Here is a 221,542-nt window from a genome sequence, read left to right on the forward strand (position 1 = left end):
CCTACCGACCTGTCCAAGGCAGCGGTCAAATGAGTTATCAAATTTTAATTCCTTCCTTGCCTTGTGTTGGCGCATGTGTCGTCAATTTGTCGAGCTCGTTCACTTTTCGTACTGTTGAAAAGGGTAAAAATTGAGCCTAGCTGTCAATTTTACATTTCTGCCTGAATTGACACTGTATGCTCTTTTGATATTGGTTTGCGAATGTCTAGGCAAAAGCTTTAAACAGCTGTGGTTTCCCGAGCCCAGTCCAGGCGACCAACGACCTTCCCGCGGGTCATCGGTGATTCATGTTAACGCATGGCAAAGGTGTCTTCAATCAGCGCAGAAGCGCGCCCAACATTATTAGTACACAATGGGTTAGAAAAATGTAATCCAATAATGCTGCGAGAAAGTTGATGTTGACTACCCACATAACAATCGATCTCGTACGGTATGCACTCAATCAGTGCTCTTAACTAAATTAATATTCATTCAACCAAAACCAAAGACAAACAGCACCGGGGGCAATCTTTCAGCGGCCTCGAATCATCGCCTGCAGTATGCTAATTAGAATCATATGCCAACGAATGGCTCGGCGCAAGAAGAATGCTTTATTACACTAGTAGGGCTTTGCCAAAGATTTTCGTGGCAAAACGTCTCTCCTGCTGTCAAACACGACTAGTCACTGTGGATAGTCACCTCGCGTTGGAGATCTTCTAATCGACTGCACGCTTCCGAAAAACGCCAAGCATATAGTCCAAAAGCCGGAATGCAGATGATAATTAAATAAAACCCTTCCGACCGGCACGAGCATCATTGAACGGCACTAAAGTCTTGCGAAACTTTACCTCTACATCAGTTGGTACATCGAACCGTTTGTTTATCATTGCCCGATAGATTGAAACTGAGTGCGAGTGCTGCATCCGGACTGGATGAAAGGTTCAGCGTAATGAGCAAGGCGTAGAGGAGTTTATGCCAGTCAAGTGAAGGCAAACGCGTACGCATCGGTACGGTTCCGTGGCAAAGGGTTAAAAAGAGTTTCGCGACTTCAGTTGGCCTCGGAAGCGAACCGGGCCCTAACCTCAGTGGAACAATGATGGGAAATCAAATATTTAATGACAATTATTTACACCCTAACGATTTGCGTAAATACTCGTACTATAATGTGCGCCACAAATTGTACCAGGCGCACGTGGTTTTGTGGATTCGGGAAGTGATTTGATGAATCTCGGAACCGCCGTTTAACCTACGCTGACGTACTGAAGGTATACAGAAACACGGGATGAGAGGGGATCAAATCGTTGTGGAGGCGTGCTGTTGGTTGTTGGTGGCCGAAGAAGGAACACTGATGCCGAAGTTGAAAGTTGCAAAAACAGATGCCAGAGCCTGCAACATGAGCAGCAGCAGCAGCAGCAGGATGCGCCTTTTCAATTACGTTAATTGTTAGAGTCGCAGGTCAACAATTACTGACGAAATGGATGTTCATTGTTTGCAGCGTGCAGGGAAGCGTTTAGTAGGTTAGCAGCGGCGTATAAGTTTGACGTACAGGGCTCTAATGAATTCTGTAATGATGGATAACTTTTCACAAAATTCGAAAAGAGTTTGAGGAATGCATGAAAGAAAAAGATTATGTTGATTTTCTTCTTGAACTGCCATACTTTGACGAGTTGTATATAACTTAAGTTTGACTTATGGCAAACGCTTGAGGTAGATGGAATTTTGCTCATGTGCACATTAGACATTTTCTTCTTCCTTGGGTGTCCGAGCAATCCTTGTTAGAATTTCTGAAATTTCCTCCCAACGTTAAAAAGTGAGTTTAGAAATTATTTCATCCGGGACCGGTTTCTTATAACTCCAGAAAACCCGCATGTTAAACATGGAGTCATGGATTTGAACATAAAAATTTGTTATACTTATAATTCAAGCACAGATTGGTTTGGACTCGATTCTCTAGTCATAAAAATGGGCGAGTCGCGTTGAACACATGTCAGAACCGAGTCAAATCGACGACTGTGGCCAAAATTAGGAGTACTAATATTATCCTTTCCAATAGGAAACCACCAATCCACCAACTCACACACACAACTGGTGGTAATTATGATAAAATCAACAATCAACTGTTATGCAGTTACTACTACCACAGTTCCAGTTCGAATGAATGTGGTAAATCAAGTTCGATTAGTTTCGCTCGTAGCCTAATTGCTGGGACGTAAAAATGCTCTCCGTCAAGGGGCTCTCTGGTATGGGCCTTTATGCCCGGCACAATTCTAGCCCATGCGGATGCTATCTGTTGTGGCGCCACCGTTAGTCGCGATGGAACGATCACCGGGGAAAAGAAGCATAAATTCTCGTACAAATCATATTAGCCAATATGGAATCGGTTCGGAATCGGAAGTAAACAGAATTTAGCTACGGAAATGAATTAATATTTATAACCGATTTCGGCTCCTGCTTGGAACCGGAAAGGATAATTTCCGTTCATTTCCACAACTTCATCTTTTCCTTCTGCTTGTATCGATTGTTTTATTTTTCGTCCGCGCCGGTGCCCCGCCGACTGGACAGGCACCGTTCCACATTGCATTATACTTTCAAATGGAGCTAATTTTGTCGCTGTACTTATTCAAGTTTCAGCTAGGAAACCTGCTAAATAAGACGCCCAGGAGACGCTCACCTAATGAATGGAAGCAATCTAGCCGATGGACAATTAAATGCTCCAAAGACAACCGGTCCGCTTCTTTCACCGTCGCAGCTATACAGTGCAGGGCACTTGTTACCGAGCCAAAGCACGGTAGACCTTCGGTAGACAACGATTTGGTCAGATTCCAGCACGAGGCTGGGCCGAATGTCCATTCCGGGCCGCCGAAGTGCTAAAGTAATTGATGCAATCCTGCCCAGCTTCCGGGGGTGAGACAGTTTGACGATTAGTTGCTGGGCAGAAGCGAGCTGCTGGGCCAGCCATCCGGTTCGCTGGTCTCCGTCACCCCTTAACCCCGCGCTAACCGGCGCTAAAGGACAGTTTCTAATCTATATAAATATCAATGACACACAAACGGCCAAAACATAGGAAAAAGAATCGGAGGGAGTGTTCCACTGTATCGATTCCCATAAATAACTCCGCGTGCAGCATAATGCCACACTTGCGTCTCAGGCATAAATCAAAACGGACAATTCCGAACATTGTCCTCGTCCGGGAAAGGGGGCAAACCTTGAACATGGCGCAAAGCAACGGGCAAAACCGGGGGGAATCGACCAGAAGGCAAAACACAAACTCAAAGAGATGGTCAACCGAACACCAAACTTACCGGAAGAAAAGAAAAACCGTGTGCTAACGGATGGGGTAGAGCATAAGCATCGGAATCAAACCGCCTTTCGTCACGGTAGCCGCTGACCTTTGGGCATAGCCCTTCGGCTATCGATTATCCCGCTAGATTTGTGTGCAAGGATAATCTAGTGCTTAAAGTCGGTTTACAAGTCGGAAGGGTAGGTTTGGGGCTTCCAGTCGGGACAGGAAGCTGAAGGAGAACATAATGAACTAATTGTCCCGGGGGACCCATTCATTCGGTTTCAACATTTCACCACAAGCAGCTTACACGGTGAAAGCTGGTGGAACGCGAAACCGAACGAAGTAATCGGTAATCGATGGTTGATCCAACGGCTATTACCAGTTTTTTCTATTGGTTTTGGTCAGATTTGATGTTACTCTACCGGTACTTTGACTTCAATTTGTTTAGGCGGATTGTCACACAACAGTGTTTAACTTTTCGAAAGCATTATGCGAATTGCGTGTCAATTTGCCCGTAAAAAGGCAATCCTTTCAAGGCAAGGGTAGACAGTTTACTCATGCTCACCGAAAGTCATGGACAATTAGCTTTGCATAAAAAGGATCGGAAACGGAAAAATAGCACAGTTGAAATGTAGGACAGTTTTTTTACGCTCGCCACCAACTGGACACCGTGTGTCTGGTCGGTTAGGAACGCGTGCCGGGCAATAAATTTCCACGTCAGTCTTATCATCGGCTATTGTCCAGCTTCTTCTGGCTCTCTCCGGCCCTTCCCGCACTGCAACCCCGTGGCTGGGATGCAACACACATTAGATCTGTGGCCACCGTCCGGGGCGTCCATCAAGCCCCGGAGTTGGTCAGTTTTTATGGAGTGGAATGTGATAATGCGCCCCGTTCCGTTCGGTTGCCGGTGCGCTCGGGTGGCATATTTCGGGCTGGACACTGTCGGTCCATTTCCCTAACAAAGCGTACCTTGGACAGGACATCCCGGATGGATAGTAGCGGGCTGGCTGCTGTAATGCTACTACCTCTACTACTCGTGCACAGTACGATGCACAATCTATTTATTGTTATTTAGTGAAGTAAATCGCCCATATTCCTTGCTTTTACCGTGAAAGCGGAGAGTCTTTTCTAATCAGTCGTTATTTATTTTTATATGTGACCGAGCGCATTAGTTTGACTTGGCATTGAATAGCGATGATGTTAATCGAATTTATAGCATTTCGGGCAAGTGAAGCGTGTTGTAATGGCTATTTGATTGTACCATTCTTGGGGTAGAAAACGATTCTGGCTGGAAGGTGTTTAAAATGGTTCGTAGTGCAGTAAAGGTCAAGCAAAGATTTACTCCTAACGTTGTTGGTGGAACTTTGGCTATAACAAGTACAATAATAACATTTTTGTTTGATACTTTCAATATTATGTTACAGTATATAGTCTTCCATTTCTAGTATAATACACCCGTAATAGATGTTCTACCGTAGCAAACCTGCCATTTGTCAACAACCGGTCAAACATGTCACTTTAATTACCCATCTCATCGGAGCCTGCAGCAGCTCGTTACTTGGCTCTCGGGCAATCTGGACATGTTTTTGGATGGAGAGTTGAAGAGAAGTAGCAAAAAAAAAAAAAAACACACCAGCCATCATCACCCAAGGGTGGACAAGCTTACATGCTTTAACCTAGAACGTGTAACGACATCAGCCAACAATCTTTCGACAACTTCTTTCTGTGCTCCAAGAGCTGGACTGGAGGCAGCGTAGAAGAACTACCGCCGAAATGTGCTCGGAATAACAAAATCCTCCCAAAACGTAGCAATTGACGTACTGAAACGAGTGGTCAGTGCCTGAAGGTGCTTCGCCCAGCGTCGAAAACGATGCCACCTCCACAAGCGACTAGACCGAGGTCATCGGGGCCGGGAAGCGAGGATTGAAATAGTGGCTCCCAATAAAATGATTGGAACCGATAGCGGAATCTTGTACAAATAATGAGGGTGCAGATAATGTTTTATCCATGATTGCGTCCTTGCTGGAGTGGGCCACTAACAAGGGCACATCAACCGTGGGTAAACAATTGCCGCAACCGTTCGGTATCGGTGTCGCTGGAAGGTGAAAATGTCCCACCTGCTATGGGAGCTGCCGAGCGGTTCGTCCTGTTGGATAAATTAAATGATGTGGATAACGTGAGGGGCAACAAAGCACGGGGGATGGCGAGCGGGATTGTCGTTTGCAGCGACTGACCGCAGCTTCCGGCCGAGGGTACCGACGAATGTTCAACGCTGCCCGGAACAAGCGTTTGACAACGTGCCGGGAATTACGAAGGTGGCAATTATTTCTATTTCATCGCCCGATTCATCAATTGCATTATCTCAATCACGGCGCACACGATCGGAACGGAAGCATGAAGACTAAATTTAATTGTCAGTGAAGGCAATTGAAAGAGTTATCACTCACGGCGAACGATGCGTGCGGAATGCGGATATTGCCGGGCGTGGAATTATTTGCACGTAAATATTCATTGATAAGAAATGGTTGCAAGAGTCATATTTTATGGATGATTTTGGTAGACAATTTTCTAAAAAAGTCCTGAGTTCTACTTACACATACCAGATTATCTTCTGACTTAAATTACATACCTAGGCTCATCTCTTAGTATGAAGGAACCGTGCTCTTTTACCAGGCGCCCTTCTACTGATTGTAAAAAATGGTTTTATAAATGTGACATCGCTCGAGCTGCTCCTTGACATCTGCCGATTATAGATAGACAACCACCCATGGCGCACTCAGACGAAACAATAAACGCTCGGAGTTTACTCAGACATTGTCCTGGATGAGAAGATGCAACAAGTAAGAGTCATGCCTCTAAAATAGAACGACGCTTCTTTCATGTTTTTCACGCTTTCTATAAATTCTAGGCAGAATCTGAAACCAGTTTTGAACTTCTTAATAAAATACTCAATATACTAAACATATTTTGACCATGTTACAACCACCGATTTGTGAACTCAAATCATTAATAGAAAAGCAGGCTCTTTTTTTTGTCAATGATAAAATCTTCTTCAGGGATTGTTCCCGGTCTCAAGTGGCGTTGCAATGAGACAGTAAGAGATCGAAAGATAGGAAGCATCGAAATCGTACCAAACGATTATCGGATCGTTGAAAATTTGTTCTGCACTCGATTTAACCTCTTATCATGCATAATGTTTCAATATTAAATTCTCGTTTTTTTCAGTGGCACAGGTCAGGGGTGATCCTAGCAGGTGGTTGGTTGACATTCAGACACAATTCAGAAAAACCTCCCTTGTTCACTAAAATCTCGGTCTTCCTTTATAATAGATATATGTTGCATCACGGTTGAAGAGTAGCAGGAGCAGTGTATAACACAGAAAGAGTGTGTGAAGTCTGTTGTTTGACAATTTTTTACAATGTAAGAGTATTATTTTATGTGTATGTATGCAGTGGTTCTCGTTTGAAAACACGGTAATGAAAGCTAATGGATGTATAAATCGTGTTGAATGGAATAACATCACAGTAATATAAACATTCCATTATGATTAAATAATACATCAGTACAAATAGCCAAGAACTGCCAACTACATAGTCTTAACAACATGCTAAAAATCTCTTGACCCTAGCCGTTTAGGAGGAAAATTTACTATAAAGCCTTGGATAATACGAATAAAAGATGATCAATTGTTAGGTTTAATTTAGTTGTATGCAAGATGCATGCAGAACATTAGCGGATAAATCCGCTCAGAGAACCTTCTTCTTCTTCTTCCTTGGCACCACAACCTCGAGAGGTCTCGGCCTGCCATTTCTGGCTTCCTGCGACTTAATTTTACCCGAAATAAAGTAGTCAGCCCTACGTACGGGAAGACGGTCTGGATGGGATTTAAAGAACCCCGGACTCCCTGCCTTGTGAAGACCAGCGCCATTATCGCCTTGGAGAACTTGTAAATGAACGAGTTGCCCAGGATCGCACAGCCTGCGTATAGGAAGAAACGCCTATATCAATATGAACGGGCTCTTGAAAGCTTGAGACCCCAAGTATCTGCATAGTTTGCTCATACTATGATCCGTCCTTGGTGACGAATGTGGCTTTTAATCTAATTGCATCAATTTTATTAACGAGCCTCCTACTCGGTCCTCTCTCGTAAATGATTATGATTTTTTTAAGTATACAATTTTGTTTTTCACCGTATCAACGGATGTTCTAGGACCTAGATCCAACATGGTAAACGATAAATTAATTAGATTTTCGCATGAAATTCGGAAATTTTTTATAGTATTTCAAAGCTGTTGGGCGACCCGGACATGGTCCGTATCGATTTACTTATTTTATTCCAGAAAGCAAAAGATGTTGTAATAGCCGAATTGACTATTGTGGTTAAAAAGTATCTGCTGATCTTCAACTTCGCTCAGTGATTTACTCAGTGATATATCCTGGTAAAGGAACTGACCGAAGCAGAAACGGTAGTGGTGCCGATGTTCACTCCACAGAACCGGATATCAAATTCGATCCGGGCTTTCTAAAAAAAGGAAATTTATTTAAATTTAGCAAAGGAAGTCAACAATCGACCTCTTGAGGTTGTACAGCCAAAAAAAGAAAAAGAGAGACCTATTAGAACGAACAAATCTTCAAAAGTAGTGCTTTGACTGGGAAGTTAGAAGGCCAAGAAAAACATAAATAGAGTCACATAAAAGGATAAATATATTTATTTCATTCGAGAGTATTCAAGCTTCTCTTATTCAGAAAGCAACAGTATTTTTAGACTTAAAAAGATGTTTAACCTAATCAACAACGAAAAATATTCATAGTTTGCATGAGTTTGCTACATCATTTCTCCGTTCCGATGATTGATCGTCGATTGAAGCATATTGACAGTAAAGGGTATGGAAAGAAATTGTGTGAAACAAAGCGGCCATTGGCTCGAGTGGCGTTCCAAAATTCTACCAAAAAAAAGAGATTGTCAACTCTGCAAAAATCACTCTTGTTGCATTTAAGCGACGATTATAAATTATTCGAGTATGACAACATTATGCTAAGTGTATCATTGTAATTGAATTAATTATCTACACTGCCTGCTAGCGCTTGTTCGGGTGGGACAAACCGTGACCAAATCCCTGTAATAGATAGTACGCGGTACGTACTTTGCATGCGTATTTGCACGCCTTTGTCCTGAACGGATCCCCTTCCCGAACGGATCTGATTTTTGCCCCTTTTTCTGCACGGGAAAACATTTTCACCCCTGCCAAAAGGTTCACCCTCCGGGGCAAATTATTCATTTGTTCCATCGATGTCGCTGGTCTTCCGGTGAGCCTCAATGACTGTAAAAGATTGCGTGAATTTGACCGCAAATTTGATAACATTGGCGCCTTCCACTTGAAGGAAGTGTTGAAAGGGGGATGCCACAGCATCTTACGCCACCATGACTCGAGCATTTCTTTAAGGAATTTTTATCAACTGTTAGCATTCCGAAGAATTAACTTCACAGGGTGCAAACACTAATCGGGCCCGATAGGGACGGCAACAGCAAAACAAAACAAAAAATGGTCGGCCCTGAAGAAGATATCAGTTACGGGGCAGTCCCAAGGAAATGTAAAATATCATCATCCTACAACGCTAGCTTCGACGTACATTTTCCCCGCCAAACAGCCACGGGCCCTTGGAAATTTATTGTTTTATAAATAAGTCATCTCATTGCCGGGTTCGGAACACGGACGGGTGGAACAAGCTTCCCTACTTCGGGCGTTGACGAGGGTTAGGCTTCCGGTGGTTAGTTAGTGCGACATCACCACCATCGTTCCATCGTTGCGCCACGTTCCACTTGCCGGCAGACAATTAAAGTCCTGTTAAAAGACGCGTTTATAAAATCACTTCATCAGTTAAGGGAAAGGAAATCCTCCGATCCCTAGCACGGTTACTCGCCAGGGAAGGTGGCATCGGTATACATGAATGGGATTTTCTTTGCTCCGTTGGGATTTTCTTCACCGTGGTTGCCGCTCGGTAATGGTGCTGGTAATGGCTGGTTGACGATGCTGGTAGTTGATCCGGGAGGCAGCAGTCGACGGCAACGAGCTGCAAAGTACATCAAAGCAAATCCAATTTGGATCACTGCTCATTTGAAAACGTTTAATACAATGTTCTCCTTTTACGAAAACGGTTTCTGCAGTATGTGTTCGGTAAGTTAAGTGAAAAACCATTAAGCGGAATTTTAAAGAGAAATTAGGTTCTAGTCATTTGGACAGAAAATTTAGGAAAATAAAGCATACATGAAATTTTGTTAATCTCAGTCATTTTTCTTCAACTCTTAAATTAAATAAATACTCAAAGAACGAAGTAAACTTTCATTGCCAAATTGATTTTGTAAACCATGTTCAAAGTAAACATGACAAATTGTTTTGAATTAAGCCTTCGACAATTAACAGTATGATATCAACACTATGCGGCCAAAGGAATGTGATCAAGAACTTGAAGGCATTCAAAGTTTGTTATTAATATGGCGTAATAACATACAATAAAAATCACACTACAAGTAGAATTTGCTGAAGTTCGGGGTTACAGAACCATGGAAGCACGGTGAGATCACGGATGGCGAACTTGCTATACACAGTACAATGATTTTTCTGTACACTTAAGATGCAATTCAATAAAAATGTAGCAAAAAGCAATAGAACCATACACAACTAGCTCGTATGCTCTTTCTGACAAACCTCCTCAAAAGTTGCACATCCCTGAACAAGGACAGTTTGTAAGTGATTCCCCGGTGAAAAAATTCCACGCTTCAACAACTGTAAACGGCGAGCGAGGGCAGATATTTTAACGCCATAAATTCTGATTTGAATTGTTTACGCATCGCGGCACAATCGGAGGCTGAAAATCACACCGAAAAATTTGCCACCTACGTCTGTTACTTTAATTCACTTCCTCCCCTAGCTCTGCGACTGGTTTCGTTACACCAAAGGGGAGGGTTAGGCTAGAAGGTACCTCTAGCCGAACAGAGCAAACGCTGGTGATACTGCACAAACTACGTACACTTTGACGCACAAATACATTGTCACAGAACTTTTCAACCAACCCTCCAATGTCGCTTCGGTAGACTTCATTGTTCCCACTTGTAGTCGTGCTCTGGTGCGTTAACCGTGACCAATGGTTGGGTGCCCGCTCGTAGTGGAAAATTCATACCGCGCTCGCTTTTCTCTGGCGGTGGATGATAAAACGTGAAAATTGGACCACCTACTGAGCGCCGACCGGAAAACTCCGGCTCTCCAACGTAGCGCGCGTGTTTGCGTGAGGTCACCCCAATGAATAGGACACTTCATGTTGGATGTAGCACATACTAAATTTTCTACTGCAAGGAAGCCATCCCAACAGCCTTTCCAGTACAGCTTCACCACACCACAAATCACATCACTTAGCCAACGATTTGTTGTTTTAAATTTGATTGCTTCTTGGGTATGGTAGTGCGTTTTGGACCGACCTACTACTGCTCCGACATTTAACTAGCGGTCTAATGCGTTAGGGGCGTTGAATTTAAACACCCTTAGCGTTGAAAAATTGGACTAGCCACTGTAAGATCGGATTATGTCCAATTATTACAAATCCGTCATCTATCACTGCAGAATACATTCTCACACACACACACACACACACACACTTCTGGGCGTATCATCATGACTTTAATGAACCTGCCGTAGTTGATCACGTGTTGGAGTTGGATTTTGGAAGTGAAACCAGGACACATGTAACTTGTCAAAAGTTGCCCCCGGTAATACTGATTGGTTCTGTTGTAAATCTTAGGGAACATAATAGTTCATTTGTCTCAGGTCTGCAAATTTTAAAACTTTTGACAGTCGATTTTATATTTTGAACAATTTCTGAAAAACTGTTTTCAACAAAACAATACATTGAAGATAGAAAAAGTTTCATTTTAAAAAATGGGTAATTTATTTGCCGGAAAAGGTAAGTTTTTTTGTTTAAGGAACCATGCAGTATTTAGTGGCACTAGTTTTGAGAACAGTTTTCTCTACATCGAAAACAAGTTTTTTTAGCCGTTCTTTTGTAGTTGGACGTGGTTTCCTTAGAGCGACAGATAAAATTCACGCCTTGCCGTTCAAGTGTTTCTTGCTACGACTTTGGCAGACAAAAAACCACTGTCTCCACTGTTGAAAGTCCAAGAACCCCAGAACAATGGAGCGTAGGAAAAACAACCGAGAACGAGATTGCTTCATGGCGCTTCCGCTGAGAGCCACACGGCTCGGTTAAATGCCATGTGTTTAGACACACAGCGTGTAGAGTTCGTTTCAATAGATATACGATTATACGGTCCATTTGAATCAATAAAGTTTATCAATTTATGTACTTGTTATCCTTGATTTTGGTCCAACTGTTTTTATCGCCTATCCTCTTAGCTCTAATACTAGGCGGATGTTTTGAGTTCTCGTTCATACTCGTTGGCTTCTTTTCCATTCGTTGTCTCCGGTCCGCCCTAGCTATACGGAATCATGGAAGATTTCAAAATTCCACGGCAATAATTTTCGTGACTTCCTCCTTCACTCGCCATATCCTCTCATTTCATAAGTACACTGTGCCTGTGCCCCTGTGTGTTCCCGTCTTTACGCCAACCCTTGGGCAACCGTTTCGCCACACACCGAACGACGGCGTGCGTCTTAGATGACATACAAGATTGGATGTTCATATAGGCATGTAATATGATGACTGTATCTGTCTCTCCGGTGCCGTTCTCGCCTTGCAAAACTGCGCCATACACGCGCACAACCCCGTACCACAATAGACCGAAACCTGCCCCTTCGTTGCCCACAGTGGCAGCAGCGTATGGTTTGCGGAATCCACTTCTGGGCCCTCGTGCTAGCCCGTCCGTAATATGGACGTGGAGAAGTGTTTTCCTTTTTATTGACATAATACTCCCATAAGTAATCCGCCTTAAACGACATATACATGTTCATATTTCTGTGGCGGAACCACCGACTCACGGCCACGGGGCAGCATTAAAAACAGGAGCGGAACGTCGGGTTAAGGCGGCCGCCGGAAGGATGTGTCGGGTAAGGATGGGAAAGATTTGTAACGTACTCCTCCCGACGACGACGGGCTCGTCTAGTTTCCATCAATACTGTGGGAAAGTATAAACATTCCTTCATCATCCCTTCGTGCGGAGTCAACGCGTAGTAGTTGAACGTAGCGTTTTGAAGGGGCAATCTCGACGTCGTTTTTTTTTCTTTTGCTCAATTGTGCATGCCAATTCCAACGAAATCCACCACTCATCCGATACGATTAGAAGCGATGAAATGAAATAGAACGGAAAATACGATTTCCGCCACCAAGCGACGCTCTTGGCTTGCACGGCTTTCTACGACTACGATCGTATCATGCGATCAATTTGGTTCACAGATTTCATGTAGGTTTTATTGGCCCAGTCTCTGTCAAGCATTAGGGCAACCCTTTTTTTTCAACACTTTAAATTATACATTCTAAACTCATCTACTGAGATTTTCTGATACACATGAGCTTATACATACATTTTATAGCGCACAAAATTATCAAACTGATGAGAATCAATTAAATCGTTCTTCAATGCATTGGTCCTGATTCAGGTAATGGCGATAGTTTACCGAGACAAAAGTTGATATAAGACACCAATAATCATCACTTTAAACTGCGACACATTCTACATCATGTCGACAGCTCTACCGGGAGCTCTACCGTCTGGCAAAATCAATGTCCAGATGTCCCAACAGTATCGTCACATGTCGCCAGATCGAACGACGCCATTGCAGCGATAAGGTCTACTCCACGTTGGCAACCTCCACGCCGAATGTTAAAACGCACCAATAAAAGAAAATCAATGAAAATCGATAACCCCACTATCCACGACGTTGGATCCCAGTTTCCCCAGTAGATTTTTCTCCTGGCATGCGGGTGACTGACTGTGTGTGTGTGTGTGTGTGTGTGTGTGTGTGACGATGCTTATGAGCTTATGAGAACGTTCGTAAAACACAGCAGGATACGAACGCTTGTTGGGCAACCCCCAGGAAGTCACTGATAGCTGTCTAATTTATGGAAGACAACCATCCGTCCTGTACCGCCTCCGATGCACCGGCGCACTTCTATCATTATTCTGTCCCGCGCGAGGAAACGAGCAACGAAGCGTCCTCATTCTGCATCCCACTGACGTCACTGGCGAAAGGTCACAGGACACCGTGTCGTAAAGGGCGATAGGTACGGTAAAACTTCAGATTTTACCGCTGCTAGACAAAGTAGCCGGAAGCGAACGTTCGTCGATTGTCGGACAATTTGTCGCACTTCAGAGCATGTTGCCCCGCGCGGAGTATGGTGAGGCCCGGAAACGTGGTTAATGTTCAATGGGCGTGCAGGATAGATGTCAGTCAACGTAAATGAGATATAACCAGATCTCTAGAACCCCGGGAGCTGGAAAAGAGTGCGCCAACGTGCGGCACACTGATTGGAAGGGAAATGCCTCGACGCGAACGAGAAAACTCAGGCAATGGTGAAGTGGTAAGGCCGAAAATATTGATTAAACTTAACGGTTACTGAAGATGTTGTTAAAGTATAAAGAAGCAGTCAAATGCAGCAAAATTGAGTGAATATTAAGTATCTTTAAAACAAAAACAAAGTACTCATTTTAAAAGTAGGTAGAAATCAAGTTTAAAGCATGTTTAAATAGATATTTTTGAAAATCGCTGGACTTTATCATCCCCAAACACACACTCTCTCTCTCTCTCTTTATCTCTCTGCTCACTCTCTCTGCATCTCCCTCTTTCTCTCTCTGTTTTAATATACCCTCTCACTTATCGCAATTGCAATTGAGCTATCAACGCGATGCACATTTTGCCAGACCCAGATCCCAGACACTTTACCCTGGTGTGTGAGATATTGATCCATCCACAGCCCACAGCCACGAGAAACAGGACGATAAATTCATTATGGAGTGATTGAACCGTATTCATTACCGCAGCTGGGTGATTGCGGTGTAATGGCCTCACCTCACGTAGCGCAGCGAATCTCAAAGCCGTCGAGTGGGATACATCACGGAGTCGTATGATTTTCGCAAATTATCTATACGAATTATTTGTTTCATTGCTATAAAACTCTACAAATAGAAGCAAACATTCAACATGAGTCTGCACAATGATTTTAAATTATCGACAAATTTCATAAGTACAATAAAAAGAGCTTCGTGACCTTGAGGATAGTATCAATGTCAATTGAAAGTTTAAATTAAAATTGCATTTGGTGCGAATAGAGTAAAGTTTAAAGCTGTATGAGAGATCAATCCCTATCGAATAATAAGGACCGAATGTGAATAATTGAATATTTTGTAGAGAAAATCCAATCAGTTAAAAAAAATCATTAACAATTGAGTGACTTCATTAGCTGTTATGTACAGCCCATTGCACATACAAAATTTAAAATATCAAATAGCCTTATTATATTGATGTGCTGAAAATGTACTATTTTTCAACGCAAACCTTTACACTTATTTTTGGGTTTTAATTTCGGTAGACGAAAGACGCTAAAATGATTGCAGCGAAATGGTACCCATCACAGCGGTACGGCAAGAAGTCAAACACGCGCAGCATTCGAAGCTTTCCCAGGTTTTCGACCAAACAGTGGCCATGTTTCGGAAAATTGTGGGCGGATCCAAAAGCTTTCGATTCGTGTTGGAGCACCAACGAGTGTTGCAGCAGCAGTAGTAGTAGTAACAGTAGCAATGGGCGCATTCGTGGTAGTTGTAGAGCAAATTGTGTTCATGAAACAGATTTGAATCTCTTGTTTCTCCCGTAATCCTCATTGACTGTGACTTGCCAATAATAATGGAACATCAGCGCATCACCAGGTGCTTCAAAGCTGCCTTAAGCATGCAGCAGAAAAATAAAATGAATGCTCTCAGTTGGCAACTATTAAACAGTTATTTAACTATCGCAGCTAGACAAAAAGAAATAGAATCTACTCTCTACTGTTGCCATGCATTGCTTTCCCCGTCTGGTGGTTCTTTATCTTATCTGACTGCTAGTATCAGTTACACATTCCAGTGGTCGGTTAACGAATTAAATAGGGCGACCGGATCAAATGTAAATAAAAAACATGGCCTCCCCTCGGGATGGACCAGTCCGCCTCTGCACTTGATACCGGAGCGCGACACGAGACTGGCAAACGATAAAATGTTTGTGTTTGCATTTGAGATTTCCTACCATTTTCGTTTTCTCCGTACGTATGGGGGGGCATGGAAAAGTAAGCTTCCGGAATAACATGATACAGGAATTCGCGATCATTGAAACCACTCCACATGACGATGCATAGGACCGGTAGTACGGTTCTCTGCATATCTCTAATGAGCACTTTATGACTGTGAAAAAGACTGCCACTTCCCGGAAAGTCATAGGAATAGTTTTACAAACCTTCCCTGTGTTTCTTAACAATTGCTCATGAGCATCAGTAAGGGACTGATGGAAACCGAGATATCGAAAATATGCGACGATGGAATCGTGTTGAATCAACAGGGTTACTGCTGTCGAACTGACCGATTTTGAACGTTTACCTATGCCGTTAGCTGAAGACTTCCAAGCTTTTCTAAATTTGTAAAATAATAGCACAGATAATATTTACACATATTTTTTACGAATTATATGGCATACGCTAAAGGAAAAAGCAATATTATAACTTGTTTTAAGTTTTAAATTAGGACAGATGCAAAAGCGGCGCAGTTCTTCTCACGTTAGGGCCTCTAGACTACGCAAGACTTCTTATCCGGCTACCGGTATACTAAGTCTAGTAAGAAATTAACTGTAGACCAGAACCTAGGTAACCTGGGAACCTTTTAAAGTTCTATTCATACATATTTTCATTTAAATTGCATTACAAATTGATGCATTTTGCTTGATTTATACATTCAACAACACCATAAATTGTGCCGCAAATCTATTATGTTCCCAATCTGATAACAATTTTTTAACAGTTTTAAATTGATGGTGCGAATTTCACAGGCTTAGGTACACTACCATTCACGGCGGAAACGATGCAAAATGTGGGACACTGTCTGTTAAGACGCTCAATTATGTGTACAATATCTGATGAACTTACACCTTGCGGTTTCTCTGTTAAGTGTTGCTCTGTCACCAAGAAAGTGGAAAAACGACGACGAAACTGACGATGGAACTTCTTTCCCAACGAGGGTACACCGCTATCTGATGGCGATTATTCAAATTGGCTGCAAGCACCGGACATAATTCATTTTCTAAGAAGACTTAATTGTTAATTTATAGACTTGTCCTGAATTTAATTTTCTTCGCTCCTCACCGCGAGCGGCTTAGTTGATGGCAATTGAGAATAAAATAGGATTTCAGAGCGATGGTATGCTACTGCCCTTCAGTACTTCCAGATGGAGTGTAGTGACTTTTGGAATGTGGCATTTGTTTGGAGAAGCTTTATGAATCATGCGTAATGTAGCACAACGTTCGGTTGGCAACTGGTAGAGAATATAGAGTTTTTTGAAATGTTAGTAATTTAACACCAACAAATCACTTATTGGTCGCACTATATGACTGGAGACATTGTCAATAATGCTTAAAATAGGATCTCAAACTTCTTCTTCTAAATTGGCTTTCTAGGATAGTAAGCCCTCAATATGATTGACACAGATGAGATGTGAACCCCGGTCGTGCCTTGTGAAGACCGGCGCCGCTGTCCCACTTCTCAAACTAGATTATCAATAATACTTAATAGAGATGATTTTCACATTCTAGATATCCTGGAGGATCCTCTGGGTGTTTCCAGGAGGAGAGTCAATCAGTTAGAATAGACTAATCACAGATAGCCATGCATAGGCATCCAAGGACGAGACCTCTTCCTTCTTTGGCTCTACAAACTCGAAAGGTTTTGACCTACCAGCCTTGACTTGATTAAATTTTACACGCAGCTAAATAGTCACTCCGCAAGGGGTGGTAAGGTGGCCGATGCGACAGCGGCGTCGGTCTTCACACAGTAGGACCGGGGATCAAATTTCTTCCAGAACCACCTCTCCCCGTACGCAAGGCTGAATACTTTGCTACGGGTAAAATCACAGTCACAGAAAGAATGGCAGGCTGAGAATTTTCAACGTTGTAGTGCCAAGGATAAGTCACTCCTGGGTATGCGGGATGAGGTTGGACATCCAGTCCTAACGTGTGAAAAACTGTGCCGTTACCATCTTGTCCTCCGGACCATGAAATTGTGAAGTCAAATAACTTGGAAAAGGATTAACACAGGATCAGAATGCCTTAAATCATTATGTTGTTCGGTTACTAGTAACTTTATCACCTTGCACGAGTAACTTTATCACCTTTATCACCTTTAAACTATTGATACTTGTAGGTGGCACCTTGACAAGAGAGACATAAGAATTGTTGTTTCGGAAGGTATTAACTTGGAACTTATGGAGCTAGTTGAGCTTGGAGAATACTTTTGAAGATAATATCCAAAAAGGATATTGGATATGGCGATTGTCCTAAATTTGGGCAGACAACAGGAAAACTAATTGACCCAACAGTAAAAATAAATCCACCTAGGTCCAGGGGTGGCCCTGTAGCAGTGACGCCAATTAATTCACGGGACAGGACATGCCATCAAGGTGAGATAAGTAAGGTAAGGAATCGAAAGTGTTGAGGCCTAGACAATTCAATGTTGAAGAGCCGAAAAAGAAGGAAAAGGATGACCTTGCTGATTTGTAATCCAAAGAGAGCAGGATGATAAAAAAGAAAGTTTGTATGGCTATTGATAATTGAGAATCAAAATAGCAAGGGATATATTTCTTTTAAATTATCCACAAATTCATTTATGTCACCAATTAATTCTATGTTGGTGCCATGGATTTTTGCATGGATTTGTTGCCATTTGTTGCCCCTCCTTTTGCTCATGGTCACACGTTGGGCTAAAGAGCTAGTCAATTATCACAATAACAAGTAGATGAATAACACTCCTTAGCAGAATACTCCCTAGTTGCGTGGAGCTTTCAAAAAGTTTGGTCGAGCTTTTATGCACGGTGGAAGAACAGGAATAAAGTACGGTCTTTTGAAACAGTTCTAGTAAGTTTTAAAAGTAAACTCTTGTAATATCTGCTATAATATCCCTTTTAAAAAATAATGCAACGAGGGAAATACTATTTAAAATCATTCCAAAATTATTTTTCCGGAAGATATTTTAAGATTTCCACAAAAATGTATTGTTCCATACGTCACTTATGCTGACAGCTGCGATGACCGAGAGCTCTTACCATGGTGCTGTGTACGTAAATTGTTTTCCTTTTCTCTCGAAAAAAAGGGTAACACTTAGGTGGAAATCATTGTTTTGTGGTTGTTTGATTCGGTTTTCCCGATGTATTCTTTGAATTTTCTGGCCAGATGAAGCTAAACATGGAAAACCAGGTAAGTTCGATTGAAATATCGCAAAAGATTTCGCACTCTCCTCACAAAACATCAGTCAGCGCCGATTCGGTCACAGAAAGTAAACATTTGCTTGCCATGCAGTGTGACACAGTGGCGAGTTGTGCACCCGATAGCTATGTTAATGTACTGTTGCTTCTTTACGTCCTAACTGCAGAATCAACGATGGACTGTGCGAAGAATGCTTGCGATGGCGACCCTGGTGCTGCTGGTCGGGCAATGTTCCGCGTTCTACGTGCCCGGTGTTGCTCCGGTAGAGTTCAAGAAGGGTCAGAAGATTGATGTAAAAGCCGTCAAAATGACCAGCACCCACACGCAGCTTCCGTACGAGTATTACTCGTTGCAGCTGTGCTTGCCAAAGAACGGAACGGTAGTGTACAAAAGCGAAAACCTCGGCGAAGTGCTGCGCGGAGATCGCATCGTCAATACACCGTACGAAGTGCGGATGGCCGAAAACATCCAGTGCAAGCTGCTGTGCAACTCGAAGGATCGGCCAATGAATTGGGACCACGAACAATCGGCCAAGGTGGCAGAACGTATACGTCACGAATACTTTGTCCATCTGTAGGTGTTAGAAGAAGCAAGCAAGCTCGGTTCCCATGCGCTTAACCCGGATATTTATCATCATTTCAGCATCATTGACAATCTTCCGGTGGCGACAAAGTTTGTCAATCCAGATACGATGGAACTGCAGTTCGAGCACGGGTATCGTTTAGGCCAAACGAACGGTCCGAATGTTTTCATCAACAACCATTTACGATTCCGGTTGTTTTATCATCTGCACAGCGAGTACGTTCGTAGCGAGCGAGCACTTGCAAGCAAGCAGTTCAATTATAACTGTTTTTCCTTTCTTACCTTAGAAATCAGTATCGCGTCGTCGGATTTGAAGTGGAGACACTTTCGATCAACAAAAACGCCTTAAGCTTCGACGGTGACACTTGCATTTTCCCGGACAATCCCAAACCGCAAGCGGTCACACCGAGCGGCAGGACGGAGCTATTCTTCACCTATTCCGTGGTTTGGCAAGAATCGTCCGTGAAGTGGGCTTCGCGGTGGGATATTTATCTGGGAATGAACGATGTTCAGATTCATTGGTTCAGCATCATCAACTCGCTGGTCGTGGTATTCTTCCTGTCAGGTACGGCGAAAAGGTTGCTTGGATTAGTGATTGCATAGCAGCTAAAGAACTTTTTTTTCCTGTACTCTTCTAGGCATACTTACGATGATAATGGTCCGCACACTTCGGAGAGATATTGCCAAATACAACACGGATGATAGCATCAGTATCGAGGATACATTAGAGGAAACGGGTTGGAAGTTGGTGCATGGGGACGTGTTCCGACCTCCTAGGCACCCAAGACTTTTCGCTGCTATCATTGGTAGCGGAATCCAGATCTTTTTCATGGCACTTATCACCATCAGTAAGATAATCCTACATTCTAATCGCTCAACTCCACCACAACTTATAACCATTCTTACCTTCCTGAACCATTTCTCTAGTAATCGCTATGCTCGGAATGCTGTCTCCCTCGTCCCGTGGTGCGCTAATGACCGCCGGCATAATGCTGTACGTGTTTATGGGCCTGATCGCTGGCTACTTTTCGGCTCGACTGTACAAAACGATGAAAGGTCGCAACTGGGAACGGGCCGCCTTCCTCACGGCCACCTTTTATCCGGGTCTCGTGTTCGGTACATGTTTCTTCCTGAATTTCTTCATCTGGGACAAGGACTCGAGTGGTGCCGTTCCGTTCGGGACGATGGTAGCCCTGCTGCTGCTGTGGTTTGGTATATCATTACCGTTAGTATTCTTGGGATACTACTTCGGTTACCGCAAGCAAGCCTTTCAACATCCGGTACGCACGAACATGATTCCCCGCCAGATACCGCATCAGCACTGGTACATGAACGTCGGGCTGTGCATTCTGATGGCCGGCATACTGCCGTTCGGGGCAGTTTTCATCGAACTGTTTTTCATCTTTTCGGCCATCTGGCAGAATCAGTTCTACTATCTTTTTGGATTTTTGTTCCTGGTATTCTGCATACTGGTCGTAAGCTGTTCCCAGATATCGATCGTGATGACGTACTTCCAGCTATGTGCTGAGGTAAGAACTCCGCATCAACTTAGGATGAGAAATGACTCAGTAACAATTTGCCCGGTCACACTTTGTACAGGACTATCGGTGGTGGTGGAGAAGCTTCATCGTTTCGGGAGGATCTGCCGTGTACATACTGTTCTATAGCATATTTTATTTCTTCACCAAACTCGATATAACGGAATTCATACCGACGTTGCTATACCTCGGGTATACTGGTGAGTAAATTCGTGCGCGCTCAACAAACTAAGGATTGACTGATTCATGGCTTATTGTTTTGTCCTCTCTTCACAGGTCTCATGGTAGTAACGTTCTACATTCTCACCGGCACGATAGGATTTTTCGCTGCGTACAGTTTTATCAGAAAGATTTACGGAGCTGTAAAAATTGACTAAACATTCAATTCAAAGGTGGTAAATTTGATTTCTTTTCGCTTTCCACAAAATTAAGACACTCGCCAGTTTTTGTTTGGTACTACACCTTCAACGAGCAAGAGTCATCTCTCTGCATTGCTGCTGATGCAACACTCACCAAGTGCATCAAAACCGGGATGTCGCCTAGAGCCCATTTTTAATTCAACTCAGCACCTTTTTGTGATAGTACATCGAACATATTCGGACGCAATTCAGTGTTTAGTGCGTAAGTTCGACTTGGTGATGCAACGAACTGTTACTAAGTTGTAGTGCAGATGACATTATCGTAGGATTTGCATACATATTTAATGCAGCTGGTATGGACCCACACAGCTAGGTGGAAAGCTAAAGGTAAACTTTTATTAAGCTTATGACAAATGCAGCTCATGTCCGAGGATTTGCCCGGTGGCGATTCAGTTTTAGTTGCTACGTTATGGACCTGCATACGTCCAAAAGTGCGTTTATCATCGGTTTGTTTGTTTGTTTAAAAGTCGTTTCATTTTAACTTACATCAACGTGAAATTACGTCAAGACTCTGCAATTTTAGTTAGTTGTATCATATGCTAAGACTAAATGTAACTAAACGATGACATAGATAAATAAATCACAATCTTGAAACAAAAACGGCTATCGAGCGTGAACACAACACTTCCCAGGTTAGAAAATCATCATCCTTTCTCGCTTCGGTAGGTTTACTTTTTGCTTAGATAGAGTGAGAAATCATTACGATTTTGTTACCGGGGTTTAATGCTTATGCACTGTAGAATAAATTCGATTTGAGGGCAATCCAAAAAAAACATGAAGAAGCTGAGCAAGTTTCAACCTCCGGGACCCTCCCGGACTTCCCAACTGCTTCAGATCGAAAAGGACAACTTGATGCTTCCCAACTGGTCTGCATCGGACCAGTCTCACCGACAATCAGTGGCGGATTTTGTAGCTGAAGAGGTATTGATCAAAACGAGGGTTTAGTATCAATATAACTTGCCTTTAAATGCTCGATTGGTTCTAAAATTGCTGAGTATATGAGATCTGAGTTAACAGGAATTTTGATTTTATTTTTGCTGTCAAATTTATTTTAAAAATCAAAGCCGAGCTGTCAAAGTGGATGTCCTGCAAGAGGTCACTTGGTGAAAAAGCGCCAACACCGTTGACGTTTCAAATATTTATGTTTTCCTGTGTGTACAAACATTGTCAGTGCGGGAATTGGCATCGCTGCAGTATCGTAACGCGTTTCACCGGGACGTTGGATGTTACGCTTAGCAAAAGCCTCCATTCCCTCAGTAAAACTCTATGCTCAAGCTCGTGCCTTAGCCAGTGCATGTGGTGCCAGCATGAAATATTTGAATGTAGCGGAAAAAAATGATGCAGCGAAAACGATTGCCGGTTTGCTATCCCGGGGTTCCTCACAACGTGTAAGTACTCGCACGAGCGTTTTGTACCATTCTTCGTGGTAAGTTAACAATCGACCTCGAACTTGTTTTCTCTTCCCTAGAGAGAAGGCTACTCTCCGTACAATAAAATCTACGAGTTCAGCTACAATCTCCATGGGCAAAACATACAAATGATAATGACTTCAGTGTCGGGGCACCTTTTAAATTACGAATTCCTGCCAAGCTTTCGTGGCTGGCAGAGCTGCAATCCGGAGGATCTGTTCGATGCCCCCGTGCGTAAAAGCTGTCCCGAGCAGTACGAGAAAATCAAAAAAACGCTCGAACGGGAGGTGCGCGGTTGCTCGGCACTGATCATCTGGACCGATTGCGATCGAGAGGGTGAGAACATTGGGTTCGAAATCATCGAGGTGTGCCGTGCGGTGAAACCACAGCTGCGGGTTTTGCGGGCCAAGTTTTCCGAAATCACTGCACCATCGATTAAGCGTGCCATCGAGAATCTGGTCCAGCCCGACGCTCGTCAAAATGAGGCGGTCAACGTGCGCAGCGAGCTGGACCTGCGAATCGGTGCCGCTTTCACGCGCTATCAAACGCTGCGGTTGCAGAAAATTTTCCCCCAGGACATCTCGAACAATCTGGTGTCGTACGGTAGCTGCCAGATACCGACGCTTGGCTTCGTAGCGCAGCGGTACAAGGAGATAGAAAACTTCATCCCGCAATCGTTTTGGAAAATAAAGCGTAAGTTACTGTCTTCTAAATGGTCGGCTGCAATCTTAATCATTATGCTTTACAGTGACACACACGATCAACGAATTGACGGTCGAGTTCCATTGGTCACGCAATCGTCTGTTTGATAAGCAGTGTTGCGAGGCGTACCTAATGCTTTGCCAGCAGAGCCCAGTAGCGAAGGTAGTGAACGTTACCGAGAAGCCCAAAAATAAATGGCGACCTACCCCGATGGATACAGTGGAATTGGAGAAGCTGGGTTCGCGAAAACTCAAGATGAACGCCAAGCAAGTGATGACGATAGCGGAAAAACTGTACACCCAAGGTAGGTATTACCATAGAAGCGATTACCGTAAAGCGATTATTGGGTAATGTTGTGGTCCAATTTCAGGTATCATCAGCTACCCTCGTACCGAAACAAACATCTTCACCGGTGACATGAAGCTGGAGCCACTCGTACAGGCCCAGGTTAGCAGCGATCAGTGGGGTGCATTCGCCGAAAAGGTGCTGCAATGGGGCATCAATCCACGCAATGGCAAAAAGTCCGATCAAGCCCATCCTCCCATACACCCCACCAAACTGCCGACCAATCTGTCCGGCGACGAATGGCGCGTGTACGAGCTGATCGCACGCCACTTTCTGGCCTGCGTTAGTCGCGATGCAACCGGTTCGGAGACGATCGTCAATGTGATCGTCGGCGAAGAGGAAGAGTTTACTGCCTCGGGCCTATGCATCCACGAGCGGAACTACCTCGAGGTGTATCCGTACGATCGCTGGAACGCAAAGGAAATACACGCGTACCGCGTTGGGCACACGTTCGAGCCGACGGAGCTGGGTCTGCACGAGGGCGCAACGACCGCACCGAACATGCTGACCGAAGCGGACCTGATTGCGCTGATGGAAAAGCATGGCATCGGCACGGACGCAACGCACGCCGAACACATCAACACGATCAAGGAACGGGGCTATATCGGCGAGCGGGACCGAGGATTTCTTGTTCCCGGAACGCTCGGCATGGGGCTGGTGGAAGGGTATGAAATGATGGAACTGCGCCTGGCACATCCGGAACTGCGGGCCGGACTCGAAGCGGATCTGAAGCTCATATGCGAAGGGTGTAAAAATCCTGCCGAAGTGCTGGCGGAACAGGTTGCCAAGTACAAGGAGGTGTACCGGACAATGTCTCAGAAGGCACGGGCGCTCGATCGTGCGCTGGGCCAGCGGTTGAACCAAACACCGCGAGATCCACCGCCGGATGGTGATGGTGGTGGTGGCGGCGGGGGTGGCGCTGTCGCAGCAGTTGGAGCATCTGCGGCACCCATGAAAGAGGTCTGCAAGTGTCCCAAGTGTGGCAGCAAAATGTGCGTCCGGTCGAAGCGTGACTCGTCCGGCTATTACCTCGGGTGTATCGCCTTTCCCGAGTGCAGGAACAACATCTGGTTCGACGACGCGATACGTGAGGTCAACGTGCTCGACGAAACGTGTGCCCGCTGTGGCAGCAAAAAGATTGTGGTCAAGTTCCGCAGCGTACGGTTTTACGCTTTGTTGCAAAGCACGGACATGGAGGAATATCGGTTCTGCATCGTGTGCGATGATAGGTTTCGCAATTTGTTCAACATTAACGAGTCGAGCGTGCGGGTGCCTGCGGCCGGTGGTGCGCGTGCGACACCGAACATGGGATCGGTACCCGCAGCTAGCAACACGACAAGCTCTTGGGGTTCGGGAAGCTTAACGGAACGCCGAACAGCGCAAACTTCCTCCAACACAACCACAAGCAGCGGAATCGGACGCTCGAACAGTACGTCTGGCTCTAGTTCCTGGGGGACGGGACAATCCGGCAGCACGACCAGCAACTGGGGTGGAAGTCAGTCGTCTAACCGTGGCGGAGGATCATCATCTACCTGGGGCAAACCGGCAAACAATCGCAACGATGGTGCGAGCCAGAAGCGTAGCAGCGGCTTTGGCGATTCAAACCCTCCGCGGCAAAGTTCCTGGAAAAGTACGTCCAACACTTCAAGAGTTGGTAACGATGGTGGTGGTGGTGATGCCGAGATTATGTGCCGCTGTGGTACACCGGCGTCACGGTTTACGGTAAAGAAGGATGGTCCGAACAAGGGAAGACCGTTCTTCTCCTGCCCCAATCAGGCCAGCTCGTGTGGGTTCTTTAAGTGGGGCGATGAAAACATGCCTCCAACGACGTCGGCATCGGGCAGCGGGTCGGTCGGTTGGGGCTCTGGAGGCACGAACTCGAGCGGGTCCAGCTGGGGACGCAGCAGTAACGATACTACGAACAAGGCGACGAAAACGAGCCGCAAGTGTGGCATCTGTCGACAGGAAGGCCACACGAAAAACAAGTGTCCGCAACGGGGCGATTCAACCGATTATTGATCCAATAAAGCAATAAGTGCCAAATGAAACCATTTCAATAAAAATGGTTTCAAATTTTAATATAAAACTGTTCATTCATTTTGAAATCGTGCGATTAAGAAAGGATTGTTTTATAGGGGTTTTTACACGTTTTTCCTCGTCGTTTTATTTCTCTCACAATGTATAAAAAATATTCCATCTGGTTTTGTTTTAACGGTGCGCGCGGCGGATGCTGCCAACTCTGTTCCTCCTATCGTTAACGTGCACTCTTTCATGCTGATCGGACTATGTACAGCGAATGTTGCCACAGGGTACAGGATATTGGATGCAGGGATTGCAAAGGTGTTCCTATCACTTATTAAGCCGCATCTCTTTGCCAACGAATTTAGCGCGTCAAGTGTGCTCCATTATTCACCGTTTTTAAACGGCAGCTGCTCAGCCTTCTTCCCATGTTGCGTATAATACATGCTCATATGCTGCCTCTTCGAGCAGCAGCTTTAAAGGCTACGGGTTCCTTACAGTTGCCTTGTATCTTCATCAGCATCGTTAACAGTAAGCGGTAGTTAAATTAGATTTAAGCCTAGCGATTATGCACATACTCAATAAAGCGTGCCACACCTCGGGCGGTTCTTCGGAGGCACTTCGGGTCGTCTTTTCATTACTCATTACTCATTAGCTACACTAATTCCGTGTGTTATTGGTCTACATTAAATGCATACATTCTTTTCAAATAGTTTTCCCCTGTTGCGACCGCCATCTTATTACCTTTTATTGTCGTCTAAGATAGATTTAAATTATTGTATTATGAACCCCCCCTGTCTCTCTCTCGCTCCCGCTCTCTTTTTCTCACGCGCGCTCGCGCACCTTTCAAATCGCAGTTCTTTACGGAGCGCCCGCGATTAAGCATTCACATTCACAGCCGTGGTCGCAGCATCTATATTGACTCATCCGCGCGCTAGCAACATTAACCTTCTAACTGTCGCTCCATCACTCACAACAACCTCAAAAACCGATCCTTCCAGACTTCTTTTGGGAGAAGAATTAATTTGCGATTTTCTCTATGCGCGCTCTAGGCCCTGGTCCAAACACCGGGAGGCCGGGCAATAAATAACTGTTTTATGATCGATTTCTACAAAGCATTACAATACTAACAACGAGCTTGTCCATTTTAATACAAACGAAAGGGGGTTAGGATATGGACGACCAATTCAGTCCCAAACAGCTTGACGCGTGTGATAAGGCCGCCACCAGAACAATGTTCCTGTTACGTTTCGTTTTGATTGTTTTGGGTATCACTGGAAAGTAGAGCCATTAGAGTGTTGTGTTTTCCTTCTTTTCTTTAGTTTACAGCAGCGGTGATTAGTGTTATCGGGTTCCTTTTAAAACAAGTGCACAGTCCTCCGCCTGGACGATCGAATGTTGGGCAGTAGCTTTTTGAAGCGACGATGTTACCTTCCGTTTACAGCCTTATGCGAAGCCCTGTGATGGGAGGTTCTGCAAAGAGACATAGTCCAGGGAAAGTGGGAAACATGAACATCATTCAAACAACCATTTCATACATTTAAAAAACAGCATTGTGGCAACACTGAAGCATTGACGAGAAGGGGATGCCAAAACAATTCACATCATTTCAACCAATATTGGAAAAAAGCAAGCTCACACAAGGCATTCGCAGCGAAAGGAAAATATAATGTTCAAACACACCCCCAGCTCAAATCTTGGCCAACATTTTGTACAGTCCTTGTGATTTTGCTGCTTCTGCTCGCTGTTCTGTGTGGGTAGCAAACCGAGTGTAAAGAAATGCTTTCGTCCAAAATGTACAGTGCTTTTAATCTAAAAGAAGGAAGCCACAGCGTGAAACAAAACGAAAGAAAAGGAGCGAACACGTGTTTATCTAAACACAAGATATTCAAAGACTTACCTCAGCCATATTTAGGGCAACAAAACATCACACACACACAAACACAACTTCAACAAAACTCATAAATGCGCTACAGGTGCGTTTGATGAAAGTATAGAACAATCGTAAATCATAAACTATAAACAGAATGATATGAAACGGTTTAGTGAAATAACTAGCATGTGCATATCTACCATTAGTATTAGAGAGGATGATTTTGAGCCAGCAGAGTAGTAGAGTTAGAGTGACGTGCCTACCGTTCGACCGAAGAGTACCATCTTCATTAGGACGTATTTGAACTTATTACACGAGTCGAAGAACTAGACTGGACAGGGGGGATTTTGTCCCTGAGCTAAGAAAATTGAAACAGCGAATTACATCTTGACGGACGCCGCTTCAAGTGCTACAACATCTTCTAGCTCCCAGAGAAAGGAGATAATGACTAATAAGCGATCGATGACAACGCTAACGATCTAACTAATATGACAAAGTTATATCAGACTATCGAATAGCAGCTAATAAATAGCCAAATTGTAAATTTGGAACATTATTTTTACGACGCTCATCGAGATTAGGATCTTCGCTGATTTAAGCTGTTGTAGTCGAATTGGAGTTCAATTTTTATCACCATCCACCACGGTTTGTATTTTCTTAATGCAAACGTTATCAAATTAAATGTAAATTACTTTCGTTTACACTACATTGATGTTAGCTATGGAATTTGTTAAAGTTTAGTGATTAGTCATGCAGATAAATAGCAACAATGTTACTGTGTGTGTGTGTGTTAAGCAGAGTGATAGAACCCAGTCCAGATTTGTACATGTACAAACACTCGAACACCATTACCATACAAAACAAACACCGCGGTAAACACACAAACAAGCCAATGCCTAGAAAACCGAAAGAAACAGCAGACACAACCGGCACAGAAAGCATTAAAAATTATTTACCCCCAGGGATGTTAACAAGTAACGCAATCTACTGCCGAAGGCTTCTCGCAGTGGATCGAAATTAGACAGATATTGAAGGCTTGGACATGCTGCTGATAGATGATGATGGTTCGATCGTTTCCTCCGCATATACTACATCGGACGGAGGGAGTTTGCTTTGCTCTGCTCGGCGCTTAGTAACCGAAACGCTGCCGTGGTGCATTGCGCTCGAGTATTCCACCGACGGCCGCAGTGGTCGTGGCGGAACGCTTTCTCGTGATCAGCGTACTGGATTTCGAGTGATTGCTTGAGGTTGTGTGTGTTAAGTACCTGAATATGGATGAGGCAGACGTCGAACGAGACCAGGTTACCAGCAGATTCTCACCTCTTCGTTTTTCTTCCTTGTACTGCAGCGTTACCCGCACGCCTTCGCAGGGCCAAATGGTATTTTTGATCACGCGGTACGTGAATCTGTGGAGTAGGTAGGGCCGAACAGGTTAGATCAGTGTCGCTGAATCGCCAGATGTATACATACCGTGGTAAGAGCGCAAGTACGGAAGAAAGCAACGTAATCAGATAATACTGCACTGTACTCATGCTCATGTGGATAACCCAATAGTTGGATGGCAATCCGAAGCAGTTGACACAAACTGAATTGTACGCAAATGCAAACGCATAGAACGACACCAGGCTGATCACGATCGACAAGACATGTAAGATTGTCTATTAGATTGGAAGGGAAAACGACAAAACAAGCGATCGGTTATTAATGGCATTGAAGTGAAAACGGCGTTGAGCAGCGGCCCATCTACGTACCCATGATTTAATTTCTATGGCACAGTGTAGCAGCATCGTAAACAGGCAGGACGATGTGATAGTCGTACCAAACACCCATATGTCCACGTCCGAGCCCCAGTACGCTGCCTTCGCTACGAAAAATATCACCAAACTCTGGTACACCGCATCGAGCATCACGATCCAAAACGTCGACCACTTATAGCCCTTCCCCCGACGACCCTGCAAACGGGGGGCGAGAGAGAGAGAGAGAGAGTGCATGCAAAAAGATAGTGAATAATTCCACCGCGGTCGACGCTGCCGACAGAGCTGCCATACGTACATGCTGATACAACTGCGGATAGGCCAGCAGAAGGTCGTCGATAATCTTCTTATCGTACACCCCGATCGCCAACGGAGGCAAGGCAGTAAATAGTAAATTGTAGATCATTAAGTACACCTGATCGATCATGACAGCACCGGAAAATCCGCAGTAAAATTGATACCAGAACAGAAGAAACACGAATGCCTGCAAAAGTTGTGTACGAACATGCATTAGAACACGGCATACTCTCCTCTCATTGCCCGTTTGGTGCCAGCATTCGTACCGCATTTTTGTAGAAAAAGTATATGATCATGCGCGCCAGCCGATCGTAATTCCAGTGTCCGTGAACGAGCAGCAATTTTTCCAGCATTTTAAACTTGGCAATGGAAAAGTCCGAAGCCATTACAGCCTGCATGCCTTCCTGTCCGCAGATACCCACGCCAACGTCGGCCATCTACAACGTAAGAAAAGATGCACCACATTTAAACTACCAGCGCACGAGGTGAGCTAGGAGAGGCAAACACTTGCCTGTATCATTGAAACATCGTTAGCTCCATCGCCGATAGCTAGTGTGCTGATCCGCAGTTCCTCCTTAACCACCTTCACGAGGAACGCTTTTTGTAGCGGGGTCGCGCGACAGCACAGCACGGACGAACAGTAGCGGGTCAGTCTTAGGAATGGCTTGGTGAGATTGGACCGCAGATCCAGGATGAAGGTCAACGTTTTACCGTCCACAACAAGGGCTCGTGTTTTGTCCAGCTGATCGAACGCGTCGTCATCGGTGGGCGCACCGTTGGAGTTGAGTTGTTTTTCGATTTCGTTGAGGTAAAAGTTTATGCTTGCTTCCGCCGAGTCGCGTGATCGTGCCGTCAGCTTTAGAATGTCCATCTGCGAGTTGAACAACTTGGCTGAGTATGCAATGTTGATGGCCGTTTCGGCCTTATCACCCGTCAGCACCCAAATAACGATGCCGGCTTGCAGCAGCGAGCTGATCGTCTCGGGAACACCTTCCTGCAAACGATCCTCAATACCGGTTGTCCCGACGAGGGTTAAGCCTCTTTCGAGCAGCACGAACGAATCGCGGATCTTACGCTCCCGGCTCTCCATGCTTAGTTCGCATTCTTCGTGCTTGCTGTACCATTCGCTAAAGTCGGTCGGATCTAACTTTCGCTTTGCCATGACTAGCACACGCAAACCCTGCCGGGCGTACACATTAAGCTGGTGCTGGGTCTGCTCTCGCAACCGATACTCTTCCGAGCCTGGTGTGCACGGTACTAGATTTGGCATGATGCTACTGTCCGCACCCTTCGTATACAGTACCACCTCCTGCGTGCCGGTTCGACGTACCACCACCGACATACACTTGCGGGCCGAATCGAAAGGAAGCACTTTCAGCACCTCGTACTCTATAACGCCTTCACCTGGGATGCTGACCAGGACATGGTTTGGGCTGCGGTTCACCAGACAGCAGTCGTAGCTGAAGGCCGCATTGACAAGGGCCAGTTCGTCGGGGCTTTCCGCTTCGTAGATTGGTCGACTGGAGGCAGGCGATGACGAACCTTGGGAGAAAGACTTGTGGAATTTTGAGGCGCCACTGCTGCTATTGTTCGATGCGAATCGATTTTTGCTGCTGCTAGTGCTGCCGGTACTGCTCCTGTCAACGCTCTTAAAAACTCCACCACCCTTCGCACCACTGGCCACGTTGCCCAGCTTGGCTACGAGCGATTTCACCTTTGCCGTCGGCGTGGTCAGTGATTTTAGCCGCATCGGTGGACTTTCCGACATAGGCGATGTTTCCGCCGAGCTGCTGATCGGCGACAGTGATGGCACGTGTGTTGCTTTTAGGGGCAGCGAGGAAGGCGCATTCGGTGGCGGAGAAGGCGTAATGGATCGAGACTCCGTCAGCCGAGCGTACCGATCCCCGACCATCGGATCACACGCCGCAAGCGGGAGACTTCCTCCGTCCGACTCGACCAACGCGGGACGCACAAGCGTAACGCTCGTATCGCTATCGTTCATCTCGATCACACCGCTCGCATTCATGTTATCCCTGTGCGGGGTCGCACTCACTACCACCGTGTTGCATATAGCCAGCACCAGAAAGAATTCCTGTATTTGATTAGCGACAGTTTCATTTCCACCCTCACTCGTTCCTCGACCGATTCCCGGGTTCGTCTCCAGCAAAGATGGTGGTGCATTGCCTCGGAAGTTTTCAAGCAAACTTAGATTTGGCTGGAGAATCGGAACCGGTGCACCAATCTTGTTCAGCTCCTTTTCCTCCTCCGTCTCCGGGTGGTTGTAGTCCACGCCCACGATCGTGCAGCGCCGGAATATCATGCGGTTTTCCGTCAGCGTGCCCGTTTTATCCGAAAACACATACTGTATTTGGCCGAGCTCCTCGGTGATGTTCATCGCCCGGCATTCGGTACGCTTGTTCGAGTCCGGATCGTACAGCTCTATGTTGTTGTGTATGTGGTACACCTGCATCAGCTTGCACAGCTCGATCGTAACGTACAGCGAGAGCGGTATCATGATCTGCAAGATTATGACAAACGTCCAGAAGGCTAGCAACCCTTCATAGTCGGGACTGATTTCGAACGGCAGGAACGGTATTCGGAATGTATCGTTGGCACTGCCACCGGAGGTATCGTCATTGTCCGCATCGGTGGCATAGAAGGAAAGCCACAGCTTGCACCCGACGGCACCGATGATACAAAGCACGATCAATATGATAACACACCTGTGAAACGATAAGCGGTCGAGATTAGGGGTGCACTTAACGATTGAATGTAATTAAACTAATCGAAACTTGATTTACATCAAAGAAACAACCACCACATAGCACATCGGTACGAAATGCTCCACCACTCACCATATCACATCGATGTTCATCTGCTGTTCGACGCGCGATCGCTTATACCTGGGACCGCTGTTGTTTAGCATCGCTTTGGTTTCGTGCCCCGCATAGACAACGATTCCTTCCGCATAGTCCGTGTTCTAGGTGAGAGGCAAGCGAATCGATGTTATCATTTTGAATACATCATCCCCAAATCACGCCTGTTTGAACGGTACGTACCTTTAGGCGACTTTCTCTCAGCAGCAAGCTTTCGGTTGAAACAGGGACTCGTTCGCCGGAGGGATGTATCACAGCACCGTGGAAGCGGTAGATTTTCGTTGACGGTGCATCGACCTCGATTCGACTGATGAACTTGTTCGGTGCGAAGATATGTTGCTTCTCGACAAAGCCTCGTACCACCTGCGTAACAGGAGCGTTCGGTAAGGTTCAGACTTTTGTTTCGCGAATACATAATAGTTGCGCTAGCGTATAACGTTTGTTCTACCAACCTGCCGTCGTTTTAAGTTAGTCTCCCCATCCAGATCACACGTGTCGATGTAGCAAACACCGTGTGGATCGCTTGATTTGAGCAGCAGTATGTCGGCCGGCACAGTCTCGTTGTTGGACAGGTGGACCAGATCTCCGACGCGCACATCTTGCCAGAGAACTTTCTTGTAGCGTTCTGATTCACTGCAAAGTATTGGAGAGAAAACCCTCTGGTGAGCTACATCTTTAAGCTAAACAAAGGTAACATTATTCGCGGATATTAAGCGTTAAGAGCATTAGTCGGAGGTTACATTATTCAAATCACGTGCAACTGCATGCGAAATGTGTTTTAAACGCTTTAAAATTTCCGCAATAGTTCAACGGATTTGCTTTTTCCCCCCCCCTAAACCCCGTGTCTCTCTGTGAACAACCTTTTGAGACTTCAATCTGAATGAAACGCTGGCTCTTCAAGCTGACTAGAATTCCTAATGTATGCTAATGGAATAATTCATCTGGTCAAAAGTTCAATTCAATATTTTTCTTGAGCGCGTTCGTGGCCGTTGTTGATCGTCGCTGCGAGGGGCGTGTGCTTGGTTTAAACTACAGTTAGGAATGTTAACAGTATCGTTCGTAGCCGATAATCATAATTCAAGCGTTGACGATTAAAGCAAGTGGGATCGTGGAAGCGTTGGGTCGTCGCGCTCTACTGGGTTGTCGTCTCCGCGCGACGAACGGCATCGCTATTTCGAGCACGTACCACTTGTTATTCAATTCCAAGTGTCAAATGGATCAAATACAATGTTTCCTTTTCATTACGCGCTGAATCAATGCTCTAGTTAAAGCAAACGATGCTTGTGCTGCTTTTTACAATATGCTACATTCTGTATGAACCAGTGCACAGTGATGAAATGAACTAATAGCCCCAATTAACGCCATGATCTCCGAAAGGAGATTCGAGAGTGTGGACAACATATTGGCAACAGATTAAGATGCATTTTACGATCAAAGCAAACATTATAGTTTACTAGACAAAAAACTACAATCAACTAGTAATTGTTCGAGACAAAGTGGGAATAGCTCAGGTCGGAGCACGGTTTTCGACACCCAAGACGACACACAAACGACATTGGGTGCGTTGTGCAATTATCGCATTCATATCCCTAATGCATGCATATTTATTTCCAGATGGTTACAATCATCCGCGTTCCAATGATACACGTCAGCCTTTAATTATTCCGTTTGTTGAATTATGTTGCTGATAACGAGCATGTGTAACCCGCCATTGTCGTAAAGCGCAGAGCAACGGATGTAACGTATACAATATTTATCTTCCCATTACACAGGACCCCTGGACTTGTGCTCACGGTCACCAATTTACTCAACATGACCAAATACTTAAAGGCTGATCGTTTAATGACACACAAAGTCCCACAAGTTACGGCTGACACATGTGTGTGCGTGTGTGTTTGCATGTGTATTTGAACTGGTGAACAATAAGTCCTTGTGGCTACCGTGGTAATGCTTCCTTTCGAGACACGCTAGATGTTTTCCTTTGATTACTTATTCAATCATTTACCGAGCATTCTCCGCCCAATGGTATCGGTATCAATAATTCATTCCACCTCGCTGGCGCGGATTTATTTGCCCGAGCGGAACTTGCAGACATTTTACCGATATCTCTTGTCCGCTTCCCTCTGTGTGTATATTATTGAACGTCAGCGGACCCATTTTCTAAAAAAAAAAAAAAACAGCGGACCACACCAGGTGGAAAACTGGAAATTCCATTACATTCTACGGCTGTGCTGTTCCGGTCCCTTAGATCATTTCGACACAGCCTTATTAGCAGCGAGAGGAACCAATGTTCTCGTGATCGATATCGATGAAAGATGCATGTAGTTTATGATGGTGGAAAAAAAATCATCACTACAGATAAAATAGTACATTCTTTCGTGCAACAAATTTCTACTGCTACGACCTTTTACAGGTCAAGCAAAAAAAAAAGGGATAGTACATCGTTGCCGGAAAATAGTAATTTTGAATTATAAATCATGTGAACGTATGTTTCAAGCGGCTATCCGAAAAAAAAAAGATTGCGTCTAATAACTTCATGCCCGCGCACATGGACACGTGCAATACATTTTTTGTTTTGTCCAAAAAAGTGCGAACGTTCATGATTACTTCAGGGCCGCATATGGATGGTGTTGCAGAAGCCGACCAATCTGACCAATCAATATCCGCTTCTCCATCGGAGGTTCATTACCAGCGGGCCATGCATTACTACGTCCAATCTGGCCTCTGACATTGGCACGGTTCTGCCAGTCACGGAAGAAGAAAGTGTACACACGCGCGTAAAAAGTTCACCGCCAAACGAACTGCATCGACGGAGGAAGAGCGGCAAACACACACGAATTCGCCTCGGACCTACCGGTGTAGTACTACAGCATGATAACCTTCCGCGCGGTTTTCCTTCCTCCCTTGCTCCACCACTCACTAATTCGAGTCTGTATCGTGGCGAGCGATGGCCAATGCACATGGCCTGGCATCACACGGCTATGGGCCATTTTGTCGCCATGTCCACGATGCGGTTAGCCATTGATTGATATTTACTGGTGACATCGGGAGTAAGCTTTCATTTGGCCTGGCTTTCCCTTTCCTGTGCCACACCTCACCTTACCATATTTTCCACGGCTGAGAGTGATCGACGAGGGCGCATATGGGCGCCGAGCGTGGTGGTACTTCGTCCTCGAGGAATTTAATATCTAGCGGCATGGAAATGTGTTCTTCAACGCGTGCGATAGCCTCACGCCAAGGTTTGTGCTTATATGAGACTGCCCATGCGAACGCTCGACACCCGTCCTTGCATTCGTTCGTCAAATGGTACTGACGCGATATGGAATTCTCTACCTTTGGAGTGTTTGGTGGGGATGTAATGAACCATGCAGGAAAGAAAACAAGTGTCAACATGGAGTGTGCACATTGAACGTTGCGTGTGGTGACGTACCGGGCTAGGCACTTCACGTGTACGGAGTGCCAGTGCCTTCAAACAGATAAACCGAACAGAACATACCTTATGGTTGTATTGACGGCACTAGAGTAAAAATAGTTGAACAATATTTTTTTATATCTTTCGTCGATTAAACCGAGAGTTTAGAATGAAAAATTCATTGATTTCCATACTTTTATCTTGTACGTGCGATTGGAGCCAACTTCCCCACATTTGTTCAACAAGAATTTCAAGTAAGTCACAGTAAACAAACGTCATTGGTATTCCCAGATATTGATAGTATTTAGGAAAAATGGCCTTATCTGGATCTTCAAAATTCAACAACAGACGGGTGATTGGAATACAAATATCAAATTTTCATAAACAACTCTTCACATGCGCCATGCCATACATAGAATTATGTTCCGCTCAGTGATGCACAGTCAATTTCTCTAACTTATGCTCCGAGTTTTAAATATTAGATGGCTGCTCACCACGCGACTCCGCGAATAAATATTGCTATGCCAAGCGGTACATACATAAGCTAGGAAAATGATGAACGAGCCGTAATGATGGTAGGTACTTTACTTTCACTACCTCGCACTGACCGAATGACTGACTGAGCGAGGACGGGCTGTGTTTGGCTATGTTCCGGAAGCACGATGCTCACGTGACCGACGCCGAGCATAAGTAATCATGTGAAGGAACTGAACGCCAAAGCGAAGCAAAAACACTGGCAGCCAGCCCGCCCTTTCAGTGCTAGTCACCGTCCTGTCCATCGTTGGAAATTCCATCCGGTCATGGTCAAATCGCCGCGTGAGCTTTGCAGCGTGCTGATGTTGTGGTGGCCGAGCGGGGGCAGTGGTGGTATCAGTGCGAAGGTAATTTACTTTACACCTGCGTTACCGCCACCGGCAACCCGCCTAGTGTGCGTCTGTGTGACGTATGTCCATTTAAGCGCAACCGCAGCCAATGATGACAAACGCGGGACACACAAAAGCTAAGGGTTTGAGGTGCAACACTCCATTTCCTGCACATTGAACAGGCGGCGAGGCGAAGGTGCACAACACGTTTATTCGGTAGTGGCGCACATTCACTTCCGCGAGCGGGACGGAGCGAAGCATGGATGCGACCTTGAACCTAATCGTACCAGTTACTTACTAGTCGCGAAGGCACCTCTGGACGGCTGATCCGGTTGGTTCACTACACAGGTTGATTGCGAAAAAAAAGCGACTACATACATTCGAAAACTGGTTTGGGGTGGCCGAGCCGAGGTTCAACTAGCTGCTGCTGTGCCTTTGTCACGGCCCGGTCGAGCAACAATGAAGGGTATTTGTTTGTCTACGCTTTTGGGTAATTGGGACAGCTAGTTGGGTCCAGCTCCACTGCTTGTGGTAAATATTAAAGCGATTCCTCGTCCACGTGCATATGCTCGGTACATCTAATCCTTTTGTCGGGTCTTCCACGGGCGTTCGCACATGTATGCGACAGTACGAGTAAGGTGTAGGGCCGATCTGTGTTCCGGGTGGTCGGTCAACAGTGCCACATGACTTAAAAATTAAAACAACATGACATTGCGTATGAACTCGTACGAGACATTTTTCAAATATGTTCCTCGCTTAGGTAGTACTTCAAATAGCGAAAATTAACTTCAAAGCACACATAGTTAAGGTGTACAAATAAAAAAGCAATTATCCATATACATATGATGGAAGAAGCTTAGTGAAGATGATGATCAGTCACATAGTAACAGTTGATAGTTCCGTTCAAATATCGCAAAGATGCTACTACACTGAATAGACGGATTATGACTTATTGCCGGGCGGTCATCGAAACGACTATTGAGAGGCCAACGGCGATTAGCAATAAGGAGCTGTAATTGATGGAACACCGTGGGAGGCAAACACAAAACGATGCCGACACGGATGCGTCACCTTCGTCAGATGTTCGCTAGAATGCTGCCTCAGAAATACTGTACATACCCTGTGCTTTATGGTGTAATCAAACATTGTTTTCTCGTTGCAAACGGTGCAACCAACGTACCGGTGGCCCATTGAATACATATTGAATCAGCAGTTCTTTTGTTGTAATAAATCGATGAGCCATCATATATGATCGTAAGATTGGAGCGTACGGTATTGATTCAATTCGAAAATGTAACGAAAGCATAATCCCAGCATGCGCTGGTTTGCTTACAATTTAATGGGCTGATGGCAACGAGCACGGAACGAACCACAAACGTTTCGTCGCCCGGGAATGTTTCCAAGAGGGAAAGGACAATATTTTTCCTCCAGAAGCATCGATGCGCAAACCGTTTATCTACCGCGTTCGCCAACAACGGAACTAAGACGATGGGCATGATGATTATAATGATGTTGGTGAAGCATCGTTACTCTTCACAAACATACACTTTGTTGTTATGATTATTACTCTTCGCCGCACCTTCCGTGTTTGTACCTGGGCTAGTAAATAACACGGAACCCGGGCAGCACCGCACCGGTGATGCACAATAGCACAAATGACTTCTTTCATATTTTGCTGTACTATAAACAAATGATCTCTACCGCCTGGAGGTACGTTTCACATTCATTTTCCCACCCCGAAGTAGTGCGCGTAACAGTAGCAGTACTGTGGAGGTAAGTGAATAGTGGACGAAGTTAAAATTGATATAGTATCTAAATTTAAAAAAATACTGTACCTATTTCACAACTATATAAAGCCATGACATAAAATGTTGTAATGCAGTAAGCACAGATGAAGCAAAAAGGGAATTGGCAATTATCTCAATTTCGATAGTCGATTCGAAGCTATAGAATGTATTGGTTCAATACTGACCAAACCCACCTTCGCTACCATTAATGGGTCCATGATCAAGGGCCCAGACAGGGTATCGGCTGAAGGAGTTGCTCTAACGCTGGAAGGTGTGTCCCACCTTTCAAAACAGACAGCTACCAAAGTGACTATAATACTGTCAAATGATTTATAGTTGCTGCTTATTATAGACAGACCGCATCCCCGTACGTACGGCTGACTACTATACTACGGGTAAAACTAAGTCACAGAAAGCCAAGTGCCAAGGAAGAAGAAGCTTACTTTTCTTGTATTGAGCATTTTAGGACTAAAAAAAATTTCTGAGTTGCTGTATATTATTAGATCAGCGAGACTAATATAATAAAATTTAAACGCAAATTAAATTACATTACAAACACACATTAAAGAGTTTAGTGTTTAGATCGACAAAACAAAACTTCTATAGATATAAAAAAAACAATATATATGTTACCATCAGGGGAATTCCATCACACAGCTCTTTTAAAGTGGGCACCACCGTCTTATCACAATGACATTCGACATTCGAATCGTAATCGCAAGCGTTACGCCCTGCGGTTGTTGAGTCAAATCAAAACAACCAATTACACCTCCGGCCACTTTAAATGATTACTGCGATTCACGATTACCGGATTGCGATGTCCTGACCGAGGTCAAGGTTCGGGGAAATTATTGCCGGCGTAACAACAGTGGACGAAACCCCGGGATCGTCATTGATAATTGTGGCACTTATCGCATTTATTATTCATGCTGCCTAGGCGGGCCGCTGTTCGACGTCTTCAAGCTATCTTTCCTCGCTGGCTAGTTATGAATAACCAATTGTGTGGTTGGTATGTCCATAGGGCGAGGGAAACATCTTCAAGAAGGTAATTGTTACTTTAAAATAGACAAAAGAAGATATTATATTTCATGATATAAACAGAGAGAGAGTGTGTGTGCAAGTCCTTTAGGCTCAATATCATACTAGCTACACTTTAGATACGATACTAACTATTAAAGGTTTTGCATTGTTTTTTCCTCTTTTTTATTTCCATATTGTGAAATACACTTACTCTACACCGAATGGACTTTGTTGCCTTTCTTTATACCAATCTAAACCATACAGGCAGCCATTGCCGCAGAAAAGTTTAATGCCAATCGCTCTGCCACGGCCACATCCATCGTCAAACAGTAACGCGATCGGCCGACCAGAAGATTGTAACTGACATTAAGATCGGTCGCCATGTTGACCAACTGCTGCAAAATGGTGGGCGTTACGTTGTTGCTCTGGCTGAAGAACTGCAAAATTTCATGCAAACCTTAGATTAGCAGCGGTAATAGAAGAAAAATGTTAAGCAGTTTCCAAAAGACGTACCGCTGTCAGAAACGTGTCCAGCTGCATGCGAACACTGACGGGGCTAGAATTCGACAGCCCGCCAACAGCGCTGGTAAGTTGGTTAAAATATTGCGCTACATCTCTCTGGATGTCTCTAACCTTCGTCATCTGGGTGTTGGTGGCTGTCGATATGTCAAACTCACCGCCGGAAATACACTCACAAAAATTGTTCCGCACAAAGTTGCCGAAATTGTTGATGAAATTATTGAATAACTGCTCGCTGCACGATACACGGGTTCTGTTGGTCGCTTGTTGTATGGTGGACAGAAGTGCCTGTGTCATTACTCTGAAGCCCGATGCTAGCGCGCTGCCAAAGCTTGCCAGCGCATTGTCGCTGAACGTGTACCGTGTTTGTTCTAGTTTCGTTTCGATCACCTTCGTTTGTTCGGAGAGAGTGGTTAGGTAAGAGTTGTACATGTCGGTAGCTGCCTTTGCATATTCGGTGGCAGAACCGCCAACATACAGATCATTAAACTCCTCCATTCGCCTGGTAAACTGTTGCACTGACGACTGAATCGAGGACTGCATTTCATTCGCGGCCGAGCGAGAATTTTTGCTCAATTCGATAAAGCGTCCATAGGTTGACGTCATCCTACCCTCCACGCTTTGGAACGCCTGGTCCATGTTCGAGAGAAACATGGCCAACTTATCAGAGGCCAGCCGGAACGTGCTGCCCAGCCTGTTGATGAACGGCAGCACCACGGTCTCATGGTAGTCAGCCATTTCAGTTAACTTTTGGGCTACGGTGCTGACCTTCTGTTTCGGGATGGTGCCATAGAACGTAGTTTGCGAAATTCTGTTCGACGTAAATGTTAGCATACCCGGCTGCAGGGTGTTTTGGAAAAAGTCAATCACTTCATTGAGCGTGATGAGTATGGTGGAAAAATCGGGCGTGGAATTCTGCAGTATTAACCATTTGGCAAAGCGTTCGTCTATCGTGACGGCGGTGAAGGCTTTCATGCTGGTAAGAGCAACTGTGAAAATGGTGTTCAAATTGCCGCTGTTCGCATTCGTGACCGTATTCAGTTCCTGCGCGATCGCTGCGATAGATGTATAGGTGTCTGCTACCGAGCTGACAAAGGAAGTAGCACCACTTTGCAGCAGAAACGTACTGAACGACAGTTCTCCCAGATTGTTGACCGATTGTCTGATCTGCTGCGATACGGACACGAGTTTCGAACATGCGTTGGTAATGGTTGTCGCTTCAGGTATGTTCGGCGATACTTCTATACCGAACAACGCATCGCATCCCTTAAACAAAGTTTGCAAATCAGTCTTCGTCAGTACTACGTTGCGATGTTATAATACTTTAAATGTGTTAACTAACTAACGTAACGATAAAATGTGTCCCTTTTGAAGTCCCTTTTTGCCACAATACCACTTCTCGGTAAACGATTATGAACAACAGGAGGTCACATTTTATCACCGGTAGCTTAAGTTCTAATCAACTTACAGCAAGCGAAAGAAGCAGGAGACAAATTTTTATCAACCTCATTTTCGTTCCAAAACTTTTGAACTAAACCCACGCGCAATTCGGTAACACAATGTTAGCAGCGGATGTTCCTGAGTTACTATCGCCCAATCCGCTGCTCATCGTCTTACAACAGAGGCGGGCACAGCAAAACCAGCTGACAAAATAAAGCTTCACAATGCATGATTGATATTGACGCAACACAACTACAGAATTTGTAGAAAACAGACTCCGATTTCTGAAGCAAACACGGCATTAGGAAAACGATTTTCATGAAACAGACAGTGGTCTGGCGCAGTCGTACAGGGGTGTACATACAGCCTTGTATCAGTTCGGTCGCATAACCAAACGACCCAAGCTAAGGAACGTCTAAAATTCGAACCACACCTTGTGCGGTCGCTCCGAGGCGTGTAATTTACTTTCCGACATATTTTTGGTGCATTAGGAACGTTTCAACCCGCCGTGGAAAGGAAAGCAATGGATCTCCGGTGGAAGTCGCTTCGCTTGGCAGTGTGGGGGTGGTTGTTTATGTCCTTGCAGGTAAGCTCCACCATTACGACAGCGGGTCCCCAAATCGGCGAATTATCACACCAATTGACATTTAAATTTGGCAAGCATGTCTGCTTGCCTTTTCCCCCATTGCTACTACTTCTGCAGCTTGTTGGTGGTTCTCCATTTTTCGGAGTGTCGGTGCAGGGTGGGTTCCAGGCGGAAGCCGATATAGCCGTCTCTGCACGTGCCGTGGGAGTGGCGATACTTTCGACCCAACAGACGATGGTCACCTTCACGTCAAAGCTACCGTTGAGTACCGTAACCCATAACGCTACCGCCGGCGCTGTACTGCAGTTGTACAGTCTGTTCGTAACGAACGTAGCAACGCTCTGCGATCGCATTAGCTGGGCGGCGATCAACACGACCAGCACACCGGCCCAAGTTTTCCTGTCCTTGGAGACTGCTTACAACAGTGCTGTGGCTAATTTACAACAAGGAGGTCCTGCCGCCATCGCATCCATCACCTCCTATTCGTCCACGATCGGAGCGCTGGTGGGAAAATCTGGCGAAAACGTACTGCTCATCCTGGCCGACATCTTCAAAAGCTTATCCACGTTCAGCCGTGCGATCGACACATTTACCAGCCCGATAACAGCGAAAGAAGTATTTGAAAAGCTGACAAAGTCCCAGATCGCAACCATAGTCGGGGCACTGGATGCGCTTAAGGTCGAGGTGACTGTGGTCGTCGGGAAGCTGAAGGAGGTGGCTACGATACTGACCGAATCCGACACGCTCATCGTTTCCTACATTGATATGATGTCTCATTCGTTTTCCAACGTCGATTTCAGTCTTTCGAGCGTGTATTCTCGTTTGAGTGGACTATCGAATGAATTCTTGAAGCAATTTCGTGCCTCAGATACGACCATTGCTAATGAGGTGCTGTCATTTAACACAAAGATTAGGTTCTACAAAGAAAACGCGATTGCCGTAGCAGCCGACAGTATCATAGCGATCACAAGGACTTTTAGTGAGAAGTACAGTGAAGCCTATACGATCATCAAGCCCAACTTCGAGGAAAAGTTATCGACGATGGTCAACAGTGCCTCGGATACGGTATTGAATGCGGCCCAGAATCTACTGTTTACCACCTACCGTGTTCTGGACTCTGTCATGCGACGCATTCCGAATGTGCCTTCCAAGGGGAAATTCTGCGCTACCGAATTCATCAACCCTTACGTACAATATCTGTCCTCCAACATGGCTTCAGCGCTTAGCGGCTGCATCTCTTCTACCAATGCCCAGGTGGAAACTGTTCTCCGAACGCAAACGCAAGCAGTCGAGGCACTGGTAAAGGATCGCCAGGGTTACTTTAAAATGTGGAATGATGCCATCAATGGTGTCAGTAATACCACCGACTTTACCACAAGAAACATCGCCGTTGTGAAACTAACTGCTGTAAGTCGAGGCTAAATACGGTTTATACTATAAATTCATTGTAATTGATATCTCTCCATTTTAGCAAACATCCGCTCAATTGTTGGATCCAACATTCCAACCTGCACTTGCCAGCATATTTTCAATTTTCGCCGAGTTGGTGTCAAATCTCGATGCTGTCCTCAATCGATCGAAGCTTTGTGTGACGATCAAAGGTGCAGAGCTGTCCTCACAGTTGATTACGGCTTCCACCAACTTCAACACCTGTATGGACAGTTAAAGTTAAACAGTGCAGCAATTTAGAAACTTCAACCGAAGATAATATTGGAAATATTATACAATAAACTTTTCTACGTGCGATGCAAAACTCCATTACTGATAAGCTGTTTTAAACTTATTTTTCTTCCTTGGCACTACAACCTCGAAAGGTTTGCCATTTTTGGCTCTCTGTGGCTTGATTCTACACGCAGCTGGATAGTCAGTACTGTGCGTACGGGGAAACTGTTTCGATAAGGTTTGATCCTCTGGCTTGTCGTGTGAATACCGGAACCACTATCGCCTCAGCCACCAGACCGACCGCCCCAATGAGGGTTAATATTAGCTTTGAAAATGGGAAAGATCTTTTGCACTGTGCCATACCACCACTCGACAAACTTTTGCGCAGTGAACAAAATTAGCAAGGGATAACACAAATACCCATTGATAATGGTATGCGAGGAATCAGGTATATTGGTACCAATTTCGCCTAATGCCTCAATAAGCCTTTAGGTTGCGCTGATAACGTGAACGTGCGTAGATAAGAAGACCGTTTGATCCATCGCTTAGAGAGAGAGAGTAGAGTGGGTGGCTCGGGGGTTTTGTCTGGATGGCCAGCATTCATCCCTTTTCCGCCAATCGCGAAATCGCTTACATTATTCTCCCCTATCCGTTCCATCATTTTAACGACAATGACATTCAACATCGTACTGAAACAAATGAAACCACAAGAAAAACAAATGCCATAAAACACGTCCCATTGATCAAAAAATGAGGTTTTGCTTTCTTGTTCAAAACTGGCAAACACGTCAACAGGGCCCGGCGCGGTACTGCTCCTCGAGCTGTACATGTAATCGAATTCCAACACACCGGTCCGTCGGTCGGCCCAGGTGTCCCTATCCCTAGATGGTCCTAGCCGATGCGCTATCGGTCACCATCAACATGTTTCCTGTTCCTACAGATTCGCTGTCCGTTCTCGATCGATAACGCGAGAATGGGGTGGACATGGTCTGTTTTTGAACAGTGTTGTGATTTTTTTCCACAACCAGTCAGCTACGCGTGCCTATCAACGAGAGAGCAGTAAAATAAATCTGAATCTTGGTTTGATTTAAAGCTCTTTTCTCTTTTACTTTATTCGAGCCATCAACGTGTCATCGGTACTGCCAATTGGTTAACCGAAAGGTGTTTTTTCTGCAACGGACATAACCAGCACAAACATCCGCAAATAAGTACTTAAAATCCTCGCCCAAACGCCGTGTGGCATGTGTAATGTTGGCTCACGGACCTAACAACGAACTGGCCACAGTTGTGCACGGTTACGAGAAGAAGTATAAATAATAATAAGGCACACTCGTAACGCCCGGGGACGCCACAGCTGGCGACAATGTCACGAAACGGCGAAAATTTAGTTACGCAACCGGGCCGTACCGATCCCGGCACTACACTTGCAGAGATTCACTTTTCTAGAACCAAAGACCAACCACACACACACACACACACACACACACACACACACACACACACACACACACACACACAAATCGCAGCGAAGACGTCAACCCGCTGCTCGTCGACAAAAACGCTCGTCCAACCGTGACCGTGTGTATTAGAATAAATTGTGGCATAAAATTGCAAACGCTAATTGTTGGGTTCCGTTGATTTTTGTGTCTACTTTTCTCCTTTTCCGCTCACATGACAGCTTTGTACGGCTTTGTTTTCTAATTATGAAACGTGCACTGTCGTCACTTAGGCGCTTGCTCTTCAGTGTACAACCAAATGTCTTCATACAGCTGTCGGGGGTCATTAGTGTTTTTGTAATTTATGATGGTTTACATTCCTTTTTATACTAAAACCAAACTTTTCTTCTACTACGAGGAAGTTTATCGGTAGTTTTTATATTATCCGTTAGTTCGATCGGACCACAGAAGTTCGAAATTACACTCATTACATTACACAAGATAACTCGCGAGTTGCGCACACAAACCCATAGAGCATCCTGCTTGAATTTAAATTACCGCCAACGTGGAAAAAGGAAAAACAAAACGACCATCCACGACGAATCAAAGCATCGCAGTTGGAAAACAGTGTTTGGGCTTGTCAAAACACCTACCACACCATGCCGGGACCGGTGAGCAAACATCAAACAATCTATAATTATGGCATGAGGCGTACACTAGGCCAGCCCGAAGCAAACCACCACCATATATCACCACATCATCATCCTTTTTTGTTCCGTGTCGCGCATTGAACAGGGAAAAATGGAATTCCACCTCGCTGGACAGCAGCGTGGCACCGGTTGTGGTGATGCTCACAGCTTGTGGCCATCGTCCACGCGCCAATGAGCCAATAGTTGTCCAAGCTCGGGCTCGATGCATCACCAATGCAGGGGCACTATGATAATTTTGTCGCCATCGGTGCCACATTCAACCATCCACTCGTCCATCGAACCATGGACACGTGGACGAACGTCGGCAGGGGTTTCGCCTCATATTTGCACGTAGAGTGCGAGACAGAGCAAATGAACCGCGACAAGAAAAAAGAACTTTAAACATTTATAACTCTTCTGAGCAAGACGCTGAGCATCGGAGTGGAGACTTGTTGGGAAGCAAGCACACTTACACACACGGATATCGAATGCATGAAACAAGCAAGCCACAAGACATCATAAAGACAGGCGACACGCGGCAGCAAAGCAACAAAAACGAATGCAAACACCATTCGCCACTTCTGTCGCGTCCGATTGGCTCGTGTTGGTAGTTTTTAGTTTGGCATTGAACCACCGCATCTAACCGCGTTGTTCACTGTCGTCTTTAAGTAGCGCGGCGAACACGGTGGCGAAACGCGTCCTCTTGCATGTGGCATTTGAACAGCTGTGAACTACACTCCGTTGGCATCGGATTCGGTATGTGGTAAAGTGGCTGCGTAGCTTCATAATTGCCAATGTGCCACATATGATGATGAAATGGGCTTATCGATCAATACAAATCATGTGTCCACACGTCCATTGTACATACTAAGGTCTTTTGTTGACATTTCAAGCCTTTCGGTAGGGTGGTAATGATTTCCAAATGGCTAAATTCGCAAACAAAAAACTTATTCATAAGCTACCACCGAGCAAAATTGGCGGAAACGGAACTCACAGTGTAATGTATGCTACCATAAACAAATCAAAGGCAAACCCCGCGTTAACAGGAACTCATTTCCGAAATAATGAAGCGATAAATTGGGTGTTTGATGTAAAAGGTTAGTAGCTTTTCCGTCAATTACGATACAGAATTGTTATTGGTTGGAACGGATCGTAGCACTAGCGTGTAGTGTGAACTATTTCCTGTAAATTGTATTTCTCTCTGCAAACAGGTAAGATTTAGCTTCTGACTGACCTTGCGAAAAAGCGTTAAGTAAAACAAATTAGCTTCGTTAGCATTTCTTGTTCTAGCGCGTTACACATTTCCCCATCTAATAACGAGTGCATCATGTTCCGTCATAAGTGAAGTCGCCATTTTCGCCCATTTCCAGCGGCATTTACAACCGGGTTCAGTTTGTCGCTGCAGCGAGCACAACGTGCCTAACGATGAAACATTGATAACGGGCGGTTGAAATGGTCAACATTTTTCACCAAACATAAGTGAGGCGTGATTTCTCGCGAAAACGGTATCACGAACGCATTTGCGCGTTTTGCTCGCGTTTTAAAATGGCAGCTTGGTTTGTGCCGTCTTTTACTGCTTTAAAGCTCCCCAAACACCTTTTCTTTCGGTTAACTACGTCAACTCGCATATGCAGGAAACCATCCATTCGTGCGATGTATGACTTGCGGGGTGATATATTATTGAAAGATAAAATGGCTCAATTTATGGCCCTCCCTTAAATCGATGTTAATCGTACGATCGAAAGTGCTGAAAGGAGTACCAAACATTGAAGTTATCGCATCATGCTTTAAAGCATACTCTCAAATGTACCAAAGTGCTACAATCTTATCTCCGAGCAGCGCAAAACGAGAGGGAGTGAACCGACCGGAAATGATTAGCGAATGGGGGTCTCCCAACCAAACAACCAAAAAAAACCCCCAAATAAAAACAGTCAATCAAACTTACCCATTATACACGCGGCAGGTTGAGTTGTTGATCCGCTTATCGGACGCTTTTCGGCGGCGATCCTCAAACAAATCTTTTATCGCGGTAACCCCGAGCACAAACAGTACCGGGATCATGGCAATTTCTTTCCCAAACGCATTGATCTGCGGGAACCAGTTGAGCAGCACGATGAAGATGAAGTACAGATTCGCAATTCGATGAAACTGTTCGAGCAAATTTTTCGGTACGAACGAAAGAAGCGTGTACTTGGTGGTGCGGATTTTATTGCCGCACAGGCGCCCATTCGGATGGTCCCGTTTGGGAGTTTTGGGCGGTACGGTATGGTTCGGGACCACTATCCGGTAGCCTCGATCCTCGAGCTTGCTGTTAGCCGTTCGGCAGAACATGAGACGCTTCCACCAGGGTGGTTTGTCGGCTCGGCGCAAGGTGTAGATCGACTCCGATCGTGATGCTTGCCGCGAGTGGCCCTTGATGGAGGTGGCCGAGTGTGGAGGTGCTGCGTCCCGCTGCTCCGGTTGATCTTTGTGACCGGGTGGTAGGATAAAGTCGGTTTTCGATCCAACCCGACTGTGACCCCGGGTTGCGATCGTTGGTGCATCCATGATTTGACCCTGGGACAGGGCCCGCTGGTGACCTCCCTTGACCGCCGATTTCAAGGCTGAAGGTCGTCCGGCAGCTCCGCCACTACCAACCAGCGACCCCCCGAACGAACCTTCACCATGGCTAACCGAGCGCGAGTGACCTCCGCCGGTAGGACGCTGGTACTCTAGCATTATTCGGCCAGCCGACGGATTTGTAGTCGTGCCGGCGACGGAGTTCACCCCACCACCGATCAGCTGAGCAGCCTGAGCCGCCTGAGATCCAGCTGCCTGGGATGAACCCGGAAACACGTACTTCACGTGGTCTCCGGATGATTCGAGCGGATGTTCCTGGTGTGGGTGCAGTGGATGTTGTGTCTGCTGATGGTGATGATGTGGCTGCTGTGCATGATTATGGAAACCGATTGCGGCACCGACACCGGTACCGCCCCCTCCGTCGCCCGCCGGCGCAATATCCTTGGATAGATCCTCCTTCGCTTGCGTCATTGCTGCTGCTACTGCTGCTGCTGCTGCTGCTGCTTTTGGCGACGGAATGCACCATTTAGATGAGCCCTACGAGCGAGAACACTTTCACTTTTTGCTTGCACGCACTCATGCACGCACGCTCTAATCATATGCACATGAACGCACCACTGTGTACGACCTGTAAGGGGTTTCCCTGCGGTTAGATTTGTGCTGGGGGAACACAACGACTATTCTTCTTTTTTAACAGCTAACTAAGCATATTTCGCAATCACATTTGAACGTGCCGGTTTACGTCGCACACACACACCACCGGCTGTTTGGTTACCACGATTTTCTTACGATGTAACTTCACTTTCAGTGTAACCTTTCATTTCACTGCACCAGTGGGTGAACGATGAGCACACAACCTGGCGGGAAGAAAAGAAGAAAAGACAAATGTTAGAAACTTGTGGAAATCTTTAAACGGAGACAAACAGTATAAGACACCAATGTATAAATGCAATAGATTTATTATTCATATCCATACAAAAAATGAAAACACTTCGTACGGTCGTTTGTGATTATCACCGATATCGAAACCAATTTATGGCGAACTTGAAGAGCCACTTTTTAGCTCATAATTTGAAATAGATAACATTTTATTGGGGATCCGGGTTAGATAACATTGGAGCGGTCTGGTGGCTGAGGCGGTAGGTAGGTGCCTGTCTGCCGCTACCGCTTGGACTGACTATTCGGCCACGTGGTATCAATCAGTTAGTGGAAGTGAGCCATTACATGCCCGATATGAGTAGCTTAGTAATACGATAAGCTAAGAGGAAGATTTTGTAATTTTCTTCCTTATCAATAATTTAACAGAGGCCAAATATTTACCAATAAATGTGGACAACTACGGAAACAGGAAAAGTCTAACGAAAAGAATAAAACGTGCATACAAAATATTACCACGATATCAATTGAATGGCCAAAACAGTTGAGCAACTCCAATTGAAGATTTGTTCGTCCTAAATCCATGGAGATATCAAATAGTAAGCCGCATTTTGACGATTGGTTAGCCGTTCAAGCTTTCTGACATTATCGTAGTTCTAGAGGTGTGTAGTAGTTAGGAGCTGATTTCGGAACTTCTACGTGGTTTTGTTACTGTTAAATGCATTATAACCGAAATCTAAACCGAGTCTAAACGGAAAAGCATAATATAATATAATTGGCAAAATACTTATACAAGGTTTTTTGTAGATTCTTTTAACGACGATTATGTCGTTGATCGAATATCACTAGCATGCTTTAGGGGCAAACCTGTAGTTAGTGAGTCAGTTCAATGGCTGAGGCAATCTTCTTCGGCACTGGTCTTCACGCAAGAGGACCTGGTAACTCATCCACTAATTCTGGTATCTAAACAAGTCAAGGAAGCCATTAAAGGCATTTCCAAGACCTCTAGAGATCCCGGAGCCAAAGAAGAAGGAGAAGAAGTAGTTAGAGTTTTTATTTTAATTGCCTTCCGAAGTCCATTTTCTAATGCATACGTTAATATGTGTGTTAAAAATATGCTAATCGAGTATGAACTACTTTATGCAAACAAATCCAACGGTATGGAGAAAACCTACAAAAAAAAATCCCTTCCTTCCACCAAACCATCAGTAGCTTGACGATTGAAGGCTGTAAGGGATGTCAAAACTAATAACATTGGGAAAACATGCCAGCCAGCAAAGCAAATCAACAAAGAAAAAAAGACGGATTAATCCCCTGTTGGCCTTAGTAAAACTCATCAAGATTGCTTCAATCTTTCTTCTGCGCTCTTTCACTTCGCCCGCACACACTGACTCATTTGCTCACACGCTCTTTAAACAGTGATTTGTATTTTTTTATCTGCTGTTTTGAGTTTGGCCACCCCGACCACCGGAATGGGGTTGTCGTCATTCCAGGGTTTCTGTTTTCACCAAAGTTAAGAAAAGTGGAACACGGCTAATACAGTGTACACACACACACTCACACACTGCTGCCAATACCACGACCGCTAGTAGTTTGGTCAACTGGTGAAGGAAATGTGAAGTAGTTTTTTGTAAAGAAGTGGCGAAAAAAACCGCACACACAGTGTATAAGTCGTTCAGTTGAAAATGCGATGGATGTAGTACAGTCAATCTCATCGTGACACGGCTGATGCCTCCGCTAACCTTTCCTGCTGGGAGACGCTTGGGATAGAAGTCACGGTTTTGTTTTACATGCTACACACAACAGAAGTGCTTTAATGAACCACGAAGCAAACGGCGAAAGCTCACTTTACTTTTCTCCAGCTGATACAGCCGCAGAGAAAGAGCGCTTTTTTTGTAGAACGTGAAACCAATTTATTCCGTTCATCGAATATTTACTCATTCGTCAATCCTCTGGAGCAGAAGAGGGAATAATACAAAAAATGGCATTAGGAACATTTTTCAAACCACTGCACTAGTATACTCAAGGCCCAAGGCCACTAACCAGTGTTGGTTGGCCAGCGGCGGTCAAGCCATTGCAATGAGCTACTCCAGCATTCGCGGCACAGAAAGGAACCGGTTCCGTTGCCAAATGACAGCTTCACGATTGTCTTCTTTATGTTTACTCTGTAGGCACACATACCGGACACAATAAGCAGTTGGGAATCGGGACACTCGAACCGTCGGGAGACTTCCACACCAACTGAAAGTGATTGTTGTACAAAAAAAAAAATTCCACCCAAACCCCCCCCCCCCCCCCCTAACAAACAAAAAAGATCATTGCTCAATGAATCTACTCTAATGTATGTACTCTCATATTTACTTCCAGTTCCCGTATTATTAAACCATTCGCGACCCAACACAACGCCCACAACCACGAACACAAATCGCCTCAGCGACAGTGTGTTACCTACGGCTTGACTACAAACCATCGGAGACTATTTTACACCGTACGAAAAATACGGCAGCGGTCCATGCAAATTGGCCGCTTACCGCTTTGTGGTTGCTCTTGCGGTTGCGGTGGTGTTTTATTGTTTTGGCCAACCCGCACTTTTGGGGTTGGGAAAGCGATGACGTTTTTCCTTTACATTGCCCTGTGTGTGTGTGTGTGTGGTTCCGCTCTAACAAATGGAACACACGCTGGTGGTGTGCGCGGGAACCGTTCGCTGCTTCTTCCTGTTCGTTTGGGCTTCTTGTGTTTCGGCAATTTCAGCCAGGGTCACTGTACGTACACAGCTAGCGTTGTGCGACACCGTAAAATATGTTTGCGTCATTGTAAATGCGAATTTAGCGAAACCTTCGCTCTGGGTTTACAGAATGAGTTTGAAAAAGCTGAAACCGATCTGAGGGAAAAAAAACGAAACACCACAGCAAATTTGTATTGCTTCCATGAGGTTGATGAGTTTTAACCTAACGAGGACAATTTGTCTCCAGGAAAACAACATTACGTGTCGTTATGTTAAATGAAAATCGAACCAATTGTTTTTCTTTATTGAAGAAAAGGATTCAAAAGTGTTTCAAAACCTGAGTTGTGAATTTTATACAACAATTATTATTGAACACAATTGTCAAACTCGATGTAGCAAATATTTTATTCCATGAATCCATTTTATCAAACTATTTTTCGAATTTAATCTCTTAATTTATTTAAATTAAACATTTAAATAAAACAATTTCAATGAAAAGTTACACCAAAAAATCCTCAAGTGTAAATAAAACTGTCCAATATTTCCTCCATTTCCTACCGTAAAAACTAACACCGCAGACAGTCGACGGAAAATGCAAGTTGCCCCATCAGACGCCGCCTATATAGGCCAGCGACGTCTTGGACGCACACCAACACGCCAACAAATACATACGCCACACGGGCAGACTCACAATCAGATTGTATGCCAACAACGGTGGCCCGGTAGTAGACGGTCGCTCGCCCGCAGTCATTCGGCATGAGCAAACACACAGCAATCTTCACCCTGGCCAGGTCCTACAGTAGGCTGGAGTTTCCTACTTCCACTACACGTCTGTGAATGACGAAGTTTGCTGTGTTCATTGCTACCCTTCTCTCGTCCGAGATGTTTCTTGTACTACTCGTTCGGGTAGTAGTTGCTGCTACTACATAGCACACGCTCACCTTCTCGCTGCTTCGACCAGAGAGCTGGCAGTGGCTGCTGCTGCTTTGCTTGCCCTCGAGGTGATATTTTTGCTCACCCAACATAACTCTACCACGGTGGGGCAAAGTGACCCAGTTTCTAGCGCAGCCAGGCAAAGTCAGCCGCCGTCGTCGTCTGCTGCTGCATATGCTGCTCTGACCACGAATTGGGGCGACCCTTTTGCTGGCTTTTTATTTATCGTACCCCATTTAGTGGAAACGACCTCGCATCTGTTACTGTCACACATATACGATGCATCGGTATTACATCGCATGCAGTCGACGTGTTGTCCAGTCGACATCATACCAATATCATTCCAGGATGAATGGAACATTAGGTTTTTCGTAAACCAAGTCTTCATGAGCGAAAAAATAGTATTACAACCAAAACCTCAACTCCTGTTAGGAGAGCAATTTTGCAAAAAGCAAAAGGAAGGAAGTTGTGCAGAAGGAAGCGGACACGCTACTATTGCGGAAGTTGGTCGAACCTTGGCCAATGAGACGTTCACAACTGTTCCGTCCGACATCCTACATTCTCCTACATCTTGCTACTCTCTCCGACACGTCTTGAGTCTCTCGGTCAGTTTGGCGATCGATGAATGAAGCAATAGCAACACTACACTACTACATCGGCAGTAGCAACAGTGTTGGCTGAGCATTTCTCGCGCAAACTGATTCAAATATCTCCACAGAAAATCGGCATCGTCATCATCCCCACGGATATGTGCGGAGATTCTGCTCTCTGCCCAACACATACAGCGCGCGCGACGATCGCTGTGTAGGTGAGTGTGTTGAGCCTGAGGAGGAGAAGAGCCCGATCGAAGGTGGGAGAAAACATATGATTTCACCCAAGACGCTCAACGCTGGATGATGGCGAAGGTTTGGCGGCGTTACGAGAAACCCCAAGAAGGGAGCGCGAATATGAAGGGAGGTGAACCACCGTTGCGGCACATATTTTGCCAAATAAATGTCATGTTGCGCTTTACGATGTTTGGCCTTTGACGGGAGGGCAGGCATGGCCGACGGAACGAAGCGTATACTACACGCGACCGAATGATGTTGTTGTTGTTGCTGTTGCTTCTGCCCAGGGTGTAGGGAGTCTTGTATCGGGGTTTGCCTTGCTCTTTGCTCTCGACAGTAGACGTTAGCAGAAATGAGGCAGTGAATAAGCGTATTCGATGCTGCTGCTACGTGTAAGAAAGCGACTGTTGGATGACGAGTTCCTGGTGGGCTAACCAACGATGGCACACCTTCACCTTTCACGAATTCTACACACTTTCAAATTTAAGAGTAACTGCAACAATCGATCTTCAGAGGATTATTCGCGAACAGGATTCGTCATATTTGTTATGAGAAATTGGGGCATTTGGTTTTTGTATCTCGGAATGAATGCCCCAATTTCAATACGCCCAGGAAAATCAAACCAATGCACTGAAGTTTGATACAATATCAAATGGATTAGTTTACGATACGAATGCAACTAATTTTACGGACACTTATTTCCTTCCTTTGTAGCGGAAAATTCATCTCACAACACATACTTCAACTATTCTTTTGGAAGTAATAGAGAAGCTATTTCTTCACAAAGTTCTTACTGAAGCCATACAAAATTGTGCAAAAAAAAGCATTCCTTCACTACATCAGACACTAAATTGCATAGAGTAGTAGCAACAACCACAGGCATGCAAGCACAAACCATAACAAAAACATTCAAATCTAATAAAACCTCAACATGGCCATGTAGTGTACGGAGCGTCACTGTAGCATTCGCTTCGCTTAAATCGGAATTGCTCAATGTCGGCTCATCACCACGACAGCAAGGCAGCAGCAGCAAAGGCAATCCGGAAAGAAAACACAAACAATTTGTCTAAATTTAATCGGATGCAGCGAACGACTGACGACAAAACTATCTTCTCTCAGCTAGCTTTCTATTTTCGATTGATGTATGTATGTGACTGGCACACGAACCAGTCGCTTCCAACAAAAATGTACGTCGCTTGGTGCCTTGAGAAAACCAAACTAATTGTGGTGTTACACTCTTTTACCTTACTGATGCTAACTGCTAATTTTGGACGTAAATGCTTTATTGTCCTATCTATCAAGAATCCTTAGCAATAAAAATCATTTAATTTCAAACATCGATTTTTCGTAGATCTTTCAAGAATTTGCTAGAATTTGATTGCGTGCAATGAGACTCAGAGCCTAGGAACAATTCAGTTGTACACAACCTGTTTCGATTGGAAGCATGTGTGCGATACACAATCATTTGCGTTTAAATCATGCAACTATCAGCCCTCATTATCCAAACGGAGAGAAAGCAACAATAAAAAAGCGTTCTTTCCATACAGTAACACTATTGCCGGATTTCCCGACATCTCTCCCTCCCTCCCTCCTAACCTAATCCCTTCTGCCCGAGCACGCGTTCTCTTCGGACGGATTTCTAATGATTCAGTGCGCCGTTTCATCTTCCTCTACCCTCTTGCTTACCACGCACACCACATTTTATGCATTCATTCGTTCTTGCCACCGCCAGAGCGGTACGCTTAGCCACCAGATTATGTCCGATATGGTTACGGACCGAGACTCATCAGCCAAATCTACGTACCGGAACCTCAGAATAACGGAAGTCCGTTCCTATCCACCGGTGGAGTGTTTTTTTCTCTCTTTCTGTCTCTCTTTGCCCCATTACTTTGGTGGTAGTGTACGCGCTTTATACGTGCACCGGGCAACACTAATCGATACTCACTACAAATTCATGTGGTTTTCCTCATTTTTTTCTTCTCTGCTCTGGCCGCTGTAGCCACAACGGGCGTGTGATTGGTTTTAAGGGTTTGCTAAACCTGAAAAATATATTTTTGATGCCGCGTGTAGCAGGGAAAAAAACCATGACGAGAAATTATTGCGAATCATTTTTAATTCGTTACGGGTTCATTGATAGAAGAAGTACTAGTTATCTCGACATAAGCGATAACATGGGTGCCTAAATCCCTTGGATAGTGCAAGAAGAATTAGAATTAAATAAAACCTGTAATCTATTCAATCTATCGGACCGACGGGTTTTCGGAGCGGTAACGGTGTAGGTCGGTCATCACACGCGACTCGACTCGGCATTCATATCCCGTTTGGACCGTTCTCGGTAGCAAGCACTGGGTAAGAAGGATCTGGTTACGTGGTATCAATCAATTTAACAAGCCATTTTATGGTTTAGATATTTTATAGGTAACATGCGACAGACATTCTATGTGGCGCTTTTGAGTCAAGATACAATTTGAAGGTATTTGCCAATATTCTACTTTAAATTTGAACGATTTCAAACAAACAACATTATTTGCATTTTCTGGTACTGCAATTTCTCTCAGCCGTGTTCAAGAGAAACAGCACACCAGGATTGTTGAACAATAGGCTCTACGAGTTCGTGATGCGTGTGAGACTCGTCAAACTCTACTGGGCTGATCATGACATGAGAATGTCACCGGACAACGCAGCCGATGGGCCAGAAAGGCTGGGATGATGGAATGGCAGACGACGACGATAGACAATGAGCATTAGTGAGCACGTGAGGACGTCTGCAACAAGCCAGACCCGAAACGCTTGTAGCGCCCGATAAGTATGTAAGTCAGTACTGCAAATAAATATTGTACTGTAAATCGACATTTTTTGCAGTGGAAAAAAACTCTATTATTTGACAAATTGCTTAACAAAATTAAGAATTGTATGAAGTTACACTTAAGTTGTAAATTATAAGAGTCAAACTGAAAGTCAGTCCTCACTATGAGGGAACGGCCTAGATGGGATTTGAGCCCCGGTGCTGTCGTGTGCCGCCGATCGCATATGTTACGTATTACTTCCAAATATTTGTATCGTTGTCGTTTATAGGCAATTTTGGCCATAAACATGCTGTGTGTGTTAACACCCCATCCGTGGTGTGCAAAAAAGAAAGATTTACTGGAGACTATCGTAAGCCAGGTTGCACAGGTTGTCACGCACTGCCTTCCTTTCGGTGTTTCGACATAAGCGCATTTGAGATAAGCAGAGTACCGCAAACAATCAATCATGTATATGCGCGTTTGTCTACCCATATGAGGCAACATTAAAAGGCAAACATTGTGTAGAGCTGATGGAACACGCAGCCCATTCATAACAAAGGAACATGCAAAAGCAAGACACATTGAATTCAATGCCAATGCACGTGAGACCATTGCAGAAAACAAAACAAAACCCCCGTTCACATAACACTCAAGGAATACAGCGTAAGAAAATCTGAGGAAAAACTATCCAATGCACCAACAATGGTGTTTGGTGCGTGAACGCACAAGGGCTATATGAGTGGCAAAATCCGAAAAAAAATAAAACATCCCATATAAAAAGAATGAATGGGTTGAGAACGGTGTATCCAACCCACCGTTTTAGCTGAGAGATCGTGTTATCAACCATTAGATGGAAGACGTGCATGCCTCCACATGATTGTGAACCATAACACCACTCCTTTCACCTCAGCGATGAAAAATGATCGGTAGCAAACAAATAACCATTCCACCTCCTATCTTTTCCCCGTACTCGGTGGGCCGCGCCGAGAGTGAAACCGAAACTTCACAGACTGAACTTTCAAACGAAATTCACTTCCTTGCCCGGAAAGGCCTCCACAAGCTGCAACAACCAACCAATCTTGCATCGCGCAATGAAAGGCACACATGTGGCACAGCACAACGTGTTTGCCAGAGACGCCCGGAGACTTCAGGCCCGACGGTCTGGTGCGGTAGGGGCGAGGGAATCAAAATCAATCAAATGATTGCAATCACTGCAGTATCGAATGGCAATCTCCTCGCGATGATTTTCTTCCGCTTCCTTTTTCCTCGCAGGCCCATTGGACGAAAAACAGAGAGCGACGAAAAGAGATAAGGTGCTAATTGAAAACCAAGTGTTTGTAAAGTATATCCAATTTGGTTTGCCTTGGGTCGATCATAAGGCAGTTCAATGTGTCGCTCTGATTTGTGAAGTGCGTTCCGTCTCATGAAAATCTCAGCGAAACGCTGTGCTGCGTGCGGAAGGTACATGTGGCTAGTGTCCGCTGCCCTGGTGCCATATGGTTCTAATCAAAAAGACCGGCCAAGGTTCCATTACATTAATGGAACTCATTGATAAATGAATTCCACCAGTTCGCTATTGCCAGATCGAACGTGATATTGCATATTTACTATGTACAGGGTACAACGCGCGTCAGAAGAGGAGGAATTGAAAAAAAGACTTTATCACCGCCGATGCTGTGTCCGGATCCTGTTCAAGCCTTGAAAGGGTCCGGCTGGGTTGTTGGTTTGACTGACTTGACCAGATCGTACCCGCGTGCAAGGTTCAAAAGTTTGCACTGAATAATACACACACAGGCTGAAAGTTGTCCACCTTGGGCTCCGGTGTGCGGCTTATAAATGGCACACGCTGGTGGTGGTGCTCAGTTTCCGAGCGGCTGATACGTTTCAAGAGTCGTTCAAGTACGTGGGAAGGGAAAAAAATGAACTGTTCACGCTTTTGAGAAATTCCTCTAGCGATAAGTTCGGATCAGATTTGATCTAAGGCACGAACTACATTTCCATACTAGATTTCATACTAGGTTCTCAATATAAAGCGTCAAGCATATTTAACTAATGCAGAAACATACCCTTGGTATCGTTTTCGTTTCCAACGCAGACTGACTACCATCGGAACCGGAAAAGCCCTGGCGAGACTTCAACTTTCGCACCGGCAGCAACAGCGTTACTGTTGCGAATAAAGGCAGAATGAGAACAGTTGTCGCCCATGGGCACGACGGTCAAGAATGCTGTACAGAGCTAACTTGCAAACCTGCCCCTCCTATTCCTTCGCAGTTTGGTCATGGTATTAGGTCGTTGGAAGTTTGCACAAAACAGATGAAATAAGATATCGCGAAACGGTCAAAGAGACGCACGACCATAAACCGTGAATTGATCTTGCCTTTACACCCTTACCATAAACCACAACAATGGCGAACAACACTGTCCGGGCAACTGGATGGGAGATCGTGGTGTGCGTTAGCTTGTTGTTCGAGAAAACAAAATGACCTAAAGGTCATGGAAATTTGTTGCCTTTCATAACTCGACAGATTGTCCGTGCCGTCGAGACATACACGACGTAGAAGTTTCCAAGCTGTTCGGCGAGCGTCAAGCCAAGGAAGAGTTAATTGAAGCAAAGTCCCAAACTGAAAAACTTAATCAAATAAAATTGTTCAACTTGATCCTGAGAGGTCTCGAGTTAGACACGCATTACGTACGCATAAAAAAAACAAATAGACAGATTTCAACGATTCAACGTCCTTGTGTCCTAGCGATCTACGCAACCGTGTATTGTCGTTTGTACTTCAGTTTTTATGTATAGACAATATATGACAGAGTGCTCAATTGATTGAGTAACAATTCAGGAACTGCATCTAAAGATTGGTTCGTGCTGCATTGTGCTCGGGATAAATTTGATAGTTTCTTAAGGGAAAAGAACATCTTTTTTGTATCTATAACATGTGATGAATTGGAAAAAATAGGCAGAGTAAGTTACAGTCGTATCAAGAAGATAGGACACGCAAAATAACCACCATTAGCATCAAACACAGCTTCAATTCTGCTTGGGAACCTTGAATGAGCTGATGCTACAGTCTCCCTGTGAAGGACCTTAAAAAATGTTTTAGTGTTATTCATTTACTATGGTTCTGTAGGGGCGGTCCGGTGGCCGAGGCAACAGCGGCGACGGTCTTCACAGCTAGCCAGAAATGGCAGGCCGAGACCTTTGGAGGTTGTAGTTACGCGGAACGAAAGATAGTTCTGTATCACTAAAAGCATGATTGGTGTACTTGTCAACTTCGTCTCATTCATAAAAATCCAGGTGATGGTGTGTTTGGAGGTGTTGCAGGAACCTGAATCGTGGCTCTTTGATTCGACGAGTGTGTTTCGATTCCACGTAGTCATCTGAAGTCATTCTCTGAGGTCTATGGGATAATAGATATTAAAATTTGGGGAGCTACAGTAGGAATGTTGTAGCAAGCCTCTCGTTAATGTCTGATGATTTTTACTGTATTAAGGAAGCGCTGGGAAGCCGACATTATATCCCTATTTTGATGACCTTTGCAAATCATCATAATTCAAGTTCTCTCTCTCCCTTTCTCTCTCTATTCTTAGCCTAACGATCTCTTAGGTCATACCTGTTACTAAGGTCGTTGAAATATTTGTAACTAGTGAGCAACATCCTGACGACCGGTATTCTGATGATACTGGCCACCTTACCATGTTACAGTATGTTTTGAATGCAGTCAGATGGCATTATGGGTTTAAGACTCGTCCTTCGACCAAAGAGACTTCCTACTACCATCCACGACAATAATGACTGAACTCTTACGGATAAGCTTATCAAATCTGCCTGTGTCCAAGACGGAGTAGTCAAGGTTCAGGAAGAGTTGTAAAAATGTGAACATTTTTACGATAGCCATAACTATAATGGAGGACCACTCGGGATGATGTTGCATCTTCTTTTTTAATGCTTTTTAATGCAAAATTCAGGCAAAACGGAATGCATTAAGTTATCTGCGGTAGTAATTCAAACTATTAACTAAATCATGCAAAATTCGAATTTGGTATTATACAAAAGTTTGCTAGAGACAATTTACAAATAGAACTGTGTCTGCAAACATTTCGCATAGGCTTTTTTGGTTCAATTCGAGAAACGGTTCATTTTTACTGTTAGTTTTACTTAATTTGGATTATAGTACAGCATGCGACCAGAAGGTTGAACTAACGTGGCAGCAAACAGGGTTCCAAGTCGTGGCATTCGGAGGGACAGAATGAGGTTGAAGCCGCGACTTGAAGCCAGAACGATGGTTCGTATGAATCTCTCTGTTTGGAAACAATCTCAAGTATATTGCCGAGTAAGATAACGGTTATCTGATAAAACCAGTTCGCCTCCAGTGTCGGAATAGGACCAACACATAATGCAATCTCACCACCGGAAAATAAAGGGTGCTGCGCATAGGAAAGTGGCATGACTTTTAAAATGGGATACGATCTTTTGCAATCGGACCAATTAATTCGATCATCTGTTCAATTGCAAATCTGAAGGCGGAAGTACGTATTACGAAAGTCCAGAATTGTTTTACTGGAAATTGTATTTACGAGTTTCGTAGTGGAAAAGATTCGTCCTGCAACACAAACCATGCTGCTCCATCTTTATGCGGTTGCCATAGTGAAGGTGCATTGCTCTGGATTGCTGTGTGTGGGGGCACTCTTGCACGAACAGGTGTAGTCGTGGCGCGACTGTTATTGTTCTACCACTTGAAACAGCAACGTTTGTCTTGTTCCTGCATAAGGAACATGGTCGAAGCATTTCTTGTTGAGCGCGTTTGCTGATACATTCTCCGCACAGTTTCGAAACACCAGAAGAAGCATCCGAAACCATCATCGCGTCGAAGATGAGCAGCCGGAGAAATCATGGATAACCCAGCAACAGGAAGAAAACGATAGAGACGGCGGAACACAGCGCACACGGATGGTTGAGCGAGCTAGAGACAGCCAAACCGTTCAGCCAGCATCCATCCAGCATGTGCGTGAATCACATTGGATACGTATGGAAGAAGTAAACGGACACACACACATTCATACGTACTCACAAACACCGCCACACGAAGAAACTCACGGAATTCTTTTCTCTTATGCTTCTAGCAATTTTTTTTTGCATTGCACTGGGTGCGCGGTTCCACGGCCTTTGCCTTGGTTTCTTTCACGACATTCTCTTGCAGCAAACAACTCCCTCACTTAATTAAAGCATAACCGTAGTTGGTCACTTACACTAAAAAAAACGCAAAACTTTTAACCCGCCACCGTACACCTTCGCTGTGCCACAGGTTAACGAAAAGAGCTGAGAAAGCTGATCCGCAGAATGGCTTACTTTCTTCGTCACTACAATGCTATTGCCTTGCAGCAGCAGACATAACGGTTAAAACGGCCACTGCACTCGCGAACACGACGAGATTGGAACATTCACACGACCGTTCACACACCACCTGTTTGCAGTTAGAACTTTAACGAAACGAAAGTCACGAGCAGCGGCCAAACGGAGTAAAAACACAGCGCAACAAGCACAGTAACAAAGTTAGATTTGCGGAAAACTTGAAAACTAACTCAACCTCTCAACGCACGACAAACTTAAACTTCCACCTTCCAGCGAATACCACCAGCGACATCGACGAATGCCCTCAAAAGATACGTACACCAGGTACGGTCTATTCACACGGTTTGACAGTTGATGTTTGCCTGCTGTGTTTGACATCTGCCGTTTAACCCATCGCGTGGTAATCAAAAATAATTTAGCTTTGCTCGCAATGAATCTGTCGGAATATGGTTTGCAACTCAGTTCACAGTTTTGATGAGGTCAATCGGTTTTTTGGAACGCTGTTTATAATTTTATAGCTTCCCTGTGTTATCAACGGGTAGCATTTACATATTTTCTAAAAGTTCTTCGTGTAATGAAGTACGGCAAAAATCGGCGAATGTTATCAAAATATTTAAATTAAGAAGAATACTGTCTGAAATGACGTTTAAATGACTTTTTACATTAAGACTTTAAACTTTTTAACGAATATTTTGTTGGCTAAATTTATGGCTCAAAAAGCACACTCATAATCTTCTATCATTTACTAAACAATTTCGGATTTGTTATGATTTTCTCATTTGATTTGTAGATCTGACTTGTTTTATCTGCTAAAAGCGCTACATTTAACAGTCACTTTAAACGAAGAATTTGAATCTTTATAATAAACTCTACGTACTGTCAAATTTCCAAACGTCTCTGATTTTGCGATGCTTGCGAACTGACTGTACGAACAATTCTGTTTTTATTACGATTGCATCACAATAACGGCCAGCACGTTAGCTGCAAACTACCGTATTTTTTATTTACTTTTTAATGATTCATTTGAAGATGGAGCAACAAAATTGAAATGAATTTTCGTCCGAAATATAAAGCTCATTTTCTTCGCGCATGTCCACGTGGCCGCCCGTGGTGAGCCGTCAACGGCAGAAAACGTTTGATCCGTGCATTTGCACTATCCGTGACTTCATCATCATCATTTTTTCATCTCGTGTTTTTTTCTACAGTAGCGTAGTGGTCGATTTTTGCAGCCTCTATTTTCTTTGCGGTGTGCAGCCGAGTTTCTCACTGAATTGACCAGCAGTGCGTTGTAGGGAAGATCGGTACATTTGGTGGCAGCCGCATCGGCCGAACCCATCGTCGAATCAGGATCAGCAAAAAGGAGGTGGTGAAGAAGTTTCCAGCAAAGTCCGCGGACTACACATCGACACTCCCCCGTCGCGTCGAAACCGTTGTGCGCGTTGTAGACTCCCTCTTGTGCGAGCAGCAGTTCCATTTGTTCCCCGTTCGAAAAAAGCCCTTCGTAACGCACCGTCATCATGGATGAGGAATACGACGCGATCGTGCTCGGAACCGGCCTGAAGGAATGCATCCTCAGCGGAATGCTGTCGGTGTCGGGCAAGAAAGTGTTGCACATTGACCGAAACAAGTATTACGGTGGCGAATCGGCCTCGATTACGCCCCTCGAGGATTTGTTCTCGCGGTTCGCGGTGGATCTGCCGGAGGGAAAGTATGGCCGCGGCCGGGACTGGAACGTGGATCTGATTCCTAAATTCCTGATGGCCAACGGGCTGCTGGTGAAGCTGCTGATACACACGGGTGTGACCCGTTACTTGGAGTTCAAGTCGGTGGAAGGAAGCTACGTTTACAAAGGGGGCAAAATTTCCAAAGTTCCGGTCGATCAGAAAGAGGCCCTTGCGTCGGATTTGATGGGTACGTAATATATGTGTGCGTGTATCGGTGGTAGTTGCATTTGCACGATAAGTTCGAGAAGCTGGGACCCGCTTTGTGCGTACAAGTTCGGGGGGCTCCAGCAAAATTTTCGGCACTTTCCAACCGATTCGTTCTTTTTCTTTTTTGCACCACAAAAATCCTCTCGCTCTCTCTTGCTCTTGCGTCGAACGGACCCGCTGGATAGACGCATCGACGCATTCACTCATGCTGATTGCACGGTCGCTTCTCTCTCACTTTTGCTGCTGACGTAGTTCAATTGAGTCGTATTATCCTTCTCTTTCGTTCTCGCTCTCGCGCGTTCCGTTTTACGAATTATATTGTCCATTTTCCAATTGCACAGTAATGGGGCACACGAACAGCGGGCGGAACGATGGGGTGGGGGAGAGTGAAATACGCGCAAGCAAACACATGAAAACACGTAATGGAGTGTGTTGTGGCGTGGAAACGCCAGTTGAGGAGTGCGAAAAACGAACCAAAACGAATAGAAGGAAAATGACACGTCGCTCGATGGCTCCAAGTTTCCCTGCTAGAATCCACCCCGGGAGCCAGTTTCTCTCTCTCTTGATATGGTGCTTTTATATGGATGTTGCTGGTGGTGTTGATGATGATGATGATGATGATGAGGGCATAGGGCACATCATGTCATCAAAGACCCACATAGGAAAGACGAAATGCATTGCAATCTTTTGGATGAACATGAAGCATGTTGTTCTCGCAAGGTGCACGAGTCATCGTGTCTTAGTTTTCAAGAGACGTTCCAATTAGTCGAATTACGCGTAGGTTTGAAAGTGTGTAGCATAAATGTATTCAGTTTTACCTTCAACGCCACTAATAGTGTCATGATTAATGAGTATTTACAGCTATCAGACGGCTATTAAACGGCCTCAAATTAAACGGACGGGTCAACGGTGAAAGCTTTTGCCCGTTCCGATGACCACGATCTCACGTACAGATTGCTTATTTCTCTTTTGGTTGTTGTGCACATTGTAACCGTGTGTCGATGAGTCAACGATCTAAGTAGACAATTCAAATCATGGTAGTTAGGTGGGAGTAACACGTTTCATCCTGTTTATTAATCTAGTATTATCAATTTCTTAACCCTCCCAGGCCTGTTTGAGAAACGCCGCTTCCGGAACTTCCTGATCTACGTGCAGGACTTTGTCGCGGACGATCCAAAAACATGGAAGGACTTTGACCCATCTACCAAGGACATGCAGGCCTTGTACGAGAAGTTCGGACTAGATAAGAGCACTCAAGATTTCACCGGACACGCACTGGCCCTGTACCGCGATGATTCATATCTTACCGAACCGGCCATCAAAACGATCAATCGCATTAAGCTGTACTCGGATTCGCTGGCACGTTACGGCAAGTCGCCGTATCTCTACCCGATGTACGGTTTGGGAGAGCTGCCCCAGGGCTTTGCCCGTCTATCGGCCATATACGGCGGCACGTACATGCTGGACAAGCCGATCGATGAGATTGTGTACGACGCGAGCGGCAAGGTGGTCGGCGTACGTTCCGGCGAAGAAGTGGCCAAATGCAAACAGGTCTACTGCGATCCCACCTATGTACCGAACAAGGTAACCAGGGCGTCGAAAGAGAGTCGATAATACTAGTGTCGCCGTGCTAACCCTAGTCGAATTCGTTCTTTTTCCTTACCTTTTATTTTGGCAGGTACGCATCTCGGGAAAGGTTATCCGATGCATTTGCTTGCTGGATCATCCGATCCCAAACACGAAGGATGCCCTCTCGACTCAGATCATCATTCCACAGATGCAGGTCGACCGCAAGTCGGACATTTACGTATCGCTCATCAGCTCGACCCATCAAGTATCGGCCAAGGGTTGGTTCATTGCCATGGTATCCACCACGGTCGAGACCGCCAATCCCGAGGCGGAGATTAAGCCCGGTCTCGATCTGCTCGGGCCGATCGCACAAAAGTTCATGTCCATCACGGACTACTACGAACCGACCGACGACGGTTTGCAGTCGCAGGTGTTCATCTCGCAGTCGTACGATGCAACCACACATTTCGAGACCACCTGTCTGGATGTGCTCGACATCTTCAAGCGCGGCACTGGCGAGGACTTTGACTTTTCCAAAATCAAGCAGGAACTTGGTGACGAGGAGCAGTAAGACGGTCCGGCAGCCCCTTGCAGGAACGCCAAAGTGGGTGTGTGAGTGTGTGTGTATGCGTGACCGGAGAGAAATTAAGCAAGCAACCAATTGGGTGTGAGAGAACAGCAGTGGCGGCGGCTTCGATGATGGAGCATGAAGGCGCGCATGGAGGAGCCGATGAAGCCAACACCTACCCTATCATTTATCCAATCATTATTCCAATTAAGGCTTTTTTTTGTAAACTTTTACTTCTTACTTTGTGCTTCGAACGACCGTCATGAGTAAACGCCGCAATGCGCCGCCGTACAACCAGCAGCACGGAAAGTGAACGACCGTTCCTTGCTGGGATGCAGTAGCGGACCGATGCATGGATGGATGTGAAGATTATCAGTACTTTTACTCGTTTGCGCTCCTCAAACGATTCTAAATGTGTTCCCCAACTATCTCTACACCCGTCGCCCCCACACATTTTCACCATGTTTCTACCACCACGACTAGTTCATTCGCACTCTTGGGGGCGGAAGACGTGTAATAGAAATCGCAATCGAATTGCTGGCGGTATCTTGTTGCGAAGGAGCCCGGTACTCGCGCCGATGCAACAACTTTCGTGGATCGGCGCATCCTAGCGAACTTGTGTTCGGAGAAGGCGTGCAAAATTACTCTATTATACATTATCTCTTATTATGAATGATGAATAATCAATAACAAATCAGCCAAAAAGTATGAAGAAAAAGACATCCGGATTACAATCAGTACGCTGTAACTTCCATTGCTGCTCGGTTGGAAGAGAAACAACCATGAATGAAAGAAATGTTTGTAAAAAAACACACACACATCGAAAATCCATCATAAGATTGCTAACCGCGACTGAGCTCAATCGTCGAAGTGAAGTGGAACGTTAAAGGAGCATATTCTTAATTTCAGTTATTTACTACTTTGCTTAGCAAGAGTGGATCGTCTCGGCATGATCGATATGATCGTCGGATCGTTTTGCAGTACGTTTCGTAGACAGTAATGCTATAAGCAGTTTTTGGGCTAGAGAAAAATTAAACTTTCCTATTTTTGTATCGAGCGAAACATGCGCGAATGGTTCAGATAGTACTCGAATCTTCTGGCGTTAAGCTGTATTCGGTCACAGTCATAAGAAATGTAGTTGCTTAAGAGTCAATGAACAAAGAACAATTATGGTGCACGAAACTATGCGAACCGGGATGATTGGTTTGAGAAGGACGGTTCTTGAGAGCCGATGCCTGTACCTATAACAATGGACATAGGTGCGTGTGTGTGTGTGTTTGTTTGTGTAACAACGAGTAGCAAAGAATACATGTTATTAGCAACCGAAAGTATAGAGTCACAACATCAAAACACATCAAAGTCAAAGGCAGCGCAATATCTAAAGTGTGCTCGGGTACAATGCTGCCAACACAGTGTCCTAAAGCTAGTACTACAAGCTTTGAAGGATTATCAAGCTGTTAACAAACACACTACAAGCTAATACCGTCGTGAAATGGCTACAGGTGCAAGTAGTAGTTGATGCAACGCAAATCACAGTTTAATCCGCCAATTCAGTAATATCCAGAATGACAGAACGGCAGCCACTACACGCGCACGCATGTCGGGCAAATGCGGCAATTGCGAAAACAAAAACTAAATGTGCAAAATCACCCAACTATGTGTGTTAGAAATGCTAAACTCTCGTTCCAGCTTGTAACTGCATGACCGAAAAGGAAACAAATAAATACATTGTGTAACACACTGTTCGATTGTTCGATATCTCAGTTGCTGGCCCTGTCCCGTACCGGTATGGTGATGATGGTACATGGGACGGACGGTTAACGTAGGGAAGAGCTTGATAACACACCGCCATTACATTGCACTTCATTCAGCGTTGCACATTTCGTTTCAGGATTGCATTCAGGTGTATCGGAAGTCCAAATGGCATGCATCGGGGAAAATGTATAATAATTTCCAACCGTTTAAACGAAAACATTCCTCTGCTGGTTGCGTTCCATTCAATATCAAGCATTTCCCATTCATCTCGAACTTGTTATAGAAGACACAACGTTGCGAATAGTTACGATCAAATTTATCACGGACAATTAGTATCACGCTTAGTTTCATACCGCATGTAATTTGTTTTCAGTGGCCTATTCATTAATAATAGTTTGGCAAATGTGAGAATAGTATGATCGTTTAATAAAAAAAATACAGTATCTATATAGTGGCGGAATGTATTAATTAACTATCGTCGTTTTAGTTTTGATCTGGGGGAAATAAACGTCTGGCACTTGCTTTGCAAATAGCAAAACTTTCGCTTGAGAACGAGATTGTAACGAGCGTTAATTTCAAATTTAAATCGGGGCGAAATAGAGAGAGAGAGACAGACAGAGTGCGAATGTGACAGATAGACAACTGGGCGAAACGATGGAAGCTTAGCAGTCTGAGAAGCTTCATAGTGAAGGAAAATAGTGAGTGTCGTGGTTGCGTTAAGGGAAAAGCGCGGTGAAAAGATGGAAAGTAAAGGATTAAAGAGGTAAAACTGCAAGAAAAGGCGTGCTTGCCCTGGCTCCCCATGATATCCGTTAAAGAATACCGTGGGGGAGCAGGATATTTCTGCGGAACAGCGATAAAAACATTCCGGTAGTGATCCGTACGTGGAAGTGTTTCGTTCTCAATGCTACTCGATGAGACTTGATGTGTTCCGAGAGCATACCGGGTGCAAAATAGTAGACGTCCAAAATCCTGCGTCGTGCGTACATTGGAACACAGGCATGGGGAAAACGAACAGGTACAGCAAGCGATTATGTAAACCGGCACCCACTGCATAGGGGCGAAGTAGGAAGCACACAGATGTCGATCCACCCTACCGGGAAGTAGCAGTAGCACCTCTACGTTGCTGTTCTTCCGAAGGAACGTTAAACATAACAGTGGCAGATCAACCTAGGGGCGGAAGGAGCGGTCGCTCGGGGCCTCGTCGGGTAGGGGGCCTCGTTGGCGAGGGAACTCCTGTTTCCATTCCGCACGGGGCCACCACATATATCTTGATCTGCCACTGAAAAGTAAGGAATAGTGTTGTCACCCGGACCGGGGAAGCGTGTTGATATATAATTCATCATACATGGCGAACTGCTGTACAGTTATTTGTTGGATGCTGCCATGTCTTCTTAGTTCACGGCATTTCTCGGTGATCAAAACTAAGGACAAAACTACTGGAGCAGCAGTTGGAAACTACTGGCAACCGTCGGAAGCAGGATCAACCACAGCAGGTAGGGCTCTATTGAGCTTTATTTTTTTACTGTTATAGATAAACTTTTTTTTTAATTGCAATTTTAATTCATAGTCGAAATTGATTATATTTATTGCACGCTTTTAATAACATAACTTGTGGAGAAAAGCCAGCAGGCATGTGAACTGCATTGGTTTCATTTTATTGGATGGGGTTGGATGGATTGATTTTTTTTATTGTTATTGGATAGCATCCAGACCGTCTCCCCGGATGCAAAGCTGTCTACTTTGTTACGGGTAAAATCAAATCACAGAAAAACAGGAATGGCGAGGCCTTTCAAGATTGTAGTGCCAAGGAAGAAGAAGAGTGGATGGGATTGTAGCGATCGGTGCGTTCATCGTTCCACGTCTTAAATACTGCGTTCTTATGGGCGTTTAAGCGCAGGTCGCGTCGTGAAATAATTTTGTTTGGCCTAATTTTTGAATGACCTACCTGACTTATAAGTACTTTGTTTGAGGAAATGGGCTTTCATAGACCGGTGTAGTAAACCGTTCAACTGTAATTACTTACTCCATGACACCAGCAATATTGAATCAGCACCTCTGGTAAGCCTTGTCAGAGCCAAAAAACAATAACGTTCCCTTTAAGCAGAGGGTGTCCATACAGTTGTGGGCTCCTATAAGAAGTGAACACTAACTGACACCGGTTGTCTTTGTTCATCAATGGTTGGTATCATCCATCTCGATTGATTTAATATATAAAGAATATTCAATTGCTCCGAGCAGTACGCCACATAGTTAACAACAGCATTAGATTACAGTAAACATAATTTAGCTTCTACTTCTTCTCCTTATTTTGCTAAGGGTTGGTAATGTCTCTTAGACATGATCACGTCGCAAATCCTTTCCGAGGAAATTCGGTCCAGAGCTGCATTAGTCTAACCACGGTTGCATCGTATCTCCGATGGACACGACTTCATCTGATTCAGTCAGCGAGATTGCTGTGCTCCTCTACTCCTCGTGCCGCTGAGGTGTACCTTTCTGGTGGAACCGCTATACTCATCATTTATGCCATCATATCCTTCGGGCATTGTCCACCGTCAGGATATCTTCTTCTTGGCCACGCCGGCTATTGAGAGGTTTACGCCAGCTTGGCCATGCCGGCTATTGAAAGGTTTTACTACACTTATTAATGTTGTGACCCGGCCTGCCGTTCCCTTGATTACTGCAGTCACTCACCGCTTACAATCCTGCCAGCGTGTTGATGTGTTTGTGAGAGCTGTAGGCCTGGTTGCGTTCCATTCAATATCAAGCATTTCCCATTCATCTCGAACTTGTTATAGAAGACACAACGTTGCGAATAGTTACGATCAAATTTATCACGGACAATTAGTATCACGCTTAGTTTCATACCGCATGTAATTTGTTTTCAGTGGCCTATTCATTAATAATAGTTTGGCAAATGTGAGAATAGTATGATCGTTTAATAAAAAAAATACAGTATCTATATAGTGGCGGAATGTATTAATTAACTATCGTCGTTTTAGTTTTGATCTGGGGGAAATAAACGTCTGGCACTTGCTTTGCAAATAGCAAAACTTTCGCTTGAGAACGAGATTGTAACGAGCGTTAATTTCAAATTTAAATCGGGGCGAAATAGAGAGAGAGAGACAGACAGAGTGCGAATGTGACAGATAGACAACTGGGCGAAACGATGGAAGCTTAGCAGTCTGAGAAGCTTCATAGTGAAGGAAAATAGTGAGTGTCGTGGTTGCGTTAAGGGAAAAGCGCGGTGAAAAGATGGAAAGTAAAGGATTAAAGAGGTAAAACTGCAAGAAAAGGCGTGCTTGCCCTGGCTCCCCATGATATCCGTTAAAGAATACCGTGGGGGAGCAGGATATTTCTGCGGAACAGCGATAAAAACATTCCGGTAGTGATCCGTACGTGGAAGTGTTTCGTTCTCAATGCTACTCGATGAGACTTGATGTGTTCCGAGAGCATACCGGGTGCAAAATAGTAGACGTCCAAAATCCTGCGTCGTGCGTACATTGGAACACAGGCATGGGGAAAACGAACAGGTACAGCAAGCGATTATGTAAACCGGCACCCACTGCATAGGGGCGAAGTAGGAAGCACACAGATGTCGATCCACCCTACCGGGAAGTAGCAGTAGCACCTCTACGTTGCTGTTCTTCCGAAGGAACGTTAAACATAACAGTGGCAGATCAACCTAGGGGCGGAAGGAGCGGTCGCTCGGGGCCTCGTCGGGTAGGGGGCCTCGTTGGCGAGGGAACTCCTGTTTCCATTCCGCACGGGGCCACCACATATATCTTGATCTGCCACTGAAAAGTAAGGAATAGTGTTGTCACCCGGACCGGGGAAGCGTGTTGATATATAATTCATCATACATGGCGAACTGCTGTACAGTTATTTGTTGGATGCTGCCATGTCTTCTTAGTTCACGGCATTTCTCGGTGATCAAAACTAAGGACAAAACTACTGGAGCAGCAGTTGGAAACTACTGGCAACCGTCGGAAGCAGGATCAACCACAGCAGGTAGGGCTCTATTGAGCTTTATTTTTTTACTGTTATAGATAAACTTTTTTTTTAATTGCAATTTTAATTCATAGTCGAAATTGATTATATTTATTGCACGCTTTTAATAACATAACTTGTGGAGAAAAGCCAGCAGGCATGTGAACTGCATTGGTTTCATTTTATTGGATGGGGTTGGATGGATTGATTTTTTTTATTGTTATTGGATAGCATCCAGACCGTCTCCCCGGATGCAAAGCTGTCTACTTTGTTACGGGTAAAATCAAATCACAGAAAAACAGGAATGGCGAGGCCTTTCAAGATTGTAGTGCCAAGGAAGAAGAAGAGTGGATGGGATTGTAGCGATCGGTGCGTTCATCGTTCCACGTCTTAAATACTGCGTTCTTATGGGCGTTTAAGCGCAGGTCGCGTCGTGAAATAATTTTGTTTGGCCTAATTTTTGAATGACCTACCTGACTTATAAGTACTTTGTTTGAGGAAATGGGCTTTCATAGACCGGTGTAGTAAACCGTTCAACTGTAATTACTTACTCCATGACACCAGCAATATTGAATCAGCACCTCTGGTAAGCCTTGTCAGAGCCAAAAAACAATAACGTTCCCTTTAAGCAGAGGGTGTCCATACAGTTGTGGGCTCCTATAAGAAGTGAACACTAACTGACACCGGTTGTCTTTGTTCATCAATGGTTGGTATCATCCATCTCGATTGATTTAATATATAAAGAATATTCAATTGCTCCGAGCAGTACGCCACATAGTTAACAACAGCATTAGATTACAGTAAACATAATTTAGCTTCTACTTCTTCTCCTTATTTTGCTAAGGGTTGGTAATGTCTCTTAGACATGATCACGTCGCAAATCCTTTCCGAGGAAATTCGGTCCAGAGCTGCATTAGTCTAACCACGGTTGCATCGTATCTCCGATGGACACGACTTCATCTGATTCAGTCAGCGAGATTGCTGTGCTCCTCTACTCCTCGTGCCGCTGAGGTGTACCTTTCTGGTGGAACCGCTATACTCATCATTTATGCCATCATATCCTTCGGGCATTGTCCACCGTCAGGATATCTTCTTCTTGGCCACGCCGGCTATTGAGAGGTTTACGCCAGCTTGGCCATGCCGGCTATTGAAAGGTTTTACTACACTTATTAATGTTGTGACCCGGCCTGCCGTTCCCTTGATTACTGCAGTCACTCACCGCTTACAATCCTGCCAGCGTGTTGATGTGTTTGTGAGAGCTGTAGGCCTGGGTAACGTTGCCAGGGGCAATGAACGGGAGCCTGGCGTGTAACAGGATTCTGCTTCTAACGGTCCGCGAGATAAGTGTTCCGCGGTTTTCACTTGTAATTTCGTAGTATAATATATTGTATCTTATCGGTCTAACCAATGTTTTAATTGTAACGTGTTAGTACCAGTTCCGTTTTTATGTTATATCACGACTATCGGCTACCGGAAACCAAAGATACAAAAATTAATACCACGTAGTTGGATAGTACCCACGTAGTTACGGGGGAAAGGCCCGGATGGGATTTAAATCCCGGCCCTACCATGTTAAGAACAGCGTCGCAAACGCCTCTAACACCGGGTCGACTTTAAGGATACTGCCTTATTGCCCTGGACCAGACGTAATACCATCAGTGATGATAAAAAATGTATCGACACGATTTGCCGCTACTAGTGTAATTATTAAACCTTTCTTTGAATGCTGGAGTTGTACCGCTGGTATGGAAAACATCCTGGATAGTTCCTTTATTCAAAAAAGGTGACAAAAACTTGACGACAAAAAAGGTGACAAGAGGTGACATTTCCTCTCAGTGCGCTTAGTGCGAAGGTTTTGGATCTCGTAATACACGCCTCAGTCCTAAGAGCTTCAGCCAACCTCATCAGTAATGAACAACATGGATTCTTCCCAAAACGCTCCACTCCTATAAATTTAATACGATTTGTTTCAGAATGTGTGAGTAGTATGGACCAGAGCCTGTTGGTGGATTGCGTATGTACCGATCTAAAAGCGGCCTTCGACAGCATATCGCATGATATACTCTTGAAGAAGCTCGAAAGACTAGGCCTTCTACAACAAATCCTGCTCTGGCTACGGTCGTATCTATTTGACCGATCGAAACGGGTTAAGTACGGACAATGTTTGTCCGTAATGTCACTGGCAGCTCTGGGGTCCCACAGGGCAGTAACTTAGAACCGCTGCTCTTTCTGTTGTATGTAAATGATGTTGGTGAAGTTATTCCTGAAAACCGTTTTGTGATATACGCCGACGACCTGAAACTATTCATGCCTGTGAAAACTATTGATGACTGTAGAACGTTGATGAGAGCTGTACTGTCTTTTAACAATTGGTGTGAAGTGAATTCCATGAAATTTTGAAAAAATAAGATTATGTAATTAATGGACCAGTCTTGACTAGAACCGACTAAATACGCGATTTAGGAGTATTATTAGACTCTAAGCTTACTTTTATGCCTCACATGGAAGAAATAATCGGACGCAGAAATAGAGCATTAGGACTTATTTTTAAGATAACGAAAGACTTTGACGATCCCATGTTCATTGAAACTTTATACTGCAGTTTAGTCTGGCTCATTTTAGAGTACAGTTCGGTCGTTTGGTGCCCTTGCACGGATTATATTTAAAGCAGGCTTATTGTTAGGGACAATTGATGCAGTATCACTCCTTGAAAAAAAAAGTTTTTCCGTCCCCCGTTTGACATCACAACATCACAGAATGCTACACGAAACTAGACATAACACGCGATACGGCACAAACGGACCTTTGAGCAGAATGACGCGTCGATTCAACGATTTGTCAAGCCACTGTGACTTCACCATGAGAATAAGGAGTTTTAAGAACAGGATAGATAAGCCATAAAAATAAGTATTTAAAATTATTTATAAAATAGAAAATTGATAATTTGTAAATTATGTAACGCTCGCGTTAAGCCTGCTTGGCAGATGGGTAATAAATTTAATAATGATAATGATAATGATAATGATATCTGAACCGCCAAACCGCTCAGCTTGTTTCTGCTTCATTCTTCTTCTTTACACACTCTGCTGATATCCACCGTCAAAGATAGCCCTTTGCACCCGTGGTTCAAAAATGTAGAGTGCATTAGCGTCCTCTGTCAGCATAGCCCGTGGATGGACCTTGCGTTTCAGGCGGGTGTACACCTCGCACACCGCCCGAGATTTCCGTCCAATGGCGTCGATTTTTCCTGCGACTAGAGACTTTTGAGACATACACATAGAAACTCAAACCCTTTCTATCACTCGATGTATGATAGCGACAAGTCTCTCCGGCCCGAACCCATCTAAAAAGGTTAGCAAACCCATCTAAAGCGTATAGCCCATCACTACTAGCTGACAAGTTGCATTTTAGATGTCAAATGGCTCTGACGACTCGCCCAAGGATGGCGGAGAAACTTCGTCATTATCATGCATGCTGATATAGTGCTGTTTCAGAGAAGAGCTGCTTTCTGCACCTGGTTCGGTATCTCTTATATCTGCTCCAGTCAGTTCTTTATCATAGGATAACAAAATTTAGCTACATGGTTGCTAAAAGCTTATATGAACTGCGACAGTTTTTATGAGGTCCTAACATATTTTTGCCTGCAAGCTGGACATGAGTTTGACATCACTGGCATGATTTCTGCACCTTCTGAAAGTCGCAGGTAAAATACCAACGAGATTCAACCGCAGTGAAATTCGGTTGGGCAGGTCCTCGGCATTGTAGGTTATAATGCAAAACAGCTTCTCGGGAGCTTTTTGTGAGCGTAACAGAAACTCCTGTCTGTTGCAACATAGCTACAACTGCACTACCACTGTCCAACCAGTTGTTCTAGCCAATTCCGGCAAAAGCCAATGATCATCCGGCACACAATTTATTGGAGGACTTTTTTAATGTTGGCCATGTTTTTTCCACTACACGCTTATTGAAACACCATTTGTTTGATTAGTATTATTGTTTATTATCGCGTTTTTCTCTTTTTTCTATTAGTTTAGAATCGTTTCGTTTTAATTATTCGTATTCGTAGGAGTGCGTTGAATGTTTCCTAGACGGCTGCATCGATAGAAACAAAGAACATTACAAATAGATTGAAAACAGGAAGTACGCTGTGCGAGTATTTATCCTGCTGTACAGAGCATGGAGCGCAGAGTACGGTTAGTGCTGATTGGTTTTGGTGGCAGTCTTCTGAGAGAACCTGATTATATTTATACAACTACTTAAGGGTCACGATTACTGTTAAGCACGGCATTTGGAAGCAAGCAGATCATTGCATGTGGAATTCTGCTTCGAAAATGTGACTAAGTGCATCAGCGCATTGTGGCGAATCTGAACACTTGCTTACACCAAACTATTCAGACCTGGTGTTCGAAAAGTCAATACGTGTAATTTGGCAGTAAATTTTGTTTAAAGTGATAACCCTGGCAGAGTGGAACTACGCCTCTTGACCAGTTTGCAGTCAGTCGCCAAGTTAGCAATTCCCTAGAAAATTTGTTACCCATGCATAAGGTCGCTGCTCCTTGCTTGGGTTGCAGATTTCTTGAAAGCTTTGGAGGGCAGTCCGACATACAAACTGTGTAAGACTAAGTTCCCACATCCACGGGACAACCCGTCTATGGCAGTATAAGGTAGTGAGTGTTGTTAAGCTGAGAGTTTTTTTTGTGCTTTTGTATCTATATCAAAAGATATCATCACTTTCCGCAGCAGTATGCCGCTTTCTCTTGAACGCTCCAATGCGCCTCCAGTAACGCCCGTAGGCAAACAAGCTATATTACAACACTACATTTCATGTGCTAGAAAACGTGGTTCAAATTCAAAATTATCGACAAAAAAAAAACAAATTATTACTTCATACTTTCCTAACACTCCGTCGTCAAATCCTCCGCCGATCGTCGTTCATTCGTTCAGTATATATCAAAAGCATACTTTAAAATATCAATAAATTACAGTTAAAACGGAAGTGTGCCACACATACGACGTGACAAGTTTGCGCATGGGGACGCTTTCAAACTTACATGCGGCATCTGCCGCCTGTCCCTGGCGGGTGGCCCCAGCAGCTCTGCATGACGCAGAGAGTGTAGAAGCTACCCTAAACCTCATCAGATTGTGCAGGCAATCGATTGCCCGCGTGACGTTTTAACCTTGTTATCAACATTAATAAATAAAGGACTAGTAACGATCGACGGAGGAGATGGTATGGATGCGCTGGAATGCGACCGACCATGGGGTTGCATGCGTTCGTTTGTAGTTTGGTTGGCTGTTTCGGCAACATTCGATACTGTTTTCCGCTAGCTGCATCTACTGCCCTGATCTTTCGCATTCCGATGTTTACAATGCTAATAAGAATTTGTAACTAAGCTAACTAAATGAACCTAAGGAAAGGACACTGGTTCGATGTTTTCTTTTAATTTGTCCGAGAAGATGCTTTACGACTTTCTCGAGCTGATCTTGCCGAGGATCGTTTAGATCGTTCTACTACTGCAAGAGAGCATCCTGGCGCTCTTTGAGCAACTATCGTTCCTTTGTTTTGTAGCTTCATTTTGTGACAGAGTTTTATGCTATTTACAGATTCATCCCCTACTGTTGCTTCTCCTAACGTTAGCTGCGTGAGAAAGCGTCAGCCGGAAGGAAACTCTTCTAGACTCTTCTTTTACAATTACTGTTTCGTTTACTGAGTGTTAACAACTACACCTAATCTCGGATTAGTGATCGATGTGCAGTCGTATTCTTTTCTTTAAAGTATATCTTTACATGTTCTTGGTTTTTTTTTCGTTTCGATTAGTAATTTCTCGTTTTTGTTGTTTTTTTTTGTAGTTGTTCGTAGATTTCGTTTTACGCTGATGCGCAATTCATACTACTATCCCATGAAATCATGATGCGACGGTTCCGATGGTTCGTGGTGCGCAAATAGTGGATTGGGAAATTCGGGCGGGTGCGGCAATGGTCCTGTTATTGTTGGTCTGCGGCGGTAAGCCATCAGCCAGCAAGATACGGCTACTGCAACGGCTACCAAGGCCAACAGAGCAGTAATGACCAACGCCAATATCAGCCCGATCATCGACACACAAATGTCCTCCACACGCTGTGCCGCCGGTGTGACTGTTTAGTGAAAAGAAAGTACGTTTTGATAATATTAGATTCGATTCGAACCCTCTCTTTCTTCAAATCCCAAAGTCCACTATACTTACTGTTGTTTGAGTCGAACGAACGTTCCTCGCGTTTTTCAAGCGTCAAAATTGCATTCGATTGGATCGTAATCTCTTCCCGTAGTGTTCCTTCGATGCCAAGCGAATCGTCCGTGGCCAATGCTGTATCGTCAGCAGCACGCCGAGTGCGGTTGTACACCACCTCGATAGTGCGCATCATATCGATACCCAGTGTCTCACGACGCCGACGTCGCTTACCGTACGCATTTGCTCCGTGGCAATTGACCGGTTGGCATTTGCCGAAGCAGACGCGAATGTTGCACTGGAAGCGGATATTGTCGCTCGATGGGAATTTGAATGCATTAAAGCTCGCCAGCAGGCTGTTCGTTTCCGCATTGTACTCCCAATCGCCGAAGATGGACGGGTCGGTGGCACAGCCGTCCTCATCCGTGACGATATATTCGTTCTCCACGCTTTCCTCCATGGTTTTAGCAACACAGCTGCGTGCAAATCCGCCATAGATTGCTGATGGAAAAGAAGCGTACGTTGGTTAGATCGTCGAACTGAATTAAATGTAAAATTTAAGTAGCACTACTTACTTGCTGGTTGCACTTCCACTTGCAATCGTAGATTGTCACCGATTTCGGCCGAATTGATTTCCTCTCCGTTAAACGCTACAATGCGCATGGCACAGGTAGGCGGCGGACCGGTGTTTGCGATCGTGCCGGCCGTCGTCAACATTTGTACGTTGAAGCCAAGCGTGACGTTCTGCTCGCCCGTTTGATATACACACTTGATGTGGTACGCCTGTGCCTTATACGTCACGAGCTTCGGATGCTTCTGGATAACCAGCACAAAGCTCGCGATGCCATTGACGTGAATCAAACCGCAGCTACCGAAGTGCACCTTGAAAATTTGTGTACGAACCGACGACGAATCACCGGCCAAGTTCACAACTCGGCGGCACTCCTCGTCCTTGCTGTGGCCCTTCACGTACAGCACACCGTTGAAATTCGATTCAGCCAGATCGATAACGACCTGCACACCGTCAGCCTGACACGTTACTTCCATTTCTGGTTGCGGGAAATCCGTTCGGAAGTTTGTTGTTTGATCTGCAATGGTATTGTTATGTGTGATAACCGTATGCTTCACAAGTAGGGACCGTATGTCCGTACCATCCGAAATTGTATAAGAATACTTACTGCAGTGTTCCTCTGGGTTTCCAGTGTATCCCGTAATGCACTGACATACGGCTTGATGGTTTGTTGCGTTGCACAGTGCATTGGTGCCACACACTTTCCTCTGACATGGATCATCGCATGTTTTCGATTCCAGATTACAGTATCGCCAATCTGCACAGTGTTCATCCCGTTCACATTCTGGCTTTTCGCTGCGAACACACTCGCCACGGCTAGTTAAGCGATAGCCGTACTCGATTGGGCAAATACAGCGACCTCGCTCATCGATGATCAGACCCCGTTCAAGTGCGCACACGCAACGGCCTGTTTCGTCCACCTTGAGACCATCCTCTTCTCGACATGGCTGACAATCGTCGTACAATGAGAGACCGTATCCTGGTGGGCACACACATTCTCCGTTGGAGTTACGCACGAATCCACGATCTGTTGGACATAACGCCACTGTTGGAAGAGAGGAAAGAAAATGCATAATCAATAAAAACATTCGATGAGATAAGACGGGGTGAGTAGTAGAGCCAGGCAACTTACTTTTATCGCACTGTATAGCAGCATTGCCTTGATATCCAGGCAGACATTCGCATATCATAGTGCGCACCGGCAACGTGTCCAGTACCTTACAGTTTGAGTTCACCCCACAAGGTTCTGTAACGTTGCATGGGTTAACGCATTCGCCCTGTATGCAGGCAGTTTGCGACGGACATTCACCGTCCGTCATGCAGCGATCGTCGCGGAGCACACAGCCTTGCAACGGGTCGGTTTCGAACGGTGGAGGGCAAGCACACTCGGGCCGATGTTGGTACACCTGACACTGCTCGTTCTGAGCGCACACTGCTTGAAGTTCGCACGGATCCTGACACTTGCTGTTGATGCATGCCTTGTCGAGTGGGCAGTCTGTATCGCGTCGACATCCGATCAGCTTGCAAGCCACCTTCGGGTTGCCCTCGTAACCTGGCACACATTCGCACACGGCACGGTGATTCACTCCAATACACTCGGCCTGGGTACCACAGCTCTCCATCGAACATGCCGGTACGCACTGGCGATTGTAACACATGTGTTGTCCCGAACAGTCACTATCCGATCGGCATTCGATTTTGATACATTGTGTCTCCGGATCGCCGTCGTAACCCTGTGCGCATGAACACACCGGTTTGTGGTCTTTAACGCGGCATTCCGCATTTGGTCCACAGTTGCACGGATCCCGACAAATGCTGTTGATGCAAGCTGTATCACTTGAACAATCCGAATCGGATATGCAGCCTGCCTTCACTACCGGTTTGCACGTTCCGCTACCGCTGCTAACGTATCCGTCTGGACAGGTACACAGCATTGTGCGGACAGGCGATGAAGGTACCACTTCACAACGCGCTGGCTGATTACATGGTGTCAGTGCACTGCAAGGCTCCGTACATTTGTTGTCGATACATGCAAGATGCGATGGACATTCGGTGTCATATTGGCACTCTGGAACTATTTCTGGTCGACAATCCACGTAAGGGTTGCCCACCAGTCCAACCGGACACCGGCAGACGACCAAATGATTCTGTGCCCGACATTCCGCCCGCGGTGAGCATGAGTTCTCGTAGATGCATGGATTGACACATTGTGAGTTTCGACACTGCTTATCATCTGGACAATCGTTGTTACTACGACACTCAACCACATTACATTGCACCATTGGATTGCCCCGGTAACCGCTCAAACAGCGGCATTCGGCACGATTCGCGCGGCCGAAGCATTCTGCTCCAATGCCGCATGGATTGTGGTCGAGACAAGGGTTCACGCAGTTTCCGTTGACGCACGCCTTGCTTGTCTCACATTCCGAATCTACGCGGCAACCAATGGCACGGCAAGCGACGTTAGGGTTGCCCTCGTAACCATCCTCACACGAACACACCGCTCGGTGGTTTTTGATCGAACAGACGGCATTTGTTCCACAACTGCATGGGTCGCGGCATTGACGGTTGATGCATGCCTCCTGCTCGGGACACTCAGAATCAGTCGTGCAAACACCTACTGGCGTTTGCAGTACGATGCGCTTGCATTCCCCAGATGTATCCGGTACGTGCATAGGCGGACATTCGCATACCATCGTTCGTACTGGCACGGAGTCCTGTACAGTACACAGGGCTGACGCGGCACAAGGCTTCAACTCATCACAGGGATTCAGACAACGATTTCCAATGCAAGCCAGAAGACTGGGACAGTCTCCGTCAACACGGCACTCTTCGCGTTCCACTGCTCGTGGACGACAGAAAGAGTATGGATTACCTTCGGGCATTTGCTCAGGACACTTGCACTGCGCCTGATGGTTGATTACGAAGCACTGTGCATTCTGAGCACACGGTGAGTTGGTACACGGATCCACGCACTGCTCTTGTTGACATGCGAGCGTTTGCGCACATTCGGCATTATAGTGACATTCAACGCGACGGCAACGCTCGAAAGGATTGCCTTCCAGTCCCGGTAAACAACGGCATGCGGCACGATGTCGATCGCCATAACATTCCGCGTTAAGGGCGCATGGATTTTGATACAAACATGGATCAACGCAAGCTCCGTTCGTGCACTGTTTGTCGTTGGTGCAATCGTTGTCACCCTGGCACTCAAGCTTGAAGCAACCAGTTTGTGCGTTTCCGGAATAACCTGGACGACAGCTACATACCGGGTAGTGGTCTTTCACGAAACAATCCGCGTTCTGGCCACAGTTGCAAGGATTGGCGCAGATCTCATTCACGCACGTTTCACTTTGCGTGCAATCCGAATTCGATCGACACCGTGGAAGATCTCCGGCAGCTGTACGGAAAAGAGAGGAAATATTAAAACGGTGCTTTTGGCAGTTCACATGTGGTGAAACCTTTTCGATCAACTTACGTGGTACACAGTTTCCGTTGCCGTCCATCGTATATCCGGCCGGACAGTTGCACACCGCTTTATGGTTGTTGGCGCGGCACAGTGCACCACGCCCACAAGCGTCACTAACACAAGGATTAATGCACCGATCATTGAAGCACGAACGATCATCGGAACAGTCGTCATCCGCGACACATTCCTTCGGCGATGTTACTCGTGGTTCCGGTAGACATTCGATGTGAGCGTTTCCAAAGTATCCTGGAGAACAGGTACACTGTGCACGATGACTGGCAGACGTGCACTGTGCGTTTATGCCGCACGGATCCGCTTTGCATGCTGTGATGCATTGCCCCCGCTGGCAACGTTCAGTATCCGCACAGTCAGTGTCCAAACGGCACTCGTCGATCACGATCGGTTTACAACTTCCGGATCGATCCATCAACATGTCCGTCTGGCAGGCACAGATGATTGTGCGCAGTGGCAGGGTGTCGATCACATTGCAAATCTGCTGGTTCGTGCAAGGTGTCAACTCCGTACAGGGATTGACACACCGGTTGCGTATGCAGGCTTGCTGCGAACGACACTCACTGTCCATGCGACATTCCGGTTCCGGTTCATCGCGCATACACTCGACGTACGGATTTCCACGCATGCCCGGAGCACACTCGCAGCTCGCTTGATGATTCTTTGCCACGCAGGTAGCCGTACGGGCGCACGTTTCATCTTCACACACAGGTCGGCAGACGCGATTTAGTCTATCGCACGCCTCGTGCTCTGCACAGTCTTCGTTGTATTGACACATTCCAGTGACGCACGACACGAACGGGTTTCCTTGCGTTCCCGGTGGGCAGATACACACGGCGCGGTGGCTTTGCGCCACGCAATTTGCACCCCGTCCGCACTGTGTTGCACCGTACGTACACGGGCTGATGCACTTCTCATTGAAGCATGCCTTGTCGAATGGACATTCTGCATCGATCTTACATTCCGCTGCAAGAGATGAGAAGCAACTCGGGTTGAGATTAAAATGTTCTTACTACAATACACGTTCGTTATTTTCTGCTGCTCAATACTTACGCTTATAGCATTGTGTTTTTGGATCTCCACCCCAGCCGATGGGACACGTACAGTGTGGCCGGTGATAGATAGCACGACATTCTGCGTTCCCTCCACATGGATTGCTTCCTGCGCACGGATCTTGGCATCGTTCGTTGACGCAGGCCATGGTGGACGCGCAGTCGGCATCGACGACACACTCAGGTGACACAACTGGTGGCTTATAGCAGTTCTGGAACGGATCACCCACCGTCCCGATGGGGCAGGAGCAGATGGCTTTATGACTTTGAGCCAAGCATTCCGCAGTTGGTGCGCAAGGATTGTAGTTGCTACAGACGTCCACACAAACCCGCCCTCGGCAAGATTCGGTTGGTGCACACTCAACATCGCTGTAGCATCCCGGTTCCTCTTTCGATACTATAGTAAACAGTATGATAAACAGCATTAATAAGGGCAATTTTGCAAATTTTGCATTTGAATGAAAGCACACTACGAAGCGTAAACTAGAGGAATGGGTGTTTTCTATAGGGATGTAGGTTTATCGGCAGATATTGGCGTAATAAAAATGAAAGCTCAAAAGAATCGAAGGGGCTAGAAATGAGAATAGAAATTAAACATTTGTCTGAAAGCCAGAGAGAAGGAGATGGTTAAAGCAGGGAAATAATGCATTTCTACTGAAACTAGCAAAGAGAAGCATTACAATAATTAGCAAAGTTTGTTCTAAAGCACTGAAAATACCTGGCAAGCACTGTCTTTCAGCATCACCAGCATATCCTTCCTCGCACACGCAGTACATTGTTCGAAGTGGTAATGTGTCCTGCACCGTGCATATCGCGTGCTCTGCGCAAGGTTTCGTTTCTGCGCACGGATTTTTGCAAACACCTTCGAAGCAAGCAAGTTTGCTTGAACAATCTGCATCCATCGTACATTGTGGCGGATCGCGCACAGGAACTGTAAAAAACACAATATATGATTATAGTACAAAATTGCCTCTGCAATGAACGTTACGTTACATACTTTTTTCGCAAGAAAATAGTGGATCTCCCGTGTAGCCTGGCGGGCATCGGCAGTTGGCCTGATGATTATCCACCCTGCATTGTGCGTTTGGTGCGCAGTTGCACGGGTCGCGGCATTGCTCATTTTGGCACGATTGATGATACGGGCATTCGTCATTGCTAGTGCATTCTGGACGGGTACAACCGATCAAAGGATTTCCTCGATATCCTTCAGTACAGTGACAGCGTGCGTTATGGTTGTAATCCGATTTGCAATATGCATTCCGACCGCACTGCGTATGTCGACATGGATCGATACAGTTCTTGTTGACGCAAGCCTCAGTCGCTGGACAGTCGCTATCGCTGCGACAGCCGATCTCGCAGCAAGCTAACTGTGCGTTACCCGTATACCCTTCTCGGCAGGCGCAGATGGCTCGATGGAACTGTACGCGGCATTCAGCATTCTGCGTGCAAAGTCCCGTACCTATCGTACATGGATTCTGGCACTGCTCATTAATACATGCCTTATCGTTTGTGCACTGATTGTCGGTTGTACACTCTGGTTGCGGCTGGATCGGCTCGTCACGCTGTGGCATGCACTGAACGAAAGGTGAACCGGCGTGACGTGCTGGGCACGAACACACGGGAGCATGATTGATCACACTGCACAGAGCATTGATGCCGCAAGCACCGACACAAGGGTCCTGACATCTTTGATTGTAACATGCTCGATTTGTCGAACAGTCCGAGTTGATAATACACTCCGGATATTGGCATTCCGCGCGATCACCAATCACGCGACATATGCCATTGGTTCGACAAGGCGTCGGATTGCACGGATCTTTCGGCGGAGCAACTTTGCACTCAACAAACGGATCACCGATCATGTTTCTCGGACACGAGCATACCGGACTGTTGTTGATGGCGTGGCACTCTGCTCTGTAACCGCACACACCTGGGCAAGGATCTACGCATTTCTTGTTGACACACGTTCTATCCCTCGGACAGTCGCTATTGATTACACACTCCGGGTAACAGCCTCGTCCGAATGGACTTCCCTTGAATTCGGGCAAACATTCGCACACAGCATTACCGTTTAACACGCGACATACGGTATTTTGTCCGCAAGGCGATGGATAGCAAGGATCAGAAGGTGGTGGAGGAGCTGTACGGGAATGTGTAGAGCCGGGTTAGAAATGTTTACACATTACATTCTTCACCTTAAACCGTAACCTACCTTGTTCACGCAGACATTGTTCAAAGGCGTTGCCCCTCATGCCCTCTGGACATGAGCAGACGGGCGTGTGATTAACCACGGAGCAATCCGCATTTCTTCCACAAACCCCAGGACACGGGTCCTTGCAGCGGTTGTTAATGCAAGCTAACGACTTTTGACAATCGCCATTGCTAACGCACTCTGGACGACACGTTTCGTAGGGGTTTCCGAAGTAATTCTCAATACATTCGCATATTGCCTTGCCGCCATTCGCAGGTCGACACCTTGCATTGATACCGCATGGTGATGGGTAGCAAGGGTCTCTTGGTTCAGCCAGTGGCGGGGGTGTAGTTACTGTGGACAGAAATAAAATTAATGTATATTAAATTATGACAATGTTGCAAACACGAACGTTGATTATGAAGACTATAGTAATAATATTTAATAATTAAACATATTTTTGAACAAACACGCACACACGCTACGGTAAAGGATTAACACTCACTTTTTATGGTACATGCGCGGAACGGATCCCCTTCGTAACCTTCAGGACAGAAACAGTTGGCTACATGCAATGAAACGTGACATTTGGCATCTGTTCCGCATGCGTTCAGACAAGGATCGACACATTTTTGTCTTGTGCATGCCTGCACACGAGAACAGTCTGAATTGCTGTTGCACTCTGGTTGGCAATTTGGTGGTGAACCCAACATTTCGGGAAGACAACTACATGACGGAACACCATTTCTATCAGCACAAAGTGAGTTTGGACCACAAGGAGATGGTTGGCATGGATCGGCAGCAGTATTAAGTGGTGGGGACTTTTCCGCTATAATATGAAAACGACCCGATCGATAAGTAAACGTAATAGCAACAAGTTAAACGAACAAAATTTACCAATTTCATAGCATCTAGAGAATGGATCACCAGTCATCTTGGGAGGGCAGGTGCAAATTGGATTGTGGTTGACTGTTGTACAGCGTGCCGAGTATCCACAGCTGCCAGGGCAAGGATCGGCACACTTGAAATTAATGCACGCTTGTGAAAGCATGCAATCAGAATTTCCTGAGCATTCCGGCCGACACATCGGAGGGCTTCCAATGTACCCTGAGACACAGGAACATACAGCTTGTCCGTTGATCTCGCGACACTGGCTATTAGGACCGCAAGGCGATGGACTACAAGGATTGGTAACAACCGGAGCTTGTTGTGGTCGACACTGCACGAAAGCGTTTCCTGCCATTCCATCCGGACATCGGCACATCGGAATGTGATTGATCACTTCGCAGAGTGCATCTTGCCCGCACGTGCCCGGACAAGGATCTACACATTTGCTACGAATACAGGCTCTATCCCGAGCGCAGTCCGAGTTCAAAACACACTCTGGCCGGCAGCCTCGGTACGGATCGCCTTGGTACTCTGGCAAACATGTGCAAATACCGTTCTGGCATTGTGCATTTGCCCCACAGGGCGAAGGATTGCACGGATCGTCATTGACGGGCTCAGGCGCTGTTGGATGAAGGGGACTCGTTATGGAGAGATCTGAGAGACAAAACAACGCAGGGAGATTCTTACGTGGCGGTGGCATGGGTCGACAGCTTGTAAAAGGATCTCCAGTGTATCCTTCCTCACAAGTGCAAATGGGAGTATGGTTGATCACATTACATCTGGCATTGATGCCACACGAACCAGGACAAGGGTCTCGACACTTCTCGTTCATGCATGCCTGATTGCTCGGACATTCCGCATTTATTGAGCACTCGGGGCGACAATTCGGTGGAGATCCAATGTAGTTGATCAAGCACGAACATGAAGGAGAGCCGTTAACATCACGGCACTGTGAGTTTGGACCGCACGGCGAGGGAACACATGGGTTCCTTACAACGATTGGTGTGTCTTGTACTGGAGCTGTTGTGGAAAAGAACAACGAGACAGTAGGGTTGGAGTCGGAAGATTCTAGTCGGAAGGCATGATTATCGAGAAAGGGACGCTTACGTGGAATGGGATAGCATCTCGTGAACGGATCGCCTGTGAATCCAGATTGACATGAGCAAATGGGACTGTGATTATTGACGTTGCATCTAGCATTGGTTCCACATGTTCCAGGGCACGGGTCAACGCATTTCTGATTGACACATGCCTTATCCAAGGCACATTCTGAGCTGACCACACACTCTGGGCGACATCCCGGAGGAGAGCCGACATAAGTGGGAAGACACGAGCAGACTGCCTGTCCATTAACCTCTCGACATTGGCTGTTGGGACCACAGGGACTTGGTTGGCAAGGATTGACGTACTCTTGTACCGCTGCAGTAAAGGGGAGACACAACGTGTCATTAAACATAACTGATCAACAGATAGAGCGAAAGCAATGCAATGGGAAAGGGAGCTGCAAAGTCAAACGTCTCGTGTTTCGTATGTTTCGTTGGGGCTGTCAAGGAGGAAGCGGGTCAACCGTGAGCAACTGTTGTCTAACTAAGCTGTGTCGAGTGAAGCAAGATGTGAAGCACGCAGGAGGCAAAGTGTTCAATGGAGAAGGGTTCCTTACGTTCTCTCTGTTGGATGTTACAATATCTGAAAGGATCTCCTTCGTAACCAGGGAAACAGGTACACGAGGGCAGGTGATTCACGACCTGGCAGTCAGCATTCTGACCGCAAGTGCCTGGACAAGGATCTTGACATTTATTCCTCACACAAGCCCTGTTTGATGGGCAGTCCGAGTTGAGCACACATTCTGGACGACATCCTTCGTAGGGGTTTCCAAAGTGATCCTCGATACATGTGCATGATCCAGCACCGTTTTGTTCCCTGCATAGAGCGTTGGCTCCACATGGGTTGGGCAGGCAAGGCGTCGTTTGATCTTTGGGAGTATCTTGTTGGAAAGGTACGCACTGTGTGAAAGGATCGCCAGTATATCCAACGGCACAAATGCACATCGGCGTATGGCTGACAACCCTACATTCCGCGTTGGCCCCACAGGCGCCCGGACAAGGATCTTGGCACTTTTGTCGTATGCAGGCCAAGTTGTTTGAGCAATCAGAGTTGCTGATACATTCCGGACGGCAATTGGGTGGAGCACCGATCATGCCCTCTATACATGTACAAGATGGCGAATCGCCTACTGCACGGCACTGTGCATTTGGTCCGCAAGGAGATGGTTGGCAAGGGTTGCTTGGGGTCATTTGTACAGGAGGCTCGACTGAAAGTGATGAAGAATGACAAGGGAGAGTGATCGTAAGCGATCAAGATCCAAAACAAGGGGAGAATGATATGGTGGAGAAACCTACTCATTGGCTGACAGCGTACGAACGGATCGCCCGTGTATCGTTCCGGGCAGCTGCAAATTGGATTATGATTCACAACCGAGCACCTGGCTCCTACTCCACATGTTCCAGGACAAGGATCCCTACATTTTTGGTTGGTACACGCTTGATTCTGAGGGCACTCAGCGCTCACAACGCACTCTGGCCGACACGTCGGAGGGCTTCCAATGTATCCTGGGACACAGGAACATACAGCTTGTCCGTTGATCTCGCGACACTGGCTATTCGGACCGCAAGGCGATGGACTACAAGGATTGGTAACAGCCGGAGCTTGTTGTGGTCGACACTGCACGAAAGCGTTTCCTGCCATTCCATCCGGACATCGGCACATCGGAATGTGATTGATCACTTCGCAGAGTGCATCTTGACCGCACGTGCCCGGACAAGGATCTACACATTTGCTACGAATACAGGCCCTATCCCGAGCGCAGTCCGAGTTCAAAACACACTCTGGCCGGCAGCCTCGGTACGGATCGCCTTGGTACTCTGGCAAACATGTGCAAATACCGTTCTGGCATTGTGCATTTGCCCCACAGGGCGAAGGATTGCACGGATCGTCATTGACGGGCTCAGGCGCTGTTGGATGAAGGGGACTCGTTATGGAGAGATCTGAGAGACAAAACAACGCAGGGAGATTCTTACGTGGCGGTGGCATGGGTCGACAGCTTGTAAAAGGATCTCCAGTGTATCCTTCCTCACAAGTGCAAATGGGAGTATGGTTGATCACATTACATCTGGCATTGATGCCACACGAACCAGGACAAGGGTCTCGACACTTCTCGTTCATGCATGCCTGATTGCTCGGACATTCCGCATTTATTGAGCACTCGGGGCGACAATTCGGCGGAGATCCAATGTAGTTGATCAAGCACGAACATGAAGGAGAGCCGTTAACATCACGGCACTGTGAGTTTGGACCGCACGGCGAGGGAACACATGGGTTCCTAACAACGATTGGTGTGTCTTGTACTGGAGCTGTTGTGGAAAAGAACAACGAGACAGTAGGGTTGGAGTCGGAAGATTCTAGTCGGAAGGCATGATTATCGAGAAAGGGACGCTTACGTGGAATGGGATAGCATCTCGTGAACGGATCGCCTGTGAATCCAGATTGACATGAGCAAATGGGACTGTGATTATTGACGTTGCATCGAGCATTGGTTCCACATGTTCCAGGGCACGGGTCAACGCATTTCTGATTGACACATGCCTTATCCAAGGCACATTCTGAGCTGACCACACACTCTGGGCGACATCCCGGAGGAGATCCGACATAAGTGGGTAGACACGAGCAGACTGCCTGTCCATTAACCTCTCGACATTGGCTGTTGGGACCACAGGGACTTGGTTGGCAAGGATTGACGTACTCTTGTACCGCTGCAGTAAAGGGGAGACACAACGTGTCATTAAACATAACTGATCAACAGATAGAGCGAAAGCAATGCAATGGGAAAGGGAGCTGCAAAGTCAAACGTCTCGTGTTTCGTATGTTTCGTTGGGGCTGTCAAGGAGGAAGCGGGTCAACCGTGAGCAACTGTTGTCTAACTAAGCTGTGTCGAGTGAAGCAAGATGTGAAGCACGCAGGAGGCAAAGTGTTCAATGGAGAAGGGTTCCTTACGTTCTCTCTGTTGGATGTTACAATATCTGAAAGGATCTCCTTCGTAACCAGGGAAACAGGTACACGAGGGCAGGTGATTCACGACCTGGCAGTCAGCATTCTGACCGCAAGTGCCTGGACAAGGATCTTGACATTTATTCCTCACACAAGCCCTGTTTGATGGGCAGTCCGAGTTGAGCACACATTCTGGACGACATCCTTCGTAGGGGTTTCCAAAGTGATCCTCGATACATGTGCATGATCCAGCACCGTTTTGTTCCCTGCATAGAGCGTTGGCTCCACATGGGTTGGGCAGGCAAGGTGTCGTTTGATCTTTGGGAGTATCTTGTTGGAAAGGTACGCACTGTGTGAAAGGATCGCCAGTATATCCAACGGCACAAATGCACATCGGCGTATGGCTGACAACCCTACATTCCGCGTTGGCCCCACAGGCGCCCGGACAAGGATCTTGGCACTTTTGTCGTATGCAGGCCAAGTTGTTTGAGCAATCAGAGTTGCTGATACATTCCGGACGGCAATTGGGTGGAGCACCGATCATGCCCTCTATACATGTACAAGATGGCGAATCGCCTACTGCACGGCACTGTGCATTTGGTCCGCAAGGAGATGGTTGGCAAGGGTTGCTTGGGGTCATTTGTACAGGAGGCTCGACTGAAAGTGATGAAGAATGACAAGGGAGAGTGATCGTAAGCGATCAAGATCCAAAACAAGGGGAGAATGATATGGTGGAGAAACCTACTCATTGGCTGACAGCGTACGAACGGATCGCCCGTGTATCGTTCCGGGCAGCTGCAAATTGGATTATGATTCACAACCGAGCACCTGGCTCCTACTCCACATGTTCCAGGACAAGGATCCCTACATTTTTGATTGGTACACGCTTGATTCTGAGGGCACTCAGCGCTCACAACGCACTCTGGCCGACACGTCGGAGGGCTTCCAATGTATCCTGGGACACAGGAACATACAGCTTGTCCGTTGATCTCGCGACACTGGCTATTCGGACCGCAAGGCGATGGACTACAAGGATTGGTAACAGCCGGAGCTTGTTGTGGTCGACACTGCACGAAAGCGTTTCCTGCCATTCCATCCGGACATCGGCACATCGGAATGTGATTGATCACTTCGCAGAGTGCATCTTGCCCGCACGTGCCCGGACAAGGATCTACACATTTGCTACGAATACAGGCCCTATCCCGAGCGCAGTCCGAGTTCAAAACACACTCTGGCCGGCAGCCTCGGTACGGATCGCCTTGGTACTCTGGCAAACATGTGCAAATACCGTTCTGGCATTGTGCATTTGCCCCACAGGGCGAAGGATTGCACGGATCGTCATTGACGGGCTCAGGCGCTGTTGGATGAAGGGGACTCGTTATGGAGAGATCTGAGAGACAAAACAACGCAGGGAGATTCTTACGTGGCGGTGGCATGGGTCGACAGCTTGTAAAAGGATCTCCAGTGTATCCTTCCTCACAAGTGCAAATGGGAGTATGGTTGATCACATTACATCTGGCATTGATGCCACACGAACCAGGACAAGGGTCTCGACACTTCTCGTTCATGCATGCCTGATTGCTCGGACATTCCGCATTTATTGAGCACTCGGGGCGACAATTCGGCGGAGATCCAATGTAGTTGATCAAGCACGAACATGAAGGAGAGCCGTTAACATCACGGCATTGTGAGTTTGGACCGCACGGCGAGGGAACACATGGGTTCCTAACAACGATTGGTGTGTCTTGTACTGGAGCTGTTGTGGAAAAGAACAACGAGACAGTAGGGTTGGAGACGGAAGATTCTAGTCGGAAGGCATGATTATCGAGAAAGGGACGCTTACGTGGAATGGGATAGCATCTCGTGAACGGATCGCCTGTGAATCCAGATTGACATGAGCAAATGGGACTGTGATTATTGACGTTGCATCGAGCATTGGTTCCACATGTTCCAGGGCACGGGTCAACGCATTTCTGATTGACACATGCCTTATCCAAGGCACATTCTGAGCTGACCACACACTCTGGGCGACATCCCGGAGGAGAGCCGACATAAGTGGGTAGACACGAGCAGACTGCCTGTCCATTAACCTCTCGACATTGGCTGTTGGGACCACAGGGACTTGGTTGGCAAGGATTGACGTACTCTTGTACCGCTGCAGTAAAGGGGAGACACAACGTGTCATTAAACATAACTGATCAACAGATAGAGCGAAAGCAATGCAATGGGAAAGGGAGCTGCAAAGTCAAACGTCTCGTGTTTCGTATGTTTCGTTGGGGCTGTCAAGGAGGAAGCGGGTCAACCGTGAGCAACTGTTGTCTAACTAAGCTGTGTCGAGTGAAGCAAGATGTGAAGCACGCAGGAGGCAAAGTGTTCAATGGAGAAGGGTTCCTTACGTTCTCTCTGTTGGATGTTACAATATCTGAAAGGATCTCCTTCGTAACCAGGGAAACAGGTACACGAGGGCAGGTGATTCACGACCTGGCAGTCAGCATTCTGACCGCAAGTGCCTGGACAAGGATCTTGACATTTATTCCTCACACAAGCCCTGTTTGATGGGCAGTCCGAGTTGAGCACACATTCTGGACGACATCCTTCGTAGGGGTTTCCAAAGTGATCCTCGATACATGTGCATGATCCAGCACCGTTTTGTTCCCTGCATAGAGCGTTGGCTCCACATGGGTTGGGCAGGCAAGGTGTCGTTTGATCTTTGGGAGTATCTTGTTGGAAAGGTACGCACTGTGTGAAAGGATCGCCAGTATATCCAACGGCACAAATGCACATCGGCGTATGGCTGACAACCCTACATTCCGCGTTGGCCCCACAGGCGCCCGGACAAGGATCTTGGCACTTTTGTCGTATGCAGGCCAAGTTGTTTGAGCAATCAGAGTTGCTGATACATTCCGGACGGCAATTGGGTGGAGTACCGATCATGCCCTCTATACATGTACAAGATGGCGAATCGCCTACTGCACGGCACTGTGCATTTGGTCCGCAAGGAGATGGTTGGCAAGGGTTGCTTGGGGTCATTTGTACAGGAGGCTCGACTGAAAGTGATGAAGAATGACAAGGGAGAGTGATCGTAAGCGATCAAGATCCAAAACAAGGGGAGAATGATATGGTGGAGAAACCTACTCATTGGCTGACAGCGTACGAACGGATCGCCCGTGTATTGTTCCGGGCAGCTGCAAATTGGATTATGATTCACAACCGAGCACCTGGCTCCTACTCCACATGTTCCAGGACAAGGATCCCTACATTTTTGGTTGGTACACGCTTGATTCTGAGGGCACTCAGCGCTCACAACGCACTCTGGCCGACACGTCGGAGGGCTTCCAATGTATCCTGGGACACAGGAACATACAGCTTGTCCGTTGATCTCGCGACACTGGCTATTAGGACCGCAAGGCGATGGACTACAAGGATTGGTAACAGCCGGAGCTTGTTGTGGTCGACACTGCACGAAAGCGTTTCCTGCCATTCCATCCGGACATCGGCACATTGGAATGTGATTGATCACTTCGCAGAGTGCATCTTGACCGCACGTGCCCGGACAAGGATCTACACATTTGCTACGAATACAGGCCCTATCCCGAGCGCAGTCCGAGTTCAAAACACACTCTGGCCGGCAGCCTCGGTACGGATCGCCTTGGTACTCTGGCAAACATGTGCAAATACCGTTCTGGCATTGTGCATTTGCCCCACAGGGCGAAGGATTGCACGGATCGTCATTGACGGGCTCAGGCGCTGTTGGATGAAGGGGACTCGTTATGGAGAGATCTGAGAGACAAAACAACGCAGGGAGATTCTTACGTGGCGGTGGCATGGGTCGACAGCTTGTAAAAGGATCTCCAGTGTATCCTTCCTCACAAGTGCAAATGGGAGTATGGTTGATCACATTACATCTGGCATTGATGCCACACGAACCAGGACAAGGGTCTCGACACTTCTCGTTCATGCATGCCTGATTGCTCGGACATTCCGCATTTATTGAGCACTCGGGGCGACAATTCGGCGGAGATCCAATGTAGTTGATCAAGCACGAACATGAAGGAGAGCCGTTAACATCACGGCACTGTGAGTTTGGACCGCACGGCGAGGGAACACATGGGTTCCTAACAACGATTGGTGTGTCTTGTACTGGAGCTGTTGTGGAAAAGAACAACGAGACAGTAGGGTTGGAGTCGGAAGATTCTAGTCGGAAGGCATGATTATCGAGAAAGGGACGCTTACGTGGAATGGGATAGCATCTCGTGAACGGATCGCCTGTGAATCCAGATTGACATGAGCAAATGGGACTGTGATTATTGACGTTGCATCGAGCATTGGTTCCACATGTTCCAGGACACGGGTCAACGCATTTCTGATTGACACATGCCTTATCCAAGGCACATTCTGAGCTGACCACACACTCTGGGCGACATCCCGGAGGAGAGCCGACATAAGTGGGTAGACACGAGCAGACTGCCTGTCCATTAACCTCTCGACATTGGCTGTTGGGACCACAGGGACTTGGTTGGCAAGGATTGACGTACTCTTGTACCGCTGCAGTAAAGGGGAGACACAACGTGTCATTAAACATAACTGATCAACAGATAGAGCGAAAGCAATGCAATGGGAAAGGGAGCTGCAAAGTCAAACGTCTCGTGTTTCGTATGTTTCGTTGGGGCTGTCAAGGAGGAAGCGGGTCAACCGTGAGCAACTGTTGTCTAACTAAGCTGTGTCGAGTGAAGCAAGATGTGAAGCACGCAGGAGGCAAAGTGTTCAATGGAGAAGGGTTCCTTACGTTCTCTCTGTTGGATGTTACAATATCTGAAAGGATCTCCTTCGTAACCAGGGAAACAGGTACACGAGGGCAGGTGATTCACGACCTGGCAGTCAGCATTCTGACCGCAAGTGCCTGGACAAGGATCTTGACATTTATTCCTCACACAAGCCCTGTTTGATGGGCAGTCCGAGTTGAGCACACATTCTGGACGACATCCTTCGTAGGGGTTTCCAAAGTGATCCTCGATACATGTGCATGATCCAGCACCGTTTTGTTCCCTGCATAGAGCGTTGGCTCCACATGGGTTGGGCAGGCAAGGTGTCGTTTGATCTTTGGGAGTATCTTGTTGGAAAGGTACGCACTGTGTGAAAGGATCGCCAGTATATCCAACGGCACAAATGCACATCGGCGTATGGCTGACAACCCTACATTCCGCGTTGGCCCCACAGGCGCCCGGACAAGGATCTTGGCACTTTTGTCGTATGCAGGCCAAGTTGTTTGAGCAATCAGAGTTGCTGATACATTCCGGACGGCAATTGGGTGGAGCACCGATCATGCCCTCTATACATGTACAAGATGGCGAATCGCCTACTGCACGGCACTGTGCATTTGGTCCGCAAGGAGATGGTTGGCAAGGGTTGCTTGGGGTCATTTGTACAGGAGGCTCGACTGAAAGTGATGAAGAATGACAAGGGAGAGTGATCGTAAGCGATCAAGATCCAAAACAAGGGGAGAATGATATGGTGGAGAAACCTACTCATTGGCTGACAGCGTACGAACGGATCGCCCGTGTATCGTTCCGGGCAGCTGCAAATTGGATTATGATTCACAACCGAGCACCTGGCTCCTACTCCACATGTTCCAGGACAAGGATCCCTACATTTTTGGTTGGTACACGCTTGATTCTGAGGGCACTCAGCGCTCACAACGCACTCTGGCCGACACGTCGGAGGGCTTCCAATGTATCCTGGGACACAGGAACATACAGCTTGTCCGTTGATCTCGCGACACTGGCTATTAGGACCGCAAGGCGATGGACTACAAGGATTGGTAACAGCCGGAGCTTGTTGTGGTCGACACTGCACGAAAGCGTTTCCTGCCATTCCATCCGGACATCGGCACATTGGAATGTGATTGATCACTTCGCAGAGTGCATCTTGACCGCACGTGCCCGGACAAGGATCTACACATTTGCTACGAATACAGGCCCTATCCCGAGCGCAGTCCGAGTTCAAAACACACTCTGGCCGGCAGCCTCGGTACGGATCGCCTTGGTATTCTGGCAAACATGTGCAAATACCGTTCTGGCATTGTGCATTTGCCCCACAGGGCGAAGGATTGCACGGATCGTCATTGACGGGCTCAGGCGCTGTTGGATGAAGGGGACTCGTTATGGAGAGATCTGAGAGACAAAACAACGCAGGGAGATTCTTACGTGGCGGTGGCATGGGTCGACAGCTTGTGAAAGGATCTCCAGTGTATCCTTCCTCACAAGTGCAAATGGGAGTATGGTTGATCACATTACATCTGGCATTGATGCCACACGAACCAGGACAAGGGTCTCGACACTTCTCGTTCATGCATGCCTGATTGCTCGGACATTCCGCATTTATTGAGCACTCGGGGCGACAATTCGGCGGAGATCCAATGTAGTTGATCAGGCACGAACATGAAGGAGAGCCGTTTGCATCACGGCACTGTGAGTTTGGACCGCACGGAGAGGGAACGCATGGGTTCCTTACAACGATTGGTGTGTCTTGTACTGGAGCTGTTGTGGAAAAGAACAACGAGACAGTAGGGTTGGAGACGGAAGATTCTAGTCGGAAGGCATGATTATCGAGAAAGGGGCGCTTACGTGGAATGGGATAGCATCTCGTGAACGGATCGCCTGTGAATCCAGATTGACATGAGCAAATGGGACTGTGATTATTGACGTTGCATCGAGCATTGGTTCCACATGTTCCAGGGCACGGGTCAACGCATTTCTGATTGACACATGCCTTATCCAAGGCACATTCTGAGCTGACCACACACTCTGGGCGACATCCCGGAGGAGAGCCGACATAAGTGGGTAGACACGAGCAGACTGCCTGTCCATTAACCTCTCGACATTGGCTGTTGGGACCACAGGGACTTGGTTGGCAAGGATTGACGTACTCTTGTACCGCTGCAGTAAAGGGGAGACACAACGTGTCATTAAACATAACTGATCAACAGATAGAGCGAAAGCAATGCAATGGGAAAGGGAGCTGCAAAGTCAAACGTCTCGTGTTTCGTATGTTTCGTTGGGGCTGTCAAGGAGGAAGCGGGTCAACCGTGAGCAACTGTTGTCTAACTAAGCTGTGTCGAGTGAAGCAAGAAGTGAAGCACGCAGGAGGCAAAGTGTTCAATGGAGAAGGGTTCCTTACGTTCTCTCTGTTGGATGTTACAATATCTGAAAGGATCTCCTTCGTAACCAGGGAAACAGGTACACGAGGGCAGGTGATTCACGACCTGGCAGTCAGCATTCTGACCGCAAGTGCCTGGACAAGGATCTTGACATTTATTCCTCACACAAGCCCTGTTTGATGGGCAGTCCGAGTTGAGCACACATTCTGGACGACATCCTTCGTAGGGGTTTCCAAAGTGATCCTCGATACATGTGCATGATCCAGCACCGTTTTGTTCCCTGCATAGAGCGTTGGCTCCACATGGGTTGGGCAGGCAAGGTGTCGTTTGATCTTTGGGAGTATCTTGTTGGAAAGGTACGCACTGTGTGAAAGGATCGCCAGTATATCCAACGGCACAAATGCACATCGGCGTATGGCTGACAACCCTACATTCCGCGTTGGCCCCACAGGCGCCCGGACAAGGATCTTGGCACTTTTGTCGTATGCAGGCCAAGTTGTTTGAGCAATCAGAGTTGCTGATACATTCCGGACGGCAATTGGGTGGAGCACCGATCATGTCCTCTATACATGTACAAGATGGCGAATCGCCTACTGCACGGCACTGTGCATTTGGTCCGCAAGGAGATGGTTGGCAAGGGTTGCTTGGGGTCATTTGTACAGGAGGCTCGACTGAAAGTGATGAAGAATGACAAGGGAGAGTGATCGTAAGCGATCAAGATCCAAAACAAGGGGAGAATGATATGGTGGAGAAACCTACTCATTGGCTGACAGCGTACGAACGGATCGCCCGTGTATCGTTCCGGGCAGCTGCAAATTGGATTATGATTCACAACCGAGCACCTGGCTCCTACTCCACATGTTCCAGGACAAGGATCCCTACATTTTTGGTTGGTACACGCTTGATTCTGAGGGCACTCAGCGCTCACAACGCACTCTGGCCGACACGTCGGAGGGCTTCCAATGTATCCTGGGACACAGGAACATACAGCTTGTCCGTTGATCTCGCGACACTGGCTATTAGGACCGCAAGGCGATGGACTACAAGGATTGGTAACAGCCGGAGCTTGTTGTGGTCGACACTGCACGAAAGCGTTTCCTGCCATTCCATCCGGACATCGGCACATTGGAATGTGATTGATCACTTCGCAGAGTGCATCTTGACCGCACGTGCCCGGACAAGGATCTACACATTTGCTACGAATACAGGCCCTATCCCGAGCGCAGTCCGAGTTCAAAACACACTCTGGCCGGCAGCCTCGGTACGGATCGCCTTGGTACTCTGGCAAACATGTGCAAATACCGTTCTGGCATTGTGCATTTGCCCCACAGGGCGAAGGATTGCACGGATCGTCATTGACGGGCTCAGGCGCTGTTGGATGAAGGGGACTCGTTATGGAGAGATCTGAGAGACAAAACAACGCAGGGAGATTCTTACGTGGCGGTGGCATGGGTCGACAGCTTGTAAAAGGATCTCCAGTGTATCCTTCCTCACAAGTGCAAATGGGAGTATGGTTGATCACATTACATCTGGCATTGATGCCACACGAACCAGGACAAGGGTCTCGACACTTCTCGTTCATGCATGCCTGATTGCTCGGACATTCCGCATTTATTGAGCACTCGGGGCGACAATTCGGCGGAGATCCAATGTAGTTGATCAAGCACGAACATGAAGGAGAGCCGTTTGCATCACGGCACTGTGAGTTTGGACCGCACGGAGAGGGAACGCATGGGTTCCTTACAACGATTGGTGTGTCTTGTACTGGAGCTGTTGTGGAAAAGAACAACGAGACAGTAGGGTTGGAGACGGAAGATTCTAGTCGGAAGGCATGATTATCGAGAAAGGGGCGCTTACGTGGAATGGGATAGCATCTCGTGAACGGATCGCCTGTGAATCCAGATTGACATGAGCAAATGGGACTGTGATTATTGACGTTGCATCGAGCATTGGTTCCACATGTTCCAGGGCACGGGTCAACGCATTTCTGATTGACACATGCCTTATCCAAGGCACATTCTGAGCTGACCACACACTCTGGGCGACATCCCGGAGGAGAGCCGACATAAGTGGGTAGACACGAGCAGACTGCCTGTCCATTAACCTCTCGACATTGGCTGTTGGGACCACAGGGACTTGGTTGGCAAGGATTGACGTACTCTTGTACCGCTGCAGTAAAGGGGAGACACAACGTGTCATTAAACATAACTGATCAACAGATAGAGCGAAAGCAATGCAATGGGAAAGGGAGCTGCAAAGTCAAACGTCTCGTGTTTCGTATGTTTCGTTGGGGCTGTCAAGGAGGAAGCGGGTCAACCGTGAGCAACTGTTGTCTAACTAAGCTGTGTCGAGTGAAGCAAGATGTGAAGCACGCAGGAGGCAAAGTGTTCAATGGAGAAGGGTTCCTTACGTTCTCTCTGTTGGATGTTACAATATCTGAAAGGATCTCCTTCGTAACCAGGGAAACAGGTACACGAGGGCAGGTGATTCACGACCTGGCAGTCAGCATTCTGACCGCAAGTGCCTGGACAAGGATCTTGACATTTATTCCTCACACAAGCCCTGTTTGATGGGCAGTCCGAGTTGAGCACACATTCTGGACGACATCCTTCGTAGGGGTTTCCAAAGTGATCCTCGATACATGTGCATGATCCAGCACCGTTTTGTTCCCTGCATAGAGCGTTGGCTCCACATGGGTTGGGCAGGCAAGGTGTCGTTTGATCTTTGGGAGTATCTTGTTGGAAAGGTACGCACTGTGTGAAAGGATCGCCAGTATATCCAACGGCACAAATGCACATCGGCGTATGGCTGACAACCCTACATTGCGCGTTGGCCCCACAGGCGCCCGGACAAGGATCTTGGCACTTTTGTCGTATGCAGGCCAAGTTGTTTGAGCAATCAGAGTTGCTGATACATTCCGGACGGCAATTGGGTGGAGTACCGATCATGCCCTCTATACATGTACAAGATGGCGAATCGCCTACTGCACGGCACTGTGCATTTGGTCCGCAAGGAGATGGTTGGCAAGGGTTGCTTGGGGTCATTTGTACAGGAGGCTCGACTGAAAGTGATGAAGAATGACAAGGGAGAGTGATCGTAAGCGATCAAGATCCAAAACAAGGGGAGAATGATATGGTGGAGAAACCTACTCATTGGCTGACAGCGTACGAACGGATCGCCCGTGTATCGTTCCGGGCAGCTGCAAATTGGATTATGATTAACAACCGAGCACCTGGCTCCTACTCCACATGTTCCAGGACAAGGATCCCTACATTTTTGGTTGGTACACGCTTGATTCTGAGGGCACTCAGCGCTCACAACGCACTCTGGCCGACACGTCGGAGGGCTTCCAATGTATCCTGGGACACAGGAACATACAGCTTGTCCGTTGATCTCGCGACACTGGCTATTCGGACCGCAAGGCGATGGACTACAAGGATTGGTAACAGCCGGAGCTTGTTGTGGTCGACACTGCACGAAAGCGTTTCCTGCCATTCCATCCGGACATCGGCACATTGGAATGTGATTGATCACTTCGCACAGTGCATCTTGACCGCACGTGCCCGGACAAGGATCTACACATTTGCTACGAATACAGGCCCTATCCCGAGCGCAGTCCGAGTTCAAAACACACTCTGGCCGGCAGCCTCGGTACGGATCGCCTTGGTACTCTGGCAAACATGTGCAAATACCGTTCTGGCATTGTGCATTTGCCCCACAGGGCGAAGGATTGCACGGATCGTCATTGACGGGCTCAGGCGCTGTTGGATGAAGGGGACTCGTTATGGAGAGATCTGAGAGACAAAACAACGCAGGGAGATTCTTACGTGGCGGTGGCATGGGTCGACAGCTTGTGAAAGGATCTCCAGTGTATCCTTCCTCACAAGTGCAAATGGGAGTATGGTTGATCACATTACATCTGGTATTGATGCCACACGAACCAGGACAAGGGTCTCGACACTTCTCGTTCATGCATGCCTGATTGCTCGGACATTCCGCATTTATTGAGCACTCGGGGCGACAATTCGGCGGAGATCCAATGTAGTTGATCAAGCACGAACATGAAGGAGAGCCGTTTGCATCACGGCACTGTGAGTTTGGACCGCACGGAGAGGGAACGCATGGGTTCCTTACAACGATTGGTGTGTCTTGTACTGGAGCTGTTGTGGAAAAGAACAACGAGACAGTAGGGTTGGAGACGGAAGATTCTAGTCGGAAGGCATGATTATCGAGAAAGGGACGCTTACGTGGAATGGGATAGCATCTCGTGAACGGATCGCCTGTGAATCCAGATTGACATGAGCAAATGGGACTGTGATTATTGACGTTGCATCGAGCATTGGTTCCACATGTTCCAGGGCACGGGTCAACGCATTTCTGATTGACACATGCCTTATCCAAGGCACATTCTGAGCTGACCACACACTCTGGGCGACATCCCGGAGGAGAGCCGACATAAGTGGGTAGACACGAGCAGACTGCCTGTCCATTAACCTCTCGACATTGGCTGTTGGGACCACAGGGACTTGGTTGGCAAGGATTGACGTACTCTTGTACCGCTGCAGTAAAGGGGAGACACAACGTGTCATTAAACATAACTGATCAACAGATAGAGCGAAAGCAATGCAATGGGAAAGGGAGCTGCAAAGTCAAACGTCTCGTGTTTCGTATGTTTCGTTGGGGCTGTCAAGGAGGAAGCGGGTCAACCGTGAGCAACTGTTGTCTAACTAAGCTGTGTCGAGTGAAGCAAGATGTGAAGCACGCAGGAGGCAAAGTGTTCAATGGAGAAGGGTTCCTTACGTTCTCTCTGTTGGATGTTACAATATCTGAAAGGATCTCCTTCGTAACCAGGGAAACAGGTACACGAGGGCAGGTGATTCACGACCTGGCAGTCAGCATTCTGACCGCAAGTGCCTGGACAAGGATCTTGACATTTATTCCTCACACAAGCCCTGTTTGATGGGCAGTCCGAGTTGAGCAAACATTCTGGACGACATCCTTCGTAGGGGTTTCCAAAGTGATCCTCGATACATGTGCATGATCCAGCACCGTTTTGTTCCCTGCATAGAGCGTTGGCTCCACATGGGTTGGGCAGGCAAGGTGTCGTTTGATCTTTGGGAGTATCTTGTTGGAAAGGTACGCACTGTGTGAAAGGATCGCCAGTATATCCAACGGCACAAATGCACATCGGCGTATGGCTGACAACCCTACATTCCGCGTTGGCCCCACAGGCGCCCGGACAAGGATCTTGGCACTTTTGTCGTATGCAGGCCAAGTTGTTTGAGCAATCAGAGTTGCTGATACATTCCGGACGGCAATTGGGTGGAGTACCGATCATGCCCTCTATACATGTACAAGATGGCGAATCGCCTACTGCACGGCACTGTGCATTTGGTCCGCAAGGGGATGGTTGGCAAGGGTTGCTTGGGGTCATTTGTACAGGAGGCTCGACTGAAAGTGATGAAGAATGACAAGGGAGAGTGATCGTAAGCGATCAAGATCCAAAACAAGGGGAGAATGATATGGTGGAGAAACCTACTCATTGGCTGACAGCGTACGAACGGATCGCCCGTGTATCGTTCCGGGCAGCTGCAAATTGGATTATGATTCACAACCGAGCACCTGGCTCCTACTCCACATGTTCCAGGACAAGGATCCCTACATTTTTGGTTGGTACACGCTTGATTCTGAGGGCACTCAGCGCTCACAACGCACTCTGGCCGACACGTCGGAGGGCTTCCAATGTATCCTGGGACACAGGAACATACAGCTTGTCCGTTGATCTCGCGACACTGGCTATTAGGACCGCAAGGCGATGGACTACAAGGATTGGTAACAGCCGGAGCTTGTTGTGGTCGACACTGCACGAAAGCGTTTCCTGCCATTCCATCCGGACATCGGCACATTGGAATGTGATTGATCACTTCGCAGAGTGCATCTTGACCGCACGTGCCCGGACAAGGATCTACACATTTGCTACGAATACAGGCCCTATCCCGAGCGCAGTCCGAGTTCAAAACACACTCTGGCCGGCAGCCTCGGTACGGATCGCCTTGGTATTCTGGCAAACATGTGCAAATACCGTTCTGGCATTGTGCATTTGCCCCACAGGGCGAAGGATTGCACGGATCGTCATTGACGGGCTCAGGCGCTGTTGGATGAAGGGGACTCGTTATGGAGAGATCTGAGAGACAAAACAACGCAGGGAGATTCTTACGTGGCGGTGGCATGGGTCGACAGCTTGTGAAAGGATCTCCAGTGTATCCTTCCTCACAAGTGCAAATGGGAGTATGGTTGATCACATTACATCTGGCATTGATGCCACACGAACCAGGACAAGGGTCTCGACACTTCTCGTTCATGCATGCCTGATTGCTCGGACATTCCGCATTTATTGAGCACTCGGGGCGACAATTCGGCGGAGATCCAATGTAGTTGATCAAGCACGAACATGAAGGAGAGCCGTTTGCATCACGGCACTGTGAGTTTGGACCGCACGGAGAGGGAACGCATGGGTTCCTTACAACGATTGGTGTGTCTTGTACTGGAGCTGTTGTGGAAAAGAACAACGAGACAGTAGGGTTGGAGACGGAAGATTCTAGTCGGAAGGCATGATTATCGAGAAAGGGGCGCTTACGTGGAATGGGATAGCATCTCGTGAACGGATCGCCTGTGAATCCAGATTGACATGAGCAAATGGGACTGTGATTATTGACGTTGCATCGAGCATTGGTTCCACATGTTCCAGGGCACGGGTCAACGCATTTCTGATTGACACATGCCTTATCCAAGGCACATTCTGAGCTGACCACACACTCTGGGCGACATCCCGGAGGAGAGCCGACATAAGTGGGTAGACACGAGCAGACTGCCTGTCCATTAACCTCTCGACATTGGCTGTTGGGACCACAGGGACTTGGTTGGCAAGGATTGACGTACTCTTGTACCGCTGCAGTAAAGGGGAGACACAACGTGTCATTAAACATAACTGATCAACAGATAGAGCGAAAGCAATGCAATGGGAAAGGGAGCTGCAAAGTCAAACGTCTCGTGTTTCGTATGTTTCGTTGGGGCTGTCAAGGAGGAAGCGGGTCAACCGTGAGCAACTGTTGTCTAACTAAGCTGTGTCGAGTGAAGCAAGATGGGAAGCACGCAGGAGGCAAAGTGTTCAATGGAGAAGGGTTCCTTACGTTCTCTCTGTTGGATGTTACAATATCTGAAAGGATCTCCTTCGTAACCAGGGAAACAGGTACACGAGGGCAGGTGATTCACGACCTGGCAGTCAGCATTCTGACCGCAAGTGCCTGGACAAGGATCTTGACATTTATTCCTCACACAAGCCCTGTTTGATGGGCAGTCCGAGTTGAGCACACATTCTGGACGACATCCTTCGTAGGGGTTTCCAAAGTGATCCTCGATACATGTGCATGATCCAGCACCGTTTTGTTCCCTGCATAGAGCGTTGGCTCCACATGGGTTGGGCAGGCAAGGTGTCGTTTGATCTTTGGGAGTATCTTGTTGGAAAGGTACGCACTGTGTGAAAGGATCGCCAGTATATCCAACGGCACAAATGCACATCGGCGTATGGCTGACAACCCTACATTCCGCGTTGGCCCCACAGGCGCCCGGACAAGGATCTTGGCACTTTTGTCGTATGCAGGCCAAGTTGTTTGAGCAATCAGAGTTGCTGATACATTCCGGACGGCAATTGGGTGGAGCACCGATCATGCCCTCTATACATGTACAAGATGGCGAATCGCCTACTGCACGGCACTGTGCATTTGGTCCGCAAGGAGATGGTTGGCAAGGGTTGCTTGGGGTCATTTGTACAGGAGGCTCGACTGAAAGTGATGAAGAATGACAAGGGAGAGTGATCGTAAGCGATCAAGATCCAAAACAAGGGGAGAATGATATGGTGGAGAAACCTACTCATTGGCTGACAGCGTACGAACGGATCGCCCGTGTATCGTTCCGGGCAGCTGCAAATTGGATTATGATTCACAACCGAGCACCTGGCTCCTACTCCACATGTTCCAGGACAAGGATCCCTACATTTTTGGTTGGTACACGCTTGATTCTGAGGGCACTCAGCGCTCACAACGCACTCTGGCCGACACGTCGGAGGGCTTCCAATGTATCCTGGGACACAGGAACATACAGCTTGTCCGTTGATCTCGCGACACTGGCTATTAGGACCGCAAGGCGATGGACTACAAGGATTGGTAACAGCCGGAGCTTGTTGTGGTCGACACTGCACGAAAGCGTTTCCTGCCATTCCATCCGGACATCGGCACATCGGAATGTGATTGATCACTTCGCAGAGTGCATCTTGACCGCACGTGCCCGGACAAGGATCTACACATTTGCTACGAATACAGGCCCTATCCCGAGCGCAGTCCGAGTTCAAAACACACTCTGGCCGGCAGCCTCGGTACGGATCGCCTTGGTACTCTGGCAAACATGTGCAAATACCGTTCTGGCATTGTGCATTTGCCCCACAGGGCGAAGGATTGCACGGATCGTCATTGACGGGCTCAGGCGCTGTTGGATGAAGGGGACTCGTTATGGAGAGATCTGAGAGACAAAACAACGCAGGGAGATTCTTACGTGGCGGTGGCATGGGTCGACAGCTTGTGAAAGGATCTCCAGTGTATCCTTCCTCACAAGTGCAAATGGGAGTATGGTTGATCACATTACATCTGGTATTGATGCCACACGAACCAGGACAAGGGTCTCGACACTTCTCGTTCATGCATGCCTGATTGCTCGGACATTCCGCATTTATTGAGCACTCGGGGCGACAATTCGGCGGAGATCCAATGTAGTTGATCAGGCACGAACATGAAGGAGAGCCGTTTGCATCACGGCACTGTGAGTTTGGACCGCACGGAGAGGGAACGCATGGGTTCCTTACAACGATTGGTGTGTCTTGTACTGGAGCTGTTGTGGAAAAGAACAACGAGACAGTAGGGTTGGAGACGGAAGATTCTAGTCGGAAGGCATGATTATCGAGAAAGGGGCGCTTACGTGGAATGGGATAGCATCTCGTGAACGGATCGCCTGTGAATCCAGATTGACATGAGCAAATGGGACTGTGATTATTGACGTTGCATCGAGCATTGGTTCCACATGTTCCAGGGCACGGGTCAACGCATTTCTGATTGACACATGCCTTATCCAAGGCACATTCTGAGCTGACCACACACTCTGGGCGACATCCCGGAGGAGAGCCGACATAAGTGGGTAGACACGAGCAGACTGCCTGTCCATTAACCTCTCGACATTGGCTGTTGGGACCACAGGGACTTGGTTGGCAAGGATTGACGTACTCTTGTACCGCTGCAGTAAAGGGGAGACACAACGTGTCATTAAACATAACTGATCAACAGATAGAGCGAAAGCAATGCAATGGGAAAGGGAGCTGCAAAGTCAAACGTCTCGTGTTTCGTATGTTTCGTTGGGGCTGTCAAGGAGGAAGCGGGTCAACCGTGAGCAACTGTTGTCTAACTAAGCTGTGTCGAGTGAAGCAAGATGTGAAGCACGCAGGAGGCAAAGTGTTCAATGGAGAAGGGTTCCTTACGTTCTCTCTGTTGGATGTTACAATATCTGAAAGGATCTCCTTCGTAACCAGGGAAACAGGTACACGAGGGCAGGTGATTCACGACCTGGCAGTCAGCATTCTGACCGCAAGTGCCTGGACAAGGATCTTGACATTTATTCCTCACACAAGCCCTGTTTGATGGGCAGTCCGAGTTGAGCACACATTCTGGACGACATCCTTCGTAGGGGTTTCCAAAGTGATCCTCGATACATGTGCATGATCCAGCACCGTTTTGTTCCCTGCATAGAGCGTTGGCTCCACACGGGCTTGGGTTGCATGGATTGATATCTGGTACATCTTCTGCAAATTTTGAAACCAAACAGTTTTGTTTAGTTTTTGTTTGCTTATTATTGCGTTGATAAAAAAGCGTTTGCACAGATTTGTTCCTTATACTTGTGTGTGAAGCAGCTTCGTGTTGTTCAATTGGTAATAATATTTGAAAGCTTGTGTTTTCCTTTCCGTAGCGTTTGTGTTGAATAAGTGATTGATTTGGTTGTAATATATATTTGGATTCAAGCAGCGTGCGGCGATAAAGTTGGAGAATTCTCAAACTTACCTGCTTGAATTCTCTTCAAATAAGCGGAAGCTTTCGCGCTATTTCATAATTCCTCCCGGACTTATTTCCCAGTACGTATTTATAAAATAATGCCATGTAAATATATTTAATTTATAGTATTTGTTGTAGTGTATTGAAATTTCGTTTTTCTTTTTAAATTGTTTTAGGAACTACTTGAAAAAATGCGTTTGTAACTTGCTACGTAGTATTTGTAACTTGTTTTGCCATTTGCTGACGACCATACTTATTATAAGAAAAAATGATGTTGATGACTTATTGCACCTCAAAAAAATTTAACAACAAATTGATTTATAGTTTTGAAGGGGGCTACATCATGGCATTCATTTTATAGAAAATACATACTTTTAAAAGCGTAATGCAATAGCAAGCAACACAATGTGATAATACAAAATAATGAAAAGATTTGAAGCAGTACTCACCGATAATGGCTTGACATCCGGTAAATGGATCTCCAGTAAATCCAGCGTCACAACTGCAGCTTGGCGTATGACGCGACACAGAACATTTAGCGTTCAATCCGCAGGATCCTGGACATGGATCTGTACACTTTTGTCTGATGCAAGCTAGATGGTCTGAACACTCTGTACTTAAAATACATTCCGGTCGGCAACTCGGCGGTGTTCCTATATAACCAGGTAAGCACGAACATGCTTCTCGATCTCCAACCACTTTACATTCGGCATTCGGTCCACATGGTGACGGTGTACATAATGCTCGAGGAGCCTCTGTTGTTGAGACAGGGATGATTTCTTTATAGCAACGGGTAAATGGATCACCGGTAAAGCCAGGCGTGCAGCTACATATTGGATTGTGATTGATGATGTTGCAGTTGGCATTCTGGCCACACGAACCTGGGCACGGGTCAATGCATCTGAAATTGACACAAGCCCGGTTTGCCTCGCAGTCACTATTTTGTTGGCATTCTGGTCGACAATTTGGTGGACTTCCAACCATATCTGGCTGACATTTGCAGATGGCTACACCATTTTGAATACGACAAATGCTGTTCGGACCGCATGTGTACTTATCGCACACAGGTGGGGCTGGTGTCACTGGATCTGCCATCCGAAGATTGCATTGAACGAACGGGTCTCCTACCATACCGTCTGGGCATATGCACGTTGGAACGTGATTGTGGATTTCGCACAAAGCTTGAGTGCCACAAACTCCTGGACAAGGATCAACGCACTTATACTGAACACAGGCTAGCTTGTCTGAACAGTCGGAATTTATGTCACACTCTCGACGGCATCCCGAAAATACATCATACGGATTTCCTTCGTAGCCAGCCAAACAGTAACATGCTCCAGCATTGTTACGCTCACGACATTCAGCATTCGGGCCGCATGGCGAAGGTGTACAAGGCGTTAGTCGTTCAGTGGTAGCTGCAAACAAGAGCAGAAAAACGTATTCGAAACATATATTTTTTGACCTATGACTAACTGTACTGTACTAACTGAAAACATGTAAACTTACGTGGCAAGATGCGACTGCATTGCTCGAGAGGATTTCCTTCGAAACCTACATCACACGTACAGACTGGTTTATGATTGATTACTCGACAAACTGCGTTCGAACCACATCCAGCCGCACACGGATCAAGGCACCTTTCGTTTTGACATGCCAAATTGCTCGGACACTCGGCGTCTCTGGTGCATTCAGGTCGACAATTCGGAGGTCTTCCAATGTAGTTTGGTGCGCATGAGCAAGCCGGCTGACTTCCCACGGTTCGGCAGTTCGCATTTGGTCCACATGGTGAGGGTACACAAGGATTCAAAGGAGTAATGTCCTTCTGTTCCTCTTTCTTTGCACATTGTATGAATGGATCTCCGGTAAAACCAGGAGGGCAGCTGCATATCGGATTGTGATTAACAACTTGACAGCGGGCATCTGTACCACAGGTTCCAGGACATGGATCAACGCATTTCTTATTAACGCACGCTCGATCCTGACTACATTCCGAGCTGACGACACATTCTGGGCGACACATCGGTGGCGTACCGATGTAGCCTGCCAGGCATGAGCACACAGGATGGCCGTTGATTTCTCTGCACTGACTGTTTGGACCGCACGGTGACGGTTGACAACCTGGAAGCTTTGGTCTCTCGGTTACTATCTCGGCTAACGTACACGTACTAGCCGGATCGCCGGTGTATCCCTCCAAACAGTAGCACACTGGGCTATGGTTTTGCACGACACATTCAGCGTTAAGCCCACACACTCCTGGGCATGGATCTCGGCACTTATTATTCATGCAAGCCTTTGATTTTTCGCAATCGGTATTTTGAACGCATTCGGGGCGGCATCCTGTGTAAGGATCGCCGAAATATTCTGGCATGCAAGTACATGATCCAGCTCCATTTCTCTCCTTGCATATTGCATTAGCACCGCATGGTGATGGATTGCACGGATTGACTGGTTCCTCATCACGTACTAGCGAGGAAAAACAAGCAATAAAGATAGATAATGTTAATGCTAATTTTTAATTGAAAGAGCAATGATGTCGCTTGTCAGCTGACAAATAATTAACAACATATTATATGATAGTCTTAATTATCCTAGTACTATGACAACATTGCTGAAGAATTTGTACAAATAGAATGCTTACTAGTGACTATTTCTGTACAGACAGAGAAGGGATCTCCGGTAAATCCAGCCTCACACTCGCAGATCGGATTGTGCTTCACTACTGTACAACGTGCGTTAATACCACAAGAACCCACACATGGATTAGTACATCGTTCATTTACACATGCTAACGTAGCAGCACATTCGGCATTAAGCATGCACTCTGGACGGCAGTTTGGCGCTCGGCCGATGTAGTTCGGTAAACAAGAACATGCAGGTGTCGACCCGATGGCTCGGCAGACAGAGTTTGGTCCGCAAGGTGATGGAACGCATGGATCTATTGGCTCTTGCACAACTGGAGCTTCTATGAAGTGATTATCGGCGATTCGAAGATTCAGAACAGTAGGGTGATTGAGTAAGAGAGCAAGAAAGCGAAAAAGCCAGAGAAAAATAAAGCAGAGAGCAAGAAAGCATAGCAAAATCGGAAAATGGAAAGGAGGGAAAAGAAAACAGACATTGTTTGAACCACTTCATCTTTTTAGTATCGTTTGAGAATGCTAGCATTCTGTCAATATAGAACAAGGTGCTTACTTTCAACTGGTACGCATCTTACGAACGGATCTCCAGTGAAGCCAAGTGAGCAGCTACAAATCGGATTATGATTCACGATTTGACAACGTGCATTCTGCCCGCAAGTACCTGGACAAGGATCATTGCACTTTTGCCCAATACAAGCCTTATCGAGAGAACACTCAGAACTGACAATACACTCCGGTCGGCAGTTCGGTGGCGAACCGATGAAACTTGGTTGGCATGTGCATACGGCATGGCCGTTCGATTCACGGCAGATACTGTTTGGTCCGCAAGGGGACGGCGAGCAGGGATTAATCGGTTCATTTTGTTCTAAAAAGTGTCCAAAACGGATAAAAACAAAAATGGTGGGTTTGAGAAAATCAGTTTGAAAAATGCAAGGCATTTGTAGGCAAAACAGTCTTACTAGGTTGCTCTGGTAGACGACATTGTGTGAAAGGATCTCCCGTATAGCCCGGTCGGCATGCGCAGCTTGGAGAATGATTGACAACGTAACATTCTGCGTCAATACCACAAACACCAGGGCAAGGGTCGGCACATTTATTGTTTACACAGGCTCTCACGCGAGGACAATCGCTATTGGTAACACATTCCGGTCGACATCCGCTGTACGGATCACCAAAGTAATCCGACAGGCATGTACATGATCCAGCGCCATTTCGTTCCTTGCACACTGCATTAGATCCACAGGGCGATGGGTTGCATGGATTTCGAGGCTCTTCACGAACAGGTGTTACTACAAGAAGAAAGGCAGTTTATACATAGTTGTTATCCCCATACCTTATACATACATATTACATTTTACTACTCTGCATTACATAGCACGGACATATAAAGTTATATTCTGTAGAGCTAATGTTTAGAGTTACATTCTGTACATTGGCTGACATTTGCGATAACTGATAGATGACTTGTCCTGTTTGGGTCGATCAGTATCGCAAACATCAGGGCAATTTATACTATTATATATACACACACACACACATGCAAACAAACTGTACATATCTACAGAGAGAGAGTGAGTGGAGTGGAAGCGTAATCCAGCTAGTTTGTCATATCAAGGGTTTGATTATGCTTTCACTACACTTCACTTAAAGTGCGTAAAGAAGAGTAGTAGGACAGTAGGATAGTGAAAAGAAATCTTACAAGGAATAACTGTACACCCGGAGAAAGGATCTCCCGTATATCCGGTTTGGCAGGAACAGGTAGGAGAGTGTTCGATCACGCGACAAGCAGCATTGGGACCGCACGATCCCGGACACGGATCCGCACATTTTTCATTTACGCAGGCAAGATTTCCAGAGCATTCTGCATTGATCGTACACTCAGGCCTACAATTCGGAGCCCTACCAACATAGTTGGGAAGGCAGGAACAGGCCGGAACGTTGCCAACCGCCCTGCATTGCGAATTCGGTCCACAAGGCGAAGGAAGACATGGATTCGTAGGTTCAGCTTGAACCACTTGTTCTAGAAGGAGGACATTGGAAGACGAGCAAGACGAAGGACGATTATTGATCGGAACGATTTAAGCACTGGCGTTGGCATCGTCGACGGCACCAACAGACCAAGAGACTAGTACAAGAGGTTCGGCTTACTTTCTTCTGGCACGCATCGTTCGAATGGGTCGCCTGTGAAACCGGATGGACAGCTACAGATGGGGTTGTGATTAATCACCGTACAGCGTGCATTAAAACCGCATGTTCCAGGGCATGGGTCTAGGCAAGATTGCTTAATACAAGCCTTATCCAGAGCGCATTCAGAGCTCACCGTACACTCTGGCCGACAAGCCGGTGGAGTACCAATGTAATTGGCCTGACACGAACAGACTGCATGATCATTAACATTGCGACACTGACTATACGGACCGCAAGGCGATGGACGACAAGGATCGACAGGAGTATGTTCTATTTCTGCGTAGTCGAAGAGAAGGAAATAATACCACGATTAACAACCGCGACGTGCTATCTTTAAGGGTTGAATACACCTACGTTTTGGTATCTCGCGACATGCTTGTGACGGGTTGCCAGTGTAGCCCGGCAAACAAGAGCAGGAAGGTGAATGGTTCATGACGAAACATTCCGCATTCAGACCACACATTCCAGGGCATGGGTCGACGCATTTGTTGTTCAAGCATGCACGCGTGTTTGCGCAATCCGAGCTGAGCATACATTCGGGCCGGCACTCGTGATAAGGATCGCCGAAGTAATCCTGAACACATGTGCAAGAACCGGCGTTATTGCGTACATTACAATCGGCATTAATGCCGCACGGTGAAGGATTACAGGGATCTACAATTTCTGGTTCACGGTGTACTAGGGTAGAGGAAATGTGGGCATCCATAATGAACAGATAGGAGAAAAGAGAGTGTGAGTCACGCAAATTTTTATCTCGCTCGGTAGCTATAGTATTGTTGGGCAAATTCTTACTTATGATAGGGGCACATGAAGTGTATGGATCACCTTCGTATCCTTCAATACAACGACAGTTCGGCTGGTGGTTTTGCACAGTGCAGAGTGCATTTGAACCACAGGATCCCGGACAAGGATCGCTGCATCGTTCGTTAATACACGCCTTCATCGGTGTACACTGCGAGTTCGAAGTGCATTCTGGACGACAGTTGGGTGCGCGTCCGACGTAATTTGGAAGACAAGAGCAGGCGGCAGTTTGACCAACTGCTTTACATTGAGAATTGGGTCCACATGGAGACGGAATGCACGGTTCCGCAGGTCTTTCCTGTACGACTGGACGACCTACGCGATGAAAAATAATCACCCAAAGAAGGGAAGGAAAACTGTTGTAATCTTGCCAACAATTACGTTCTTCTGCTAATTCTTACGTTCTTCTGGCACACATCTCACAAATGGATCTCCTGTGAAGCCGGCCTTGCAACTGCATATCGGATTGTGGTTTACCACCTGACATCGTGCATTAAAACCGCACGTTCCTGGGCAAGGATCCGTACATTTAGTTTTAACACACGATTTGTCCAAAGAACACTCCGAGCTGACCACGCACTCTGGTCGACAGTTTGGCGGAGAACCAATATAATTCTGCTGGCAAGTGCACACAGCATGGTTGTTTAACACGCGGCAAACGCTGTTTGGACCACATGGCGATGGTTGACATGGTTGAACTATCGGCTCATCTCGAACTGAGTGAAGTATTCGAGCAATGAAATAAATGAGCAAAAGTCAATAACAATATTATCCTTTAGGTCAGGCCGAACTTTTCGACAAATCGCTTACTTTCAGGTTGAGGCCTGCATTCGGTGAATGGGTTCCCTACGAATCCTGCCAAACAAACGCAACTCGGGGAATGATTTACGACGTGACATTCAGCATTAACACCACACGTTCCAGGACACGGATCTTGACATTTGTTATTGATACAGGCTCGCGTTCTAGGACAATCGCTATTCATAACGCACTCCGGGCGACATCCAACGTACGGATCCCCAAAGTATTCCGGAGCGCACGTGCATGATCCTGCACCATTACGCTCTTTGCAAATGGCGTTCGTTCCACACGGGCTGGGATTGCATGGCATGGGCGTTTCTTCGTGAACGACTGAAAAGGTTATTAAACATGTCAAATATTTTTTGTTAAAAGAGGCAGTTACCAAACTAATAATGTATTAAACCAAATACATCTAACCGAATCACTTAATCTCATGCTTTGAAGAAGCAGATAATTGCAATTGTCTCAGTACTGCTTCGCACTGGTTTATTGAATAAGCTGTAGCAAATGTATTAATCATTCGGCTATTACTGCAAACCAAATTTGGCTAATGTCTTTGGATGAGACACACCAACATTATACATTGCTTCTCAAATATATGAGAATAGTGTTAATTTGGCAACCAATTGTTAACTTGTGTTTGTGTTGCACGTTTTGTTCCAGCTCAACCCGTGTTGAATATTGATCGCTCGTGTAGGTGTGTATGTAGTGATTTTAGTGTACTGCAGAGTTTGTGTGGCTGCATATGAATGATGCAGCATGTTTACCCTTGTATCAAGCGCATTAATGAAAATAACAATGTAAAGCACAAAATGTGTTCTGAGAGCATTTGTAAAGCCAGAAACTGTTACTGCTGCAGCTAAAACTATTGTTATTTGTATTTCATAACGTATCACTGTCAAAAGCTTTAAAGCTTCCACAAGATAGCAGGCTGTTGCTGACGTTGGCTTACTCTGAATGATACTGCATCCAGCGAATGGATCCCCGCTGTAGCCTTGCGTGCAGCTACATAAAGGTTTGTGTGCTACAACAACGCACTCGCTATTTACTCCACAAGATCCAGCGCACGGATTGCGGCATTTTTCATTTATGCAGGCCAAATTCATGGCACACTCAGAGTCCACGGTACATTCGGGCCTGCAGTTTGGTGGACGACCCACGTAGTTGGGTAAACATGAACATACAGCCCGATTGTTGTGCTCTTTGCACAATGAATTCACTCCACACGGTGATGGCTGGCATGGATTCCTGTACTCCTCCTCTAACACCGGTTGTGCTTTAATAGTTGTAAACACAGGTGCGTGGAAGAAGGTGGGAAAATGGAAATGGACAAATTTTACTCATTTTTAAACAGTGCGGAAGAAATCAGCGTTTGCACTAAGCGAAAAGCAACGGAGTTTAATGCTAGGCAAGTGGCTTGCATTAGCTATAGCAAATATCTTACTTGGCTCTGGTGAGCACTGCACAAACGGGTCACCAGTGAAACCAGCATTACAGCTGCAAATCGGATTGTGATTCACCACACGACACCGTGCATTCATGCCGCACGTACCCGGGCACGGATCAATGCACCGCTGGTTGAGGCACGTTCGATCGCGCGGGCACTCTGCATTGATAAGACATTCTGGACGACAGTTTGGCGGAACACCGGAACAACTGATCTGACACGAGCAAACCGGATGACCGTCTAGCACCCTGCATATGCTGTACGGACCGCATGGAGATGGCGAACACGGATCAAGGGGATGGCGGGCGGGAAGGTCTAATATAACAGGTGAAAGGTGTCAAACCATACCAACACGTGCAATAGATGAAAGAAAAGAATAGAAGATGGAGTTTGTGTGTATGATACACGTTAGTGAAGGTGATACCTTTTACCAGGAGAGATGGGACAGATTTGTTGGAGTATATCTTACTTTCTACCACAATAGGACGGCAAGCCTGTGATGGATTGCCTGTATAACCTGGACTACAGCTACAATACGGCGAGTGGTTATGTACACGACATTCACTATTAGGACCGCATGTGCCAAGGCATGGATCAATGCAGCGCATGTTAACGCATGCCTTGGACAACGGACATTCTGAACTCTGAACACATTCCGGTCGGCAGTTGACGTATGGATCACCGAAATAGTTGGGCATGCATGTACACGAACCGGCACCGTTACGTTCCTTGCAAATCGCATTTGATCCGCAAGGTGACGGATTGCATGGTTCTATGATTTCATCCCGTTTAATCGCTACAAAAATGTGTTTGAAGTATGTCATTAATTATGTAAAATAGTATTACTTTCTAATAATTAATTTGTTAGCAACCAACCGATCAGCTTATTGATGCTGTCGGCCATACGGGTCAGGTATGAGTTCGGAAGGAATGTTGACAAACCTCACATCCGGAGAAAAAATATTGAGGTAACAGTTTATGAGAATCATATAAAAAAGATGACTTACCAACTGGATTGCAACCACTGTATGGATCCCCTTCAAACCCATTCACACAGTTACATTCTGGCCGATGGTTGCGGGCAGTACATTCTGCGTTGTAGCCGCATGATCCCACGCACGGATCACGGCATTTCTGATTGAAGCACGCACGGTTTGAAGGACAGTCCTGATCCGTTTCACACTCCGGTCTACAGTTCGGTGGCGCACCGAGCATACCGGCAGCACATGTACACACTGCACGATTATCAATTTCCCGGCATTCCGAGTACGCTCCACAAGGGCTTGGCTGACACGGATGTACTGGTTCTGCTGGTTTGGGGTAACACTGTTCGAACGGATTACCAATCATGTCGCGCTGACAACTGCAGAACGGTTTGTGGTTGATAACTTGACACTGTGCATTAATTCCACACAATCCAGGACACGGATCTTTGCATTTCAAGTTGATGCAGCTTCGGTCGTGCGGACATTCCTCATTGCTTGAGCATTCTGGTCGGCATGCCGGTGGTGTTCCACGGTATCCTTCCGCGCAGGAGCATGTTGGTCGGCCACCCATCACACGGCACACGCTGTTCGATGGACAGGACGCGCATGGATCCTTTGGGGCCACTGGCGGTGGTATATCCTTACGGCAACCCCGGAACGGATCGCCCACATATCCACGGCTACACTCACACACTGGTATATGATTAGCGACGGTACAATCTGCGTTTGTACCGCAAACACCTGGACATGGATCACGGCAATGTTGATTGACGCACGCGGAATGGCTCGGACAGTCGGAGTTCAGCACGCACTCGGGTCTGCACCCTGTATTGTACGGATCTCCTAGATATGGTGTTATGCATGTACACTTCGCAGCACCGTTATGCTCGCTGCATATTGCGTTTTCTGCACACGGGTTAGGATAGCAAACGTCTTTCGGCGTATCGTTGGGAACAGCAGAACAACCGATGAACGCATCTCCCTCAAATCCTGCACGGCAGCTGCAAAATGCCGAGTGAGCCACAATGTGACAGTCAGCATTCGCTCCGCAAGCGTTTGCACACGGATTTTGACACTTTTCATTAATGCACGCCTTATCCTGGGGACATTCCGAGCTGAGCACACACTCTGGACGGCAGGCGGGCGGCGAACCAATGAAGTTTGGTTGGCAGGAACACACCGGGCGCCGGCTGCGCACTTGACACAATGAGTTTGGTCCACATGGCGAAGGATCGCAAGGATTCCTTTGCTCTATCGGTGGTTCATTTTGACGCGATTCACAGATCACAAATGGATCACCTTGTTGGTTAGCACCGCAACTGCATATCGGATTATGGTTCAGAACCTCGCAGCGTGCACCGACGCCACAAGTACCCGGGCAAGGATCAGCGCACTTCAAATTGATGCACGCCTTATTCTGCGGACATTCCGCATTGATCATACATTCCGCCTGACAAGCGGGAGGCACTCCACGGTATCCAGGCAAGCACGAACAGATGGCATAACCGTCGGGTGTAGTGCGACATTTGCTGTTCGGTCCACATGGATTCGGGTCACAAGGCGTGTTGTCCGGTGGCAGATAGGTGCGTTCTGTGCATGCAACCAGTGCATCACCGGTGTGCGTTGGCGGGCAGAAGCATATTGGTAGATGATTTACAACCTTGCATTGCGCGTTCACGCCGCAGGCATCAACGCAGGGATCAACGCAGCGTGAATTCACGCATGCCTTACTGATCGGGCAGTCCGTATTTACCACACATTCTGGTCGGCAACCCACTAATGGGTCTCCGTAGTAATTCTTCTTACACACGCATGCTAAGACTCCGTTCTGTTGTTTGCACTGCGTATTTGCTCCGCATCGTATACTATCGCAAGTTTCCCGAGGACTTTCCTGTGGTTTACACTGTTCGTATGGGTTACCGTGCATGTTTGGTGGGCAATAGCAGACAGGTCGATGTCGTTCTACGGTGCACAGGGCGTTGTATCCACACGATCCAGGACAAGGATCTTGACACTGTGACTGTAAGCAGGCCATGTTGAATGGACAATCCGTGTTTAGCACACACTGTGGACGACATCGAGGATTATGTATTGCGTCCGGTGCTACGCACGGGTCGCAAAGTGCTACATCGTTACCATAGATCGAACAAATTTCACCGGGCCCGCACGGGTCCGATAAGCATGGTTGTCTGGTCATATTTCTTTCCTCTGGTATCGGAACACACTGCACGAATGCGTCGCCGGTATAACCCGAAGGACACTTGCACATTGGTGTATGATAATTCACACTGCACTCTGCGTTCACACCGCACACCGTTCCCAATGCACAGGGCGATACGCACTTATGATTGATGCACGATTTGTCCGGTGTGCAATCAGAGTTAATATCGCATTCAGGTTTGCAGCCCTTCCGTGGATCACCGTGGTAGTTTGTTAAGCATTTACAAACTGGTCGTTTGTTTCTCAATGTACAGCGAGCATTTGCACCACACGGGCTAGGATTACAAGCGTCTCGGGGCCGTTCATCTAAGCTGTAGCATTGAATGGCGGGATTGCCTGTTAAGCCAGCATCGCAGAAGCATACTGGATGATGCTTCTCTACACGACAATGAGCTCCTGTACCGCATGATCCCGGACAGGGATCAGAACAGCGAAGTCCGATACATGCTTTGTCTGCCGCACATTGGTCATCGCTTAAGCACTCAAATGCGTGACAACCAGTTGTCGTTGGATCTCCACTCAATCCTGGTGGGCATCGGCATCCCGGAGCACCATCCACTAGCAGCACACACTCCGCTCCCGGGCCGCAAGGATTTGGTTCGCAAACTGATCTGGGTTGTTCAACGCATCCTCCATAAGGATCTCCAATGAAGTTCGGCTTACAGTAACACTGCTCCCTGCCTTCTGCGACGTAACAATCAGCATTCGCACCGCATGGTCCTGGTTGACACAGTTCCGGTGTCATCACTGGCTCTAGGCAGCTGCGATAGGGGTTTCCGATCATCGAATCCGGACAGTAGCAGACTGGGTTGCGTGTAGCATCGCAGATTGCCCCAAAACCGCAGGGATTTGGATCGCATGGACTAGAGGGCTCCACACAGCCGCGAATCGTATTCGGACTTTCGATGTATCCTGGAACACAAGTGCATTTTGCATAACCGTTACCGAGTATTGTACACTGAGTATTTGGCCCACAAGGTGATGGAACGCATGGATTTTGGGGCAGTGTACATGGCGTATGTGGTGGATTTCCTTCAAACTCTGGTAAACAGAAGCAGGTGGCTTTGCCATTGATTTTCCGGCATCCGGAATTGGGACCACATGGATTTGGAGTGCACTCGTCACCTTCAGGAACTAAAGCAAGAAATGAAAATAATGTATAATGTAGGAGTTTGTTGAATGATAGTATGTGTCACAAACAAAACAGGTAAAGAAATATACGTACTGCAATTTTTGAAGGGATTTCCCGTCAATCCCCGTGGACAGAAGCAAACCGGACTACCGTTGTCCACCTCACACATTGCATTGATTCCACACGGATTGGGATCGCACGGGTTGCTTGGTGGATTGCACCCGATTCGTGCATTGCCACCATATCCCGGCGGGCAACGGCAAATCGATTTATGGTTCTTCACATCGCACATAGCATTTGGTCCGCATTGACACGGTGATGAGCAACGACCTTTAATGCATGCCTCGTTATCGTTGCACTGTCGATCCGAGAGGCAACCTTGCGGTTGTGTACACTCAATGTAGGCATTACCAGCGTATCCTGCTCTGCAGCGGCAATCGATTCCATGATTCACTGGGTAGCAATCTGCATTCTCGCCACAAGAATCGCTTTGGCATGGATTAATACAGATGCGATTTAATCGATCACAAAGCTTATCTGGCGGACAATCTTCGTTATATTGGCAAACCGAACCAACTGTTGTTACTGAAATGTGAACTTTTAATTAATATCTCATGTCCAATGTGAGAGCACGTGGTCAGTCTTGATTTGGTGACCATTCGATGTATATATGTTATGTCCTACCTGGTATGCATTGCACAAAACCGTTCCCATGATATCCGTCAATGCAACTGCAATCAGTACCGTGGTTGGTATTGATGCAAACTGCATTGGTCGTACAAAGATTTTTTACATCACACGGTCTATGGCACACGTTTCCAACACAGGCTTCCGTAAGTGAACACTCATCATTTGTGGTGCATTGTACTGAGTGGTGCAAAAATATGGAAAGAGAGTGGATTCGTACATGTGATAAATGTGCAGATATATACATGAAATACATGAGAGAAAATTTCCCTGACTTTAAAAGAACTTGTATTGTGAAATGAGGTGACCGAAATATTGATGTTGATGCAACTTGAAATTGGTATGATAAAGCGTGAAAAGTGATTTTGGATATTGTACAAATATTCTCAATCGAGCTAGCAAAACAGATCTTAATTAAAAAAGCGATTATTATTATGTGTTGCTTACTTGGCTCCAGCACTGTGCATTTGATGGTTGGGTTACCCTCATGTCCTGGTGGACATGTGCAAATAGGACGATGCATTTTTGCCTGACATGTTGCTGTTTCCGCACAAACGCCATCAAATAAGCAAGGATTTTCGCACAAGCCCATGTAACACGCTTCGTTATCCAGACAGTCGTTATCAGATTGGCAAGGCTCAGGAATTTTGGGCGATCCCGGAGGCTCTGTATTAGTTGTCAATAGTTAAGAGAATATTAATTAGCAATATGCTTTTGTTAGCAAAATATGTAAAAGTAAGCAAAATTTCAGGAAGATAGAACTCGAAAACGAAGTGAAAGATATTAAAAACAGGGAAATAGTGGTAGAAAACAAACAAAAGAAGTTAAGAATATTAAAATAGGAGAATACGAAGTAACAGGGTTCAGATAAAAATAAATATTTACAGGAATAGGTGTAGAAATATTGGTCAGATTTTAAGGCAGCTATAATACCTCTTGCACAAGGAGTGTTAGGGGGAAGGTTGGTTGAGTTACAAAGTACGAAACATTGTGATTTTACACAAATTTCATTTTCAGTGCACTCGTTTGTGGATTGGCAGGCTTTGGTGGCTGGAGGCATACTTGTATTATGTGGCATTTCACTTGGATAAGTAGCGGTGGTTATTGATCCTTCAGTTGAACCAAAACTTTCATCATGTGCAGAAACAATTGTTGTACCCATAGTGCGATTGTCAGACAACAGCGTCACAGTAGTAAAATGCGTGCGTGGTGTGGTCAATAAGTCATGTCCTTTCATATCGGTGGCGTTCGTTTGTGTGATATTGATGAAAGTAGTCATTAAAGAGTCATCGTAATGCGTTGCGAGTTCATAAGGATATGGCGTTGTTGTTTGTAACCTGGAAGTTGTAGTTGTTCGATCACCACGGGTGGTAGACTGATCCGAAGAATCAGTTGTAGTATATGACCGTGTGGCGTCTGTATCATGTTGAGTTGTGCGCTCGTCAGGATAGAGAGTTGTTGTATCAAAGCTAGCAGCTGTAGTTGTTCGATCACCACGGGTGGTAGACAGATCCGAGGAATCAGTTGTAGTATACGATCGTGTGGCGTCTGTATCATGTTGAGTTGTGCGCTCGTCAGGATAGAGAGTTGTTGTATCAAAACTGGCTACTGTAGTGGTTCGATCACCACGGGTGGTAGACTGATCCGAAGAATCAGTTGTAGTATACGATCGTGTGGCATCTGTATCCTGTTGAGTTGTGCGCTCGTCAGGATAGAGAGTTGTTGTATCAAAGCTAGCAGCTGTAGTTGTTCGATCACCACGGGTGGTAGACAGATCCGAGGAATCAGTTGTAGTATACGATCGTGTGGCGTCTGTATCATGTTGAGTTGTGCGCTCGTCAGGATAGAGAGTTGTTGTATCAAAGCTAGCAGCTGTAGTTGTTCGATCACCACGGGTGGTAGACTGATCCGAAGAATCAGTTGTAGTATACGATCGTGTGGTGTCTGTATCGTGTTGAGTTGTGCGCTCGTCAGAATATAGAGTTGTTGTATCAAAGCTGGCTACTGTAGTGGTTCGATCACCACGGGTGGTAGACTGATCCGAAGAATCAGTTGTAGTATACGATCGTGTGGCATCTGTATCCTGTTGAGTTGTGCGCTCGTCAGGATAGAGAGTTGTTGTATCAAAGCTGGCTGCTGTAGTTGTTCGATCACCACGGGTGGTAGACTGATCCGAGGAATCAGTTGTAGTATACGATCGTGTGGCGTCTGTATCATGTTGAGTTGTGCGCTCGTCAGGATAGAGAGTTGTTGTATCAAAGCTAGCAGCTGTATTTATTCGATCACCACGGGTGGTAGACTGATCCGAGGAATCAGTTGTAGTATACGATCGTGTGGCGTCTGTATCATCTTGAGTTGTGCGCTCGTCATGATAGAGAGTTGTTGTATCAAAGCTGGCTGCAGTAGTTGTTCGATCACCACGGGTGGTAGACTGACCCGAAGAATCAGTTGTAGTATACGATCGTGTGGCGTCTGTATCATGTTGAGTTGTGCGCTCGTCAGGATAGAGAGTTGTTGTATCAAAGCTGGCTGCTGTAGTTGTTCGATCACCACGGGTGGTAGACTGATCCGAAGAATCAGTTGTAGTATACGATCGTGTGGCGTCTGTATCATCTTGAGTTGTGCGCTCGTCAGGATAGAGAGTTGTTGTATCAAAGCTAGCAGCTGTAGTTGTTCGATCACCACGGGTGGTAGACTGATCCGAAGAATCAGTTGTAGTATACGATCGTGTGGCGTCTGTATCATGTTGAGTTGGGCGCTCATCAGGATAGAGAGTTGTTGTATCAAAGCTGGTTGCTGTAGTTGTTCGATCACCACGGGTGGTAGACTGATCCGAAGAATCAGTTGTAGTATACGATCGTGTGGCGTCTGTATCATGTTGAGTTGTGCGCTCGTCAGGATAGAGAGTTGTTGTATCAAAGCTGGCTGCTGTAGTTGTTCGATCACCACGGGTGGTAGACTGATCCGAAGAATCAGTTGTAGTATACGATCGTGTGGCGTCTGTATCATGTTGAGTTGTGCGCTCGTCAGGATAGAGAGTTGTTGTATCAAAGCTAGCAGCTGTAGTTGCTCGATCACCACGGGTGGTAAACTGATCCGAAGAATCAGTTGTAGTATACGATCGTGTGGCGTCTGTATCAAGTTGAGTTGTGCGCTCGTCAGGATAGAGAGTTGTTGTATCAAAGCTGGCTGCTGTAGTTGTTCGATCACCACGGGTGGTAGACTGATCCGAAGAATCAGTTGTAGTATACGATCGTGTGGCGTCTGTATCATGTTGAGTTGTGCGCTCGTCAGGATAGAGAGTTGTTGTATCAAAGCTGGCAGCTGTAGTTGTTCGATCACCACGGGTGGTAGACTGATCGGAAGAATCAGTTGTAGTATACGATCGTGTGAGGTCTGTATCATGTTGAGTTATGCGCTCGTCAGGATAGAGAGTTGTTGTATCAAAGCTGGCTGCTGTAGTTGTTCGATCACCACGGGTGGTAGACTGATCCGAGGAATCAGTTGTAGTATACGATCGTGTGGCGTCTGTATCATGTTGAGTTGTGCGCTCGTCAGGATAGAGAGTTGTTGTATCAAAGCCGGCAGCTGTAGTTGTTCGATCACCACGGGTGGTAGACTGATCCGAAGAATCAGTTGTAGTATACGACCGTGTGGCGTCTGTATCATGTTGAGTTGTGCGCTCGTCAAGATAGAGAGTTGTTGTATCAAAGCTGGCTGCTGTAGTTGTTCGATCACCACGCGTGGTAGACTGATCCGAAGAATCAGTTGTAGTATACGATCGTGTGGCATCTGTATCGTGTTGAGTTGTGCGCTCGTCAGGATAGAGAGTTGTTGTATCAAAGCTAGCAGCTGTAGTTGTTCGATCACCACGGGTGGTAGACTGATCCGAAGAATCAGTTGTAGTATACGATCGTGTGGCATCTGTATCGTGTTGAGTTATGCGCTCGTCAGGATAGAGAGTTGTTGTATCGAAGCCAGCAGCTGTAGTTGTTCGATCACCACGGGTGGTAGACTGATCCGAAGAATCAGTTGTAGTATACGATCGTGTGGCGTCTGTATCATGTTGAGTTGTGCGCTCGTCAGGATAGAGAGTTGTTGTATCAAAGCTGGCTGCTGTAGTTGTTCGATCACCACGGGTGGTAGACTGATCCGAAGAATCAGTTGTAGTATACGATCGTGTGGCGTCTGTATCATGTTGAGTTATGCGCTCGTCAGGATAGAGAGTTGTTGTATCAAAGCTGGTTGCTGTAGTTGTTCGATCACCACGGGTGGTAGACTGATCCGAAGAATCAGTTGTAGTATACGATCGTGTGGCGTCTGTATCATGTTGAGTTGTGCGCTCATCAGGATAGAGAGTTGTTGTATCAAAGCTAGCAGCTGTAGTTGTTCGATCACCACGGGTGGAAGACTGACCCGAAGAATCAGTTGTAGTATACGATCGTGTGGCGTCTGTATCATGTTGAGTTATGCGCTCGTCAGGATAGAGAGTTGTTGTATCAAAGCTGGCTGCTGTAGTTGTTCGATCACCACGGGTGGAAGACTGATCCGAAGAATCAGTTGTAGTATACGATCGTGTGGCATCTCTATCATGTTGAGTTGTGCGCTCGTCAGGATAGAGAGTTGTTGTATCAAAGCCGGCAGCTGTAGTTGTTCGATCACCACGGGTGGTAGACTGATCCGAAGAATCAGTTGTAGTATACGATCGTGTGGGGTCTGTATCATGTTGAGTTATGCGTTCGTCAGGATAGAGAGTTGTTGTATCAAAGCTGGCTGCTGTAGTTGTTCGATCACCACGGGTGGTAGACTGATCCGAAGAATCAGTTGTAGTATACGATCGTGTGGCGTCTGTATCATGTTGAGTTGTGCGCTCGTCAGAATATAGAGTTGTTGTATCAAAGCTAGCAGCTGTAGTTGTTCGATCACCACGGGTGGTAGACTGATCCGAGGAATCAGTTGTAGTATACGTTCGTGTGGCGTCTGTATCATGTTGAGTTGTGCGCTCGTCAGGATAGAGAGTTGTTGTATCAAAGCTGGCTACTGTAGTTGTTCGATCACCACGGGTGGTAGACTGATCCGAAGAATCAGTTGTAGTATACGATCGTGTGGCGTCTGTATCATGTTGAGTTGTGCGCTCGTCAGGATAGAGAGTTGTTGTATCAAAGCTGGCAGCTGTAGTTGTTCGATCACCACGGGTGGTAGACTGATCCGAAGAATCAGTTGTAGTATACGATCGTGTGGCGTCTGTATCATGTTGAGTTGGGCGCTCATCAGGATAGAGAGTTGTTGTATCAAAGCTGGCTGCTGTAGTTGTTCGATCACCACGGGTGGTAGACTGACCCGAAGAATCAGTTGTAGTATACGATCGTGTGGCGTCTGTATCATGTTGAGTTGTGCGCTCGTCAGGATAGAGAGTTGTTGTATCAAAGCTGGCTGCTGTAGTTGTTCGATCACCACGGGTGGTAGACTGATCCGAAGAATCAGTTGTAGTATACGATCGTGTGGCGTCTGTATCATGTTGAGTTGTGCGCTCGTCAGGATAGAGAGTTGTTGTATCAAAGCTAGCAGCTGTAGTTGCTCGATCACCACGGGTGGTAAACTGATCCGAAGAATCAGTTGTAGTATACGATCGTGTGGCGTCTGTATCATGTTGCGTTGTGCGCTCGTCAGGATAGAGAGTTGTTGTATCAAAGCTGGCTGCTGTAGTTGTTCGATCACCACGGGTGGTAGACTGATCCGAAGAATCAGTTGTAGTATACGATCGTGTGGCGTCTGTATCATCTTGAGTTGTGCGCTCGTCAGGATAGAGAGTTGTTGTATCAAAGCTGGCAGCTGTAGTTGTTCGATCACCACGGGTGGTAGACTGATCCGAAGAATCAGTTGTAGTATACGATCGTGTGAGGTCTGTATCATGTTGAGTTATGCGCTCGTCAGGATAGAGAGTTGTTGTATCAAAGCTGGCTGCTGTAGTTGTTCGATCACCACGGGTGGTAGACTGATCCGAGGAATCAGTTGTAGTATACGATCGTGTGGCGTCTGTATCATGTTGAGTTGTGCGCTCGTCAGGATAGAGAGTTGTTGTATCAAAGCCGGCAGCTGTAGTTGTTCGATCACCACGGGTGGTAGACTGATCCGAAGAATCAGTTGTAGTATACGACCGTGTGGCGTCTGTATCATGTTGAGTTGTGCGCTCGTCAAGATAGAGAGTTGTTGTATCAAAGCTGGCTGCTGTAGTTGTTCGATCACCACGCGTGGTAGACTGATCCGAAGAATCAGTTGTAGTATACGATCGTGTGGCATCTGTATCGTGTTGAGTTGTGCGCTCGTCAGGATAGAGAGTTGTTGTATCAAAGCTAGCAGCTGTAGTTGTTCGATCACCACGGGTGGTAGACTGATCCGAAGAATCAGTTGTAGTATACGATCGTGTGGCATCTGTATCGTGTTGAGTTATGCGCTCGTCAGGATAGAGAGTTGTTGTATCGAAGCCAGCAGCTGTAGTTGTTCGATCACCACGGGTGGTAGACTGATCCGAAGAATCAGTTGTAGTATACGATCGTGTGGCGTCTGTATCATGTTGAGTTGTGCGCTCGTCAGGATAGAGAGTTGTTGTATCAAAGCTGGCTGCTGTAGTTGTTCGATCACCACGGGTGGTAGACTGATCCGAAGAATCAGTTGTAGTATACGATCGTGTGGCGTCTGTATCATGTTGAGTTATGCGCTCGTCAGGATAGAGAGTTGTTGTATCAAAGCTGGTTGCTGTAGTTGTTCGATCACCACGGGTGGTAGACTGATCCGAAGAATCAGTTGTAGTATACGATCGTGTGGCGTCTGTATCATGTTGAGTTGTGCGCTCATCAGGATAGAGAGTTGTTGTATCAAAGCTAGCAGCTGTAGTTGTTCGATCACCACGGGTGGAAGACTGACCCGAAGAATCAGTTGTAGTATACGATCGTGTGGCGTCTGTATCATGTTGAGTTATGCGCTCGTCAGGATAGAGAGTTGTTGTATCAAAGCTGGCTGCTGTAGTTGTTCGATCACCACGGGTGGAAGACTGATCCGAAGAATCAGTTGTAGTATACGATCGTGTGGCATCTCTATCATGTTGAGTTGTGCGCTCGTCAGGATAGAGAGTTGTTGTATCAAAGCCGGCAGCTGTAGTTGTTCGATCACCACGGGTGGTAGACTGATCCGAAGAATCAGTTGTAGTATACGATCGTGTGGGGTCTGTATCATGTTGAGTTATGCGTTCGTCAGGATAGAGAGTTGTTGTATCAAAGCTGGCTGCTGTAGTTGTTCGATCACCACGGGTGGTAGACTGATCCGAAGAATCAGTTGTAGTATACGATCGTGTGGCGTCTGTATCATGTTGAGTTGTGCGCTCGTCAGAATATAGAGTTGTTGTATCAAAGCTAGCAGCTGTAGTTGTTCGATCACCACGGGTGGTAGACTGATCCGAGGAATCAGTTGTAGTATACGTTCGTGTGGCGTCTGTATCATGTTGAGTTGTGCGCTCGTCAGGATAGAGAGTTGTTGTATCAAAGCTGGCTACTGTAGTTGTTCGATCACCACGGGTGGTAGACTGATCCGAAGAATCAGTTGTAGTATACGATCGTGTGGCGTCTGTATCATGTTGAGTTGTGCGCTCGTCAGGATAGAGAGTTGTTGTATCAAAGCTGGCAGCTGTAGTTGTTCGATCACCACGGGTGGTAGACTGATCCGAAGAATCAGTTGTAGTATACGATCGTGTGGCGTCTGTATCATGTTGAGTTGGGCGCTCATCAGGATAGAGAGTTGTTGTATCAAAGCTGGCTGCTGTAGTTGTTCGATCACCACGGGTGGTAGACTGACCCGAAGAATCAGTTGTAGTATACGATCGTGTGGCGTCTGTATCATGTTGAGTTGTGCGCTCGTCAGGATAGAGAGTTGTTGTATCAAAGCTGGCTGCTGTAGTTGTTCGATCACCACGGGTGGTAGACTGATCCGAAGAATCAGTTGTAGTATACGATCGTGTGGCGTCTGTATCATGTTGAGTTGTGCGCTCGTCAGGATAGAGAGTTGTTGTATCAAAGCTAGCAGCTGTAGTTGCTCGATCACCACGGGTGGTAAACTGATCCGAAGAATCAGTTGTAGTATACGATCGTGTGGCGTCTGTATCATGTTGCGTTGTGCGCTCGTCAGGATAGAGAGTTGTTGTATCAAAGCTGGCTGCTGTAGTTGTTCGATCACCACGGGTGGTAGACTGATCCGAAGAATCAGTTGTAGTATACGATCGTGTGGCGTCTGTATCATCTTGAGTTGTGCGCTCGTCAGGATAGAGAGTTGTTGTATCAAAGCTGGCAGCTGTAGTTGTTCGATCACCACGGGTGGTAGACTGATCCGAAGAATCAGTTGTAGTATACGATCGTGTGAGGTCTGTATCATGTTGAGTTATGCGCTCGTCAGGATAGAGAGTTGTTGTATCAAAGCTGGCTGCTGTAGTTGTTCGATCACCACGGGTGGTAGACTGATCCGAGGAATCAGTTATAGTATACGATCGTGTGGCGTCTGTATCATGTTGAGTTGTGCGCTCGTCAGGATAGAGAGTTGTTGTATCAAAGCCGGCAGCTGTAGTTGTTCGATCACCACGGGTGGTAGATTGATCCGAAGAATCAGTTGTAGTATACGACCGTGTGGCGTCTGTATCATGTTGAGTTGTGCGCTCGTCAGGATAGAGAGTTGTTGTATCAAAGCTGGCTGCTGTAGTTGTTCGATCACCACGCGTGGTAGACTGATCCGAAGAATCAGTTGTAGTATACGATCGTGTGGCGTCTGTATCATGTTGAGTTGTGCGCTCATGAGGATAGAGAGTTGTTGTATCAAAGCTGGCTGCTGTAGTTGTTCGATCACCACGGGTGGTAGACTGATCCGAAGAATCAGTTGTAGTATACGATCGTGTGGCGTCTGTATCGTGTTGAGTTGTGCGCTCGTCAGAATGTAGAGTTGTTGTATCAAAGCTGGCTGCTGTAGTTGTTCGATCACCACGGGTGGTAGACTGATCCGAAGAATCAGTTGTAGTATACGATCGTGTGGCGTCTGCATCATGTTGAGTTGTGCGCTCGTCAGGATAGAGAGTTGTTGTATCAAAGCTGGCTGCTGTAGTTGTTCGATCACCACGGGTGGTAGACTGATCCGAAGAATCAGTTGTAGTATACGATCGTGTGGCATCTGTATCGTGTTGAGTTGTGCGCTCGTCAGGATAGAGAGTTGTTGTATCAAAGCTAGCAGCTGTAGTTGTTCGATCACCACGGGTGGTAGACTGATCCGAAGAATCAGTTGTAGTATACGATCGTGTGGCATCTGTATCGTGTTGAGTTATGCGCTCGTCAGGATAGAGAGTTGTTGTATCAAAGCTAGCAGCTGTAGTTGTTCGATCACCACGGGTGGTAGACTGATCCGAGGAATCAGTTGTAGTATACGATCGTGTGGCGTCTGTATCATGTTGAGTTGTGCGCTCGTCAGGATAGAGAGTTGTTGTATCAAAGCCGGCAGCTGTAGTTGTTCGATCACCACGGGTGGTAGACTGATCCGAAGAATCAGTTGTAGTATACGATCGTGTGGCGTCTGTATCATGTTGAGTTGTGCGCTCGTCAGAATATAGAGTTGTTGTATCAAAGCTAGCAGCTGTAGTTGTTCGATCACCACGGGTGGTAGACTGATCCGAGGAATCAGTTGTAGTATACGTTCGTGTGGCGTCTGTATCATGTTGAGTTGTGCGCTCGTCAGGATAGAGAGTTGTTGTATCAAAGCTGGCTGCTGTAGTTGTTCGATCACCACGGGTGGTAGACTGATCCGAAGAATCAGTTGTAGTATACGATCGTGTGGCGTCTGTATCATGTTGAGTTGTGCGCTCGTCAGGATAGAGAGTTGTTGTATCAAAGCTGGCAGCTGTAGTTGTTCGATCACCACGGGTGGTAGACTGATCCGAAGAATCAGTTGTAGTATACGATCGTGTGGCGTCTGTATCATGTTGAGTTGGGCGCTCATCAGGATAGAGAGTTGTTGTATCAAAGCTGGCTGCTGTAGTTGTTCGATCACCACGGGTGGTAGACTGACCCGAAGAATCAGTTGTAGTATACGATCGTGTGGCGTCTGTATCATGTTGAGTTGTGCGCTCGTCAGGATAGAGAGTTGTTGTATCAAAGCTGGCTGCTGTAGTTGTTCGATCACCACGGGTGGTAGACTGATCCGAAGAATCAGTTGTAGTATACGATCGTGTGGCGTCTGTATCATGTTGAGTTGTGCGCTCGTCAGGATAGAGAGTTGTTGTATCAAAGCTAGCAGCTGTAGTTGCTCGATCACCACGGGTGGTAAACTGATCCGAAGAATCAGTTGTAGTATACGATCGTGTGGCGTCTGTATCATGTTGCGTTGTGCGCTCGTCAGGATAGAGAGTTGTTGTATCAAAGCTGGCTGCTGTAGTTGTTCGATCACCACGGGTGGTAGACTGATCCGAAGAATCAGTTGTAGTATACGATCGTGTGGCGTCTGTATCATGTTGAGTTGTGCGCTCGTCAGGATAGAGAGTTGTTGTATCAAAGCTGGCAGCTGTAGTTGTTCGATCACCACGGGTGGTAGACTGATCCGAAGAATCAGTTGTAGTATACGATCGTGTGAGGTCTGTATCATGTTGAGTTATGCGCTCGTCAGGATAGAGAGTTGTTGTATCAAAGCTGGCTGCTGTAGTTGTTCGATCACCACGGGTGGTAGACTGATCCGAGGAATCAGTTGTAGTATACGATCGTGTGGCGTCTGTATCATGTTGAGTTGTGCGCTCGTCAGGATAGAGAGTTGTTGTATCAAAGCCGGCAGCTGTAGTTGTTCGATCACCACGGGTGGTAGATTGATCCGAAGAATCAGTTGTAGTATACGACCGTGTGGCGTCTGTATCATGTTGAGTTGTGCGCTCGTCAGGATAGAGAGTTGTTGTATCAAAGCTGGCTGCTGTAGTTGTTCGATCACCACGCGTGGTAGACTGATCCGAAGAATCAGTTGTAGTATACGACCGTGTGGCGTCTGTATCATGTTGAGTTGTGCGCTCGTCAGGATAGAGAGTTGTTGTATCAAAGCTGGCTGCTGTAGTTGTTCGATCACCACGCGTGGTAGACTGATCCGAAGAATCAGTTGTAGTATACGATCGTGTGGCGTCTGTATCATGTTGAGTTGTGCGCTCATGAGGATAGAGAGTTGTTGTATCAAAGCTAGCTGCTGTAGTTGTTCGATCACCACGGGTGGTAGACTGATCCGAAGAATCAGTTGTAGTATACGATCGTGTGGCGTCTGTATCATGTTGAGTTGTGCGCTCGCCTGGATAGAGAGTTGTTGTATCAAAGCTAGCTGCTGTAGTTGTTCGATCACCACGGGTGGAAGACTGATCCGAGGAATCAGTTGCAGTATACGATCGTGTGGCGTCTGTATCATGTTGAGTTGTGCGCTCGTCAGGATAGAGAGTTGTTGTATCAAAGCTAGCAGCTGTAGTTGTTCGATTCCCACGGGTGGTAGACTGATCCGAAGAATCAGTTGTAGTATACGATCGTGTGGCGTCTGTATCATGTTGAGTTGTGCGCTCGTCAGGATAGAGAGTTGTTGTATCAAAGCTGGCTGCTGTAGTTGTTCGATCACCACGGGTGGTAGACTGATCCGAAGAATCAGTTGTAGTGTCATGTTGAGTTGTACGCTCGTCAGGATAGAGAGTTGTTGTATCAAAGCTAGCTGCTGTAGTTGTTCGATCACCACGCGTGGTAGACTGATCCGAAGAATCAGTTGTAGTATACGATCGTGTGGCGTCTATATCATGTTGAGTTGTGCGCTCGTCAGGATAGAGAGTTGTTGTATCAAAGCTGGTTGCTGTAGTTGTTCGATCACTACGGGTGGTAGACTGATCCGAAAGATCAGTTGTAGTATACGATCGTGTGGCGTCTGTATCATGTTGAGTTGTGCGCTCGTCAGGATAGAGAGTTGTTGTATCAAAGCTAGCAGCTGTAGTGGTTCGATCACCACGGGTGGTAGACTGATCCGAGGAATCAGTTGTAGTATACGATCGTGTGACGTCTGTATCATGTTGAGTTGTGCGCTCGTCAGGATAAAGAGTTGTTGTATCAAAGCTGGCTGCTGTAGTTGTTCGATCACCACGGGTGGTAGACTGATCCGAAAGATCAGTTGTAGTATACGATCGTGTGGCGTCTGTATCATGTTGAGTTGTGCGCTCGTCAGGATAGAGAGTTGTTGTATCAAAGCTAGCAGCTGTAGTTGTTCGATCACCACGGGTGGTAGACTGATCCGAAGAATCGGTTGTAGTATACGATCGTGTGGCGTCTGTATCATGTTGAGTTGTGCGCTCGTCAGGATAGAGAGTTGTTGTATCAAAGCTGGTAGCTGTAGTTGTTCGATCACCACGGGTGGTAGACTGATCCGAGGAATCAGTTGTAGTATACGATCGTGTGGCGTCTGTATCATGTTGAGTTGTGCGCTCGTCAGGATAGAGAGTTGTTGTATCAAAGCTAGCAGCTGTAGTTGTTCGATCACCACGGGTGGAAGACTGATCCGAAGAATCAGTTGTAGTATACGATCGTGTGGTGTCTGTATCATGTTGCGGAGGTGTAGTGTTTTGAAGATTTCGTTCCGAATTATTCATTGTTGTGTGCATTAAATAAGGCCAAGTTGTTCTCATGGTGGTCGTTACTCCTGAGTCAATAGTCATTTGTCTAGTGGTGTTTGTCAGTGAAATAGTTGTTTGTTGATTTATGTCCAGTGACGTGTTGTATAGGTCGGCTGTACTGTTTGGTTGGGTTACGGTTGTTTGGGTAATTGTTTCGGTGGCGATTGTTTGATTTGCGATTAGTGTTTCAGCTTCGGTTGTTTGTTCAATATTATTTTCAGTTGTTGCATTCCGAGCGTTTGTAAGATCGCTTGAATCAATTGTTAGATGCTCCATATCACTTTCAGGCAAAGGCGTTGTTATTGCTGTGATTGTTACGTTGTTAACCGTTTGCGTATGCCCTCCTTCGACAAATATATTTGTTTCTGTGCTATTTACATCTGGATAAGTGTTGGTGGTTGTGTGTGGGTCTGTGTTATTCATTTTTTGAGGTATAAAACAAAACAAAATTATTTCTTAATTTGAAGTTTATATGTACACATTTTCATTGGATGTTGTTGTATTTGTGAAATGTGTGATTTTATGGCTTTTTTTAATATGATTTGTGTGTAATATGTTAAGGTGTAATTATGATAATTCTGTTAAGGTTTTTTTTATGTAGATATCACTACCGTGTGGAGTTAAATCTAGTGCAGTAATAGTGGAGTGCTGTTTGGATTATTGAAAATTGAAATTAGTAAAGCAAATTGCCTTTTAGTGAAAATGTTATTATGCCGAAACTTACGATCACGATGAACATTTCTTGTAGAGATTCCAATACATAAGCATAGCGACAGAATATAAGCAAGCCAGAAGTAAAGTGGGATTCGAACTAGCTAACTAAGAATGGAACTAGAAATGAGGCTAAAGTATCGAAAACGTATGTATCTAAATATTGAATGGTCAAAAACCATCCATAGTACGAAGAGGAGGAGGTGTGAGAGTTTACGCTTCGTAGTGTCGGATGAAGACATGGTAATTGTGGAACATGGATTGGCGCAAATGTCGATGCGAATTCAGGTTGTTTCAAATACTTACCCTTGACGCAACCTCCAGTAATTGGGTCACATGGAATGCCTGGTGGACAATGCTCACAACCAGTTGTACGATCGGTATCCTTTTGCACACAGTTGCATCCATCGCACAGTTGTCCACTTCCGCAGTCTGCTGCCTTCTCACATTGGCATACTGGGAGTTAAAAGAAACAAAATTAATTTTAAAACATTACGATACATTTTAATTAAACACAAGTAAATACGTACGTTTTACACAAACTGTTTCGTGATTTTGTACTTCACATTCTTCTCCAACATCGCAAGGATTGCCAGATCGACATGGGTCAACGCAAATTCCGTTGATGCACGATCTTTCCAATGGACACTCGTTGCTATGTTTACATCCTAATTCTGGAAGTTATAGAGGAAATGCATTAGTTAAAGAAATGACATCAGCTCAAAATCTAAAATTCCATTTCGATGTGGATTATTGAATCTCTAATAATCGAGATTGAATAAGCCGTACAAATTGAAAGAACATACCATTCCTATAATATGATTGCAATTTTTTCAAACATAGATAAGCCTTAAGCTAAACCCAACCCAGTGCAACGTAAAGTAAGGCCATTTAGCAATTAGGTTTGCAAACTTCTACCGCCACCGTAAGTTAAATATGCTATGCAATACCAGAATATATTCAACCGAAATCGTAAATACACCAAATACAAATACATGCATAATAGAGCAGTCGACATAAATTGAACTACACAAGTACATCAACTATTTCCCAATAAATACACTACGACACTACGGTTTTCACTATTTATTTGTTTCCGACGATGAAGGATAAAATTATGGAACTCTGATCTCAGGAGAGTTTATCATGCGGCTGCAGTGGTCCGTTCTGCAGTAAAGTGATGTCTTTGTGTGGGAGCCATTGGATGACACAAATTCCGTATAGCAATACGCTAGGCCCATGACGGTAAAGAGAGATGATTCAAAGTACGATAATGAGAGCATTGCTAAGTTCATGCCAGATCAATTGTATGGTTTTCTTCAACTCTAACCAGACAAACACCTGTTTTTATCGGTACGTGGATCAGCAGTGCAGCACCAGCAAAGCTTAAACGTTCGCAGTAAATCTTCGAATCGAGGAATGATAGAGTCTACTGGAATAGTGGGATACTGCAGCATCATGGCAGTGAGCATGATCGCAGTCAGTGGAAAAGATATAGAACAGAATAGGCAGGAAAGGTTCCTAATTGTGTTGAACACTACAGAACAGGACAACTGTAAAGCAGAGTCTCTGTTTTGTTGGTACCTAGCAACACTACGAAGAACGTGATGGATTGAGGAAGAACATGAAATCGCATCACATATACGGGTTCCAATCAACTTCGGCTATGCGTTGGTGTAGTTTTCAGCCTAGCCTTGGTCAAGGATGATTCTTTGGCATGCAGGTGATTGCGATTGATAGATTCAAACTCATCTAGCGTGCAAGACATGCAGAGGTACACAAATACATAGAAATAATGCAGGGTTGAAAAAGGAAATGACGGAAAAGTTGTAATATTCGCAAGATTACCGCTTACAATCCACGAACCGAATCGAACAGGCTGTCTACTAAACAGGAAAGATAGTTGGTTGCGTTGGATGATTTGGTGTTGGTTTGAAATATATTACCTGATTTTTTCATACAATCAACGCTGTAACCGGTATCGGTATCGCTATTGCACAAGCACATAGGAGCATGATTTAAGGTTTGACAAGGAACATCCTGAGGGCAAGGATTGAATTGAGCACACGGATCGATGCAGATGTTACCAACGCAGGTTTCGTTTGAACGGCAATCTTGTTCTGTGCGACACTGGATGATTTCAATAATTGGCTCCGCTGTTGTCCCTGATGGGAGGGTATCGTACGGTTTGGTTGTGTTTGAAGCCAGCACAGTTGTTTCAATTGTTGCTGTCGTCGATGTGCTTTCTTCGTCTATGTAATCCTCACCATCATACCCGTATGTTGAGAGCGGTAAACTCCGATCATCCAACAGGTACTGTTCTGTGGTGGTAGTGATATCGTCTGAAGTAGTCATGCTAGTAGTACTTGTTTTCCTTCCTAAAGGAGTAACAGTGGCCTCACTGTTTTGCATGAACTCGTAATGCTTGGAAGTGGAGGATAGTTCCACAAAATATTCATCGATCGGTGTCGTTATTGTTGGTTGCTGGTCCGTATCCTCCAAATCGGTTGATTTACGATCCTGCTTTGTCAGCGTATCCACGTGACTGTTCGGTTTTGCTGTTGATTGGTTCGTTTTCGGAAGAATCGTGGAGGTGGACAAGTTCATATCAAGGGTAGTCTCAGATGTAGTGGCTTCTGCAGGACTCGTAGACGTGTATGGCTCTGACGTGGTTAGAGCATTAAAGTGTTCAGTGTTTGGCTGAATGGTCGAAAAGGATTCGAGTGTTTCCTTACCCTCGTCGCCATTGTCAACATCCTGCGAAGTTGTGCTAGCAACATTACCCTTCGATTCGTTTTGTTTGGTGTTCAAAGATAACGTCGTATAATCATCCTCTGATGCCAATGTGCTTGATGTGGTTGGCTCGTTCATTATGATAGTGGTGTCAGTTTCGACTGTGGTAAATTCATCTGATCGATCAATTTTGTGTCCCTCATAGTACTCCTCAGGATATTCAGTCATACCTTCAGGCATCAGCGTGACAGAAGTGTTACTCTTAATGCCGTCCAAAGGTAAACACCGTTTAGATGCGTCCCCGGTGTAACCTGCAGGACAGGCACAAATAGGAAGGTGTGCTTTCACTGTGCAAATAGCCCGTTCACCACAACCAGACCTACAAGGATCAACACAAAGGCCGACAAAACAGTGCAATTTTTCGCCGCAGTCGGAGTGCTCCGAACAGTTGACATTCTTCATGTCATGAGTTTTTTCTCCTTCATCTTTTTCAACAGCTGTGAAAGTAAGGTTTAAGTAGTTTGTGTGAGGTTACAAGTCAATACGTATAATTATAATCAGTATGTAAATAATGTACACGTTTTTACATTTTAACACAATTGAGAATTGAATGGAAGAAAGAGAATGACAGAACGATAGAGGGCAGGAAAGATTATACTTGAGGGATTCAGGAAGAAAACACAAAACGATTGTATATCAAGTGAAAGGGAGGCAGAACGCAACAGTACAGTATTTCAGTTGCTACTGGTAAAAAGAGCACGATAAGAATGGCCACGAATATTGAAGAAATGGCATTATTAATTATCGGCTATGGTTATGCCAAGTAACAGTGATTATATACAAATACATGCATCGTTGACATGATTGTAATTGGTACTAGTAGCATTAGAGTACAACTTTTAACACATAATGCGAGATGTAAGCGTATAGTACAGTACAGTAAACAGCGACAGAAAGAAAGAAGAGTAATTGCATATGAGAGGACAGGTATACAGAGAGACAAACAGTGAGACAGAAACAGACGGACAGACAGACAGATCGACAAAAACACGATTATGATATGCTGTAACGATGGTCTAACAGCATGTTGAAGAAGATAGATGAAAGAAATGTATCGCTTGAGAATGCTATCAGCGTTTAAGACTAATAGATAACTTGATTTCAATTGCGTTTGACAACTGTTGGTAGCTTGGTTGTTCAACCCTTCAACGTGGTTTTACGCCGAAGTTGTGTGAGATAAGAGAGAGTGAGAGAGAGAGAGAGAAATGAACATGTTTTTGTACAAGATGTTTGAAGTGTGGGATAAGGATATGTCAGGATTGAAGGATATCACGAGACTGATGAAAGGCATGAGCGTGTGTGAATGTTTGTGCATCACTTTCAACATTGACCGTAATGTATAGCAAGTTCGATGTGTGCTGCAACATGTTTAACGAAGCTTGTTCTGTTCCATTGAACATTGAAACCTAGCTTCGAACAGTGTTGTATATCCACTGTTAATAACAATTCTGATAAGAAGAAGGCTGATAGCAGATAAATAAGGATAGCAGAAAACATAAAGGACCGGTATAGAAAAGTCTCGGAGATCAAGTAGAGAAATTTAACTTATTTTTGGACAAATGTGTGGCAATGAAACTATGTATCGAAAAGCAATATTGTACAACTATAAGTAAAAAAAATCCATTCATTGACGTATTATCGTCAAAGTACTAGCGAAAACTCTCTCGGAGGTAATGATGAGTGAAACAAGAAGTTAAGTGATAGGACATAAGATAATGAATATGTAACGAGCGACTGGAAACAATACGGTACAGAAGAAGCAGTGAGTGGAAGTGTAGAGTTGCGTTTTGGAACAAAATCAGAAGTTCGATAGTGTAGTAAGAATTTCGGGTACCATTCCATTCTTGCCCAATCTTATTCGCAGAGATACAGAGACGAGGAATAGGAAGACAAATGTAGCGGAAATGATTCGGAAAAGAAGAAGGTCGACTATGGATCAATGCGCTAATCGCCACTAAACGAACAGAAACAGAGAGAAGAGAGTGGTTTGGGTTGTGTTCATGTTACCTTTCAAACATCCATGTCGTACATCTTTAACGAAGCCGGGCGGGCAGAATTTACAGATTGGTTTGTGATCTTCGACATAACATGGCGTGTCTTCGGCACAAGTGGTCGTCTCGCACGGATTGACGCACTGGTAATTGCGGCAGGCCAGCTCATCCGGACAACCGGTGTCGCGCAAGCAGATCGACAGCGATGGACTGCAGTCCTTCATGCAAACGCACGTCGGCCTGTGGTCCACCACTACGCAAGCCTTGTCGTCCGGACAGGGAGCGCTGCGCTTACCATTGGCAAAGCATGGGTTCAGGCAACGACCTTCGAGGCAGGCCATGTTCGAGGCGCAACCGTCGTCGCCGAAGCATTCGCGCTTTTCCGGCGCGCATACGAGCTCGCCACTGTCATTCACGATGAAACCGTGCGTACAAACGCAGCTGGGCCGATGACGGCGCGAGACACATTTCTTGTTGGCGTCGCATACAAACGGTGATGGTACCGTGCACGGATCGCTGCACTGGCCGCTGGCGTCGCAGCGCAGGCTTTCGTGGCAGTCGTCGTTTGTCTCGCATGCCACCGAAACTATCTTCGGGTCATTTGGTCTTGGGGTGGTCACTTCTTCGCATTTGGGATCCGGTTTGCATTCGACGTTCGGTCGTCCGATGTAGCAGCTCGGGCACGAGCATCGTGGTCTGTGCAGTACCGTTTGGCAGAGTGCATTGTCACCGCATGCACCTCGCAGCGAGCACGGATCGGAGCATTTGCCTCCGATGCAAGCCTTATCATTGGCGCATTGTAAATCGTTCGCACAGGATTCGTCTAGAGGTGTAGTTGGTGATGATAAGTGGATTGTTGGTGGTAAGTGGTGTGCTTTTGGCAGATATATGCTGTACGCTAACATGTGGTCGACGATAGTCATGTGTCCGTTTTGGGTGGATGGAAAGGGCAGTCCTTGTCGTGAAAGGTCGTAATGAGATTCTGCTGCCTAAAAATGTTGCCGCTGGTAACCGACGAGCATGGCCAAACCGATAGAAACGAAATTTCTTACAATCCTAAGAGATCGTCAACGTATCGTTCGGTTTGAAGCAGATGCATGGACCAAGCCGTTGATGCAATCCTGTTACATAGACTCACGACACGCAATATTTAAACTTTTCTCTCACAGACCTTCGCCTTCGCCATGCGAGAATGGAAATGTTGAGAAATTATTTCAAAATACTATTACAGACTAGTGTTCTGTTTGCTGCAGCCTTCGACGTACCAGATAGACGCGTTTTTGCGTGAGGAACTGTGGTATCGAGGATTAGCAACCGATGGACAATGTAGCTAATCCTATCGGTTGCTGGTCTTAGTTCTCACAATAGAAATACATCCAACACATGCGCTCTGCCCGGGGAATTTGTTTGGGTGAAGGGAAGCAGAAAAGAAGAGGGATCGAAAGTTTGGACGAGATTGGGGAAATAGTCTACAAGCAGTCAGAGAGTAGCGCTAACGAGTGTTACCTCTGAAGCTTAAGGATTTGGAACGAAATTAGAATGAATACGACAACATTTTTATCGGCACTGTCCTAGTAGTCGATCGAAAATGTGGAACGAATCGTAAAAAATTGTATAAAAAAAACAGTACATTAAATATTCGTATGTACAGATGAAGTGCAACTTCATTGCTATGCAGAATAAGTACACAAGCTATAGTTAAAGCGGGATAAAACACACGAGCAAATAGAAGTAACAAACGCGATAGACATTTCATCAATCACAATCCAAAATTGTATTAGAATAGCTAAATGCATTACGAGGGAAAAGTAAAGAACAGTGAACAGAAAGGAAACAAGGACAAAAAAGGGGAAAAAAGGGAAAGGTGAATGAAAGTCTGAAAATAAATTTGAATACTTGGAAACAAGTGCAAATAAACCAATATTTTTGTGTGTGTTTTGATATCAAAGGTAAAACAAGGAAATAGAAAAAAACTGCAAAAATGAACAAAAAAAGAAACAAACGTGAAATACCCGAAATAAACCTAAATTTGTTTACACATACAAAACCCGAGGCCTAACACGTGCAAGTAGTGAACTATATGTGAGAAGTGTCCCGTCCACAGTTCCCAATCTGGCGAGAAGCAGTTCGATAAGTAAAACATAACACAAAACAACATAAAGGAAACAAAACAAAAAAAGGATAGAAGAAAATAAAGAGCTACGGCATTTGCAAAAACATTTGAAATAATTTCTTCTCCATTCGCTAGACGGGGAATGCGTTATTACACTACGTACAATTTAAATCGTAACAGGTTCAACATTAACCGGAACAAGGGGCAATGCATACACTGCTGCATACACATGTTTACATTGAAGGATTAAAATCATGAGTAAAATATTTTTTTGAGGGCTTATTTCGCGAGAATCAACGGGGCCAATAATTATGTAGAAAGAGGGTTTGATGAAAACTTTCTATCAAAAATTTCAAATAAGAAACAAATAAAGCTATGTCGATTCCCTTTCAGTTCTCGCTCATATCCGTTCCTCGCGGGGAAGTGCATTGGTTGCATCGTACAAATGCATGGAACAGTGAGGGGCAAGAGAGAACGGTAGCCGATGGAAATGTAAACTGTGAATGTAGCGCCGATTGGGTAACCGCGATGTTGACAGTGACAATTCTGAACAATAGATCGGTTTGTTTTTTGTAGTTGTCAGTTAGAAGAAATGCGTTTAATTTAACAAATCCCGAAAAATAAATCATTTTTTTGTTGTTGTTGTTTTGTTTGGTAAGGTTCAGATAGGGTGTAATTTTATATGCAAGAGTTTGGTAAAATAATTCGTGCGGTAGATAAAACAAAAATGTTGCGGTATTTATACAGTAACGATAAATGTTGAGAAATCTAACCTAAAGTGTGTAGTAAAGGTAGCATTCGCAAGTGTACGGTGAAAGGGTGTATGTTCAGATTCGGTGTTTTGTTTTGTTTGGTTTGTTGTAGAATTACCATTGCAAATTGTCAAACTGCTTCCCGCGGTTTGAGATGGCGTTAGCAACTTCCAAGCCATACAAGCGGAAAAAATTGCATAACATTCTGAATTTGAAATGTTCAAATGCTACAAAGGTCTGCAATCGAATATAGACAACTTATTTTACCCAATCTCAAATAAATGCTCCGTAATACAGCCTAACGGCCCGACTCAAAACGGTGTATAAAACAGAGGGAGGAACATAATTCGAAACCTTAAAGTGATGAACGCAATTGAATACACTTTTCGACTAACAGTTTTAGTTTGGTAAACCAAACTGTTGTTATACGTTAACATATGGTGAAGGAAAAAATCGTTTTGATTTTTGTAGTTGAATGAACGATGAGATATCGGTTATTGAAATACGATTGGTTGGACGAATTTATCCATATTAATGGTTTAAAAGTTATATGATAAGGTAAAATCACATGATTGTTTCGTTATTTCGTCGCTTTGAGAAATTGAATGGTTCTATTAGCGATGGTGCTGGGAGTTTATTTTGTGATCTTGCACTGACAAATGTGCATCCACCGCACACGCGTCACATTCGCTTACTAGGAATGGGACGCATGCGGCAGGATACTGGTCAGTACATTAGAGCGAATCGATTCGAATCGTCAGTTCACCAATTGGCAAGGAAGATAAAGACGTAAAGCAAACAGGCTTACCTTTGCGGCAAATAAACTTCGTACCGTCACGAACACACTCTCCCTCTACGCAGCCCGTTGTTCTACAATCGACACCAGTATCGTCTTGTGTGCCTGTTGCAGCAAATATAAGACATAAATGCACATCAAAATACAATAAAAATCTCTCATTTGTCGAGAGGTTAAATTCACAACACTTACATGACATGTACGGATCTCCGTGCGGATGTGTCGGTAAGCACACGCAGGACGGTGCACCCCATTCTGTCATGCGGCAGACCGCATTGGTGCCGCAAGCGTACTGCTCACAATCGTCCTTCTTGAGCTTACCCTCACACAGGCACCCCTGCCGAGGATCGCCCACGCAGCCAGGCTGGCAAGAGCATTCGTAACCGTTCTCATCCTCCCGGCACACGGTATTATCGCCACACGGATTCTGAGCACAGCTGTTCTTTTGCACCGGTTGACACTCTTGGCGCGCATTGCCGAAAAAGCCGGGCGTGCAGCTACACTGCGCCTGTCGATTGACGACCCGACATTGCGCGTTCAAGCCACACGCTCCCGGTATGAGACACGGATTGATACATTTGCCGCTCGCACACTTTTTATCCAGCTCGCAGTCATCGTTGGTCTGGCATTCGTACTGTGCACATCCTACGGCCGGATCGCCTTGGAACCCATCGGGGCACAGGCACAGTGAACGATGGTCCGACACTTGACAAAGTGCGTTCCTACCACAGGCCTTACCGCCAGCGCACGGATCCACACATTTACCATTCGTGCAGGACCGATCGCTGGGACAATCGGCATTCGTGCGGCAACCTGCTACGCATGCACCGTTCTGGCACAATAATCCCGCCGGACAGTTGCCTGGGTTGCACTTAGTGCGACATTTGCCCCGATGGCAAGTCTGACCGCAACCACAGTCCTTCGCCTGACGACAGCTCTTCACGCAGTACATACCATCCTCATCGCATACACATTGGGCGTGACATTTTTCCGCTGGCGGACTGCACGACAGTAGCGGATTGCCGAGGTAACCGTGCGGGCAGCTGCACTGTACGCCATGATCGATTACCGTGCACTCCGAACAGGAGCCACACTGTCCCAGTGTTGCACACGGGTCCGTGCACTTCTTGTTGATGCAGGCCTGATTGTTGGCACACTGATTGTCCGATCGGCAGCCTGCCTGACAGATGCGTCCCTCGCAGATAAGTCCGTTACCGCAAGCTCCGTCACTGTTGCACACAGTTCGGCAGGTGCCTCGCACACAGCGTTCATCGGCTAAACAATTCTGATCGTTGCGACACGTTTGCATACATGTACCAACATAGCAAGCCTGTCCTTTCGGGCAATCGGTGCGCGTTTGACACAAGTGCGTCTCCTGCCGGCAACCCAAATTGAACGGATCGCCGACTAACCCGGCCGGGCAGCTGCACTGTTTTCTGTGCGCTATGACCACACATTCGGCATTAGTTCCGCAGGCGGTCGGTTCCTGGCATGGATCGGTACACTGCTGTCCAATGCAGGCTAGCTGATCGGAACATCCACTGTCCGATCGGCAACCGATCATGCAGGTTTGCCCCTGACAGATTTCACCCGTACGACAATCGTCATCCTTGCGGCAAATTGGCTTACAGGTGCCACCGTCGCAACGTTCGTTGTTGAGGCATCCTTGGTCATTGCCACATACCGGCCGGCAAAGGCGATCGATGCAGGACGTACCGTCCGCACAGTCGCGATTTTCCGTACATTGCAGGGCTGGGGCGCGCACACACCCGACCTTTGCCGTCGGGCTGGGCACCATTCCGTTGAAGCAGGAGCAACTGGCACGATGGTTAACCACGGTGCATGCCGCGTTCGGTCCGCAAGGATTGTCCGAGCACGGATTGACGCATCGATTGTCGCGACAGGTTTCACTCGCACTGCAGTCACTATCAGCGTGGCATCCGTAAACACAACGTCCGGTTAGACAGATGTGACCCAGGAAGCAGTCGTTATCCAGTCGACAGGTCACTGTGTGGAAGGATACAAGTTGTTTTTGTTTGTTAAAAATCACATCTTGTCTCATCAACATTATGCTCTGATGCTTACGCATACAACTGCCCTGCAGACATTTCTCATTCAATGCACATTCCTGGTCGTTTCTACAGCGTGGCAAACACATGGATTCCTTGCAGATGCTTCCATCCACACAGTCTGCACTGGATGCACAAGATATTGGCACTGCAAGAAGGTGGTACAAGGTAGATTATGTATAATCAGATGCACGATCAAAACACTATACAATATTATTCTTAGAATATCTATTGCAACGCTGCTGTTCGCTTACCTCGTACACATTCCACGGCCGCCTCTCCAGTGAATCCTGCAGGACAGGAGCACTGTTTCGTGTGAGCACCCATCAAACATTCAGCATTCATACCGCAAGCGTTCACCTCGTGACATGGATTAATGCACTGTCCGTTCGAGCATACCTCATCCTGGTTGCACTCATCGGTTTCCGAGCAGGCCGCTATAGGACAACAGATTGGTTTGGTTATGAATAGATTCAGGTCCACACCACCCCCAAATGCAATACATTTGTTTGTGCTAAACGATTAGAAAAGTTTAGGAATCCGCAAATGGGTTCAATTGTGCTACGATTTTATGAACTTGAAAAACTATGCTTTCGCCGTGACATTTCAGTCAGGCTCGGTAGGATGTGATTACTAAAAAGTTAATGATATTCTAGTGTTACTGAAGTTTTTGAGTATTAAGTGCAGCAGCTGCATTGATATTACATGAAATGAATTTTGTGTTGTTCGCGAGATTCAGCGAGTTGATAATGAACTAATGAACTAGTTAAACTGAGGTGCTAGTAGTGAATGGTTTTGTTGATTTGTTTTTTTTTTTAATTTGTAGTGTCGACTGTGTATTGATAATCGTGATTGATTGGAGAGTATAAAATATTTGGTTTTAATAAACGTAAATAAAGAGGACATTTCAAAGGTACCTTGCTTTTGGTTTCGTGAAAAAAAACAACAAATAAATATGGTAAAATAAAAACATCCTATCATTTACAATAGTAAGTGTATAAAACGGCTTATCATGCGAGATCGCCGCTTTCTCTACACGCTTACACCCTCCCAACTGACTTACGTTTGCAGATCTGTCCATGACAGTACGAGTTTTCCGGACAATCATTGTTGCGCTTGCAAGACAGTGGCTTTGGCTTGCAACCGTTTGTGAGATCCTTCGGATCACCTTCGAACCGTGCTCGACACTTGCAGTCAGCGTTATGGCTTCGGGCTGTACACTCAGCGTTTGGACCACATGTGACGTTCGCACACACATCGCGACACTTCGATTCACCGTTCTCTTGCACACACTCGGCAGTATCCGGGCAATCGCTGTCGCGTTCGCATTCGGCTGCTCTCTTGCAACCTCCCTGATAGGGATCTCCGACCAGACCCGTCGGGCAGGAGCAGCGATAGGAACCTCTGCTGTTGCGACACTTGGCATTTGGTGCACATGGCCGCTCCTTACAGAAATCAATCAACGAGCAGCCACTCTTCGGATCACCCGTGAAGCCCGGCTGACAGTAGCATACCTGACGATGGTTTTCGGCCGAACACAGCGCATTTGCCCCGCAGGGTGTTTCACTAGCAAGGCAGGCAATTTTACACGCGTGGTTATCGCACACCTTATCCGAGGAACAGTCTTCATCACTAGCACATTCCACCTTTCGGCACACACCGGCCGAATCACGGAAAAATCCTTGCTTACACTCGCACTCGGCCACATGATTGCGCGCAGTACAGTCAGCATTACGGCCACACAGCACACGCCCAGTATTGCATGCATTGCGACACTCGGAGCGTCCGTTCGAATCGGTAATGCACATTTCGTCCGCATCGCACTCATCGTCCGCACGGCATTTAAATTCCTTTGTACAGATGCCGTTGTGGCAGTATTGGAAGTCGGGACAGGTTGTGTTGGATCGACAGGTCGGTTGGCAAACGCCCTGTATGCAAAGCTGATCATCCAGACAGTCGCGGTTAGTGCCACACAAGGAACAGCACACGCCAGCGCTGCACTTCGACCCGGTCGGACACTGTAGGTCGTTGTTGCAGTACTGAAGCGGTACGCAACCGAGCAGAGGGTTTCCAGTCGTTCCTGGCTGACACGAACAAATGGCCAAATGGTTCTTGGTAACACAGTTGGCGCTGCTTCCGCACGCACTTTTCAGCGAGCATGGGTCAATGCAGCGATTTCCAATACATGTCCGATCGGCCGTACACTCGTCCGCGGTCGTGCATTCGAGCTTTCTGCAAGCCACCTTCGGATTACCACGAGTTGTTGGAGGACATTCGCAGGTGGCACGGTCTCCGACCAATGTACAGAGTGCGTTCTCACCGCATACATTCTCTTCGGCACAAGGATTCTTGCACTGTGCATCAATACACACTGCACCACTCGGACAGTCTTCGCTAGAGATGCATTCGTCAGACCGCTTGCAGCCGCCGGAGTTAGGATCGCCCACTAGGCCAGCCGGACAGGAACAGAGATAATTACCGGGCAGATTCTCACACACGGCACTCTCGTGGCAGGGCGCTGGCTTCGTTTCAGCACATTCGTCGATATCCTCGCATTTGCCATTCACGAAAGCGTACCCTTGATAACAGGTACAGGTCGCTTCGTGATTCACAATCTGACAAGTTCCCCGGCCACAGTTGATCTGTTCGCAGGGATTGATGCACCGGTTCGATTCTTCGCTACAGGCACGATCCACCCCGCAGTCCTCGTTATGCACACATTCCACCTTGAAGCAACCCACACCGGTGTCTCTGTCCGTAGCATCGCCCAAGTATCCAGCGGGACAGAAACATTCTGCCTGATGTCCAACTACCTGGCACTCCGCATTCAGCCCACACTGTTTGGTGCTACACGGGCTGCGACACTTCCCTCCTATGCAGGCTAACTCATCAGAGCAATCGGCATCCTTGCGACACTGGTTCGGTTTTCGACAACCAGGGTTTGCATAGGCATCACCGACGGCTCCCTCCGGACACTGGCAGCGGTAGGAGCCTGGGATGTTTTCGCACACGGCGCTCGGATGGCATGGTTCGTCGGAACACTCGTCAATATCGGCGCATCCGAAAGGAGTGCCAATGAAGCCTTTCATACACTTGCACTTTCCTCCCTGACATACGCGTTGCGAAGGGCAGTCAGCATCGGTTCCGCATCCCGGCACACATACCCCAGCCTCGCTGCAAACCTCTCCTGGCAAGCAATTGTTGTTCGTGTAGCACACCTTCGCGCACACGCTGTTGTGACACCGTTCTCCGATGGCGCACGGAGTCGTTTCCGTGCATGGCAAACTGCACAGATTGCCGATGCACATATGTCCTGCCACACACTGAGCGGATGTCTCACAGTTGGTTGGTATTCGCACGCAACCCTGCTCGGGCGAAGGATTGCCCTCGAACCCGGCAGGACAGGAGCACTGCGGTACATGATCAACGCTTGAGCACCGAGCGTTTGGTCCACATGCGTTTCCTTCCGATTTGCAAGGATCCGTACATTTGAAATCAATACAGGCTGTGGTTCCACTGCAGTCCCGGCTACTACGACAACCAATGACACATATGCCGCCTGCACATGCCTGCCCTTCCGTACACTGGCTGTGGGCAGAACAGGGAACGGCACAAATGTTGCTAAGGCAACGTTCTCCTGCTGAACAGTCGTTGGTGTTGCGGCATGCAACCATGCACTGTCCACCGTGGCAGACGTCTCCGTTGCAGTCGAGATCGCTCATGCAGCCATTGCTTAAGCGCACGCACCCATCCCGAGCCGATCCTGTAGCGCCGGGCACATATTTGGCCTTGCAGCTGCACACCGGTGCACGGTTAACAACCGTGCATTGCGAATTTATGCCACAGGCGTTAACGCACGGATCGATACATTTTCCGTTGACACAGGCAGCTCCTTCAGGGCATTCGTTGTCGCCTCCAGGGCAGGCTCCTTCATCACGACATCCCGTTAACGGATTTCCAATCTGACCAACGGGACATTTGCAGACGTAGCCATCTGGTCCCGGTTCACAGGACGCCGATGGATGGCATGGATTCGGATCGCACGATCGCACCTGTGAGCATTCTACCTCGGCGATAGGATTTGCCCGATAGCCCGGCGGACACTGGCAAACCGAACGATGATTTTCCGCTATGCAAACTGCATTCTCACCGCAAGTATCCTCCTGGCAGACATCTACGCAGCTATGCGTCATTCGATTACACAGCTGATTCGATGGACAATCTCGGTTGTAGACGCACGACACCGTTTGGCAACCTTTGGTAAGATCGTACGGATCGCCAGCGTACGAGCCCGGCGGACACTGGCACTGTGCGTTATGATTATTGGTGATGCACAGTGCGAACGGTCCACATTGCACACCTTCGCAGGCCGGTCGACAAGAAAGTGCTCCCTCGTGCAAAATACACGTGTCCGATTCAGCACACTCCGCGCTAGTAAGACAGGTGTTTTGTTGCTCCGGACGACAACCATTGCGGTCGTTCGGGTTGCCTGTGTATCCTGGCAGACACTGACAGCTACCCTGATGGTTTGACGAAACGCACACCGAATTCGGTGGGCAAGTGAACTCCGTACACACGGCAATACACTTCAGCACCCCGACAGCATCCGGACGGCAAGCTGCAACCTGATGGCAGTCCGCATCCGTGGTACAGTCTGGAATCGATGGCTTAACGCAGCTCGATGAAACTGGGTTCCAGCGGTAACCATTCTGGCAGTGACAAACAGGTTGTTTGAGCTCGTTGACCGTGCAGGCCTCGTGTACTCCACACTCCACAGCATTACATGGATTCACACAGGCGTGTAACCCATTCTCCGTAACAGTGCACACGTGACCCGACTTGCAATCGCCGTCGGTTTTGCATTCAGCTACCAGCTTTGCTTCCTGCTGGCAGCCTACCGTAAGATCACCTGGGTTTCCTACATAGCTCGGAGCACAAATACACGTGCTACGATGATCGTTGGCCACACAGAGCGCGTTCGGGCCACACTGTACCTTGCTGCAGGCATCAACACACCGTCGCAGGCCCTTGCTAGTTTGGAAACAAATCTTGGAACTTTCACAGTCTGCATCACTATCGCATTGTCCTTCGAGAATGCATCCCTGCTTGAGGTCATTCGGATTTCCTGTGTAGCCAGGCGGGCAGACGCATCGACCCGAATCGCATGCAGCGCGTGGACCACAGTTCGTCTTTGCACACATGTTCGTGCATACACCACGCTGACAACTATACCCAGGTGGGCATTGCAAATTCTTGTTGCACTGACATCTTCTTGGATTGTCGCAGACACTCTTTTCGATGGCTGAACACATTACGAACGGATTGCCTCCGTAGCCTGGTCCGCATCGGCAATCGTAGCTACCAGCCGAGTTAATACAGATTGCTCCCTCGCCACAAACGCCAGGCGCAGAACATTCATCCACATCTCGGCAGGCCACGTATGGATTGCCACTGTAACCGCCCGGACATATGCACTCCGCTGAGGTGAGCGTCTCACGACACTCTGCATTCGTTCCGCAGCGCATTCGACTGCACATGTTGCGTTGCTGCGGTTCGCACAATCCGTACGGGTTCCCGGAGGTTCCTGGGTTGCAAACACACACGTTCTGGATAACACCGTACTCGCAGTGTGCATTCTGACCGCACGCAGGTTCACAAGCGGGCGATGATACGGCTAAAGGGTAAGAAAAATGCGTCATTATTAAAATTTCGACGGTGGGCAGACAAAATGTTGCATACTTACGAGGCATACAAATAAGTTCCGGGTTGCCGACGAAATATGGTTCGCAGATGCACTTTCCGCTGGCACTATCGCAGGTCGCACCTACACCGCAAACCACACCGTCGCACTTATGCTTGCATCGTCCGTTTATGCACACTTGAGGATCGGCACATGGGCGGCTGGTGGAACATTGATCCGTGGTGCATGAACCACCCGGGAACGGATTGCCCATCTCTCCCGGAGGGCACTTGCAGGTAGGTCCCGTGTTCGACACGATACACATCGCACCTTGACCGCACATATAGCCTTCACATTCTGTGAAAGGAATGGATGGAAAAAGTAATTTTAGCTGCATTCGAAAGAGAAAAAAGATTGTGCTGGTTGTTGCAAACTTACGTGATACGCAGTCTCCACTCGGTCCTTCGACGAAACCGGCACGACAACGGCACCATGCCGCATGCTTTTCAGGCTCACAGAACGCGTTCGCTCCGCAAAGCAAACTTGCACACGGACTGACGCATGTTCCTCGTTCACAGGCTAGTGTATCAGCGCAGTCCTCGTTTCTGCGGCACTGGCTCTTAACCGAACCCTGCTCCAAAATGCACCCCCCTTTGTATGCATCACCCACCATTCCGGGTGGACAGATGCATTTGTAGCCACCGCGTTGGTTCATGCATTGCGCCCCATACGCACAGGGGCTATTGGCACACTCGTCCTCATCGATGCATCCGGTCAGTGGATCTCCCTTGAAACCGACCTCGCACATACACTGCGGCGGATCGGAAGGAGTGCAACGTGCGTTCATACCGCACGGGAACCGCTCGCAAGGGCTTTTGCAGCGATTTCCATCGTACGCGTCCATGTAGTAGGGAGGCGGACAGACACATTCGCCCGGTTGGACACAGCGTTCGTTGGCGCCACACTCGCGATCGGCTGCGCAGCGTTTCTGTGCGAGCGTACACAATCCTTGGTATGGATCACCCGAGTAGCCAAGCGGACATTTGCATTCGAAACCTCCGATCGTGTTCAGACAGATAGCATCGTATCCACACACTTGCTGTCCTTCACCACACTCATCGATGTCTTCGCAGTGACCATTCGCGAGCGTACGGAACCCTTTAGGACAGGCACAGTAACTAACACCACCGGTAATTGAGATACACTCGGCCCCACCCGGACATTTTCCATCCGGTGAACAGCTGTCCAGCACGCAGTTACCGTCCATTAGCTTGTACGGAGCTGCGCATCGACACTCGGCACTATGACATTCATCGCACGACTGGTAGGGATTTCCGTTGAATCCTGCAGGACACTGACATTCGTAGCTGCCCGGTAAATTCTTGCAAATAGCATTTACACCACAAGCCGCTTTCGAGGCGTCGGAACATTCGTCTACATCGCGACAACTGCCCTTTGCATCCCGCTTGTACCCTTGCCCGCAGATGCACACACTGTTTCCGCTGTACGCATCCAAGATACATTTTTCTCCCGCCGGACAGGGGTTGTTTTCACCACATGTATGCAAAGCCGACTTTGAGCAGCCACCCGAGTACGGGTCACCCGAACTTCCTCCAGGACACTGGCACGTGTAGCCACCGGGAAGATTCGTACAGACAGCTCCACTCGGGCAGGGGTTTGCTCCACATTCGTTAATGTCTACGCACTGGCCCGGTAGGCCAGTGTATCCTTCACTGCACAAACACTGTGCTCCTCCTCCCGGAACAAGCATACAGTGAGCGTTCGGACCACAGGTGACCTTCTCGCAAGGATGCCGGCAATCATTGCCTACATTTGGTTCTGGACACAGGCAGCGCTTTTGTTGATCACACACCGCATTGCCAGGACAATCCGCATCTTTTGAGCAGACGACGATACTGATGCAGCGTACGCTTGGATCCGGATCGGCAATCGTTCCTGGAGGGCAGCTGCACTGATGTGAACCCTCGAGGTTCTTGCAGAGCGCGTTGACACCGCACGCACCGGGCTTGGCACACTCGTCCACATCCTGGCATTGGCGTGTTGCTTCACCCGTAAATCCAGGTGGACAAGTGCAACTGTAGCTGCCGGGATGGTTCGTGCACACGGTGTTTAAGCCACAGCGCCCGTTCGGCCCCTGTGACGGGTCACACTCGTCGATGTCGACGCATCCAGCCGCTATGTCTGAAGGATTGAACGTCCATCCCTCATCGCAAATACAGAACGCTTCCTGACCTTCGGCCTTACAATAAGCATTTTTGCCACATTTTACATCAGCGCACGGCGGTTTGCAGGGAACTCGTGGCGGTGTACCGATGAAGCCATCTTCACACTCACATCGATAGGAACCGGGTATGTTAACACACACCGCAGAGGGACCGCAAACTCCCGCACTCGGTCCCTTGCCAAAGCCTACGCCACTACGACACTCATCGATATCGACACACACTGAACCTTGTGGTTCAAACCCATCCTGACAGAAGCACTGACCCTCGATACATTCCGCGTTGTTCGTACAGTCGAAGGCACTCGTGCAGAGCACGTTCACATCGGCCTGTTCGCATGCCACCTTAGCATTCGGCCGACCCACGTATCCTTGTGGGCAGAGACAATTATACCCTGGAGCAGCGTTCTCGCATATCGCATGCTCGCCGCACGGTTTCTCGTATGCACTGCATTCGTCTATATCTACGCATCCCCGGAAGGGGTCTCCGGTGTATTCTGGTTTGCATGAACAAATAAAGCTTCCCACCGTGTCCGTGCATATCGCATTTTCCCCGCATGGATTATCAAGGCATTCGTTTACATCTAGAAGGTGGAAATAGAATCATGTATGTGTGCGTGTGTTCGTGTGATGTGTAGGTGTGCGTTTGTGTTACGAAATGTAAGACATTAGTAGATGAAGCTGAAGCGAATTGTAAGCCAGATTTCCGGATGATCGACAGCGAATGCTACTGATCGAATCGACCTTACGCGAATGCATATGCGCGCAATCGGCCATTGGCGGTCGTTCATCGGAATAGGCAGCAATGAATGAAGTATGAAAGCGGGAGACTAACTTTTGCAAAACAATTCACCGCGTCCCTCGTATCCCTGAGGACACAGGCACTTGTAGGATCCGGGAAAGTTGATGCATTTGGCGTTCTCCCCGCAAGCGTTAGCTTTGGCGCATTCGTTGATGTCCGTACACTGATCGTCGTCCGTAACCATCAATCCAGCCGGACATTTACACCGATATCCGCCGGGCGAATTGATGCAAATCGCACCATCCGCACACGGATTACCAGCACACTCGTCAACGTCTGTCGGTGTTGTCGATGGTTCGAGATGGTGTATGGATGGTGTGTGAGGAAAAATTGTACGCAAATATGGCAAACACGTTTTCCGTGGCGTGTGCGGTAGTTAGTAGCAGGCGTTTGGCGCACCAGTGCCCGATTTGCCCGTCGTGATGTCGGTTGTCGCAAGTGAGATGATCCGTGGCGAGTTGATGTGTTGTGTTGTGTTGGCCCACAGGCGCAGTGATTTATGACAAATGCAAATTGAGAGTTACAAATACCGAATGCGTTAGTTTGTTAAGCGATATGTTGTACCAGCTCGCGACTGCACTGGCCGAGTGGTTCTGACCAGCACGGTACGCGAGTGTCATGCGACCATCCCATGAACTTACCTTGACAGTCCGTCATTGGATCGCCCGAAAAACCCTGCTGACATTCGCACCTGAAACTACCCACTTCGTTTCGGCAAAGCGCATTTCGACCGCACGGTGACCGTGCGCACTCGTCGTAATCGAGACAACCCTGAGCCGAGCGTGCATCTCCATCGAATCCTTGCGGGCAGTCGCAGCGATAACCGCCCTCAAGGTTCGTACATATGGCACCTGGTCCGCAAACGCCGGGCTGGACGCATTCATCCACATCGATACACCCGTTGTACGGATCGCCATAGAATCCTTCCCGGCACTGACAGGTGTAGTTGCCGGGCAGGTTGACACATTCCGCGTTCAGGCCACACGCTTGCGGATCCAAGCATTCGTTGATATCTGTGGGAAAGGTGAGTAAAACAAAGCGCGTAAGCGGGTTTGTGTTGCAAGCGTTGATGCTTATCCTCGATTATTGTAGCAAATTTGACCGTATCGCTTACCTGCACATCGCTCTTCTCCGTCGCCTTCGAAGCCGGGTTTGCATTTGCACACAAAGTGCGCTGGTAAGTTGCAACACTCGGCATTCTCCACACATCGCTGGGCAATGTTTGGATCCTGACATTCGTCGATATCTGTGCGGGATGAAGCCAATTAGCACTGACCACGAAACAGACATTTTTCTCTCACTTACCTTCACAGTGAAGACCATCGCCTTGATAGCCAGGGAAGCACGTACAGGTGAAACTGCCTAGGGTGTTCGTACAGTGGGCGAAAACGTCACAGGGTCGATATTTACATTCGTTTTCATCTGAAATTAAATGTATTGTAAAAATTACTAGCTGTCCTTACTGGGCAATATGACATGACATGATGTCATAAGATCAATTTCTATAAGAGTATTCAATGGAAATACACTTATGTCCTGATCCACAATAAGGTATCCAGAAATACCCTTAAGGAGCGTAAGAAAATACAACATAGGCTGTACATAATTATAAAAAATAAGGTAAAATGGTGATAGTAAGCAGTCAGAAAAGGGAAAATTTACATACCCGGAACTTGGCAGTTACAGCCGCCAAAACCATCATTGCAGTGGCATAGACCGTCTAAGCACACACCATTCGAGCAAGCTGTGCCATCTTTATCACAATCATCTGAAAAGAGGGAGTTTATTGAAAATGAAGACGTTAACCATGCAAGTATTATTATCGGGATGGTACAAAAGAAGTACTTACTTGTACACTTTAACTTATTTCTAAGTTCATCGGAGCCCATGTAGCAGTCCGATGTACCATCACAAAGTTTGGACAGCTCGTAAAGCTGCAGATAGTCTGTGGATTCATTGACTTGACAACCGAAATAGCCATCCTCAAGGTTTAGAAAAAACACTTCGTGCTTCAAACCAAATATTCCCACGTGCTTGCGCGACGCGGAAAGCTGTGCGTTTGTCTGCAAAGAAAAGAAAAAAGGAGTAGATTAAACGAGAGTTGCTGGGCGCGCATTACAATAATAATAATAATTATACAGTTTTGTGATGTATTGGTCGTAATATATTATATTTTTGCAGCTGAAGAATCAGATTTTTAAATAAATTAACGCCCCGTAATAAAATACATGCATTTTTACCAAAACCTAATTGCTTTGCTGGATTGGTATAGCGTGGTTTTTCCACGATCCACGATGGGACTTATGTAGCTTAAGATGCATGATTGTGTAGTTTTTTTTGGTTAAAGTTACCTCCGCCACCGGGAACAGAGATGCGCCTCAAACGAATTTTCAATTTACGCTGGCATTCCATTAAGGTTCTGAGCAACCGTAGAAGCACAAATTAATATCCGACTACAGCAAAGAACAGAAAAAAATCTCTAGAATTGTCCAGATTCGGGCGAACAAATAGTGCTGGTGGTAACCTTGGCTGTGTTACGATGCGTTTCCCAGTCACGCGGTGGGTGGCTCAGGCGTGCTGACCGTCGTGGAACGAAGAGTGCGTAAAGAACATTCCAACAATTACCCAGCTAATACCGAAACCATTGAAAAAGGGCTGACAACGATGACGCGTACAAAATCTGGTCGCTCCGCTATAAGCGTCGATCGTTCGTTCATCACTGCGAGTAGAATGACTGTAGGGTCGCTTCACAACCTAGAGGTGTCTCCCGGTAGCGGAGCAAGCGAGGCACATTGCTAGGTACCATGACTCCGTAACGGGTCCTCGATTGTAATTTTGAACCACTGCCAAAATAGGAAAGCTCAACGGCTACCACCGACCGAGCGAGGGGTGCTTCAGCGCGATCGCTTTCTCTAGTTGACATCTAAATAGGCCTATCATTCCAAGATTACCGTCATGCTACTGTACCTGTAACAGCATATTCTTGATCCATTTTTGTTCGATCCAGTGCTCGAGAATGCTTGCCACTGAGGAAATGTTCCCAATTGTTCAGTGTAACCTTTCATGTCAGGGTGCATTGATCTGTGCGTCAGCTCACCGTCGAGATATAGTGTATGGGCCGAGAATCAGGAAACAATCAGGCCGAACATTAGGCGGATGCCTGGGATCGTATAAGGTGTACATTAAGTAAAATCTTGTGTTACACAAAACGGATCTTACCAGCAAGGAACGGTCCACCAAGCAAGCGATCGATAATTGTGTTTGAGGAGTCATAAAATCATAATCGATTCATCGCAAAAAAAAACAAGACACCAGCTTTAGAAAATGCTATGCTATTATCTCGGACCGGTAGACTGAAGGCGTCGAGCTAACGTTTCTGAGTGAACTTGTTAGCAAAATACATACGCACACATTCGTGGTTACCGGTTTCTAGATGATTTCCCGGTTCCTTGCCGTGTCTGGTTGGTAATGATGAGCGTTGATGCGACGAAACGGTCGACGGTAGAAGGATAATAATTGGAATTCGATGCTGGTGATGATAGGGTACTATTTTGCTAAATGCGAAGTTTAACACTCGCCTGACAGCATCATTCGACACTTCCATCAGCACCAAGAGGCGTTAATATTGGCGGCTTCTGATTATGCCGAGTTGCTAGAAATGATACAGCAAGTCTTACAAATTGCTAAAGGTGTAGGAAAAGAAGACCTCATACTTTATTTTGGAAATGAATGTTGTAGACCCAGTGTTGGTTATGCTTTAAGAGCTCTAAATTGATTCGCTGTTGTACTAGATGTGTTTAATATTATGCTGTACATGCACAGGGCAAAGTTTTCGCTGCTTATATTGCACTGCTGCCCTTCCATTTGCAAACTTCATCAATATTTTTAGACCTCTCAATCGCTTAGTGAACGCACGCTAATCGTCTATATATGAGCTTCGAGCAAATACAAGCCAAGCAATAATTTTGTTATGTACCGTACGCCAATATCTATACCCTTCGTTACGTGCAGATGAGCCTTCTGATTGGCTCTCGGCTATAGCAGTATTGCAGCACGTTATCCAATAGGCATGTTCGATGGACATTACTGTTTATTGCAGAACGGGTATAACAGCTATAACCAATTGATTATCAGACCTCTGAAACACTCAGAGTTAGTGTCATGTTGAGGATGTTTTATAGTGTGTATGCTTAAGTGAAGGTATTAAAGAACATGTACATTAACTAATCTTGGCCAGTGATTGTTTTAGTACTTCAAGCACACGATTCCAGATGTTGCTGGATGTGGCATGCATGTTTCTAGATTACACGTTTACATTCGCTCCAAAGTGCAAGTCCTGATTGTGTCTAGCTATTAGTGTGCAATACGGGTTAACGGGCGTGTTCCTTTGAACTTGGTCATAAATCGTCAGGAACATCGCGTAACCATAACTGATCGACGGCAATGCTAACGATCGCAATGACTGAATCTGTGAAAACTATACTATTTTGCTTAAAACAAATATTAAAATATTTTTATGAATGCTATAATAAATTACATAAATTCTAGTATAAACGAAAGTTGGATGATCGGTTGCTTTTCATTATCTTTTTCCTAGGCTAAATATGCAATATTTTTAATTATCCGCTCCTGCAATTTACTCTTATGACGTAAACTATCTAAAATTTGCTGAGTTCATCAATGACAAGTAAAAAAACAGATACAATTAAGCTTCCTTCTTCTAACGAAAATTTGATGCAGCTGTTGCATCGGGAATGCTTGGGTCTATTCTTGCCAATCGTTTCTTTTCTATGTTTTTAATTTCAGAATTAATTGATTTCGTTGAAAAAGAAATTGAGTTTACAAAGTTGTAATGATGTGCTGCCTATCTCACTCTAGTCTATGAGAGGTATGTTGGATTATTGTTTCATTCAATGATTTTATCTATAGAAATTGATTTGAGGAGCACGGACATGAGCAAATTGAAACACTTTTTTTAATCGCTAGAATATGCAGATGCACCATGCAGACGAGACCGGAACAGTTTTTAAACCTATTTCATTTCGACCAGTCTGTTGTAAGGGGAAGTCGTATTGAACAGTGGTTTCAAAAGACGTGATTATTGCTAATGAATAATATTTCCAATCCACACCGTACAATTAAGGCGATCATAGAGCGTACACCTTATTGGCATTACCCGTGCATGGTGCTGAGGGAAGGTTAAGTTAACGGTGCAAAGCTGGTGTCCCACCCATTTCATCTAGCTATCGTATGAATGGCTTCGCATTTCTTCAGTGTAATGGGACGTAAAGAAAACGTTGTAACGGGTTCTAACACACTTTCATGCTGTTGCGTACCGTTTGGAATGATACCGCAATGCGCACTGGGTCTTTAAAAATGAAGTCCTCACAAGTGTCAAATATCTGGCCATACCGTCTCACCGTTTTCGGTGTGGAACAAATCTCTTCCCGTAAAGATGGCGAATCTAATGATACCGCAAGTCAGCGGTTAAAGAATTCGCAGGTGAGGGAGGCCTTATTACTTGCTGAATACTAGAATACAATACCCTGGAGCGGCCAAAAGCTGCCAGCAAACGCATCAGTGAAAGTGGCCTATTACCTTGCCAAGTTTTTCACACACGAGGCTGCTAACTGTACATTTTTCACACTTTACTACAGTACACCTTGCGAACAGATCTTAAACGTTTGCCGCGAGCGATAAGATTATCATTATCTGTTAAGTTATGCTTCCGATTGCTGCGTTTCTTCTAGTTCGGGGCAGACACACAGTGACAGTGTTGCTGTACACGCGAACCATAATCTTGAAAAATGATAATCCACGACTAGCAGCGCAACATCACGGTGTAGAACTATTATTGCTGTTTATGGCCCCTTCATTCATTGGTCATTCGATTGACAAATGACATTCCGCGTAATGTGTATGATATGTACGCAATTTATTGCTTCATTACGCTACATTACCATGGTGTGCGGATAAAAGGGTGAAAGAAAAAAAAATCATCCGTCGATCGATTTGGCGCCACAGCCGATTCTTCATTGTGAATAAATAATAGGGCTGACTCGGGGGAAATTAATCCTAGAACTTTTCCTCCCAATAGACGGGTATAGGAGAGTCCGATCTCGCGACGCAGCAGAGATGGAGCGGATGATGATGATGATGATGAGGACGGGGAAGATAATAGTCATAATGGACGGTGGCGGTGTCGCTTCAGCAACTTTGTTGTTTATCGAGTGTGCTTTCGTTCTGCTAGCCTGACTCCAATCCGATGCAGGCGAAGGGCTTTGGTCGCGAATCGCGGACCTATATTAATCGATAAATTACACGCAGAGTCGATTCGCATTGCTCACCATGGCACGCCACCAGACAGAGATGTATCGGTGGCGGCAAATTGGATTACGATATTGCCACTGAACACCCACACGTTCAGAAAGGGGGTAGGCTTGTTCTGGTCATTTTTCCGATTAGAATTTATTTTAATCCCCCGCTTGAAGTTAGTTGCTACAAAGTACATGTTGCTTAATGGTATTGATGTGTGTGTATGTGCTTTTTTAGTTGTTCCATAGGACAATTTCAAAAGCCCTAGGACAGTGTTGCAGCCAGAGCATGAAGAACCGATTCACTAATCGAATTCCACCGTCGCCAGAGCCGAGCCGTTCATCCCTTCTAACGGTAGTACAAAACGCTATCACCCTATCGACCGATCGGCCCACCAATCATGCCCGTGGTGTAAAACTGATTGTCACGCGACTTGATTGATTTCGGTCCGCACATCACGATGAGCTCGGGCTCGGGATGGTGTTGCTATTGATTGCATTTAATTACGATTCGCTTTCGACATGGTAATTAGCTGATTTCTATCGGCATCGTTCTGAGGCGATTGGAGGAGCCTTTGAAGTGATACTGTAAATAAGCGAACACACACACAAAAGAACAATCGTCCCAGAACCGTTAGTTGGGCGCTATTCGTTGGGATGGTATTCCGGTTCCTTGGCATAAAATGCTGAGCTGCAACATCAAACCGCTTGGTAATAAAATAATCATACCACCCTTTCGTGTGGATGAAGCACGGAAAGCTGTTGGTGAAGCGTAAGTGACGCTTATTAAATTGCAGCAGAATCAATTTTATTACACTACAAGGTTTTATTGCCACCAAAATTGGTATTTATTAGAATAAAGAATACACGAAAAAAAGCTTACGAAAAAGAGTATTAGTAACTCAAGCCTCGAACTTGATTTCTCTTTTTCGTGCTGATTTTAAGCAGTTCATTCTTCGATGCTCGTACTCTTGTCCGAAGGCTGACAGTCATCTGAAGCATGGCTTCTTTCCATCGTTCTACTACAGGTAGCACTTTTCCACTGTCCAGTGGCCTGCCTACCTCCCAAATCGTACTGCATTGGAATGCTTTTCATAACAAAAATGTGAAATCTTACAGGTTCACCACCATTTCTCATCGTTTTAAATCATAAGCATGGGCCGAAATCCGGGACACAACGATGATAAACGAGCAGCCAAACACAAGATGCTCTGGAGTAAGCCATTTATTTTCCTCCTTTGAGTGCAAAATTCGTCAGAATCGTGTATGTGCAAACGTTACGAGGAACAGGTTTTCGTAGTGGCAACAATTTTCTCTCCGGCAAATATGTGCACAGAGGTAGGTAGGCCGGTCGATCTTTACGACCAATCTGACCCGAGACACTCCACCGTTCCAGCAGTGGTTAAGTTTTGGGGTTGGTGAACAACAACCGGCCACGAAACCAAAGAACGAACTGAGAACAAACGTTAAACGTGAGGAGAACATCACGTTTGAAGTGGCCTGAAATGTAACTCATCTGGTCATGAACATTGGGGGGGGGGACGTAAATGTTTGGAGATCGAGTTCAAAGACATCCGCGCCAAATAGGATGGTTATCAAACATTCTTGTCATTACGCAGTGAGTGGTGTGAACTCCTTACGGTTGGCACATTAATGTCAAATGACTACGATTATGGCGCCCTAGACCCTCGAGGCTCGGGACCTCGTGTCCGGGATTTCTGGACCTGGTACCACGGCTGCCGACTTGCCGTAAAGGGTTTGTGAACGCATCTGCTGGCGAAGGTAAGCCGTCCGAAAACAATGACCATTGAGTGTGGTCCATTAATTTAATTAACTTTGAAATGGTCACCAGGACGGGTGAGATTAGTGTACTCGGTGCGCACTACGAGGGTATGAAGGAGAAAATTGAAGTATAAAGGTACATTAGCGCAAATTAACGTGTCGTATAGAGTGGAGCTGCGAAAGGGTAACCGTTTGTGGGCAACCTGCAAGTTATGATGTTATGAGCTTGATTTGAAGACAAAACCAAATCTGTGGCATGGTTGTCTCGTGAGCACTAATTCGAAAAGGGGGATGATTTTTAGCAATGTAGTCTATTTATCTAAATGGCAATGAAAACAGGTTACAGCTTGGGCTTGGCAGAAGCGTTGGTGAGGAATGTTCAGATGAAGACTGTGCGTTTGACTGCGGGAGATGAATCAGGATCATTAAATCGACCAACATAAAGGAATTCAGTTCACCCATCCTCCAGTGGTAGCCGTCGAGCCTGCCACCATTACCTTGATTTAGATTCCCGTATGCGCGGGGTCTTTTATATGTATGCAAGCGGGCAGGTAAAGAAGATACCCTACGGGGAGTGCAATAATCTTGCTCCAACGAAAACGGCGAACCAGCAAAAAACAAAAACGCTTTCATGTGAGGATGTATTCAAGGTTAGGATGCTGGCTGTGCATCATTACGGCAAATATTTGCGTAAGCTATGTCGGCAGGCAAATAAAGGAATTCTTCCATTATCCGCAAGACGGTTTTGTTGAGAAACCCCCACTGGCAAGCGGGCTCTCCAACGGTCTCCAAGCGGTTGAGAGATTGTTTAAATCGCACACCCATGGATGATACCGCACCACCGCAACGGCCTTTAATCGGCAACCAGCAAGGATATAAGGCGTCCCGTCGAAGTGCTCTGCCTATGTCAATTATTCAATTAAACCACTTAACGACTCGACAGTTTTCTTAATTGTTCTGTACTGCGGCGGCGCTGTGATTGTTGTATGAGTATGTTAAACAAAGATTGCTTTTAAATCGGTTGCAACCATTGCCGTAAACCGGTTAATTCGATGAAAAACTGCATGGCTGGATTAGGGAAATAAATGTGCTGTGGATGTGGCTTGTGATGATGCTTTGCGTACACTGTAAACGACCCCACCCTCGAGAGAGCGGCCAGAAGTGAAAGTGAATCATAATGTGATGCAAAAAGGAAAGTGAAGCCGTTGCAATGCTGTAACGTGTGGGGGTCTTGTGTGCAAATTCAGCAGTAAGTGGATGCTGCGGCCAAGTATTATTCCATTCCTGCTGGAAGGTCAGCTGCTATGAAGCCATCGAAGTCGAAGTCGCTTGGTTCTCCTGGCCAGAAACGGGTTTTGATGCAATTATCCCAACAGATACTTTTACCGGGTAAAATGAGATATCAATGGCAGTTAGTTACAAACTTTATGCTATGAACTAAACTATTTTAATATAATGAAGGTCTATGACTTTATGAACCAAGAGCACAGAAAATTATCAGACGTTCAAGTTGCTCAAAGTCTAGCCAGTGTGTTTTTGTTCCATAACGCGACAAGATTTTATGCGTTTATCTGCATACGTTTCTCGTTATCACAGATGTCTAATTGCGGCATTTACCAGGCCGGAACAACGGTACCTTCTTAGTGCGATTATAGTAATTAGTGTGCGTGAATAGGTGCAAAATAAAAATAAATATCGCTTAAAAGCGTTTCGTGGACCGATAACATCGATAGAATGTGGGTCTACGTGTGGGTCTGCATCCCAACCACTTCGACAAGCCCCCTCTATGCTTGTGTCGAACGATCGAAAAAGCTCCACTCCTTACGCAGGCTCTCAGCCCGCTTTCCGGTGCTCCGATTGATTGCAAACATCAGTCGGCAAATGTGAATGCGAAGCGTCGAAAATCCAATCAGTCGGACGGCGCTCGGCACAACTCCACCCCTAACAAATATCAATTAACACCTGAAATTATTCAATTTTCCATTCGGCGTGTTTGCTGGATAGCATATGTACGCGAGCAAATAATGTGTCGGAAGGTAGGCGAAAAAAAAACAACATCAACACCCGAATTCTGCTCCGGCTGTTGGGATCCACCATTTTGATACCACCGGTTTGATGTGCGCCACGGCCACACGGTCCACTGTGAGGGAGTGATGCGCGTAGGAAATTGAAAATTACAACAAAAAAAGTTCATCATCCGAGAAAAGGGTCGGATGGAGGATGGGAGGGAGAGGGGTGGCTGGCTAGGCGAGGCGATGCTAGCACTCGATGCGGTCAATATTCTCTCTCACTCTCCACACGGACTCCTCCAAAGTTCAACGTCCCACAGACCGCGCCGCCTACTTCGCGCGGTCTTGATTTCTTGCGCGTTTAATTTCTGCGCCTCGCTGTTGGCAGACACTTTCAGGCAACACCGCGTCGGACAATCGAGCAATCCTTTTTCACATTTTTGTTTATTCTAGTTGCGGACATTAACCGAGAGAAATAGTTATTAGCTAATCATTAGAAGAAGCATGGCTGGCAGCGTAGGGCTGCTGTACGGCCTGCGTAGCCGAATGGATTGTGGAAAGCGGATAAACGAAAATAAAGGAATCTCGATCGGTGGTGGGCAAGGGATCGGGTGTGCGAGGAGATCGCGGTGAGGAAGGTTGGTAACGCCTTAAAGCGTTGGCCGTCGAAAACCGGTGGCGGCACTGTCAGAGGCACTGTCTCCATTACGTGCTAAATTGGCACCCAGAATCTTGAGTGAACTTAGCAGAACAACCTGAAACTATGCGAGGCGTCATTTGGAGCCCAGCGTCCACACCCGACAGCGTCGAACACGGTCGTAGCAGAACTGATCGTCCCAATTTAATGAGTTTTGTAGAGGTGTTGTTGGTGCTATCTTCAGCAATACCTCAGCCGAAGTATTACTGTCCTTGGGCTAGTCACTGTTTTAAATTGCCGTCGGTAACTTATTCTGATTAAAGGATTATGTTGGACCATTGGCGGGCACTGGCGTTGGGAGAATTTAATTTAATAAGCATATCGGAAGAATTAGGAAAACTGAGGGATCAAAGTTCTAGCACTATTGCTGCAATTGTTGCATATACCAATAGTATTCGAGAACAACTTTGAGCGTCTGACTGAGTAACCGATCACAACAAACTAACCGCCCGATCAACGCACCACAATCAACCGGGTCACCGATGACAGTTTGAGAGCGCTGACTTCCGCCGCTGTCATTAATTAAATCTATCTACAGCGACCATTGTTTCGGCGGCTAGTGAGGGGTGGCCTTTTAGGGCTAGGTATTACCACTCGTCTTCCGCCCATTTTCCAATAGTTCCTGACCCAGTTCGCGCGAGTCTAGGAAAAGTGTACGCGACAGCATTCGCCCGTATGCTGTGTGTGTGTGCGCCGCAGTGAGCGATTCACAGAGTGTAGCCGTACCGATTGCTGTTACCAGTAGAGCCGTGCAGTGAGTGTTTCGGATTAGCAGATTGTTTGCACGGCTTGAACCGGTTTTTCTGCTTTCTTCGAAATATGTGTGCGTGTGTGTGTGTTTGTTGACCGGTTTTCGCAAATCGCAACGTGAAAAACAAAAACCCACCTCGCTGCAGTTGCAGTCGGCCGCTTCCGAAAAGGAAAAGCCTCTAACAAAAGCCGACCCCGGCAATGCACCGCTCGCAGGCTCCGTGGGTTTAACGATGCACACACTACGGGTAAGATTGTTTAGTAAATAGGTTTCGCCGTCGGCCGTGCAGCAGCAGCAGCAGCACTATGACATTTGGCTTTTACTATCCGCACCATCCGGCACCATCTACGGCGGGTGGAGTGCCGAATGGTAGCGGCCTACATAATTTCACCGCGCTGGGAATTCCGTGCACAAACCAGTACAGCGTACCGTGCATCTTCCAGAATGAAGGGCACACCACCGGGGCTTTGGGTTTTTACCGACGTTAGATAAAAACGCGACAGTAGTGCTTCGCCAGTAAGCGGGTAAGCGAGGTAGCGTACGGCATAACACTCTTACGTAGCTACAGCCAAGTGACGGCCGTCGGTTCGAAGTCGTCGTCGAGAGAAAAGAACAGTTATTCTTTCTCCCGTCACTTGTCCCACGGCACCGGGTGGGATGGTGGCGTGCTAGTGCGCCCTAGCCGGCCTACTGGTTCTGTACCGTAATCCCTAAACATGGCCTCACCGGCTCACTCACTACGGCTCGATCGAGCATTCGGATTGCATGAGCGTCCTTTGATCAATCAAACGGATCTGGTTGGTTGTCCCACGGTAACGCGGGGCGAAGTGTTGCCAGTAGCCAACGGTGGTAGTAGTGGTAGGTGCAGTGCATGCTGGCTGTCGCACCGTTTAGGGGCCGACAAGGTACGAGCTGCAAAACCGGAACGTATCGGCTAATGATTCAATGCGGGAGTTGCAGCAGGAGGGAAGGGACCCGATCGTACCCTCAGGATTGAACGATCGTTAAGCTAATGACACAGTTTCCGAAGACGAATGTACAGCATGTGCCTCCGGGCGGTTTGCATCTTTTTCCGATAGCCGGGGAATGATATGTTGAGTGATTGGGAAATTCTTTTCCATAAAATGGAACGGACATCATGTTATTCTGTACCGTTCTATTGGTGTGACTCGCCTCACAGACCTAACTCCTCCAGTCAAAGGTTGAAGGTGGATGCCGATGAAAAATATTGTTCATTTGATGTACATCTGTATTCGCTGTGCAACCCATAGCATATTCAATTTACGGTGTTAATACGCTTTTTCAATCATATAAAGCATCAGCGCCATTACTGCAGTTGCCTCCTACTTTAGCGAACCCATTTAAACCGATATATTCGTTCCGTTGTTTTAAAATCACGCGCCAGATACGGCGAGCAAAATAAGCAAGAGCTAGAATGCGTAGCATTTTTCGCCCGGAGGTTAGGGTGCGTAGTGTAGCCGCGCACCGCTACATCAACCGTAACGACCGGCCTTGAATTGAACTTCTTCCGACTCTGACATCGATGCTCGGTTCGAAAGGTTCCTTCTTTTTTTGTGCTGGCCCCAGTGTTCATTGGGTACAAATTTGCCGCAATATTGGTGCACGGGCACGACAACTGTTTGACCATCGAGTAGGATGAAATGGTGCTCGAGATGCGCCGTTCGGTGCGAAAACCGATTCGCTTAACCCAGAAGTGCGAAGGAAGCGATAGTAATCGCTTTCAACTGTTCCTAGAGGTATGAAAAATGTAAACTCCCTACCTGTGGCCACAGTTTGTTAAAGAGCTTGTTGGGACTCTGTTTGATTTCTGCAGGATGATCAACACTGCAGGAGACGCGAGCACTAACAAACGAATGCAACTGCTCGGAAAGAACGTTTCTGTTGCGTCGTTACGATCGTTAATTCAAAATGAGAAGCTGCATCTTTGAACATCCTTTCTATACCGGAGAGCACGAAAGCGCGTTTCAATGTTAACAATTACCATCACAATCATCTTCGCTTACCAATTCTCACGCATTTAAAAATAGGTAAATCTCAGCAGACAATAATTTCTAGATAAAATTAACAATTTATATTCACGATGAAATTCATCGGATGGCCGTGGCTGTACCACGCGCAGTTATAGCATTTCTAGCAATTATCCGCAAACGGCGCATGTCATTGGCGATTTGTTTTGGCCCAGCAGAGTCTGCATACCAAGCGTAATGATCGAGGGTTCTGTTTTTTGTTTTATTGCATTTTCAATGCAATTCCTGCTGCCTCTGCACATGCGCCGTACACTAAAATTCCAATTTAGCATATGCACAGCAATGCACACGCCACATTTTCGTAGCCCACGAGCACAGCACCTTGTTACTAGACCGGCCCGAGAATCCCGATGAGAACCGTCGTCCGGGAACAGGGCGCTAATTACGAAAACGTGTGGCCTGCCCTTTTCGTATTCTCACGCAATGGAAAGAGTCCGAACGAGACAGTGAGGAATAAAGTTATAAAAACAAATAAGCAAACTTCAAGAAACTTTACTCAAAAGCTGTGAAATGCTCGTTCGGTAAGTGATACGCACGGTGGGCGATGGTTGCATGCGCAATAAGAGTGGTGTTTCGAATCGTGTTTTTGCTTTGAAACTTTTCGGCTGGATTGCCAAGGTCCAAGGTTGCACTTATGGCTTTACGTCGACCGGAAAAACTTTACAAACCGTTCAATACAGCCGCAATTTTAGCACACAATTTTAGCTACCTGTCAACGTAAAAATAATAGATCAAAAATAAAATACAACTTACCGTTCGAAATAGCAGAATTATCCACACCACTAGTGGCAAAAATATTTTCATTTTTGCTGCAAAGATAAAGAAAAGAAAATATGAGTTAGTAACAATGGATACCAGAGGTGCTTAAAAATCAACGAAAGGCATCGGTTTGGGTTATCGTGTTTGTGCTATAGTTTGAAGTGAACGTGTACAGTTATGCCACCAGTTGCTGTCATTCATGAATCGCGAATGCTTACGCTGTGTGGAGGAGACTGTAGCGTACCAAAAACCTGGCACTTTGGATGTATGAGAAAAGGTGCGGTGATTATTTTTCTCTTCCGGATGCAAGACGCTTAGGTGTAAAGTGGCATGCGTGACTAACCCATTACCGGCAGCACGATCTTGGCCACCGTTGTCGCATCATTCCTCAGGGAACCTATGCTCCACACCCTCTTTCACCGAGGAGGAACACCCTTTTTTGTGTTTTTTTTTGCGCCGGCCCGATCATCAGCCGAGTTTCGCCTGCTTTCAGAGGAGGTCACAAAGCGGTGGTGATAGCTTGTGACGGTCATCCTTCCCGTTTGCTATTCTGCAGCACAACCAATGAGCTCGGCAGGAGCAAGAACGCTAAAGATGTAGTCAAGCATTTCACGCTTGGCACCGTAACGCTTGGTGCCACAGCATACGCGTTGCAAGATCTTTGTTCCTGTCAGGTATTGCCATGCACGTTCCGTTACCCATTCATCTCGGTGCGGCCGTCTAGCCGCATGCAAGATGCGTCGTCTGCGCGCTATCGTACACTAGAAATCGGTTCAATTTTGCATAATAATAGCAGTGCGGGGTGCCAAAAGCAAACGGCAAGTGTGTGGTACCTTACGCAACCTTTCCACTGCTTGACAGATCCGTGCCAGAGCACGGCCATGAGATGCGCGCCAGTTGATGCATTGTCCGGTGCGCAACGAAACCGTTAACGTGTGTCGCAAGCTGCTGTGGTGCTTATGCTGCTGCTGCTACTGCTGCTGTTGGCGACTGGTCCTGATATGGCACCTGCACCGACCATTTCCAGGGGGTAACTGTTGCCAAATGTTTGACCACACACACACACGGATACACACATGGACACGGGTGTCTTTTCGCAACGGATAATTGCAAAACAATCAGCATGCGCGAATGGCTGCGTGTTATATTGTTCGGATCCGATTGCTTTCGATGCGTTCTAGTACAGAGCACTGTAGGTGATGGGCTGCTTATCGCTAAACGCTTGAAGAAGTTACGGTCAACAAAAACATTAACCTGACACACGCTGATTTACTTCATCCTGTCTCTGTTTTTGTGAGACGAACGGGGTAGAATCTAACATCCGTCCCCGTCACAGTATTGAACCGTTTGGCTTCGTGTAGTGTTATAAAAGTGCATCTGCTTTACATATTTACTGCCTTTGACCGTAACGTTCCCGGTCGGGGTGTACTGGGCACTTTCTCACACCGGAATGCATACAGCCGTCGGGAATGAAGTCTGAACACGTTCGTTCACCTTTTAGCATCTTCGGGCAGGTTGGGGCCTGTCGAAAGTGTGTAACAGCGAACAATAAAAAAAACGTGGATGACGAGATCGTAATAGTACGATCGTAATGATGTATGTAAAATACAAATTTGCCTCACGTGTAGCGGGTCCATGCTAGACCCGGCTAAGAAACAGAACATCGGCCAACCGTGCAAAAGCGTGCTGCCCAGCATCATCTGGCTCTTCTGCTTTATCTGCCTGTACCTTCCTGAGTGCACCGGGTTCACCCAGAACGATCCTGTTCTTAAGAGGGCAAGAGACCCGTACAGTGGACTATCAATATTTATGATTGCAGAAACAATGAATTCCCTCCGCTTGTTAGCACAGAAATCGATCACTGATTTATGACTGGCACTGGCACGGTCCCGTGTGCAGCAACCATATAATCTCGATGGAATCTGAAGCGATCCTTCTTCTCTGCGATCGATGGAATCGTTCGGCGAATCTTAACGCCATACAAACGATCGTCTTGAAGCATCGTACGAAGCCGTATCAAAAAGCTTAGCCGCCCGTGCGTATTCACACGATCGCACTACGCCAAGAAGGATCACCCATGCACCGATAGGCCGTGCTTACTCGTCGATACGCACACATTCCGACATGCGGCTCTATTTGATAAGATAATGGAGAGCAGGGTGCAGAATAAAAATCCTATTAGCATACAATTCAAACAGGTCGCACACGCACGCACTTCAGGATAAGGGTACCACCGGTCGAGGCGGGACGCTAAATGCGCGGTGTGAATAAATGCAGTAAGGACAGGAGACATGATTTATGAGCGTTTCCCTTAATTACACCCGACCGGCGATCGATCCTTTGGAATGCATGTCCTCGAGTAAAATGGGTATTCAACATTGCCAATAATCGGAATGCTGCATTCAATTAGAGAAGCCTGGCGATGGGCGTTGGCTCTCTAGTATCGGGGCACATCAATTGCTTGGACAACGCATCATCCATAACCGAACAGCATACGGGCTCACATTTAGTGGAAGATTTATTGGAAAAGCAAGGAACGCCAATCTGGATCGGTATGGGAAAATGAGCAGTCTCGTTATTCCACCACGCACAGGTCAGGTGAAGCATCCGTACAATGGCCTATCCAAGGAATGTACTCTCCAAGACTAAGGCTAACCCACACTCGCGTCGGGTACCAGGGATACGCGCTGCTCGTCTATCTGGTGGTGGTCCGGTGATGGAATTAAATTAAGCGTGTAAAATTCATTCCCAACCAAAACCGATCGAATCGAGTGTAAATTTCCAGCACAATTTATTACGCCTCGCTGGTGGTGGCGCGCACCACAGTCATTCGGAGTGTGGACCAAAATCTGGGCAGAAGTTTCCAGCTCCATTCCCACTCGAAATGGATTAATCGAATCAAAAGGGTTGGTGCTCGAGGAACTAGAACCAAGCGAGAAGGTTCAGACACACACACACGCGACCAACATCCGTTTCAGTGTATCAAGTTAAGCACATGTGTGCAAGATTTAGCACGGATCCTACCTGTAGTCGCGGGAGACGTCCGGCCAACCGAGAAATCCCACCCCTACCGAACGAATCGAAGCACCCGAGCCGAAGAAAGGTGGTTCATTAAAAGACCTGTGTCATTTTTGCCGTTTTCGTCTGGAAGGTTTGTCCATAAATTTTGCAACGCGCCAAAGCTCCGGAGCATTGCATTTGCGGAGTGTTGAGAAAATGAACCAATGTGCCGCGCAGTGTGAGGCAAGGCTAGAGCCAAGCGTAATACCACATGGTCACACAATTAACGTACTCCATTTCACCGCGCCGGTGTTTAAGCTTACCGCACGCCCTCGTAGGCGTTGATAAAAAGGGCCATAATTCATTAAATGTGGCGTTTTTTTTGCTGCAAGCCTACAAAACGAAGACCGGATTCGCCTGGGCGTGAGAAATGGTACAACTTTGGTCAGAGCAATCGTTTCGCTTACCGCACGAGATGGGGAGCGTTTTTCTGATAACACAAATAACGATAGCCTGAAGTGGTATAGTCTCGTTTAAGACGTTTTCTACGACAGGAAAGCTAAGAACCCTTTTTTTCTATGTCGATGGTACCCCCGCGTGCTATCTGCTCTGGCAGTCAGAAAATAGCTATAGAAAATGGGAGAAAAATGGAAAAGTGACTCTGTCGGTAAGCGGTTTGAAGATGAGACAAAAAAACTCGTTGCTCTCTACAAGCAATGCTGGACGCTCATTACGCAACGTTAAATATATCTAATTTATTGTTTGACAGTAGGTAGCTTACCCCATTTCCTGGGTTATGAATAAGGTACGCTTCATCAGCGCGTACAAGCAATGCAAAACAAGCATCAACAAGCATCGATCGCCTCAATATCTCTGCCCAGACTGGTTGTTCAGGGGAGTTGTTGTAAATGGACATGCTCGGTTGAACGGACCGATGCATTTTTAGCGCGCATCTGACAGTCCCCCTTAGGATACTGCTGTCGTCACCGTCAGCGATCGGAATGCATCGATCGGGAATAAAATCATTGTCGCACACCGTCAATAATCCATAATGGAAGAATTTTAATTGTTAAAGAATGCGCGATGAAACCGATGTTGAGTGATTGAATTATTTCGATGTATTTGATACACATAAATAACGCCTGCCATATGCAGCTGGATGCGTTCTTCGATGGTGAACACGCGATGGGCGCGAATATTTCCTGTTTGTCACTACATAAAAATACCTGCTGCGAATGTGTGCACATTTTCCAGCTCCAGGCATGCCTACAATTTTATGCCACATGTTAATCACACACGCCAATGGACGCTTTACACAACAACAGCACATACAGGGGGGCAATACAAGCCATACAGCAAGAACTTGCGACATGCCGGGTCTGCTTTCATAAATAAGCTTTTTTATTGTTTTTCTTTCATTTGTATATTATCATTCAAAGAGCGATGCGTATTGCTCGCTAGTATTGTCACTGGCCAGGCCAGAAAAGGCATTCTTTTGCAGGCTGTTCTACAGGAATGTGTTGCTGCTGCTGCTGGTTCCTTTCAAAGTCGGGTTGAGATCGATGTTGGAGCAGGGTGGACCAGTGTTTGTATCGTTATGACCCTAGCAACGTGTTTTGCCTTTTCCGGCGGTACAACATGAACGTTGTATGTGTGTGTGTGTTGGATGTGATGGAACCGTATCGGTCATCGGGATGTGATTGGACTCTTGGTGTCGTACCCGTGCTCATATCAATTAGGGGGGGTAATGAATAATTCCCGACTATTTTTCATATTCGCCACTAGCACACCAAGCGGCCTTTTGCTTTGTTATCGCGAATAAAACAGCTTCATTTTATTCCATTATCCGGGGATCGTAAATTTCGTCCAAATCCCATCTAAGAATCGCGCACCGGAGACGATAAATGGCCGCCAGACAGTTGATTAGAAGCCGCATGATCACTAACCCCGAACAGCGTGTGCTGCACAGTAGGGAGTATGTGGCAGAAGCCGAAACATGTCGTAGGACCCATCTACACGATCAAGAATTCTAATGAAAGCTTCTAACAAACGATAGGTACCCCTTTTTTCCTCATTTTATGGTAATCTGCTTGACGGACATACCTTCGACGTGCAGCAAGAGAAAAAGGCACGGGAATGGAGAATCCAACACACACTTTAAAAAAAAACTGTGAAGAAGTCAGCGCATCAAACGCTCCAACCCAATGCTCTCGGGCACCACGTAACTCGGGGAGGTCTCGATCACTGACGATGGTCGGCAACGGCAATGTTCGCTGTCTTACACACTCGTGACAGAAATAAAATTGCAATAAAAACTTGAACTATTCTACCACGCTCCCGGGTCTGCACATTGCAGCAGCAGCAGCAGCAGCAGAGCTCTCCGGCGTGTGATGGGCATGGAGTAAGATTTTGTGTAAGCTTTTGTACAATCGTCGCGAACCCCCCTTTCCGTATGCTTATGCTGGTGTTCTGTATCGAGTTTCTCTGATTGCTTCTTCATCAGCAGAAAGCGTCGGCATTGTGCTGAGGGCGAACAAATCGTGTGCTGTAGGTTCGCTGCAAATAGGGCAATGATGGCAGGTCGAACCATCGATTCGAACTGTAGATCTGGATTGCAAGGTGAAATCGTGTGATATCTCCGGTATATCGTCGGTGGCAATTAATTGCCAATTCATTTGATTTGTTATTAAAAAAACGTTTGCGGATTTACGAATTACGAACCGTCTACGAAGCTATTCCGGGTGATCCTACCAGTCACGGGTGGGGATTACACTTTACGCTCGCCGATTGGCTCTGTTTAATCCGCTCTGTCTGTGTCCGTAATTTAAAGCAAGGGACCCAATTTGTTACGATCGTATAATGAGCTTAAAGTCTGTTGTTCTGGTCAGAATTTGAACAGCACTTTAAAGATTTTTCCGGCTACAAGACTAGCTAGGCAGAACGCTTCATCGCCTGACGATGAGCTGGTTACGATCGATAAGTGGCCGTTTGATAGTGACTTGCTGTCGAGCAGTTTTATGCGAATTTGTTTTCAGGTTCTTTCCACTTTGCATTGAGTGATTTATGCTCCACGGTCAATGAATGATCGAGATAAGCGATACAGCTGGCAGTCGTAAAAATGGTCGTTTCGCTCTGTTATACTTCTCTTCCATCGCGAAGATCGCGGGAACCATCGTAAAAGTTTTTAATGCCACAAGATGGTTTCCAAATTCTGGTAGTATGTTAACGTGTTTTCACAAATCATCCAATATTGTGCCGTGTTTCGAAAGGCGTACCTCATAAATCATACATAAATCACTGCTGTAAACCGAATAACGAATACCGGTGAATTGCAATTCACCTCACATCCTAAAGTCAAAACCGGTTGGTGATAAATAATCGATCGTTTGACACCATCACCTTTTTCCCTGCAAGCCCAAGCCCAAGGGGAATGGACCGAGATCCAAGGCCAAAGAAAAGATGTTGTATGCATTCCTTCGCCTTCTGTTTGCTTATCCTTTTTGAAGCTAAACATTACGGCTGCTAGACCTCGGTTCCAGACTTTACAAGCGAGACTTTACAAGAAGTATGCCCAAGCGATCACAGCTTTACGAACCGTCCTGGTGCGAGGATCACATTTCTGAGCACATACGGTTTGGGCTTAGCTGTCCGTTACGTGGTGCTAGGCGGTGAAGTACCTGTTGCGAGCGGTACGTGCTGCTACTGTCTGTAGGTGCGCGCACCACAGGATAGTAGCTGTAGGAAATGAATAAAATAAATCACATCCCATTTCACGGGTCCTAAAATTGGATCATATTTCTTGAGGCTTCGCGCTGGGATCTGGAGCTACTCTGGAAGCGGTGCGTACCACACGAGGTCCAACAGAATGAGGTGTGAAAAGGTATCCCTTTCTGCGTCTAGCCTCATAAACGCCAAGTGTGTTTGTTTGCTTGACCCACGGCTAGGACACACCATCAGGTAAAGCAGCGGGCAAAGGTTGGGCGTAAGGCGTGCGCTAATGATCCGGCGACTGAGTGGGTGATAAGTACGGCAATGATTCACGGTCGATTGACTTCGAATGTACGGTGACGGTGACCTTCATACTTCTACCCCCGGGGAGAGAGTGGGCGTTCTGCTGGACGACGGGGTTGTATTTTGCGCCTGCTAGAAGGTGTGAGCCACGATAGTTGCAAACCTCGGCACCGAAGCTGTTTGATCAGGAAGTCAAAGCCCAGACTGATCTGTTGACTGTCTAGTCAATCGTCGGCTTAAGCGAGTGCCGCAGTCGCAAATAGTTTCATAACTGAGCGGGCAGAAATAAAGCACAACAAACAAGGAAGATCTGCCAGGTTGGCAGATCCAACAAAATACGCGCAGCACTCAAGTATCGGCAAGCGGCTTCTCGAGATCGAACCGATAATTGATTCCTGCGAGACGAGCAGCCCGTTCGACACACGCACCATTCGCAACAGATGTACCCGTGTGGACAGAACCGAGCAGCTTACGTTCCAGATAATTGATAGCCAAGGACGTGCGATGAAGCTGCCAACATGCGGAGTGTCACGTTGTCTGTAGGGAGTTTTGTCTTTACCTCTTCATTAATTCTACTCTCGTCGGATTTCGCGCAACTAGTACGGGTCGGCCCCGTCCACTAAGCCATTATCATTAGCCGCAGTGTGTAGACAGCTCTATCAAAGGTACTCGCGACGCACCATTCCAGTGGTTCGGTGTGACAGTGTCTCTACCCCGCGTCGGAATGTGTTTGTGGACCATTGTGGACGTCGACCAAAACGACGAAACGAGCGAGCCGCGTTAATCGGGATCGATGTCATGTTTCTGGCAGTGCTGCTGCACGCCTTATAGAGCTATATTCTAGCCATGGGCGACTCGGCCCCGGGGAGACGTCATAAAAATTCTATACCCACCCGCTGTCAGTGTGGAGGGAATTGAAAAGATCCATCGATGGTCTGTGGTTAGAAAAAGTGATTCTGGCTTCTTGTTCGGAGAATTAGTGTCTCCCGTGGTAGCAACCCTAACAGTAGTCCAAACTAGCGGAGGACAAAAAGATGACAGATTAATTTACCGTCCTTGGCGTTGGATTTTTCTACGCTGGCGTTAGCCGTTTTAAGCGCAAGCGCTGGCTCGTACGGATTTGAAGGGATCAATCTTGCCTATCGAGAATTGTGTGCTCGAATTCAGATAACGTTCTTACGGCGCTGCTACACAAAACACCAATCTCCGGAGCAGACCGCTTCCAGCGGACAACCCGCTGTTGAATGACACCGTAGCAACCTTTTGATGCTTATCAATCTTTTACCCGGTAATGCCATGGATGCTGTCTGGTGTGTCTGGTGATCGGACAGGGCAGAGCTGTGGCGAACTGTCAACCATACAAGCCCAACCTTCAAGTACTATATTTCATGCTGTTCTCAAATATAAAAGCTGATCGTTGAAAAGACGGCAAAGTTCACGATTTCCATGAAACGGGAGTTTTGGGGTCGAGCAAAGAAAAGTCAACCATTTTACACAATCCCGTTACAGATTGTGCTGTGTGTTTTCTTCTCTTTTCCACTCTCTTTCAACTGTGCCTATTGTTTCGTTATTTATTGCCATTGCTTTCGGGACTGCTGACTCGAGCTTTTGAGAGTTCGGGCCTTCTCGCTTTTGCCCACGGACTCGTAAACATTCATCTTTGCCGGTATCTGATTTTGGAGATTTCGTAGTTACTCTCATCATTTCGTGTGTGTATGTGTGTGTGTGTTTTTTGTCTCAATTTTCTTTTACGAACCTGCAGACAGTTCTTTATGCTGCTCGCATTCATACTAACAATAGCATCATTGCACACATCATTGCTACTATCGTGATTTCCATCGTAATCATCATTATCATCATCAGTGAGGTGATCACCATTTTGAGCATGAATCAGAATCAGAATTACGGCACCGTGTGTCATTGAAACCCGTTCGATTACCGTACACTTTCTTGCGCCGTTTTGTCTGATTTACAAGAACGGTTCTTTTGGGTTGATTAACATAAGGAATGTGGTTCTTGCGCGTGTAAGAAAGCATGAGGGAAACCGTAACAAAAACCACACGAGTGCAATGAACTTTTCGACGTATGAGATGTCCAACTCCAATTCCGTCACGAGATCGGTGTCTGCAGAGAGACACCAATAGGAGGACAATTGATACGCTTAAAATTGGACATCTCAATCGACGGGTTTTCCCACTAGACCTCAAACCAAATAGATTAAAGTGTTGTTTTTGTTTTGATAAAATGGCAAAGCCTGTACAGTTTCCGTTGGCTGTATACGTTGCTTGGTTTATTCTTAAACATGAAGGAAGTACTGTTAAGGGAATACGGCGTAAGCACTTCAAGTTCAGTGTCCCTTCCGGTGGTAATTTTCCGCCTCTCGATTCTCGTTGCGATCGATAAAAAAGTTTATATCTTTCCTTACCTGCCTCTCTCTCTTGCTCTTTTATTCCCGAAGTTTGCGCTTGTCTCTTCCTGTTAAGATTCTACCGTTCTTGTTTCTAAATGCGCCTAGGCGTGCACAGCCCGCCAAAGCCCGTAAGGCCGTCGAGAGTGAGTGAGTAGTTATGATTACACTTATTGCATCATATCTTCCGTTGCCATTCCACCCTATCGCTTCCATGATCGCGGGCGCTCCACGGCAGCCTGTAATTCCAGTGCTACCTGGACTGCGTTGGACGGTTACACAACAACAATGCCGTTTCGTTTCGGTTCGCGCTGCAAGCTACAAGATGTACCCGACCGATTCTAACACAACGTTCTAGCAGCCGTCCATTAGTCCGGGTCCTCACCCGGTCCGGCCGGAACATCATCATATCATCAGAATGTAATCGATGTAGCCCGATGAAGGAAGCTGGCTCCGGCTCGCGTCTGCCCCAACCACTACCGCGCTACCGAACCGGGTAAGAGGTCGCTGTCCTGTGGGCACTTTGTCGTTGGTTCGTTATTTTTGTTTTCGTTCACCCGTTGCAATTGACTCAGTGTCCCGGCGCTCGGGTGTCGTGATGCAACGGCCCCCAAGTACGGTCGTTCTTTGCAGTGAAGCAGACAAAACAAAAAAACATAGTTCGCCCTGGGGTTCTAGGGACCCGGGCCCGGGGCAACCTTCCAAGCCAATCTCAAGCCCGCGTCGAGAAGATGTGCGCGAACCCGTTAATCCAACGGGGCACTGATGCTGCCCATGATGTATGGGAATCTCGGTGCTTCACGCCGGTCAATTGAGCGAGAACCGGCCAGTGAGTGCGCAATCCAACTCGTGAACCTCATCATTTTCAGATTAGATCGAAGCAATGCCCCGGTACAAAGCAGAAGTGCAGAGGAGAAATCTTGGAGTGCGAACGTCAAAGCGCTCCATCGATGAAGGCAACGTTACATTTCCGTGCACTCGATGTGCTCCGTATCTGGTGTGCCTTGGTTCCTGCGAGAATGGCGGGAAAAGTTGTAATTTTCGTTTATCAACGAACGAACTTGGGCGGGAAATCCTTGCGGTGGCGGTGGTCCGGGGAAAGATCGGACGGGGTAAAATGCATCGCGCGATTCACGATCGCCGCTCTTGCCCGTTCATCGCTTGCCGGCTGATGATTGTCATTCGCAAGGATGAGTTGGAAGAAAGCGCCTTGAAGACACGTATTCTTTGAAGCGTCATGAGCTTTCACGACCACGATGGAATCAATTTGTTACGAAATGGGTTTGGAGGGGGTCATTGGAGTGACTCCAATTTGGAGCTAGCAGCAGGATCGGAAACGCTCTCTCGGACTGCTTTGTAACGGTTCACCGGTGTACCATCCATCTAAAACAAGTTCGTGAAACTGGACCATACCGGGATTAGAGACTTGGGAAGCTGCAGTCTTCAGGGAGGTACGTGAGCCTAGCCGGACGAGGCTCGTGTGCCGGATCGGCATATGGGCACAAAACAATGCGCGAAGAATACGGACATCGGGAAAAGAAAACTGATCACTGAAGCTTTAGCGCAACGAAAAGGAAATGACTAGCCACATTCTAAGCATCTCGAAGGAAGATCGTTTGCTACATGCTAAAGACCCTGCCAACGCGCGCACCCATGGGACCCATTTGCTGAGAACCAGGAAGTTTAACATTGAAACGAGCGTAGAGCCAAGTTGACTTCATCTGCGCATAATGTACCGATCGGGGATCGCAAACACGCCTCAAGCTCTAATGCAAGCTCATGCTACACCGTATTGCTAGCATGCGAAATTGGACAACTTTGAGAATCATTCCCCGTTTTTAGTGCGGATGCCAGAAGCTCGCTCGCATGTCATTCGCAGACATCAAATGTGACTCTTTTTTGATGGTTTCATAGCGTCTCGAGCGTGCGGGAACACATCCTTCCAACGGTGGTCGGAATGTGTTGTAATAATATGCCTCCCAGATCCCAATTAATGCGTTTTTTCTTCTTTAGTAGCCGAAATAGCCGCTTTAACCGATTGATTACAGCATTTAATTCCGCGTTGAGATAAAAAAAAGATGCGCAAAACGACGGTAGAGAACAAAAAATGGAGGAATCCATGAGCCACAGTTGGCATACTTTAGATCAGCCGCGAGAAACGTAATGATTACAATAAAACAACCATGACAAGATTGTAGCCACGATGGCACAGTGCTTCGATTTCCTGTGATCGTGATGCCGTTGCTTGCCCGCCCTTTCGATCGAGGAAGGACGACCACGGCGACGCTATTTGATGCCGCTGCCCACCTAGAATCAGGTGAACTAATTTATATAATTTTACTCCCTGATGTGTCTGACGGTTGTTAATGCCCCGGTTGAGTTGTTGTTTTTTTGTGGTCTTGTTTAAGTTCTCTAATGTTGTATTCACGCGAATGATTTCAGCAGCCCTCTTGCTGCATCGGCTGGCAACCGTTCTGCTGCAGCATCCCTAGAGGACTGGCCAACGATCGCTATCCACTGATATGGCGGAAAAGCGTCCGGCGACTGGCTTTGCATCAGACCTAACACGCGGTTCATTCCGCGGTGTAAAACGAGTTCCACGGAATGCGTGGCAGAGCACAGCGGCGCACCGAAGGATTGGGGTGTGTGTGTGTGGTGTGTTTGGAGCGCCCGAGGGTTACGGATTTGTGCTAGATTTGTTGGTTCAGTTTGTTCCCCTTCCTTCTGCATTATTTTAGTTGTACCATTTCTAACGGGATCTGGAATGGTTAGCAACCGGGAGGTTGGTTAGCATTGGAGCTCGGGTGCTGCACCAGCTTCTTCCCGGACACCATTGTTTTTAAGCACCCTCTTGGCACCCTTGGATGTTCCAGATGCACTCTCTGCACGTCGGGAAGCGTTCCCAATATGTCTAGATTATGAGGCAGACCTTGTTTTCACAATTAGCTTAAGATGAAGAGACAATTCAGTTCATTATGAAACACGGCGCGGGTCGCCGAGGACAGCGAGATGCTGCATGACTTAACTAGAATGTTTTTATTATGCAATCTCACCGTGAAAGAGCTTTTAATGTGAATTTTTAGAACAATAAATAAGGCATTTGGGATTGTGCTATTTTGGAACGGAGATGCCATACTGAGTTTTGTTTCAATTTTGTCTTACTTCACAGCCTTTGTAGCAACTGTCCTAATAGTAAGGTTTTATCGTACCGTACCACAAAAACTCTTGAAGCACGCTTTAAAGAGGTTGCATTAATTCTTGCATACCTCGGTAATAGTGGGAGAACAGAAGAGATAAAAGCATTTTTATCTTTATGCAATGAGTTTGGATATGTTGTTGCCGCCTCGGTTCAATCGGTTACGCTACTCTTCCCGACATCCTCAGCACGCATCGGTCGAGTGTACCTGCACGAAGCTAAATGATTGAACGATTCCACCCTATAAAGAACACGTCGCTTTGCTTGCCTAATAACATGCATACAATTTATGTAGCGATTATTTGCTCTGTCATGATAGCATGTACCAACGTGAGGCCCACTCGTGTCCCATGCAGCCAGCGTCCCCTTCGCCAGGTCTTCCTCGCAAGAACATTGGATCGCTTTTATGCGACAAGCATGTTACACACTGCAAGTCAACATATTAACAAGAAATGCGACAATGAAAGGTTAATGCAAATTTATTAAAACCACCACCATCTTGTCGCGGAATCGTCGTGGGGCGGTAAAAGCCCCGGCAGAGGTGCAGCACGCGCCACCAAACCAACCCAATGGAACTCGTGCCGCCCCGGACTTTGATATGACCATTTTTGCTCGCCCGCTTCTGCTTCTCTGCACCCTTGGCATGATGATACCTGCTAAATTCTGACTGCACATACTGGGCCAACCGAACAAAAGAAAACTACAGTGCGACGAAGAAAAACGAAACACAAAATCAACACTAATTGTCTCGGCAGCACAGGTGAAACAGGATCACCAGGACGGAATAAAACGAAAAGGGGGGAACAAAAAATCTTCTACAACAGACAACGCGCCACACAGAAACCCATGGCCGGCTACAAAAGTGGCACGGAACGGGCTGCGAAAACTCCACAATGAGTGCGTTTTCCTCTGCAGTGGGACTGCCAGGGCAGAATGGGCACAAGTATTACGATTCACTGACACTGTTCTTGTCATTCGATGCTGTCGCACACACTTGCACACTCGATCCGTACAGCATGTGCATCGAGGAGTAACAAGGAATTGGCTTGTTGTAAGATCGTTTTAATTACGCCCGTAAATCAGTACCAGACCAGTAATTACTGCCGACCCGCCGTGAGATGTTTTGATGATATTAAAGCTTCACTGTATTGCGGGAGCTTGACAAATGTTGAGGAAATAATTTTAGGATTACTCGCTAAACAAACGGAGGAAAGATGGGCTTTGCCATTCTAAATCACAAAGTGCTGTCCTTCCAATCATAACGAGCCCGTAATGCTGATTGAAGTTTCAAAACAACTTTCATTCCAACATTGCATCGGATGCAGCTTCATGCCAACCAGACGTTGTACCAAATCCGACCTCATTACGTGAACGGAACGGGTTTATGCAGACCGGGCAAAAATATGAAAAGTAACTGCAGATCTTGCGGGAACTCTGCCATCCCAGTGGCAGTGGAATCTAACTTGGCAAAACTAGATTCCTTTCACGATCCGTTTCTAGAACGCTTGGACTTCGTCGAGTAGAGCTGCGGGAGCCAAAAGTTAAGGGAAGAAGGGAGGAACAGCAGAGTTCCTATTAGAGAGAGGGAGTGTGTCCTGTCGGAGACTGGTAGAAGAACAGTTAGCCAGCGCGTAGGAAATATGAATGCTAATTTTCTCACAACCACCATCATCACAACCACCAACTTCTTGCGGGAAAAGCCTCGTCATATTACGCCACCCGACGCGAAATAGCAGGCAAAACTGCACGACCCGACTGTGGCTGTGATAATGGCTTAAGGATACGAGAAGGTCGTTCATTTACCTTCCGAAACCCCGCACTCACTCCGCAGCAAGCGCGCGATCAGTTGCGATCAGTTGGAGGAGATTCATTTTTCCGCTAAAACCCGTTGGACGTGACGTGTTGTTCGAACGATCGCGATCTTCGCATCATTCGCTCGGCCTGCGTAAGAATGTGCGATAAGAGAACTAGTTGCAAGAGCTCGAACTCGTTGCGGCTGTGGGTTGGAGGGTTGGCGGTTATACAGCGGCAACAGCAGCATCAACAGCCGCAGCAGCAGCAGCCAAAGAGCATCGCTCATCCATCTCGAATCATCAGGCTCATGTTTAATGTATGGCCAAACATATGTTTATTCATATTGGATCAGAACAATCTTCTATCGGGTTGCGAGTTGATCCCCTCGCACAGAGGCCGTCGGCAGTGTGCTGAAGCAGGTCTAGGAGGACCCTGCATCCCGTCTGGACCGCTAGAACCGCTGCGGTCTATTAAAATTATATGTGTTTATAAATATTTGCTTCCCCTTTTTTGCGGATGTTCTACCGATCACTTTCCCGGGCGGTGAAGGTGCAGCAGGTTAGCGCTGCAGTGGAGCTGATGATCAGCGGCGAGAGATCTGCACGAGAGGCAACTACGGCTGCGTGGCGAATGGCATGGTGCGCTGAGTATATCGTTGCTGTTTGCGCTCCGGTACTTTTATTTCGACCGGCGAGACCGTGATTGTTTTGCCGCATTTGCCGGCTGGTACAGCTGGTGCTCATTTTGTTTGAGCTGCACTCAAATTCTTGAACCCCCCCTTCGCGCACCACATCTGTGTCCAGCCATTTGGAAGTTGTGCGCACACACATACAGTTGGTTAAGCGAAACATAGATCGAAAGAAAAACATCGAGCGCAACTAGCGAAGCTTATCGTGCCGATGGATCTCTTATAAATAAATGATTTAAACGAAGCGAGAATTTCATTTTCCTTATCACTTAACAGAATCTCGTAAACTGTGGTGAACCGAAGGTACCACCGGATTCACAATTACGCCACGCCGGCAATGACGCTCGTCGTATCCTTGCAGCGAATGCCGCTCGTGGTTTTCCACGTCCACTCCCAAAAGGGCGGCACAAATAGGAGGCAGTTTTAGAGTAGTCGCGTAGTGGCGCAGAAAAAAAGAGGGCCAAGAAGTAACAACCGGCCAATCCCTTCCACGCGGAATCCGCTGCCTGGGATGATTTAGTGTGATGTAGCGAGGGAATGTTGGTCGTGCGGCATGTTATGAGGTTGTTTGCATAGAGCGTTTAAGTGGATGCAATCGTGTGCAGCCATTAATTAAAGCAATTTAACACCTTCTTACCGTGCCCGCCACTTGCCCGGTAGTTTGCTTCGTTGCTGCAGTGGCGTTCCTGCGCTGCAGCTTAAGCTGCATACGGGAGCACACACCCTGACGGCATTCCTGTCGGGTTCGGTTAAGGGTCAGTACACTTTTTCGGGAAGCCGTTTGCCTCGGAGACGTTCTTATTAGCTTGTTCCGCTGTCGATGGCTATTGGAAGCATCATTATCGCCTTTGTCCATGTTCCTGACCAGTGTGAACAGGCAGCTGGCGGCTATCGAACAAGAAGTAATGCCTCTTTAAAATCTAGCACATCACAGCACGATTATGTCCCGCAGGATGTTGGAAATTATAGAAAAAAGGGCCACAGCCACAACCATAACCATTTGCCACTTTGCCCAACGACCAAGTCGACGACGACGACTCAATGAGATTTGCCTTTCTCCTACCAATCGTACACGCAAGTCATCTTTGTGCGTTTTCTGCATTTGAAGAGCGTTTGATCTGCGCCACACAAACAAACGGCTCTGAGCGGGAAGAAGCAGACAGCCTTGGTCTGCTGGTCTGGTCACTGAAAGCACAACTGGTGCTGCCCACCAGTCCTGGAATTCCTCCCTCGAAACAGGATATTATCGATCTCGTTGGCACTTAGCTCTTCATTGTCGAACGTAAAGAATCCATTCGGATGAGGGTGGCTGGCGGTCGGTTTGGTTCCGTCCTTCCCTGCCGTGTTGCCTGCGGTGACGACGGATAAAACCGCACGCCGGATGCTAAAAGAACACACAATCATATGCGCTCCTCGGTTGTGTGCTTGCGAGGAGGAAACAAAATAATAATGACAATTGTTTGTAATTTCTGTCCCCACCGATGGTACCGTCGGTCGGAACAGACGGTCGATGGTGATGATGACGTGCCGTGGTGGACAGTTCCGAGAAGAACTGTACGTGTGTAATTATCATGTTTCATGCCTGTAAGGTGTTTGGCAGCAGGATGGTCCCGAGTCCCGAAGTATGTTAGCATGCTATTCCTGAAAGCTTTGATGATGATTTTGTGTTTGGGCGCAGTTGAGCGTCTCACTCTGTTGCCTTTTCCTTCATCATCAGTTATCGACTCATAATTGCATTCAAATAAATCTCAGCGATGCAAGAAACGGAGTAAAATTGGAACCTCTTTTTCACTGTGTTGCCGCATCTCTCAGCTCTCTCCCGATCAGCCGATGAAAGGTGTACCACAAATGGCGTTGCCGGTTTAACGCTACCTTCCTCGGGGTTCAATGTTACCAGTGATTAAAAACAGGAAATTACTCTATAGAGATTTCCGATTTGATGTGCCACACGGCGTTTGCTTGATTGAGCCCACAGCCATTACTGTGCTGCTTTTTTTTCGTTCTCATCTTTCGTTCTTTTGCTTTACGACAACCGGTAGAGGAAACAGGAAACACCTTCGCCTCCATTGTACTGTGATTTTTTCTTGCTCTCTTCTTCTCTCTCTCTCTCTCTTTGTTTCCCTTCTATCCCCTCATCTACATATGAGATGCCCAGCGGGTTAATGCTTTGAAAAAAGATTCGAATTACCACACAACTCTCTCACACGCACGCACACACACACGAGCTGATCGATAGGTGACAACCGTCAAAACAGCTTCATGTGTGGAACTGTCCACCTTTCAGGCTGGTATTTGGCTTCCCGGTACCGGTAAGCCGGGCGACGCCCGCAAAAATGGGGACAAAAGTCGATAAACTCCTCAAACTCATTCGTTCCCGGTTCGCGGTCCGTCCGGAATGTTCCCGGTCCCGGCTTTTGGCGACACATCATGTATTCGATACTGGTACCGGACGATCATTTCACCACCGGCTTATCGATTGGATTACGAAACCCATTTCCAATTCCCGGATTATCCCGTTATTTTGCTATATTTTTCACCATGTGCGCGCGCGCCCCGTAGTACGTAGTGTGGCGCGATGTGTTGTGTTGCCCTTGTCCGAAAAAAAGGCAACCCCCACCGATCCAGCCGACGAAAGACGTGTGACGCCAGTCGCCGGGCGTTTGCGTTCGTCACCGGACTTTGCGGACGTCGATTACGTAAACAGTGTTCGGGGCGAGCGAGCAACCGAACGAACGAACGAGCGAGCCAACGAAGGTGGCCAAGTGAAACGGCCCAAGATGCTTATACGCATCCGTGTGTTGGTGCGCATACCGTGTACGCGACTGCACGCGGTTTGTCTCCTTTGGCACGCACACGGTGGAACCACGATTTTCGCCTCTTGGCCTAACGTCGGAAGGTGGCTGCTCACAGTTTGGCGGATGCGCGTCTTTTTGAATGTTTAATTAAAGCTGCCAAACGAATGCGCCTACCACGAAAGAGACTTCAATGCCGCGGGTCGCAGCCCCGCAGCGCGAACTGCTGCAGGTCTGCGCTTGTGGGTGTTATTCAAAGTCACACATTGTTCAGGCTCAAAAGGTAAATTTCGTTCGAGGTAAAGTGAGACGCTCCCAGTACCGTGTAATTTATGCGATATGGTAATGTCGAAGCGCTTGCTGCTTTGTGGCTGCTAACTGACGAAAAATCTCAACCGGCGCGAGATAAAGCACGATTGTTTCAATGATACCGAGAAACGCCGAAATCTCACTTTTAGTGATGCAACTTGGCTTTGCGAGACAGAAACAACATCTGGCCACATCTCATCAGCAGCTTCTTCGATCGACCAACGTAACCGGTCGTTCCGGGAGAGGTTGAAGAATGTTTTAAAATTAACAGCAGGCAGGGACGGATGCGAGACGCAAGCTTTTGCTCCGGTACAGAAAAAGCACCGTTTGAAGGTATTGGGTGTGTGTCTGTCTGTGTTTTTTCTTCTTCTTCTTCCTTGCTGTTTTTGCCGTTTTCCGGGGAGATTATCTTTCCGGGGCGAAAGAAAAAGTAAACCACAACATTTCTGAACCCGTGTTTGGGTTTGTCCCAGATGAGATCATTTGTGTGGCGAAGCGATAATCACAATTGGGTGGAGTATTTTTTTTCTGAATTGTTGCTTTATTTTTCGTGCAGCATGATGCAAATCGCCGTACGTACTAAACATTCAAATCACATCACGCCTCTCCGAACATTCGACCGTTCTACTTTCAAATGTTAACGTTCGATGTTTACCGTTCACTTTTGTGTGCCCCAATGTGTGACCGCAAGTTTGCGTCAAACTTCAGTTTGACAAAAAAAAAACACTCACACACACTCTCGACAGCGATCGTAATAGTGCACGCGCGCGCACACACATCCAAGTGAAACGCTTGAAAACGGGTCAAGCTTCAACCCAACTAGCTCGTTTTGAATCGTCCCATTAAGACGTTTGGTGGATGGTGGGATCGATTGGAAAGCAAAATCTGTGTCTTCTGACTCTATGGTACATGGGCCTGCAGCAAGGGTTCCGTTTAAATATCAAAACGTTTGCTAGCGTGAAGCATTTGTTTCCCCAAATGCCTTGTCCCACCGTACTCGGGGGGAAGTCAAACAAGCGCATTTGCTAGCAGCAGTAACCTTGGGTTACACCTACTTCTCGTGCTGTCGGGGTTCGAGGTTTGAATCGGTTTGCTAAAGAAACCGACTTACAACCGGTTTATGATGTGGGGAGTTTGTTTTCAATCAATATTATACTAATACAACCATGCGAGAGCATAGGAAAAACAAACTGTAGGATAGGTAACATAGAATAGATTTGGCTTTTGTTGATGTCCGTTTCAATTAATGCACATTGCGTATGTGCGCAGTCTATTTTCTTCCAGATCGTGATTTTTTTTTTATAAATCGTGAATATCTTTCCGATTTCTGCTTAGACGGCTAATCACGCTCGTGTTTATGTTTTCGTGTATTATGCAAATAAACATTTCACAACAATTCCAATCCAACCAACAAAATCATGTAACGAAAACAAACGACTTCAACGCTTTACCGTCGCATGCCAAAGTATGTCAAAAATTAAGCGACGAACCCCAAATTTGGCAAACGTACGCAAAGCTGGAGCCTGTGTTCGCAGCAATTTGTGACTGCAATTTCGTGCGTTTTTTTGTTTCGTTTCATTTCTTCTTTCCATTTGTCCACCCAACACAAAGTAAGGGGAGTTTAAGTATGTTTTCGTTTTGTCGGTGCCAGCCCGATGTCAAATCTCACGAACCGCATGCTGCACGATCGCACTACCCCCCACAAGGATCGGGTGTGGGCATAGCAGAGCAGTGTAGAATGGGTAAAGAAATTCAACACGCCGTCACGATTTTGTGTTGCGCTCGGTTGCTGCTGAGCCAAGCTCTACGAGAGTACCGGAAAAAAATGCCCACAAAACATGGCCGGCCCGTCACTAGGGTCGAGGAATTAATCAGGTTTCTTATTATTTTTTTATTATTTGCTTCATTTTGCTCGCCCCCAAAAAGACCTTCCGCCACGAAATTACCTCACCCAAAAGGGATCTCATGCGCCCTCCCCGGGGGGAAAATCGCTGGTCCCCGGGGTCCCTTACTCGATCCCCGATTACTCAATGCGGTTCGCTCCTGCATCGGGTGAGACTGTACGCGCGACTTTTTAACCCGTACAGTGATACTTTTACTTTGCGCCACCACGATTTACCTTCAAAAAACCGGTGCAATGTCCGTGCCACACCCAGGCAAAAGTTTCACTTTTATTATACACCCTTACGGCAGCCGTCTGCTTCCTGCTGCTGGCCTGGTATTTAAATGTATTCTCGGGATCGTGGTAAAGCCACACATGCATGCAGCCCTTCTATCTCGCTCGCAGCATCGCAAGCAATGATCGGGTGGCGTTTGCAACGAAGCAAGCAAAAATATCCTTTTGTAGGGAGACTGGCAAAGGTACCACCGCAGTTGGCGTACACTGGATATAAATCGCTTATTTCAGCTGGATTTTCTCCGGTTCAGGGGGTCCCATTTGCCGGGGTTGATTGCAAGTTTAATTTTGCTATGCGTTAACAAGTTCATTTTGTGATATGCAAACGCATCCGCCGACGGCGAGAGCCTCGTTTCGTTCGTGAAGAGAATGATTATCATGTTGATGTCGTACCTCCCGTGTGACGAATGAGGTGAATTCATCATTTCCACGGTAGAACGGCACGATATCTAGGATTGCGTGCCACAACCAGTCTCATTCCTATTACAAATTGGCCTCTTATTTACCTTCGTACACGGCGTTATCATGCGAGGAGGAAATTACGCATTATCTAGTTATAAAATTGAAGTTCCAATGCATCAGAATGGATTTAAGATAACATTTAAACTCTTGTTAAGAAATTTTGCTCGATTTCTTAATACATCTTGACGCATAGAACCCCCGTCTTATAGTGCACATCGTATAGGCTTTGTTTCGCTGGTCCGACGGAAAACAATGGCTTAAGATGTATGGTAGATAAAATTGCCTCCATCATGAGATGTTTTTTAACCGCTCATCAACGGCTCTTGGACGGAACCTTCCACATCGATGCACTTTTGCATTAAATCCAGCAAGACAAGGTAGCAAGTGAGCTTCCTTAATAAAAAAAAACTTACCCAATATTGATGAATGTTTCCTAAGCGTATGCATCTAAAAAAAGGGAAAGAAAAAAGGAATATGTTAAAATAGATTGTAAGCTGAGGGAGCAAAAAGGTATAATAATATCATCAGTGCATCGATTGCATAATACTGAAATGAGAAAGATAGCGATGAGCGATGACATCACATCTTGCGACGGTTGTTAGCGAGCGAGGCAGTCGGGCCATGGAAAAGCCACTGGCGGAGTGTGGCTGCATCGGAGGAAATCGACACTAATATGGTAATGAACTATGCACGATGCTCAGGCGGCACTGGTAACGAGACTCGGAAAGCAGTAGCAGCTGCATCACTCAGAGAACCTCTGGTAACCCTAGCTACCTGATAATTAATATGCACTTATTGTCATCGGCTTCACCAACCTCCCGCGGGCACGTACGATCGAACAGTTTTCCAACAGTAAGAATTGAAACTACTCGAGTGTGAGTGTGTGTGTTTATGTGTGTCCGCAAGCGAGGTGCATCCGGTGTATGCTTCACACACCGTGCACAGTTAGAAGTTCTCAAAGAGGCCAAACACGTCGTTTCTATCCTGCTGTCGATCGTTTTGTTGACAATTGCCACCCTTTGCTAGCCGGTAGCTCTCAGCCGCATTACTCGTGTCATCATCACGTGAAGCATTCGGTGTAAATCTTTTCTCGACTTTGAACGTGTCGAGCAGCTCGGTTCGGATACTGCTAGCAAAGCAGCAGCAGCAGCACCACACGGTCAAAGGCGATGTATTTATATTCGATTTACTACTTGAAGCCTAAAACTCTCGTTTGTAGGTACGCCATACTGTGGTGGAAAGCTCACAAAATTTATTCATATCGCATCACCGGTCGGCAGACTGATGTGAATACAAATACACATGCACCCGGTTGGGTCCAGAATTTTGAAAGGTTCTTTGATTTGCTGTCCGGCTAGAGTGGCAAACACTTATGCGTACGATATTTTTAGAGCTCTTCAGAAGGCAATCGAGTGTCGTCGAGACTTGCGGTGATTCATTCACCACTAAGCGCCAACCAATGCCAATGTCTGAGGGTGTCAGGGCTTTTTTCTCCAAATTTGGTCTACCCATTGCCGATTCTGACCTTTGTCAGAAAATAAACCCATTCAGCTTTATTCTTTTATTCCATTTTAAAACACCCAATCCTCGGAATGGTCTTCGCTGTACAGCAAGGGCGCATAATTATTAGCAAACGTTTCGTGATGTCTTAACCCTAACGGCATAACGGCATAACCGCCATCGAGTAGTCGTGAATGCTGCTCGTGAAGGTGCTTAAACGCGGTACAACTCCGAAGCCTGGAGTCGGCGGAGTATTTGTGCACGCCCGGTGCTCGTCATTAACCCGATACAGGGTAGAAGCTGGAAGCAGAGAAAGACCAACAGCGCAACGAAAAGTCGACAAAACCACGTCGACGAGAGTAATGGGAAAATATGAGATGCGTCTTCATTTTTCTGCGTTGTACTTAGAAAACAATGGAACATAATTTTGCATACTTAAATACCACCACCATTACACAGACTCACAAACACACACACACACACACACACACACAGGCAGGCGCTTGAGTTCAACTGCGGCATAATCTGCTTGGTTTCGTTTCTTGTACCATAAAAAAAATCATCAAACCCATCAAAGACCACCACTACATGTAGCCGCGAACCTGCGCGATCCCGACTGCACTCTGCTCCACCATTACTCCACCAACAGCAATTTCTCCAACAGAGGTGAAATAACAAACCAAAAACAAAAAACTTCAACATTCCCGATGAATTTGCGCAGTGGGAGAGAACATGCCGGCAGAACACTTGGACGGCCCCCTTGCTTCCTTGTGGTTCCGATTTTTGCCATGTTCTTGATCTTCCGCCCACTACCACCTAGTTGTCAGTTGGTTTTTTTTATTTTAACTCATTCCTTGTTTTCCACTTTGAGCTCTTTTTCTCTCTCTCTTGATATATCGGTGATTTTTCACAATACAAAAATTCATGAGAACCACCAGCTGCACTCGACCGAACCCACTCGGGAGGTCACTTTTATGATCAACTATATACGCTTGCCATTTCTTCTGTGCCTTCTTTATCGCTTCTACTCCCACCCTCTCGACCATCAGACATCCCACCCATTTGGGCAGGGAAGGGTCTGTGCTTGCGAAGGGATTGGGATATTTTTACAATTTGACTTAACCCTGCACCCTGCGCATCTTCCTGCACTGGTGAATATCATTACGCCGGGTTGAGTGCGAGTCTGGATTGAGTTTTTTCCCCCTATTGCTGCTATTGCTGCTGGGCTAAAAGAATTTCAACAAGATGCATTCAATGGGATTTCATTTCAGTGTAAGCCGCATCTATGCAGCCAAAGTCACCGCTAGCATAAATAATCAAGTACCGGAGAACACCTTGGCACGGACATCAACAGCTCCATTTGTCTGCTGATGTTGTGACCACGAACACCGGGAAACACGTCGCCGTAGTAGAAGGTTGGCGCAAACGTTCTCCCTTGCCCGGTAATGACCAAATAGACAACCGGAGAAAGTTGATCGCTGGCGTGGCAGAAGACTTCTGTCATCATTATCCTCGGCTGCGTGCCACTCTTGCAGCTTCCTCGGCAATTCTCGTGCACGGGCGAACGTATCGAGTGTCGGACATTACGTAAGCACATTATTTAGCTATTTTCCGCTCAATATCCAGGCCCGGCGGATGGCCAGCGTGCGATGGGCGATCGGGTGGGATCGCAAAACCACACTCCAGTTTCTTCACACTGGTGGCCAGGTGGGGCCGCGGCCGCAAGAGTTTTTCAAGTTCATCGAAACCGAGAAATGATCCAACGAGAAGCCGATAGCATCCCGTTCTGGGTGGAGCTGTGGAAGTGTTGGGAGGCCGGGGAGTGCGTTTGCTGAAGTGAGAAGCAATTTAAATTCTGCTTTCAGCTTCGATTCTTCTGAGCAGCTCCATTACCCATTGCCATTGCGCGCGCCTTTCGTCTTGTGGAAAAACACTTCACCTCGGTGCGGCTCGGTCACAGCTGAACGAGCGAATCGTACCGTGGTGGAACCGTAGCCGGATAGACACTTCGGTGTGTGTAAGGGGGATGATAGTTTCCTGTTACGAGCCGCCGACCCACAGGTGAAAAGAAAACCAACCCGCTCAAGTAGCACACCACGCGTACGCGATGGTAGATCCCCATTCTTGAGCGTAAAGAATGGAAACAGTGAAACCGTCGTCACCACCGACTGGTGATGAGAGGTTGACGATGTTGAGCAAAGGTGGCATTTCAACAGCGGCAGCAGCAGCAGCAAAAGCAGTCTGCCCTTTGAAAGGGTTCGTCGCCTTTCCTGTTTAGTTCTAGCGCGTGGAGATACAAGCCTTTCTCCCTTTCGCTGAGTGGCTTGGAGAAGATTAATCAGCTTTGCGGTGAAGTACAGTTCAATGCCACCTCCTCAAAGCAATGAGGAAAATGTCTAGCACACCAGCATGGAGGCTCACTTGTTGAAAGAATCAAGTGAAACACATACGGATCCGTTGAAATAGATTACATATGCTGTTTAAGATATAGCAACACTGCCACTATTTCTAAATCATGTACAACATAGTAGCGTTTCGCATTGAGAACCAAGGACTAGCTAGTGCAGAGCTGCTCCAACTCCAACCGATTAGCCAGCATATCTGAGTTATGAAGATGTCAGCCGGATGAAGTAGATTGAACATCATAAAGCCTCTTTTATAGCTTCATCTCCTGTTTCCAGCTCTTCAGTTCTAGCCATCAAATAAATTCTTTTGCCGGTTGACTGAGAGCCTTTCGTTTCAAGCGCTCAAATCTAATCGACTTGTGAAGAGAAACAAAAAAACAACAAAGTTTACGTAGCTCTGGTAGCGACAGACCCATCCATTGCTTCAACTCCCTTCAAAGATTCATAGCCTTTTCGAGGGCAAGGTTAACATTTCCAACGCTGAGATGGGGAATTCGACTTCCTTTTGTGGCATTTGGTTGTGTAGCGCGGTATAGTGGTGGTACATTGTGCGCCATCCCATAACATTCTTGAAGCTCACGAACTCGAACTTTCCACAGGCGGTACAGGTACAGAGCTCGCACAATACAGTTAGATGAATTGGCTACCATGGGAGATTGATCACCGATCGGATCGTTTACAACCGTAGGCCTGATCAGTAAAGGGAGTGGAAATGAATTCCCTCACAATGCTTGCAAAACATTCCTATCTTAAATTTCTCCAACACGATGGAAAATGCGTCATAGGGGATGGAACTCATAGGGGAAAGGGAAAACATGAGTAGCTGTTTTAATTTAAAAGACTGTTTTAGTGATAAACTCGAAATTTTAGCAACATTCCGCTTGCAAAACTCATGATTGAAGCAGGCTTATAATTATAATCATTACCAGTGATTAACCTTTTCGCTTGCTTCTTTACATCGATTACGCTAAAAAATTAAGCTTAGAAATCAATTAATGGTTCAACGGAGTTTACTTAAACCTTGTCACCTTAAAGGCAAAGCATTAAATGTTTAGTGCTCAATATCCTTGAATTACTACACGCAGTTCCACTTCATTGCAATTTATTTCAAGGTACAATCAATTCATTACATACGCATTGGTGAAATCTTGCAAAAATACCGCCAAACAATCAAACCGGATTCCAGCCATGGCACCAAAGAAGGACTTATTTATTGCCGACCTCAATCATAACATGTTCCCCCTGCTGCCCGAGGAGATACAATAAACGATCGGCCATCTGCCGTAAGTAACAGTAGTCCCACCATTAAGGTGAAAGTTGACATTTGTGACGCAAACCTTTGACCAGTCGATCATCAACAAAATGGGGGAAAAGCTGCAAAACCAAGCTACGCACCGTAATGCGAAGTACGATGCAAAGAGAAGCAAACAAAGCGCCGCCGTTTTGATTGGTGAGGTTTTTAAAAACGAAACTCTGTAAGATCAGCCATTTTTGTAGGCGTTTTGTAGCGTATTTCTGTCACAGCCACCACTAGAGTAGCACCACGGTATGACTTCATTCCACAGTTATGCGTGCTGTGGCGTGCGAAGGTTGCAAGTCGAATGAGGCACAGCGCGCGTGTGACTGATGGTTTGTGACATTTCGGAAAAAAACAAACCTCTTCTCAGGCAGGCATTCATGCATGCATAAACCCTACTACACCCTTGGTAATGCTGCAAGGTCAAGACGGAAGTGGAAGTCGCCAACTGTCGGCTGTCTGGCTGGCTGCTGGAAGACTGTTCAATCTACGAGCAGCAGAGAGGACTCTATCTCGAGTGCACTAAGTAGACTTGACTGGTAAGCGCCAGCATCCAATAGAAATGGGCGTAGCATGAGACATAGCCGTGTTCCGGTACCCGTCAAAGCATAGAGCACTGGACGCGCGCTGAAAACAATGGACCATAAGACCTGTGGCTGTGCGTCATTGGACCTACGAATACGCCTGTTCTTCCCGTGCTGGAGGTCAAACACATTGGTCCATGTGCTGCCACGGACGGAAGAGAAGGCTGCCGGTAATCATCCATTTTAATGAACGCAACAATTGGTTCAATGCTTTTGTCCTAACAATCTCGGCCTTCATCGTCTGGTTCATCGCTTCCAGAACCTTTGACGGCCTAGAAGATGGAATATTATATTATGTAAAACATATCCTCCGACAAACCGTTTGCGCACAGCCATCGCCGCGAAGAAGAACAAATTGAATGCTCAAAAAAGCTCCACATCATAGTGATGCTTGACAAAACAAAAAGCAACACGTGTATCGAATATGCTGCTATCGGAAAGCGGAAGCATTTTGCTTGGACTAAACGTGCCACGAGGTTACCGAGCGCGATTAATGAGCAAAAACCGTCCCAACTACTAACTACTGTCTCACGCATTTTGCTCCCATGATGAGTCACGCTTAGCAAAATGGTCTCAGCGACAAAAATCTTCAAATCATTAAATGAAGCCACACATCCGTCCGTAATGATTCGCGACCGTGCCTCAAAACGTTTCCTGTAACGACCGCGCGTGTGCTGTTGTGCGTAAAACACAAGTATGATGACCATCGAAATTACATCTTTCGTCTTCTGGAATATCGGAAGTACATTTATCGAGCCTGGGAAGAGTGTGGATTCGTTTAACCGTCGTACCTTTCAACCCTCGACAAGTTCGTATTCTTTGAAATGTGCTGCGAACAAAAAACGAAAGCTTCCTTTGTAAGCATTCTTGGTACCGATGCCACGCACCACGAAAGTGGAGTGTATGTTCGATTTTCCTCTATAATTAAGGTCAATCAGGCAAAGCAGAATACACAAATTACGTAAATTTCTAGTGCAGAATCCTATTTCAATAACTGAGGCACGGGCACGACTTCGAAGGCTTCTTGAAAGTCAAAGATCCTTGTTCCCGCACTCTTTTAGACACGCCCCAACAACTCGTACAAATCGGTCACTTTCAATTTGTTCTCGAGCTCGGCCCTTTATTTAGCGGTTCTGACCAGCAGCCGACCAGCTAACGATATCCGTAATTAGCGTACTCTCCTGTTGCTGCCACGAGTCACATTCCTGTGCGTTTTCTCGCCCACGTTACGTTGGTACGCGCCGGGGCCGTCCAGCACTATTTCTTACATGTAGAACGAGGCGATTGCAGTGGTAAAGTTCGGTAAGAATCGCAGATTACGCATAAGTGGTGGAACCTTTCTATGGAGAAACTTTTTCCCGCTTCGTCACCAAACGGATTGTCTTAATCTCATCGGCTTCATAAATAGCTACGCGTTTGCATTACGCTCTACCACTTTCACCGTGGATCGTGTGATGATTTCGCTTCGTTTCTATTTGAACTCTCACTTTTACGAATGGCTGGGGGGGGATGGGGACGGATGAGATATTCCTCCACACGCCACGTCTTTCGCATGTGAGGCTGCTTGCGAACGGATCATCTTGCAGAAAGCAAAAACAGCCCCAACAACAATCACGCAAACAAGTACGACCGTCTTGGTTGGAGACCAACCACTACCCCACCACAGGCACAAGCGCCTGCCCAATCATATCTTCCACACCGATGGACATCGCTTGTCAGTTGCGCTGACGTTTGATTCCAACATTCGAAGAAGGCACAGAAGCGTTCGATGTGCGGGGTGGCTATGGAGGCACATTTTTCTCTCATTCGCTTTAAACCATTTCATTGTTTTGCTTCGCGCCTTGTAAAGCGTGCGCTGTCGAAGCTGTTGATCGCTGTCGATCATCCGTCGCATTTGTTCGTGCGTGCGCCTTGGAAGAAATTATCCGAACAATGTCTGACCGGTGCTAAGCAAAGGTCGAGCAAATATTTCAGAACCTTTATTCGCCAGCTTCCTTCTTCTGCGAACGTGCATCCGGAACACGGGCTGATTTTCGTAGCCAGCCAGAACAGCGGTACCATGGGTTTGCCGCGGTAGAAGTGGTAATTTGTAACTTCCCAAGTTCGATAATTAGTACCCTTGAATCCTGGAGTTGTTCCGCGGCTAAGCTAAATCAGTCGCCGCATGTGTGCAATTAGTCCCGAGCGCAGTCTGTAGCTGTCAAACTCCGGCAGGAACCGAGCAATGTATGTACCGAGCGAGTTCATACGCACATCGAGTGTGTACCGTGTGCGCATTCCGTCGCTTCAGCTGTCGATCTCGACGGCGACGCTGGCGTTCCCTGCGACCACTCTTTAAGACAACTATTAAGAGCGATCAAACAAAAACTTCAACCACCAAACAGATGTTCGACAACGCTTTCCTCCTTGGCCGCCGTGGTCCGTCCACCCGCCCGATACAGCTAATCAGTGAAGAAAAACATGCTTTTCCGCTAAATCTGCTCACTGCGCAATGTTCTGTCCAGCTCAACGCACCGATGCTTCCGATGTCGGTTCGGTTGTGCGGTGCAACTCTTCTTCCCCACTCACGAGATGTCTGTCTGTATTCTCACCTGCCCTTGATCTCGATTACACATTTGCTCGCGATCGCTAGGCAAGCCAAGTGGTTTAAAGAATCTTCGTGCAATCATGTACACCACCTCACCTCACCGATCTCTTACTCTTTCTCACTCGGCATTTTTTTACCTCCGCATTCTAGGATGATCTATTTTTAATGAACTAATGCACTCTTGCAGAGTTTATCGTCTGAGACATTTGCAGAGCTGCCATTCTATTGGCCCGCCCGGGTCAGTGTTTATTTTCTTCATTTGGCTACTTCTTCATCCTCGGCGTCTGTGCTGCAGTTGACGTGAAGCGCAAAATGTTTATGCAATCATTACGACTCCGCCTGCGATGAGCATCAACAACGGTTTCTTTATTTTCATAGACTAGTGTTACACTGCAATGTGTAGCGTTTGTATGCCAGCTTCTTCCTCTACAAACGCATTGAGTATGAAAAAAGAAACCCCTCCTGTTGCCAGTACTTCATGCAAGCCGCCTACCGAAGTGGCGATCTCGAAAAGATCAATGATCTATTTCTTCGATTGCTCCACAATCCGGGCGGTCGGTTGCACCTCAGCTCGGATCGAATGGCGATAAGCAGGAATGCGTTTTGCACGTATCGAGCACAGCACTCATTAGGCGGAGAATATTGCTCGGAAACTAGAAACCATTCTCGGAAAATCACAACTGATGGTCCAAAGCTTCACGGGTTTGATGATTTATGACTTTCACTGGCGAAAAAGATCCTCAGCTTCACTTTAGTGCAACATGTGTGAGCTCTTCACAGCTGGTGCGAACCAGAGTGACCGTGGTTAAGCGTCAGAGTAATTACCGACACCGTGTAGGGTACCGATTTCTAACGAGCTCTAAGTTCTTTATGTTCACTTATCACTGCAGAATGGCTCCATCGTTAATTGGGATTCTTAACGACGTCTGTTCTGTACTATTTATCATGAAAGTGTTCTGACTTATTAGCAGATGACCGTTGGTATGATGGATAGCAGAGGGACTCTATCTACGACCCAGGAGCTCTGTTTATTATTTGTATTGATCAGTCGAGCGCACCTCCACTAACACGTTCTGATGTGAGCATACCGATAGCAAGGTTGATGGGTTGTCTTTTTGGTTCTACCCTTCCAAGAATCTTCTTTCAAGGATCGGTTCATCTGAACAGAAGACACTTGTGGATCGCCCCAACCGTAGGCAACATTCTTTCGCTTCATTCCAAGGCACCATATGGATCTCTAGCAATGTTTGCTAGCCCCACGAAATTACGCAATCGAGAGAAATTTCACAACGTTGGAAAAGGTTCTTTCTCATCGTCTCTCTCTCTCTCTCGGTCTCTATCTTCTGCTTCAACTCCTCTATCCCACGGACAACCGCGTATGGTGCCGGAGGTTGAAAACATTATCGGTCTATGGTAGCTACCTCCTGGTACCAATCGATTCGAACGGTTTCCGTTCGAAAACGTCAAGGTTTGGATACATAATTCTTCCATATTGGGCACTGTGCTTGCGGACCACATATGGAGAATGGCAGCATTCGACCGCCGGCACTCTGCTAAGAGCGGCGGCCCGAGATGCTAGCCGCAGCATGAAACAGAAACGTTCAACATCGGCCTAGTGCACGGTAGTAGTAAAAAGGAATGGAAATGACTATCATGTGTCGGGGAAACAGGGTGAGCAGAAAAAAGGAGGCCGTCAAGATATTGAGGTAAAACCGTGGTTGAACAACAGCGAAGAAACTTCGTTATTCAACACACTTCTTGGGTTGTCCGATTTCCACCTCCCCAGGCTTGCTGCACCATAATTGTATGGGTGAACTATGGCTATGATCGCGCACCGGCCGAAAAGCGTATGACGCCAGCACAACCACACCGGTTCAATACCGTCGTGCAATCGCAAGGTGAGCGCTGCTCGTTAGAGCCGAGATTGTCAAAATATCAGCCACGACCGTTGACGCAGGGTGTAGCTGGACAGAGGAAAACAGGCGATCCGAAACACTATCACACAATTGGTAAGAAGAGATCGAAATCAGGCGCGCAATTCGATCATAATCTGCCGTTCAATCAGGCGTTCAGGCGACGACCTCAATAGAGGCAGCTGATTCACTGTAAGGGACTGGCATCACAGCTCTCTCACTCTTGCCAGTGAGTTCGATTCCGCGCGAGTTTGTGATCGATCACGAACCTTTATGTGCGATGGTGTCGATCATCGTTTTAATTGAATTCATTGTGAGCGATCATCTTGCGTGATCTTGCTCATTTCATCGCATCTGTTGAGTCAAGTGCTATCTCTTTCGCAACGCCATTCCGATCTCCCATGCTTTCCTCCACAATGGTTGGCTTGGGTTCTTTCTACCGCTTCTCCTCCATTCTCGATTGGATAGTTATCGCGCATGAACTTCTCACTTTCTGATCGATGAAATAGGGGTGAATGGCTCCTGATGAATGTACCGTCATCCCGCGCACTCGGACCGCGCACGGTTCCGACTCTTCATTCCCATGTGTACCACACTGTCTTACCACCCAGTTTGCAGTTGGCAGAATCTACCGAACCAGGATTTGTTTAACCCGATGTTACTACAACTGGTCTTACCTGTGAAGAGGCCAAAGAGGGAGAGAGAGAGAGATAAAAAAAGAATTAGACAAGAGGGTAAGTAAAGAAAATCAATGTTATCAAATACTGGTGCCTTGTAACAGGGCGACAGATGACGGCATCACAATGGCTCGAAAAGGCGCGATTTAACCTCGTTCGTCTGTTATGAATTACTCAAACCTCGTCAACCTTTGTGTGGCGTAGGTGTAGTCGCTTGGGCTCGGGCGCAACCAGGGTGACAGTTACGGCCAGAGCAACCCTTCCCGTCGGTGGTGCCCGGGGACATATAATCGAAAAATAAAGAAATCACGCCTTTCCAAAACGAACCGTTCGAGACATCTAGGGAAACTTGCTTTGCACGTCGGCGGAGCAAGTCTCGCTCATAACATTCGTTCCAATCGACCTTCCTTTCCACCGCTCCACCGTTCTGTGGGCCGCTTGTAACACGTACAGCGCTAGTCTAATTTGGTCGGTATGAACCAGCGCCGTAACGGACCCGGACGCGCACAGATGGTGGAATCCAGTTTCCCACTAGGTGCGCTAGGTGTGGGTTCGTTACCAACTTCGATCGCTCGTGCAAAAGCGAGGCGTTACTCTCATTTACATATAATAATCTGCACAGACGTGGAGGGATCCAGCAGCTTTCACGAACGGATTCAATCAAGCAGCCAACAAACGGTTAGATTTGTAACGAATTTTTGCATTTACCTACATCACTTTCTTTCTTGCAGTGAATCGAGAAGATCCTATTATCAAATTGCATAGAAGGAAGTTTGAGCGTAAAAGTGATTGATTGATACATAAAATGGACCTAAAACTATAGGAACATCAGGTCATTTGTAACAGGTTCGTCGCTTAAGTCTTTTCGTTCAGATGTCGCAGTGGAGGGAGCATCCCCACTAAAACGAAAGCAAAGGTTTTTTTTAATTGCTCCTATTTTTAATAATTCGTAACGCTGTTGATTAGCGGTCCGCACAAACACGCTACAGGAACGGCCGCAACCAACAGCAGCTCGTCTTACTAAATCGACGACATGATTTAAGAAACATAAAGCGTCCAAATCATTCACTGTTATAGTCATTAGGAAATGGCACAATGATCCATTGTATGCTGTACAAGTTTCCCAGAGGGAATCGCCAAACGATCTTCTTCAAAACAGCATGACCTCGCTGTTGATCGTTCGTCACGTCATTTGGGAAGCCGTCTGAGCCGGGCACGGCCAGCGATGGAGCAGAATGTGAGAGAATCGCCGTGGTGCTCCAAAGTTTTAAGATAAATACCATCAGCCTTATCTAATTAATTTCGAACCATCTCCACAGCAGGAATGTTCGGCTAGCTGCCACTTCTTTTGCAGAACAGTGACAGGAAAAATTTAGACAAAAACTTCAAACACATACACACACAATCAACCACAGGCTCAGTGTCTATTAAAAATAGATCCACTGGACAGGGCAGGGCATCTATCTAGAAGCATATAAACAAGAGTTAGGCAACTATTTAAATCGTTACGAGCTAGGTTTATGAGCACCCGGGTCGACAGGAGTCCAGCATTTTCTTACCCTCCTTTCAACGGAAAGCTTCTAGCGCAGCATTTCATGCACGCGCGCTCCATGGGGTGATGCTATAAAATTTTAATTTTACGACTCAACTCCTTGCTGAGAGTAAGCCATTCTACCGCAGCCGTTCGAGCTGGTGCAGTATTGAGAACGTATTTTTTTAAGGGAAAAAGATGATGTTTTTGTTCCTACCTAGCTACGGGATAGTTTGTTATAAATAGTAATGTTGCTCATGTTTGGAACACCGTTCTGCCCAAGATTAATTTATATTAATGTTCTTCCTAAAACCAGTAGGGATAATCGAAGCTCGGAGAATTGGCTTCCACTGGGCTCGACTCCTCGTTGTGTGATAATTGGAATGCCCTTTTTCTAATCAACGTATTGATGTTTCCAATCCAATCGATTTTGCTTCAGCGCGAGTGTGCTACCGAACCCTTCACAAAAGGGCACAAAGGTCATGAATGGCGAACGCGGCACCACCGTCTATCCCCGACTCGTATCGGAAGAACGGTAAAATCTGTCCGCTATTATGTTGGCTTTGCCCGTACGAACGAAGGGGCCCTTCCCGGCCGATGCTTGACCGACCGGCGCGGTAGACGATCGATGCTCACGAAGTGTTGCTGTTCACTTGACTGAGCCCGCACGGCAGACGGGCCGGAGAATGAGCCAGAGAAAAACAACATTTTGATCATGTACTTAGGCTTTTCTAAAAATGTTCCGCACACGGCACACAGCGCTGTGCGATCAATCCCATCATCCCATGCCTACGAAAACAAAACAAAAAAAAACACACGGTGGAATGCAACGAGGAGCCCGAAGGGATCGAAAGCCTCACGATGAAGCTCTAAGCCACCACAACAAAAAACTAAAAACTTGTTCTTTAGCTCCAAACGAGCTCAAGTATCTTTGCACGACTATTAACATAACTGTTTCTAAGCAGTCTCAGGCCAAACTGTTGGCTAAGTACGGATGGTTACAAAAAACAAATGGTAGGAACAGCTACAGCCTTCACCACCGCCGAGTCGCAGTACGGGCGAAGAAAAGCTCGTAATGCGTCCTAATCTGTTCGAGACCTTGCCGGGAAGCTGCGGTAATCGAACACATTAAATTCCCTGTACTATTCAAACCGTTGCACGCGTACGGAGAAATTGAGAGAAAAAAGTGGTTCGTGTGTAACTATATCATTGTTGAGGAAAGGCGAAAGAATTAAAATAAAATACAAAAAAAAACAAGCTGCTCAACTTCAATGGACAGCTTCCAGTAGTCATCCGACAACCCACAGCATTAGTTTTGCGCTCGGCTTGCCGACGGTTCCACAAAACGCACCACCGGCTTTACGTTGGTCGATTTGCTAGCTGCAACACGCATGAAGCCAGCATAACACCAATCGATCGTACGGCGAACTTCGTGAAACCTGAGCCACCGGCATGTAAAACAGTCCGCCAAGCAAGCCTCTAGCACTAGACTTGTTCAGTACTTAATTGCTCGTGAAAATGTTATCACGTGAATATCCGCCGTGCCCTTTTTGCCAATCGCCTCTCGCTAACCGGTTGCTTTGCAAAGACACGCACACATGCGAGAAGTGCACGTGTTGGTCTGTTGTGCAAGTGCACCCATTCAACTAATGCCTGCACCGATCGATGGCCACTGATCGTCTGTCGATAGTACTGGACGATATTAAGTAGGCCTTGTATGCAAGGTTTCTATAGTCATATTTAAACAACTTATGCTTCTTGTATTTTTCGAAGCTTTGTTAAATAATCAGAATAGTAAAATAAAACATATTGCATCTTACAACGAAGGCTTGCGTACGACAAATATTTTTCAGTTGAATAACTTTTTCTATCGATCGACACATGTTGCCTATCGAGTGCGTATAACGTCACCTTACAGAACACACAATTTCACATGCAAATGCGATCGTCTTAAATTAATCGCATAATGTGTGCAATGAAGCCACCCATTGAAAACCCCCCAACACACACTCACACACACCCAGTCTTACAACTAGATGAGGCAGAACGTACCCTTAGCGCCGATGGAAGTGATTTATGTTACCTTATCATGTCCGCCAGGCTTCGTCACGCACCTTATGTATGGCGTGCTGCGCCCGTTCGCCTGTTGTGACAAACTAAAACAAACACCGGCAAAGCAATTCTGCATGCCTGGTTTCGACACGCTACCAAGACCACCATCACGGGACGCCAAATCTGGACGATATCGACGCAACGCAGACTCGTTTATAATAGTTGGCGTTGATTATGTCTTACAAATAACTGTTAATACAAGCCACCCTATCGCCTAAAAGTGCACGCCAAGTGCAAGGAAACCAGCTCCATGATGGCATTGCTTGGTGGAACAGAGTCGAGCAGAGGCTGTTGGCATTTCCTGGCTGCCCTGCATTGCCCTGGGTGCCACGGGCCGGGGATACCGTTAGATGCGTTTAAGTCATCCAATCACCTAGCCTGTCATCCCAGGTCCGCTGGCAAAGGAAGCTGCTATCCACATCCACCACGCGTTATCTACCATCTTGTGTGTCTAGTGGCGCTGCGCACACATGCATGCACGCACCGGCGATAAACCTGTTGCATAATGAATTTAATTGATTGGAAGCGGTGCGTACCCTGGGTCGATTAAGTTTGCTCGAAAAGGGAGACGATTATAGGCTTCGGTACAACGCTGGTGTGTGTGTATGTGTGTGGGTTAGTGTACAATTTTAAGTAAGTAAGAGTAACTATCGTAGTGAACGCGAACGGACTGTGTGAGTGTGTTGAAGTGGGTCGTGACCTTTTTTCCTCTAGTGCCAGACACACATTTGATCGGCCCGGATTAAGTGTGATGCTGTTGTTGCTCTTTTTCCACTTTTTTGCTGCTACGAATAGCAACGGGAAATGTATGGGGTAAGCGCCATTTTACTTTACACCGTATTGGCAACCGGTGTGCGGTGAGAGATAGCGAACTTGGACGACTTGGGAAGTATGGGAAACACGGGACTTCTGGGTATCAAGTGAGGCGTGTTTTTACTTTGCCGATGGGTAAACAATAAACCATCCAGACCTTTTTGATGTGGTCGGTGCCGGCGTAGCTTGAGCGCTGCTGTGTGAGCCTACATTCATATGGAGAAGAACAAAAAACCCGTTGGAGTGCCTGGAGTGACTGGAGAGTCATGTAATGAGGTACGACTTCATTTTCGCAGCATCAATCTCAGCCTGTGAGATTCACGTTCCAGCCTGTGCTTTTTTCTCCAAAAGTGATTCCCTGCTGTGGTGTTCTAGGCACACATGATCAATAACCTCACCGTTGAATGTAGACACTTTTGTGCATAATCTAACACTCGCACTACATAACAGCCGTTTAAAGACTCTCCATCAACGGTCATCAACAGGCTGTCAAATAGGGGTAAAAGCACGTTCCAGTATTAAGCACTCGTTCTATCGTTCTGTAGCGTTACTTAAGTTGTCGAAACAATCATCCAACGACTTTGACAGCAGGATCTGGGAACTTGCAAGGGCAGTTGTCTTGCAACACAACAGAGCCTAGGAAAGCACGCATTCCTATATAAGATAGCTGAGAGCTGGAATGGGGTTGAACTGGTGAGCATAAACAATCGAGCGATCCGCTTCGTAATGGCACTTCCAAAAACGAGAGCATCAATCAATACCCAATGGCTGTTGGCGTCCCGTTTTCTAATTCTGACATACTCTCGAAATCCCCGGGCCCAACGAACGTATAGGACAAGCCACGGAAATTCGTGTCCGGTTGCATGCGTACAGAAGCTACCAGCTCTGACAACCAATTAGCCAGCTGAGCTGATGATGGTTATGGACGCTCCAGAACGAGTGGACCGCTCGTATACAATCGTAATGAAGCCCTATCTCGGGATGTTTTATCCACCAAGTGTCTGTATGTGTAACAGGCTGTGGACGAGAGCGGATCGTCAAGTGCGTGATCGGAGTGGTCGTAGCACCAACGTCGTTTGGGTTCGAGATCGAGGTGGTTCGAGTGCGTTGCCGCTGAAGCGCCTGCAGTCGACAGCGATGACGATGATGACGGCTATAATGGACATAACGATCACACCGAGCACCAACATCTTCGCTACTAGCATAGGCTGCAACCGAGCTGCGGTCTAGTGTGTAACGTCCCTGAAGAAAAGGGGGATAATGGGAAGCAAAGCAGCATAAGAGGAACCCACGATCAGAACGTTCTGAATGATTCCTTCCTCTGCTGGACGGCTCTTCCTTACAAACTGTGACGGACATTCGGGTGTGCGGTTGCGCGGGTGTACACACGTGGATGGGACGACCGTGAGCGATAGTTATAATTTCATCGTGACCCTAATGGGAGGAAGATTACGCGTCTGTCAACTAGCGCGGTCAGCATAAGCGGGGGGGTGAGTCAATAATGGACATCGGGACGTCTTATAGTTCTCTTTACTGTCAACCAATCAGTAAAACAATTCGTAATTACTCCGATTGCGGGCTTGATTTATACGGTCGACCATGGAACCGATTTTAGACTCGTCTTTTTGATTCACTCGAAGAAGTCCGAAAAGCAGCCCCACGGTGACAGTGCAAACTGGCAAAACTACTTGCCGGCAAATGTACTTGTCATCGTAGTCAAACGGAAAACGACTCAGTCAATTGGTGGTATGTCCGCTTGAAGACAGTTGCGAAAAGTCTCGCTGTGGCATTCGCTCATTAGTGAAACCTAATGCCACCGTTCTGACAGGGTAGCTTTTTAATAATGTTGTTGACGATTGTCGTCTCCGGCAATTCTATTGTTGTGGCTGCTAATCGAAGCGCAGCATCATCTGTGCAGCCTCATCAAACTCTTTTGCTTTTTATATGAGATTTTGGTTTTCGTATCTAGGCCTACCTGAACCCACATCCACTCACACGCACACATCGATCGAAGGCAATTAATTGGAAAAGCGAGGAAATCACAATCCATCATCTAGAGAACGGCGTAACACTTACACCCGATGAGCATCGGTTCGCCGTTGCTTTCCGTGCGTGGTCTTTCCTTTGCTGCGGTTGCGTTTCGGTTGCTGTGTGAGCTGAATTTTTCCAAATGGGTTAGATAAGCCCACCGACCGGTGTCCCGCCATCGACTAACTGACGCCGTGCATTCCTGGTTAGGACTCGTTCATACGATCATCGATCATGGCGATTAACGATCGTTAGCGGGCGTTTAGGTGGCGTCATTAGTAACAGCAGCAGAAGGATTGTGTTCTGTTCTAGCAATCAATGCGATTCGTTTCTTGTAATGGATCGGCCAGTGACGTTGATCGAGAAGTTGGCCGACAGCCGCAAAGCGGGACGAAACAGGCCGGACTCCAACAATGTTATCAAATGACAATTTCATTAAAGACGTCCATCAATCGAACGACCTTCAGCTGTGCTTGAGCGCTGTTTGGTTGAGCAGAGTGGGTTGTGTATGCAGCTTGTCATGCATGTCGAGCAGAAATGTTCAACATTCATCGCTTGGTGATACTGGTAAACAACGATAAAAGGGAAAAAGAAAACTCTTTCGTCACACGCACCCGGTCTTCGCCCTCCAACCAAACGGCGTTGAACAATGTTGGACCACATCAACAAAAGGAGGCAAGAAAACCAAAAGTTAATTAGAGGAAGACGAAATGAAGGGAGAAAACCCTTGCACTCCACAAATGTTCGCGTCCAATTCTGGACGCTCCCAAGAAATCCAATTTTGTGGCGAGCAGTTGAAAAATGGAAGCGAAATCCATCGGTACGGCCCGCAGCTTGGTGCCGCGGGGTGAAGATTCACTGTTCGTTATGCCCCGGCATTCAGCGATCTTGTACGGTTGTGTGTACTAGGCATGTAATTAACCAAACGTACCAAACGCTCGGTTCTACGCGCCGTAAAAGGAAGAGAGCTAAGAAAGCACCCCAAAAAGCACATTCCCATTCTGCGTTTGGATTTAAAGCCGCTTGGTTGTGTTCGGTGAGATGGTGGAATTTTAAAACGCATCAAACGCGTGTGGCTTTGCGCTGGTGCACTGGTCGTTGACTTACTTTCTGCGTCATGGACATTCGCGTCGGATTTGGATCTGGATACTCGGTCGGTCCGCCCATTTGCATAGTACATTGCGCGAGCTGTATCGTTGCCCGTGTCCTATTTCTTTCAGGGACGGCTAGATTCATCCGAAAGAAGCGTATGCAATCAATCACACGATGAGTTTCATCGGATCAAAATGAAAAAAATCGTACTGTGCGGTTGGGAGATCGACACATGTGGCATTACTTTGTCAGGTACGAGGTAGTTTCATCATACACATTCAATCTAGGAAGAGGGAGCTTAAAACATGCACCGACATCAAATGTGCCACTCCTGCCAGTTGCGAAGATTGAACCATAATTCATCGATATTCTAAGTAAAATAAATGGCAACCTGCTTCTGGCTGGCTTTTGCGGCTCATGCGATCCTATCGGCATGAATCTTACGTACGATCTTTGCAATATTCGTACCGTGGTGGTGGTGGTAGCACGGCCACGCTGCTCAACTTATCGGTTCTCGCCGTCATAATCCAAAGTGGTATAGAACACACACCCAGTGGAACAGGATCGGCTTCTTCGGAGCGTGCGTGTGCACACTGTGGTAAAGTGCAAATGAACACCCATTTACCGACAAATGTGCAGCGATTATGAGTTATAAGCCGTGGATTCGCGCCATTTACATCGCAACCGTGCGGGTACCGCACCGTTTTACATCTGCACGTACCGAGGTGTTGCGTATGTGTGTGTGTGTTTGTGCCGTGGGGAGCAGGCGCCTTGCGGTTGCCATTTGACGGATCGGTAAATAATAGCTCGAAAGCAAAATTGATGCTTCGTGGTCGGCCGCGTCGTTGGATGTACGTACACAGGTCCGCTTCCACGTCGACGGTGTGCTTGCTGAATCTACTGTTTGCCACTCGCACATTTGCCTATGTCACAGGGGTTTAAGTAAAATGGTGTAAAGTGCATCTTCGAGGCGCCTGCCGACAAACGCTGCGCTCACAGTCTAGCCACCGCACAGCCTCCTGGAACGGCATGTCCCGTATCCGGCAAGTATCACTTATTCATTGCCGCGTGTTTTTGTGCTGCCGTGGACATGCGCTCCAAGAACGATTCACATTCAATTGAAGCTTAACCACGGGATTTTGTTTTTTTGTTACTTAGTAGCAGGAATTGCCTTCAAATGTCTCATCGTTAATCATGGCCGCTACCTGACCTGAGGAGGGAGATAATTGCTATCATATAAAATAGATCATTCTGGGGTGGTTTAAGATACCGACGGAGAGGTGAATTAGCAGCCTGAAGCTCGGTTTGCTTTGCTTGTCGATAACTTTTGGCATTTAAGCCTAAGCATACAAACACGCGCATTACTCGCAAGCGTATTATTCATCCAAGGATATACGACAAAATAATAAATCCTACAGCTCACGGACGTGGTCAATCCCTTTCTGACAACAGCGCCTTACGCGAGGTACTTTCAAAATCGAAAAGCAGACAAATACGCCGCCTGTAACCTGCTAGTGAAGGGGACGGTTTAGTTGCCTTGAATAAAATCGACCGAATTCGACCGAACCAAACGATCGCCGGCGTACCGCATCGGAAAACGGTGCGACACCTTGAAGATCGATTGCACCGTATCAGCAGCACGGGGAACACTTTTACTCTCGGCTATCGGCTCTGCAGCTAATCAAACACTCGCCGACATCTAAAACAAACGCTAAACCGCAAACGCATCAAGCTGATGCACAACTGACATTGGCAGGCGCGTTGCATCCACAAACCAAACTGTTGCGAAATCGAGGGAAAGAAAGAGCGCACGCGAGAGAGAGAGAGAGAGAGAGACGGAGAGACACAGAGAGAACGATCTCTATAAGCTGTGGTATATTTGCACTCAAAACTCCACTACCACTACCATGGCAGATCAGCATCAGAGGCGCGATCGACAAACTGCATGGGGATGACCTCATTCCGCGTAATAAACATATTGTATTCGTTTGCCGCAGCACGCACGCATGCATCTCCGGTGGTCGGTTGTTTGTTTGACCGGGTTGCGTAAAACCGTGCCGAGCAGAGAGGCTTCTAACCATCATGCGGTGGTAATGAAAATCTAAGTCAATGCTAATGTAAACCCAACCAACACCCACCACCGAAACAGGTAGACGTGGCACGAAAGCTGCTTCTACCCACTGCATATTCAAATTCACTCCAAAACCATTCATACCAACCCGCATGCCACACATCCTTCACACATTCTTACGGTACGGTTCGCAGATGGGAAAAATCATGAATTTCTGCTGCTTTCTTTGTGCCCCGTTCAATGTGCTTAGGGGGTAAAGGATTTGACCTCTGGTAGTGATGAAACAAGTTTACGGGCAGGATACACCGGTTGGTTGCTTGATGTGTGTATGTGTGGTTGTTTGTGATCCCGGCGTATGAGATATCATGGCCAAGGCGCCGGAGAATGTTTTTTTTCCACCCCGAAGGCATCAAAAGTTGTATTGAATTGACGATAATGACGATGCCCCTTCGGATCGATCGGTCGATCGATTGGATCGAGTCGATTATCGGTTGAGAACATGCAACCCGTAGGGTCGACAGCCATAGAGGTGTGCTGTGGGGGGGTAGGGGGTGGGGGTAACTGCAATCAGAACCATTTACATACGCCCAGAGGGGGGCTCACCGTTCACCCTTTAAAAGGCGAAAACGGGCAAACCCGTACCCGCGGTGACTAGTCAGAATCTGCATCTTTAAATCGGCAATAAATTAGTCTAGGCTCGGTGATTATCACTCTAGCGTGCAGGTCTTGTTGTAGTTCTTCTCCTTTTTTGCGTTGTGAGGTAGAAAAAAAAACACAGTACACCAACGCTCAGTGAAGAGGTCGTATCGAATGCAACCGCTAAACCACACATGCGTGGTGGTGGTTGCCTTCGCTGGCGTACTGTGAAAACCGCCCAGACCCCGGCGTGTGTGTGGTCATGGAGACCTGTTATCATTCCGTCAGCCCTGCAGCGAATGTTTCTATTTTCTCGTGCGCTCCTACAAACTCCTGCTGTTTTTCGGTTTCCCCGATAGGCCCAGAACAGAACAGAACTGCCGCACAAAAAAAAATACAAACCCGCATCGGCATGCAGTATGATTTTACGGATGGATGAAAACTGGAGGTTCGTCACCTAGGCGGCATTCAAATCTGATGACATCTTTTGTGTCGTCCGGGGTGCTAACCGCCGTAATGAAGAAGCCCCGCTACTCAGGATGTCAACCGGTTTTCGGAATGATTCTGTTGAACCCGCTCCGCAGCCGCTCGCGACATGCCGCCATTCTTCCTCGATCGATCGCTAAACGATCGCTAAACAGCCACGTCGATCGGACGGTGATGTCACTGTGGTGTGTATGATAATCTGGTTTCTGCTCACGTTAGCTTCATGTTGTTCTTTCTTCTGTTTCGCGACCGCGTTCTTCCGTGCTTTCCAATCAGTCCTGCTGCCGGGTCAGCGGCCCGTGCGAGCTCGGGCGTAATTTTACCACAGCAAGAAACAATTAGCGTTGGAGCTTCCGCAGGAAGCACTGCATCACACCCGTCAATGGTGGTGAAGGCCGCACGGGACACGTATGACAATCTTAAGACCTCCTACCACCTACACGACACACACACGTACATACACCCGCGCAATTCATAGACCTACGCATTTTTTGTTTGGAGTGCTTTTCGATGTCGGTAGCCACGTCATAAGCCTTCTTTTCGAAGCTCCGGTTCGGTTTCCGACAAACAACTGTACCCAGGCGCAATCCAAGGCCGTTCGGTGTACCGTGCGCGATCGATCGACTTTTCGCAGCCCGTACGATCGCGACACACGTAGCGCACCTTTTGCAAAACCACCGCTTAACCTGTTACGCCTACTTCAATGACATTTAAAGCAAACCAGCTGCCGTAAGCCGTGTGCGACATTTTGGCTAAATCCGTTTCAGTAGATTTTTTGTTGTGGTTGGTTTTCTTCTTTCTTTACTTCTGCTACGCTCCGGTTGGCTGACTTTCGAAGGTTTCGTGAAGCGCCGTTCTGCTTGTTTTGTTTTCGTGTATGCAGTTTAAACATATTGTTTCCTTTTTGTTCAATAGTTGTGGCTAGTGTGAGAAGTTGTTTGCGTTGGAGCGGTTTGTTTTTTTCTTTGGGGACGAATCTAGATTGCAGTCGAATGTTTGCAATCCAACCGTTTTCAAGCACGTCCGTGGGTTGTCCAGCGCACGGAAACCCACAGCACTCCGTGCCAGATGAAACTTCTCAAAAAGGAGACCTGTTCCACAAATTTTGCTTTTGACATTTCCAGCTGCGCCGTGTTGGTTTGCGCGTTGTTTTCGAAGCTTGGCTCCGTTGGTCCTCGGCCAAATTCGCAACCGGTTTTGGGTCGCGCTTAAATTTTGGAAACAGGAAAAGGCATCGTTGGAGAGGGAAATGCGCCACGTTCGAGAGATGGTTTTGGTGGTTAAAAAAAAATCAATTATGGCCTTGGATGTTTGAGGCTCCAGCCGATGAAAGTTACGGTGCAGCGCAACCTTTAAATCATTTTCAGCCCAGATTGTTTCGTTCTCAGCTCGTTCCTGCTGGGTTTTCCGAAATATGCCTTTTGAATTATTATGTTACATGCTATGTTGCTTATTAGCTACGGCGTCAATGATTTATTCGCTTCATCGCTTGGGGATTTGTCCGAAAAGTCCTGAATAACATCAGAAAATTTGACCACTAACAATCCAACACACGCGTGGAATGTTAATGACCGACCATTTTCTGCATCCTATCTAGTAGGGCAAACAATTAATAGAAAAAGAAGACAAAAAGCACTACCCGATAATTGTAGATAATTGACGCTACCAAGCGAGTGCGCGACTCACCTGGCCCGCGTCATTACTGCAGCGCTGCACGACAAAACTTCTGCAGCTAGAGCTCTCTGGGCTGCTGCTGGGCTGCCTATTCTGGTGCAAAACACGGTTGAAATTCAACACCGACCACCAAGTGCACCGTCAGGTCGTTGGCAGGAGTTGAAACGTTGATAGTTTAATTAGCGAATAACGAATTAGCCAAACGTGGCAGCAGCACACAGTAGGAAGTTGCTTTGCGTTTTTTTTTTCTTCTGTTCTTTGTGCAGGATCTACCTTTCCAAAAGCTTCCGACGTGCACTTAAGAACTAATTGCGATACGATTACACTTAACCCAGCAGCGCTCGGTTCTTCCGAGCTGCAAGGGATGAAAACAGAGAAACCGCACCAACCCATCGCTCGATTGTGAGGTGATAATTTGTATCAAAGAATGTCGTGTCAGTTTATGCGAACCGGAGGGCTTTGTCTCCTAAAGGCAAAAGCCATTAAATCGAGCCAGTGCGAGCGAACTTGCCTCTACGGAGATTGATATCTTTATTTTGCATCTCTCGAGGAGCGACTCGACGACGCTTGTCATAATTGTTACAGATATTGACAACACATCATCGGGGTGTACGGCAAGCGACACGGAGGTATTAAAAATGTACTTTCATGAATGTTGAGACAACAGGTCTCCACTCACTGCAGAAGCAACCCCATTCGTGACGGGACGCGAAAGGTTTAGTTGTGCCGGAAAAGGAACCGAGAAAGATGTACATAACACCCTTATAATTGCCGATGTACTGTTGGTGGCCTTTTTGCTCGGATTCTCTATCTATCTGACCCTGGGGGCCAGACACATACTACAATGTTTCCAATTTGCTAGAACCTTATGCACCGCGCACCAACGCAAACGGACGGAAGGAATTGCACCCAATGTCTGCAGCACGTTCCATGATGCTGGCAAAAATTGCTCAGCCATTCTGTTTTCTACGCCCTCTGTCCGGGCCGCAGCCAGTATCGGTGGTTGGCTGCGGAAACGGGTGGCACAGTCCACGCAGAGAACATGCAGAGACAACAACCGGGACTGCCCCATTTAACACCGATATGTCCCGCCTGGAAAGGTGATGCTCTCGGATCTCGTCTCAGCCGAAGGTGCTGCACGGTGGAATGCGCAAAATGGCACGGATCAGACACAACCGGTCACGTCAGTACATCACTGATAGCTGTCCATCTGTCCATTCGTCAGCCGTCTATAGTCACCGTTCGTTCGCAAGCGAGCCTCATGGTTGCTACCGATGTGTATTGACAACTGACGTTCACTACATTTGCCGCCACCACATTTACCACCGACACTGGCAACGCAAAAAGGGCGTCAGTCTGCGAAACCTTTTCGTGAAAGGATATTTTTATACCCCTACTACTGCTGCTGCTCACGAAATTGACACTCAGAGGGCGCGAGAATCAGTAGATGTCGATCACGATGCGCTTGGAACGGTCGCTCGAATCGAAATCAAGCATAAGATCAAATTAAGATAGTGAGCGTTACTCTATCGATGTTGTCTTGCTTTTCATGTGTGAGTCTGTGCGTCAACTTGCAAGTGTTCAATATTGCTCATTGGATGGCACTTTGCAGGAGAAGCCACCACTGGTGGTCACTTTGTTGCTGCCTGGTGCCGCACGTAAGAAACCATCACTGCACATCTGAGCGTAAAACCCACTCGGATGTAACGGAGAAAGTATACAAGCCGCTGTAAGTCCTCCCGCTTCGCAGATTGTTCGTGGTCTAGTGTGATGAGTGAGAGTTGGAATTTATATTTTCGTGATCGTCATTTTTTTTTTCTCTTCCTCTCGCACCTGGTACTGCTGTTACTGCTTTGGTTTGTTTTTTCGTGAAACGGCCAACATTCAACGTCGACGTCTATGTAGGTTAGCGTTTGAACGTAATTTTCGGAATTACACGCCACTACGGACGATGAGGCGGATGGTTTCTTATGCTTTCTAATGCTGAATATTAATGCACTACCAATGGTCTGCTGCTCTGTTTGGAGGCTTTGGCACACTGAACGAGTGAAACAATCGCAAAGAAATGCAGCACAGCCTTTTCGTGAGTGAATGAAATCTGTAGCAGAAGGCAGAAAATTGGACAAGAAGCTTTGGAGTGTAGTGATGCGCAAATTTTGCATTGCCAGTCGCAAAAATCTGTTGTTCATAAAAAAAACTCAAGTTGAGTTCCCACGACAATCTGATATAGCAGCGAAAAACAGATGTTATTACCATCAAAATTATTTATGGTTCCTTAAAACCAAAAACACTTTTTCGCATAATCAGTTGTTTAAATGGAAGAAAATAAAAAAGCACCAACACATTTGCTCCGAAATTCTAGCCTAGATTATATAATATATATTTTTAAGTTCAACCGATTAAATGACCATTCTATTTTTCAAACTTCAGCTGCGCCCATCTGTAGCACAACTGTTATAAATTTGTTATTCCACCACTGTACACCGAACCAATCACTGGCACCATTTGGCAATACACTTCATCTTCCATATTTCGAACGTGTTGCGTCGGCTGCCATTTTAAAACCACCGCCACGCGAAGATGCCTGATGATGAGCCGACCCACCGATTGAGCCACCAGTTTTTGAAGTTTTGTGCTCTGCTTTTCGCCGTTTCGATTCGATTGTTCGTCGGACGGATTTTCTTCCCCGTGCGCAGCTTGCGATTACTTACCATTTTTCACCATGGCTGCTCGTTGCCATCAACGAAGGCAACCGGGAAGGGAACGGAAAGATTCGTTTGATTCGTTGCTCCCCCCTGGTCACGAAACGATTTATCGCGGTTGCTTAGTCAACGGCGATATTGTATCCACAAATCGGCACACTATCCGCAAAATCGGGCTCGGTTCGAACCTTGCTTGCTCGGCAGCGATCGGCAGTTCCAACTTTCCAAAGGCCGCACCGAAGAGCTCGCGAGCAAACGCTGAACAATCTGCTTGCCTGTTGGCTTTGTAGCTTCACACACTGAGGGCACCACTTTGACACTCGAGCACCTTACTTGTCGCACTTGCTGTTTTGAGCGCGTATCGTGTAACCACTTTTCACGAACTCGGAAGAAAATCGTTTCCTTTCGTTCGTACGAATATGCAATACACTGTTTGAAAGATTATTCGAAACTTCGCACAAAAGCCACCACCACTGCTGGGGCTTGAAAATCACTTGCACGAGCGCACTTTCAGCACGATTCCGTTGGGGCCCAACCTTCCGTACACAGCTTGACCGTAGCGCTACTATTCAGCATCAAATCTCGCGCACACCTTTGCACTTTGTGTAGTTTGCTTTCGGCCTTATGTTGCTCCCCGTATTCCACGCCACACACTCAACGGAGCTTTCAACACTAGCCAACTTGGTGTGCTTGCTCTTCCCAAGACTCTGCTGTTTTTTGCCTTTTTTCCTTGCTTTCCTGAACGGCCGCTCCACTACAAACTAGAGGGAAAACACTTCCAGTTCACTCCAAGTCTCAGGCAAGACTGATCCCGACCATTTCTCGTGCTCCACGACTTCGTTAGCGGCTGCGAAAGCTGCCGTGCTCGAACGAGAGAGGCAGCAGCCCAAAGAGGCGATCGACGATCTTAATGTGGGAGTTTGTTTCTTGAACGACGGTTTAGCGGGAGAGTGCCCGATCGTTTGCGTTAGTTGCGTGTGCTTAAAGTCGTCCGAGCCAAAGAGCGAACGAGAAAATGGTGAGCAAAAGGTAGGCCCCGATCGTCGGGTTTCGATCGATCGAGGAGAATCCGGTTACCTACGCCGCCTACCGTTTGACCGTGAATATGTGTGGCCGCCGAGTCACTCACGCTCTTGGTCGGGGCGATATTCACGCAAAATTTTCCCGCCCTGTGCATGCGGAGAGTATGCGAGAGATTTGAACGAACACCTCTGGCCAACGGTTGCCGGACTCGCGATCGTTCCTATTCCAAGTGGGAGTTGTGAACGGCTTACCAGCGCCACGGTTGTGGGTCGATCTTAAGGTCAATCATCTTTCGTTTGCTACTTTTTTTGTGAATGCCGCTTCCAGCTGGAGGATGTGCGTGATTTCATCCGTTGTGAAATTGGTGTTGCAAAGTCAAATTGCACTTTTTCTCTCGTTATTCGAGATTAAACGATTGTATTAACGAAATAAAATTCTTACGAATTTCCAAAACGAAAACTGCTTCAACAATTGATCAACAATGCCTACCAAGTTTTGCTAGTCAAACTATTCAACAATGTCCCCTAAGTATTACTTCAAAAGAGAGATTTGAATAACAGGGTTTTCGTTTAAAATGATTAAAATCTGCTCCATTTCTGTGCAACCTATGACATCATGCTACGCGATTCAATGCAGGACGGTTTTTCCCTCGAGTTGTGAATTTCACTAGCTCCGACTCTCTCAGCCAACGCAAACCAGCAAAGTGTTCATTTCTGTTCCCCAGAGAGTGAGTTACGGGCCAGAGGTGTTCATGCCTTTTTTTCTCACTTTTGCCGGCGTTCAACGTTTTCGACTGTTCGCTGGTTGGAACTGCATTGCAAACTATCGGAAACCCGCATGCTCCGTTCCGGCGAATGACGCGTCAAAGGAAAGACATCAACGCCGCATAACGCGACGAACGCATAACATGCACCGCACGATACACCGGAAAGGGTCAATTGCATTATTTGTCAGCAGTACAAGCCGACAGGCGTTAGGGCTCTTGGGATTGACCGGAAAAGAATTGGGATTTAACGCCCCTTTTCTTGAGGCACCACTTCATCTGCCAAAAGGGTGTGAAGCCGATCCTGCTCGTCTACCTGCCAGCCTGGTGCGAAGGTAAAAGGGACCACAAAAGTCGAGTCTTTCGTACGCACAGGTCTCGATCGAACGTGCAATCGATGCGATCATATCTTCGTCAGGCTTGAAGGTACCGAAACGAAACACACTCACACACAAAAAGCAGACATCTTTCGGCGCAATGTTTGTTTGTTGGCAAACATCGGCCCACAGTTCGAAGGCCAAAACTTCAACACAATCCACAATTTCCGACCGAGCGCTTTTGGAACGATTGTCGGTTTCGGTGGTCTGATAATGGCTTTTCAAAGCTTCATCATGCTCGTCTCCTTTCTTTGCCCAACCAGCGTTCCAAACTTCTTGGCATCATCTTTAACATTTTGATGAACGTCGGGGTCCGGGGTGATTTTGCTCGAGGCTTTTCTTCGAATACTCAAATCTAAGGTTCATAAATACTCACACACGTACACACACACACCGATATGCGTGTGCACCATCCTTGACATTGGTAAGGTGCATGGTGCATAAAGCCGACGACGAACGATACGCGGCAAAGTTGGAGGAAGTCTGAACGAAGACGACCAGCAGGAAATGGACGATTCAAAGGCACAGAATAAACCCGGCTTTGTCCTGCGTTGTGGGGCTGTTTTGTGTTGCAACACAAACATTTGAGCGTGTTTCGTGACTTCCTCCTCCTGGGGCTACATTGTGTATGCGAATGCAATCAGCGAACAATTCAATGTCTGGGTTGGTTGCGATAGCGATCGAACACTTTTGCTTTTTTGCACCTTTCTTTCGTGTTCTTTCTTTGCGATTCCGTATTCTTATCATCGCGCCCAGGAGCGCATCGTCCCTGAGGGTGCATCGAGCGTTTGTTCATTCTTTTTCCCGCCCTGCGCAGCGTCAGTTTTGTTTTGTTTTAATTTCCCTGCTTATCTTTGCTGCTACATTCCACCGGTCTTGTGCATCATTATTATGATCGCTATTATGTTGTTGAGCTAAAGGGATTTTAGCAATCAGCAGTGTCTTGATACTGGACGCCGACCTGATACGCTGCAAACGGCAAGCAAACGTGCAGAAACTGCTGCAAGCGAGTGCAGCAAACGACAGAGCGGCAAGTAACGTATTGCACTTGTGCACCCGGTCCGTGTTAAAGGGCCGGTAATTCAATTGTATCTGTCGATTGCAGACCATAAATCATTTACGAACGGAATTGATTAGTCCCAGTATGACATGGATATTTTTATTATAGGCACTACTGAACTTATGTTGTTTGTGAGGTTGCCGTGTCATTTTATGAACATTATTTTACTTTTACACGGTGTGCAATATGCTATCGTTGTCAGATATATTTATCCGTGTGTAAATGTTTATGACCAAAATACTCACAGTACGAAGCATGCGTTATTGCCTCATCTTCATGCTTGACCTTAAAGATGCTGCCGGTCCTTCACCTACCTAAAAGCTCGTCGTGAGTTATTGATCAAGTCGTAATACTGCTCTTTGAGCTTTGGTGTATTCTTTTTTACTACATTTTTTTTCTTTTGAAAAACTCACTGTTCTGTAGTTTAAAATTTATTTTAAAACAGGGGCTTTTCGATCACTGAGACGGCTTCATTCGACGGGTCTGAATAACGAATCCCAACCGGACCGTAAAACGTAAGGTAAAACTAATTCCAAAAACAGCAAAAAGATAGATCAAGCCAGTTGGAGATTTTATTTTCAGAACCAAAGAAGAAATAGTAGAAGAATGAGTAATTTAGTAAGTTTTACATATTAACTAAATTATATCTTCCATATGTCATATACTCTCGCTCTCTTGTTAGCTGTATGTCCGCTTAGGTAATGCCTGCTATTTCTGGCGCACTTATTGATATGCTGCAAAGTTGAATAGTCAATCCTCACTACGAAGAAACGGCCCAGATGATATTTGATCTTCTGTCCTGTCATGTGAAAACGGGCGCCGCAATCGCCTCTACCATCCGGCCGCCATAATGTATTATTATGTAACAATAACTTAAGTTAACCCCTTAACTTAAAGAATAAATAGAAGGGTTGTGCTTGTAGTAAACAACAAAAATAATCTGTTGGGTAAAAAGGAATAATAGAAAATAGAAGAAAGCTTTGAGATACAGTCATTTTGAAGATTTTACCAAAATCTCTTAATGTTATTATGCAGGGCATTAATTAAAAATGAAACAATGCAGGTGGCTTAAATGATTTCTTTGTTTTTTTTTTAGTATCCTACTTTCAACAAGGATTATATAAGAATATTGCTACTCTATCCCAAGCGGCCTTGCGGAGTTGGGAGTTGAAACCTTGGTTATGGCTGTCTTAAGCATAAATGTATGTTTTACATCATTTTGAACCTTAGGGATAAACTTCTGCTCCGTCCTGGATATGGCATGATCGAACAATGTCCTTGAATAGGGGTTTCACCGAATTCAAAATGAACTAAAAAAAATCTGTTGGTTTTGACTTAGAGCAGTACGGAATCTCTTCGATAGATGTTATGCTCAAGGTCAATAAGATTTTTACCACAATCACCGTTGATATCTCATTTTGGTTGATTATCACATGGCCAGCTTTGTCTAACTTATTGACTGTGATTTTTGTGTAACATCCAGGACATTTTCTTCGCCAGTTTTGCCGAGATATTTCTCATCCTGAATCCATATTTTTTCAGCAATAAAACCGCAAATAAAAAACCATTATTTTACTCTGCATCTGCAGGGACCTACAACCATGTTGGGTTGACCACCCAATCTGTCTCTAATTAGATACTAGATCATGCAAGCGTGTTACCCTGTACAGTGTTCTGATATTGTTAACTCGAAATCCATTGAAATTGGTCATCAAAAAGCGCATAACTTTTTTTCCATAGCAATTCCAAAACAACAGATAAGATTGTATTACACGCAATACATGAGCTAGAAAATAAAAAGTGTTTCAATATCATACAGGATCATCGATTTAAAATGCTTTAATATCAGTTCATATGTTTTGGTATATACGTTTTTGGTAAAAATCTGGATGGAATTTGATTCGAACCAGACGTGTGAAGAACGGCACTGCTATTGCATTGGCCACCGAATCCAAGCGCAAATATTTGTAAGAGTTTGTTTGCAAGAATCATTCTGAAAAGAAAAACAAAATTAACAATTTTTCCCCATTCTCCGAGTGTGTGGCTTGATCAACCACACCACAGGCTGATACATGCAAAAACTACCCAATCATCCTACTATCCTTGTTTCTATTTGTTTCATTTCTTTTACAACCTGCAAAAATCATTTTGCTTTTTCGCTGCTATCCCGCCATTCCCATTCTTAAGAGTGTGATGTCAACCTACTTTTGCGCCGCATGTAGATCAACAGAACTACACTGCAAATTCCTGCTGCGAGCTTAGCTCCAAATACTCCAGCAAAAAAGTAACCCATTACTAAACAATGACACACCGTCACCTCAATTCGGTTAACCGCGAGCATATTACAGTAAGATTATAAAGCAATAAAACGAATCAGGAAAAAAGGAATGAGGCGTCATGGCAGCGGAGCAATTTTACGGTGAATTACATGTCCACCAATTTTTCCGTTCAATTCCAGACGAGTGCTCTAGCAGCGCGGTCAACGCGAGCGAATGCGACTAAAAAGTGGTACCAATCGATGATGTGCTCGAAGTTGCAGAACCGTGCCCTGGGCACTGTTTCCTCGATAGAAGCTGCGTGCGCCCTTGGCCGTTGCAGCCAGCTAAAATGCCTCATCCCGATTCCGCAACAGGGTGGCTAACGAAAGTCACACGAGCCTGTGGCGACGATCGCGCATCGTACGTAATTTTACTACGCGCGGTCATTCCTGGCGTGTCTTGCATTATCAACATTTGATGCGATTAATTGCTGATTATTGGCAATCACGAAGAGCTACGAAACTTCACTCGTTCTTCGTACATTCCGTGACGCATTTCTAACATGCCGTTCAAGCTTTCCGGACGTTTGGATCGCCTGTGGTACAACAACAAAAAACGCACGAGTACTTCACATAAACCTTCTTCCTCTTTTTATTGGAGGTGCCGCAATCAGGCCCGGCTGCTTCGGAAGGAACGCGCATCTACGCAGCCAATCGTTTGTGTGAAATTCTTCCTCTTCGAGGGTTCTCAAGGTCAACCATTAGATATGGCCAGCAAGCATCATCAGCTGCAGCGGTACTCAAGGCTGGCCACCTTCGGCAGTCCACCAGTGTGCTGCTCTGTTCTCAACCCTTAACGTAGGCAGTTTGCCAAGAAGTAAATTATTACTACCTTCCGATCGCTTACAGCCATCAGTTGATCAAGCACGGCGTGAGAAGAAATTTCACCCAGCTATCTCTACGTCGCCGTGGTTTCTTTATTGAGCAAGCAAAAAGCCCATCTGATTGCACATCTCGATGATGCAACTCGTGTGGATTTTTTTCTTCCCAGTTTGATAACAAAATTTGCTGCAATCATGCTGTACCGACGGACCGCAGCGCTTAACGGCTAATTGACACCGTAAGCGGGATAGTAAGCTGCTGTGATAATCATTAATCGCGAACCGGGAATGAAGCCAAGTTTCGCACAAAAACTTCACCGCTCAGCAGAAACCTTCACCTCGAACGCACCAACTAACTGTAGTTCCAAGTGCTCATTTGCGTTCTTCCGCGAATGAGCGCATCGATGTGCAATTCTGGCTGGGCATATCGTACCGGTCGGGCGCCTTTTTGTTGCAGTTTCACCAACCTGTAACCCTCGCTCACTTCGTCCGCCCTGGGGTCAACGAGCTGCATCGAGCGGTTCTTCGATGAGTCCGGTGCTAAATTTATCCTAAAACAGCTCATCAACAGGCTCGACCACGAATCAGGAGACGGGAATTAGCACGGGTTCTATAGTACTTGCTCATTATACCCCGGCAATCGACGGGTCAAGCTTTGCGAATGGGTCGCGGGACGAGCAGCACCATCGGGATGAGATCATATCCAATCGCTGACGCTGGCGGTTCATGTTTACGATGTGTGCCGGGGATGAGATGTTCGATATCGTCACAGCATGATGCGGATGGGCATTCCGGATTTTTT

General features: G+C 46.6%; 7 protein-coding genes across 41 annotated transcripts; 4 read left to right on the top strand and 3 right to left on the bottom strand.

Moving 5' to 3' along the window:
• Positions 1-18,502: 18,502 nt before the first annotated feature.
• LOC118513476 (transmembrane 9 superfamily member 4) lies at positions 18,503-21,841 on the top strand. The gene is made up of 8 exons (XM_036059269.1): positions 18,503-18,693; positions 18,869-19,275; positions 19,345-19,500; positions 19,572-19,849; positions 19,923-20,132; positions 20,212-20,813; positions 20,884-21,022; positions 21,099-21,841. Exons 1-8 carry the CDS (start codon positions 18,670-18,672, stop codon positions 21,197-21,199), a joined length of 1,917 nt encoding a protein of 638 aa, XP_035915162.1. The 5' UTR covers positions 18,503-18,669; the 3' UTR covers positions 21,200-21,841.
• A 545-nt stretch (positions 21,842-22,386) lies between these two features.
• On the top strand, positions 22,387-25,788 carry LOC118510567 (DNA topoisomerase 3-alpha). The gene is made up of 4 exons (XM_036052555.1): positions 22,387-22,629; positions 22,710-23,343; positions 23,399-23,656; positions 23,723-25,788. The coding sequence occupies exons 1-4, from the start codon at positions 22,465-22,467 to the stop codon at positions 25,714-25,716; spliced, it is 3,051 nt and encodes a 1,016-aa protein (XP_035908448.1). The 5' UTR covers positions 22,387-22,464; the 3' UTR covers positions 25,717-25,788.
• A 41-nt stretch (positions 25,789-25,829) lies between these two features.
• On the bottom strand, positions 25,830-62,330 carry LOC118510565 (probable phospholipid-transporting ATPase VA). Of its 13 annotated transcripts, XR_004906038.1 has the most exons (13): positions 61,702-62,311; positions 47,876-49,346; positions 32,969-33,149; positions 32,700-32,879; positions 32,496-32,620; positions 30,152-32,363; positions 29,907-30,077; positions 29,642-29,827; positions 29,341-29,541; positions 29,060-29,247; positions 28,910-28,995; positions 27,400-27,528; positions 27,049-27,189 (listed from the first exon to the last, which is right to left on the bottom strand). XR_004906038.1 is itself a non-coding variant. In XM_036052554.1 (12 exons), exons 2-12 carry the CDS (start codon positions 48,958-48,960, stop codon positions 27,155-27,157), a joined length of 4,650 nt encoding a protein of 1,549 aa, XP_035908447.1. In that variant the 5' UTR covers positions 48,961-49,346; positions 61,702-62,311; the 3' UTR covers positions 25,830-27,154. The 13 variants fall into 13 exon arrangements, 2 of the variants coding, with proteins under 2 accessions (XP_035908447.1, XP_035908446.1); XR_004906031.1 differs by lacking the exon at positions 27,400-27,528 and having other exon boundaries at positions 25,830-27,189; positions 28,546-28,995; XM_036052554.1 differs by lacking the exon at positions 27,400-27,528 and having other exon boundaries at positions 25,830-27,189.
• Positions 39,765-41,717, bottom strand: LOC118510569. Its single transcript, XM_036052558.1, has 3 exons — positions 41,586-41,717; positions 40,112-41,383; positions 39,765-40,035 (listed from the first exon to the last, which is right to left on the bottom strand). The coding sequence occupies exons 1-3, from the start codon at positions 41,625-41,627 to the stop codon at positions 39,850-39,852; spliced, it is 1,500 nt and encodes a 499-aa protein (XP_035908451.1). The 5' UTR covers positions 41,628-41,717; the 3' UTR covers positions 39,765-39,849.
• Positions 41,898-43,901, top strand: LOC118510568. The gene is made up of 3 exons (XM_036052557.1): positions 41,898-42,143; positions 42,261-43,550; positions 43,615-43,901. The coding sequence occupies exons 1-3, from the start codon at positions 42,081-42,083 to the stop codon at positions 43,807-43,809; spliced, it is 1,548 nt and encodes a 515-aa protein (XP_035908450.1). The 5' UTR covers positions 41,898-42,080; the 3' UTR covers positions 43,810-43,901.
• An 814-nt stretch (positions 62,331-63,144) lies between the features above and the next one.
• Positions 63,145-67,797, top strand: LOC118508929 (rab GDP dissociation inhibitor alpha). Its single transcript, XM_036048836.1, has 3 exons — positions 63,145-63,897; positions 65,026-65,501; positions 65,596-67,797. Exons 1-3 carry the CDS (start codon positions 63,504-63,506, stop codon positions 66,055-66,057), a joined length of 1,332 nt encoding a protein of 443 aa, XP_035904729.1. The 5' UTR covers positions 63,145-63,503; the 3' UTR covers positions 66,058-67,797.
• Positions 67,798-75,778: 7,981 nt separating this feature from the next.
• Positions 75,779-215,335, bottom strand: LOC118508926. Of its 23 annotated transcripts, XM_036048814.1 has the most exons (85): positions 214,389-215,322; positions 188,685-188,718; positions 167,431-167,486; positions 154,926-155,139; positions 154,743-154,844; positions 154,382-154,498; positions 154,191-154,322; positions 153,718-154,089; positions 153,110-153,352; positions 150,471-152,858; positions 150,096-150,389; positions 145,416-150,026; positions 144,607-144,789; positions 144,369-144,500; positions 142,476-144,290; positions 142,296-142,388; positions 138,639-139,445; positions 135,785-137,068; positions 134,369-134,512; positions 134,145-134,294; positions 120,881-121,099; positions 120,431-120,613; positions 119,840-120,331; positions 116,416-119,748; positions 115,878-116,204; positions 115,406-115,723; positions 114,914-115,237; positions 113,971-114,291; positions 113,562-113,876; positions 113,152-113,475; positions 112,714-113,037; positions 112,321-112,635; positions 111,872-112,192; positions 111,132-111,461; positions 110,726-111,037; positions 110,175-110,498; positions 109,043-109,999; positions 107,986-108,951; positions 106,969-107,289; positions 106,416-106,727; positions 105,996-106,328; positions 105,318-105,929; positions 104,579-105,229; positions 104,026-104,337; positions 103,606-103,938; positions 102,928-103,539; positions 102,189-102,839; positions 101,636-101,947; positions 101,216-101,548; positions 100,538-101,149; positions 99,799-100,449; positions 99,246-99,557; positions 98,826-99,158; positions 98,148-98,759; positions 97,409-98,059; positions 96,856-97,167; positions 96,436-96,768; positions 95,758-96,369; positions 95,019-95,669; positions 94,466-94,777; positions 94,046-94,378; positions 93,368-93,979; positions 92,629-93,279; positions 92,076-92,387; positions 91,656-91,988; positions 90,978-91,589; positions 90,239-90,889; positions 89,686-89,997; positions 89,266-89,598; positions 88,588-89,199; positions 87,849-88,499; positions 87,296-87,607; positions 86,876-87,208; positions 86,198-86,809; positions 85,806-86,129; positions 85,322-85,654; positions 84,107-85,249; positions 83,828-84,040; positions 83,111-83,506; positions 82,055-83,023; positions 79,709-81,976; positions 79,184-79,621; positions 78,581-79,093; positions 78,024-78,506; positions 75,784-77,934 (listed from the first exon to the last, which is right to left on the bottom strand). In XM_036048814.1, exons 1-85 carry the CDS (start codon positions 214,389-214,391, stop codon positions 77,693-77,695), a joined length of 47,343 nt encoding a protein of 15,780 aa, XP_035904707.1. In that variant the 5' UTR covers positions 214,392-215,322; the 3' UTR covers positions 75,784-77,692. The 23 variants fall into 23 exon arrangements, with proteins under 23 accessions (XP_035904702.1, XP_035904725.1, XP_035904726.1 ...); XM_036048813.1 differs by having other exon boundaries at positions 100,538-101,548; positions 105,318-106,328; positions 135,785-136,501; positions 136,574-137,068; positions 214,389-215,323; XM_036048812.1 differs by having other exon boundaries at positions 102,928-103,938.
• Positions 215,336-221,542: the final 6,207 nt, after the last annotated feature.

The sequence above is a fragment of the Anopheles stephensi genome, chromosome 3, assembly GCF_013141755.1.
Source record: "Anopheles stephensi strain Indian chromosome 3, UCI_ANSTEP_V1.0, whole genome shotgun sequence".
NCBI lineage: Eukaryota > Metazoa > Arthropoda > Insecta > Diptera > Culicidae > Anopheles > Anopheles stephensi.

What these genes read in the sequence shown, in the direction of transcription:
- LOC118510569 (XM_036052558.1), bottom strand. Translation starts at nt 41,627, where the DNA reads ATGAGGTTGATAAAAATTTGTCTCCTGCTTCTTTCGCTTGCT. An exon ending in TCCTGCTTCTTTCGCTTGCT is followed by an intron (nt 41,384 to 41,585) that starts GTAAGTTGATTA and finishes ACTTTGTTTAAG; the next exon opens with GGATGCGATGCGTTGTTCGG. An exon ending in TGGACACGTTTCTGACAGCG is followed by an intron (nt 40,036 to 40,111) that starts GTACGTCTTTTG and finishes GAAATTTTGCAG; the next exon opens with TTCTTCAGCCAGAGCAACAA.
- LOC118513476 (XM_036059269.1), top strand. Translation starts at nt 18,670, where the DNA reads ATGAAGCTAAACATGGAAAACCAG. An exon ending in CACGAATACTTTGTCCATCT is followed by an intron (nt 19,276 to 19,344) that starts GTAGGTGTTAGA and finishes TCATCATTTCAG; the next exon opens with CATCATTGACAATCTTCCGG. An exon ending in ACTTCCAGCTATGTGCTGAG is followed by an intron (nt 20,814 to 20,883) that starts GTAAGAACTCCG and finishes CACTTTGTACAG; the next exon opens with GACTATCGGTGGTGGTGGAG.
- LOC118510567 (XM_036052555.1), top strand. Translation starts at nt 22,465, where the DNA reads ATGTTACGCTTAGCAAAAGCCTCCATTCCCTCAGTAAAACTCTATGCT. An exon ending in CCCGGGGTTCCTCACAACGT is followed by an intron (nt 22,630 to 22,709) that starts GTAAGTACTCGC and finishes TCTCTTCCCTAG; the next exon opens with AGAGAAGGCTACTCTCCGTA. An exon ending in GGAAAAACTGTACACCCAAG is followed by an intron (nt 23,657 to 23,722) that starts GTAGGTATTACC and finishes GTCCAATTTCAG; the next exon opens with GTATCATCAGCTACCCTCGT.
- LOC118510565 (XM_036052553.1), bottom strand. Translation starts at nt 48,960, where the DNA reads ATGACGCAAGCGAAGGAGGATCTATCCAAGGATATTGCGCCGGCGGGC. An exon ending in ATGAACATCGATGTGATATG is followed by an intron (nt 32,364 to 32,495) that starts GTGAGTGGTGGA and finishes ATCGTTTCACAG; the next exon opens with GTGTGTTATCATATTGATCG. An exon ending in ACTTTTTCTACAAAAATGCG is followed by an intron (nt 29,828 to 29,906) that starts GTACGAATGCTG and finishes CAACTTTTGCAG; the next exon opens with GCATTCGTGTTTCTTCTGTT.
- LOC118510568 (XM_036052557.1), top strand. Translation starts at nt 42,081, where the DNA reads ATGGATCTCCGGTGGAAGTCGCTTCGCTTGGCAGTGTGGGGGTGGTTG. An exon ending in GGTTGTTTATGTCCTTGCAG is followed by an intron (nt 42,144 to 42,260) that starts GTAAGCTCCACC and finishes CTACTTCTGCAG; the next exon opens with CTTGTTGGTGGTTCTCCATT. An exon ending in CCGTTGTGAAACTAACTGCT is followed by an intron (nt 43,551 to 43,614) that starts GTAAGTCGAGGC and finishes TCTCCATTTTAG; the next exon opens with CAAACATCCGCTCAATTGTT.
- LOC118508929 (XM_036048836.1), top strand. Translation starts at nt 63,504, where the DNA reads ATGGATGAGGAATACGACGCGATCGTGCTCGGAACCGGCCTGAAGGAA. An exon ending in CCTTGCGTCGGATTTGATGG is followed by an intron (nt 63,898 to 65,025) that starts GTACGTAATATA and finishes TAACCCTCCCAG; the next exon opens with GCCTGTTTGAGAAACGCCGC. An exon ending in CCACCTATGTACCGAACAAG is followed by an intron (nt 65,502 to 65,595) that starts GTAACCAGGGCG and finishes TTATTTTGGCAG; the next exon opens with GTACGCATCTCGGGAAAGGT.
- LOC118508926 (XM_036048809.1), bottom strand. An exon ending in TTCATGTGCCCCTATCATAA is followed by an intron (nt 113,038 to 113,151) that starts GTAAGAATTTGC and finishes CCTCTACCCTAG; the next exon opens with TACACCGTGAACCAGAAATT. An exon ending in GAGATGCTATCCCATTCCAC is followed by an intron (nt 87,209 to 87,295) that starts GTAAGCGTCCCT and finishes TTTCCACAACAG; the next exon opens with CTCCAGTACAAGACACACCA.